The sequence below is a fragment of the Pelodiscus sinensis genome, chromosome 6 (assembly GCF_049634645.1).
Source record: "Pelodiscus sinensis isolate JC-2024 chromosome 6, ASM4963464v1, whole genome shotgun sequence".
NCBI lineage: Eukaryota > Metazoa > Chordata > Testudines > Trionychidae > Pelodiscus > Pelodiscus sinensis.
The window spans coordinates 102,995,053-103,283,410 of record NC_134716.1 but is presented as its reverse complement, the minus strand read 5'-3'; the positions used below and the strand labels follow the sequence as shown (position 1 = coordinate 103,283,410).

Sequence of the window (288,358 nt, the reverse complement as noted above, 5' to 3'; positions counted from 1 at the left end):
AGCTACCCAGTTACGTTCCAAAGTGTACCTTTTTTCTTTTTAATTAATGACAATATGAAGGATAATAATAAAGATAACAGCCTCCTCCAGAAGCCTCTAATATTCATCTAGTAGGCTGGAGTTGTAGTTATTAATATTAGCACTTTTCCCTTGGATTTGAAAAGAGGCTATCACCTGCAAACTAAGAAATCTTTGCACACCTTCAAGGCCCCAACCAACAGAAACTGCATGGGCAGCCCATAAAACACCGGCTCGGGGAGGCTAACTCATACGCTTAAGGGCAGAGATTGGGTCCAGAGTGACTTAGAGAAATTGGAGGATTGGGCCACAAGAAATCTGATGAGGTTCAACAAGGACAAGTGTAGAGTCCTGCACTTGGGATGGAAGAATCCCAAGCATAGTTACAAGCTGGGGACCAACCGGTTAAGTAGTAGTTCTGCAGAAAAGGACCTGGGGGTTACAGTGGATGAGAAGCTGGATATGAGTCAACAGTGTGCCCTTGTAACCTAGAAGACTAGTGGCATATTAGGTTGCCAGCAGATCCAGAGATGTCATTATTTCCCTTTATTTGGCTTTGGTGAGGCCACATCTGGAGTATTGTGTCCAGTTGTGGGCCCCCCACTACAAAAAGGATGTGGACGTATTGGAGAGGGTCCAGCGGAGGGTAACCAAAATGATTAGGGGGCTGGAGCATATGACTTATGAGGAGAGGCTGAGGGACTTGGGTCTGTTTAGTCTGCAGAAGCGAAGAGTGAGGGGGGATTTGATAGCAGCCTTCAACTTCCTGAAGGGAGGTTCCAAAGAGGATGGAGAGAGGCTGTTCTCAGTAGTGACAGATGGCAGAACAAGGAGCAATGGTCTCAAGTTGTGGTGGGAGAGGTCCAGGTTGGATATTAGGAAAAACTATTTCACTAGGAGGGTGGTGAAGCACTGGAATGGGTTAACTAGGGAAGTAGTGGAGTCTCTATCCCTAGAGGTGTTTAAGTCTCGGCTTGACAAAGCCCTGGCCGGGTTGATTTAGTTGGAATTGGTCCTGCCTAGAGCAGGGGGCTGGACTTGATGAGCTTCTCAGGTCTCTTCCATTTCTATGGTTCTATGATTCTATGATTCTATGACCTCACCCTTCTTGACAAGGTCCTACCCATACTGAAGCCCAGAATCCCTCCTCTGTGGCCACTGACACCCCCCAACAGTCCTGGGCCATCTGAACACCAAAGTATCGGGTGGGTCACACAGCCCTAGCCCTAGAGCATCAGGCAGGCAGGAGGAACAGCCCATAGCCACAGCCTGCCATGTGCACAGGCTGCTGACCCCTCTGTTACCAGCGCTGGAACACCGGACGGGTGAACTGTTGGCCAGCACCCGCAGCCCCCTTCCAGCCCTAGAGTACCAGGTGGGTAGGAAGTAGGGACCCCCCCTAGACACTCCAAAGTCCCAGACCACAGGCTGGCACACCCTAGCCATAGCCAGGGGCGGATATAGGGCAGGGCGAACGGGACGGCCACCCCGGGCCCACCTTTTCAAGAAGACCCACACATGCGCCGTGGCAAAGGGGGGGTCCCGCGAAATTGTGCTGCCCTGGGCCCTGCACAATGGTCATCTGCCCCTGGCCATAGCCCCAGCACAGCCAGGGGAAGGGGAGGGAGAGGCCGGGAAGGAGGCAGGAAGGGGCTTGGGAGCAGAGTGTGGGTGGAGCCAGGGAGGGCTGTTTTGGGATTCTCAGCCTCCCTTGACATTTAGTACCCACTTCATCCCCATGAGAAAATGTCTCTCTGCTCTGATGGGATCGAGTTAAAAAAAACAGGAAAAAAAGCTCCTCACCTCCTCACATCCCTGGGGCCTGTTTATATTGCTGTGCAATGGAAGTGAGTGGGCAGGAGCACAGTGAGAATCCATGAAGATCGAATCTCACCGTGAGGTAACAGCAGTAGCACCGCCCAGTCCATCTGTGGATGGATATGCTCTGGCACACCTAGTGCGGTTAATGGCTCCTTTCCTCAACTCTGCTGTGCGTTAGATCATTTTCCTGGGGGAAAAGCCATTTTTGCTCAGGTGCTGCTTTAGTTCAAGGTGAGGAAAGTGCTGCTGTGAATAGAGTTGCATGCAACACTTCACAGACAATGTTTGCTATACTCAGTGCCACCTTGCATCACATATTTAAAGGTCTCTGTCCAGTTTGAAAAACACATAAAAACCAGACACCAAAATGTTCTGTTTACAAGGCCAGTGGTAATATCCCTCAGCTGCCTACCCTCTGAATTGCCAGCTGGAAATTCAGTGACAAATGTCATTGGCCTTTTCAAATAATTGAATAAAATGAGTCAGCATTGCAGCTCGGTGTAAGTTACACAAAAAGCCCCTCCCAGCTGAGAGAACCATAGCGACACTGAAATACACCGCTCTGCACGAGACCAGCCTGGGTTCACAGTCTGATACAGGAGCTAGAGCAACAGGGCCAGAACATTCTCCCCAGTAATAAAACCCATAGCATGAGGCCAAGTTGGATGCAGGGCAGCTGCTTTTCCATTGTGCACCTCAACCTTGGCAGCATGGCTTCAGCTGGAGACAACCTAAATGGCAAGATCCAAACTACAACATCAGCCTGGTTACTTAGCAGGCTACATAAATCTCTTGGGATTGTGAGGCACAGGCAAGAACTCCCTTGTGCTCCTGCTTCTGCCCCTCACCATTTCCCCTGAATTCTGTGAAGCAAACTCTAAAGGAGGAGCTATAGGATTGCAAAGACAATATTTCCCCTTCTACCTGGGCAATGGATTGATTATATCACAATATGTCTTCCGGGAGCCCTGTGGGATCATCTAGATCCAAACAAGAAGTTGCTCAAGCAAAACATAGAACCCAAAAGCTCTGCAAGTCCTAACTTTACAGAGGAACTTGGATGATACAGTAAGGATGTCCAATTCCTATATGAAACAGCAAAACCTTAATTCCTTCTTCTCAGCCACGGTGCCCATTCAAAACAGTAACATATCCCTTCAGAGCCAGGTCTCTGCTAGAACTGGAGGCAAACAGATATCTGACTTAGCCCAATATCTATTTGATGGCAACAATTAATCCTAAACTTTCTGCTGTTTTATAAAAGAGAAAAAGTGAAAATAAAACAAAGCAGGTATGAAAGATGCTTTAAGGCCCCAGTTCACCATTGGACACATGTCCAACTTAAAGCAAGCGAATGACTCACATGCTTAGAGTTTGGCATGTGCTGAACTGTGGTTTAATTCCTTTTAATATCTAAATGCTCACTGACATCACTTGTGAGATAGCCTTTACTTGTATTGCATGACATACATTGGCTTTTGAATGTATGACACAGAATGTGACTGGAAAAATCATTACTGCTTCAGTATTTTCATCTTCAAAGACATTCCTAATAGATCAGATTCCCATCTTTTTATTTTGAGCTTAAGTCCAAAAACAACATCAGTTTGCAGTTTGAATTTTAATGTTAGAGCAAATTAAAAGTTTCTTCGCTGATCTGTCTGGTTGTGATGACTATAAAGGAATAAGTCAGTTGTCTGGGTACCCTCATATTTTCAAGGTCCAAACCTTCTTAATTGGATAACAGTATAGTTAGTTTCTTTAAATCTATCAAGCAGGCAGGAGATTGCTAAGTGCCATTTTATTACATAATAACTGAAAGAGAAGATTCAGTATGAAGTCACATAGCATCCAAAGCTTTCCCTTAGTGTCATTAAACATTTTAGATGTTTTTCCTGGATTTTTTTTCCTGGGTTCCTCTAAAATATGGCTATTGAATTTTCAACTCATAAATCAACAATACAAGCATAAAACTCATAAAACAAGAATACGTGGATGCATAGACCACAAAAGGTTCATATGATAACCACATTAGATAAAATTCGCTCAGATCTTTATTACTAGCCATAAAGAAAAAGTGAAGTCGTGTATGTGTGTCAAGAAATTATGACAATATGCTAAGACCATAAATTAGAAAGAGAAAATTTGACTGATATAAACACAGAACTTTGGAAGACAGCAGATCTTTGTACATTTTCATGACTGTCTTCTCTTTTTTTATGAATATCTCTTCATGCACTGATTAAATAAACATTGCTCAGGAAAATCAAGTACTATGTCAGATACTCAATTCTGAAGACAGGCTGTTAATTCTGGCAAACACCCAGGCAAACACAATTGGATAAGCTGATTAATTAGGAAAAACTTAAAAAAACAACACATAGTTTAGTAGCACTTTAAAGACTAACAAAACATATATGGTATGATGAGTTTTCGTGGACATAATCCACTTCTTCAGTTATTCTATCCAAAAGCCCCCAGCTTGCTTGTTTAACTTCAGATGTCTTTTCCAAAGCCATTGAGGAATTTTATGTGGAAAATGAAGTTTTCATTAAAAGAAATAATAAATCTTTCATAATAAAATGTGTCCCCTCTCAAAGTTTGTGTGCTTATCTTTACATTGTTGGACTTCTTAGGTAAATAGCTATGTATCTGTGTACTAGCTAGATAGGTGGATGGATAGAAAATTATATATTTACATATAGCTCCTTATGTTTTAGGATGACATCCATGTGATTAACTAGTGACTTAGCTGATAAATGTATTTCCTGCCCACATCAGCTGCCTCCACTCCGTCTCTCTGGGATTTACTGTAATAGCCCAAATCCCTCACCACTTTTAAACAACTACTGCTATTCATTTCAACAGAGAGCAATGCTTTCTTCTTCTCCCAAATGTCAAACTGCCTCTCAGCCTCACACTATCTCTGTGTAGCCCTAGATAGATGAGAGGCCGCGTCAGGTTTGTTACATATAAAAATGTCACAATCTCCATATTCTTACTTTTGCATCCCTGCAAAGACTACATGTGGGAGCTTTATACCATTGGAAAAGCTGGATTCTAGTTACTTCCCAGTACAATCCAGACATTGTTCTTAGCACAGGCAAACTTTAAAACCCTAGCATTTTTTATATAGCCCTGATTTTTGAAGTAATTTTGAGGCATTTTACATGTTTTAATTTAATATTTTTTCTCTGTGTGTGAATCCTGTCCAGTCAGATTTGTGGTAACTATGGCAGTTGGTCTTAAAAGCAGAAGAGTACAATAAATAGTCCCAATAAAGTTGTAAAATGCTTTAAACCGCTTTCTAAAATAGTTTATCATTAACTTATCTGGCCCCCAGATAATGTACAATAGCATCCTGTGATCTGAGTATTTAGTTATTTATCTATTCTTAGGGGGCAAGAATGGGCTGCTGGATCTATGTGCTAGACTCCATAGAGAAGTTTGTGGAAGAACAAGTCAAGCCTAACAGGGGGATAAAGGGAAACGGGACATTGGGCTGGCCCAGAGGGAGCCAAGTCCTGTTCTCTTGCCCCTCCCATAGATGTTCTGGTGGCAACCATGTGTTTTCAGTATCACAGCTGGTACTGCTATTTCTTCTTTGCCATTTTGGCAAACTGTCAAAATTTTAATAGACTCATAGAACACTAGAACTGGAAGGAAACTCGAGAGATCATCAAGTCCAGTTCCCTATCCTCATGGCAGGACCAACCACCATCTACATCAGGCATGGACAATAATTTCACAGAATTTCATGTGATAAAGAAAAGGCTTGAGGTCTAGTGTGAGAGCTTCTCAAAGAACAGTCACAGTAATTATTTACAATGAAAAGTGTTAAACTAAACATAGAGGTTGCTTCCTAAAGTGAGAGAGATTTCAACTGCTATCTCATAAAGTAAAATTCATAAAAATTATTAATTTAAAAGAAGTTGCTTGTGCTTTGGAACACATACTAACAAGTTGCATGTGCCATTAAAACATTTGTTTTAAATATGCTGGTAAATGACTAACATTTGTTAATGTATTACTACCAAGTCATTAAAGTTATAACTTTTAAAATGAAACAGTTGTTTAATTATAATACTCATTATGTTTAATTTTATAGCTTTGCAGGGTAGAAACTTCTGTTTCCCTCTATCTCTGTGAATAGAGAGTGCAAGTACAGTCCAGTGAAAATGTTTCCTCAAGTCACCCAAAAGCATTATACTCCCCATTATACTTCAGGCAAATGGGAATCTGACCATTGATTTTAATGGGCTATCGATCAGGATCAGAAAGGTTAATTCCTCCTGTATGAAAAGCAGTCTCTGTAATAAAATATAAAGCAGAAGGGATCCCCATTTTTATTTGTAATAAGAGTGGTGAATAGAAATGTACCAAGATGAGTATTGTATCAAGATGTATTATTGTATAACTATTATTCAACTAGCCAATTAGCCTGTCATAAAATGGGATTTTCAGGTCTCTACTCCATGGCTGTGTCCAAACTCGGGTTTTTTCGAAAAAAGTAGCCTTTTTTCGAAAAAACTTCACCTGCATCTAGACTGCAGCCGCGTTCTTTCGAAATTAAATCGAAAGAATGCGGCTTTTCTTTCGACGGTGGTAAACCTAATTCCATGAGGAAGAACGCCTTCTTTCGAAAGTGCTCTTTTGAAAGAAGGCATTCTTGAAAGCAAACAGGCTTTTTAGAAAGAGAGCATCCAGACTCACTGGGTGCTTTCTTTCGAAAAAGCGGCTTGCTTTTTCGAAATTCCGCGTGCAGTCTAGACGCTCTCTTTCGAAAGAGCCTCTTTCGAAAGTATCTTTCGAAAGAGCCTCTTTTGAAAGAGGCTTGCAGTCTAGACATAGCCCATGTCCTATTTCCTTTCTATCTCGGTCTACTCTCTTGAGCCTCCAGTCTCTCGCTCCGTTTCTCTCTCTCTCTCCCCTCCTCCTACTGCCTCCCCCTCTCTCTCTCAGCTCTCTTCTCCATCTGCCTCTCTCTCCATCTCTTTCTTTTCTCCTCCTCCTCCTTCATGGCGAGTGTGGAGCCCAAATGGCTCTTTGCACTGTTTGCTCCTGTGCGGCATCCTGGCTGAGTGACTGCCTATGAGCTCCAGCTTCCCCCCTGCACCGTTTCCCTTCACCCCAGCACTGAGCCTGCAGCCTCCCAGTTGTCCACCTTCCCCTCGATCCCCTGCCCCCCCCCCCCCCCGCCAGGGTCTGTTCATGGCCAAGGGGCGGGGCCTGGAGCCGCTGTTATGCTGCACGTCACCGCCCCGCCCCCCTTCACCTTCCGCCGTGGTGCTCGGCTGACTTCTGCACTGCTCAGCCGGGCCGCCGTGGGGGAGCAAACGGAGCATGTGGCCATTTGGGCTCCCCTGCAGCGGCCCGGCTGAGCGGCGCAGAAGTCAGCCAAGCACCATGGGGGGAGGTGTAGGCGGTCGGGGTGGTGACATACATGGCCAGGCCCTGCCCCCTGGCCACATACATCACCGCCCCATCCCCCTACCCCTCCCACCATGGCACTCGGCTGATTTCTGCGCTGCTCAGCTGGGCCGCCATGGGGGAGCAAGTGGCGCAAGCAGCTCTTTGGGCCCCGCGCTCCCCATGCTGCCCAGAGGAACAGCCAGCATTTCAGCATTACAGAGTCACAGACATTGGGCTACTATGTATATGATCAGCTAATCACTAATTGCGAATGTTGGCTGTCTTTCTATTCATTTCTACTAACCGCTTCAGTTTAATTCACATTGATAGTACAATTGTTGTGGTTCTAGGACTAAATACCAGATGGTTCATACTGATATCTGAAGAAGGGGTTAAGATTAGGAAACACTTTGCAGAAACTTTGCAGTCACATATATAAAGTCCTACATATTGGCCATTACACTTTTCACAGCAAAGGGGTACAAATAGGCACTGTCAGTTATAGTTGTATGTACTGTTGCTTGTTTCCTACCACATAGAGGATGTTCTTGTGGCACAGGACTCAGAATATAGGGAACAAGCTTCTACCTCCAGCTATGCCATGGAATGATATCGCATAAGTTATTTACATTTTCTGAGTCTAAGAGTACCAGCTGTAAAGAGGGGATACAAGTGATTGGAAAAGAGGAAAAGTACATTGCAAAGAGTGGCAGATCTACTTCTATCCACTGTGGGAGCTCTCCTCCTCCAGCACATGTTCACAAGGCCTGTGTTTTGGGAGCTGAAGGACCATAGTTCTAGTCTCATCTCCTCTTGGCTGTTGAGAGTGCATGATGCTTACCTAGAGACAGAGGCTGCTGTTTGCATCACATGGAATCAATATAATACTGAACTTCTTGTGTGTGCAGAAGTCTTTCTACATTCTGTTCCCCTCCACACTTGCACAGCAGCACAGAATTTAATATTAAGTATCCTCATAATGCACTTAGAAACCAGTTCTCTACTTTTTCAGCAGCAGCATGACATTGGAGCGCTTTGACATTGTGCTAGTACATCAATAAAAGACTAATTTGTATTTTACCATGCAATAAACTTCAGAGGTTAAAAGAAGACTTCAGAAATACATCACCTGCTTCCAGTCGGGTATTTTCTTTCAGTCAGTCATCGTACACTTATAGGTCTTTTAACTACTTCCTCTCTGGTTGTCTACAGAACTTCACCACTAGAAAAGAAGCTGACCAATTGTCTGCTGACTGTCACTCTTAAATTTGAGGGTACTCTGTCTTGTAATCCCCCTTTAATCTTTAGAAGGCCATCCAGGCCAAAATTTTGTCATGGTCAGAGCGAAAGAGAGATTTTATTAACAGGAAATAATCAGTACACCATAGCTTTGGCAAAAGATATGAACAGGCTTAATATTTTCATAAAAAGCACAGCTCAAGTCAAATTAAGAAACTCTTCAAGCTTTATTTACTTATCTTGTCACCCGGCATCAAAGGATCATTTTAATTGCTACTCTTTATTTCATGCACAAGTATTTTCCCTAACAAACTAAATATATGCAGAAATGAGGCTAGACTTTAAATTTACAAGTATATTCACTGGCATGTACAAAATAAGCAGTCAGACTCAGGCCAGTTCCTACTAAACAGGTGTCCTTACAAACACCGGCAAAATTAGTAATAATTGGCCCCTTGCTGGCAGTCTTAGCAAAGTGGCCAAGTGAAAAAAATGAGAAAAACTAATTGCTTATCCCTAAAGAAAATTCCTCCCAATATAAGATCAAGATACAGTGAGAGGAATGACACTTAGCGGCACAATACAAAAGTCTATGGGAAAAAAGGTGCTTCAGCACCAACTTATGCTGGACTGCTCAACACCTTGAAGGATCAAACCTTTAAGCACTACATTCTACTCTGAACTGCTGCTCTCAGCCCTTTGGTATAGAAGAGAGTATGAGCAATGGGTTGGCTATAACCACAGATTCTATTTGATGTGGTCTCTGATAAAGGAGTTTTCCAAGGAACTCACATACTGAGCTCTGCTCCTTGTCCCTCTTGGTTCATTTCCCAATTGATAATTTCTCCCTTAGGCTGAGTTCTGCAGAAAGTTACTTCATCCCCTGCCTGGAAATATAGCAGAAAGGTACAGACACAGCAGGTATGAACCAGGTATGAAACTATGAATATAGTCCTGACTGACTCTTTGCTTCTTACCTCCACTCAGTACTGGTAGTTGGAGTGGCGCACTGGCTACGAAGGAGTTGTGTCTAGGGAAGAACCATTGAAGAAGCAAAGAGTTGGCCTGGAGTTTGCTGTAATATCACAAGTTTCTTTGCAACTAGGATGTGTTTTAAACCTATAATTTTTTTGGTGGATGGCAGGAAGTCACTTGGTCACACAGAAGATGTGTGTTCTGTTGCTCAATAATGATCACTGTGGCTAGCTAAGAATGATCTCTGAGAGTATCTAGAGAAAATACTGTTTAAACTGCCTTACTCAGAAAGTTGATTGGGCCTGTGGGTGCTTCTAATAATGTCCAGGCACAGGGCTGGCAACAGACTTCACCAGGCCCTAGACAATCTGGGCAGGGCTCAGCTCCAGGCCCCTAGAAGGCGTGGCATCATGCTGAAGGGGCAGGCCTAAGGACAGCCAGCCCTCAGTGCCACCTGAATCACACCACAGCTCCCCTTGGTGCCGCCTGAACAGTGCCGCACAGGGCTTCGGCAGCAATTTAAAGGGCCCAGGGATCCAGAGGCTGCTGCTGCTGCAGTAGCAGTGGCAGTGACTCAGAGTTGCAGACCTTTTTAATTCACCAGGCACTGGGGCAATTGTACTCTTTCCCCCACATTGCCTCATCAATGGCTCTGTTCAGGCATGATAGGGTGTGAAAACAGAAAAACAGGGAGATTCAGTGCAAAACCCCTCCATGTACTGAGAACAAAGAGAGACAGAGCTAAACAACTACAAAAGCACCAGGGAAGAAGGCAAAATCAATACAAAAGTAGGGAACTGTGAGTTAAAGAGGAATTGTATTGAGGGAAGATCTTGGAATACAAGGGAAGAATGATGGGAGACACATGGTAACAAGAGAATATTTCTGTGATTTTGTAGTCTGCTGCTTATATGTTGTATATTGCTAGAACAAGTTTGGAGGTGAACTTGGGGAGCAACCTGTATCTGAAAGTGAAGCAAAGTGTCAAGAAGCTTGACAGGTAATTGTGAACAAAATTTAATTTTAAAAAGGGACATCACTTTTCTTGCTATATCACTCATGAAATACAGGATGTGCAATGCAACTATTTGAAAGGATAAAGCACTATTTAAAGAACTTTAAATGAAAAGTCTACTGTTCTGATTCTGTAATCTGGGCTGAAGCTGAATAATAAGTAGGTGAAGTCATCCCATTACTTTTTCAGTCTGTCTTCAGTACAATTCCTCTTTCGCTCTCAGGTCTCTTTTTTGGTACTGATTTTGCCTTCTGTCCTGATGCTTTTGCAATTGTTTGGCTATGTCTCTCTTGGTACTTGGTATATGCTTTTCCAAAACAGCTGATGTTTATAGTGTCTCTCGATTTATTCCAGCTCCCAAACTGGAAAAGTTCCCAAAGAGTAAATTTTTTAAAGCACAGATTTAGGCTCTTAAGTCACATAAATGATTTTCAAAGTGTTACCATAACTGAGCCATTAGATAACATTGTCTGGCACTGATCAACAGAAGCTTTCAAATAGAAGAAATAACAAGATGACAAGGGATTGCTTTAGAAAACATTTTTGCTTTGGTTAGCTGGTATTCATAAACTAATTAAAAATGCAAATGCAATTGACTCCTCAAAGGAACTACTCATGTGCATAAGAGCTATTCCACTTACATAAAAATTGCAGTACCATGACAAATCCATTTCAAAATTAATTTTTGGTGTTACAGTTATTTAGAAAAGTAGGGGGCTTTATTGAATTGTTAGCAGGTATATTCTCGTTTGTATTGTTGGACTTAAAGATCATGTATTGAAGACTGGAAACTGAAGATCTATATCTTGTTTCTAAGAAATGTCATTGCACAGAGATGTTAAATCAGCTGCCTGAAGAAAAATATAGTTACATGCTATGACAAGAAAAAGATTGGCAATGAACAACTTGAGACATTAAAACAGTATAAGTAAGCTACACCAACGCCTCATTTTCTACATTGGCAACATAGTGAAACCCTGAACTAACTGAAGTCAGTCACAAAACTTTCATTCCAGTGGGGCCAGGATTCTATACCTGGTGTCAGATTTTCAGAAATACTGCATACCCACAATTGCAGTTGAAGTCAATGGGTGATACAGGTGCCCAACATTTTTAAAAATCAGACTCTTTAGCGTATAAAACTTTGGGAATAAAACCATTCACACAGGGGCTACGTCTAGACTGCATTCCTCTGTCGACAGAGGGATACAAATCAAACACATCAAAATTGCTAATGAAGCCAGGATTTAAATATCCTGCGTCTCATTAACACAAACATGGCTGCCGCTTTTTTTCTAAATGGAATCTTTTCGAAAAAAAAAAGGCAGTCTAGATGCAGATCTGTTAAAAATAAACCCCTTTTCAACAGATCCTGTAAACTGCATTTTTTGAGGAATATAGGATCTGTTGGAAAAGGGTCTATTTTCAACAGATCCGCATCTAGACTGCCTTTTTTTTTTTTCCGAAAAAGCTCCATGTCAAAAAAAAGTGGTGGCCATGTTTATGCTAATGAAATGCAGGATATTTAAATCGCTGCTTCATTAGCAATTTTGATGTGCCTGATTTGCATCCCTCTGTCGACAGAGGGATACTGTCTAGACGTAGTCACAGAGACATATTTTGATGTAGTTACAATAAAGCAGACTTGTTTATGTTTCTTCTCATTTTCAGAACAAATATTAGAAAGACCAAAGAGCTATTATTTTAATCATCTTTGTCAGAAATTATTTTAATCAGTTTTGCTAATATTTGTGTTTGGTTTTAGTTATGTATGTTTCTCCTAGTTTTATATTCAACATTAATTGTGCCAGTTAGGGTCAGTGACATTTTTTCCCATCCTACAATTGCGTTTAAATTCATCCCTTGACACTATTACTAAGCCTGTATTAATAATGTATTAATTATTGCTTTTTCCTGCCTCTTTTTTTGTAGATGAACTTACCATGAATACAAAGAGAAAGACATTATGAAAGCATTTGTACTGCTGCAAACTCCACTTGCTCTGTGCCAGAGAGTGCTGGCTGAAGGCTCAATATTTTGAGCTACTGTAGTAGTTCAGGAACTTCCCCTAATAATTGTACTTAATATAATCAGGTTTCCCTTGTATTCTTAGCTCTTCCCCCAGTACAATTCCTCTTTCACTCTAGTTCTCTATTTTGGTACTGATTTTGCCTTCTGTCCTGGTGCTGTCACGGTTGTTTGTCTATGTCTCTCCTGGTTCTTGGTATGTGCTCTGCCATCATGTTAGCCATTGGATAAGGCCATATTGTTTCCCCTCTTGGATACAGAATTGCTTTCCCAAAACAGCTGGTGTTCATAGTGTCTCTCTGTCTATTCAAACATTAAAGTCTTTCTTACTCACTACTTTCATGTGGTTTTTCTCCTATAGAAATGGCTTTCTGACGGGGTCTTGCTGGGTCTCAGAAGAGCATAATTGTGTTGCAGCACCTTTTTTCAGCCTGCGTCATTGGAACTCATAGTCTGGAACCGTTTTTCCATCTTGCGGTTCACCCATTTTATTTCCATTGCCTTCTCTGTCTCTCACTTCTCACTGGGGATATTCTTTTCTTTTTCAAATGCTGGACTTAAGGAATCTCAGTGGTGTGCAGTTATTTGTGGCTTGGCTTTCTCCCCCCATGTTTAAACTCTACCAGTTCAAACTTCTAAGGTAATTCATTTTCTTTCTTTCTTTCTTTCTTTCTTTCTTTCTTTCTTTCTTTCTTTCTTTCTTTCTTTCTTTCTTTCTTTCTTTCTTTCTTTCTTTCTTTCTTTCTTTCTAGAATCACTTCTATCCACTCATTGCTATTACTTTTATGGTTGTAAGTCATCATCTACTGAGTACTATAGCAGTGCATAGCAGTTTTATAACAGTTACCTCTCTAATCTGGAAGAAGAAAATTTAGAGAGTGAGGTTTCTTATATGCTTTGGGACCAATTCAGCTTTGCTGAAAGTAGGCATGACTTTGTACTCACCTTCCAATGATGCAAATGCAGTGGGAGGTTGAAGTGCAATTTCTTTTTCTTCTGCTGAAGTCAGATGAATTGTAACAACTTGTGTTGGGACTGAATTTGGGCCTTGTATCATTACACTGACTTTTAAAAACATTTACAGACTTTCAAGCAAAAAACAACACACTTTTAAGTATTTAAGCTATCTAAAGTTTTTTTTTACATTTTCCACAATATTGGAAATATTGGCATCATTGTCATAAATTATTAATGTGCTGCTCTACACTCCATATTCACCAGAGTGAGATGATTGAGATGTTTATGACATGATGATGATGCATCTAGTAAAAAATATGTCATGTGAGATATCAATGAAAAAGTTATGGTTTGATTAATATGATTATCCTATTTATATATGTAGTCCCCTTACTAAAGGGGCCTTTGTTTTATTCTGAAAAGACCCTGTGTGCTACAATCCAGACTACAATTCCAATGAGCCCTTGGGAAAAACAGGAAGGAAGGACTCTTGTGGGGGAGATGACTCTCTTGCCATGTGCATGGAGAAGAGGACTAGCAGTCTGGGACTCTGCCATGGAGTTTGGAACCGAAGGGGGAGCCAGGCTGCTGCTAAGGAGATTGATCCAGTCCAGGGGCTGTCGGAGTACAGCTACACACCGGGACTAGATGCCTGTTGGAACTGAGATTTAGCAGGCTGCTTCCGATAGGTACAGCATGAGGCAGTAAGTTTTTGGGCCTTGTTGGAAAAGTGCTGCCTGGGACAGAATCTTCACTACAGCTGCAACATCAGCGTGCCAATGTAAGCAAAAGTCTGGGACTCTGAGTCCAGGGGTGTGCACACTCTAGGGTGGGGTCACTGTTAGTACAACTGTTAGCTATATAAGCTTCAATTATTGTTATGTGTTTTGTTAATGCTATTCATTGCTAAATCTGTTAATTCCTGTTTATTTAAGTTAAGTAAAGATTGTTTATTTTAAAGTATTCTATTAGATGGATATGATTTGTAGCTGTTCTGGAATTAGACCCAGATTTATGTTGGAATGTGTATGTTCCTGGAGGCTCTCAAAGCTCACCAGTGAGTGTATACAAGGCCAGCCAGGTGGAGGCACTGCCATTTTACATTCAATACAAGCAAGGGACTGCAGCAAGGGGGTGGATAGGGCTTTCTCCAACTAAACACCATCACCACTGGGGTGCTCAGGATCTTTTTTCGGGTTAAAACATCAGGCGCCCAGGCACACCTGTGAGTGTGACCTGCTCCCCAGTAACCTGGGGAGGAAAAGGGGGTTACATATACATATATCATGTTTGTATCTGGAATTATGAATATTGACTGTGCATCTGTATTTCAAATATGTTTACCCCTGGGTAATTCCCAAAGAGTAGTTTACATCCATTCTAGCCAGCACATTGTGAAGGGGCTGCCCAACATAATGGCTCATCAGTGAAAACAGTGGACCAGGAGAAAAACTTAACCTCACCCAATAAGCTTTCCTGTGTACGCATCAATTACATTATGGGTAGTGGCTGCCATGTCTCATCCAAGCATGAAAGACATGTGACTAGATCGCATGGTACTGGACTCAATCTCATAGCTTGTGCTTTTCCGCAGACTACTGGGAGAGGAGTGTTGGCTTGAAACAAAGTGCCCTCTACATGGAAGAAGCTATAAAAGGGGGAAGCTACATTACCACTGGACCTCACTCCCCCTACAACACAGGACCTGAATATACCTATGTAACAAAGACAAGTAGGGAAGGAGGTGCCAAGCGGGACAGAGGAAAGCCTGTGTATGAAAGCTTGGTGGACTGTTTGTACTAATAGAGAGAGACACTACTTGATTTAAATCCTGTCTAGTTTATAAGGCTTAGATTGTGTTTATGTTTATTTCTTAGGTAATCTGTAAGCTCAAGATTTATAAGCGCTTAAAAGCTATCTTTCTGTAATTAATGAATGTGTTTATAATTTTTACCTAGAACTGTGTGTTTTGCTGAAAGTGGCTGCGGAATCTGCTCAGGAACTAAAAGTAATGCATTGTCCTCTCCACATGAAGGGGCAGCCTGTGTAATAAACTGAGACTGGTCAGGCTTTTGACCAGGACAAGATGGTTCAGCTCTGGAGTCCTAGGCTGTGGCGCTGGGGAGAAACCTTCATGTAACTGCAGCTAGGTATGTCCCTGCCTATGTAAAGGTTTCTATGAGTGCAGGATTGAGAGCAGTCTGCAGCTTGGCTCAGCAGCACAGCATGAGAGAGAGTCTGGGCTGGTGAGACAGAGAGTTCAATGGTACCCAGTTCCAGATTGTACCCTAAGGGGCCCCATCATAATTAATACCAATTTTATTATTATTTATACTGTGGTATCACCTACTAGCTGTAACAAAGGGTCCATTATACTAGGTGCTGCATCAATGAACAAAGTAAAGACAGTCTGGGCCCCAGTCATCTTACAGCTGACAAATGTACATGGCTGCGTCTAGATTGGCATGATTTTCTGGAAGTGCTTTTTGCGGAAAAGCGTCCGTGCCAATCTAGACGCACTTTTCCGCAAAAAAGCCCCGATCGCCATTTTCGCGATCGGGGCTTTTTTTGCGGAAAACAAATCTGAGCTGTCTACACTGGCCCTTTTGTGCAAAAGCTTTGCACAAAAGGGACTTTTGCCTGAACAGGAGCAGAATAGTATTTCCGCAAGAAGCACTGATTTCTTACAGTAGGAAGTCAGTGCTTTTGCGGAAATTCAAGCAGACAGTGTAGACAGCTGGCAAGTTTTTCCAGAAAAGCAGCTGATTTTCCAGAAAAACTGGCCAGTCTAGACACAGCCCATATGTTTAAGATAACTCTTTTTTCTGAATGTAAAGAGTATACAAATGCAATACATTTAACAGAACGAAGAAAACACTTTTATTCATGTCTTTGCTCTGGTGACCACTTAGCTTCTGAGCTGTGTCCATGTATATTTTACTGTAGAAACTACATCACAAATCTTGGATATTTAGCTTTTACTAGCAGGGTGGGATATACAGTCAGTGCGTGGAGAAATACACCTCCACCATCCCCCTAGGAACAATACTTGCTTAGATTCAATAAATCCAATTCTTTCTTTCTCAAGTGTCCTGGCAACAAAATATCTGTAAGACTAAGAGCACTTATTTGAGAGCAGACACTAGATGAACGTCAAGTCTATGCAAAGCAAATGCAAACAGTATGTTCTATAATATACTGCAGATGTCAAACAGCTTTCAGTCTGATGTTAAATAAATGACTCTGAAATAGCTTTTATGCAGATTGGAAAACTAAATATTGTTAACCTCTTACTGTAAACTGTCAGAAGCTCCCGTAGGACCTTCATACTATTATGCCTTTTTCATCATGGAACATAATAAATTACCTGCTTGATATTTGGAAGGAAGGGCAGGAATGAACTTGTTATTTTAAGTTAAACACTAAGAGCAGTGGGTTCAAACAATAGTGCAAACAGAATTAAAATCCATTCACCTCATGGCCTTGTTTTAAAAAGGCACTTCATTTGAAACATTTGGTGGCATTATAAGTTTTTTAAAAATTGCTTAATGTGGGCCATAGAGAGAAACCCTCCTCTAGGCCTAGATCCAGCCAACATCTGAGCATGTGTGTCATTTTATTCACCTGAGTAGTCTCTGCTAAACCCCTACACATTTCTCTCAGTGGTTTCAGTGGGGGTCCAGATCAGGTCCCTAGTAAAACATTATTTATAAGAGCTAGATCCTAGTCCTGGAGCCAAAAAACATATGAAGCAAGGGTAGCATCACACATCTGCTGTGTGACCATTAAAGAGGCATGAGTCCTTCACTGGGACACATTTACAGTGAGTTGCCTTACTGCAGAGCACCATTTGTTGCTGCTTTTTCCAGACCCAAAAATCCTCAGTGATACTGTAGTCATTTTGTATTGTTCTCTCATGCTGCTTATGAAATAAGCACTTGTTCTTCCAGCTCCAGGCCTGTACCTCCAGTCTGTGGCTTGTGGTGTTTGCCTCATTGCCTGTGCACTTCTTTTAAGTATTTCCCATTCCCTTTTTTCCTGGTGTATCAGAGCAGGCAAGGTGACCTGGAGTAAAGTCTCAGTGAATTACAATATGAAAATTACATTTTGGGTTACAACAGGCTGCCAGTTATAATGAAGTTGTGCCTTAGAAGAGGCACAATCCTGGCCAAGTAATATTCTGCCAGCAGAAGGGCTGCAGTCATAATTTATAAGCCACTCTTGCATTGTGAAGTCCAGTGACTTTCACTGAGTGTTTGGAGTTGTGTGAGGAGGTAGTTTGTTTTTCAAAATGCTAGAATTTCAGGGTGACAGGACTGGAGACTATACAACATACACACTGGCTGTGTCTAGACTGGCAAGTTTTTCCGCAAAAGCAATTGCTTTTGCGGAAAAACTTGCCAGCTGTCTACATTGGTCGCTTGAATTTCCGCAAGAACACTGACTTCCTACTGTCTGAAATCAATGCTTCTTGCGGAAATACTATGCTACTCCTGTTCAGGCAAAAGTCCTTTTGCGCAAAGCTTTTACACAAAAGGGCCAGTGTAGACAGCTCAGATTTGTTTTGCGCAAAAAAAGCCCCGATCGCGAAAATTGCAATCAGGGCTTTTTTGCAGAAAAGCATATCTAGATTGGCACGGACACTTTTCCACAAAAAGTGCTTTTGCGGAAAAGCGTCCGTGCCAATCTAGATGCTCTTTTCCTCAAATGCTTTTAACAGAAAACTTTTCCGTTAAAAGCATTTGTGGAAAATCATGCCAGTCTAGACGTAGCCACTCTGTTCAGTAAGCCGTCAGCTCTATCTGAAACAAAAGTGAGGTGCAGAAAAGTACGATATCTACAGGTGAGATATTTATCTTTTCCACCTAATTTTTGAAGGGCTGGAAAGGACATAATGACTGTACTCATTAGCCTTACCTCTGCCCAACATGAGACTGCCTCCTGCCCTCTTCCATATATGTGGGTCTCAGTCCCCAGAAGTACCCTCCAAGGATCCTGGAAGAGGAAGCAGGGCATGGAACATTACGGTAGAGATGGCTGAAGGCACCTTCCATGAAAGAACAACTGATCCTTCAGCAAGGGGGCCCCTTTGCCCAAGGATCTTGGGTGGGGGAGCACATTGAGCTAGAATCTTTGAATGTGGCCCTGTGGAACAAATGAACTCAAACAGGTCAAACAATTGCTATCTTCAATAGCTCTCTTGCATGAAAGCCACCACCCAATATAAGATTTGCTGCTAGTGCATTACAGTAAGTTTCCTTTTGTTACATGGCAAGTGTGGCAGGGAAGTGAGAGGACTGATCATTTCCAAATTCTCAGTTAAACTCAAATCTATAATATTTCAAAGTCAGTTCCCTTGGTAGCTGAAGGTAGTGAATTATGGGAGCACTGTTGATCAAATCCTTCTGTTAGTAAAGTGAAATTTGTCAATGTGTTTACATGTCGAGAAGTTCCTCTGTAGGAGTCATTCTATTCAAGGTTGCAGAATTCTACATTTGTGTCTCTCAAAGCAAAGCATTTAATTATGTGGTTAATGTGTACTGTGTAGCCCCTACATTGCTCATTTATATCATCCAAAAGACTTTGACTACACTGGGCTTTAGATCTGACCTTAAGATTCCAGTTCATCACAGAGCTCTTACTAACATGCACCTAACCTTAAACCCTTGAGTAGTCCAACCAATAAGACTATTTACATGCTTCAAAAATGCTGGAACACCCTGTTGAATGAGTCATTCATCAGTTGAGGACTAACATGTTAGGCATACACAGTATTGAAGTATTAGCCCATCTAGTTAAAAATTGCTCTTTCACAATATTCAGAATAGTGCAAGATGAGTCACCCAACATGTCTTTTAAATTGCTTTATGGCAGAAGGGGTCTGGCCAAGTTTATGCTCAGCATTTTCTGTTTGTATTATTTTTTCACACCATGACAGGCTAGTTCACTATATCAATGTTTGCTAAAGCAAACCACTGAATTGTGTGTTTGTTGAACCAAAATTAAGTTGTACAGGTCTCTAAATATCACATCACTCGCAACCAGTGATTCTAGCATGTCATTAACAGGATAAACTACCTTGGATTTTCCAGCCTGCAATTTGTCATTTTTTTTTCACAAAAACAGACTCTAGTGTGTGAATAAAAGCAATTATCTATTTGTTAATATCACAGGCAATAAAATTACATGGTACATTTTCCAATACACGGTCCAAAGGAAATGGAATTTTGTTTCATAAGACTAGATTAACATGCTTAAATGGTTCAAACCAGTAATCTGTTTATCAGTATCCATTGCTATCCAGAAGAAATGGAAAGATATCTTCCCCAGGTGTTTTCTTTATATCTTCTCCAACTTCAAAAGTTTATATTGCCCTTTAAGAGGTAAATCACACAAGACAACTTGGTCTAAATGAGACCATGTACTTGCTACAAATTAGAAAATATACGGATAGCCTCATTTTGTTAAAGGTGTTTATATACTTACTTCACATAATCCTCAGGCATCCAGATAAGAATATCCACTAACATCTGTGGAAAGATTGATGGAATCACCTAAAGTGACATAACAGTAGAACTGAAATCTTAATTAAGAGCTTGGAATTTGCATAACCACCAGAAAACAGCAAAACTGCTTTTGAAAAAGGTTCTTTTATTAGATTACATAGCTCCTGGTTATTTTTCTGCAAATTTTATAAATTAGGGTACATATAGACTGCAGGGCTATATCATGAAATAGCTGCCCTGAATCCAAGACACACATCCGCTATTTTGAAATAATTTTCAAAATAACGGACGTGCAATTTTGGCATCCCTGTAAACCTCATTCCACAAGGAATAGGGGATATCTCAAAATAGTGCTTTATTTCAAACTTTAGCACCATGTAAACACGTCAAATTTCAAAATAGCCTATTTTGAAAAAAATCAAAATAAGATATGCAATTTGCATAGCTCAGATTGCATATCTTATTTTGATTTTAGAGTGCAGTCTAGATGTACCCTTAGAGTAAAACTTGCCTATTTACACTTGTAATGCATCCAGGTCTGGAGAAAGTTCTGCCCTGCTCAAGCAAATGATATACCAATCAAGTAACTTTATGTAGGTCCATGCCAGAAAACATAATAAGGTTATTTCTCTACATGAGGTCCCAATACAGCAAAACACTTTTGCATGAGCTTAATCAGCGATACCAATAGGATGCCTTATATGTTTGAAGATAAGCATGTGCTTAGTGCCCTGCTTGTCCAGCACAATGTGGACCTGAATCCATCAGGGTAAAATTCACTTCTGTGTCATGGTGATGATATCTTGTGCCTCAGATACAGCATAGTGTGGTGTGGCGGATATTATTGGTAAATGAAGACTTTGTAATAGAGTTTAGACTATATAAAGACAATAGAACTGATACCAAACAGAGTCAAACAAAATATTTCATAGACAAGTTATAGTTACTGTAGGAAATGTAACTTTGAATTTCCTATTGTAACATAGAAATGCTGAATTCATCCTGTGTTTAATGTAACAATAGTCATAACTACAAGGGCTCCTTTTGTGGTACACCACAAAAATGCTGTCTGATGCCAAAAACTGACAAAAAAATGTTTCCAAAAAGTCCAAAAAGTAATAAAAAAAACCTCTAGTCATGGTTTATTTGTCTCACACTTAAACCATGTTTTTCCATCATCCCTATGGAAACGTTTCACTCCACCCTTACCCCCACCTGACAATTACATTTCCACAGATGACCTATAAAGAAATATTCTGCATCAAGAAATATTACATATAGGCAGTTTACTATCACTGTAAACTCTGGTTATCAAAACTATCATTGCTGTAACATATTTAGGAGCAAACAGCTGGATTCTTGAAGCTGTTGTCAAATGCTCATTCCAACTATACTTTACCTATGGATAGTTTTCAAATATCCCAAGCAATTATGACTGTGGCTTTCCAGGGATTTTATATAATGCACTAAATGGCTACCAACTTTAAACTGTGGACATTTTACAGCAGGCCAACTATGCTCCTGTTAAAATCAAAAGGACTCTCCCATTGACTTTAATAGAAACGGGACCCAGAATATGTTCTTTTAAAATTTGAATAGATATTGCATAAAATTTCAAAATTATTTACTAATGTTAGGGACCTAAATCCCCTATGTAGGTATCTAAATAAGTGGTTTGATTTTGAGAGTTGCTGTGCACCCAAAGCTTGCATTGGAATCAAGCAGACTTGGTTGTGGAAGTTACACATCTCTGGAAAGCAGGCCATTTATCTAGGTACCTAAATACAGAGCTCCTGCATGGCTCCTGCATTGTGATCTGAGCAGGCAGACTGCTATGCCAGCATAAATCCCCACTGTCCACAGTGGGGCTTTGCAGGAGAAATAGTTTGCTTGTGTGAATCACAGTGCTGAATCAAGAGCTTTAGATGTCTGACTTAGGAATACAAGTTTTAAAATGTGGGGCACGTAACTGGGATTTACAGAAGGAATTGCACATTAGTGGTGCGTGTTTACAAAAGCAGAGCAAAATATAAGGTGCATATCCAAACATCTTCTTGTTTGAATAATGGTCCTTTCCAATATTATAGTATTACAATCCACTGTTATGCATGGGGAAAACCATACTGGCTATGGGAAAACACTTCTTCCTTTCAGAGAACAAGGTAGAATTAGTTTCTGCATCCCACAAGTTAGAGACTAAAATGCCAAACTAAAACATACATCACATGTTGCATTCAGTATGGGTATGTCTACACTACCCCGCTAGTTCGAACTAGCGGGGTAATGTATGCATACCGAACTTGCTAATGAAGCCTGGGATTTGAATTTCCCGGGCTTCATTAGCATAAAGCCGGCGCCGCCATTTTTAAAAGCCGGCTAGTGCGAACCCCGTGCCGCGCGGCTACACGCGGCACGGAGTTCGCACTAGCCGACTTTTAAAAATGGCGGCGCCGGCTTTATGCTAATGAAGCCCGGGAAATTCAAATCCCGGGCTTCATTAGCAAGTTCGGTATGCATACATTACCCCGCTAGTTCGAACTAGCGGGGTAGTGTAGACATACCCTATTTTATTATTAATATATTTTTTTGTTATTCACCTGGCTGTCGTGGGCTAATGCTAGTATGAATTATTTGTATTGCAATAGCACCTAATGGCCCCAGTCAGAATAAGGAGCCCCATTGTACTAGGTGTTATGCACAGAAGACACTGTTCCTGCCTCAATGAACATATAGTCAGTCTAATTTTAAGTAAAATACAATCAGGGTAGTAGCAGAGATGGGGAAGGGAACAGAAACAATAAGGTTTCATGGTTTCATGGATTAGATACCCTCATTGTTTGGTAGTTCCAACACTTATGCAATAAATAAATAAAACTCTTTTCTCTAACTGTTGTTCAGCCTAATGACCATCACTGGTTGGCTAATGCGGCATTTTGTTTTCTTACGAAAGCTTTACGGGGCCAATTCTCCTCCTGCACTAGCAGTGGCTCTGGAGCAATGTGTATAATGGCAGTGCTGAGAATCATTGAACCCAGCTGTAAACCCTGTATATGATGGAAGCCACTTCAAGTCAGAAGGCACGGCAGCACCCCCCAGCACTCCTCGTTCCAGCACCTATGTGCACTAGTGTAAAGCAGAAATAAGTCTATTGGAATCTGTGGCATTACACTGATGTAAAGCTGGCAGAAGTGTTAATGCTCTATGTCCTTCAAAAAAGCTTGAGTGGACTTGGATCCAAAACACTTCTTAACTCGCAGTTTGTTTCCTGTCAGGGAATAAGTGATTATACTCGACAGAGAAAACAAAAAATATCTGAGACACATTCTAAATCAGTTTTAATGTGTGTTTACACTAGAGCTACCTGTAATGTTTATATTCATGAACATAACAAGACTTTAGCCCTTTATGTTTTGTTTTTAAACATTTTATTAATTAATATTAAGCAAACCCATCTAATATTTTGGCACACATGCAAAACACTGACATGTCCTTCCTTCAATTAAATATGCTCCAACCCTGGCTTAATTATACAGTTTGTTTGTGTACCAATCCTGACCCACTTAAATGGTCTCTAATCTGAGATTTTCCTTGATTCAGTCTAGCCAGAATCAAAGAGGACCAGACACTCATTATGTAGGTATTTAAATATGAGCAATGTCTACTCACAAACTGAGCTAAATTCCTCCACAGACTTCTTATTGTTTGACATGTAGGGGAAAAGTCATTGTAGAGATCAAGAAGAGCTAAATAGATATATCAGAAACACTTCTGCCTGGGAAGTTTAGGATACTGATCTTTTGCATGCAGTGTGTAACAATATCCTCCCCATCGTCTTTCTCCCATTTGGAAAGGAGGGGAAATGTAGCATTAGTGAAGGTAACATCTACTTTCAGAGTCCATCCCAAAATTTGAAAATAGCCAACAGTGCTTCTTCTTTCTCAACCTTTCACCTGCAGCTGTTTGGACAACTTCATCCTTAGACGTCTCTCCATTTGCTTTCCTTCATAGTAGACCCTCATTTTCCATTGCCTGTACCTTTTGATTACTTCATTTCATTACATGAAATGAGCTGTTAGCCTCAGTCTGTTCACGTACAATGAGCCCTTGTCCCAAAGAAGAGGATAGCACAAGTGCTACCAAACAGACTTAGACCTGTTTTCAGGAGGAAGAGGATTATGTTGCCTGCACAAAAACGCTTAACTGCAGCCGCAGACACTGCCCCTACAATTCTAAATGGATGTCTCCATCTGCTAAAGAAAATACATTGATCTCATTTCCAAAACTTCTGAGTACCTTCCCAATTATTTAAAATTACAAAGCCAAAACAAAGCCATTGGTTTCTCTGGCTTCCCTCCAAGCTTCAGCATACAATTCAATGCTAACCCCTCCTTACATCTGACTCAACCCATCTACCTCTCTTCAAAGGCCAGGGAAAGCTCATGGGCCCTGTGAAGTATTTGCATTATTATTGCCTATGTTGTGTAGAAGAAAGTATATTGAGTGCTCCAAACACTGAGGTGATGGTCTAGTTAACAAAGGCAAAATGGAAAGTAATTATGTGCAACCGCTGTATATTTGTGTATGTAAATTAGTGACCACATCTTCAGATGGTATAAATCACTAGCAGTGCCAACCTATATTAGCTGACCCAAGATTCTCTCCTCCTACAAACAGATGGAAAAAAGCAAGGAATCTTGTCCTGTAGAGAGAATAAAGACAAATGACACCCTTTTTATAACTCCATTGCTAGAAGCTAATAATTCTGTCTGTTAGAGATGGTTGTTATCAGCCTGGTAATTGTAACAGAGCCTTCTGAGTCTTTCACACAATGAGGAGTGGTACCAAAGTAATAGTTTTACAATGAAAAGATTAGTTGAATAGGTTAATAAAAATGGTGCGATAACGATGCCAAATAAAAGCATACAAATTCAGACTTGCTAAGCCTCACCCTTCTTACCTCCAGCCAGAGGGCACACTTTTTGTTCTTAAACAGCAAAGTTCCCAGGAACAAAAGGGTGGGGAGAAGAAATACAATTATAGAGGTGGCATATTATGAAGGATAATCTGGGACAGTAACACAGGACACTTCTGGGGAATTTGGTCTGGGATTTTGCACTGAATTTCACTCACAGGGTTTCTGCTGTTATGACCGCTGATACTGAATAGCAAACCTCCTGTCACAGCCCTGTGAAACAGCATAAAGATATGGAAGCCCATGAGTGTCAGCAGTCCAAGACATGTTTCTACTACAAATGAACAAGTTATGTGGTTTATTGGAAGGACAAAAAGAAATCGAACAAGCCTCTGCAGACCTGTGACTGAGATAAGCTTTACATGACTATTTACTCTGCTATTCAGCTCCAAACTTGAGTTTTTACATAGCATTGCAACTTGTGAGTAGAAGGTGCTTGATAAAGAAATCAGCTTCCTCGGCAATATATTTAAAAGCCAGCTCCTCAACTGATGTAAATTAGTGTAGCTGCATCAGCTGTGGATCTATCGCTAATATTTAATGTGAATAATAGAGAGTACAGGGTAGTACTTTGTGCTCTTATACTGCCTTGCCTTGGAGGAGATCAAACTGCTCTGGGAAGTTTAATCAATGACTCTACAAAATGAGACCTACTTAGAAAAGTAGAAAATCACCAGACCCAGACAGTAGCCATTGAAGAGTTGTGAAGAAGCTTCAATAATATGAAGTGGATGATGACACAAAAATATGCAATCTCATTAAAAACAGTGACTTTACCAGAGAAACAGACCATAGAAAAGGTTGTAGTTATATTTTAAAAAGGCTCAATGAGTGATCCAGGGAATTACAGACCAGTAAGCCTTACAGCTGTACCCAGTACATTAGTTGAATCAATAATCAAAAATAGTGGACATCTATGGTATGACGAAGTTTATGTAACCCACACACCTAGTGTGGTTCACTGTCCCATACAATGGCACCTAGACCACAGCAACAGATAAGACCAAGAGACATCTACAGCATGGGCTGTGAGCCCGCTGGCTTTACACTCAAAGGGTAGTGGCTCCTATACTAAGCTCCAAAGGGCCCAGATTCAGATCTGCCTGGTGGTGGTTACATTGACTCAGCAGTTTCTGCAAAGCAAATTGCTGACAGCAATTCCAGGCCCTAGAGCAGAACAGTGTACACACAAGCCATGACATCATTCATGTAGTCTGCCTGACATTTGGGCAGGCCTGGGCTGGCTTCCCTTTACTGTTGCTGCCACTGGTACCACCTTGCACATGCCTAGGAGCCCTGTGGCCTCCCTGGATGAATTAAAAGGGCCCAGGCTCCTGGCTGCCACTGTTAAATTGACTAGGACTCTGAGCAATTGCCCTTTTGCCCTCTCTCCCCCCATTGACAGACTTGTTTGGCATAGTGATTCAGCCTTTCACAAAGATTTTTGACAAGGCCCCTCACAAAAGACAACTAAAGAAACTAAATAGTCTTGGGGAGAGATTCAAACCATTGTCATTGATCAAAAAGTGGCTAAAAGAGAGGAAACAAAGTGTAGGATAAATGAACATTTTTCAGCATGGCAGAAGGTTTCCTATTGGCAGTCTCAAGGATCCACACAAGATCCAATGTTTTGTAATACAATAATGAACTAGAAAAGAAGGTGAGTAGTCATTAATGCAGATATTAAATAGTGTTGGACCCAGGATGCTATGGAACCCCACTAGCTACATCCTCCAAATTTCATAGCAAACCACTGATAACATCTTTTTTAGTATGGTCTTTCAATGTGTAGAGAAACTGGCCTCCCAGCGGGAGTTGTGTAAGCAAACAGCTCAATTAGCTTTAAGAGAGTTAGACACTTCCAATTTTGTCTGATGTTTCTGGATCGTGTTCCAAATTAAATGATCAGAGAACGCAGCAGTGTGAAAGATATTATCATGGAAAGCAGACATAATAAAATGCAATGGGAAGGCCACAGAGCACAGCTCATGCACAATAGGCGGACTGCAATTATTGCTGAGTGGTACCCGCGAGAACAGAAAAAACCACCCAGTCAGCCCCCAAGAAGATGGGAAGATGACATTGTTAAACATTTTGGACGAATGTGGAGAAGAAAGGCAAGAGTGCGAGAAGAATGGTGGATGTGTTGTGATCGGCGCAATCTTAATGATAGCTGAAGACCAATCGATCCAGGTGATCCAGGTGTTTCTAGAGCTCATGCTTCAGGGTTTCAGCTGGCCACCAGTTTTGATTTTCAGGTCATTAAACAGTTCCTGATGGTACCACTTTAGATTTTGTCTTTTCTTCCTGTTCTTCTGCATCAGGATAACTTGCTGTTGTGTCTTTAATATTGTCTCTATGAAACTGATAGCTCTTCCAGACTTCTTTTTCCCTTTGATCTTTCTTCCCATGAGACCCCTCCTGCCAATTCTCTGTTTGTTAGTCTGCTTTTTGAAGCACCTTGTCCTGTTGCTCCTGCGCCTGCCTCTCCTTGAACTCATGAAATCATTTCACAATACATAAGGACTGTTGCACCTTCCTGTGAAGCATCTGGTGTAGGCCATCATCAGACAGGATACTAGACTACTTGGCTGTTGGGCCCGATGTCGCCTACCATTTCCCATGTGCTTGTGTAACATACCCAAACCTCCATGAACAGGGTAAGAATTCTCCCCATTTTCACAGGTGAGTTAGCTGAAACTAAGGGAAAATTAGAGGGAAGTGTCATGGGGTGCAACTCACTGTTGCAGTGACTCCTGCCAGTAGTACTGGGAATTAGCTCTTATCTGCCCACAGGGCACCTCCCTCTGGCTGGTGTCACCTTGTGTTCTCACTCCACGCTCTCCATTCCAGACCCACATCGCTCCCAGACAACAGTGTCCTCTTCAGAACACTGCCCTCCAGCAATGACCATTGCAATTGTCTCTCGTCCTCCTTCCCGGGAGGGGGGATTATCAGCATTCCTGTGTCTTTGCACCCTGAGGCCCTCCCCTCACAGGGAACCCCTAGTTCCCCTATAACAGTGGTCTCAAACCTTTTTACCCACAAGATCACTTTTTCCAATTTAAGTACAATGTAAGATCTACTTCAAACCCAAATACCCTTGCCCCGCCTCCATTGCCACCCCTTCTGTGAGGCCCTGCCCCAGCTCCACCCCTTCTCCAAGGCCTCACCTTGCTCATACCATCCCCCTTCCTCCCTCATCCTCACTCACTTTTACCAGGCAGAGTAGGGACTTGGGGTGCAGGCTCTGGTCTTGAGCCAAGGGGTTTGGCATGTGGGAGGGGCTTCTGGCTTAGCCCAGGGTGGAGGTTTGGGGTCCAGGAGAGGTTTCAGGGTGCAAGCTCTGGGAAGGAGTTTGGGTGCAGGGGGACTCATGTCTGGGGCAGGAGGAGGTTGAGGGCTGGGACAGGGGTTCAGGAAGCAGGCTCTGGCTGAGCATTGTTTAACTGAGACAGCTTCCAGGTGGTGGAAAACTGGGGTTAAGACAGGCTTACTCCTGCCCTGGCCCTGCACCACACCTGAAAGCAGGTGGCATGTACAGCAATGTCTCCATTGTGCCATGTGCTGCCCCTCATCTACATGCACTGAGCCCAAAGCTTCTACTGGCCATGATTCCCTGTTACTGATCAATGGGAGCTGCAGGAGTGGTGTCTGCAGGCCAGGACAGCATGTGGAGACCCCCTGCTCTGCCTCTCTCAGGGGCTGCAGGGACATGCCAGCCACTTGCAGGATCAGCATTTACCACAGGGATAATTACTCCAGACATGACAGGTTAAGCGTGTTAAAACTCGCTACTCAAAGAATTACATGTAAGTATAAGAGAAATGAAAATGAGAGTGAAGGACAGTGTTTGTGAGACTGACACACACACACACACACTGTGTGAAAGTGACAGAGATTTGCATTGCCAAGCTCCCTCCACCCCTTTCTCTCAGGGTATGTCTACACTACATTTTTTTTGGAAAAACAGACTTTTTACCAAAAAAAACTCACGTAAGTCCACACTGCAATCGCATTCTTTCAAAAAAAATCGAAAGAATAGAGGGGTTTTTCCAACAGCGGTAAACCTCTTTCTACGAGGAAGAAGTCTTTTTGCTAAAGAGCTCTTTCAGAAAAAGGCATGTGTGGATGCGGAAGAGGGAGTTCTGTCGATTGAAGAGGAAAAAGCACAGGTGTCCTGGTGGCCACTGCACCTGTAGTAATCACAGCTTACATGTGAGATAGCGTCCATTCAGTGTAGACGCTATATGTTGAAAAATCAGATTCCTTTTCAATGCGCTTTGGCAGTGTGGACGCTCTCTTTCGAAAGAAGTTTTTTGGAAGATCTCTTCCAGAAAAGCTTCTTCCGAAAGAAGCCTGCAATCTAGACATAGCTTCAGTGTGGATATGGGGGTACAGAAGTGGGGGAGGAAGGACACCCATTCTCCCTCCCACACCCTGCACAACAAGCAGGAAACTCCCTGATGGGCAGTTCCAAGGCAGAGGGCAGGAGCAGCATAACAGCAGGTAGAGGGGCAACTGAAGTGCCAGCGCTTGAAAGCTTCCTGGCCAAAGTAGTCAGGATCACCTGTCAGAGGCTGCAAAATCTACTGGTAGATCCCGATCTATTGGTTGGTGACCACTGTCCTATACCCACCTTGCCTCAGTGACCAACTGCAAGTCATCATCTAGCTCCTTATCTCAGGGGCAAACTGCAGCCTGAAATAGCCACTCATCATTGGCAAGGGGGCGTGGACTTGCTGCATTTGCCTATCCTGGCTGCCTCTCTGCAGCCTTGCTGGAGTCCCTGCAGCCTGGAAGTTTGCCTGGGAAAACTTCCCCAGCTCTGCCTGCCTTTGCCAGGCTCTGCTCTAAGTAAGGAAGCCCCTTGCTGTCCTGGCAGCCAGGTGCCTTCTGCTCCCCAGGTAGTGCAAGAGTGTCTCTGTCTTCACCACCTTCAGAGAGCCCTTATTTATACAGCCCCCAGCTGGGCCCTAATTAGCAGTATCTGCCTCAGCTGTGGACTTTGCTCTCTCCACCCTCTACAAGGGGTGGATTTTACCCTTAAAGGGCCAGTGTGGGGCAAATGCCCCATCAAATGGAGGTTGTCAAAGGCACAAAGGGAAGTTAGGGGCTCACCTCCCATTGATCTCCATTGGGAGCTAGGCACCCAATTCTGCTTTGTTCTTTTGAAAATTTGCCTTCTAGGTATCGTGCCAAAGGATCCACTGTATTAGTGGCATATCAAAAAATAAAACTCAAGAAAACTAGCTTTGAGCTCCTTTCTTCAACCACTAGATTATGGGCAGTGCTACAATTTTGGAGCCAAGTCTTACGAGGACATATTCCCTGGGAAATGTAATGCATGATGATTTGCAGTCCTCTAGCACCTAGAGGACCCAAACAGGTCACTATCCCTTTGTGGCCATTTTTCTTTCTTGCAGAGAAGCTTCATATTTTCCTTCTGTTTCAGCAGGTAATCCAAAACAGAAGTGAAATATATGTTACAGTCAGGCAGCCTCAGAGCCAATGCCCAGAAGATTAATGCAGACGCCATATATGGGCAAGGAGGCATACTGTCTTTTGTCATGTTACAAGAGTTTATGACAAGATTATATTGTGGGATTTGCATGAGTGCAGTTAGGCAAACCTTCTTCTCCATGAAAGAAATGGAGAGCAACCTATAAGCAGTGGCCAGAGGCAGTGGCAGATTAATACATGGGTCCATGGAGCTCTGGCCAGTTTGGGACCCCAGGAGCATCAGAACTCAGGTAGAAGGGTGGAGAGGCAGTAGCCATCCCCGTGCCCCCCGCCCCCAATCCCTAATGCATATCATTCCCATGGGGCCCCACCCCTGGCCAGGCCAGAAGCCAGACCTGAGCTGAAGTAAGATCTGCCCACGAAGCCTGGACCTCTGTGCAGGAAGGCCTGGGGAGCCCAAGAGCAGCCCCTGACCTGTGTCCGCCCCAACCCCCCAGGCATGCCATTTAGCATAGGTGAAGGATCCAGGGCTCCATACAGCATTCCATGCTCCCTGGGAGGCTTTTAGGCCTATGAGGGAAGGGGAGGAACAGGGACCCATGAGGAGAGGAGGGATAAGGCCACCGCGGCCCCTCTCCCAGCAGGAAGCTGTCACCACTAGCAGGGGCTATGCTTTGTGGTGAGGGTGCTGATCACCCAAGTATGAAGGGGCAAATGTTCCTTGGTTCTAAGGTCCCAATTAATATTAATCTGCCTCTGGCCAGAGGCTCCAGACTTGTCAATTCAGCAGCCAAAGGAGTCTGCCAGGGAACTAAAGCTTGCTGTTGGAATAATACTTGTGGCTTAATATCCTCAACTAGTAATTAAAAACAAAGGGGAGGCAAATGGCATGTATTGTCCTACCCAACTTACTGTACATGCCAGATAATAACAGATAGTGAAAAATACATTTACACTTCGAATACTGAGAAAAAAAGTTAGCTCCTACTGGCCTCCTCTATCCATCTCACCTCCTTTTTCAAGACCCCATTGCCCCACTGAGTTCAATGAGAATTCTGCTATGGACTTCATTGGGAACAGGATTTGACCCCCCAGACCTATTGGCTCTATTCTGTCAGTCGCATTTGTCTAACTCAATTTTGGGCGTAGAATAGATGCTGAGAACATGCTACATACTTCACAGGAAGACGGAGCCTGCCCAAAAGAACATCTAGTCTCTGGCTTGAGTCCTCCCATGAGTTCACACAGAGCCCTACTGAAGTCAAAGGGGATGTACACGTGCACTCAGAGGTTTGCTTACATGGAGCTAAAGTAGAATTGGAGCCTAACATTTACATCTGACAGTACAACTGGGTATGACAAGCAGTAGGAGGGAACTGAATGGTGCACCCTTGCTCTTTCCCCAATATGATAATGCAGTTACTGAGTGTCATGTGCAGGATGTGTACATCTTGTTAGCTTGGGGCTAATCATACAGCACTGAAGTTAATGAAAACTTGCCATTAACTTCACTCACACGAACTCTGGCCATTGGATTAGAGCCTTTTTCCCTTTCCCAAGGAACATAGAGAATAATATTAAATTGTACATTAAGAATATTGTGTAGCCTAAGGCAGTGTTTCTGAAAGTGTTCTGCGGAATCACTCTCAGAAACATATTAACTGGCTTCCCTGTTTTGTTTATTTACCGGCACCGTGGCCATGGAGCTTTATGGCTCCCATTGGCTCCGTTTCGTCCTTTGCAGACAAGGGGAGCCGTGGAAAGCGGTATAGACCTGGCCACTTCCCGTGGCTCCCCATGGCTGTAAAGAACAAAATGGAGCCAATGGGAGCCACAAGGCTCCGTGGCCATGGCGCCGGTAAATAAACAAACCAAGGTGACCAATGTGTTTCTGAGAGTGATTCCATGGAACACTTTCAGAAACACTGGCCTAAGGGATTTCTGCAAGTTGGTTCAAAAAGCAACCTACTCACCCTTCTCAGAAATGCTGTGCATTGCAGAGGCCTTACAAATTGTTTATTTATGCACAGCAATTTATGTTGGCAACCAACTACTGTTAATGCTTCTGAAACTATATGCAAACATTTCTAGAGTTCCAATGGGATAGCAGCTCTTCTTGGAGCTTACTCAGATTTGCATGATCCTGCATGAATGGATATTGTGCTACATGTGTAAATGATACGGGTGACTTTGTGAGCTGCTGAGTGCAATCAAAAGGACTTGCTTGTGGATGCTATACAAATTCCTATGGGTATGTCTACACTACCACCCTAGTTCGAACTAGGGTGGTTAATGTAGACAACCGGAGTTGCAAATGAAGCCTGGGATTTGAATTTCCCGGGCTTTATTTGCATATTGCCGGGCGCCGCCATTTTTAAATGTCCGCTAGTTCGGACTTCGTGCCCGCGGCTACACGCGGCACGAACTAGGAGTGGAGTAATGGTAGTTCGGAATAGGAAGCCTAATCCAAACTTCCTAGTTCCTAGGTGCTCTCTTTCGAAAAACCGCCTCGCTTTTTTGAAAGTACTGGCTGTAGTCTAGATGCTCTCTTTCGAAAGAGGCTTTTTCAAAAGTATCTTTCAAAAAAGCCTCTTTCAAAAGAGGTTTGTAGTCTAGACGTACCCTTATTGAATAGTACCTTATTACACACTCAAGACCATTTATGTAATGGTATTACTGCTGTAGCAGAATAGTATTTACCATCAGCAACAATGGCATGATGAGGACTGTGCTTTTTATCATGTTTAAAATGGAACCTTTTTTAAAATTCAATTATGCGAGTTATAATGTCTGAATAAAAAGAAAAAAATGTCACTGCATTTAGGAAATATGAAAGAAACCCCAGCAAATGCTTTCTATGACTTTACAAGTCTTTGGCTCATAAGAGATTCTCTAGCTCACCTAGGCTGTCTATTATTTTCAGCCAAGTTTGGTATGTCTGGTATTTATAAGTTCATCAGTCTGATCAGTCTTCAAAAGTCTTCATTACCCCTGCACAGAGCACCAGCACAAGACCCAGGAGCCAATATCTTGAGAGCATAAATGCACTTTAAGTGTCACATAGGTCTTGTGTAGATGATCTGCACAGGAATTAATTTCACTTCAAATGTATAATATTATAGACTAAACAGGTGTAGCCAAATCTGATTCATAGCATCAGGCCGCAAAATGGATTATGAGGCAAAAAAATACAGGATTAAATTCTCTAGTCCAGCATTCGCAGGTCCGGCAACATCTGTGGTCTGCCATGATTTTAGTTAGCTGGATGTCAACTTATCACGGGTATGGCCAAGTTTCCTTTGGTCCTGTAAAGTTTGTTTATAGCCACCAGTCCTGGCTCACAGTATTCTATGCTGTTATCTAGATCTAATATACCCCTAAATGTCTTCTAAGAGACCAGCTAGAAGTGTTGGCAATGCCACTAAGCATAAGCATGATTAATCTACTTATTTTTTGTGTCAATACAATTAAAGTATGTAACAACACTAACACTTTATTATGAAGAGAGCCAATAAGCCTTGACTAGGCCTAGGCTTATATAGAATGTATCAGTATAGTCATACATTGCAAGCATTGTTCCATTTATTAACTTCGTGAAATACAAATAAAGCGACCCACTCACTACAATATTGACCTCCCAGGGTTCAGAAAATTCTCTGGCTCAGCACCATCAGGTCCTCAGGGTGCCAAACTAAAAAAGTTCATCCTGGATTGTGGATTTAAATCTGTTTTGATGTAATTGTTTCAGTAGAAGTCTTACGATGGGAATATCTTGTGCTAATAAATTAACCAGTTTGGTGACTCTATTAATCATACTTGGTAAATTCCATTCCCATTTCCAGGTGATTGAAATCCCTTGTCATTGCAAAGCATGATGCTCCTGCAGGAACTCTGATGCAACTACTGTTCTTTGTCAGGTGTCACTGACATAGAAGCTCCAACAAGGCTGTCAAGATAGTTTGTTCAGTGTGGCCCCTAGAGAATGATAGGAACAAAAGTAGCTGCTTGGAAGGTTATAGGAGAAATTCAAATATAGCATTGTGGCTCTGATCCAGCAGAGCACTTACGCATGTATAAAGTGAGTAGCACCATTGATTTCATCTAACTAAACACCTGCTTTGCTTTGCTGAATCAAGGCCCATAAATGGAACGTGTCATTGTCTTTATTCACAGTAAACACTTCCTATGAAATTATGATGTAACAATAGTCATGCTTTTTTAAGTTTGCATGTCTGGCAGTGGAGCTGGTTCTGTTTGGCAGTCCTCATTCCATATGAGTTATCCACAATGAAAAGCAAATGGTATCAGGCTTTCAAAGAACATTTGTTCAGATAAAATGAACTAGTGGGAAACAACCAAAATGAGTCAATACATATCATATTACATATATTGCATCTTTACTGCCTTCATCTGTCCGGTTTGGAATGAAAACGTTCTCATGCATGGCCACTTATCCAAGCACCTAAAAGAGACAGAAACTTACAGCTGTACTGTCCTCCTGTGAAAAGTGAGCACAGGTGAAAAGAAATTGTAATTTTCCAGTGCCATCATCTTCCCCAAAATAGCACATGAAGAAACACTCTGTTATTCAGACCTTCCATTTTTAAACTCATAAAATGATTTGAAAGTAATTTGCAATCCCAGCATGATCGTTGAAAATGTCACTGACTGCAGAAGTCATTTGCTTGGTAACATAGATTTATGATCAATACTCTTGCTATACCTGAGCACAGCTGCAGTGTAAAGTGCATGTTTATGTTCCAATTGTCCAAGTTGATGAATCGTATAATTTAATCTGTAGATCATTGTCAACAGTTTTGATTCTAAAAGAAAGATAGATTAATAACCAAATATGGATCTATATTGCCTTTCTGATATTTATGGCCCAGAATGTTTTAAATGGCAGTGAAGAAGTTATTGATAGTGTCCTACAGTAATGAGGACATCTCTGTACAGAGGCAAGCATAGGGCCCATGCTCCACTGCCACATTTATGTCCCACTTAATCCTTTGCCCTGGCTTTCTGAACATAAACACATCATGTCAAGTCTGAGGCACTGGAACTTGAGCAAGGTGGGGCTAGACACCAGAGCTGAGGGTGAGAGTTGTTGTACATAGCCAAGGGTCAGAGCCAATGTCGGGAGCCAGAAACAAGGGTCATAGACAACTGGAGCCTCTGAGCTCCCAGAGTATGTCCACACTACAAGGTTAATTCGAACTAACAGCCGTTAGTTCGAATTAACTTTAATAGTGTCTATACTTACAAACCGCTATTTCAAATTTAATTTGAAATAGCAGAGCGCTTAATTTGAACTAGGTAAACCTCATTCTACGAGGAGTAATGCCTAGTTCGAATTAAGTAGTTCGAATTAAGGGCTGTGTAGCCACTTAATTTGAACTAGGTGGAGGCTAGCCCTTCCCAGGTTGCCCTGGTGGCCACTCTGGGCCAAACCAGGAAAACTCCTCTCCCGCAGCCCCAGGCCCCTTAAAGGAGTAGACTCTGGCTAGATGGCACTTGCCAAAGCCAGCCCTGACAGCAGTCTCTGCCCATGACCCAGTGGCCCCAGGATGAGCCAGGCAGCCAGTGACAACCAGCCATCCCCCGCCCAGTCCCCCAGCACCAAGGGGCCAGCCAGGGGCCGTAGACGGCGCGTGCCCTCCTGGACCAGTGCGGAGGTCATGGACCTCATTGAGGTTTGGAGGCAGGCCCCCAACATCCATGATCTCCACACTAGGAGGGGGAACGCGGCTGTCTACAGCCGCAAAGCGGACACCATGGCCCGAAAGGGACACAGGCGCACCGAGGAGCAGGTGCGCCTCAAAGTTAAAGAGGTGCGGCAGGCGTATGCCAGGGCCACCAAGGGCGGCACCCAGGGGCAGATGAGAGTGCTGCGGGGCCCTGGGAAGAGAAATGTTGCGGGGGTCCCCCTTTGACACGGCGCATGCACCGTGGTGCCACGGCGCATGCGCGGGGCCTCAGGAAGCACGGGGTCCGGGGCAGCCGCCCCGCTCGCTCTGCCCTAAATCCACCACTGGCGGCACCGCAGCAGGGGCTGCCACCTGCCCCTACTTCCCCACCCTCGACCAACTCCTGGTGGGCAGGGTGGTCCGCGCCAGCCCGGGAGGCAGCGAGCCGGGACCGCAGGGCCCTGAGCCGGGCGCACAGAAGGGGCCACCGCCAGCTGTTCCGGCACCGGAGTCGGCAGGGTCATCCAGGGAGGCCATACCGTGTAAGTGCCAGCACTGTCCCCTGCCCCCCAGGGAGGTGGGAAGGGAGATCAGGGACCGCACACATGGGCCATGCCTCCCACTGATCATGAAGCCACTTGTGCACATGTGAGCACGTGCCATGACACCCTTGGGCAGGTAGCTCAAGCTGCGTGACACCCAGGGGCCATGGCCCAATAGCACATGCGTGTGTGAAGAGACCTGACACACTCCTGACCCCGGGGTGGGACCCCGCAGAACGCCCTCCCGTCACACACACTCTCTACACAGAGGCAGGGGACATCTCCTCCCCGCCCCGGCCACACTATACACGGCACAGAGGCATGGGTGCAGTCTTGGGGCAGCTCCCAGTCCCGGGGAGAGCCAGACATCTTGACCATGGCCTCTGTGCAAGCACAGCGGCTCTGACAGTGCAGGGCATGGTTGCTCTCATATCGTGGGGGGGTGGGGCTGGGCATCATCCACTGTGTCCCCAGGGAGAACTGATCACTTCTCTTCTTTCTCTACAGCTGCACCAGCTGCTCGTGCAGGGCACATCACCCTGCCTGGGACATGCTCCCGCATTCGCGGCCTGCTCCAGACCACCACTGCGCGGCAGGAGTACTGGGACCAGCACCTGGGGGCCCTGCGAGCCCTGCACCACATTGTCGAGGCCTGGATGCGGAGGACTGAGAAAGGAACTGTCACCTGCAGGCCCTGCTGCAGAGCATGGTGTCCTGTGCCAGTCCTGTGCTTGCTGCCCCCCCAACAACTGTCCCTCCTCCCACTCCTACCCCCCCTCCCACCTCTTCCTCCTCAATCTCCACACCCCCCACCTCAACCTCCGCACCCTTCTCCTCATCTCCCCGGGGATACCGAGGCCCCCTCCCTCGCCGTACTGGGAGGCGGTTGGCCCGGCGAGCTCCCCACCCCCGATCCCTGAGCTTCCCCTCCCCCCTTCTTCCCCTTGCTTCCCCCTTCCAGCTCTCTCCTCCCAGTTTTCCCCCTTCCCTCTCCCACTCTCTCTCCTGCCCTCTCCTGCATCCTTTTCCTTGTCTCTCCACAGTTTCATTTCCCCTCCCCAGTTGTGTTCAATAAACAGAGTTGTTATTTTTGAAAATCCATGTCTTTTATTTGACATCAGGAAGGGGGGCTAGGGAAGGGTAAGTGGAAGGACGAGAGGGGGGAATGGGGCACAAGCCCCAGGTGGGGCAGACCGGGGACACTGTTAGCACTCCTCGGGGTGGAAGCTCTCCCCCAGGGCTCCCTGGATCCTGACATCCCCTCGATGGTCCTCCCGGATGGCAGCCTGCAGACAGTGCAGCCAGGCCAATGGCAATGATCCCACAAGATGCACCGGCGTGCCCAGGGACAGGTCTGGTTCCATGTTGCAGAGAGCCGTGGTGCCCCGAGTGAGGGCAAGCAGAGCACGCCGAGACACAAATGCTTTGCTGTCCCTCAGCGAGGTGGACCAGCAAACAGAGAAACCTGAGAACTGTCTGTCCAAGATGGGTGTTCGGGTCCCTTTAAGCACAGCTCTCGGCTAGCCTGAGGCAATAGCCCCACATACTAAGTACAACCCTGATGCCCTTTTGGCACTGGTTCTGGCCAGCCTTACCTTCGATTCAGGGTCCATTCAATGTGGACGTGTTATTTTGAATTAGCAAAACGCTAATTTGAATTAGTTTTTGGGTCTAGATGCGTTATTTCGAATTAGCTTATTTCGAATTAACTAATTTGAAATAAATTAGTTCGAATTAGCGCTGTAGTGTAGACATACCCCCAGAGACCTGGGTTGGGAGCTCACAGAACAAGGCTATAGCAGAAACAAGGCTGGAAACAAGGCAGACAAAGGAGTGATGCTGCTGGATTTAAGAGAAACCATACTTCCTTCTGCCAGTCAGGGAGTCCTGCTGTAAACCATCTGCATTCATCAGTCTGCCTGCAGGCTGAGCGAGCCAGTCACTTCACCATTTCATTTTACAGAAGAACATTAGATCTTACACAACTCATCATAAGTAACGGTAGCAGAATCTGGACCAAGGAATTCACACTATATTCTATTAATCGATCAAATTTCATAAACAAGAACAAGGCTGTTCTAAATTGCTTGCTGAAGCCATACTTCTGCCAGACTGGTACATGTTGTGGAAAGTTTGGAGAATAAATATTTCAATCATCATTTCTAGAGGCTAACTGGACAATGAAAATGTTGTGTTTTGATATTAAGAGAATATTTTTGTCAGATGTGTTTAGTAATGGCTGACACTTGAAATAAAAGCCAAGAATGAAAAAGGCTCTTAGTGTGTCTCAGCGGAAAAGCCGCATTTCACTCCATCATATCTCTACAACTACACTAATCACACAGACGCACTTTCCATTATTTCACCTCATTACAGAGTGATTCAATGAAGTTGCTTTGCTCTTAAGTACAAAATTGTTTGCAAGCTCTACAGTAGCTTTCTTTGCGTCATACATATGTTTTGGGGGGTCTTTTTCTCTTTAGTATTTTATCACTCAGAGAAACGAACCAAAGTACAAGAGCCAAAGAATACGCAAATTTGATCTCAGTGATGAAAACTATATGGCTGGAAAACATGTCAGTCAGAAATATTTCATTGACTTTTTACTCTAAAAATAATGTTGAAAGCAATTGACCCTTTCATACTATCTAAGTATGACATACAAGGGCTCCCCTGCAAGCAAGGAACTTCCAGTACACCATGCTACTTAACTCATAGCAATTGAGAAAGTGTTATCCTGCTAAATTAGTGTGGAAATAAGTAGGGTGGAGGCTTGCTTTGATTTAAAAACATTTATGTTGTGTTTACAAATTTAATGGAAGATCACTATTTCTCATATCATTCTAAAAAAAAGCCCTCTGATTATTAAGCCTATTTTCTATGTATTTCTTACAGCTTTGTGAAGGCAGTCAAAGAGAAAGTAAATGAAAAATAACCATATGGGAAATTAAATGAATATGAGGGGGAAAGCAACAATAAAAAAGACAGAAAAGAAATGCTGTGCTATAGATGAGATTTAAATGAATAATAAAAGGTACTTGTGTAGTCAACCTGTGGAACTCCTTGCCAGAGGAGGCTGTGAATGCTAGGACTATAACAGAGTTTAAAGAGAAGCTAGATAATTTCCTGGTGGCTAGGTCCATAAAAGGCTATTAGACAGGGGATAGAATTGGTGTCCCTAGCCTCTGTTTGTCAGAGGCTGGAGAGGGATGGCAGGAGACAAATCACTTGATCATTGTCTTCAGTCCACTCTCTCTGAGGCTCCTGGTGCTGACCACTATCAGCAGACAGGTTACTGGGCTAGATGGACCTTTGGTCTGACCCAGTATGGCAGTTCTTATGTTCTTATGTACTTTAGAATCAGAGCCAATGCAATGTGGAGAAAATACCTAGCTCATGAAGCTCCGGAATACATTGGTTATTTTGAAATAATTCCCTTTATTTCAAAATAACAGGCTGGCTATTGTGAAATAATAACTCCTGCATTCCACATGGAATAATGCTTATTTCAAAATAGTTGTTTCAAAATAACGGTCGTGTGGACCGGTGTTCCCTCTAAGCTTTAAAATCCATGTGTGAAATAAAAGGCATTTGCAGATGTGCGCGACAAGTAGAAACACATGCTGCTGCCTCTGGGCACTGTGGGCACTCTACTAATCAGCTGAGTGGAATTTGAATTTCTCCTGGGTAGCTACACAAGCTTAGAGGGAACACTGTCATGGATGCTTCACTGCTGCTTTTTCAAAATAACTACTCCCCAGAGTTTTTAAAAGTAATTGATGTCCCAGTGCTTCCTGGGGCTCTAGGTCGAGCTAGCACGTCCACATTAAGGGTACATCTACACTGCACGCTTATTTTGAAATAAGTTATTCTGGAAGAAATACTCCAAAATAGCTTATTTTGAAATAGCATATCCACACTACAGGGAAGCCTCAAAATTAGTCCGAGGTAGGCTTCCCTAATGTGGACATGCAACCTCAATTTAGAGCCCCAGGTGGAACTAGGGAGTAATTAGTTCGAATAGCCTTCAGAGAGGAGCTATTTCGAAATAGCAGCAGTAGAGCGTCCACACTACCACTATTCTGAAATAGCTATTTCAGAAAAGGCGTTATTCCTCATGGAAAGAAGTTTACAGAAGTTGAAATAAGCCATGCATTTTTTAAAATCTATTTCAAAATAACGGAATTGCTGTGTAGACCCTCGCATTGTTATTTCTGAGTAACGGCCATCATTCCAAAATAACGCTACTGTGTAGATGCTCCCTAAGGGACCCTGCCTCAGACTAATTTCAAGACTTCCCTGTACTGTGGACACACTTTTCAAAATGTTTATTTTGGGAGTTATTATTTCAAAATAAGTTATTTTGAAATAATTTCCTAATATAGACATGCCCTTAGTGAGGATCCATTTTTATTCAAAACTCTATTGCACCAAATAATAATAGAACATTATAGTGAATCATACTCTTACATTATTACACTTTACATTACTAGACTATGGATCCAGTCCTGCAAACCTTTATTGACATGAATTGTCAAACAATGTAGCTTTTATTATGGGACTATGCATGTGGGTAAGAGTTTGCTCTACTTTTCCAGGTCTTCCCTATAGCATAACGTTCCACTGATTTAGTGCTAGAGGAAGCTTTAAAGATAGAAGCACAGTACATGAACTAAATTGAAAAATAATATATAAAGCAAATGTGACCATCATCAGAAATGCTTTTCCAAAAAAATTTACTTTTCAAAAAAGTAGAACAAACACACACATTTTTCTAGGCCAACACTCAGTGTCTTGTTTGATTAACCTCTGTTTTACTCTAGCATACGCCTATTGCCTAAATAGAAACTTTTTTTAAAGGTAGTTAAAGGAGGAGTCAAAATTAGCCTCCAAATAGAAGCTGACTCACATCCTTTATATATATACACTCAGTGCTGTTTCTTAACAACTGCACACATCAGTTTTTTGTGAGGACATATCTAAGAATAAGGGAGATGTAGAAATTAACATGATCCTGCCCTTACACTCACCACTGACTTAATAGAGTTTCTTCTGAATGACTGTGATGGAAATGAGGGGAGAATCAGGCCCATAGTCATGTCTTTGTGTGTTTAGGAATTGTACACAAAAAGCAACAAACTACTATAAAATTTTACAGTAGAAACACTAGAGAGTTTAATGAAAAGAAAATCTGCAATTGCTGCTGCCTCCACAAAGCCTTTTATAGAAAGCTAGTCATCTGAACAGACACACCAAGTCACTCTTCTAAGGGGAACTACTTTTTTTTCCTACAGAGAGCTCAGTTTTGCTTATCTAGTCTTTAAAGACCCAATTCTACATCAGGATCAGTGTAGGATGACAGTCAAAGGATTCCCTGTCCACAGGGATCCCTTATGGGCACTGGGTATCTTAGAAAGGGAGGAGACAAAGAAGTTAGTGAGGCAAAGGGAAGTGATGTGGCCAAGCAGATAAACCAATGGATTGGGACTCAGGACTTGTATTCCTATGGCTGATGCAGGCCTGCTAGGTCAGTGGTTGCTGGGCTGCGAACCACTGGCTGCTTGAGCTGACACTGGCTGAAGCCATGTGGCAGACAGCTGCCGGAACGGAAGCCAGCTGTTGGTGGCCTGGTAGCATTGTATTTGCATGTCCATTATTTGCATAATGAATATGCAAATAAAATGCTGCCAGTCCACCAAAAATGTGTGAATAGGTTTGCCAGTCCACAGAATAAAAAAGGTTGGCAACCAGCGTGTTAGGTGACACTGGGCAATTCACTTCCCCTCTCCCTGCCCACCTGTCATTATCATTATCTTTGTTTCACATCTTTTGTACAGTACTTGGATCTATATGGAGGATAAGCCCGCTAAAATAGTCATTTTCTTTAACCATTAAATGGGAAGAATCATATTGATAAAAGTAAAATTAGGAATTTAGTGTTTGAGAACAGCAGGCTTGCCTAAAATGAAAGGCTATATAAAGTAGAATATCATTATTATAGCTCTCCTAGTTACATTGTGTATGGATATATGACTTGGATGTATACATAAATATTTTGGGGTGTATGCATAACTGATTGGCTTATATGGGTATAGATCTGCATAAATGGTTATATAACAACATACTATACACAAGGCTGAAATGAAGGGAAACATACACACATCTATAGACCTAGCTTTGTGTGGATGACTGCTGACTTTTGTTTATTGTAATAATAACAGTATTTATAAAACTATCTCAGAGGGGTACCCGTGTTAGTCTGTATCTGCAAAAAGTCATTGACGAAGTGGGTCTTTGCCCATGAAAGCTTATGCCCCAATAAATCTATTAGTTTTTAAGGTACCAGAGGTCTCCTCATTGTCTTTGGAATTGTGTGGGTGAAGGCTCAGGTAACAGCGACAAAAGACTAATGACATCATGTAGTGGATTATAAATGGAGGCTTAACACATTTGCAATTTGGAGCTCTATTTGGATATGGTGTGGTATTTGCAGACTCCCCATACTCTGTTACTGGACTGAACCCCAAATGGCCATCAGGACTTCTGACCACAGATTCTAAGGTAGTGTCCTTTGGGGTATGAATGTAGAGTGAATGAGGTTCATTTTGTAAGCAATAAAGAGTCCTTAGAGTATTATACACCCACACTGTGTCCGGTATCTACCTGATCCCACATCCCCTGAAGTGGATCTAACAATTACAGCACTATCGACTCTTCAGAGCACCCTCAAATATGGATGCTTGATAAATGGAGATTGTCTTTGCGCTTCATATTTGGTGTTTCTCTTTCTTACAGTTTGCCTGTTTTGCTTTTCTAATTCAATTCAAATCATTTGTTTTCTTTGTATTTCTTAATTTCCCTGGTTGCAGTGTTGTGGTGCTAATTATAAACATGTTTATGTAGGCTTTGTGATGGAAAATCTGCACATTTAATCCCCATTTGATTGTGCAAGCTCAGATGAGTGACAGCCTCTCTCTCCTGACAGGCTCCTGTAGTCAAGCAGCAAAATCTCCATGCAGGCTAAAGTCTTGCAATCAGGGTGGCATCAGTATAGGGGTTTTCCATTGTAGGTCTGCATATAGTATCAGAGAAATAGCTGTTGTTAGAAAACAACCATGCAACAATTTTTATCCCTTTATCTGTTACACTGATGAACTCTCCACTCTTGTAAAACAGAAATTATTTTTAATAAAGGGAACTGACACATTAAGTAGAGCGAATTCTGCAAGTCACAGCCAGCAGAATGAAGACCTTGGAGCAGGCTAAGGCACAATAGCAGAGCCCCTACAAAATGGAGGCACCATGACACAGATCCCTGTCAACAAGCCCCTTACTAATAAGTTAACTAAGAGTCAAGACCCTTTTGTTAAAACAATGCAAGAATGAAGACACTTCAGCCACTCAGTGTGCCTTATAAAACTGGTATCAGAGGGGTAGCCGTGTTAGTCTGAATCTGCACAAACAATGAGAAGTCCTGTTGCACCTTAGGGTATGTCTACACTACCACCCTAGTTCGAACTAGGGTGGTTAATGTAGGCAACCGAAGTTGCAAATGAAGCCCGGGATTTAAATATCCCGGGATTCATTTGCATCTTGCCGGGCGCTGCCATTTTTAAAGCCCCGGTAGTTCGGACTCCGTGCCCGCGGCTACACGCGGCACAGAGTAGGTAGTTCAGATTAGGCTCTCTAATCCGAACTACCGGTACACCTTGTTCCATGAGGAGTAACGATAGTTCGGATTAGAGAGCCTAATCCGAACTACCTACTCCATGCCGCGTGTAGCCGCGGGCACGGAGTCCGAACTACCGGGGCTTTAAAAATGGCGGCGCCCAGCAAGATGCAAATGAATCCCGGGATATTTAAATCCCAGGCTTCATTTGCAACTTCCGTTGCCTACATTAACCACCCTAGTTCGAACTAGGGTGGTAGTGTAGACATACCCTTATAGACTAACAGAATTATTGGAGCATAAGCTTTCATGGGCAAAGACCCACTTTGTCAGATGCATGTCCCTACATAAAATAATAAATGGACACAAATCAGATATCAGGAATGGTAACATACAAAATCCTGTAGAAGAACACTTCAATCTCCCTGGACACACAATAGCAGATTTAAAAGTAGCTATCCTGCAACAACAAAAACTTCAAAAACAGACTTTAAAGAGAAACTGCAGAGCTACAGTTCATTTGCAAATTTGACACTATCAATTTAGGATTAAACAAAGACTGTGAATGGCTAGCCAACTACAAAAGTAGTTTCTCCTCTCTTGGAATTCACACCTCCACATCAGCTGCTAGAAGTGGGCCTCATCCTCCCTGACTGAATTGACTTTGTTATCTCTGGCCTTACTCTTGATTGGTACTCCTTTCATATGCCTATATATTTATACCTGCCTCTGGAATTTCCGCTACATGCATGTGATGAAGTGGGTCTTTGCCCATGAAAGCTAATGCTCCAATAATTTTGTTAGTCTATTAAGTGCCACAGGACTTCTTGTTGTATAAAACTGTATCATTAAGAGCCAAATTGTGTAACCATTTACATATGCAGATAGTCCCACTGAAGCCAGTAGGACAAAGTTACTAATATTCATTAGCATCTGCAGGACAGGAGTTTAATATCTCCATAACAAGTGCTCTGGAAGCAGATGACGCTCAGTTGTTTTCCCTGACCATCAGATGTCGATCTAAATTTCTTGTGCAATAGTTGAACTTGTAGTTACTGTAACTATGATATTTCCCACTTTCAAAAGGCCTTCTTCCCTTTCTCTGAAGGGCAGGAATTTGTTTGCAGTTCAGCATATTGTATTTATAAATATTTAATTTTCATTTCCTTTTTAAAAATATTTGTTCTGAGTGGAAAGGAAGATGAATTTATTATGAAGTGTATTATCTCAGTAATTCTTCACAGTTCTGTTGCTGCTGTGAAGCATGCTGCAGAGCAAACTCTTGCGGCCCCAACTCTAGCTGCCGCCTATGCATAGGCAGGAATTCAAGTATACATTTAAGAAGCAGCTCTACTTTTACACCCATCTATCAGCTTCTCTAAAATCATGAAATTCCGCCCTGCCACTGGAGGTCCAGGAGAGGCATTGTGAGCTGAATCCTGGGGCTGAGAGGGGTAGTCTGCATATCTGAGTGGCACGTGAGGGGCTAGGGAAGCTTCATGCACTGCCACCACTCCCAGCACTGGTTCTGCAGCTCCCATTAGCTGGAAACTGTAATCAGTGGGAGTTGCAAGGGCAGTGCCTGTGGGTGTGGGCAGCATCTGTGCCTGGCCTGGCCTGGCTCCCATATGCTTAGAAGCTACAGCAATCTGCTGGCTGTTCCTTGGAAGCTGCTTTAGGAAAACCCCATACACACACTTTATCCCCTCCCACACCACAACCCCATGTTTCATCTCTGAGTCCTTTCTTGCACCCTGAACGCTTCAGCCCCAGCCCATAGCCCCTCCTGTAGCCCACTCTCCTCGTCCCTGGTTCCACTCTAGAGCCTGCATACTGACCATCTGTCCCAGCCTAAACTCCCTCCCAAAGCCTTCACCCCCTCCTGTACCCCAGCCTCCTGCCTCAGCCTGGTGAAAGTGAGGGAAGGGGATGAAGAGAGGGGCAGGGCCTTAGGGAAGGAGTTTTCTGCCATGAGACCATTGGTATCTCTGTATGATGCAGACATAGTTAAAAGCACTGCAGTCATCTCACTGCTCACCAAAAAAGTGGATGGGTCATATGCCAAAAACAACTGCATTGCACATAGAAAAGCACTGGCAGACAGTGACATGATGATGTAAGCTGCTGTTTGGGGTCTGCACTCCCCATTCAGCACGCGAGTGCTGCATGGGGAGAGCGGGGCCCAAATGGCCGCTTGTGCCACTTGCTCCCATGTGGCGGCCCAGCTGAGCGGCGCAGATGTCAGCTGAGCACCACGGTGGGAGGCAACAGCACCGCTCAGAGGGAACAGCCAGGGTTTCAGCGTTACAGTTACAGACATTGGGCTACTATATATTTTATTAATTATTATTACATGGAAATCCAATACTTGGATATTCCCAAAACCCTGGGAAAGTTTAGATCCAGATCCAAACTCAACACTGAGGGATCATTTGTCAGAAAGCAGGCTGTGTGGGGACCAGAACTAGTGCTCAGAACTGTAGCAGTCAGTGTGATGGCATCTGGGCCAGGACCCAGAGGCAGCGTCATCAAGAGTAGGGCAAAACAAGAGGAGGGCTGGAAGCTAGGCTGGACCACAGGCAGGACTGGAGCAGGCACAAGAACAAGGCTGAAGCTGGAGCAGGCAAAAGCCTGTGGAATCTGCCACTACTATCAGGCACATAGGCACAGGAAGTAGGGTTGGGAGGTGCTACAGCACCTCTAAGTTTTGTACTCTGCTTCCCCACATTTAGGGGCTGGCCCCACTGCCAACCCACCACCAGCTTTGCCAGCCCTGGGTCCCAGCTTCTGGGAAGTCCCTGCAGAGTACTCCCAGGCCCAATGGCTGCTGCCACCCACAAGCCTTGCAGGCTTATGGGACCTATAGCCTGTCAGCCCCAGGCTCCAGGCCACTAGCCCAAGAGGCTCCATTGCTGCTTCGAGTCCTACCACCGGCCTAGGGCTCAGCTCCCAGATTTGGCCTCGGGCTCAGTAGTTGCCCCCAGCTGTGACTGCTCTGTGGGTGCAAGAGGCTAGGGTTGCCAACGCTCCCAGACTCTATGGACTGGACATCATTGCCACAAATGGCATCCAGTCAGTCCAGGAGCGTTGGCACCCATGGGAAGGGCACAGAACACATATAAGAGGGGTGCACCTCAGCACTTCCATCCTAAAAGCTATTCCAGTGCCACAGAGCAGGAAGGAGAAAGTGCCCAATTGCAAAATGACATTGAGCAGACTGAGCTGCTGTTTCTCCTGTGACGCTTATACACCTGCACTGAGAGTCACCAGACCAACTCCTGGCTTGTGGATTGGCTGGTGTTGAGCACAGAAATGATTCATCATGGTATGTGGTTTAATCAGGTTGTGGAGTAAGGATGACTCATCACTTCAGGCCATTTCTATTATTTGTCAAAGCTTTATATAGTGCTATAAATGGCACTTTGCAGAGAAGTGAATAGAACTGGTGTACTTTTCTGGAGCCGTAGAAATGTAACAAAGATCCTGCAAGACATGGGACGAATGTTCAGGGAAGGGCGGTTGATCTGTTCCTCTAGCAAAGAAGCAGTGGATTAAAAGCATTCTGTTATGTCAAACTACATGTGGCAGATTTAAGTAAGAAGGTACTCAGAAACTAGGGTGAGGTGGATAGTATAGGAACAGATATAAAACAGAAATCATTGGACACATGATCAGGCTAGACTGTGGACAAAGTGTTTTTAAAGGAAGGATGTCAGACATGAGAGAGAACATGGCAGAAACTATGTGAAAGAAAGTGTGAAGCCAAGAATGGGAGGAAGTAAACAAATTAGAAACTTCTGGGAGGAGCACAGAAAGCAAAAGGCTACAAAAGCACAGAGAGAAGCATGGGGAAAGTCATGCAGGGCATTAAAAATAAGGTTGAGGCGTTTCACCTGCCTCCATCTTCCACCTAGGGTTGCCAAATATCCGGCATTGAATCAGACAGTCTAGTATTTGGACTTTGTGTCCAGTAAACAAATTGAGAAAATACCAGTATTTTCTAATTAAGTAAGTTTTTCTGCTTTTCCTGGCCCAGCTGGCACTTGACGGAAGCCCACTCGGGACATGCAGCAATTAAAGGGGCCGTGACTGGATTTCGGCCCGACCTTCTATACCTCCACTTTACCCCCCATCCAGGTCTCTCTGGTTACTCCCCATTGCTTTTTCTTTTCTTTTCTTTTCTTTTCTTTTCTTTTCTTTTCTCTCAACAAATTTTTATTCATTATTTTTTTTAATCATCTGGCAACCCTACTTCCACCCCTCTACCCTACAGAGTTCTTTCTAATTAGAAACAAAGCACAGGGGAATAAGCAGACACAGTACTGTAGAGAAAGCCCTCTGCCTCTTCCTTATGCATAGCCAGGGGAAGAGTCCAAACTAGCTTTCTTGGAAGACAATTATAGGCTCCTCATGCTCAAAACTATGGTGGACTCAGCAGCACTACCATGTATAAAACAAGCCTAAACCTTTTGTACTGAGTGTAATCTTTTTCAGTACATGATACCTGCACTATTACTATCACATCAAGTAGCTGGATCCTCTGAGTGCTTAAGTCAACAATAATTGGATAACATTTCATCTTGCCTTAGTGTGAAACATGTGCGAACTTGCAAAATCAGTGTTATAAGAGAGATAGAATAAGAGAAAGAGGCAGTGAGATGGCCAATGTACACAAGTGAAAATACACTTATCTTTTGAAAAACTAGATTCCTTTTGGCAGTTGGAGGTTCAGGCTGTTGCAATCAAAGGATGTGATTGCATGCTAAGAGTACCACTTAGGCAGTCAAAAAGGATGTTTGACATATGGTTGTTTGTTTCAGTATTTCTTCTACTGAGGGGTTTCAGGGCTGGTGAAGAAAACAGCATCTGAAATCAGGTTTGTACATCATCTTGTATGTCTGCCTACCTTGCTAAAGGGAAAATAAAGTTCTTTTTGGTTTGAGTCACCTAGGTGCTGCACTGAGGAGGGGAGGGATAGGTCAGTGGTTTGAGCATTGGTCTGCTAAACTAAGGGCTATGAGTTTAATCCTTGAGGGACCATTTAGGGATCTGGGGCAAAATCTGTCAGGAATGGTACTTGGTCCTGCTGTGAAGGCAGGGGACTGGACTTGTTGACCTTTCAAGGTCCCTTCCAGTTCCAAGAGATAGGTATATCTCCATTTTAAAAAAACAACAGGTATGATCAGTGCTATAGATAAATGCCACTCATACTAATGGTTCCAGTTATAAAATTTATAAGTGGTCTATATGTGTTTTAATAAGTTATTAATCAACTGTTAGAATGCAATAGCGGTAGGTTTATAACTGTATAGAACATCTTTAACTGATGTGCTTATAACCATAAATAATGCATCACATCTGTAAATGCTTGTATCTATTAACCATTTACAAATGGTACCTTAATATAAGGCATAACTTAAATTCCTTACAAGAGAAATAGTTACATCTATCTAGCTGTCTGGAAAAGCAGTATTGTCACAGGACAGAGACTCAGGAAACCTAGACTATATTCCTGCCTCTACCACTAGCCTGCTGTGTGACTTTGGACAAATCACCTGTTTTCCCTCCCATCCTTTGTTTTGAAGAACTTTGTGTAAGTAAGTAAGAACACAGAGTGAGTCTAGATTGGCAAGCTTTTGCGCAAAAACTTGCCAGCTGTCTACACTGGCCACTTGAATTTGCACAAGAGCACTGACTTTGTAATGTACAAAATCAGTGCTTCTTGCGCAAATACTTTCACGTTCCCTCTCGGGAAAAAGCCCTCTTGTGCAAGAATACTTGTGCAAGAGGGCCAGTGTAGACAGGGAAGAACTGTTTTGTGCAAAAAAGCCCCGATGGCTAAAATGGCGATCGGGGCTTTCTTGTGCAAAATCACAACTAGACTGGCCACAGATGCTTTTGTGCAAAAGCACTTTTTGCACAAAAGCATCCGTGCCAATCTAGACGTGCTTTTGCGGAAATACTTTTAACGGAAAAACTTTTCCGTTAAAAGTATTTCCGCAAAATCATGCCAGTCTAGATGCAGCCTCAGAATGCACTAAAAGATAATACCTCACCCACCCATTTCTTGAATATTCACACTGTAATAATTCTGGAGCAGGGACTTTTCTCTTACTGTGTTTGCACAGTACTTAGTATAGCCTTCTAAAGGATCCAACTGAGATTGCCCCTTCCCTTCCATTGTGCTATCTTGCTAATAAAAATGATAGGTAGATATTGATTATATGATTTAACAAGTTATATAGGACTTCTTTGATTATATTATATTGGTAACAATGTAAAGAGGGTGCAAAGAAATATTTTTAAAATCATATTTGTGTCATCTATAAAACAAGACTTTTAGATTCAGTATCTACTCTCCTGATTTCTTTAGAGAATAATGATTTTTAAATTAAATTAAATTAAATAAAAAGCATCTCTGGATTTAGATTCAAAGTCAAGACGGGGGGGGGGGGGAATCCTTAACATTTGTCTATGAAGCAAAATGATACAACTAGACTTTATAAGCCTGACTGACTCAGATGTAATTTTAAAAAAGGAACAAACGTACCCACCACATGAAGACAAACTAACTGTGAAATTAGGGTTACATAGCATAATCCTAGTTACAAAAGTCTTAAAAAGGGTATTTACATTTTTTTATTTTTCAGCGCAAACTAAATTGGAATTAAAAACTAAAACATGAAATATATAGGATTCATTAGTTCATGCTTCTGAATCACTTAGACCTATGTACACTAAAACACTAAATATTGGTTATTTAATTAAGTGACTTATGATGATGATGATGAGTTGTAACGTCTAGCATCCATGAACTAGGACCACTGTATGAAGATAGAAGAAAAGGACCTAGCGAAGTCACAATCTAAGTCCGTGACTAGAGCCAACAGACAGATACGGGAAAGAAACAATGAGCCTTTTATCTGACGGGGAGAGCACCTCAACCCCCTTCAGAAATTGAAGGAGCTGCCTGTGTCTCCTCTTCCCACACCTCTTTTAACAGTGGACTTGGACTTTGGAGCAAATTCTCTACCAAGCTCAGCTATGCAATACTGGGATGGGGGGAAAGATGAATTATCTCCCCTCCTCCAACAGAAACACATGCAAGCCACACAGAGGCAGCAGATCCACTCTACAATCTCTGCTCCAATTCCTCAGGGTCTCTGGGGATTTAATAACCTTGCTCTACCAGTGGACCTGCTCAGCTCTATTTCTGATGCATTTTAGGTGCCTGTATCCTTTTTTTGGCTGCTTCATCCTAGAGCGACCTACTGAATCAGAATAGAGCTCACCAATAGCTGGGGGGGGGGAGGTCACAAGACATGCATGAGGTCGTTGGACTGCAGGTGATCAGATGCCCCCTAAAATAAAGGTCGCTAGAAGCAGTCACACCATCATTCCATGCAGATAGGACTGTTTAAAACAGTCTGCATACATATGTATAAGTTAGTATTGACAATTATGCATTAAATATAACAAATTTCAAGGTCTATTAATTTTACCAGCTGCCAAATGACATTCAAGGACTACACCCAGCTCATAAGCATTCAGCTGAGGCTGGAACCAGTCGCTGCATATGAAGCAAAATGTAGCAAATCTTCTTATAGGTCACATGAAATGCCTGGTAGTAGGACAGGAATGAAACTTCTGTTGAACTTGGCTGCCTTTTCCAGTGCCAGCTTGACAACATACTGTAGTAGCCTAGCAATATACTTGTGTATATTAATTTGGTGAGTTTGGTCTTCTGGGGTTTGTTTTTATTTCCCTGATAACCAAGTACAGAGAGATGGGAGTAAGTAGTTACCTTTCCTGATCATTTTTTTATAAACCTAACTTCCTAGAGGATAAAGTACCCTCTGCTGGAGCAACAGAGACTCTACATGGAAGGAAAGGGTTAGAGAACAACTTCGTAACAGTTTGAACAAAACCACGCAATTCCAGATACAGTTTGCCTCTTGCTACAACTGAATAAATCTGGTGTTTATTCCAGTTATTTTCAGACATTGTCTTCCTGGTGAAAGGTAACCGGCTCACCCACTGCATGAGTCACTCCCATAGAATGAGTACAGATAGCTTCTGTAAAAACTAAGCAAGCCTGTTAACTTAGTAAGAATACTTTGTAACACACCAATTCTAGGAAGATGTTCCTTTGCTCAGGCACAGAGATTTTCAAGTGCCATACTGGAGGGAAAATACTGTGCATCTTGCAGCCTTTCATCAGTTACAGTAGTCCTTGAATTTACACCCCCAGAGACATAAGAGGCAGTGAGCAGAAAATCCTTTTAAATATTCAGATGGTCATCACTCTTTGCCCATGCATGCTCAGCAGAGGCTAGAAGGAGCCTGCCCACCTTCCACAGAGGACCCAAACAGCTCTGCTGTAGGCAAGTTCATGGCCCTCCGTGATTTTTATTACTACAAAGAAAGAATGTTTAGAATCTCATGCACTCACCATCACAGAGTGGAAAGGGGCCATTCGTTTGGCCAGAGCCAGGGATGACCATGAAGAGATAGGCTTATTTCCCAGGGGCAGTGTTAAGTAACAAAATGATGCCTAATGTGAAAGGCCAGGCACATGAATATAACAAAGTGCTAGAGCATGATCAAATTCAGGAGACTTCAAGGTTATCTTCATAAATGGTTTCCTGATTCCAAAAGCCTGTCTCACAACCTATGAAGATCCACTAGGAGTGCACAGGTCACAAAACAGGGTTGAATTTGGTCCAAAGCTTTTACTAATACTTGCACAATTTCAATTTGTATGTATTGAAATAATTTGATTCTTTCAAATGGAATAAAAGAGTTGGAGTTCCTTCTTCACAGCAGCGGAAGCTGAACATGGAATTATTCTATCCCAGAGAAAAAAAGGCCAGAGATGAGGAAAAGTTACATATTTGCTTGAAGTTCCTGACCTGAAGTCTCTGACTTAAAGGCAGCCTCACAGAACAGGATATGACGAGGCTACATAGAAAACAGTCTTCAATTCTGCAGGGCCCTAATTAAGTTTTTGGAGCAAATGACCATCACCAGGCCCTATCTGCATGGCTTCCTCCTGCCATTGGTTCTTCCGCACCAGGATTGTGAAATGTTGTACCCTCAAGGAGATTGTTACAAAAAATGAAATACATGCAATTGCACAATTTTAAAAAATCCTGGGGAAAAAAAGACATCAAAAGACACATCATATTTTCAGCTATTAATGCATACATTTCACAGTAATGTTCCTCATGAGACCAGGCCATTCTTAAAAACAAATCATATTCATTGATATGAATGGATCTGCAACAGATTATGCCTAAAGAGAATTTGCCCTTTCGTGTGGTCATCAGCATAGACTGTGACTGGACATAGCTAGTGTGTATCATTAATTATTTAATATTTTTACACAACAATTTGAAATGGTAAATTGTGTTAAATGCTATGTATGAATCATGGTAGTTCGTTATAATAATATATGTGCAGTTATCATCTGAAAGGAACACAACCATTGCCAAATCTCATAAATCAATGTGTTTTCAAAGGGTTTACCTTTGTTTACAAATAGATCTGGGAGCTACTGTTGAGCAAAGGGATAATCTAATCTAATCCATACAGTTCTATGCAAACTGACAATTCATTAAAGGAATCAAGTATCAGAGGGGTAGCTGAGTTAATCTGAATCTGCAAAAACAACAAGAACTCCTGTGACACCTTATAGACAAACAGATTTATTGGAGCATAAGCTTTTGTGGGCAAAGACCCACTTCATCAGATGCATATCACAGGACTTCGTGTCATTAAAGGAATGCAACTCTAATTGCTAATGTACACAGATACGTTTTTTTAAAGACAACTGGTTGTGGGGATTTTCTTTAACCTTTTTCTAAGAAGTGAAAATGAGTAGAGCTACAGTTACAAACATCAGTTTCAAAAAGATAAAATTCACTCCGAACACAGCATAAAAAAGGCCACAGACATGAACAAAAATAATGCCATTAGCACATGTGATATGGTGCTATGTAACACACAATTGACCCTATGTAGGTAAAAGGAAATTAAAAATGTGTGTGTTATAGCAAATGTCTCTGTCTTGGGTGTGCTGATTTAATTCAAATGACAATCACATAATTCCTCTGTAGCTCATATTCTGCGTAATCTAACAGACGTTTGTCCACATTTAAAGATAGACAGATTTACAGCTACTTAAAACAGCTGTGAAAGAGGAGGCAACAGTGTCTTAAAGGTGGCCTACAATTGGAATCAGATTTGGGCTTCGGGATAATTTAGAGAAGCCTTGGAATTGCATTACATTTTGTCAACGGGTAACAAAACTCTCGCCCCAGAAAGAATCACTGGAATGCAGCAGTGCAACAGCCATGCCTGCTTCTCTGGTTAGGGTTTGGCTGGGTTTTTATACTGCCTTAGAAGGAGCCAGAAAGAACCTACGATGACATGGCCATCAACCAGGGATTCTCCCTCACTGGGGGAATCCCCAGCTCACAAGATCTGCTGAAGTAAGTGACAAGAATCTGTACCAGAAGTAGATAGATAGATATGCCAGAAACTAAATTTTTGATATTCAAACTAGCACCACAAAAATTTAAAAAGGGGGAAAATAATCTTTCCATAAACCAAATTTTATATGTCAGGGGGCCTTACTTTTTAGAGTGTTGAGCAATTCAGTAGAGTGCATGCACAGTTATCCCATGCTATTAACTCACTGCACAGTTATCCCATGCTATTAACTCACTGCACAGTTATCCCATGCTATTGCCAGGATTTTAGCCCAAACTCCCCTATCATTTATATTAAAAAAAAAAAACCTCCCCATGACTGAAGGTGCTTTAGGCCTGAACTAGTTTATTTGGTTGGAGGAAGGAGCATAGGGTAGAAAAGTGCTCCAATTTCATTTGGGCTGGAACATAACCACTTTGTAGCGAGGACTCAGACAATATCCTCCAATGCCTTCCCATAGTTCACCTCAAAGAACAGACAAGTTCTCCTGCAATTGACTGGAAAAAAATCCTAGAGTATCGCAGAACAAAGAAACATGGCCTATGCCCCCGGACACACACTGGCAAGTACAGATCAAGTGGGCAGGGCTTTGCTCTGGGGATGGTAGACTAGCCTAGGCTAACCAGGGTACTAAGAGGGTCCCCGTCTGCAGGATTAACTGTGTGGTGAAGATACGCCTTTACGGTACACGAATGCTGCAAAAATGAAACCATGCAGCAGTGAGTCTCAGAGCCTGGGTCAAGTGATTCCATCTTGCGGGGCTCGTGCTACAGGACTAAAACAGCAGTGTAAATAATCCCACCCAGGGTCTGAAGCAGTGGGACCCAGGACAGGATAGGGTCAGAGCCCAAGCAGGAGCTATTTTTAGTCCCATACCGGGAGCCCAGGCCCAGAGCCCAGACCCAGGCTCTGAGACTTCCTGCCTCAGGACTTCTGTTTGTAATTTCACAGCATAAACATACTTTGGAGTCTTCAGTAAGAGCTAAAAGAAGGCAACACCTCATAACCCTGGAAATTTTCAGACATGGCTGGACAAAGTGGAACACCCACATCTCCATTCAGGTTCCTGTAGCCTGATTTTCAAGGGTGATGATGACTAGCAACTGCTTTGAAATACTTAGCACTGCTAGAAATCAAGCCACTTGATTACGTGCCTAAAAGGAGATTTTGATGCCAAAGTCTCCCATCCTACAAACAGTTACATGCGTGCTCAACTTTATCCACATTGGATTCAGTCAGCCTACTCACCTGAATACAAGCACCTGCATAGTTGTTTCCAGCATTTCAGATTAAAATTAGATACCCAGAATTAAAATTTTTGGCCTGTATATTATACTACATGGCTGCGTCTAGACTGGCATGATTTTGCAGAAATACTTTTAACAGAAAAGTTTTTCCGTTAAAAGTATTTCCGCAAAAGTGCGTCTAGATTGGCAAGGATGCTTTTGTGCAAAAAGTGCTTTTGCGTGAAAGCATCCGTGGCCAGTCTAGACGCGATTTTGTGCAAGAAAGCCCGATCGCCATTTTAGTCATCAGGGCTTTTTTGCACAAAACAGTTCTTCCCTGTCTACACTGGCCCTCTTGCACAAGTATTCTTGCACAAGAGGGCTTTTTCCCGAGAGGAAGCATGAAAGTATTTGCACAAGAAGCACTGATTTTGTACATTACAAAGTCAGTGCTCTTGTGCAAATTCAAGCGGCCAGTGTAGACAGCTGGCAAGTTTTTGCGCACTCTTGCCACGCTAGACGCACCCCATGAGTTTCAGAGGCTATCAATCTTCAATATAAACTAAAATTGCTCACATAAAATAATGCATGATGCTAGGATTTTCACCGCTACTGTCCTAAAAGCAGGTTTTGGTTTTCATCTTGGCTGAAAATGCACGTAGAGGATACATCTTAGTATCGTTTTCATATTTTGTCCATATTGCAAAACCACCAAACAATTTTTTTAATTGGCTTTCTGTGTTCCCAAGAAGTCAAGATCAGTATTGTAGATCATGATTAAGAAACAATGGCAGGGTTGTAGGTAGGGTGTGAGATGCTACCTATCATATCTGCTTATACTGCACCTGTCTCTGGTTCATGCAAACAAGCTTCTAACTTGATCAACACCAGAAGAAGGTGATCAGAGAGGGTGTGCGGCCCCTAATGGATGAAGGAGGTAACCTAGTGACAGATGATGTGGGGAAAGCTGAAGTACTCAATGCTTTCTTTGCCTCTGTATTCACGGACAAGGTCGGCTCCTGGACTTCTGCGCCAAGTGACGCAAGATGGGATGAAGATGGACAGCCCGTGGTGGGTAAAGAACAGGTTAGGAACTATTTAGAAAAGCTAAACGTACATAAATCCATGGGTCTGGACTTAGTGCATCCGAGGGTACTGAGGGAGTTGGCAAATGTCATTGTGGAGCCTTTGGCTATTATCTTTGAAAAGTCGTGGAGATCGGGAGAAATCCCGGATGACTGGAAAAAGGCAAATGTAGTGCCCATCTTCAAAAAAGGGAAGAAGGATGATCCAGGGAACTATAGGCCGGTCAGTCTTACCTCGGTTCCTGGAAAAATCATGGAAGGGATCCTTAAGGAATCCATATTGAGGCATTTGGATGAGAGGAAAGTGATTAGGAATAGTCAGCATGGATTCACAAAGGGCAAGTCGTGCCTGACCAATCTGATTAGCTTCTATGATGAGGTAACTGGCTCGGTGGACATGGGGAAGTCAGTGGATGTTATATACCTTGACTTTAGCAAGGCTTTTGATACGGTCTCCCACAATATTCTTGCTAGCAAGTTAAGGGATTGTGGATTGGATAAATGGACGGTAAGGTGGATAGAAAGATGGCTAGAAGGCCGGGCCCAGCGGGTAGTGATCAATGGCTCGATGGCAGGATGGCGGTCGGTTTCTAGCGGAGTGCCCCAAGGTTCGGTTCTAGGACCGGTTTTGTTCAATATCTTTATTAATGATCTGGATGAGGGGATGGATTGCACCCTCAGCAAGTTTGCGGATGACACTAAGCTGAGGGGGAGAGGTAGATACGCTTAAGGGCAGAGATAGGGTACAGAATGACTTAGACAAATTGAAGGATTGAGCCACAAGAAATCTGATGAGGTTCAACAAGGACAAGTGTAGAGTCCTGCACTTGGGACGAAAGAATCCCAAACATAGTTACAAGCTGGGGACCAACCAGTCAAGTAGTAGTTCTGCAGAAAAGGACCTGGGGATTACAGTGGATGAAAAGCTAGATATGAGTCAACAGTGTGCCCTTGTAGCCAAGAAGGATAATGGCATATTAGGTTGCATTAAGAGGAGCATTGCCAGCAGATCCAGAGATGTCATCATTCCCCTTTATTCGGCTTTGGTGAGGCCGCATCTGGAGTATTGTGTCCAGTTGTGGGCCCCCCACTACAAAAAGGATGTGGACGCATTGGAGAGGGTCTAGCGGAGGGCAACCAAAATGATTAGGGGGCTGGAGCATATGACTTATGAGGAGAGGCTGAGGGACTTGGGTCTGTTTAGTCTGCAGAAGCGAAGAGTGAGGGGGGATTTGATAGCAGCCTTCAACTTCCTGAAGGGAGGTTCCAAAGAGGATGGAGAGAGGCTGTTCTCAGTAGTGACAGATGGCAGAACAAGGAGCAATGGTCTCAAGTTGTGGTGGGAGAGGTCCAGGTTGGATATTAGGAAAAACTATTTCACTAGGAGGGTGGTGAAGCACTGGAATGGGTTACCTAGGGAAGTAGTGGAGTCTCCATCCCTAGAGGTGTTTAAGTCTCGGCTTGACAAAGCCCTGGCCGGGTTGATTTAGTTGGAATTGGTCCTGCCTAGAGCAGGGGGCTGGACTTGATGAGCTTCTGAGGTCTCTTCCAGTTCTATGATTCTATGATTCTATGAAGATCAGAATGTATGTTTGTGTTGGTTGTTTTTGGTTATTTCTTTATGGAAGCAAATTAGGAAGATAACTAGAATTAAAATGCTCAGATATTATTCCAATTATTCTACATGCAAATTGGTTTATTTTTTGCTATCAAGCATATGGCCTTACATTTTAAATACTACCACTTAAGCGCCAACAACAAAACCATGCATACGTATGTGCACATTCATACATTTTGACACAATGCTACAAGGGATCATTATAGTCATATAATCTGACTTCCTGCATAACACAGACCAAACAATATAAACTAACAATTTACATCAAGCCCAGAACTTCTGTCTGAGCCACAGTATATCTTTTAGAAAGATACCTAGTCGTATTTTAAAGAGTGCATGTGATAGAGAATCATACACCTAACTAAATAAGTTGCTCCAATGGTTAATTATGTTCAGTGTTAGAAATCTGCACCTTACTTATTATATATGGCAGTTGGGTAATTGTGCTTGCAAACAAGTATTTGATTTATTTGTACTCAACGAGCAGCTGGCATTAGAATTATTAGCAGGTGCACAGGAGCTACCACTTTCTGGTTTAGCCCTTGATACTAACAAAGACAATCCTTTTCAAAGGTCTTTTTAATTATGTCTGTTACTTTCTATTCACTGGATTATATTTAGTCACTCTAGTGATTTCAACAGACAGAAGCTTCTCTTGTGGTTACCTGTTTATGAAATGTGTGGCACTGTCATTGTGACCTGATGATTGTTCATGTTGCAAGTGGAATTTCTTCAATTTTTCAGTTCCACTTTACATCTAGTCTTTCCTCTTTAGCTTTTAAGTTTTTTGTGTGGTTATGATTTTCAGCTTGATAGTATTAGCAGGAATCAGTGCATTGAGTTCAAAAGGAAATTCCAAGTTTGGTTTCAAGCTTACTAAAACTTCTTAATTTTTCTAGTGCTTTGCAAGTCTTCACACAATGAATGTAATGTTTTCTAATGTTTTCTATGTCACATGGGATGTTCCTGTAAAAGGACATTCATTTCAGAACCTGATTTTAGTATCCTTGCATTCAAAACTATACTTCTGATGGCTTAACAGTCACTTATCTCCCCTGCTTTACATACATTTCTTATAACAAATTAAGCAATTGTACAAGAAACCTGAAAAGTGTGTGTATGTGGGAGAGTGATGAATCGTAGGCCTTTGCTCTGGCACCTGGACATCTGAGCACCTTTTATTCCTATGAGGTCATCTGGAATTGAGGCAAGAATCTAAATATCTCACATGATCAGATTCATAGCAAGCAGGAAGTGAAACAGAGAGGAAGCACTACAAAAAATAGTGTTCCTCTGAGCTTAGAGTCTATAAATGGACTCTGCGTGGGGGGGGGCCTGTATGTCAGGGGAAACAGGATGATGCCTCCTTCCCTGTAGTAGTATCAGCTGCTGCTATGCCTTCCTTGCATTTGCCTACTAAACATGCAAATATAATTTTCCAAAGGTAGTGTAGTGACATCTGTATCCTTGAGGGTTTTTTGAACTGTTTATAAAAAGATACCTAAGATTTTTATCAATTTGCCTTGTCAATTAAGCAAATATACACACTTACACACTTATTTTGCTCTGCTGTCGTATAATTTTGTTATCAGATCTTAACAACAATGAAAGAGAACTTATTTTATTTTGTATTTGATCTTGCAGATATAAAGAAGAGAGGGCTGTCATGAAAGGCATATAAACAGTTTAATTTGGTGTTTCTCTCCCATCCCTCCCACTCCCCCCAAAAAAGAAGATCAACATCAGGTTAGTCTCAGCAATCTAGTTCTATAAAGTTTATTACAGAATTATTTTCTATTAATTTCTAAACTTTAATTTAGTATTTGAATATGCCAGGCTGACAGCAGAAAATTAAGTGATTGAACCATAAAAAGACAGGAGTAGCCTCACCATTGAAAAATGAAGATAGTGTGTCCCACTCCCACACATAAACTCTCTCCCACAGAAAGAAAACATCTAGTTACACTAGCTGGAATTTTTTAAATAAGCCGTATAAACCACATGCCTCAAGGCACAGTCTTTGTCACCTTCATCTGAAACATCTGGGACAGTTCCCCACGAGACTAGATACTGGATCAGGTGATCGGCTCCAGTCCGGCAACGCCCATGTTTTTCACCTAGACATGATAATATTAACCGTTGTCATTAATAAAACTTAAAAAACAACAATGGCCCAGTAGCACCTTAGAATATGCCTACACTCCAGCGTTATTTCAAATTAACTTAACTCGAATTAGTTCATTAACTAGTTCAATAACGCATCTAGACACAAAAACTCATTTGAAATACCATTTTTCTAATTCGAAATAGCATGTCCTCATTGAGTGGACACTGACTCAAACATAAGGCTGGCCGGAACCAGTGCCGGCAGGGCATCAGGGTCGGACTTAGTGTGTGGGGCTGCTGCCTCAGGCTAGACGAGGTCTGTGCCTCGAGGGACCTGACCCCCCATCTCGGACAGACAGTTCTCAGGTTTCTCTGCTTGCTGGTCCACCTCACTGAGGGACAGCAAAGCATTTGTGTCTCGGCGTGCTCTGCTTGTCCTCACTCGGGGCACCACGGCTCTCTGCAACATGGAAGCAGACTTGCCCCCGGGGACTCCGCTGCATCTCGTGGACATGTTGCCAGCAGCCTGGCTGCACTGTCTGCAGGCTGCCATCCGGGAGCACCATCGAGGGGCTGTCAGAATCCAGGGAGCCCTGGGGGAGAGCTTCCACCCTGAGGAGTGCTAACAGTGTCCCCGGTCTGCCCCACCAGGGGCTTGTGCCCCATTCCCCCCTCACATCCTTCCACTTACCCTTCCCTAGCCCCCCTTCCTGATGTCAAATAAAATACATGTATTTTCAAAAATAACAACTCTCTTTATTGAACACAACTGGGGAGGGGGAATGAAACTGTGGAGAGATGGGGGAAAGGAGGTGGGAGAGGGCAGGAGAGAGGGTGGAAGAGGGGAGGGAGAAAACTGGAAGGAGGAAGCTGAAAGGGGAAAGCAAGGGGAAGAAGGTGGAGGGGAAGCTCAGGGATCAGGGATGGAGGTCTTGCTGGGCCAACCGCCTCCCAGCACGGCGAGGGAGGGGGCCTCGGCATCCCTGGGGGGATGGGGAGGAGGGTGCTGAGGTTGAGGTGGTGTGTGGACATTGAGAGGGAGGGTGTGGAGGTTGAGGAGGAAGAGGTGGGAGGGGGAGCAGGAGTGGGAGGAGGGACAGCAGTTGGGGGGGCACCAGGCGCAGGACCGGCACAGGGCACTATGCTCTGCAGCAGGGCCTGCAGGTGACAGTTCCTCGCTCGGTCCTCCGCAAGCTGCTCCTGGCAGAGCTGCAGGTCCTCCAGCATCCAGGCCTAGATGGTGCAGTGCAGGGCTCGCAGGGCCCCCAGGTGCTGGTATCAGGACTCCGGCCGTGTGGTGGTGGTCTGGAGCAGGCCGTGGGTGCGAGAGCATGTCCCATGCAGGGTGATGTGCCCTGCACGAGCAGCTGGTGCAGCTGTAGAGAAAGAAGAGAAGTGATCAGTTCTCCCTGGGGACACAGTGGATGACGCCCAGCCCTTCCCCCCCTCCCCCCGCGCAACATGAGGGTGACCATTCCCTGCACTGTCAGAGCCGCTGTGCTTGCACAGAGGCCATGGTCAGGATGTCTGGCACTCCCCAGGACTGGGAGCTGCCCCAAGACTGTATCCATGCCTCTGTGCCGTGTATAGTGTGGCCGGGGTGGGAGATGTCTTGGGAGATGTCCCCTGCCTCTGTGTAGAGGGGGTGTGTGATGGGAGACCTTCCTGCTGAGTCCCGCCCCGGGATCAGGAGTGTGTCAGGTCTCTTCACACATGCATGTGCCTATTGGGCCATGGCCCCTGGGTGTCACGCAGCTGGAGCCATCTGTCCAAGGGTGGCATGGCACGTGCTCACACGTGCACAGGAGGCTGCGTGATCTGTGGGAGGCATGGCCCATGCGTGCGGTCCCTGGTCTGCCTCCCCGCCTCCCCCCGGGCAGAGGACAGTGCTGGCATTTACCCAGTATGGCCTCCCTGGATGACGCTGCCGACGCCGGTGCCGGCATAGCTGGCAGTGGCCCCTCCGGTGCGCCCGGCTCAGGGCCCTCCGGTCCCGGCTCGCTGCCTCCCGGGCTGGCGTGGCCTGCCCTGCCCCCCAGGAGTTGGTCAAGAGCAGGGAAGTAGGGGCAGGTGGCAGCCCCTGCTGTGGCGCCGCCCCTGGTGGCCCTGGCATAACCCTGCTGCAGCTCTTTGACTTCCAGGCACACCTCCTCCTGGGTGCACCTGTGTCCCTTTTGGGCTATGGTGGCTGCTATGCGGCCGTAGACAGCCGCGTTCCTCCACCTAGTGAGGAGATCATGGACACTGGGGGCCTGCCCCCAAACCTCAATAAGGTCCATGACCTCAGCACTAGTCCAGGAGGGTGCGTGCCATCTACGGCTCCTGGCTGGCCCCTGAGTGCTGGGGGACTGGGTGGGGGACAGCTGGCTGTCACTGGCTGCCTGGCTCATTCTGGTGCCACTGGGTCGGGGCAGAGTCTGCTGGCAGTCCTGGCTCTGGCAAGTGCCATCTGGCCACAGTATACCCCTTTAAGGGCCCTGGGGCTGGGGGAGAGGAGTTTTCCTGGTTTGGTCCAGAGTGACCACCAGGGGGAACTGGGAAGGGCTGAAGGCCCCCTAATTCGAAATAAGTGTCTATACAGAACTTATTTTGAATTAGCTATTTCGAATTAGGCGTTATTCCTCATAGAATGAGGTTTACCTAGTTCGAATTAAGTGCTCCGCTATTTTGAATTAAATTCTAAATAGCGGTGTGTAAGTATAGACACTATTAAAGTTAATTGGAACTAACGCCCGTTAGTTCGAATTAACTTTGTAGTGTGGACATACCCTTAGAGACTAACCACAAAATATATAGATAGTATCATGAGCTTTTGTGGAAACAACCCACTTCTTCGGATGACAAATATGGGGCAAGCGACACAGAGTTTCAAATAAAAAGCAGAAGTAGAAGGGAGCGGGCAAGGGTGCCATTTATGAGGGGCTGAGGGGAATAATTTGTGCTGCTTGCAGTCTGCCTTTGGGGCAGGGAGTTTATTATAAAAAAGAGGGAGGTGAGGTGATTAATAACAAAAGACCGGGCATTCAAGCAACTGAAGGATTATTAGATCATCATGAAAACATTTTCAGTACTTAAAAGATGGGGGAGGAGGGAAGTGTAGAAATGAGTGTTGTGCTTCAGGGTGCTGCATTTGGACCATAGCTGTTAAACTTCTCATAAATTTCTTGAAAAAGGAGTAAACTATGACTAATCCAAAGCTGACTGCAAACAGGTACAAAGGGATCTCTCAAAACTAGGTGACTGGGCAACACAAGGGCAGATGAAATTCAGTGTTGATAAGCGCAAAGTATTGCATATGGAAAAGTATAATCCCAACTATGCACACAAAAATGATGAGATCTAAAATGGCTGTTTCCACCCAAGAAAGAGATCTTGGAATCATTTGTGGATAGTTCCCTGAAAACATCTGCTCAATGTGCAGTGGCAGTCTAAAACTAAAAAGCTAACAGAATATTGGAAATCATTAGGAAATGAATAGATAATCAAACAAAATACCATATTCCCGCTATATAAAGTCATTGTATGCCACATCTTTAATACTGTATGCAGATCTGGTCAACCAATCTAAAAAAAGATATATTGGATTTGGAAAAAATATAGACAGGGCAACAGAAATTATTAGGGGGTAAGGAACAGTTTCCATATAAGGAGAGCATAACAAGATGGGGACTTTTCAGCTTGGAAAAGAAATGACTAAAGAGCGGGGGGATATGTTACAGGTCTAGAAAATCATGAATGGTGTAGAAAAATAGAATAAGGAAATGTTATTCATTCCTTCAGTAACATAACAGAAGAAGCTGACCCAATTAATTTTATAGGCAGCAGATTTCAAACAAACAGGTGACAGGAGATGGATCATGATGATTGCCTCTTCTGTTTATTCCTTCTGAAGCATCTGGCATTGGCCATTGTTGGAAGACAGGGAACAGGGTCTGAAGGACCACTATTCTGACTCAATATGGCCATTCTGATGTTCTTATATACATCTGATAGTCATGTAGTTTTTGCCCATTCTTAGAAAGATCTTCAAACTATCTTGAACGTGTTTGCTGATGCTTACACACATCTTGATCTCACCCTCAACATCAAGAAGACCAAAGTGCTCCATCATCCCTCTCCAAATGAGGTACCATATGCCCCACCTATTAAAAACAAGAGAGAGGAGATGGAGAACGTTGATCATTTTCTCTACCTTGGAAGTTATCTTTCATGCAAGGCAGATAGTGATGTAGAAATCCAACATCATCTTAGCTGTGCCAGTGCAGCCTTTGCTCTTTTACGGCAAGGGTTTTTGAAGATCATGACATTCAAACAGACACCAAACTCTTGTCTATCAAGCCATAATTCTCCCAATACTACTGTGTGGGATGGAAACCTGGACAACCTACAGACATCACTTGAAAGTCCCTGAGAGGTCTCACCAACATTGCTTCTGCGAGATCTTGAAGATCAAATGGGAAGACAGGCACACCAACATTAGTGTTCTGGAAGAGGTCAAGACTGCCAATATCGAGACAATGATAATCTTTCAGCAACTTCGCAGGACTGGTCACATTGCCAGAGCCTTGCCTCCCAAAACAGGTTCTGTTTTCTCAGCAGAAAGAAGGATACCATAATGTGGGAGGACAATGGAAATATTATAAGGGCTTGCTAAAGGATAACTTGAAGTGCAACATTGATGTTGACCCTTGGGAGACACTCACCCAAGATTGCTCAAAATGGAGAGAAGTCTTATTAGGGGCGGCCTGTGAGCCTAGGCAAGCTAGGCAGCTGCCAGGGGCGCTGCTGGCCTGGGCGCCCAATGATGACGTCATGACCATTGACAGCCGTGCAGGCACGGGCGCCGATTGCACTGCCCCGCCTAGGGCGCCAGCTGCTGCAGCTGGCCTCGGGCTGCGCCTGAGTCTTATGCAATGGTTCCCTGCATTTTGAATTTGCCTGCTTACAAAGGCGAAGCAGAAGAGGTGCAGGAGGAAGGGGAGACTGGCTTTTAGTCATGGTCAACAGCCTCCTGTTGTATTTGTAAACATCAGTCCGCGTTGTAACAGAACTTATGGTTCAAGGATTGGCCTTATCAGCCACCTGAGGATCCACAATTTCCATGGAAGATGATCATATTCAGCCATGAGTGATCGCCCATCATCATCATACAGAGGTGAAATATATCTGCCCGCTGATGTAACCCACTAAACCTCACTCCTCTTTCAGAACTGAGATAGAGCCATGAGTCCTGATGGGGGTCTCTCAGTTACTAACTCTGTGGTGGAAAAGTAAAAATATATATTAACATTTTAAGGCTAACCAATGTCCCATAAGTGGCTTGCCACAAAATGTCAGCATATACTAGTGTTAGAGCTGAGTGGGTTTAATATTTATTTGTCTTTCTTTTACATAGGAATTAAATACAGTGCTTCTGTCAACTAACTGCTAATTTCTCTGCTAAAAAAAAAGTAGAGTTTTCCAGTATCATGGTAGCCCCTTGATAGAGATGATGGGGGGGGAGGGGGAAGCAGATGGGGTTGGCTTCCTCCTCTTCCTAATGTGATGTTTAGCTTGTACTGAACATGCTCAGTGACACTGCTGAAGCCTGTGTCCTCAGTCTGCCCCCCTCATGCTCTTATTCTCTTCCTCTCCCCCTATCATGGCATGCACAGGTCACCCCACCACCAAAATCTGAAATGGTGCCCCAGCAGAAGGGGTGGGAACCAAAAAACCCTATCCCACAAATGCTCATGATACTGTCTATATTTTTGGTTAGTCTCTAAGGTGCTACAGGAGGATTGTTGATTTTTAATTTTTTTTAGTGATAGACTAACACACCTACCCCTCTGTTGTCATTACTGCTGTTCTGCTGAAAGAAATAATGCGATCTTAGGTTGTGGCATCACATTTTTCTTTGATTTATATCTGTATCTGGACACTTTTGCACCAGGAACCCTATGACCATCAGCTCCTTTTACAAAAGCCAATAAATAGCCACTGCCTGGCAACATTTTTTGTCCACTACCAAGCTGAGCCAAATTTGAACTTTAAACATAATGGCTGCATCTAGATTGGCAAGTTTTTCCAGAAAAACTTGCCAGCTGTCTACACTGGCCACTTGAATTTCCGCAAGAACACTGACTTCCTACTATCTGAAATCAGTGCTTCTTGCGGAAATACTATGCTGCTCCCATTCGGGCAAGTCTTTTTGCGCAAAGCTTCTGTGCAAAAGGGCCACTGTAGACAGCTCAGATTTGTTTTTGCACAAAAAAGCGCGTCTAGATTGGCACAGACGCTTTTCCGCAAAAAGTGCTTTTGCGGCAAAGCGTCGGTGCCAATCTAAATGCTCTTTTCCGCAAATGCTTTTAACGGAAAACTTTTCAGTTAAAAGCATTTGTGGAAAATCATGCCAGTCTAGACGTAGCCAATCAGTACCATTACCAATGCCCTGTGCACCCAGTCCTCCTGATTATGATAAAACAAGTTCTTCTTGGTAATGTATAAACCCTTTCCTCATATGCGCACATATACACCAACCCTGCTGGTGTTTAGTAAATATTTAAATAATAAAGGACTCGTGCCAAATGCAGGTAAATTTTATTATACATTCCTGCACTGCTGTAGAGAGATTATCTTTGGCAGTAACAGGCAGGTGTTCTTGTATGCACAAGGCACCTGCTGTATTTTGTATTTTGTACTCTGTCACTTTTCTTACACTCATCCTCTTAGAAACTAGCCCAGGAGAAGTCTCTTTTTGTTGCTTGTCATTAATAAACAAGATGTGAAATCAGTTTTACATGGCAGGCACTTCCTTATATGGCCAATAGCAGTGGTATTATCACTTCATCGCAAGGCACATCATCATCTCCTATGCACATCTTCAGTTTATGCCTTGCCCTGGAGGAGGAAGAGCTCGGCCTCTCCCAAAATGCCATTCCAGAAATGTGAGGCTTTTGTGATACAACACTGCTGAGCAAACTGTCAGTTCTCGGAATGGAGAAACACTATTCCTTTGGGAAAGTCCTACACAGCCTGATCCTGCATGGTGCTGAGGGCTCTCCATTGCCATTGCAATCACTGGAGGGCATTCAACCAGAAATGCAAATGCAAGAGTTTTGCTTTCTCCTGACTAGTACAGGAGATCAGATTTAATTTGACTAGTACAGAACTAAATCTGATTTAATTATGAGCTTCCTAAAAGCAGAGGAAATCAAACTTTCCCAAGCTGTGGAGGCATGACAGAATCATACAGAAAAGAGAGAAAATGCATCCCATGTGGACTGACTTGGATGGTAAGCCACCAAATATTAGAGCAAAAGAACAGGCATCTGAGAATGGAGGTGGGCTGGGGGGGCGGGGGTCTGATGCAAAGCACATCCACTGTAAATGGTCTCTCAAAGAATGCCAGCCAGTTGTCCAACACTGCTCATTCCCACCACCTCCCACCAGCTTCCTCGCCCTGAAGTCTGGCCAGCTACCGCCTTGCTCAGAAGTGCCAACTAATGTGCTTCACAATGCAGGGGCTGGGTGCACCATGCTGACACCTCTCACAAAGGCAACCTGGCCTCTTCATGTGGCATACCAGCATTTGGATAGGCGCTCCCATCCCGACAATGGCTCCCCCACTCCCGTTCATCTTCTTGTGGCTCCCTTGCGCCACTCCCCCACTTCTTGCTTTCTCCCTTCCCTCCTAAGAGTGACTCCTGTAGCTTTGGCTTTCCTGAGTTCCCATGCTCTCTCAGCCCCCTCCCCCGCCTTCAGGATGGCACTGGTGGCTCAGCAGGGAGCATGGGATGTCACCACTGGACCTGGCCTGCCACAACCACCTGCCACTCTATTGTCTGGCCCTGCCTCCCCCCACCTCCTACTACTGCCCCACCCCGCACCCCAGGAGTCATGCTCTCTCTGCCCCCAATTCTCCAACATTCTGCCAATCCCACGATGGTCTCCCCCAACTCTGTGCCACACTGTGGTCTTTCTCCTCCAGTCACCAGTGCACCCCCCCCTCCCATTCTGGTTTCTTCCTCCCCCTCCCTTGCCCCACTCCCCTCTCTCTCCCTAGCCCGGTCTCTCTCCCAGGCCCCAGTGCCCCCGCGGCCTGACCAGCCCCCTAGCCAGGAGCCCACGGATCTATCCAGCGTGCGCCTGAGAGCGGCTGCCCGAACTCGCCGCGCGGCCCCGCGCCTGGTTGTGCCGTGGCTGGCGAGACGCAGGCGCCCGCGGGCGGTGCTCTCCTAGCCCCGACCAATCGGGCGCGGGGGCTGGGTGGAGCCCCGGGGAGCTGCCCCCTCCACCTCCTCCCTCTCGGCAAAAACTTGAGGGGAGCGAGCGCCCGCCCCGCCTGCGAGCGAAGGAGCGTGACACGCAGGGCAGCACATGCTCGGCGGAGGGATGCGCTGCCAGGGCCAGCCACTGGCACAGCTCACAGCGCCCGGCTGCATGGGAGGCTCCGCGCCGAGCTGACAGCCGCTCCGTCCAACATCCCGCGGAGGCTGCTGCGAGGACAGACACACACCTGCCACCGCCGCCCGCCGCTTTTATAACTCCGGCGCCCTGCGCGAGCCCCCCGCAGCGGGTCCCGGGGAGGGCTGGAAGTGGGAGCAGACCCCGCGCCTGCCCCTCGACGTTCTTATTTCCACGTCTCAAGGAGCGGGAAGCAGCCGCTGTGGGCAGGCGGGGATACACACGGGCTTGGAAAGCGACTGCCAGGCTTGCAGGATCCCGCTGAACCAACCTCTATTGCAGAAGGGACCCTGGGAAGATTTTGATTCTACAAAGCGAAGGGGTAAGGGCACGGCAAAGAGCAGCGTTCACCGGAGAGAGGTAAAAGTCGCGCGCTCAGACGCCGGGATCTGATTCCAAGCTGAACTTTGGAAAATGCAAGAACCTGTTTAAAGACAGAGGGCTCAGCCACAACGAAAGCTGTTAGAAGTAAAAAACCAAAACCCAACAACATTAACTGCAGCTTCTCTGAATTGCGAGGTTTTGTGTGTGTGCAGGTGTCACTCCACTTTTCATTAGGTCTGTTTTTTCTTGACTTTGCTTGCTTCTTAAGTCTCCCCCGCCCCTCCCTTGAAATGTAGAATTTTTTAAATTGACTCACTTGTCTTGAACAGTAAGTTGTTCCTTGACGTTTTTTGGGGTGGGACAGGGAGGGGAGGGCTGTCTTTGAATTACATTTTTGGATCCACTCTTGTTTTCATCGGCACCTAACAACCCACAACAGCAGTATTTTCATCATCATGTCTTTTGACCACACCACCATATATACAATAGTGAACAGTTCCACCAGTGAGCATGGGGGCAGCAGGCCCCCTCCCACGATCCCCACTGTCATGTTCATCTTTGGGGTGGTGGGCAACCTGATTGCCATTGTAGTGCTTTGCAAGTCCCGGAAGGAGCAGAAGGAGACCACTTTTTATACCCTGGTGTGTGGACTGGCAATCACTGACCTGTTGGGGACCTGTCTGGTGAGTCCCGTCACTATTGCCACATACCTGCAGAACCGCTGGCCAGGTGGAGATGAACTGTGTGAATACAGTTCCTTCATCCTCCTTTTCTTTGGGCTGTCTGGGCTCAGTATCATTTGTGCCATGTCTATAGAAAGGTATCTGGCCATTAACCATGCCTATTTCTACAACCATTATGTGGATAAGAAGCTGGCAGGGCTCACTCTCTTTGCCATCTATGTCTCCAATGTACTGTTCTGTGCCCTGCCCAACATGGGACTGGGCAGGTCTACCTACCAGTACCCCTACACTTGGTGTTTCATAGACTGGAAGACTGAGAACGCTACCCATGCCGCTTATTCCTACATGTATGCTGGGTTCAGCTCCTTTCTAATCATGGTCACAGTCGTTTGCAATGTCATGGTGTGTGTAGCCCTGATCCGCATGCATCGCCAGTTCATGAGACGCACCTCCCTGGGCACAGACAACACCGCCAACCGCTTGTCTGATTTTCGCCGGCGCAGGAGCTTTCGTCGCATGGCCGGAGCAGAGATCCAGATGGTCATTTTGCTCATTGCCACCTCCCTGGTTGTGCTCATCTGCTCTATTCCACTGGTGGTGAGTATCATGTACTGCCCTTTCTATCTTCCCCCCCCCCCCCCCCACTAAGACCTCTGGGGCAAAATCCACCCATCTCCTTTTAATTTGTGGCTATAGGATAAGCCTTCTATTTCCTGGGCTCTCATAAGCCACTAAAACAATTCTAATGAGATCCTACAGGCATAGCAATCTAAACTTACTTTGATTTAGAACCGTAACAAAAAAAATGCTTATCCAGGTGCCTTTGACATTGTATGACAAAAAAAACTAGTGGCCTCCCCAATATCTCATAGACATACCATAGCAAAGTCTTGACAGGATTGCAAGGTTAGAAGGTACCTTACAAATCTCAACAAATTTTAAGCGGGTGTGGTTTGGGACAGGACTGTACTTGAGAATACTTAATGCATTTTAAAGGTATTTGCAGTATTGCTGTTGGTGTATGGCATTTCTTAACACACAAGGGAGAGCAAAGTTATTATTTATATAGCACAAAAAGCACAAAAAAAGCTGAAGAGTTTACAGTCATAGGGATAAATTCTAGCACCCTCACTCCTTGAGTTGTGCCTTAATTTGTGGGGACACTTATTGATTCCTCAACTAGAGTAAAGGTGGCAGAATCTGACCCTATGTAATCTAGAGATCACAGGTTAGTCCTGGGCATTATCACTGAAGACTGGCTAACATTGCAGCTACAACCACTGGTGCCATGGACCTCAATGGCAGTAAAGATCCAATGTTTGATTAGTGAATTACACCTTGTCCTCCACCTTACCTCCAGGAAAAACAGTACCAGTTCCGGGCTCAGTCAGTGCTTGCCACTCAATACAAAATTACAAATAAAACTTGACAAACTTCTTTCCTTTGTTGATTCAGATACATTAAAATGAAGGGAAAAAAAGCAATTAGCCATGTATAGTTGCAAACCTCCCAAAACAGAATCTTGTGAGCTGAGTGGGGTTAGAAAGAGGTGGTTTTAGAACATGGATAATTGTAATGGAGTTTACTGTGGCTGGCAGCTATCTTGGAATAGCTTTTTATCAGGGTTATTATACCAGAACGCCACATAATGAGGGTGACATATGATTGGTCAACTAGGATTGTGAACTGTTCAGGTAAATGGTATAATTGCAGGTGTCAGGCCAGTTTTGCCACATTACTAACATGTATAAAAGTCACTGAAGTGTAGCAGTACCTGGATCCTGGAACTTTGCAGCCACTTGGCCTTCAGCCTTGTGTTTTGCAGTGCACACCTGCTTACTTTGCCATGTGTTACTGCTTGCAGAATTGGAAGGCTGGCTCAATTAAGCATGGATTTTGTATCAGGGTTTTGTGTGTGTGCGCGCACACATACACAAATCAGGTTCAAGTACAGTTCTCGGGATCAGAAGCTGCAGGTATTGTTTTCCTATTCAATCAAAACTCAGATCATATAATGATTAACTTCCTGACACTAGACTGACCATACTTAATTCAATTAAGCTGACATTGTAACAGCAACCCTGAAAATATTTTAATATCATATTATTGGAAGGGATATAGGTAATGCAACAGAAAGGATCTGAAAGCTAAATATAAATAAGTAGGTGAAAGGTTTCAGTTCAAGGTCCCTGGCAGATTTTTCAAAGTGATACCGAGATTCATCTGCAGGACCGGGAGAACTAAGAAGTCTCAGTGCAAGGCGATGTGGTTCAATTTCATTAGGAGCTGGAAAATCTTTTACAGAAATAATAACCAAAACATTGGGGCAGAAGTGGCTCCACCAGATTGTTGACAGTTAAAATGAATGGTCTTGAGGGGTAAGTGGTTTTGGTGGAAAGCCCACTGATTGCATGCAAGAGAAAAGAGGGCTAGGATGTGCTGCATCCATCTCAGGTCTAGTCTTCACTGCTAAAAGTGCGGTATTTGTACCTAAGGATAGCACATATCCTTGAGGTAAAAACAGAGTGTAGATGACGTACTTTTAGTTTTACCACAAGGTAAGAGAGGACAGCTCTATACCTCTGTCTCAGGGTGGTTTTGCCTACTTTACCTCATAGTAAAATTAAAGTGCCTAATCATCACTGTTTTTAACTCAGAATAGCTCATGCATGCTAATTACACTGAGGTAAGAACACACCTTTTTTAGCAGCACAGGTAAGACCTAAGGGCTGATCTACACATAGGTGTTGTAGTGATTTATCTGTTTCAGGCCATGTCTACACTAAAGGGACTCTAATGGTGTAAATCTGTGTTGGCATAGCCTTGTAGTGTGGGTGCAACTGGCAAGGGTTTTTTCATAGCTGTGGGAACACCAGCGCTCTGTGCTATGTGAGCTAGGTTGGAGGAAACTTCCTTTTCATACCTGATGAAGCCATATCAGCAACTTTTAAGTATAGACCAAGCCTAAGCTATATGAGCACCTTTATATCATTATATCCGATCCACACTTTCAGGGTTGGCCTGCTTCAGTTACACAGTTAAAAGTGGCCCAACTTTGTGTGTAAACATGTCCTTAGAGTTTCTGAAGGAAATAAGGTGTGGAATAGCGGAGGGAAGATATGAATATGCAGTATACCTTTAAAAGCAATCACTGGGCAGAAAAACTGGAAAATAATTAACCTTCCTATACATTTTATGAGCCAGTGCAGATCCTGTTGATTAAACTTAGAAACCTCACTATACTGGAAACTGATAGAGTCTCATTGAATAGAATAATAGAATAATATGTTCTGATAAGGAAGAGCATGCCGATTCTGTTGAGTGGCACTCCACAATCACATAAGGCAGATGCAGAAGCTTCTTTATGGCTATGAAATTTTCTGATGAGTTGATTTCCTATTGGTGACAGAAGCTGAATAACCATAACCTAATAGGGTCTCTTCTGTAGGAGAGAATCATATTATCTAACTTTCTCAGAGTGAGCTCTTTCAGGAGATAAATAGAGCTGGATCCAGTGGACTTTATTTACGTGGGTTTACAAAAGAGCTTTTAAAAACTTAAGAAAAGCAAAATAACCAAGATATAATAAAGTCTTTATTTAAAGAATGGTTAAACAACAGGATACTCAGAACTCAGAGTTTTTAGTATTGTAATTATTTGAATGGTGAATCAGTGAAGTTTTATGATGACATTAAATGAATTTGGTTAATAAAATCTGTAGAATATTGTAAGAAATTTTAGATGGACACGAGAAAACAAAAGACCATGAAGGTAGGTAAAGTGAACCAACAACACCAACAGGAAAGTACACCTGCAAAAATAATCTAAACCTTTCACGTACACCCACATATTCTAAACTTGCAGAAAGTTATTGTGGATGGCGTGGTGAAGAGTCTGATCAAGAAAGTTAAGAAATAAGATAGGAAGAAATACAGACTGTATGCTCAGACCTTTATTTGAATTCACCATTGGTCACTTCATCTTAAAATAAATATATAAGCGATTACAAGAAAATGGCAGTAAATGGTGATATTAGAGGGGATTTGATTGAAAACATAATGGTGATTAGTATTTGTGATTTTGCTTTTACATTCTCACAAGAATAAAGAGATACTTGATAATCAAATGTTGGAATGTATTGCTGCAATTTTTAAAAAAAGACAAAATCATTTAATCTCTAACAATAAATTTAGCTTGCTAAGCTAAAGTAGTATGAGTAATAAAATCTTCTGTTCTGCTGCATACATTTGATCCCTAACGGGGTGCTAGAAAGGAGATTTACAACTTAATTTATAATTGGCCCAGTGGATAATATTGTTTGTTTGTTTTTCTATGATGTCTCAGGATTGTCCGCTGCCAGAGGTGAGATGGCAGATTAAATTTTGGAGCAATGGCATGATCAGCTATGTCAAATACTAAGTTCTTGTTGGACAAAGCTTATTTGGCTTGTACAACTGCAATTTTTTCCTGCTTGCTATTAAATAGGTTTTTATTTATAGTACGTTAATATATGACATAGGGAGTTTTTTATGAGGGGCAGGTGAAAACTGGGTAGAAGGCTACTCCTTTGTTTATTCAGCATTATAACTATCATAAAAAGCACTTGATGGTACTTCAGATGGGTAAAAATTGCCACTTATATTTACTTTTAGTCAGAAGAAAAAGCAAAAAACCAGATTCGTGCATTGTGTGAGCAGAAGCAGAAGCAGCCAAGTGCTTCTAGAATGTAATCGCTTGGGAATAAACTTCAGAACAATTTCAACACAACTATAAGAAGCAGTTTGTTAATACACCTTAAAACACTGTCTGCTTCCTATAGTTAGAAATCCTGCCCACTGTTCTAGGGGCAGGATTTGATCAGTCCCAATTTACTACTTGCTTAATAAGAACTTCAGACTGGACAACTTCAAGTGTCAAACTAACTCTGGTAGATAGTGGTCCTTGCTTTAAGGCAATAGAGTGGATTGGCTGGATAGTTGTTTGTAAGAAGCAAGGCTGACTTCATCAAACATCTTGTAAAAAGAGCACTTTTCCCAAAACATTATATGCATTTCAGCATTGTTCTGTGGAAGATGCTGTAAATGAATATTAATTCAATTGCATAAGATATGACTGAAGATCCATTCAGTTTCTTTTTTGTCAGACATATGATTAATAAATGATACATGCATATGCTATGGGAAAGCACTAGTAAAACTAGTTTGATATGCCACCGGATTTTGTGATAAAAGATATGGTGTAGGCTTGTTGGGGATGTAGTAACAGCTGTGTACTTAAGTTTTCACAAAGTAGGCTCAAATTTAGAGTCTTTAGTATATATCTATCAGTGGAATATTCAGAATAATTTGCTGCAATATAATCGGACAGTGTCAGAGACTGGAAATCATCACCAACCATTTAATCAGCACTATGTTAGATTCTCATATTACAGTATGCTTTGCCAGGTAAACATAAAGGGATGTGTCAAAGTACATGACCTTCCTGTTCAGACACTGATAGCTGATAACTAAATTTATCTTCTAATCTTTCAAATTAAATTGATGATCCAAACTTACAACTATGTAAAAATAGAATGAAAAAGATCAACTTTTAAAACTGGAAAAAGAATACATTCTCATGAGTGGTTTTAACCAATTCTTTCAAGATGTCCCTGTTATATCAGTTGAATGTATCAGTAATAGTGTTTCCTCCCTTGGTGAAGTCTTCCTCATCTTGCATACACACAGTACAAATGTTAATTGGAAGGGACTATAGGAAAATAAAGACTTTACTTCTACCCACAAAATATTGTCTTATAGAGCCCTACCTGTCAGTGTAGTATCCTTCAGTAAATATCAAATAGTCTGTGTCAAGACAGATGTATATATTTTTGCAGAGTGCATATGGAACTAGCTGTGGAAGAAATCCTTTGCATTTAAAAAAAAATCTCCTAATAGGAAAAGATTAGGAGAAAAATCTTCTCTGGCAATTTAACCTTTATATTTCTGAGATTGGAGAAGGAGAATAATACTGATATTTTGCAAAAATAAGTTAGACACAAACAACAGCAGCATTGTTATGCTATGTCTACACAACAGCATTATTTCAGAATAACTGACATTATTCCAAAACACAAAGAACACGTCTGCATAGCAGCCCATTATTTTGAAATAATAGTGACCTGAAGGACTTCTTACTCCAGCTCCTGTAACCTTCATTTTGAGGAGTAGGGGAAGTTGAAGGAGGAGTGTTCTTCCTTTGACTTCCTGCTGTGTAGACAGCGCCAAAAGCCAAAATAAGCAATTTTGACTTCCACTATGCACTTGACATAACTGAAGTTGCGTAGCTTAATTCGGTTTTTGCCCTGCTGTATAGACATGCCCCAAGTGAATTTCTGCAAACAGCATTTTAAACCAAGGAACAGATGTCAAACAAAGCTAATACTGCTGCTTTCTGGAAGTCTGACTGCCACTTCACATTGTGTAAAAGAGATGATAGCATTTCAATGCAGAAGTTCATCTCAGAGGTGTGGGAGTTAAGCAGCCTACCTCTTCGGTTCTGCCTGGTTTGTGGCTGGCATTGGTTTTGTGTTCAGAGAACTTTAAATTGTATATGGCACATCTTTCCTGGTACCTCTCCCTGCCAAAGGAAGTCCATAGTTAGTAACAGAGCTTCATGTTTCCTCAAACTACAGATAGGAAGAGGAACTTTTAAAGTGTGACAGCTGTGCCACCTAGTGGTAAAGATTCTCTACAAGACTTTGTAGTCAGATAATGGGATTACTTTTATTGCACTAAAATAAGTTTTCCGAGCCAAATGGTGAAGGTTTTTTGTCAATGTAATTCTACAGAACTTGCCCAGCATCTATTGGCAATATTTTATGTATTTTAATATATAAATGAAATACAGTTTAAATAAGTGTCTTATTGCAATTGTTCCTCAAGCACTGATACAAATGGATGACCACTCAGATCAGAAGATTTGACATTTTGATCCCTAATATAAAAAAACCCTTAAACGGAACTAATTCATAGTTATATTGATAGTGATCTTCTTTATAGTACTTTTATATCAAGTATGACTGATACTTGTATCTCAACCTATTAACTAACTAATCCTAAGCAGGTAAAAGAATGCATTCCTGAATATAGATTACATAGAGCTCAGAAAATGATTTTTACAGTTTGAATAGGACAGCAGGGGAACCCACACATACTCACTTTCTTTCAGTGATACACTTAAGACTCAGATTCTCACTCAGGATGAGGACCTAGCTTTTCTATTTTTTAAGTTGATGTATTTAAAGTGGCATGAAGTCAAGTTCTGAATTCTTTTGCTGGAAGAATCAGGCCAAACCTCACATTACTATACGGCAGAAAAATCTTTCAAAAAGGAATTGTGAAATGTTTCATGAGTCTTGGATTGTTTCACACACAACTCTTCTGGTAAATATGATTTTAGAGGTTTGCTTGTGTTTTCTTTTGCTTCATTTAAACCCTCATCTACCTACTTGTCTGAAACCACATCCAGCTGGGCCAAAACCTGACATTCACTTCAGAAGTCAATACAAAGAAGAGACTTCAAAAAATCGGTTATCGGTACTAGATATTTAAGGGGGTGGGGCCGGTGCCATGGGGAGCTGACTTTAAAAGCAGGCTCCCCATAAACACCGTATCCGCCTACCTATCCCTCCTGCATTGCTGGCTGCCCCCCCTTGCTACGTGCTACAGAGGCAGGGAGCTAGTTCAAAAGCTGGTTCACCCCAGCACCAGCTCAGCAGTGCTGTCTGCCTCCCTACTCGCACTCAGGGGAGGGCAGGGGAGGCTGCTGCAAAGCAGCCTCTGTTGGCAGTGTGTCCAAACTCCCTGCGGACAGTGGCTGTTCTGCATCCCACAGAGTAGCCTCTGTCTGCAGCGAGCTGGTTTTCAAATTGGCCCCCCTTGCAGTGCAACTCCCACCTGCCACCCCCACTGCTGCCTCTAATAGGCAGTAGAGCAGAGTGGCAGGGAGCTCCCCAAGAGTGGGGGTGGATTGCACTGGCTGCCGGCCTTGTCCCCGAGGACTATCGAATAGTCATGTAACCAAATTTCATGCAATTACATGACTATTCAATGACACACTAACATCCCTACTATACTTAACTGATAGTGTCTGCAAAGCAGGCAGGCACTTCCACGGGAAAGGCTTTCCAGTGGTTTTCCTATTCCTGGGACACATTTCAAGTCTTGATAGTTATGGTTTGAAACTGTTCAGCTTCAGACTATTCAAACTGTACATGTGCAAGCTAGTACTCATTAAAGTCACAGGAAAGATAACTTCATTGACCTCACTGGGCGTTGGACTGGACTTTTTGCACAGCAGTGATTACAAGAATGGATCATTAATGAACAAGCCAGAACTGTGCTATTGTTTTTCCCTCTCTTTAAAGAAAGGAGCTTGAATGGTCAAATGTTACCGTGGATACACGAGACCCCAATCAAATGTTAATTCACTACAAAATTTCTGAGTGGTTACCTAGAAACACTATTTAAACTAACCTCTGTATCCCGGCAATTTCACTGAACATCTTGAACATTTTAGGGTTATTACTTTTGCACCTTTCCAACCAAACCCAGATGCACACCTATGTGGGAAGATCTAAATAGGTCTGCTCAGTGCTGGGATCATCTGACAAATCTGGCAATTGGAGGCAGCAGTTAGCATTTCTTGAAACAAGCTTCAGCAAGCGGAATGTTGAGGGTATTAAACAATTGCTTTGAAGCTCTAATAATGGAAGCTGTCAGTACAGATAGTTCTAAACTAGGGAAGAGGCAACTCTGGGCTTGTTTCTGGAGACCAGTTTGCCTGATAGTTGGCAATGTGGTTTTCGTGTGGTTTTAAACATACAATTACGAGAGCCTTGCTAGAGGAAATATGCAATGATTAGATAGATCTCCTCAGTTGACCTATGGCCTCCCCCAGTACTCCTGGCTAGCAAAAGACATTTGGTTAAAGAAGAATTTGAGCCTGAATCTTGAATTTGGGTCCAGTAATAAAGAGAAGGACAAAACAACCCGGGATTTGAAAATTATAAACTTGACACAAGGATACTTCAGAGGTATAAGTAGTAATGAGGAGGGGGAAAGAGAGCTGTTCTTCCCCTCAGAGTAAGGAAAAAAGGTCAATGTACAGCAGAGCTCCTTCCTTGATCTTTGACCTTTCCAAAAGTAAACCTGCTACTGACATGAGAAGCTTGGCTTTGCTAATCTTCCCCTTGTTGTAACATGCAATTGCTAAGCCGGCTCTCTATTTTGAAATGTCATTTATTGTTTCCAGGATTGAACTCTAAATATGGGTCTCTCTTTTCCCCATGGCAGGTACGTGTCTTTGTAAACCAGCTGTACAGGCCAGCCCTAGTGAAGGAGATCAGTCAAAACCCTGATCTGCAGGCCATCCGCATTGCTTCAGTGAACCCCATCTTGGACCCATGGGTCTACATCCTCCTCCGTAAGACAGTGCTCAGCAAAGTCATAGAGAAAATCAAGTGCCTCTTTTGCCGCATTGGCGGAGCTCGAAGGCAACACTCTGGGAGCAATTTCAACTGTGCGGATGGTTGCCGAACCTCCTCTGCTATGTCTAGCCACTCACCCTCCTTCATCTCCCGGGAGCTGAGAGAGATCAGTAGCACCTCACAGACACTGCTCTACCCTCCAGAGCTAAGTGAAAGCAGCACTGGGGGTCGCATGCTGCTGCCAGGAGCCAGTGGTGGTCTGGCTCAAAGTGATACTACATCAGTGCGGACACTACGCAGCTCAGAGACCTCAGACTCTTTCCAAGGACAGGACTCGGAGAGTGTCTGTCTAGTGAATGAAGTCAGGTCTGGTGGCGATACCAGCTCTACACCCAAAGGCAGCTCCCTCCAGGTCACCTTTCCTAGTGAAACATTGAACTTATCAGAAAAATGTATATAGCAATGGAAGGAATCACACACAGGTGATCCTTGCCCAATATTTTGGAAAAACTGGTGCAATAGACATGCGCTCTGCCTGCTAAAGGTAACAGGGGCTCATGTACACTCTGAAGGGCTATTTTTCTCTTGCCATGGGATGGGTACAGTTCTTCCGACTACTGAGGATCATACCATGGAGCAGCTGCTACAATCAGGTCCTATTACCACAAAACATAGAAGACAGGTTTAATGGGTTTGGAAGCATACACTGTTATTGCCTTGTCTTGCTCTGTGACCTAGGATTGCTGCTAGGACTCTGTGGCTGGAAAGAGCTGTCATTTTTTTGTCCAAATATGCTAGAAACATATATTCTTCCCCCTCACCCTAAACTATCAAAGGTTTAAGTCTCTGGGTACTAGAGAGCTGATGGCGAGGTAGTTAGTGGGAAGATATGTACAATTTTAATAAGTCTCACTAATGTGTGAAAATGTGAATTTTTATTGCTGTAAATATCATGATTGAAAATATTTAAAAATCTATTCTTCTCTATGAGAAGGTTTATTATTAATACAAGGTATATACAAACAATTGCCAGCCTTCTTTTCCTCCCAGTATGGCTGGCTGTTGATAGACATTCTTGAATTAGGTTTGATTTTCATACAAATTTAAAGGTAGAGCGAGAACTATTTCTCTAGAAGGGAACAAATGAAAACTTGTTTAATTAAATGGGAACATTTTGTGTTAAGGGAGAAAAGAAAACACATTAAGTTTAAAATATTATTTCCAGTGTGTGTACATTCTAAAAAAGCCAGATTTATATTCTGTGAATGCTTATCTACAGAACATAATTTCTCCTTTCCAAGTACAAAGGACCCTACCATTATACTCTTACACACATACTTAATGTCACTCACATGACTTGTCCAACTGAACTCAATTGGACTCTTCACAGGAATAAAATTAAGCATTTGCATAAATTGCTTTTGGGACTGGGGCCAAAAACTTTCAATTCCTGGTTAACATTTTTAATATTCACTCTAGTTTTAGAATCACCAATTTACTAAAGTTATTTTTCATAACATTTATCATTTTACTTTAGTAAAAATAATCTTATGATTGTCTGATCTGCTATTCCATCAAATAATAATATGAATATCTTCATTATAAAGTATGGGTATATGGTTCTATTTCCTGTTCTTAGCCCCAAGGAAAATTATTTACTACTAAGATGTAGCAACAAACCCATTACCAAAAATAACTGTTGACCAGTGTTAAAAAGAAGTTTTGTGTTTGTTTGTTTGTTTGTTTTAAAAGATAGCTCTTGTTCCAGCAGTGTTGTTGTATCAGACATAAATTCTGTACAGATCTTTGGGGAAAAAATTGTCAAAGAACTATGAAGCATGTTATGTTGCTTAAAGTGTTTTCATGTGAATTGCTTTATTGTAATTAAAATTCTGAGCCTGATGTTAATATGTTTAAGAAACAGTTGTACTGACCAGAATTATTTTGGAGAATGCAATTAAATGGAAACATTCCGCTTGAGTTCAGAAATTTATGGATGTCTTTAATTGTGTGTGTAATTCACTCAATGCCAGCCCATTGGCTTTCATCTTAATAAAACAGAACTTTCAAAACATTGTTTAACAGCTTGTCCAATGTACTCCATTCCTTCCATTTGTAAAGTACTGCAAAGGAAGTTAGCTACACAACTATCACCATCAACAAGGAGTCATCCCACACAATCCCTGCAGTGCTGGGTGCACTGGAATGTAGCTAGATGAATTATTCAAAAACATACTACAGTCTTCACTCAAAATTATTACATAAAATTTTTTGGCTGTGCTTTGACCCTTTAACTTTGAAGCAATGAATTGAGTTTTACGTGCATGAATAAAGGTAGAAAGTGAAAGGTAAGCCTGCACACACAAGCACTTGCATCAGAAGTGATATGTATATTCTTTCTCTCTCTCTCTCTGTATTATATATATATATATATAGAGAGAGAGAGAGAGAGAGAGAGAGAGAGTTTTTCCTGACGAGCAACAGATGTCATCATGTTTTCATGCTCGCTGGCTGCGAAAGTCAAAGCAGCCAGAGAGAGGGGGTTGGCAAACGTAGCGAGCATAGGACGCAGCCCACCAGTAGTCTATAAGTATCTGCACAGGGAACAAATCTATGTATATATTTTAGAGATTTGTGTGCCTGTTGTGTGTCTGTCTGTGAGTCCATTTGTTAAAGAACTCCTAAATGGTAAGAGCTAGGGCCACAAAATTAGGTATGCAGCAGGTAGGACCACCATACCATGCAGCTTCCTCTTCTCCTAATTTAAAGCAAGGTCAGGGTTTGGTTGTGCCAGAAAAATTATATGTGCCTGGAATTTGATTGTTTTCCATAACATAAAAAGGGAGGGGCAAAGACAGGAGGAACACTATTCTCACAGGATCACCACTAGGAACAGCAAGCGCAGGGGAGAGCTATCATGCAGAGTGACTACTGGGGGTAGTGATACTTACTACCAGCAGAGTGGCCAGCTGGGGATGGAGCTCGCCATCTTGCCTACCACTGACCCAGGTTAAGTGGTCTCCCTGCCCTAAACCCCTCCCTCCAGCCCTTGCCCTAGCACCGGACTGGAGGGAGGGGAGAGTCCACCATGGCCCCTCTCAGGAGCACCACAGGGGCTGTGCAGCGCAGCCCCCGCCACCCTCCACAGGACCCACTGGCACCTCCCCTTCCTGCACTACTGGGCTGCCCAGTGTAGCTGTGGCTGGTGAGCCTGCATGACCCCTTCCCCTTTCTCCTCACTCAGTTGGCCCTTCTTCCCAGCCAGGGCCCAGAGAGTGCCAGCAAAGGAGGCCTGTGTTGACCCCCTCCTTCTTCCCTCTGGCTTGCTCAGAGAGCACCGGTAGGGGAGGCCTGCATGAACTGCCCTGTTCCACTACAGCTCCTAGGTCAGACACAGGTAGTGGTGGCGGGGGGAAGGGGAGGCAGGGCTGGGGAGCAGCAGGAAGCAGCAAAGACTGACACCACTTCCTGTCATTCTCATTAGCTGTCAACAGCGATCTGCAGCCAACAAGAGCTGCAATCCCCTGATACCTGCAGAGGCACAGGTAAATATAGAAGTTGGGGCCCACCAGAGAATAACCATGCAGACAGGATTCGGCCCGCAGGCTGTAATTTGCCCAACTTGATCTAAATGATCTATTAAAGTTGTGAATCTGCATGACACTACCTCAGTCATATAACCTCCTGCATTCCTTCCCACACCTACCAATATAACCTGAGACTGAACTGAGCCTCAGCTAACTACTAGTTCTCTCATGTGGGCCCCAACCTCTGCCCATCATGTTGGAGAAAACGGCTAGGTGATGCTGAAATTTCCTGTATTCCCCTCCATACTTTTCTAGCACTAACTGTCTCATACTATCACACCACTGTTTGTGTGACAACCATCTCTGCTGCCTATGTCATCTGAACAGTTCACCTTCATCCACACTTTATCTCTTTTCAAATTTAATTGGAAAGCACCTCTTTTCTCCTGATCAGATCTAATCTTGCTTGTTTTAATGAGAGGGGGAAGGTGGGTTAAGTTATTGATCACAGTTGTCTCCAAGAGCTGCAAATGCTTGCCTACATCTTAATTTGTCTCTCCAATTTCTAACTGGGTCACAAAGTTACGTTAAGCCATTTAGTATACAGGATGTTTTCATGGAAAATATACAAAGAAGGATTACTTACATTTTGTAACGGTTGTTCTTTGAGATGTGCTGTCCATTCCAATATATCATCAGAAGATTTTTTTCCCTAGCAGTAGTCATCATGTCACCTGTGGAGACTCTTGTGATGATGCCTCTTAACCTTGTACGTACCCTGATGACCTGACTCCCATTTCAGTTCCTTCTTGCCAGAACAGTTCAACAGAAGGGAGGCAAGAGGGTCTGGAATGGACATAAGCAACACCTTGCAAAGAACAAGTTACAAAAAGTAACCATTCTTTCTTCTTTGAGTGATAGCTCATGTGCTTTCCAATATGTGACTTACAAGCAGTTTGACCAGAGGATTGGATGGACCTCAACTTGTTGCCAAGTGCAGTACAGCTCTGCAAAACGCCGCATCATCCCATGACTGCTGGCTGACGGCATAATGAGTCATGAAGGTGTGCACAGATGACCACAAGGCTGTCCTGCAGATGTCCTGAATCAGAATTTGTACCAGAAAGGCCACCGAAAGGCTTGCACCCTGGTGCAATGCACTGATAGGCAGAGCAGGCACCTTTGGGCATGTCTAAACTACGTCCCTCTTTTGAAAGAGGGATGTAAATTAGGCAGATTGAAAGTGTAAATGAAGTGGGGATTTAAATATCCCGCACTTCATTTGCTTAATCGTGTCACAACGTCTTTCAAAAAAGGGTATTTCGAAAATGAAACTGCTGTCTAGACGCGGTTCTTTCAGAAAAAAAACCCTAGTACAGGATCTTTCAAAAAAGAGGTTTTTTTCCCCAAAAGAACCGTGACTAAATGACTGTTTCACTTTTGAAATACCCTTTTTCGAAAGAACGCTGTGACGCAATTATGCAAATGAAGCACAGATATTTAAATCCCCGCTTCATTTGCATTTTTAATCTGCCTAATTTACACCCCTCTTTCAAAAGAAGGATATAGTTTAGACACAGCCTTAGCCAAGTCATAGCACAGCTTGATACATGCAGTGATCCAGAGCGACAAGCACTGCGATGTAACTGGAGGCCCTTTATACATTCCACAAGAGAGACGAAAAGTTGTGTCGACCAACAGAACACTTTAGTGTGCTCAATATAAAAGGCAAGGGCGTGCCTCCCATCCTTGGAATGCAGCACCCTGTTCCTGTCCATGGCATATGGTTTTGAGAAGAAAACAGAAAAAAAAATGTCCTGATTGATGTGAAAAGGCGACACCATTGTTGGCAGAAAGGTGGGATGAGGGTGTAGCTGCATCTTATTCTTATACAAAACTGTATATGGAGGCTTGGAGCTAAGGCTTTGCAGCTTCAACACTCTAGATTTGGGTAGAAGCTGGATATTTTTTTAAGTGCTGGCTAAAATTTTTCAATACTAATTTTTAAGGTAATGATTATATTTCAGAGTAATATACAATACATTTTCAATACTTTCTGAAACAAAATAAACAATAGGCTGCTCAAGTACATAGCATACTAAAAATATAAGGGCACATCTGCCTTCTGGGCATACCTTCTTCCAATGACCCTGCTCCCACAATAATCAGCCACCAGTGACTGGCAGGAAAGTCCCCACTTTATTTACAATATGGAGAAGTCCAAGACCTAAGCATGCAAAATACAACACAATGTACAACATTAGAATAAGGTTCGTTCCATCAGATGTCAAATTTGGGAATAAAACACAGTCTCAAAAATTGCGCTAGGTGCTCCTTCATGCAAGAAGACATTATTGCTCACTTCACCATCTTCAACATTTATAATGTTAATTATTAACAAGTTTGAGCTGTAAGACTTATATCAACTTGCTCTTTTCCAGTTGTTTTTTAAATAACTGACAATTAATTACAGGAGAAACAGCAGATGTTGTTTCATCTGTGCAATTAAGAAATGGAGTTGAATGAAAGCAGTTTTGATAACGTAGTCAAGGTTTTCAAATGATAGTGCAATCTTACAATATGAGTTTTAATATCAACACCTAGTTGATAGTATGGTTGCAGCAGGAATTCAGGTCTGTGTATCTGTTCTTTTCACAATTTCTTTTAAAAATCTTTTCTCTGAAAAAGCTATTTCAGAAATAATGACCCCTTCTATTTTACCCTGTTACACTGCTGCTAAAAAAATTCATCCCACACTTAATAAACGTTACATTTCAAAAGAATACTAGCAAAAGATTATGCTGTACTACCGGGCTCTAATAAAAGCAGTTTCATCGGGGGTTGTAGAACATTCCTCCTTCTCAGTTACGGTCTCTACTGTGCCAGAAGCAGACACAATCACCACTGTTTTAGTTGCTGAAACAGTCTTCTCCTTCTCCGCGATAGCTGCACAAACTGCCACAATCTCATCGCTTTCAAAGTCATAGTCTGGGATTGATTCATGAGCAACATCTGCTTCTTTTGCCTCAGCCTCTGCTGTCTTAGTTTTTGTTGCTTTATTTTGTTGTTCATGCAGCTTTCTTGCCCAGGAAAGGTCCTCCTTCCATAGTTCAGGGCTCACTGGATAGATGTGCAAGGCCACCTGAAAGCTGCGAATTGCCTAAAAATCAACAAAGTAGTTTGTGGGTTTTTTTTTTTAACTGACACATTAAAATCAAAGAGATGAAAACAATCTTCTAGGTTGTTTAATCCACTTAGGTCTAAATGATTGTTTCAGTATGTTTCTATTGCTCTATTCAACCCAGTTTTAAATTATAGCACACTTCCCATTTTCTCTTATAATGCTTATTCATGGTTAATTGGATCTGATTTTTGGAAAATTGAATGTGCATACCTAATTTATGTGAAATAGAACAAATCAGAACAATAACAAATAGACCATGAACAAATTAGGCGCTTCTCAAGAAAACGGTATGTAACTTGTAGTTGTCACATACAAATACCCATTTCATGCATGCAACTATGCTAATTACCAATGCAAATAAGGATTCTAATTGCACACCCAACTGTGTGAAAATCAAGCCCTATGAAAATTCTATTATTTCATATGAGAGTTTGGTAGAGGACTGACTATAATATTCTTTCACATATTTCAAGGTAACAACATTTATACAAATTAGTCAATCCAACAAAATCAAATATAAAACTTTCTTAGTTGGTAATGCCACACTATACTAATTTTCTTTCTCTCCGAAAACACAAACCATTCTGCACAGAAACATAATTGGCAAGCAATTCATAGAATTTCACTGCTATACAAAAAAATGATGGAACACCTTTCAAGCACAATGCAGATGAAGGATCACATGCTGCTAATCCAAAATTATAAAAGTGTTATTTCCCTATAATTATGCATCGTGAACGTACTCGTAAGAGCATTTAACACTAATATGAAAATGACAAAGTTATGTTATCAATTAAAAGAAAAAAATCAAGTCAGAATCATTTTATTTTGTTATTTCCCATTCCTCTGACCTCCTCCTCCCTTCCAATAATCATACAGGAGGGCAAGAGAAAATAGTTGCAGTTTAATTCAAAAGACAAATCTGGATTACTGAGTGGATTTATAATCACGGTTCACGTTGTCCATTTAAATTAACATGTATCTCAAATAGATCTATTATGCACCATCTTGGCCACAAAATAAACAGCTTTCTGGATCATGTAAACCTGATCTAATCAGGGAACTGTGGAAAAAGACAAACTCTCCCATTTTGCAGAGCTGTTCAAAGAAGTGGATAACTTCTGTGAATGATTTAGCTTTCCTACCAAGCAGGAATACTATCTATTCTGAGTGTTCACCCTTCCCTTTGCTAATCCAAATTATTGCTGTCTCCTGCAAATCCAAGTACTGTACTAGGCACTCAAAGATTATCCACGAGAAAATGAAGGCAACAGGAAAAGAGCCAATGTCAGCTCAATTAAAGGCTTTTACACTTAGTTATAAAGGGACAAATTACTGAAATAGCGGGGAAATAGTGGAAAAATGTGGAGCACAAAGTACAACTGATTAGATTTTAAATACAAATGAATTTAAGATTTACTATATGCATTCCTATTATGATCTTACAAATTCACAGTAAAACTAAATTCATTATAAAGTCAGTACCTCTTCACACAAAACTGACAAAACCTTCAAGCCAAAGTATTTTGACTCCTAAAAGCAACCACAGACAAAGCCTTCTGACCAAAGTACAGTAAAACTCCATTAGTCCGGCATCCAATGCTCCGGGACTCCTGATAGTCCGGCACTGTCAGGAACCCGGAAGTGCTGGGGCAGCCGGACAGGCTTCCCCCATTCAGCTGCTGCTGAAACTGACCAGCAGCTGAATCGGGGAACCGGGAGCAGAGCAGCTGGGGTGCTGCCGGGTTGGTCTCGTAGCGCTGCCCCTCGGGGCTGCCAGACCAACCCGGCAGCACCCCAGCTGCTCCGCCCCAGGGGTTCCCGATTCAGCCGCTGCTGAAACAGATCAGTGGCTGATTCCAGGAAGCCTGGGGCAGAGCTGCTCTGCCCGGGGCTTCCTGGAATCAGCCGCTGATGGTCAGTTTCAGCAGCGGCTGAATCCCGACGGCTGGGGCAAAGCAGCTGGGGTGCTGCCGGGTTGGTCCCGCAGCGCCGAGGGGCGGCGCTACGGGACCAACCCGGCAGCACCCCAGCTGCTTTGCCCCAGGCGTCGGGATTCAGCCGCTGCTGAAACTGACCATCAGCGTCAGTTTCACCAGCAGGCTGAATCCGGACGCCTGGGGCAGAGCAGCTGGGGTGCTGCCGGGTTGGTCTCGTAGCGCCGCCCCTTGGCGCTGCGAGACCAACCCGGCAGAACCCCATCTGCTCTGCTCCAGGGGTCCCCAAGTCAGCCGCTGCTGAAACAGATCAGCGGCTGATTCCAGGAAGCCCCCGGCAGAGCAGCTCTGCCCCGGGCTTCCTGGAATCAGCCGCTGATCTGTTTCAGCAGCGGCTGAATTGGGGACCCCTGGGGCAGAGCAGCTGGGGTCCTGCCGGGTTGGTCCCGCAGCGCCGTCCTTTGGCGTTGCGGGACCAACCCGGCAGCACTCCAGCTGCTCTGCCCCAGGCGTCCCCAAGAGAAGCTGGAGTGCTGCTGGGTTGGTGCCGTAGCGCCGCCCCTCGGCGCTGCGGGACCAACCCGTCAGCACCCCAGCTGCTGTATTGCAGGCATCCCCAATTCAGCTGCTGCTGAAACTCACCAGCAGCAGCTGAATCAGGGACGCCTGGAGCAGAGCCGGACTATCGTAAGGGGGGGGCTATGAAGGGTCTGGGGTGGCATCCCCTCCTACCCCACTCCAGACCCCTCATAGCCCCCCCTTCTGATAGTCCGGCATATCTGATAATCCGGCACCCCCTGGGTCCTAAAGGTGCCAGATTATCGGAAGTTTACTGTAGTTTACTTATAAAAGTTTCCATCTGACTGACCCAAATTCAGCTACAACTGGCTACAAAACATTGTTACCTGGGACTGTGCTGCAAATAGGTGGTGATAATGTTGATCTGTAGTTTAGCCTCGCAACCAATTTAGATACTTGACAAGAAAATAAATATGATCAACAGTTGAGCTGCAAAAGTAATGTTTTTCCTTTAACTTAATGGAAATAAGTTAAATATCTCAGTTGCTTCAAAATTCTCTGTCTTCCTTTTGGGTTAAAAGAACTGCTAAATTATTCTTGCCAAGTACAGAGTAATTTATGTATTCTATAACATAAATTTGTTCTGAGTAGGTCATTGGTATTGCTGTTGTTCTGATAAAATGTCATTCAATTTCAAGAAAAACATGATTTTTAAAAATGTTTCTGGAGACATATTGTCAATTCTAAAAGTTCTGAAATCATAAGACTATGGACACAGGGAACCAGTAATTTAATTCTTTCAGAACAGTGTCATTTTACTGATCTTAACTAGCTTTTAACTTTAAGAGAATATTTGCGCAGTGAGTAAATATAATGCATTCAACTGGAACTTCTTAAGTATTAGAAAAAAGAAAACAATAACATCTACTTAAGATTTTAAAGTCCACAGGACAAGGGCATATCATTGTCTGTAATGTACCATCCATACTTACGGCACTGTAAATATAAAATCTAGATTAATAACTGTAGGCAGGTAGACAGATGTTCTAGAGTCAACAATGCTTCACTCAATATTTTGAAAAGTAGCCTGGATACTTAACATGAATACAACCAATCCTGTTCTTTCTTTGTAAGCCTGATATTAAAGCTAAGTATTTGCATATTATAATGCTTAATACAAAGAGGTGCAGACAACTGGTGGGATTAGCTTTATATCAGGTCAAAGCACCACATAAAAAGCAGTACTATAATTTATGGAAAACATTTTAATGTTCACCAATTTCTACCAAAATTACAATTTGAAAACAAAGGAATCCATGAACCTACCCAGCGTTGGTTAGATTATTTTAACTACTGGCTAGTGCCCTCCTATGTAACTCAAAACACCCATACAGAAGGCAAGATGCTGGTTTCTATTCTTATTCCTCATCTATTTTACCACTTTAATCACACAGACCACTGCTTTAAACCAAATTCTGCAGGAAACTACAATTAACAGATGTGCAAATGGGCTACTTTTAATTCGTATTTCTGAAACAGACCTAGCAGAGCGAGGAAGGGAAGAGAACCTAATGTGTAGAACCATAAGTAAGGATCTCTAACTCCTCGTCTCATTGTAGTTCTTCCCACCAAGCAGAGCAAATGGTCTGGCCATATGTAAACTCTAAACTCCTTGTACAAATACTTCTTGTTAGACAAGTGCTTAATTTGTTATGAAAGAGCTTTAAGGGCTCAAGCAATTTATTTTTACAGTAAAACTCCATTGGTCCAGCATCCAATGGTCCAGCACCATCAGGAACCCAGAAGTGCTCCGGGTGCCGGACAATTGGAGCTGCTCTGCAATTTGCTTCCTCAATTCAGCCGCTGCTGAAACTGACCAGCAGCTGAATCGGGGAAGCAGGAGGCAGAGCAGCTGGGGTGCTGCCAGGTTGGTCCCTTAGCGCTGTTCCTGCGGGCTGCGGGACCAACCCGGCAGCACCCCAGCTGCTCTTGGGGACGCCTGTGGAAGAGCAGCTGGAGTGCTGCCATGTTGGTCCCGCAGCGCCGAGGGGTGGCGCTACGGGACCAACTGGGCAGCACCCCAGCTACTCCTGCCCCAGGCGTCCCAAAGTCACACGCTGCTGAAACTGACCAGCAGCTGATTCTGGTCAGCCGCTGGTCAGTTTCAGCAACAGCTGAATTGGGGATGCCTGGGGCAGAGCAGCTGGGGTACTGCAGGGTTGGTCCCGTAGTGCCTGCCCCTCAGCGCTGCGGGACCAACCCAGCAGCACCCCAGCTGCTCCATCCCAAACATCCCCAAGAGCAGCTGGGGTGCTGCCGGGTTGGTCTCGCAGTGCCAAGGGGCGGCGCTACCCGACCAACCCGGCAGTACTCCAGCTGCTCTGCCCCAGGCGTCCTCGATTCACCCGCTGCTGAAACTGACCAGCAGCAGCTGAATCGGGGATGCCTGGGGCAGAGCTGGACTATCGGAAGGGGGGGTTATGAGGGGTCTGGCGTGGCACCCCCTCCACCCCACCCCAGACCCCTGATAGCCCCCCCTTCCGATAGTCCAGCATATTTGATAATCCGGCACCCTCTGGGTCCTAAAAGTGCAGGATTATTGGAAGTTTACTTTCATAACTAATGCAGCAAACTCAGAGGTGGTAGGGCTATGAACTGCCAAACCTAGAGGTGCCAGGTTTGACTCCTGAAAAAATTAAGCACTGCTGTTAGATCTTATGAAAACTCACCAAAGCACAGGAAAACTCAGTAGTTCTTCCTGGCCATGGCTTAACACAGTTACACAGGGGGTCCATGACTTATCTGTGTGGTGGGAAAGATGGAGGTACAATGAGGCATGATTGAAACGATAGTAGAGTGCTATCATAGAATCATAGAATACTAGGACTGGAAGGGACCTCGAGAGGTCATTGAGTCCAGTCCCCTGCCCTCATGGCAGGACCAAGTACTGTCTAGACCATCCCTGATAGACATTTATCTAACCTACTCTTAAATATCTCCACAGATGGAGATTCCACAACCTCCCTGGGCAATTTATTCCAGTGTTTGACTACCCTTACAGTTAGGAACGTTTTCTAATGTCCAACCTTAACCTCCCTTGCTGCAGTTTAAGCCCATTGCTTCTTATTCTATCCTCAGAAGCCAAGTTTTCTCCCTCCTCCTTATGACACTCTTTTAGATACCTGAAAACTGCTATCATGTCCCCCCCTTAATCTTCTCTTTTCTAAACTAAACAAAGCCAATTCTTTCAGCCTTCCTTCATAGGTCATGTTCTCTAGAGCTTTAATCATTCTTGTTGCTCTTCTCCGGACCCTCTCCAATTTCTTGAAATGTGGTGCCCAGAACTGGACACAATACTCCAACTGAGACCTAACTAGCGCAGAGTAGAGCAGAAGAATGACTTCTCATGTTTTGCTCACAACACACCTGTTAATGCATCCCAGAATCATGTTTGCTTTTTTTTTCAACAGCATCACTGTGCTGACTCATATTCAGCTTGTGGTCCACTATAACCCCTAGATCCCTTTCTGCCGTACTCCTTTCTAGACAGTCGCTTCCCATTCTGCATGTGTGAAACTGATTGTTATACCTTTCCAGCAGAATTGTGAACCATTAATAACTACTCTCTGAGTATGATTATCCAGCCAGTTAAGCACTCACCTTATAGTAGCCCCATCTAAGTTGTATTGGCCTGGTTTATTGATAAGAAATTATCAGACACATAGATGAACATAATACACTGGGGGAAGGGAACATGGATTTTATAAAAGGAAATAATGCCTCACTAATCTACTAGGACAAGGGTTCTCAAACTTCATTGCACCGCAAGCCTCTTCTGCTCCCCAACAAAAATTACTACACAACCTCAGGAGGGAGGACTGAAGTCGGAACCTACTTTGGGTTCCCAACCCAGTATGAGAATCACCATACTAGAATTCTTGAGGGTGTCAACTAGGGCTGTCAATTGACCCGCGTTTACGCCTGCGATTAACACAGGACAGGATTAACGCATTAACTTTTTTAACGCATTAATTTTTTAAACACGTTAATTGCAGGTGTTAATGCTGCGCTGCCCCTTTGAAATGTCACTCTGGCACTTCAAAGAGGCAGCGCAAGTGAAACTGGGGAGCAGCTGGAGTGACCAGATGATCCACGACTCCGCATTGCAAAGCCCCTTTGAAGTGCCACAGCGCTTCCAAGGGGCAGCGCTGCATGGAGCCCTGGGTCATCTGGGGACTACAGCTGATCTGGGCTCCAAGCAGTGCTGCCCTGTTGAAACGCCATGGTGGCATTTCAAAGGGTAGGTGCACGCGATTAAATTTTTTAATCACTTGATAGCGCTAGTGTCAACACATACTAGACAATGGTGATCCACTGAACACAGTGTATGTGGACTTTTAGAAAGCATTTGGCAAGGTCCTTTACTAAAGACTCTTTAACAAAGTAAATAGTCATGGGAAAAGAGGGAGGTCCTCTCATAGGGTGTGTCTAGTCTACAGGCTTTTGTCAACAAAACTATACCTGCATCTACACTACCGCTGAGTTCTGTCAACATAATGTCAATAGAAGTTGGCAGTTTTGTCAACGGCAGTAAACCTCATTCTACGAGGAATAATGCCTTTTGTCAACAGAGTTCTGTTGACAGAAGGCGTTATTGCATCTACACTGTCCTTTGCATCTACACTCTCATGTCGACAAAGCAGCTTGCTTTGTCGACAGAACTGGATGTAGTCTAGACGCTCTTTGTTGACAGAAGCTGTGTCAACAGTATCCGTCGACAAAGCCTCTGTCAACAAAAGCCTGTAGTCTAGACGTACCCATAGATCTGCAACTGGTTAAAAAGACAGGAAACAAAGGGTAGAAATATATGGCCAGTTTTCACAGTGGAGAGCATAGGTTCTCAAGGATCTGTACTAGGATCAGTGCTTTTCAACATATTCATAAGTGATCCGGACAAAGGAGTGAACAGCGAGGTAACAAAATCTGAACATGACACAAAATTAGCCTCTCCACCCACCCCCATGAAAAACAAAGTTTTGCCTCGCCAAATGGAGGTGTGAACACTGTTCTGCTGGCAGGAGAGCGCTCTCCTACCGACAAAGTGAAATGGACTTGTCAGGGGGGAAGTATTTTGTTGGCAAAAGTATGGGCAAACAGCATTCACACGTGCTGATGTTTAGCAACAGGACTGTGTTGATGCAACCTTGTTGTTTAAAACTGCATAGCATAGACATACACGAAGTCTCATCTCCTACAAAACACAGGCCATATAATATCACCAATTTGCAAAACTTCAGATATGCATGAGTTTGTATGTAAAACATCATCTTGTGAGATCGAGACAACAAAAAATAGACATTGCACATACGTATACAACTTTCAAATATTATTTGTCACATTTTTTCAAATATGATAAAGGCACTAGTCTTCATTGACAATTCTATTTACATTTTTTTTAAAAAGAACTCTTAGAGCGATCCAGCCACAAAAACAACAAAAAATACTTCTTATTGATTTCTCATAAATGTCAGTCTAAACATTACACCTTTAATGATTGTCTTTTAAATAGGATTCTGAATTCCCTGTAAATGTATTATTCTTGGATCATCACACAGCTGCCAAGCCATATGTGTTACAAAAGATCAAATAAAATAAAGCAAATATTATTAATCATTTTACTGATGGTTTTTTGCCTTCATTACATTTGTTTTCATCTATAGTTCTGCTTGGTTGTACTTTCAAATTAAAACAGCCAGAAAATTTCACACACAAATATGAATGTCATACATTTAATTATCACAAACATTCGGGTCTCACCCATAATTGCTCTTTATGGGAAGACACCTAGCTTGAATATTTGAGGGAGATATTTGTTTTATTTGTAGTTCCAGTTCAGTAGTCTATGCCTTAATGGGAGCTTTTCCTAGGGGACTTTTTTATTTTTGTAATTTGGTCCTGAGATACGATGATCAGAAATCTAAAACTCTGCTACACTAGCCTTAAGTATCCACTTGTTTACTTCTGGCATAAACATCTCCATGCTTTCTTCTGTACTGACTGCTTTGAATGGCATGACTAGTCCTGAAGACCATCCTCTACTCCCCTCCTTCACAAGATCTACTTCTGAAACACTAGTAAGGCAAGATAAGTTGTGGAGCTGTTATTCATTTATTTTGTTTTATTGTATTTAAAAATAAGATAAATAATTGTAAACCATTATTAAAAATGTCAACATCAATAACTTGCAAGCTTTCAACTCAATGTGATTCCAGATCTCTGTATATTTTGTTTTACACAATGTACAAACTAGGCATAGAAGAGGTAAGTTAAAAAGGCAACCATGTATTCACTGAAAATCTTAGCCATTACACAGTTTTGGGTGCTGCAATATAAAGCTTAAATAAGCTTTATACGGCAGAACCTGCAATGAAGCCTCCCTGGGAGTGGAGCCCACCAGCCCTTGCCAGCTCTGCTCCTAGGGAGGCGGCTTTACTGCCACAGTGAAGCCACCTCTTCAGGACCCTGGCCAGCAGTGGCTGCCCGCTCCACTCCCCCGGGGAGGAGGCTTTGCTGCCACCATCCTGGGAGCCAGCCTGCAGGGGCTGCCTACTCTGCTCCTGGGGAGGCAGGAGCTGTTGGTTCCACTCCTGGGGAGGCTTGGCTGCCATAGTGAAGCCACTTCCCCAGGAACGGAGCCAGCAAGAGTTGCTGGCCTCACTCCAGGGGAGGAGGCTTTGCTGCAGACTCTGCAGCTGGATCCTCAGGAGGGGGCCAGTAGAACCTTCTGGCCCTGCTCCCGAGGAGCCAGCATGTAATTTGTGGTAGGAGGGCCAGGCTGGGCCTGCCACAGACGGGGTTGTTCCAGCCAGCCAACTGGAACAGCCCCTGCCTGCGGTGGGCTCTGTGGGGCAGAATCAGCCCTCCACCAGGAGCAGGAATGGACCTGCTCCAGCCCCTACAGTTAACCAGAACCAGAAAGCATTACCCGTTTAGAATGATGCTTGCTGGTTAACCAATAAACCTTTCGCATCCCTAGTACAATCCATCAGGGACAGAATGAGGGACTGTGGGGATTCTAAGTAGCTGACAGCACTAAATCACCATAGAATAATTACACTGAGCTCCTGGGTGAGGACCCTGCAAAGCTTGTCTTGGCAGAAAGTACCACCCCACAAAACCTGAATTCAGCCCCTACTTGAGACAGACCCTATATTCTGGCTTTCGATCCTGGCTTGTGTTTGACTTCATTATTTAATTGCTGTCTGTAACCTGGTGCCCAACCCTGATCTCCTGGTAACCTGACCCTGCCAGCCTCTTGGCTCTCACTTTGCATCTCACCTTCCTTGGACTTTGGCCTCTCAGCAACCTCACCTTGCCTGCCTCCTAATGTCTGAATTTCAATCTGCCCACTGGCCTGTCTTGAACTCTTGCCTGATTTGGCCAGACTCCTGCTCCAACCATTAGGTGTGACCACCCATGTCCTGACCATGACACATAAGCACCAACGTTCCCATTAATTTTTTCCATCTGTGTGCACTGAGGCATGTGGAGATGTGCAACACCAGTAGAATCATATGTTGCCAGCTATGTTTGCTGTGGGTTTTCTGCACATCAGCTGGGTGGCATCTGAATCCCTCCTGCGTGGCTGCCCAAGTTCTCATCTTACAGGGAACGCTAATAACTACCCATCACAATTAACTCTGGGCATAATGTACCTACATTTCTTAAACACACTGTAAAATTAATGTACCAGTGCAAAACTAGGTATAATAGAGGTATAAAATAATTGATTCCCAAAATTAAGAATTCTAATGGAGAAGACACCTTACCCCTGGTTTCATATACAGTAAACTTCTGATAATCCGGCACCTTCAGGACCCAGGGGGTGCTGGATTATCAGATATGCCGGACTATCGGAAGGGGTGGCTATGAGGGTTCTGGAGTGGGTTGGGAGGGGCTTCCTGGAATCAGCCGCTGATCTGTTTCAGCAGCGGCTGAATCGGGGACGTCTGGAGCAAAGCATCTGGGGTGCTGCTGGTTGGTCCCGTAGCGCCGTCCCCAGTTGCTCTGCCCCAGGCGTCCCCAAGAGCAGCTGGAGTGCTGCCGGGTTGGTCTCGCAGCCCCGAGGGGCAGCGCTACAGGACCAACCCGGCAGTTCCCCAGCTGCTCTGCTCCTGGTTTCCCCGATTCAGCTGCTGGTCAGTTTCAGCAGCATCTGAATGGGGGAAGCCTGTCCGGCTGCCCCAGCACTTCCGGGTTCCTGATGGTGCCGGACCATCAGGAGTGCCGGAGCATTGGATGCCGGACTAATGGAGTTTTACTGTACATATGCTAAATCATAAAATTTCTCCTTGTGGAAAAGAACAAGGTTTTGTTTAGATGAGTGTTTCACCCACTGATGTAGTTACATTGATGTAGCTGTACAGGTATAAACCCCTATTATAGACAAGCTGCACTAGTGTAGACAACACCTTGTACAGGTGTAGTGTATCTGATCTCAAACCATGGTAAAATGCATTGCATACAAATAGGCATCTGAACTTGTGTAGTTAGATACATCTCCCATGTAAATAAGGTGAAAAGCCATGATCTGATCAGGTCTTTCACTAACCCAACAATAAACTTACACAGGAAGTGTTTGTTAAGAAACAAATTAGGAGAGATTACTGGAAATAAAAGCAACAATAATCTTTTGCCTTGTTTACATTTGGGTATTATAAAGAAAGTAAATTACTTTGTCATTTCAGTACTTTTACTCTATCACACGTGATTCTGAATTCATGATTTCTATGTTCAGGTCTTTGATATGGCTGTTTCTTACCAGTCCTATTTCTCCTAATCCAAGCTGAGCACGTCCCAAAGTCTGCCATGCCTCCCAAGAATGCGGATTTCGCTGGATGGCCATTTCTGCTGCATGCACTGCTGGGAACATCTCATGTAGAGCCATCAAGACCTATGAAAAATAGTATGTGTAGGTCAGGTAGGGATATCCAAAAATCTCAAGCAGTTAATGGAAAATCATTAATGACTAGCGTGGCAAAAGCCAGAGAGCCCTCTCCTATGGATTGTGCATAGATATATTGGCTCTAAGGGATCTCCCAGTTGCACTGAGAGGAGCACAACTTGTACTTGTAGGAACTGAAAAATTCTATTTCTTTTGTTTTTTATAGTGCAAATATTTGTAATAAAAATAAAGTGAAAACTGTAAACTTTGTATTCTGTATTGTAATTGAAATCAATGTACTGTATTTGAAAAGGTAGAAAATATCCAAAAATATGGATATAAATGATATTCTATTAACAGTGTGATTAATCATGATTAATTTTTTAATCGCACAATTCATTTTTAATTGCTTTATGGTTCTAATTAAAATATAGTAATATTCACCTGGAGGTTGGCTTTACAATCAAATCCAATCAGTAATACGAATTATTACTTCTTACTCACATTACTTTGGAATTATTTAAGCCTTACATTCTTGTGAGTTTGACTGAAGAAAACTCCTGCTTTAGATTAGCTCAATGTATTGTTATGACTGGATCAGTTTAATACATATGGGCACATACTAAGTATAGTGAAAGTGATCTGCTTTCTTGCTCCAAGAACTTGGTTTCAAAGTGCTGATGAATGAAATTCTTCATAGTTATAGTCAATAGTTTTTAGCAGACTCAATAGATAATTATTATTCCTCCAGGCTTTGACCTACCTGCTACTTCTGTCACCTAGTTTTCTGCAATTAACTTTAATTCTTTCAGTGCTAAATCTACCACTATTTTCCCATTTTAAAAGTAATCTTTAAAAATGTAGGTCTTTGATGTCTATATTTTTCTACTTTACTAATGTCTTAATAGATCAAAATAAATACTTTAAGATAAAAAATTGAAAATTTATTTTGCTTACTTCACTAGGTGTAAAGTCTGGCATGTTACTGAACCATTACAACATTTCATTAATAATCAGATTTACAAAAAATTGTAAACCACCTATTATGAGAGCATTTAGAATGCAGAACACAGAGTGGATATCATATTTACATTAATAATACTTACTGAAACTCCAAAAGAAATATAGTAATTATTATATATGAGAGCACAGAGTTCATGTAGATCAGTATCCTGGCCCTGACAATGCTATCAGAGGAAGAATTCCTGCCCCACTCACACTCCACATTAGATCTCCTCCGAATGCCTAGACTGACTTAAAACCTGAAGCATGTGACTTCTTATCCCTTCCTAAAGCTGTATATTCTTGTTATCCATTTATCCAAATAAATGTACAATTCCTTTCTTAATCTTCTTACATTCTTGGCCTTAATTACTTCCTATGGCAATAAGTCTCAAAGACTAAATGTGTATTGTTTTAAAAAGTATATCCTTTTACCAGTTTTGATTTTTCTACCTTCTAAAAGGAGCAATGAACTCAGGAAAGGTGGAATCCTATGTCTGTAGGGAATGGCACTTCGGGCAACGGATTATTTATCAGTTATAAGTATCCATGCCTGGAGACTTAACTAAAAATTAGGATCTAAATGCATAAAACAATTGTTCTATATATGTTCTTTCTGATTTCTAATTGAAAGCAGCCACAAACTCATATGGGATGTGTGCATTTGCCAATCCAATGTTTTTACTAACATCAATAAGCTTTACATTGCATATTACGTGAAGATACTTGTACACCACTTTGAATATAAGAAGTACTGTTTAATATTATTATTACTCCAATGAACCCTAGTTCACTGATATTGAAATATATTTAAAATTGATATGTAAGGGGTCCTAAAACTTCTTGCAAACACCTACAAGAAAGCTGTATGCATAATTTTCTCCACACTTGGGACTTTTTCCAAGTGAGCCATACAAGTGTTTAGCAAATGGTGCAGTAACAATGGTGCAATTTAACTTTTCTTTGTACATTCTGAACTGTAAATTCAAAAGAAGGTAGTATATGTTTGCTCATAACATTTTCTATGTACTTAATGTCTCTACACGGGAGCCAACAGCCTCGCCAAGTCACAGGGGGGAGAGAGGGAGCTGGCTCTGTGCTTCCAGAAAGGGTGGGGCCTCAAGAGGAAGGGCAGGGGCAACCAGCCTTCAGTGCTGCCAGACTATGGCATGTGCGCCCCCAAGCCACTCCTTAGTGCTGCCCAGAGTGGTGGCAGTGGCATGGAGCCCCAGGCCCTTCTGAATTGCTGGACCCTGGGGCAACTGTCCCCTTTAACTTCCTTTCCCCCCATCGACAGGCCTGTGTCTGTATGTAGTTATGTATGCCCCAGTGACAGCAATGCAAAGATTCTCAGCCACTTCTGTGGGCTTTGAATCAAATCCTAGTTAAGCAATTACAGTACACATGTCCCATATGGGTTTTTGTAAACCAGGGGTGGAAAACCTAAGGCCCAGGGACTAGATGCCGCCACCAGCAAACTTAGATCCGGCCCCCGAGGCTCAGGGTTTCCCCCTCCCAGCATTGGGGAGCCCATGCTGGCGCTCCAGTTCTCCTGCTGGCCCACCACAGGACTGGAGCATACAAAATCTACTAGCCTGGCTCCCCCCACTCTCCCAAGCTTTGCTGTGCAAGGGGAATGTAGAGAAGTGTCCTTCTCAGTCAGGGACCACATCAGTGAGGGTTTGAGGAGATGGGTTTCTTTTTTGCTTCTTGTGTGCAGCCCCCGACTGATTTTTCTGTGGGTTAGTGGCCCCCGACCCAAAAAAGGCTCCCCAACCCTATAAACAGGGCTCGACAAATTATAGAAAACCCTACTCGCCAGACAAAAAAGGGACTTGCCACCCCCACCGTGTGACCCCCACCACGCAGGCGCGTGCCACCTGGAGAACGGGACAACCAGGATGGCTTCTGTGATGGGGCGGGGCCACTCAGCAGCGGCGAGGATGACCCGTCCCGCACTTCAATGGCGCCGACCCCCGTGCTGCATGGGCAGCGCAGAGTTCTGACAGCGGTCTGTGCTGCTTGCTCCCGTGCGGCCGCCCAGCTGAGCAGTGTGGCCAAGTCCTAGGTCAGGAGCCGGAAGCGGGGCGGGGCCGCACGTGGGCTTAGCGTGGGGCCAGAGTGTACGTGTGTCCCTGACATCAGGGGAAGAGGAGCCAGTGAAAGAGAGCGCCGCATTCAAAAGGGGAGCAGAGGAGAGCAGAAGAGAGGAGGGAGGAGACGGAGGAAGAGGGGAGAACAGAGGAGTGAGCTAGAAGATAGCAGTGGGCGGAGGAGTGAAGGGTGAGAACGGAGGAGGACGGGAGTCAGAGGAGGTCAGAGAAGGCATGAGGGAGACAGGGAGTGGAGAGAGCAGAGCATGGGAGCAGAGAACGTGAAAGGAGAAGCGGAGGTAGGAAGCAGCCCAGAGTGGAGACACTAAGGAGCCCCATCTTGGGCTGCTTCCTACCTCCGTTTCTCCTTTCACGTCCTCTGCCCCCACGCTCTGCTTCACTCCCCGTCTCCCTCCTGCCTTCTCTGACCTTCTCCGTCTCCTGTCCCCCTCCGCTCTCACCCTTCACTCCTCCGCCCACCGCCGTCTTCTAGCTCACTCCTCTGTTCTCCCCTCTCCCTCCGTTACTCTCCTCCGTCTCCTCTCCCTTCTGCCTTCCTCCGCTGCTCTCCTTTGAATGCAGCGCTCTCTTTCACCAGCGCCTCTCCCCCTGATGTCAGGGATGTACTCACACTCTGGCCCCGCCCCCACTTCCGGCTCCCATCCCAGGACTCAGCCCTCCTGCATGCCGCTCAGCTGGGCGGACGCATGGGAGCAAGCGGCACAGACCGCTGTCAGAATGCCGTGCTGCCCGTATAGCACGGGGGTCGGCACCATTGAAGTGCGGGTTGGGTCGCCCTCACCACCACGGGGCGGTTCTGCCGCGTCACAGCTCGCCAGCTGCCAAAATCTACTTGTCAATGGCGAGTGGATTTGTCCAGCCCTGCCTACAAACATACACTTCCTGCCCTCAATTAGGACCTGAAAGCCTCATTTCCTTTCTTCAAAAATTCTTAAAATTTATGTACCCAATAAAATAAAACAGATGTTCATGAAAATATGAACAGGTGATTATTTAGTTTCTGTCTGTAAATATTTACGGATTCTTACTATGTCTTCAGACAGCATATTTATTTAAGCTTTTTATTAAACAGCAAAGTAATCTGTACATTTACAATATATTATTTTATAGTTCAGTAAATTAGAACACTGCTACATATTAATATAAAATATCCCTAACAGACCTAACTAATTAAGAGGACTAAAGATACACACATTTTACGCAAATAGTTCCTTCTGTGCTAATCCTGAAAACATACCCTAACAGCTGAATGTGTCAGAGGGGTAGCTGTGTTAGGCTGTAACTGTTAAAAAGAGGAGTCCTAATAAGTTTGTTCGTCTCTAAAGTACAACAGCTCATGAGCTTTCGTGGGGAAAACCCACTTCATCAGATGAGCTGTAGTAGAAATTACAGAATCCAGGATATATATAACAGCAAAAGAAGTTATCTGTCAATTGTAGAACCAGTGTTAATGAGGCTAATTAAGTCAGGGTGGTGGGTCTCATGTGCATCATTTGATGTGGAGATGCAACTATAAAAAGAGGTTGCCTTTGTAGTACATTAACCAATTAAAATCTTTATTCAAGCCTAAGTTGATAGTGTTGAATTTGTAAAAAACTCCAGTTCAGACGTCTCCCTCTGTAATCAGGCGATAAAGTTCATTTGTAGAAAGATGGCTACTTTTAAATCTAATACTGAATGTCCAGGGAGCTTAAAACGTTCCCCAACAGGTTTATGTGTATTACTATTCCTGATGTCTGATGTGTGTCCATTTATCCCTTGTCACAGAGACTGTCCAGTTTGGATAATATACATGTCAGAGGGACACTGCTGGCACCTGATGTTATATGTTTTCATTAGTGGATGTACAGTTATATGAGTCCCTGATGGTATGGCTTTTATGGTTAGGTCCTTTTGTGGTGTCACTTTTATAGATATGTGGACAGAGTTGGCAACGGGATTTGTTGCAGGGATAGGTTATGGGTTAAGTTTTTCTGTGGTGTGTGTGGGGCTACTGGTTAAGTATTTGCGTCAGGTTTGGGGGCTGTCTGTAGGTAAGGACTGGCCTGTCTCCCAAGGTCTGTGAGAGCGAGGGATAGTTTCCCAGAACAGGTTGTATATTGTCAGTGATGTGCTAGAGGGGTTTAAGCAGGATGCTGTAGGCAATCACCAGTGGTGTTCTGTTATTTTTCTTCTCGGGCCTATCTTGAAGTAGGGGACTTCTGGGTACTCTTCTGACTCTGTCAATCTGTTTCCTCACTTCTCCAGCTGGGTATATCAAGCAATCTTTAAACTTAAATATGCACCTGGGGAAGTGAGGAAAAGACCTCCAAGTGATTCTAAACAATCCTTGCAGTTAATGCCAAGAAAGTCTAAGTAGGAATCACATTCTGTAATGAGTTACTCACACAATGACAATTCAACACTTTTTCTGACAAATTTATTTTTTGCTCAGTGAATGTATTATTGTTCCTCTAAATTTGTAGTTAACAAATTAATTGTCTGATTGAAGTTGGTTTGATGGGTTGGAACAAATTATCTAAGTGTAAGAAAATACTGTTTAAATATTAACAATAATATTTTTTGAATGAATTACATATTCCAATTTTGGCATAAACAATATTTTCACTGTTCAGACTAGTGCCTTTAAAAGCAGAAGGGCATCAAATTACACAAAAGTTATGCTTACTGGAAGTTAGTTAACAGAAGTCATACCGTAAATGACATCTGTACTAGCCATTTGCTTGCAAATATAAGAACGCTGCCAATTTACGTAATGCCCAAAATTTAGGTTTTATATTAAAAAAAAGGTTTTAGACAACTGCACAGGTAAGAAATTATTTCTTTACATTTTCAAAATATGTTTATATTTGAACATTCTCATGCACAGCTGTGAATGTGATCACAAAAGTATGAATGAAGGTCAAGTTCTTGGTCCTTAGCTTCAAGGTACTCCATGGCCTGAGTCCCAGGTGGCGAAAAGATCATCTAAAGCTCCAGGACAAAGCTGGTGGTTGGCAACTGCAAGGGAACTCTCAACTATAAGCAAAAAATTTGTGCAGGAGAGGGCTACTCTGAGACTATGGAATTCGCTTCCCCAGCAACTAAAAACTGTCACAAACCTTACCTCTTTCTGCTCCAAGAGTAAAGTGCATTTCTTTGCTCTTACCTACTTCTAATATAAACAAATAGAAACAGGTACATTTATATTTAAAAAACTGAAAGACTCACACACTAGCAAAAGAAGACACTCTGCTGGACATGTTTCCCTCTCTGGAGGGAGGAGGAGAGAACAAACAACATATGACAGATGCATTGCTTACTACCATGATGAGTGAGGTATAAAAATAAAGAATACAAAAAAGCTCTGCTGAAGGGCTCACATATAATTAACTAAGTAATAAACATAGATTAATAATTCCAAGGCCAGACATGACCACTGTGTTCACTAGACTAAACTCTTTTATAACACAGGCCACAGAATTGTTCTCAACATAATTCCTAGGACATATCTTTTAGAGGAAAAAAATCCAACCTTGAGTTTAAAATGTTCAGTGATGGAAAATCCACCATAATCCTTGGAAAATTGTTCCAGTGGCTAATTACCCTCTTTGTCAAATATGTACATTTTATTTTCAGCTTGGATTTGACTAGCTTCAACTTCCAGCCATTGGATCATGTTATACCATACCCAATAAACTGACAAGTCCAGTTGTAAATATTTGTTCCCCATGTAGACTGTGAACCACAGACTGTAATCAAGTCATCTCTTAACCTTCACTTTATTAAGCTATATAGATCAAGCTTCTTGAATCTGTCACTATAGAGCATATTTTTCTAATCCTTTAGTTATTCTAGTGGGTAATCTCAAGTCCCCTTCCAATTTGTCAATACCCCTCTTTAATTATGGACACCAAAATAAGACACAGTATTCCAGCAGCAGTCATACCTCTGCTTTGATTCAAGATTTCCTTATTTATGAATTTAAGGGTCACATTAGTCCCTTTACCTACAGTGTTGCACTAGAAGTTCACATTCAGCTGATTATCGAACATGACACTGTAATCTTTTTCATAGTCGCTGCTTTGCAGGTTAGATTCCTATAAGTATGGTCTATATTCTTTATTCCTAGATGTACAGAAGAGATCATATCAGTGATGCACAGCAGGCATGTTTTACCGTAGTGTGGCTAAATTCAGAAGTAGTCTGGCCACTAACATTGTTATGATAGATAAGAGGCAAAAAGAAGCAAATCACCCACATGAACAGGAAAAAAAAACCCTAAAATACCTTAAATAAAAACACAAAATGGCTTACTAAAAGCTTAACTGAAAAGTAAAATAATGTAATAGAATGTTTGAACCCATAGATCTCATCTTTTCTCCCTCTTACTGGCTCCTCATTTCCAATTCAAAAGCATAGTACAAACAGATGGGAAATCTTATTTTTCTACTTAGGTAAAAGGGGGACATAAGCACATGAACATGCATAAAATAATGGCATCCAGTAACTTTGCCATTGAAGCCACTGAGAGCTCATCAGTTTTCTTAATCCATATAGCTGATACTGAAAACTCATTCAGGGCTCAGTTACAACTTAATTCAAACTGGTCTGTAAATACATCCCTCATTTAAGATAATTGAATCAGGGAAGGAGACATACCTAAAACAGGACTAATACATTCTGCCCAGGAATTAACACCATATGGTAGGTGGGAGGGTTCCACTTGGTATTGCAACTAGGGCTGTGTCCAGACTCCATGCCTCCGTCGACGGAGGCATGTAGATTAGCGAGATCGGAAGAGGGAAATGAAGCCGCGATTAAAATAATCGCGGCTTCATTTAAATTTAAATGGCTGCCCCGATCTGCCGATCAGCTGTTTGTCGGCAGATCGGGAGAGTCTGGACGCGATGCCCCGACAAAGAAGCCTTTCTTCATCGACACAGGTAAGCCTCGTGAAACCAGGTTTACCTGTGTCGATGAAGAAAGGCTTCTTTGTCGGGGCATCGCGTCCAGACTCTCCCGATCTGCCGACAAACAGCTGATCGGCAGATCGGGGCAGCCATTTAAATTTAAATGAAGCCGCGATTATTTTAATCGCGGCTTCATTTCCCTCTTCCGATCTCGCTAATCTACATGCCTCCGTCGACGGAGGCATGGAGTCTGGACACAGCCTAGGTGTGTAAATGAACACACAGAAGCAAAGAAGGGACAAGAAGAGAGCTAGAGGCAGAAGCATCAAAACAAGAAAGCCATGACATAACCTGCAAGCGTAGTGAGTCTTGGAAAAATTAGAGAGCTTTGGGTCTGTTGCCTAAAGAGGTCAGGAGCACAAAGCTAAAAAGTTGCTTCTTTTGTTCTTGATTCCTTCTCAGTTTGGAGAAGTGGGACTTTGTACTTTCCTTGTAAATAAACAAAACTGCATCAAAGAAATTGCAGACTCCAGCTTTTTCTAATTGGAACAGCCTCATAACCCCAAAATTTGACTAGCTGCATGGGAAGAAAAGGGACAACATTACATATCAAAGTTTCAGTGTAGTGTTGGTGGACACTGGAGCCTTAATCCGTCAGAACAACCCTGACGATTGAGACTAATCAATGTATTTAAACTAAATTCATCTTCCTTCAAAGTTTGTGCAATGAGTGTGCATGTGTGTGTCATACCACATAAACTTTTTTTTTTTGAGAGAGAGGGAGGGGAGAGAGGAAGGAGGTGGCAATAAACTAAATCTTCGGTAAGATCATATGGATTTTTAATGGTAGATTCAAAGATTTACCACTTAGATTTACTAGATTTACCTACCTGGAGTAACAGTAATATAATTTTTAAATGTCTCAATTTAAAATTTACACTTAGATATTTGCCAAATTCATACCTAGACAGAGATGTTATCATGGTATGCTTGACACGGTTAACAATTCTCTAACTTGTAGAACATTCCCTGTTGTGCTGAAAGGGGAAAAAGAGGATCTATCCCTGACCCTGTAACAAGCAATATTTAATAAATTCAGGGACCAAAATCCAGTTGAACTCTTATTACACACCCAAACGGCGGCAGGGCTTTAGGTATAATCTATTGAAGACTACAATGTAACTTTGGATTTCTAAATTAACAAAGAATTTTCATGAGTTTACCTGTGATTTCATTTCATAAAGTGTAGCATCTTCTGGAGTTAACTGAAGTGCTTCATCCCATTTGTGAACAGCTTCCCAGTACCTGTAGTTGTTAAAACAATATTATGTTCTCACTATGTTTATAAATGGTTTAGACTGGGTATTTCAAGTGATATCATCCTTACTACCAAAATATTGAAGCATCTCACAAACATTACTGAATTTACTATCAAAACACCCCACAGTACAGGGAAATATTTCCTCTGTTTTCCGTATGGGAGAACTGAGGCATCAAGAGATTAAGAGCTAGGCCTAACAAATGAAGCCAGATTTTTAAAAGTGCTCTGAACCAACAGCTTTCACTTATGCCCAGAGTTTCAAAACAACTCAGGCGTCAACATGCAGAGCTCATTTTGAAAAAATATCTACTTATTTTGATGCCTAAAAGACGAGCTCTCTTGAAAATCTGATCTTGACTCTGGATGCCAAGCACTTCTGAAAATCTCAGTGATTTGCCACGGGTCCCAAAGTAAGCTCCTGGCAGAGCTGAGAACTAGAACCAGATCTTGTGACTCTCAGTCCAATTCCTCCATTTCAAAACCATCCTTTTTCTCTGTTCCTTGGTTTGGGATTAAATAGTAGCAATGATCACTGATCATCCTGATCACGCATGACATACACTTCATGTAAAAATTCTTTCTAGTGTAAGAGGTTGACTGAAATTTGGCCTACCCAATTTATTTCTTCTATTGCAATTAGAGAGACAATGTATAATCACTACACTACATTATGATCTTTCTAAAAATGAGATTATGATTAAAGTAATAGAACTGGAAGGAACTTGGAGAGGTCAACTCCAGTCCCCTGCAATCATGGCAAAACTGTGATTCGGAAACCAAGTTCTCATCTTTTAAAAACATCTTTCTTTTTGCTTGTTCTTGTGACATTTGAAAATGAGCGTCTTGTGTGAATATAGCTGTCCATAACTAGGAATGCAAAACAAATCATACCGTCTAGCAAACATAGGTGTGCTAGCAAAGCCTCTGAGAGGCATAACTATGCCAACAAGAGAGTGCTTTTATTGATGGAGCTAATGTTCTCTGGGGAGGTGATGTGGCTATGTTAGCAGAAGAGCTCTCATTTACAGGCTTATAATGCATCTATGCCAAGGGTTCTGTAGGCACATCTGTACCGACCAAGGCTCTGTAATGTAGACAAACCCTTAAAGGACTGGTATAAGACAGAGGTGGGCAAGAGGCTGCTAGCAGGCTGGATCCAGCCCATGGTGGCCTCACTGGGACCCTTAAGCGCAGTGCAGCTGCAGCCACTTTAAACGTGGCTGCTCTATTCTGGAAGGAAGGAGGGAAGCTTTGTGCTCTATCCCACCCCTCAGCAAAATCTCTTAGCTCCCATTGGCCAGTTTCCGACCAATAGCATCTGAAATATTTTGCTGGTGGCAGGGGCAGCCAATGAAGCCTTCTCCCTGTTTCCCCTGCTCCCCCTTCACCCTGCTGGAGCAGAGCACATGGAGCAGCTTGTGACTGCAGCCTTTAGATTCCTACTGGGCTGCTGATTGGGAGTTGCCTTAGGAGTAAGCGCCTACCAGCGCTAGAGCCTGCCTCTAGCACCCCCACTCTCTCCCGCCCCATTACCTGCCCCAGGCCACCACCCACACTCTCTGTACTCCTCTCTCCCAGGTCGCAACTCCCTCCCAGACTCTGCACCCTCTCCTACACCCTCACCCAGGCCAGAATCCTCTCTGGCACCCATAGCCCCACCCTGACCCTGCACCCCATTCCCCTGCCTCAAGTCATCACTCAAACCCTCTGCACCCCCTTCACCCAGGTCACAACTTCCTCCCAGGGTCCCTCCCTCAAGCCAAAATCCTTTCCTGCACCCATACTTCCTCCTGGACTCTGCCCCAGATCACAATCCCTTCTCCCCTTCACCCAAACTTCCTTTCAGACCCCACACCCCCTCCTGCACCACAGCCTCCTACCGCAAGCTCCCTTCTGCACCCAACCTCTGTCCCAGACCCCAAACTCCCTTGGCGGAAATGCGGCCCTTGACCATTTGCCAAAAACTTGGAGTGGCCTCCCATTACAATTATTGCCCACCCCGGTATAAGATCTGCTGGCAGAAGAGCTTTTATGTTGGTATGAACTGTGTATGCAGTAGGAGTATTTGCCTATGCAGCTATACAGGCAGCTCTCCCATGCCGCCTACTGTAGTTAAATTGGTGCAACCAGTGGTGGAAATTAAACTAAAGTAAGAGTGTCAACACAAAAAAATGCCACCAAATTGGCTATATCAGTTTCTAAAAACCATTTAGATAATTTGGTGCATTTTTTTCATGTATACAAGTCCTAAAAGTTTTTCATTCTGTTCGCTTACCAATCACTAAGTGGAGGAGAAATATGCTACAGCCGATTTTCATACTTTCCCATTATTCTCTTCTCTCAATGAATTCTCTCTTTCATACAGACGACTGAAAGAACACTATAAAATAGTTCACAACAGATTGACCTGTAGTGATGCTTAGTTCATTAGTTTGTAAGATGATCCTAGGATCCAAAGGCTTCAGTGTGTACTTTAACATGAAATAGTATAGAGATGGAATAGTACAGACTATGGGTTCATATATGTCCTGATTTACTGCCCTCTGAAGTTACTGAAAGTCTTTCCAATGACTTCAATTAGTTTTGATTAGGCTTACATTGTGTAACCTTTAACTGAATGTATCTATGATATTCATTTTAAATATACAGCAAAATTTAAATATACAGCAAAATTAGCTGTGTATGCACACATGCACAGTGTGGTCTACTTTTAACATGAATTAGTGTTAAAATATTACATGTGTTTTTACACCAATAAACTACTGTACATATTAAATGCAATTTTCAATTGCACATTAATGATGAAATCATAACTCTTTTTCCACGGCATTCAAAGGCATTTCTCCTTAATGAGTGATTTCTCTCTGATAAATTTCAGCTTTGAATTCTGCTGCTTAGGTGCTAGAGCTATTAAAATTAGCAACAAGCTATATATACTGCAACTTCTTATATAATATGTATAAAACTTGGACAAATTTCACACACACACACACACACCCCTTTCACAAACAAAATAGATGACAGATGTTTTTATCCTATATTTGTTTAAAAAAAAAAGCGCAGCTCTGGCAGGGACGAAGTCTGGAAAATTTCAGCCTAATAGGTGAAGATTTCATATTATTATGAGTGACTGAAAACAGATTATAATAGAAACCCCTTGGGCAATCTTAAACTATAATTGTCACTAGCTCTTCAGCTATAATTACCCTTTTAAAAAGTTTACAGATGAAAATTGCTGACAACTATGTTTATAATTCAAGTTAAATATAAGCCAAAGGAATGTGTTTTCATATTTTCTCCCAGTTAAACAAACAGCTTAGTGCTCACATTTCAGAAAAATAGTTGGCAATCTTAAGGTGAGGGGAAGGAAAGAGGAGGAGAAGGAGCAAGATGTCTTATAGACACTGTGGGGCAGGGACTGTCATTTTTTATATATTTATATAATATCTAGCACAGGACTACCACAATATAAATGTTAAATAGCAACCAGGATTGGACAAGCATGGAAACCCCTCACTTCAATCATGAGACATGTTGGCAAGGCAGTCAAAGACAAGCTGCATTAGGATGGCATGTGGAACTGGAAAGCATACTTGAAAGCAAGTTATGGTCCAATGGGAACTATGTGACAATCACAAAATGAGGAAATAAGGTAATGACACTGCATCTGATCAGAAAGAATGGTAGAAGTGGAAAGGCAAAAAGATGAGTGACAAGACAAACTAAATGTGTTGGCTGTTTTAATCATAATTCTGTGGTTCAGGTGTGGTGGTTTGCCCTGAAAATAGATTGTAAGCAATGGATTTTAGAAAGGATAGGGACACCAAGTGAAAGGGTACTTTTCCATCTGTTGGGATAGAATGATGCCCATTAGAGGAATTCCTGTGGCACGTTAGAGACTAACAGATTGATTAATTAGGGCATAAGCTTTCATGGGTAAAAAACACTTCATCAGATGAACTGGAGTGGAGTTTCCAGAGGCATGGGTAAAAGGACAACAAAAGAAACAGATCTTGTGTAAATGGGGCTCTCTCAAAGCAATTGGTGTAGAAATCAAGTGAGGGAATATCATCTTTGTCATGTGTTAACCCAGGGCTACTCAACTTTGGAAGCCCCGGGGACCACAACGATATTCACAGCACATGCAGAGGGCCGCAACTTAAGTGTGGTTGCATATACATGTCAATATATATGCAAATAGCTTACTTCACACTGATTGGCATGAATACAAAGATTAAGGCAAGATATACAACACGCAGGCCCCATTTAAGTCAGTTCTGCTGATAATAATAAAATGCAATATTTACCCGATTTCCACCCATATGACAGCACTTTTAATGAGCAATGACAGTTCAGAAATTTAACTAATAAAATGCAGAAGACCATTATACTGACTTGCTGTTGTGAAGCGTGTTCCCAGTGGAGGCCATGTTCAAAGGATCCCACCCGTGGGCTATGTGTTGAGCCCTGCATAAATCAAACTCATTGCGGGCAACAAACAAATGGCCTATAGGCCACATGTGTTGAGTAGCCATCCGTTAACCAATTAAGATCCTTATTCAATCCTAAATTAATAATATTGAATTTGCAAATGAATTCCAGTTTAGCTATCACCCTTTATAATCAGGTTTTGAAATTATTTTACAGAAGGATCATCATCATTATCATCATCAACAACCATGGGCTCAACGCTCGTTGGTGTCCAGGGCTTCCCTCACTATTTCCTTTCATCTTTCCCTGTCCAATGCGGAGTGGCTTAGTCTACAGAAATTATCTCCACACCAATTTACTATATCATCTGCCCATTCTCTGTGGGGTCTGCCTCTCCTATTCGAACCATCCATTATGTGAAATACCAAGGTCTTGACTTTTCACTCGTCATTCATTCTGCAGATATAGCTGTAGCTTCCGCTGTATAACCTTCTGCAGTAGGCTCTCTTTCGGATGTATCTTCGTATATAATTCCTCGTTGGTGACCTTCTGCATACATCCTATTCTCTGGATCTTTCTATAACAACTCCTCTCAAATGCCAATATCCTTCTCTTCAAATCTTTCGTAACCAACTCTCCTCCTTTATCCAGACTTGGGCCTGGCATGAAACCCCTAGAGGCTTCATGGCGGAGTTTTATAGAAGGATGGCCACTTTTAAATCCATTATTGAATGTCCAGGAAGGTTAATATGTTTCCCTTACAGGTTTATATATGTTACTACTCCTGATGTCTGATTTGTTCTCTCAGTTCAACCTATGTATTCAAGGCAGAGTGATCCAAGAGGAAAAACCATGGTGGGAGAACTACATTACAAAACTTCCTACTGGAACTGTAAGGAAAGCAGAGAAGGACTGAGACCTATTTGTGGGTGGGTACTGTACCAACTGCAGAAAAACTACTAGCATTGTCGTTGGCAGTGCTTATGTAAAAATAAGATATTCCCAATGTAATTCATCTGACCCTCTCTCAAAGAATTAAGTTTATTGTTAAAATTGTATATATGTACATCATCGTATATATAGTAGCCCAATGTCTGAGAGTCTGTAACGCTGAAATGCTGGCTGTTCCCTCCAGGCGGCGCTGTTGCTTGAAATGCTGGCTGTTCCCTCTGGGCAGCGTTGTTGCTGAAATGCGGGCTGTTCCCTCTGGGTGGCCTGTGCTGCATGGGAGTGCGGGGCCCAAATGGCTGCTTGCTCACCCGCGGCGGCCCAGCTGAGCTGTGCAGAAGTCAGCCGAGCGCCACAGCGGGAGAAGGGGGGCGGGCTGGTGACATGCGGTGTGACAGCAGCTCCAGGCCCCGCCCTCTGGCTGTGAACGTCACCACCCTGCCCCCCTTCGCCTCCCACCATGGCGCTCGGCTGACTTCTACGCTGCTCAGCCAGGCCGCCGCATGGGAGCAAGTGGCGCAAGCGACCATTGGGGCTCTGTGCCCCCCATGCAGCACGGGGAGTGAGAAGCCCAAACGGCAATTTGGGCTCCGCGGTCCCGAGTCAGAGGCAGGAGGGGGAGGAGAAGAGAAAGAGAGAGACGGAGAGAGAGGCGGAAGGCATAGGAGAACAGAGGGGGTGTGAGGCAGTACGAGGAAGAGGAGGAGGAGAGAGAGAGAGAGAGAGATGGAGAGAGAGACCGGAGGCTCAGGAGAGAAGACGAACATGGAGGAGAGACCTGAAAATCCGGTCTTATGACGTGCTAATTGGCTAGTTAGAAAATGTTTTACAATTATGCAAAAAATACATATTTTAATTCTAACAAAATTATGCCATTTTTGCTCCAAAAACAAAATGGAGTATTATCCTCAAAGGTGAAGTATGCTGCTTGCTGTAATAACATGCAGGATGGGCGTGGGGAAATCTCCATTTTATAGGGTTTACTTTTAATCAAAACATTTTTGACTCATTCTTTAAAAAGAAAAGGTTTATAATATATTAAATGTCAGACATGCTACTGAAAAACTTATGTGGAACTATTAGATACAGATGTAAAAGCTGATATTCCAGTAAATGTTTGATGAAAACCATAAATTCTGTCTGTAATAAAAATTAAGCTAACTCAGTAACTCTGTCACTATATCTATACCAGTCAGGCTCTCCTAGTGTTTTTCTTTTGCATCTAATCAATAGTAAATTTTAAGGAAAAGTACCAGACGAAAATGAATTTGTAATAGTACAGGTACATATTGATCATAATATGACCCTAAACATTATAGCAGCTTTAGGTTTAATTAACTATCATTGACTCCAAACTATCTGTAGATTAATGACTCTTTTTGCTTTCTTTGTGAGTTTTAGGATACTTGTCTGGATATACAACATTGCTCTTGCTCTTGGTATACAACCTAGGGAACCCCTGAGTGTTAGAAGACTCCTCTCTGAGGGGAACCTGAGCTGTGCAGGAGGGTGACGACAGAGAAGTGAGGGTTCAGAATAGGAGAGCTGGAAAGAGATGCCAGAGGAACTGAAGCTTCATTCTGAAAAACCACAGGCAGTTAATCAGAACAGGGTTCTTTTTAAGGATGTTAAGAACTAGTCAACTATCTGATAAGCAAATTCTTATCGGATAGTCAGTCAACTAGTTGATTCTCCCCGCCCCCAACCCCCCTTGCTGCCTGTATCGGATAGAGGCAGCGAAGAGGGGGTACTTCAAAGTGGCAGTGCCACACAGCTGAGCCTGGGATCAGCCATGAGGCGCTGCCCCTTTGAAACGCCAAGGCGGTGTTTCAAAGCAGCAGCTGCCGCATGGAGCCTGGGGTCAGCTGGGGACTCCCCTGCTGACCCCGGGCTCTGTGGAAATGCTGCATGGAACTTGTGGTTCCACAAAAATGCTGCACGGGCTTCGTGTGGTATTTAAAATCGGCAGCGCAACATGGAGCCCGGGGTCAGTGGGGGATTCTGAGTCCCCTGCTGACTCAGGGCTGCACAGGCATGCCAGTTTTGAAATGCACAAAAGCCTACGCTGGGGACTCTTGTACATTTCAAAGCTGGCACACTCGCGTGCAGCCCTGACTCAGCGGGACTTCCTGCTGGACCAGGCTGCACGCGGAGTTCCACATTCCTCCTTTGAAATGTACAAGAGCCCCCCGATGGGGCTCTTGTACATTTCAAAGGAGGAATGTGGAAGTGCCTATCAACTAGTCGATGGAAATTCCATCGACTACTCGACTAGTAAATTAACTGGTATTTAACATCCTTAGTCACTGGTGGGACAGCATGTGGACATGGTGCAAGAGCGGATTTCCTACTAAGGGGGTTGAGGTGCTACCAGCAATTGGTGGGAAGGAAGTCCGGAAGAAGGTCCCAAAACCACAGTTTCTTCACTCTACTGGGTTTTTTTTAACAAACAAATGACATTCTAACACAAAATCTCTATTAACACTTATGGTGCAGGAACTTATCCATGGTTCATCAGTGACTAGAGTAGATATTACCTTCTGTGGCAAATCAGGCAATGAGTTTCCACTGGGCTGACCAATTCATTGTACCCCCAACTCAGTATGGTGATAATCTGTATCTCAACGGTATCACGTTGTAACGCGGGAGCCCCGTGCTGCTCCCCGTTGACTTCAGTCTCCCCTTTTTGGTGGTCCCCCTCACCACTCGTGCTACCCCACTTCCCCTCTTTCAGTGCTGCGTGACTCCCCTTCTGTGCTGTGTGCCTCTCCTCCTCCTCCGCTCTCTCCTCCTTCTCACTCTCTTCCGCTCCGTTCTCTCTCCGTCCCCCTCCTTCCTCCGCCTTGCTCCTCCGTCCTCCTACCACTCTCCCCTTCTGGCTTCTCCGGGCCTGTTTTTAAAATCCCCGCCGACGTCCGGCCCTGATGACGTCAGGCGCCGCGTCGACCGGCTCCTCCCCCGCCGTACGTCGGCGTCCCGACGTTCCCCGCCCTCACCGCGCCACCCGTTATCCAGGCCGCGGCGGAGGAGCAGGCCCTGCAGTCCTGCCGCGCTCTCCGGGTGGTGCCCAGGAGAGTCAGGGCGATCGCGGACTGAGTGCGGGGCGGGCCGCTGTGTGGGGTGTGGGGGCGGCGTGCCCCGTCACACACGTAATATAGCATTTGAAAATTTCATACTTGTAACTTACTGATCATTAATTCTTTGTGTGATGTACATGGGAACTAAGAATTCTGGATATATGCTTGAATTGTGATTGAAATGTACTTGTATGTCAGGGTGAGTTTGTAAAAGGGTCTCCCCTAGACAAGGGAATATGTTTGATTCTCTGCATTAGGCAGAGACTATGAAGGTCTATTTACATAGGTAAATAAAAATATCAAGATAGAAAATGGGGGAGCACAGCATCTAAATACAGAAGGAGAGAAAAGTGTGGTTAGGTTTTATTTTTCAAATAATATATTACAAAGGTTTACTAATCTAAAAAGATGGGAGTGCTGAACCTCAAGTTATAGGCATTTGAATCTACTGACTGTATACAATATTATTATATTATCAAATTGTATTGAGTGAGATCTTTAATAAAAGCCAATGACACACTGGTGATTAATAGCACTGTAAACTGCATGTAGTGTTCTACATAAGGAATTATGAATATTGTTAATATTATGCTTTAGAGACTGCAACCCAAACAGGTCTCTCCCAGACAAGCGGGAAGATCATGTATTCAAAGAAATTAAGCAAGGTATGGCCAAAACAATGGACACCTCATTTACATGGAGATGAGAAAAGCAGTGACCCTCATATATGAAACAAAACATAAAATCAAAATTCTGTGGTACACAACATAAATAATTTACATTCAGAAAACTGGAAGATGATAGATTAGACCTCTATTAGTTTAGGTGCCCTGTTAGAAAAGTGCAAACTTAAGTCTAATTTTCTGGGTTTCAGGCATTAAGGGGTTTCATTTTCTTATTTGCTTACATTTTTCAAAGGTGATTTACACTAAGATCAACTATAGTCTTGATACACACTTGCAGTACAACTTGACATTTTTTGTTCTGGAAATCATACAGGTTTATTCATGCATCTTTCATAGAGCAAAATCAAGCTATATTGTGGATTTAATTAAATGAATCCAGTTTTATGCATCCTATTCGATAGAGTTGTGTATTCAAGTTTCCGTTTATACGAACTCAGTAAAAGTTTGGCCATTTCCCAAAGAAAATGCTGAATTTCAGAATTACATTGATGATAATAATACCACCACCAACCTCTTATATAGTAGGGATATGCATGGTCACTCTTAACAAGTGATGCTTACCTGTTACAGTTAACCAGCGGAGACTGGAACAGGCTCCACCCAGCCTGGGTAGGCGGCTGCTCCAGCCCCATTGGGTCTGCTATGGGCAGGGAGCACTCCAGTCCAGCCGAAGTGGCACGCTGAGGGCGGGGGCGTTTTAGCCCGGCTCAAGCAGCCCCTGGCCACTCCCATTTAATTGGTAAACTGGTTAAACAAAACGTTTAACTGGTTAACTAATTAAATAGGATTTTACATTCCTATTATACAGTGCTTTTTCTCAGTAAATCTCAGTGACTTACAATGTTCAGTTTCGTTATCTCCATTTTTACAGATGGAAAAACTGAGACATAAAGACAAGAAGTTACTTGTCCAAAGCCACCAAACAGACCAATCACAGAGCAAACAAGAGATCCCACATATCCTAAGTCCCAGTCCAATGCTTTAACCAGTGAGCCAACAATACCTCCCCTGTAACTTAAAAAGGAGCTAAAAAATACTAAACCATTATTGTAATCAAGACCTATCTATTTCTCATTCAGAGGCAGGTCTGAGCAAGCACTACCTATAGCAAATCTATTTTTTTAATCTAGTCCCACCTAACACAAATGAAACAAGAGATCATAGACTCACAGAGCTAGAAGGACCCTCGAGAGATCATCAAGTCCAATCTCCTGCACTCATGGCAGGACCACACACCATTCAGATCATCCCTGCTAGGTGTTTGTCTAACCTGCTCTTAAATATCTCCAATGATGGGAATTCCATCAACCTTCCTAGACAATATATTTAAGTGGTAAACAACCTTGACAGAAAGTTTTTTCCTAATGTCCATCCTAAACCTCCTTCCCTTCTTGTCATTTAGGTGGGGTCAGGGACAGGGAGAACTGAAGTTCAAGGCCTTAGGTCAGATGAACTCTTCTGGGAGTTCCAGGGTTAGTACATGTTTAGCCTTTGGGTTGGGGCCAAAAATGAGGCTTGGGGACAGGGCTGCCAGTGAATGGGATAGGGATGGGAGTGCAAGATCTGAGTGGTAGATGGGAGAGAGGGTGCGAGGTTTGGCCAGAGGATGAGCTGCCTGGCCAGAGGGAAAGAGTGGGCAGGGTGTGTCTGCCCAGGGGACGTCTGCCCAGGGGACAGAGGGCATCGGAGAAGGGGGATGGGGAACGTTGGCCATGGGGCAAGGATGATTTTGGCCAGAGGACAAGGAGAATGTTGGCCTGGGGGCAGGAGAGGTTTTGGCCAGGGGCTGGGGTCAAGGGGTGTCTGGCCAGGGACAGAAGGTATCTGGCTGGGGGGAGATGGGAGCAGGGGGTGTCTGGCCTGGAGGATAGGGGGACCTATTGGGCGAGTGGTCTCGGCTTGAGAGAATGGGGGACACTTACTTGTTTTCGCGCAATGCGGCAGGCACCATGTAACACGCCTCCCACTGCTCCCATTCCCTGGAAAACCCACTTTAGGGTACAAATTCTAGTCTTTGATATTTAGCATGAAACACATGTAGTCAGTGCCACTACTTTTATAAGCCTGCTTGCATATATGAAGTCCACATAGGAACAAAATGCAGGACAATGTAGCACTTTAAAGACTAACAAGATGGTTTATTAGATGATGAGCTTTCGTGGGCCAGATCCGTAGGTGCTATGTAATGTTAACTTTATTTTGTTTTAGTTAAGAGAAGTTTTAGGCCCAAAGAACCTAGAGCTCAATAGCGGTCATGGGTCAAGCTTACATGTAGCTATGAAGGCAGAACACATTTGACAATATCTCCATCTGAAAGGCAGTATCTGAAGACCCACTCTAGAATCTATCATGCGAAAGAAACACATTAAATTTTTAATTGGGCACATACAGGGAACAGCACTCCCCATACTTCCTCTTGTATCTTAAATATTCTGGGACTAACACAGCTGCAACACTGCACACAGCATTCCCCATTGTTAATTAAGAAAAAACCCTCTAACCGGTGGGGGGTTTGCATGAGAGAGAGAGAGAGAATGAATGAATAAATGTGGGTTTATAATCAACCATCTTAATAATTTATCAATGTTCTACCCTTTATACAATATCTATACTTGCACCTACATTTACAAGCTTCTTAAACCTAGATCACTTTATGTTTACAAATCTACAAACTGTTTAAATCCCTTTTAAAAGGGACGATGATAATGAAGAGAATACAGGAGAAGGACTGAAGTGGTAATAGCTATGTAGAAGCACAATGACTTTTCAACTTTAAAGATGTGTACAGCTATAGTCAGTGAAATCCTAAAATCTCTTTAAGAAGTTATTGATGCCAAAAGGACACGTCCTTTAATTCTGGGCCTCAACTTGCAAGCTCAGACATCAAGTACAAAGGAAACTATGGTCACGTCTACACTGCCAAAATAAGTGGTTTTTGCTGTGGGATAACTAAATAGCTTAGGTATCCTGCTGTAAAATTCTAATAGAAAGGAAGTGCAAGTAGCTTTTACTATAGTTTAGCTAAGTGATGTCAATACTATACTCTGCTCATGACAGACCTCACTTAGCCAAACTGTGATTAAAAAAAAATAAAGTGTCTTGTAAACAGTAGGGCACTGCCACTTTGAAATGCCGTGCAGAGTGTTGCACTGCCCTTCTGAAATGCCACCGTGGCGTTTCGAAGTGGTAGCGCCGCATGGAGCTGCTCCTGGGTTTCATGCTGTGCTGCCCCTTTGAAATGTCGCTCCAGGGTTTCAAAGTGGCAGCATTTCAAAGGGAGTATACCACAGAGACCCCGGGATCAGCTGTGCGGCACTGTCCCTTTGAAATGTCACCACAGCGATTCAAAGTGGCAATGCCACCTGGAGCCCGAAGTCAGCTGAGGACTCCTTAACTGACCGCTGGCACCATGTGGCATTTCTTCGGAACCCGGAGTCAGCTAGGGGGTCCCGAGCTGACCCCGGGCTCTGTGCAGCATTTCCACCAAACCCAGGATCAGCTGGGAATTCCCCTAGCTGACCTCAGGCTCTATGTGCTTTGAAATGCCACGCAGGGAGTCCCCAGCTGATCCTGGGGAAATACTGCATGGAGCCCAGGATCAGGTGGGGAGTCCCGAGCTGACCCCGGCTCCACACAGCATTTCAAAGTGGAAGCGCTGCATGGAGCCCTGGGTCAGCGGGGGATTCTGAGCCCCCCGCTGACCCTGGGCTCCATATAATAAGTACTTCCACTTTGAAATACACAAGAGCCCCCGCTGGGGACTCTTGTACATTTCAAAGCTGGCACACCTCAGGGCTCTTGTACATTTCAAAGGAGGAATGCAGACATGCCTATCAACTAGTCGAGTAGTCAAAGGAAATTCCATCGACTACTCGACTAGTAAATTAACCAGTATTTAACATCCTTAGCAAAAACACATTTTGATTTTTGATAATGAATGCATGGCCTTGTATCAGAAGGTGCATTCACTAAAGAGCAAGAAGCAAAGTCATTGAAGTTAACACAGAAAGAAAATTCTAGGGTATATATGCACATTGAAGAATGGGATGTTAAATGAAGTTTCATACTTCTGTATTTAACCTTAACTAGTAACGTTGTTAATTTATTTTTTTGTTAAATGTGACGTGTAGAACTACATGTTCTTTGCAGTGGCTCTTAGTAATCGTAAAGATTTTTTTTTGAGATGTGTAAAAGGCCTAATTTCTACCACCATCACTTAGTCAAAACTCCCCATAAATCAATCTTTAATTTAATAGGCTGATTTAATGAGAGTTTTCCCTGAGTAAAAATAGCAGGACTTCGATATAGTCATAGGGTAAATTATTTTACTCAAGACAAATTTTATTTTGAATTATTCATGATATCTCTCCCCTCCCCCTTTATCCCCCCCAATAATAAACCTTTGTTTAATCACTCTTAATCCAGAGTAATTTTTAGTTTTGGGGACAAGGAAACAAGACCTCTCTATGGGAAAGGAGTAAAAAAGTAGCTTTTTATCAAGTGATGCAAGAGTAGCAACTGTACAGGTTGAAACTCTCTAAACTGGGACTCTCTGGTCCAGCAACAACCATGGTGTGACATGGATGTTGCAGGATCAGAAAGACCCAGTGGAGGGTCAGCAGCAGGGACCCCTGTGGGGATAGCAGGCTGCCCATAAGCAAGCTGACAATGGGGCTGCTCAGTGGGACTGAGAAACCTGGTGGGCTGCCTGGTGGGACTGGGAGCTACTGTAGCAATGGCTCAGTGGAACAGAGAGCTGCAGCAGCCGTGTGTGACTGCCTGGCTCCAAAGCCATGGCATGTGGCCGCCCAGCAGGTCCCGGAGCCACATGGCATGGCTGTCTAGAGGGCCTGGGAACCACTATGGCTCCTCAGTGGGTTGCTCAGTGGGGTCAGCAGAAAGTGGGGAAAGTGGCAGGGAAGGCCAGAAATGACTTTGCCTGGTCTGATAAAATCCCTCATCCTGGACTGTTCAGGTCCCAAGGGTGCTGTACCAGAGAGGTCCAACCTATATTATATTATGTACTATATTTAGTATATAGGCAGTCCCAGAGTTACGCGGATCCGACTTACGTCGGATCCGCAGTTACGAACAGGGCCATTCCTCTCCCTGGTCTCCAGCAGACCAGGGAGAGGAAGCAAAGCGGCGAAACACGTGGGCAGCGGACAGGGCTGTCCGCTGCCCACGCGCTCCGAGGCTTGGCTCTGCTTTGCCCCCCCTCCCCCCTAGTATGCAGACCAGGGGGACGGGGGCGGAGGGGGGCAAAGCAGAGCCAAGCCGCGGAGCGCCCTGCCAGCTGACAGCCCAGACGCGTCTGGGCTGTCAGCTGATCGCTGCTCCGCGACTTGGCTCTGCTTTGCTCTGCTTTGCCCCCCCCCCCCGTCCCCCTGGTCTGCAGACCAGGGGGACGGGGGGGGGGAAGCAGAGCCAAGCCGCGGAGGCGCGATCAGCTGACATCCCAGACGCGTCTGGGCTGTCAGCTGGCAGGGCGCTCCGCGGCTTGGCTCTGCTTTGCCCCCCCCCCCCCCCGCCTCTGGTCTGCAGACCGGGGGGGGGGGGGGGGGGCAAAGCAGAGCCAAGCTGCGGAGCGCGCGGTCAGCTGACAGCTGTCAGCTGGCCGCATCCTCTGCGGCTTGGCTCTGCTTTGCCCCCCCCCCCCCCCATCTCCCTGGTCTGCAGACCAGAGGGACGGGGGGGGGGGGGGCAAAGCAGAGCAAAGCCATGGAGCACGCGGGCAGCGGACAGCCCAGATGCGTCTGGGCTGTCCGCTGCTCGCGTGTTCCGCCGCTTTGCTCCCCATCCCCCTGGTCTGCAGACCAGGGGGACGGGGAGCAAAGCAGAGCAAAGCCACTGAGCCCGAGGGCAGCAGGACAGCCACGGCACGTCTGGGCTGTCCCGCTGCCCCTGTGCTCCGTGGCTTTGCTCCGGACACCTGTGGTACAGCAGCTGGGGCGCTGCCAGTTGGTCCCGTAGCGCCGCTCTGGGCGCTACTGGACCAACCGGGCAGCACCTCAGCTGTTCTGCCCCAGGCGTCCTGATTCAGCCACTGCTGGTCAGATTCAGCAGCAGCTGAATCAGGACGCCTGGGGCAGAGCAGCTTGGGTGCTGCTGGGTTGGTCCAGTAGCGCCGAGGAGCGGCGGCGCTACTGGACCAACCCAGCAGCACCCCAGCTGCTCTGCCCCAGGCGTCCCCAAGTCAGCCGCTGCTGAAACTGACCAGTAGCTGACTACAGGAAGCCCCTGCCCCGGGCTTCCTGGAATCAGCCGCTGATCAGTTTCAGCAGCAGCTGACTTGGGGATGCCTGGGGTTCTTAAGTTGTATCTGTATGTAAGTCGGAACTGGCGTCCAGATTCAGCCGCTGTTGAAACTGATCAGTTTCAGCAGCGGCTGAATCTGGACGCCAGTTCCGACTTACATACAAATTCAACTTAAGAACAAACCTACAGTCCCTATCTTGTACGTAACCCGGGGACTGCCTGTATTCACAATACACTATATCCCATTTGTTTAACTCTATATTAAGATTGGTATATAACTATTATATTAGTATGAATTTCTATTTTAGTTACTAGGCTGTTCAGTACCAATTTTTTTCATTCTTAGATACTGGTGATGGATGTTTTGAAAATGACTATTATTGAAATTACAGTGAAATAGTTTTTACATAATAAGTTTCAAACATATAATTTCATAACAGAACAGTCAATTTAAAAATAAATCAGTCCAGTACGTTAGAGAGAACAGTAAATGGACAGTATAAATATCATTAATTCATTTCTTTTTACATAAAGGAACACACAGAAAGCATTTCATTGTGCAACAGAAGCAATAACTACCTCCACCATCTTGCTGTACTAGAAAAGGAGATTCTGAAGAGTTATAATTTCTATTTCTATATTTTTAATTCATACTCACACATGTAAATATGGCCCCCACGGTCATTTCAACTATTATGCAAATATAAATTCATTATATACCTCATCATAAATATTTATAAAAATAAAATAGTTATGGGAAGAAGGGAGGGCAGTTTAGTGGCTAAAGCAAAGATGTGGGAGCCAAGAAATTAGGGTTCTGGACCCACCTCTGCCCAATGATGTTATTTCTTCATCTGCAACATGAGGATAATATTATTTGCCTTAATTCATACAGGTATTATGAGATTTAATTTGTTAGATTTGTTGAAGTATTCTTTTTTTCTATTAAAATGCACAGTTTTGTTAAGCAAAAGAAAAGCAGAGGTAACTAAACGTACCCAATGTAAAACAAGCAGGAAAACCATGGCATAGCCAAAAATAGAAATCCAGTCTCCTAACACTGCCCATTCTCCCCAATAAGCACCAAAACTAAAATAAAATAATAGAGAGAGGATCTTGAGTGTTATAATACTAAAATGACACTAAGACAAAACTGATTCAAAAAATACAAACATTGGAAAGACTACCTTTTTCTTTCTGCTGATAGGGAATAAGGCTTTTTGGCTCAGAAGTTTAAGAATGGAATGGATTAATTTCAGTCATTTACAATGTCTATTTTAGTTGGTCATTGGGAATTGACAGTTCTGTTCAGAATAATTTATTTTTTAAAAAGGATCCTGCATGCCCAGAGCACAGGATGGGCACTCTTTTACAAGGCTTTGTTTAAGTCTAAATAAACATGTTAAACTATTATATAAAGCAAACACATATTATATACAGCTAAATGAAATTCAGCACTTTAGCAATGGCTTACGTGTACAATTTTAACTTTTACTCTTTCAGGAGGATAATAGCTAAACAGGAACATACCTAGGGAGCTCTCTCTAAACCGGATGTCTGAAATGCACATGCCTATAAACATGTGGGTGTTCTATTTAATCCCAGCAAAGTCAACAGACATTTTATACAATTAAAACTGGGCAGAGTACGTCATTTCAGATGACAATAATTCTGTAAGAAACTGCAATAAACAATGACAAACAGAAGAAAAATAGGAGCTTTATACCAGGAAATCCAGTTCAAGAATTGGAGTATAAAGCTTATTAATCTTGAACTTATAACAGAATAATTTAAATGCTAAGATTATTATATTGTGACCTTCCCAGCTTGATAACGGAAGCAATATTATAGCCTTCAAGTAAAATTAACTCACTCATTATTTTCAAAAGCCACATAAGCAGATTGTGCATGCAATAGATATAAAATCTCCAGCATCTGAATACAATAGAATTCTACAGATGTCTAGAAAACTAAAAAAATTGTCCTTTTTAAGCTGCCGTTTTGCTAGCACAAAATCTTAAAAGCCAGAGCTGTTTCCAAAATAAGTTCTAATTGTATTTCCTTTAAAAGCAGTAGGCAGAAAAAAATAAATGGGATGTGAATTTTGGTGCTGAATTTTTAATAACTTTTCAGAAGTACTCATCTTTTACTGAAAACGTATTTGGATTTTAGAAATAGCAGCAGATCTAGGTTCAAGAGTATGAATTTTTGTTTTCTTCAACTGAACAAACATTTTATCTTTTTAATCTTGTCAGATGTGTCAGATTTTTGGTACACACACACATACACTAGGGTGCTGTGCCCTCTGCTTGCTATACTCGCCAACCCCTCCCCCCTCTCTCTGGTACAGGGGTCGGCAACCCTTTCAAACCAGAGCCAAACTACATCAAAATTCAGAACAAGTGGTCAACAAAGAGCCATATAAGAATGCCCATTTGCACAAATGAAAATATACAACTTAATATTATTGATAATTGACGTGATTAATCTCTCTATATATATAAAAAAGTTTTTCCTGCCGGACAACAGAATGACATCATCATGTCATCAGTGTTGGCAGAGTGAGAAGGGGAGGCAGCATATCCCCCCCCCCCCCCCACACACACACACACAGTCCCCAGAACTCCTGCAGCAGGCATTCTGGGGATGTGTGTTGCTACCTCCAGCACTCGCCCTCCCTGTGCTCCAGGAGCCAGGGAGGAGGGATCCATGCAGCTTCCTCCCTCCCATCTCTGCCAGGATCTGGGCAGGATGCAGGAGGGGGTGAGAGGGCAGAGTCTGGCCAGGAGGAAGGGAGCAGGAGCAGGCTGGGGGTACGGTGTCTGGCCCCAAGAGAGGGTGCAGGAGCAGTCTGGGGGCAGGGTGTCTGGCCAAAGGGGAGGGGACAGAAGCAAGCTGGAGATAGGTGTCTGGCCAGGAGGGAGGAAGCAGAAGCAGGGAAGGGTGCAGGAGCAGGCTGGGGGTAGGGTGTCTGTCTGGGGGAGAGTGTGACGGTCCAGGGTGGGAAGGGTGCCGAATCAGGGAGTGGTAGGTGTCTGGCCAAGGGGGAGGGAGAAGGGGCAGGGGAGGATGCAGGAGCAGGTGTCTGGCCAGGAGGGAGGGTTCAAGAATAGGCAGGGCGTGCATGGTCTCAGCGAGGGAAAGGGGTGCATGATGGGGCTGGTGGTGCATGGTCTGGACATGAGAGGCTGGGAGGGGCAAGTTTTCATGCTGCATACTGTTCCCAGGCACTAGGTTTTTCCCGCTGCTCCAATAGAAGCAGCAGGGAAAGCCTCCAGGAAACGTGACTGTGCACTGCTGTTCCCCCAGATGGGGGAGGGAGAGGAGAAACAGCAGCATGCAGGGCTGGCAAGCTGGATCCAGGAAGGAGGCTTGGGGACTTCCCCTGCTTTCCCCCTGCAGGAAGCCTGTGCTGGTGCTTTAACCTCTGGGGGGGGAAGTGAAGGGTAAGGCTGGGGTGCCAGCATGAGCTCCCTCCTACGGGGGGGGGGGAGGGAAGCAGATGCTGGTGAGTAAGGAGGCTGGGTGGAGGGGCAGGAGTGAGGAAGGACCTTGCCACACCCGTCGCTATAGACCAGGACTACTCAACATGCAGCCCACGGGCCGCACACCTGGACCATTCACAGCCGCTCTGCGCACGGAGCCCAGCACCTGGAGGGAATAACACATGGCTCTGGTGAGACCCAGGGCATTACCCTCTGTCCCACTAGATTTATGTCCCTGGCTCTGTGGGTGGGAAAGAGCTTTGATGTAGAGCAGGGAGGTTAGGGGTGCCTGACACTGGGAGAGGGGTGAGTGCATTGGGTTAGAGCAGGGGGGTACCTGGCTCTGGAGGAGTGGAGGGGCATTGGATTGGAGCAGGAAGGCTGGCGGGTGCCTGGTTGTGTGGGATGGCAGGGGCACTGGGTTAGAGCAGGGAACCGGGCGTTAAAAACTTCTGGCTTTTTTCCTTTCCTGTAGGTGGGCAGTGGGTTTGTTGGTTAGATTTAGGGGTTCCAGTCTCTGCTCTGTGAGCACTGTGGGAGCTGGTGCTTTGTGGGGCAGGCAGGGATTGTGGGAAGCAGGATTCCTGAGTTCCTTTTCTAGCCATGTCACTTCTCCACTCAGTGTATTTAACTTCACATTGATTGTACTTATATTTCAGTAAATATTGTATTGGCAGTTTTTGTTTGATTTGTTAAAATTGTGAAGCCAAAACAAAAAAGTAGCCCATAGAATGGTCTTCTGTTGATATGTGTTTTAGTAGTTATTTGCTGAACTGTCATTGCTCATTAAAAGTGCTGTCATATGGGTGGAAATCAGGTAAATATTTATTAATATCAGCAGATCTGACTTAAATGGGGCCTTTGTGTTGTGTAGTCTTGCCTTAATCTTTGTATTCATGCCCATCAGTATGAAAGAAGCTATTTACATATATTTGCAGCCATGCTTAAGTTGCGGCCCTCGGCATGTGCTATGGGTATTTTTGTGGCCCCCGGGGCTTCCAAAGTTGAGTAGCCCTGCTGTAGACCATGCTGCCTGTGAGGCTCCTTCCACTTCAGCTCTGCCTACCCCCTTCCCCAGAATGTTGACACTGGTGTGATTAGGTCACTCTGTTGTCCTGCAGGAAAAAAATTGTATATATAGAGATGTGCACATACATCAATGGTCACCAACAAGTAGATCGGGATCTACTGGTAGATCTTGGAGCCTCTGACAAGTGATCCTTACTAGCTTGGCCAAGAGGCTAGCAAGTGCCAGCATTTCAGCTGCCCCTACCTCCACTGCTGCTCATCTCCTGCCTTTTGCCTTGGAGTTGCCCTTCCCCCTGGGAGCCTCCTGCTTTCTGTGCAGGGCAGGGGACGGGACGGAACGGAAAATGCTGATGTCAGGGTGCCCCCTCTCCCACTCTGTATCCTATCTCCATAGAGCTGAGAGGGGGCACAAGAAGGTTTTGGATGGAGTTTGCTGGGTGCTTTAGGGAGTGGGCCAGGGCCAGGGTCACCCTTAGCTCCTCTGCATCACCACCCAGGAGCTACCAGCAGTCCCCAGCTGGAGCCCACATCCTAAGCTCCTACCCTAGTCATGAAGCCCCTTGTGTACCCCAAGCCCTTGTCCTAGCCCCGAGCACCCCTGCATCCAAACACCCTCCCAGAGCTTGCATATAGAACCCCTTCCAATACCCCAACTGCCTGTCTCAAGAGCAGTACTCCAGATCCCTTAATCCAAGACCAGAGCCTGCACCCCATCCCTCTGCCTCAGCCTGATGAGAATGAGTGAGGATGGGCAAGAAAGGGAGGATGGAGTGAGCAGTGGCGAGGCCTAGGAGAAGGGGCGGGGCAAGGGTATTTATAGTGGAGGTAGATCTTGGATTCCATCTAAATTCAAAAAGTGTTCTCATTCTCAAAAAGGTTGGAGACCACTGACATACATGAATATCCACCACTGGGTATTTTTAAAAAGCAGGTTAGACAAACAACTGTTAGGGATGTTCTATATCAGAGGTGGGCAAACTGCAGCCTATGGACTGGATGTGGCCTGCCACTGTCCCATGGTCCAGTGGGAGCCTCAGACATGCTGCCTGCCTTCTACACCCCTGCATGCTGCTCAAAGCGGACAGCTGCAGAGGCCATATATCTGCATGCTGCTAGCGCGTGGGGAGGGGTTTTGCATGCTGCCCCTATCCCCAGCACAATCTCACAGACCTGGGAACTGCCAGGACTGTATTTGCAGCACAGGTCGTGTGCCACACCCCCCATCTCCAGGGTTTGCACCACTCAGAGCGCACGTGGCCCCTGCAACTGGCCACTTTGAGCGGCATGCAGGGATGTGGAAGGTAGGGAGTCTGTCTGAGGGTCCCACTAGGCTGCTCTCCAGGAGCCCTTTATGCAAGCACCTCCTGGCCAGAGCCTGCTCATGGCACCTCAATCTCTTCCTCCCTCAGCCCTCTCTCCTGCATCCCTGTCCCAGGTCACAACCTAAACCCTCTGCAGCCCCACTCCTGCACCAATACCACCTCCCAGATCATGCACCCCAATGCCCTGCCATACGTCACAGCCCAAACCCCTGCATTCCCGCCCAAGGCCATAACTACTTCTCAGACCCTGCACCTCCTCCCACATTTCTCCCGCAGGGCGGAATCCTCTCCCGAACCCAACCCATATCCCTTCGTGGACACTGTACCCCCTTCTACAACCCAATTCCCTGCCCCACATCACAACCCCTTCCTTCACTCAAAACCATTCCCAAGCTCCACACACCCTCCTGAATTCTAATTCCCTAACCCAAACTCCCATCTGTACCCAACCTCCAATCCAAGACTCCACAGCTCCTCCATTAATATCATGTAAGAGTGCAGCCCTTGAGCACTTACCAAATTCTCAAAGTGCCCCTCCCCTCCCAACAAAAATATTGCCCATCCCTTGTCTAGATGGTGCTTGGTCCTGCCATGAGTACACAAGACTGGACTTGATGGCCTCTCGAGACTCCTTCTAGTTCTAGTATTCTATGATTTTATGTAAATGTATGTAGGCACAAACTCATATGCCCTGTGATATATCATTCATATATAATACTGACACATTTGAATCTATCTATATTTATATACAGGTATGTAATTCATATATATACACAGACACATGTGCATCTGTGTACACTTGTATATGTGATACATTATTACCTGGAAACCAAATATAATATTTGTTTTGCCTTTTTCCATTATTTCAATAGAAGGTAGGTGCCTAATTCCATTAGGTGCTTTTGAAAGATGTAGGCCCCTTAGTTTTTAAAATTAAGTGTTGCAGTTTCTGTATTGATCAAATACAAGGCAAATTAGGAAGCTGGAAAATATCAGAAGAAACTAAATACATTGATCAATGGAGGGAGATATCCTCAAGTATGGCAAAGCAAATTCAGGAGGCGGCATGTTTTGGATAACTCTCAAATAATAAACAGCCACATTTCTGCACACAAATAAGAGGAGAAAAAAATTAAGAAAGGGTGTTAGATGATTCCTAACTGATGATGCCAGTGACTAAAGTTAGGTTATTGTTGTTATTAATAATTATTATATGGCTATATTGTTTTTTATATATGATCACCAAGGACCAAAGTCAGATGTGTAACAACCATTATCAGTCCCCTAATTACCCTAAACAGGATTTGTATATGTTTCATTGGCTGCAGGAGTGGGCCTTTCCGCTAGCGAAGACCCAGATATGAAATGTCACCTCTCTACAGCATCAAGATAACCTAGATAAATGGGCATGAGTATGGACATGGAAGAGGCAGACATGAGTTTGTGTTCCAATCTCCATCAGACACATAAGGGCACTAAAAGATCAGTAAATATGCTTAAAGTCTACTATAATGCTCATGAACAAACATACAAGAAAGGACTTGTGCTGTAAAAGGGACGTGGGTTGTCACATGGAAATTTTATTACAATGTGATAATGGTCAGTCATAATAAAAGTGAAAAGAAGTGAGGCAGCATTTTCTCACACCAAGGCTATGTCTAGACTGCAAGCCTCTTTCGAAAGAGGCTTTTTCGAAAGTATTTTTCGAAAAAGCCTCTTTCGAAAAAGAGCGTCTAGACTGCAAGCAATACTTTTGTAAAAGCAAGCTGCTTTTTCGAAAGAAAGCAGCAAGTGAGTCTGGATGCTCTCTTTCTAAAAAGCCCTGTTGGCATTCAAGAACGCCTTTTTTCGAAAGAGCACTTTCGAAAAAAGGCGTTCTTCCTCGTGAAATGAGGTTTACCGCCGTCGAAAGAAAAGCCGCGTTTTTTTAATTTAATTTTGAAAGAACGCGGCTGCAGTCTAGACACAGGTGAAGTTTTTTCGAAAAAAGGCTACTTTTTTCGAAAAACCCCGAGTCTGGACACAGCCCAAAGGAAAGGGGGAGAAATAAAAAGCACAAAAAATTCAACACAAAATTAACATTTCATGTATTTGTTGGATTATCTGTTGAAGATGTTTAACCCACTCAATCCATTGTTCTGTCAAGTTATTTTTCAAATTCATGTTTCCTATTTTTACTGTCTCACTTTATAACCCTATCCCTTCATCTACTTCTACTGCATAGGCGGAAGTCTGAAAAGAATGCTTTGCATTCCACCTCTAAAGCTAAGAAGAAACTGCATTCAATGCAATAGTAGCCACAATGCAACTTTGAGGCTACGTCTACACTGGCATGATTTTCCGAAAATGCTATTAACGGAAAAGTTTTCCGTTAAAAGCATTTTTTGGAAAAGCACATCTAGATTGGCAGGATGCTTTTCCGCAAAAGCACTTTTTGCGGAAAAGCGTCCGTGGCCAATCTAGACGCGGTTTTCCGCAAAAAAGCCCCGATCGCCATTTTCGCAATTGGGTCTTTTTTGCGGAAAACAGTACTGTGCTGTCTACACTGGCCCTTTTGCGCAAAAGTCTTTCGGAAAAAGACTTTTGCCCGAACGGGAGCAGCATAGTATTTCCGGAAAAGCACTGACAATCTTACATGAGATCGTCAGTGCTTTTCTGGAAATTCAAGCGGCCAGTGTAGACAGCTGGCAAGTTTTTCCGCAAAAGCAGATGATTTTGCGGAAAAACTTGCCAGTCTAGACACAGCCTGACTGTAACCACGGAGAGACAATTCTACCTTGGCCACAAACTTGGAGAGAGTTCATGCTGATAATTAAGATTTGCACATGCAGAAGGTGTGGGGAGGATTTGGGCCTAAATTCATCATGAATGTATGGCATTTAACAAATGTTTCCCCTGCTTCTCCCTTAAACACTAGATTAATCACATTGATTTAAAATATAAAAATAATTAAATCTCTTTTGCAAAAGAATTATTAATCTATCTTTTTCAAACTCTTCCAACTCATTTAATGAAAACTGCCTCAATGGATCTTTAAAAAGGTCACCGAATTATAATTGTTACAGCCTCATGATCTACAATTAACTTGCCTTTATTGTCAGAGGCAGCTAACACAATCTTTCCCAAGATTTATATTTACACATCAATCTCTTTTCCAATCAAGTATTAGTATTTCTAGATAGTGACGAAACAATATGGGAGTTTGCACAATAAGCTACAACTACAAAAATTCTGACTCCTAGCACAATAGGTCTTCTAGACTATGTCTACACAGCAACATTACTTCAAAATAACTAGCATTATTTCGAAACAACATAGTCCGTGTGTACGCTGCCAGAAGTTATTTCAACATAATGTCAAAATACTGTCAACCTGGAGGTCCGACTCCTGTAACCCTTATTTTATAAGGAGTAAGGGAAGTGTGAGGAAAAGTGCTCTATTTCAAAATAAGTGATGTGTAGACAGCACCAAAACTCGAAATAAGCTATTTAGAATCACAGAACCATAGAATACTAGAACTGGAAGAAACCTTGCAAGGAAATCAAGTCCAGTCCCCTACCCTTACAGCAGGACCAAACACCATCTAGACCAGTATTTCTTAAACTTTTTGAGACCACAGAACACCAAACAATAATTTTTTTTTATGAAGAACCCCCATGAAAATTTTCTTCAAAAAAAAAATTGTCAGACAAAAAAAACCACAAAAACAAAACAATGAAAAGGTCGTGGCACACCTACGAGTTGTTCACGGAACTCCAGTGTTCGGTGGAACATAGTTTAAGAATAACTGGTCTAGACCATCTCTGATAGATGTCTAACCTACTCTTAAATATCTCCAGAGATGGAGATTCCACGACCACCCTAGGAAATTTATTCCAATGCTTAACCAGGAAGGTTTTCCTAATGTCCAACCTAATCCTCTCTTGCTGCAGTTCTTGTCCTATCCTCAGAGGCCAAGGAGAACAATTTTTCTCCCTCCTCCTTGTGACATCCTTTTAGATACCTGAAAACCGCTATCATGTCCCCTCTCGGTCTTCTTCTTTCCAAACTAAACAAGCCCAATTCTTTCAGTCTTCCTTCATAGGTCATGTTCCCTAGACCTTTAAACATTCTTGTTGCTCTTCTCTGGGTTTTCTCCAATTACTCCACGTTTCTTGAACTGTGGTGCCCAGAACTAGACACAATACTCCAATTGAGGCCTAATCAGCACAGAGTAGAGCAGAAGAATGACTTCTTGTGTCTTGCTCACAACACTCCTGTTAAAACATCCCAGAATCATGTTTGCTTTTTTTTGCAACAGCATCACACCATGACATTTCAAAATAAGCTACGCAATTGACGTAGCTCAATTTGTGTAGCTTATTCCGAGTAGCTTATTTGTGTAGCTTATTTTTAGCCTTCTGTGTAGAGGCACCCCTTGAGAAGCATCTGTTTTATGTGAGAGTTTTTGTTTATCTGGCACACTCCTATAATTTACTATTACATTTGATCCTATACATTTTTTATTTAATATTTAAGAATTCCAGTTATGAAACCTATTCCTTTCATTCTGATTATAACCAACATCTGCACAGAAACAGTTACATCTAGAAAACCTTGCATTTTCTTTCAGGCATAGCTTAGAGCTCCTGCTTTGAAACCAACAAAAGAACTGACTTTTAAGGGAGATAAATTTCTAAACCTAATTAATTTGACTGTTTCCTCAGTAGTACTATAAATGCAGTAGCTTGTCAAAGCCACAATTTCAAAGGAAAGTACAGAGTGTGCCCACCTTTTGGAGGATGCTCAACAGCATGTTTAAAGAAGTCAGGAAGAAACAATATAGGATTTTGCAAGAATTAACAAAGGAGAATTAGGATATAAAAAAACCTATAAAACAGAAACTGAAAAATATAAATGTAGAAAACACAGTTTGTATGCATGATTTTCATAAATACATTTCCTATGATGCTGGCATTGTTTTATTCTTTTAAAATAGCACTATTTACAAAAACTGACATTGGGAAGTATATAAGAATTAATAAATGTGAATAAAGTTGGAATGACACCGTAAGAACATAAGAATGGTCATACTGGGTCAGACCAAAGGTCCATCATGTCAGTATTCTGTCTGCCGACAGTGGTCAATACCAAATGCCCTAGAGGAAGGGAACACAACAGGTAATTATCACATGAGCCCTCTCCTGTCACCCATTTCCAGACAGAGTCTAGGGACATCATTCCTACCCATCCTAATAGCCATTGATGGACCTAACCTCTATGAATCTATTTAGCTCTTTTTTGAACTTTATTAAAGTCCTAGTCTTCACCACATCCTCTGGCAAGGAGTTCCACAGGTTGACTATGCGTTGATTGAAGAAAAACTTTCTTTGGTTTGTTTTAAACCTGCTGCCTGTTAATTTCATTTGGTGACCCCTAGTTCTTATATAATTTTTCCTTATTCACTTTTTCCACACATGCCATGATTTTATAGACCTTTATCATATTCCCCTTAGTCTCCTCTTTTCTAAACTGAAAAATCCAAGTCTTTTTAATCTCCCTTCATATGGGACCCGTTCCAAATCCCTAATCAATTTTGTTGCCCTTTTCTGAACCTTTTCCAATGCCAATACATCTATTTTGAGATTAGGCAACCACATCTATACTCCATATTCAAGATGTAGAAGTACCATGGTTTTATATAGAGGCAGTAAGATATCAATCAAATGCTGAGAAATCCCTTCTTAAATGTCCACAGAAGGTGCCAAAAGGAACAGAAAAGCATACTCTGGACAGAAAACGATAGATGGCAGAGGTTTCAACAAGTAACTAATGCTTGATTCCAGCAAGAGCAAACTCCTATAGAATTTATTTAAAGCAACACGTGATAGGGGAAAAAATATACACATTATCCACCTGGAAGCACAAGTTAATTAACTGATCATGTTTCCAATAAAGAAGATAAAACATTGCTTGCTTTCCTGTTAAATCAAATACACAAAACAAGTGCACTAATGAGCAGTTTACTCAGTACTACTAATGTTTCTGTGTGAGGTCAGAAACACATGTTATTTGTTGAATAGTCAAATTTAGTGTATATAGAAAACTGGTCTATAATTAATCAGAGTTTAGAGAGACAAGGTGGGTGAGGTAATGCCTTTTACTGGACAAATTTCTTTTGGTGAGAGAGACAAGCTTGCAAGCCAAACAGGAAAGCTTATCTCTCTCACAAACAGAAGTTGGTCCAGTAAAAGATATTACCTTACCCATCACGTGTGTCTAACATCCTGGGATCCACATGACTACAACTACACTGCATATAATTAGAGTCTGGAAGACCTGATTAGGAATGTGAAGGACTAGTCGACAGGCTAATTGACTAGTCACTCCCCCCCCACTGCCTCTATCAGAAAGAGGCAGCAAGCCGGGGAGGCGGAGGGTACTTGAAAGCGGCTGCACCACTTGGAGCCTGGGGGCATCGCTGATGCTTTGAAACGCTGCGTGCAGCCGGTGCCAGCTGGGGTGTCCCCAGACTGCATATGACGTTTAAAAGCAGCAGCACTGCGTGGAGCCCAAGATCAGCAGGGGAATCCCCCGCTGACCCCGGGCTCTGTGTGATGCTGCCACTTTGAAATGCCGTGGAGAGCCCAGCGTCAGGCTGCATGCAACATTTCAAAGCAGCAGCACCATGTGGAACGACCCAGGCTCCACATGGCACTTTTGCCTTTGAAGTGATGCAAAATGCATCAACTATTTGATTAATCAGTTAGTATATATTTAATATCCCTAGACCTGATGCAAGGATCTTTACAAAAACAAAAAAATCAAAACCAAAGCAGTTTGTGATTTTCAGAAAACATTAAGAGCTGGAATGCATGCCTGGCTCATATGGAGAAGGATAAGTGGTGTAGTATGTAATGTGAACATAATGGTAAAATCAAAAGGAAAAGTCTATGAAAAACTGGTCTGTTCAGATATAATGTATGGCCCTGAATGTTAGGCAACAAACAAGAAACATGAGCAAACTAGCAGGTAAGGCCTGTTGTTGACCAAGCAAAGTCATTTTGCATAAATTACACTTATAGGAAAGTTCAAGAAATGAAATATATGTAATAGAATTTTTTATTAATATGTTTGCAAAAGGGAAGTAAAAGAACAGTTTTAAATGTGTAGAATATAAACTTCAAACATTATTCATTTTATTGAATAATTACCATGCATAGTAATTTGAATCAGAAACTCATAAAGCTTACATTACTCTTTCTGTAACTAATCTGAAATATTTTAAAAGACAGTGAATAGTCCTGCAGCATCCTAGAGACTAAGAAAAAAATGTAGATGGTATCACAAGCTTTCGTGGGCACAACCCACTTCTTCAGGTTAATGGAATAAAGGGGTCCACGTTGCAAATCAATAGAGAAAGGGAGGATGATTTGTAACTGCAAAAATTTTTTTGCACTAAAATGACCGTTGAATAGGTGACTCAATTTTTATTCTGTTCACAAATTTTTTTATGAACTCTGATCATAATAGGCATGACTTTTTTTCTGATGAAAAACAAAAATAATTATTTAAATATTTCACCCAGCATAGTCCAGTACAAAAAGTAGTGCATTCAGGTAATTTAAGTGGCAGGATTGTTTATACAAAATTTGATATCTGTAGACAATCATGAAACATGACTTTATTTTGCACTAACAAATCCACAAACAAACTCTTCAAAATATATAATAGATTATATGTTTCACAGAAATTCAAATGTCTAGAGATGAATGAGCGGTGTAAGCAAGAAAGATCATGGGAGAAATGTGCATACTAGAGACATGCTTCAAGTAACATCCCTAAAGAAAAACAATGGAGTGCAGGATTAAATGGTTTGGTCATGTGAAGTGCATTCCTGACAATTATGCAGTAAAACAGTCCAATAGATCAAAACTGAAGAAAAAAAAAACAGGCTAATCCAAGAATCATCGAATATTAGAACTGGAAAGGACCTCAAGATGTCATTGAGTTCAGTCTTCTGCCCTTGTGGCAGGACCAAGCACTGTCCTGATAGATGTCTAAGAAGTGATGGCGTGTCATAAAAATGTTAGCATGTAGTGTGACAGAGGATATAGCACTGAACAGAGAACTTTGGAGAGCGACGACTCATAAAGCAGACCCCATTTGATGGGTTTAATCAAAGAAGAAGCAAATCTATGCATGAACCAAGCCTTAGAAAAGACAAATTATTATAAATGAGATCTACACGAGTTCTAACTAGGAATTTACAGAACTCAGATCATAAGGCTGAGTATTCACTAATGTAGTATTCACTGATTCACTGTTACCAAATGTACCAGGCACTGTACATCCAGTTAAGTAAACACATCACAGTTCAGTAAACATACTTGGCCTGTCCTCACTCTCTAGAAATTTCCCTGAATCCCATTTAAAAGAGCAAGAAACTATACAGAATAGGGGAGAGGCCCAGCAATGGAAATTATGTTTAAGGAAAAACTGAATACTTTCTTTTGAGTCAAGTAACCTCTGTATGTGGCTGACCAACTTTATTAAATTGTATTTGGGGAGTGAGACATGGAAGAACTTAAATGTTCTGTGACCTTTATAAATATAAATTCGAACAACTTCAAAACTGTCCCATATCTAACAAATCACTTTTCTGATTAAACTTTGTGACAAAATAGCTTCTAACTTTATTTTAAATTTAGTATAAAATCTGCCACACTCCAGTGGCTTCATGTTAGGTAAAGGATCAATATGGTGTAAACAAGCACTGATAGTCACAGTTCCAACTGAGTGTCTATTTCCCTGCCACAGTGAGCTGTCTTCAAAGGACAGGAGGCTAGGAGGCTTGCTGGGGGTGGGAAGAATGTGGTAGAAGGGTACAGTCGGGGAAGGGCTTCAGTGAGCAGAACTCCACATCTAAGTTAGACTGTTGCTAAAAAAGTGATCAGAATGGCATAAATGTAAAAGGATAGACACAACATCAATCAAGGTTAACAGTAACAAATCATACTTTGCACTTTTATAGTACCTTCCATCAGAAGATATAAAAGCACATTATAATACTAGGATTGACTCCATGTTATACCTGGGAAAACTGAGGCAAGATGGGAACAGAAACAAGATGTTTGGACTCTTGTTCTCCCACTTCCCATTTTTAACTCCTAGGTTACAGGGCTTCCACCCTGCTGAACACTATCAAACTTTTTCAAAATAATACAAACTACTTAAACGGATAGCTGTCAAAGAGAACTACACAGACCACAACTGAAATCCTGAACACCACACTGTAGAAAGGTTTTCCAAATTAATTCCCTAATGAGCATGTTCATAATTTCAGCCCTTATTCTGTAATAAGGAAGATGTGGTAAATGAGTTACATTTTGAGTAAACAAAATTACATGTTCTCAGAAGGTTTCTAATGTCTTCTCTACTGTTAAACAAATCGCATTTCTTTAGATTACTTTCTTTTTTCTTGTCTAACTGGAGGGCTAATTCTTATGATTGTTTTAAGAAATTTTCCCAAGAAGCATTAATCACAATGTTTTATACTGATAAGAAGGGAAAGGCAAAACTAACATCACATCTGGGAATAAAACCTGGGCAAGGGAAGGGAAGGCAAAAGCAAAGGCAAAGGTCATTTTAAGGTAACAACACAGAAAAATATGCTGTTGATTAAAACTGAGACAGAAGTAAAATTCTTTGCTTGCTCCTCAAGAGGTTGCCAGATTGTCAGATTTCTGTCATTCTATCTCAAAGTTTTCAATACTGCCCTTGAAATAAATATGCAGAAGTTGGTTTCAGTGTGAAAGTTTTGGCTTTTTACAAAAAGGATATTATTAAATATGGAAAATGAGAATAAATGGCATACTATATGTTTGTGCTCAATTACTGAGTTTACACACTGAAGTAAAACATTAATACAGCATTTTTTAAAATATTTAGAGCCACAAATAAAAATGAGTAAGCTGCTTCCTGTCCATATACATTAACATGGACCTTTTGGGATCACAGTCTTGACGTTATGGGGTTTGTTAGTTACTGGCAGTCCCCGGGTTACGTGGATCCGACTTACGTCGGATCCCTACTTAAGAAAGGGGTGAGGGAACCCTGAACTAGCTGCACCCCCCCCCCCCCAGCAGACCGCGGAAACGCGCCGCGGCGGTCCCGCCGCCCGCGTCCTCCGCAGCGAGAAAAGCCGCTCCGCGTCTCCCTGGTCTGCTGGGGGGGCTCCCCCAGCAGACCAGGGAGACGCGGAGCAAAGCCGCGGAGGACATGGGCGGCAGGACCGCGGCGCGTCTCGCCGATCCCGCTGCCCGCGTCCTCCGCGGCAAGAAACGCCGCTCCGCGTCTCCCTGGTCTGCTGGGGGGATGCAACTAGTGTGCCCTCCCCCAGCAGACCAGGCTTGTCTCACCGCGGAGGACGCGGGCGGCGGGACCGCCGAGACGCGCCACGGTCCCGCCACCCCCGTCCTCCACAGCGAGAAAAGCCTGGTCTGCTGTGGAGGGGAGGGGGGGCGCAGCTAGTGTACCCGCCCGCCCTCCCCATCCCCCAGCAGACCAGGTTTTTCTCACCACTGGTCAGTTTCAGCAGCGGCTGAATCTGGACGCCTGGGACAGAGCAGCTGGGGCGCTGCAGGGTTGGTCCCCGCAGCGCCGCACCTCGGCACTGCAGGGACCAACCTGGCAGCATCCCAGCTGCTCTACCCCAGGTGTCCCCAAGTCAGCTGCTGCTGAAACTGATCAGCGGCTGATTCCAGGAAGCCCGGGGCAAAGCAGCTCTGCGTCGGGCTTCCTATAGTCAGCCACTGGTTAGTTTCAGCAGCAGCTGAATCGGGGACACCTGGGGTACAATATGTACCAGTTCCTACTTACATACAAATTTAACGTAAGAACAAACCTACAGTCCCTATCTTGTACGTAACCCGGGGACTACCTATACTTGAAATTATAGCTATTTTCATTAAAATGTTAACCTAGGTTCCACTTAGTTATCTTCATCTATAACATTATAAAATATACTGAAATGCAGAGTTAAATTATCACTTTTTTCCTATTCCAAACCCTGATCTTTCTTTAAGTTAGGATAAGAGGAAGCTGCATATCAAATTTGGCTTAGGAGTTCTTGAACAAATGGACTCTCAGATAGATGGACTCATGGATAGACACACAAATGCTCTAAAAATATATATAAAATGAAAGTAATAGAAATCTGAACTAACCATCAATCTGCCCAGATTATATGTACCATCAAATTACCTTTCACATCTTCAGATATCACAGAAAAATGTTATATGCTCTTCAAACATACAAGCATAAAACAAAGATCTGTATAAATTTCAAAAAATCTTCAGCATACAATAGATACATCCAAATGCAGTATTTTTATCACCCACAGATTAAACTACTCTCCTACAATCTCTAACAAGATAAGTTATCAAATTGACCACTGTGGAAGTGTATCATTAATATAACTTCTGCCCTCAAATCCACAAATTCTACTTGGACATAAATAGAAACTCTTGCTAAATCTGCTAGGAATAAAATGGATAAGGTTTCAGTGGAGCAATCTGGGTTATTCATTCTTTTTCCATTTATTACCAATTTTCCAATATTGAATGTGGAAACCAAATGTAAAATCACACAGGAAATATAAAAATCTGGAGCTGACATTCACTAATTTCAAATAATGTAACATGTATTAAGAGGACAACAGAATAAAACATATGAGATGTAGTTCCTCTATACAGAGTTTTGAAATAGATTACATTCACATGGAAACTTTTATGGAACTCTCACCTGATAGGAACAGCTATGTCTGCAAATGTTCTTCCACTCAATTAATACACACTATAGTATCACTTTAGATGCAACCGGACATATATTTCCAGGAGACAAGAATCTTTTAAAACAAAATTACTTCAGTTATGCATTAAACTAGGGACCCAATCAAAGGAGACTGATTAAGGAAACACAAACACTTCTCCGTTAGTAAAGACCATGATGATTATCCAAGTATATGGACTATTTTCCCTCAGTAGAAAAAATAGTCCCTCATGGCTTGACCACACTCCCAGATTATACGAAGCTCAGACCACCTCTTCAAACAAGAACTTAGAAATTAGTTACTGAATATGGTAGGTATTCAGTTAGTAGAAAATCTCATTGTTCACAGCTGTTCTTTAAGTACATTCTTTCCCTTCAGTATTTATGTATACATAGTAACATACATATATACAAAAACATACACAGTGTTCAACTTAAGCAATGCTTCTCAACTGTTTTTTATGAAGTACCCCTTTTTCAAAAAAAAATTATATAAGTACTCCCAGTACCTAGAGTTTTCAGATAAACACATTTTTTTTCTACCATTGCAACACATTTGTTTAAACAACTTAATCGTAGCTGGGCAGGTGATGACATTTTTGGGTGTAAAAAGTACAAAAATAATAAAGCGCTGTAAAACTTAAAACAAAAATTCAGTTTTCTCCAAATTTCAGTTGTATTGACATACCCCCCCAGACTTCTCTCGAGTACACCTACGGGTACTCATACTGCTGGCTGAGAAACACTGAACTAAAGTACTGATGCTACAAATCTACCGTTCTCTATTGTCAAATGACAGTAACAAGTCCCAAAGCAAAGGTTATTATTTAAAAAATCCATATAAAATTTTCATAAAATCTGTAATTCATTCTTTACACATAAATATGGAAACATTTTCAAATTAAATCAGAACATCACTGAAAACAGTAAAAATGAACTTCTTTGAAAGCAGAGTGATGAACTTTTAGAAAATAATATTTGCCAGAACCAGAGAAATGGAACCACATCAAACTAAACAAATTTATATAGGAACTGAGGCCAGTGTTCAACACAAAGATTCCTTTTCAATTATATAAGCCGGCTGGAGGCATCACTAGGAGGCCACAGCTCTTTTACCAAGTGAGAGAGAAATAATAAAACTGACAATAATTAACTTGTAGACTAAAAGTAAAATGTTACAGATACCAGTTAAAGTGAAGATGTTAAACACTATAAAAAACACTTTCTGTACTTACTGAGTTTTTTTTTAAAAATCAGTAAGTTCTAACCACTAAACAAAGCTTCAAAATGATTTTTTGCAAGATCAGAAAAATATCCTCAAAATAAGAAACATAACTTTAGAAATTTGTCCTACGAATATATTTCTCCATAGGTAAACACATTCCGTTGTGTAATCCCATTTTGCATACCCATGCCTGTCCACCCTCTTTGGACTGAGCAATAAAGCCTAAGTGCTTCTTTTTTTTATTTGTTTTTAAAAAAGAGAAGACTATTCTCCCTGATGTAATTGTACCCCAGATTTACCTACATATTGTTGTTTACCAAATCCATTTCTAAATGGCTACCAAAGACATTACCTACAGTATCTGAATTTCAAAGTTCAAAGGCCATCACAATATTTACAGTTTACATAGTCATGTTCTATTACTGTTGGCGGCCATGCCATTACTTTAGTTCAAAATATTAAACAAACTGGAAAACATCTGCTGCAATACTATTTTTTTGGTTTATGCATCAAATGTTATAGTAATTTTATTCATTGTAAAACCTATCCACCTTTTGAAGTGTGTCTAGAAAAATCTTTTCTATAGATGGTCTTATTCCTGCTGAATATTTTTCTCACCTGACAAGAGTTATTGACTATACAACTTATTGACTTTTCCCATCCAGTATCTGTACATAAACCAGGTATTTTTCCAAATCAGCTAACAGCATTTCCATGGAGACAGTGTGAGTACCCGAGTCTTTATATTTCAAGTAAAATTCCAAAAATGTTTATTAGCTCTTTTTTTTTCTGTAACAGAATATGTAACAACAAATTCAGACCTTTCAAGTTTAATTTTTTTTTAAATGAAGATAAAAATCCTCTTAAAAATACACCTATATGCAAGATAAAATATTGCAACTTTACATAATTACATGTTATACAAATATATAAACTAATAAACGGAACTGCTTATTTATGAGATCAGATATGCCAGGATGTAATCATATCAATTGCATCACATCGCACAAACTAAGCAAATATGGATAAAGCAGTGGTTCCCAACCTTTTCTAGCACAAGGACCCCTTTTCAATCCATTACAATTTCACAGACCCCTCCCCTCCCCCGGGGGGGGGGGAAGAAAAGAAAAGCAAAAGGAAAAAGAAAAAGTGGTGGGCCTAATCCTTATTTTTAAAAAGTAACAGAGAGATAGCTGTGTTAGTCTGATCTTGGTAAAAGAAAAAAAGCAGTCAGGTAGCCCTTCAAAAGACTAACAAGATGATTTATTAGGTGATGAGCTTTCGTGGGGCAGACACACTTCTTCAGATCATTTTTAAACTTTCCACGGACCCCCTTGCAGTACCATTGCAGACAAACAGGGATCCGCGGACCACAGGTTGGGTACCACTGGAATAAAATATATCCAGCTTGATGCAGGCAACAGACGTAGTACCTGAAAAGGCAACACCTTTCCTTTCAAGTCAGTTCTAAAAGACCTTAGTGTGGTTAATATATTTCACAGATGATTTCTTTCTGGTTAAATGGTCAAATGACCACATCTCCGATGGACATTTTTGTAAAAAGCATGGGTAATATCAGCCTAGAGTCTTGGTCAAATTCTAAAATGAGCCAATAACATTCTGCTAATCTACATTTATCTGCAGTTCTCACTAGACAAAATATTGATCACTTTTTGGACTACTGTGTAATTTAATTAAACTTAATTAAACAGTTCCCACGTTTCATCCCAGAGATGACTTTTAGATCTTCTTGGAAAACATTTCATTATTTTATTTTAATTATATAAGGAACATCAAAATTAAAAAATACACTTTACTTAAACTGCTTGAATAAAAACTTTATCACATTTTATGGAGGAAGAAATAGAGTATATGAATAAAGATAAATAAGTAAGAGTACATTGACTCAAAAGGACAGAAATACAGCTAGTCCCCAACTTACAGCCACCTCGACTTACGACCATCCACACTTATGACCAAAGCGGTCAAAATGTGGGCTCCAAGTTACCAACGCGATCCGCGCTTACGAACAGAGTGGTCACAATGTAACTCAATGGGTTCCGAGTTACGACCATTCCGAGTTATGGCCAAGCGTTTGGTTCGTAACGCGTTCGTAACTCGGGGACAGGCTGTACCTTCATTTATTAATCTTTTCTTCTAACAAGCTCTTTTATAGTTTCTTATTCTTCAAATGCCACAAGTATACTTCTATCGTAATTAAGACTTTGACTCTGTCACAGAGGTCATGGTCAGTGACTTTCCAGAAAATCCATGACTATTCCAGAGGTTGGTATGACTTGCCCTCGGATCAGCCGCACTCGTGGCTACTGAGGCAAACTTGGACCACTGCCCCCCCCCCAAAAAAAAAGCAGTGGCAGTTTCGGGATGCACCTTTACCTCCACACCCACTGAGCAGCAGTACCCTCTTCCACAAGAAGCAGTTGTGCCCTTGAGGCACCTCAGCCCCGGAATACACGCAGTGCCCAAACACACAAACACATCCTCCTCCAAGTACCCATGTTGCTCCCTAGAGTTCACCCAAAGATTTAGTCATGAGTACAGGCAGTCCCCGGGTTACGTACAAGATAGGGACTGTAGGTTTGTTCTTAAGTTGAATCTGTATGTAAGTTGGAACTGGCATCCAGATTCAGACGCTGCTGAAACTGATCAGTTTCAACAGTGGCTGAATCTGGACACCAGTTCTGACTTACATACAGATTCAACTTAAGAACCCCAGGCGTCCCCAAGTCAGCTGCTGCTGAAACTGATCAGCAGCTGATTCCAGAAAGCCCGGGGCAGAGCAACTCTGCCTTGGGCTTCCTGTAGTCAGCCGCTGGTCAGTTTCAGCAGCGGCTAACTTGGGGACGCCTGGGGCAGAGCAGCTCGGGTGCTGCTGGGTTGGTCCAATAGCGCGGCCGCTCCTCGGCGCTACTGGACCAACCCAGCAGCACCCCAGCTGCTCTGCCCCAGGCGTCCTGATTCAGCCACTGCTGAAACTGATCAGCAGCGGCTGAATCAGGACTCCTGGGGCAGAGCAGCTGGGGTGCTGCCGGGTTGGTCCAGTAGTGCCAAGGAGCAGTGCTGCGGGACCAACCTTCAGCGCCCCACCTGCTCTACCACAGGCGTCTGCCTGGTCTGCTGGGAGGGGGCACTAGCTGTGTCCCCCCCCCCAGCAGACCAGGGATACGCGAAGCAAAGCGGCGGAGGACCTGGACCGGACCCGCGGCGCTTCCACATCAGCTTCCTGGTCTGCAGACCAGGGAGACACTGAACAAAGCCGCGGAGGACCCGGGGCCGGACCCGCGGCGCTTCCAGCTGATCTGGAAGCGGCCGCGGGTCCGGCCCCGGGTCCTCCGCCGCTTTGCTCCCCGTCTCCCTGGTCTGCTGGCTCCCCCAGCAGACCAGGGAGACGGGGAGCAGCTTTTCTCACCCCGGAGGAGGCAGGCGGCGGGACCAGGCATCCCACCGCCTGCCTCCTCCGGGGCGAGAAAATCCCCGTTCGTAACTGCGGATCCGACATAAGTCGGATCCGCGTAACTCGGGGACTGCCTGTATATAGAACAAGTCATGGACAGATGAACATTAAATTACCCACGACTAAATCTTAGTTTAATCATAAAAATGTATGATTCCTAGTCCTATCCTCCTATCCTACCGTTATTGCTAGATAACGGTATCGAACACATATTGAGGGGAATCTGAGGTATATCAATAAAAGAAAAAATAAATGTATCCAGTGAGGATTAAGTGGGATTTTCCTGTAAATTAAGAAATGAGTAATCAAAAATGTAGGACATTGGCCAACTTTTAGATTGTTCTGAATAAAAAAAGTGTTCTTGAAATGCTCTATCACTATGCTACACAGCATGTGCTGGGCTTTTAGAGTGCGGCTTGACTGCGGGGGGTTTTGGGGATACCACTCTGCCGCATCCAGAGAACATGTTTGCTCTTCTGTTTTTTTCATGGAAGAACAAATGCGCTCTTTGGGAAGCCCCTGTATTCCTCGGTCCACAAGGAAGAAGGGTGCTTTCAAAAAAAGGTTTTTTTTCCCTGAAATTTGGCCCAGTGTATATGGCCCAAATTTTGGAAAAGCCTCTTCCAACAAAAGCATTGGAAAACGATACGCAAATGTGGAGCACATTTTGCGTATCTTTTTCCGATAGATCCTCACAGTCCAGCTGTACCTTTAGAAAAAGAAGGTTTTTTCATGAAATACAAAATGAAATAAGAAATATATATCACCAGAAATGTGAGGGTTCTACAAACTTTGACTTTTTACAAAACCTAAAATCTACACAACTACAAAATAAAAACAAATTATTAGTAAGAAATTTTTAAAATTTAGTAATTTTCTGCCTATACGAAATAAAACATCAGGCTACTCATTTTCCCCCGGATGACCAAAAACAATAAGTAAGGTTTCCACAAAGATGTAGAAGTTAAAAAGTCTCTAGCTCCATCTACTGGACCAGCAGTCATCACAGCCTCTTATTGCAGAGGAGCAGGAAAGAACTTATTCACAGCAATACAGACATGTTAATCATCTTTTTTCCCCTCAAATTAAAATTTTCCTCTACCTTTCTTTTACTATTAACTCTCCATATTATAAACTTCAAAGATAATGGATAGAAACAGAACTTTAGTACTTAATCCGGACTTCTCCACTACAGCTAGCGTATTCACAAAGGGTATATCTATGCTACATGGTTATTTCAAAATAGCTACCCTGAATCTTTACAGGCCACCCGTTATTTTGAAATATTTTTTTAAATAACGGGCATCCTATTTTGGCACCCCAGTAATCCTGTCCCACAAGGGCTAAGGGATGTCTCAAAATACCACATTATTTCGGAAGTTGGCACTGTGTAGACAAGCCAACTTTCAAAATATCCTATTTCAAAATTCAATCAAAATAAGATGTGCAATTTGCATAGTGCAAATTGTGTTTCTTATTTTGAGCATAGGGTGCTGAGAAGACGCATCCAAAATTGCATTGGTTTCATGAAGGTGTAATTCTAAACTGATGTGCTTTAAACATCAGAGGGGTAGCCGTATTAGTCTGGATCTGCAAAAGCAACAAGGAGTCCTGTGGCAACTTATAGACTAACAGACGTATCGGCGAAGTGGGTCTTTGCCCATGAAAGCTTGTGCTCCGATACATCTGTTAGTCTGTAAGATGCCACAGGACTCCTTGTGCTTTAAACAGTGCAACTTTCTATTGTGACATCCCTAACACAGATTTAAACTGATATATCAGTTTCTCTTGTGCCATATAGGCCTATAAGTGCCCACAGAGAAAACTGTATCTGCTTAACTAATATGATTTTTATTCCAATATAAGTGTAACTTCTGTGGGTAAGCAAGCCCACATTGATTTCTCACCTTGGATGATCTGCTTTATTACAAACTCCACATGGTCAAAACTGATCTTATTTTAATTTTCAAATCCTCTCCACTGCCTTCCATAGAGATAATAATATAACCATCTTTGCTATCCTGATGATGTATCTTTGACTCCTCCCATCCCCCTACACTCTATCTAGTCAGTGACCAAACCTGACACTATTCCACAAGATTTCAAAGATCTGCCCTTTCCTTTTTTTTTCTTCCCCTTACTAATCCAAACGGTCTTCTGCACCTTATTTTACCTTGAATCCTATAACCTCAACTACTCTTCTGTATTTCATCTATTTAACTTGTATTGTTAGAATCCATTAAAAATACTGCAGACTCAGATGATCATCTTAATCTACTCCTTGAATCACAACACACACAGACCCTTGGAACTCCTCCACTCCCTATCAAGTCAATTGTGTCTTGTTTGTTTTCAAGTCTTTACATTCCTAGCCTCTCACTCCTCTTGTCGACTTTTGCTTTCCTTCTTCACCCCCCTCTTCATTCCATCAGTAAGACCAGCCTCAATATCCCCATCTGGTTATTTCATTTCCTACTTTGTCTTTTTCGGGCCTCCCCTAGGCAAGAAATGCTATTCTTAAACTGACTGCTAAGATTTTTTTACTCCTAAAAACACCACTGCCACATTTCCTACAAGAAAAATGTGTTAGACCTTTTCATCCAAGGAACTGGACTGCTTTTACAACAAAACAACAATATACAATGCACAGATCTAAACCCTGGTTCAAATGAACCACTTTTGCATGAGAAAGAATAACCACTACTTGGAAGACCCTCGGTTTGCCCACACACTTTCAGACCCTCCAGATCACTCAATACAATACATTAATGAAAAGACAGAGACAGGTTCATACGGAAGATTTTTGCTTCTGAACTACATGAAATCTTTCGAATAATTTCTAAAACTTGAGGTCTGCCATAAAGTTAAGCACCCAGTCAGCATCTTGCTAGAGTAGGATTTAACAGTCATAAAAGCCACAGACATTCATGGTGGAATTTACAGTTTTATTGCAGTCTGAAATATGAGAATTAGAAATTCTGGCAAGTTATAATTTACATTAGCCTGAACTACAGTTGAAAAAATATGTTCAGAAAAAACACTTCATATTGTTAAGACTAAGCATATAGTCCATTTATAAAAAATGTTAACAAAATATTTAATCAAAAAATTATGTGAATTTAAAACTTTGTACATGTTATTTTTGAGGGATGTCAATACTTCAGATCTACAACAGAACTAAGCAACACAAAAGCTATATAGAATTATATCACCTTGTTTCATTAATAGCCTAATTATATTCATTGCTTTAAAGTTGGTTTTCTGGATGCAGCATGATTGTGACAGTGGAAGTGTCTCATTCACCTCACCCCTCCAAAGTTATCAAAAGCTTGATTCTGAGTACAGGCAGTCCCCGGGTTACGTACAAGATAGGGACTGTAGGTTTGTTCTTAAGTTGAATTTGTATGTAAGTCGGAACTGGTAGATATTTTGGGGGGAGACAGGGAGCTGGAGTTAGGTGGAAAGACCCTGATTCTCATACAACTTCCTTATTCTAGGAAAAACACATACTGTTTTGATATGAAGGTTTTTTTGGTTGATATTTTAATTAAAAATTGATCATAAGTTTCAGTGTTTCATGCTATATCCAAATCTTCCTTTTGGGGTACCTGAAAGATCCCAGTTATTCATTTAATAGTCAGAATCTTTGTTTTTTATAACTAAAAAAAGTTTATTCAATGCATATTACTGTTCCAAATAGAATTTTCTACAGATGGTTCAGTGAAATGGGTATTAAGTGTAATCAATAGTCATTGGAGAGCACAGTGAAATATTGATACAATCAAAGCTGCTGTTGTATTCTGCTGAGCAGAAAATGGAAATCCCTTCCTGTGAAGTGTGTGAATTTATCCACAGGATTAATTTTAAAGAAAAATTCTGTGTTGGGAACATGAGTATAGCCACAGGTGGGTCCTCATTGTCCACTCACCCACTTTGCAACCAGACCCATCCCCTCGGGGCTTACCCTGCTCCGCTCCAGCCAGGGTGTAGGGTTGGAGCTTATCCCCTCTTCCCTTCTGTCCTGCTCCTCCCCATTCTTGCCCACCCACATCACTGGGTAATTTTTCAGCTTCACCTCTGCCAGGCTGGAAGGGACTTGTTAATTTCACATGACGCTAACAAGATACTTGCAGCTCTAGTGCTGAAGAGGGAAAGAGCTGTTGCTCCCAAGGTGGGAACTGTAACACAATGGGTCTCACTGCCTGCTGCTCCTGCTGTTCCCTAGGACATTAATTTTTCAGCTCTGGGGTGCCCCCTTTTAGCTGGTGTCTTGTTCCCCCCAGCAGACCCGCGTCCTCTGCAGCGAGAAAAGCTGCTCCGCGTCTCCCTGGTCTGCTGGGGGGAAGTGCCCCCCGTGCCGCCGGAGGCAGCGACAGTGGGGGAGGCACCCCGCACTAGCTGCACCCGTCCCCCCTTCCCCCCATTTGTAACTAGGGATCCGACGTAAGTCGGATTGATGTAACCTGGGACTGCATGTACTCTAAGCCAGCAGTTACCAACTGCCAGTCTGCGGACCAGCACCAAGCTGTGAACCACTAGCTGCTGGGCCACAGCAACTCTGAGGGACAGGGCTAGGGTACACCACTCAGAACCTCCCCTCTCACCACAGCTGTTGGAAGAGGCTTGTCCTACGCCACCTTTCAGCCAACTGGCGCCAGACAAGGGTAGGGTCTCCTCCCAGCCACAGATGAGCAGTTCACTGCGCAGCAGGAGGGCCACACAGAACCTGGCACAGCAGTCTTACAGGAGCTACTACCCTGGCAGCAGCGCAAGGCTAGGTGAAGGGGGCGGGGCTGGCATCAGGGGACTCTGGTTCTGGAGCTAGTGCTGGCGAGCTCTCAAGGTGGGGTTCTAAGAGCCACAGGGCTAACACCAGGGGGCTCTGGAGCAGGAAGCTGACACTAGGGGGCTCTGGAGATGGGGCTAGCACTGTGGAGGCTACGGGAGCAGAACTGTCAATGGGGGGCTCTGGGGACAGGGCTAATATTGGGGAGTGTGGGCTGGCACAGGGGACTCTGAGGGGGTGCAGTGGGCTTCTTGAAACAGGAGGCTGGCTGGTGGTGGAGGACTCTAAGGGGCGGAGGGCTGGCACTGGGGAGCTCTGAGGATGGAAGGATGGCACTGGGAGAGGTTGGGTGCAGGGGATTCTGGGGTCAGTGGCTGGTACTGGGTAAGAATGTTAAATTGCAGTTAATGGACTAGTCGAGTAGTCATGGAATTTCCATCGACTACTCGACTAGTCGATAGTATTTTACATCCCTACCTCACGCCAGCCAGTGACCCCAGAGTCCCCTGCACCCAACTTCCCCCAGTGCCATCCTTCCATCCTCAAGAGTTCCCTAGTGCCAACCCCCCACCCCTTAGAGCCCTCCACCACCATCCTTGGGGCTCTTGTACATTTCAAAGGAGGAATGCGGAACTCCCTGTACAGCCCGGGCCAGCAGGAAATCCCATTGACTCCGGGCTGCACACACGTGCCTGCTTTGAAATCCAAAAGAATCCCCAGCGGAGGTAATTACTAGAAGTGGCTGATTTTTTTCAGTCAAATAGTAAATATACAGAAAAATGCAGTTGCAAGTCAAATTCAGTGAATAGTTTTAGCCAAATAAAAAATGGGATGGATTTGACAAAGCTGAACTGTGTAAATTTGACACATTTTTTTAACTAAAATGTTAGTTCAAAATGTTGTTTCAAAATCTCATTCTGAATTATTATTCAAAAAGTGTATTTGTCCTGAACAAAAATTTTGCAGTTTTTCAATGAGAAAAAAACAACAAAAATCAATTTTGTTTCAAAATGAGCCAAAATTTTTTGGATTTTCTGATTCATCAACCAAACTGGAAAAAACAATTATGCACTGAGCTCTGTTAATGACTGACTCTGTACTGGACTGTAGAAGCATCTTAGTAGGATTTATCTTTTAAACATATGCCAATCCAGGAACCTCTATTGAATACTTCCTACCTGCGAGAAACAAATAAAATGGTATTAAGTGTGAAGTTACACCAATAAAGATTAAAATAACATCCATACCTCCTATTTTCTGCCAAAAGTGCACCTTCTTCTTTTAGTTGTTTACTTTTTTCCATGCAGTCTTCCAACAGAATCTCCTTTCTTCTCTTAGTGGCATGGAGCCAGTCAACATCACCATTATCAACCAGACCTTTGTCATCAGCAGCTTCAGCTTCAAATTGTTGGGAAGTAGCCTTTGAAACCTTCTCACCAATCTTCCTCTTCCACCCAAAAGAAGCCATTCTAAAAAACTAGATGAAAACATTTTAAATAATTTGTTTCTAAACATATGGAGGAAAAAGCCATCATATGTTTGATTTATTCAACTTAATACTGAGAAATTAACTGTCATTCAATCACATGAATACTGAATTAGATGGCAGCCTACTGACAGCATAAGGCCAGTGCAATTCTGAAAGTGTATGGGAAACATTTCTCTGTAAGGTTGACTAGAAAGAAAAGCAGCATTTGAAAGATGAAGTAGTTCAGGCAGAGATAGAGAACAAATTTGGAGGACAAGAGGTCAAAGATGCATGATAAATTGCAAAACCTGTGATAGGATGTGTATTGACTGTTTTGAAATGTGGGTGGCACTTAGGGTACTGATATAAGTCTATAAAGCCCTAAGTATCCGTGGGTATTTGGCAGCTCTTTTCATTCTGCACTAAGGATGTTAAATATTGGTTAATAGAATAATCAATTAACCTCATGAATTATTATAGGTTAGTTGACTATGTTATAGTCCCCGAGCAGCCCCTCTCCGGGGGGGGGGGGGGGGGGGGGGCGGGAAAGGGTCTAAGCTCCCAGACCTGGCACGAGCTGGGCTACCTGCCCACCTGGCTCCTAATACACTTTAAATGCAGAGCTGCAGCAGGGGTAGGTCCAGGACCCAGTGCAAGCCAGGACTGAACTGGATGCTGGCTAAAAAAATTTACTGGCAAACGACAGGCCGGGGGGGGGGGGGCGCGGGGGGGAATGCATGGTCTATAGCATTATAAGCTTTTGCTTATCAGTTAATCGACTATACTATTACATGTCTACTCTGCACCATATGCTATTACCTTGCTACCAGTAGAGGCCTAGCAGCAAGGTGTTCTTTGTGAGACACTCTCATTTTTGGACTACTGGGGCACATTGAAGGTCTCCTCCCATTCAGTTAGAAACAGCAGCACAGGAGGGTAGTTTTGATGCTGTTGTTGAAAGTAGACAATCCAGAACATGATAGTTTAATATTGATTTTTGACAAAGCCACCTAGAGCCAAAGAAACACAGGTGATCCATTTAGACTGTGTTATAAAACAGGGATGGGGAACCTAAGGCTTGCCTGAATCCAGCTCCTGAGTCTCAGGGCTCCCCCTGAGCATTGGGGAGCCTACACGGGCACCCCAGGTCCCCCTCTCCCACTATTCCCCCTGTGGGGCTGCTAGGGTTGCCAGATGATTTCAACAAAAATACCAGACACACTTAACATTACATCACAATCTGCATTACATCTTATTTAGAAAATACTGGACATTTATACTTTCTTAATTTGTTTCCCAAACAGAAAGTTCAAATACTGGAGTGCCCAGTTCAAAACCGGACACCTGGCAACCCTAGGAGCTGCAGCACACAAAATCTACTAGCCTGGGCCCAACTGGTTTTTCTGTGGGTTAGCAGCCCCTGACCTGGAAAAGGTTCCCATCCCTGCTATCAAAGGTAAAGGAAAGCCCCGTAACACAGTGCAGCAGAGCCTAAGGGACAAGGGGGTCTAGGATTACGCAACTGTCTCGTCAGCGTGCTACGCGCCCCTTTCGCACACGTGCCGCTGCCCTGGCTCACAGCTGCAGGCTCTGGAGGTCCCCGGACCTCCACCAGCATCGGAGAGGGAGGGGGCGCTTTCCTAGGGACTGACCCACCCCCAGCCGGAGGGTTAGTGTAGCTCCCAGCGGCACCACGAAACGCCGCCGCGCAGGGCACAGCCCCGGAGTCCATCCCACTGGGCCGGAACGGGGAGGAAAGCAGGGGAGGAACCCGCAGCCAGAGGCCGTTACCTGGCCCCCTTTCTGGCTAGTGCTCTTCCGCCACCTCTAAAAACACGACCTTTGAACCCGGCTAGCACGGAAGCGGAAACAGCCGCCGCCTAGGAGGAAGCGGAAGTTGTCCTTCCCAGCCTGCCTCCTGGTTCCCCCCCCCCACGCAAAAACTACAACTCCCAGCAGCCCGTGCATCCGCCCAGCCTGGTCTCGTGCCCCAAGCTACCGACAGGCTCGGAGCCGCGGTTCTATGGACTCCTGACCCCGTGCGCGGCCGGAGCGCGCGGCATTTGCACTTGCGGTCCTCATGCCGGGCGGTGATGTCACCGCGCGAGCGAGGCTCCTAAGACGAGGTGGGGCTAGTGTCACGCAAAGGCTCCGCCCCCGGAGAGCCCCTCGTTTCTCCCGAGCCACGGCCAAGCAGCGGGCTTAATTCCCCCACTCGTGCATGGGGACCAGGGCGCGAACGAACAAAGGGGAACTCCCGAGTTGTTTTCCAACCATCGCAAGCTGTTGGCCTGCAGAAGAACTGCAAGGAGTGTTGCGTACTTTTCTCGCAGTGCTTATTGGCCCTCGCTTTATTTATTCAAGCACCACGTGTGTTTTAGCCTCCCCCCCACCCCCCAACGCTTTGGCACCATGCTCCTTGGTGCAGTTCAGACCTGCCTCCATTAAGGGCAGACACATTCTCTCTGCAGCGCATTTTGGACAATGAGAGCAAAATCAATTACGTTCAAGCTTCCCCATGACCGCTGTAGCTCTAACTGTAAACAGTTTTCCAAGAATTATGGCGGGAGTGATTAGACTTACCCCATTCAGTACTTCTCTTTCAATTGTTACAGTTTAGCAATCAATTTCCCTTTTTGTTTCTACCGCTGCATAAACTAGGTACTTTGAATTCAGCAATGCTTCAGGTATCCTATAGTCTTAGAACAAATCTACAATACCACATTAGGTCAACTTAAATTATGTCAACATACAGCCTGCACGTTAATTGAATCAGTTTTACACACCCACTCTATATTTCAGCTTTAGGCCCCCCATTTCAGATTTTGGTGGGAGGGGAACCTGTGCCATGATGGCAGGGGAGAGAATGAAAAATGATCAACTACAGCATAGTGCTCCATAAAGGTGACATTAGAGGACCATATTGCTGCCCTGCAAATGTCATAAAATAGGACTCCTCTTAGAAAGGCCGTAGCAGACGACACCGCTCTGGTAGAATGGGCCTTAGGAAGATACAGTAAAGGTTTGTTACGTATAAAATTACACATAGTTATGCATGAAACTACCAGTCTTTAAATGTGCTGAGAAGTCAATGGTTGACCTTTCGAATGGTCCGCTAATGATACTATCAAACGGTCCATTTTCCTAAAGTCCCACGTTCTGTTGATGTAAAATGCCAAAGCTCTCCTTATGTCGAGCGTGTGTAGCATTGCTTCTTGCATTGAAGTATGGGGTTGAGGGAAGAAGTATGGTTCATTAATATGAAAATCAGAAGAGACCTTTGGAATAAACGCTGGGTAGGATCTCAGCAACACTGCTTCTTTAGAAAAGATTGTATAAGGGGGTGAAGCCATGAAGGCCGCTATCTCACTTACCTCAGTTCGTAGAGTAAGGGCTAAAAAAAATAAAGCTTGACAGTATGTATGTGTAGCGGAATTGTTCAAAGGGAGGGTGAGTCAAAGTTTCCAAAACTAGGTCCAGATTCCACAAGGGCGGAGGCAGCCTCTGAGGTGGATCGAGGTTTGTGAGCCCTTTCAGAAACCTTTTTGTAGTGGGGTGAGTGAATAAAGAAAAATGCTCATCCATGCGGTGAAAAGTGCTAATTGCTGCTAAATGCACCCATAAAGAAGCTACTGCCAGTCCGTTGTCATAGAGCTGTAGGATATAATCCAGTATGTGAGATAAGATTGCAGAGTGAGGGCCTAGATTATTGCTCACACACCATGCCCGGAATCTGGTCCATTTAGCTGTGTACATCACCCGTGTAGATTCCTTTCTACTGTGCATTAACACTTGCTTGACCCGTTGTGAACAGAGTTTTTCAGAATCGTTAAAACGACCAGCATCCATGCCATGAGGTGGATCTCGGGTGGCTCAGCGATCCGTTGTCCTGGGTCAGGAGATTCGGGAGAAGGGGCAGGGTGTATGGTGCCCTTATCAACATCTGATAGAGCATTGAATACCATGGTTGGCAAGCCCACGCTGGGGCAATAAGAATTACTCAAGCTTCTTCCATATTGATCTTCTCGAGGATCTTGGGCATTAGAACCACTGGGGGAAAGGCGTACAACAGCAACCTTCCCCAGAGGAGAAGGAAACCATCCCCCAATGAGTGACATCCTATTCCTGCTCTGGAACAATAGGTGGGACGCTTTGTGTTGTTTTCCGTTGCAAACAAGTCTATTGTCGAAAACCCCCACCGGGCAAATATACGATTCACAATGTCCGTACAGATCTCCCATTCATGATTGTGGGGAAAATGCCTGCTGAGTGAGTCTGCTATCGAGTTGTTGGCATCTGGTAGATAGGAGACTGTTAAAACAGTGTTTTTGTGGATACACCAGTTCCATAACCGGATGCTCTCCGCACAGAGAGAACAAGATCGGGCGCCTCCTTGCCTATTGATGTAAAACATGATTGCAATGTTGTCTGTTAGGACTCTGGTCATTGTATTCCTTATCTGGGACTGAAAATGTTTGCAAGCATGCTGTACTGACCGTAGCTTGAGCTCATTGATATGCAACCGCATTTCCTGTGTAGACCAGCGACTTTGGACCGTAAGGCTGCCCAGGTGTGCTCCCCAGCTGGTAAGAGAAGCATCTGTTGTTACTTGCTTTGTGGGTTGTGGGCGATGGAACGGAATGCCCACCAAGAGGTTGTTTGGCTTGGTCCACCACTGGAGGGACTCTCGTATGTGCTGCAGTACCACTACTGGTCTGTGAACGCTGTGCTTTGCTGGAATGTAAATCGTGGCTAACCAATGTTGGAGGCAGCGAAAATGTAACCTTGCGTTTTGTACCACGATGGTGGAGGCAGCCATGTGGCCCATTAGTTGTAAACAAACTCATGTGGGAATTGTTGGAGCGTGTGTCAGGGTGCGTACAAGATCCTGGATTGCTGCAAAACGTTCCCTCAGTAAGTAAACACGTGCCGCATTTGAGTCGAGTCGTGCTCCTATAAAGATCAGATCCTGAGACAGTACCGTTGATGATTTTTTCACATTTATGAGACGGTCCAGGGATACGAATGTTGGATACTGTAACTACCATTTGACATGCCTCCATATAAGTGCGGCCCCTGACGAGCCAATCATCTAAATAGGGGAATATCATTACCCCGTCCTGTGTAAGTGGGCTGCTACTACCACTAAGGTTTTGGTGAAAACCCTGGGGGCACAAGCCAGGCCGAACGGTAGTTCCCTGTACTGGAAATGTTCGTCTCCCAGCTGGAATCGGAGAAAGCGTCTGTGTGCCATATGATTAGCAATGTGGAAATAAGCGTCTTGCAAGTCGAGGACTGCAAACCAGTCTCCTTTGTTCAATGACGGAATAATAGTTGTTAAGATCACCATCTTGAAATGATGTTTTTGAAGGTCGCGATTTAATTTTCAAAGGAACAAGATAGGTCTCCATCCTCCTGTCTTCTTTGGGGTGAGAAAGTATTGGGAGTAAAAACTTTTTCCCCAAAACTGCTTGGGCACTCTCTCTATTGCCTCGATCGTGAGCAAGTGCTGAACTTCTTGCTATAGTAGTTTCTCATGAGAAGGGTCCCTGAAAAGGGACGGGATAGATGGGGTGGTAGGGGGAATGGAGAGACCGGACTGCACCACTTCTAGTACCTATTTGTCTGAGGCAGTAGTTCCCAATGCGGTGGTGAAAGAGATTTGTTTTCCACGTTGACTATGGAAACTGTGCTTGCATCCTCGACAGGGAAGTCAAATCTGCTGCTTTGTCGATGATTGATTAGACGAACGGTTTTGTTGGGGCCACTTTCGTTGAGGGCGTTTCTGAAACGCTGATTCTCTAAAGTATGAGGCTGTTGTCTTTGGAAATTGTAATCATATCTTCATTGATAACAGTAGTTATCCCTATGCCTAAAGGGAGGCGTGACATTCCCAGTGTACGTAGGATGGGCCGAGAATCTTTGCCCAAATGAAGGACTTTTTATGTGTTTGCCGCGAAAAGTTTATGCTTGTCAAAGGGTAGATCTTCGACCTTGCTTTGAAGCTTTCTTGGGGCTCCTGCTGAAGAAAACCATGACGGTCTTCTCATGGCAATTCCTGTAGCACTGGCTCATGCAGCTGTCATCCACATCCATGGCGATCTGCAGTGCAGTGCTACATGATGCATAGCCTTCATGCACTATTGCCTTTAGCAGTGGTTTCTTAGTGTCTGGGAGATGTTGTACTAACTCTGCTAGTTTTGAATAAATTATCGAAATTATGGTTTGATAGCTGAGCAGAATAATTTGCAATGCATAACAGAAGTGTGGCGGAAGAATAAACCTTTCTACCAAATATATCTAATTTTTTATTGTCCTTATCTGGAAGTGTGTTTTTGTATTGCAGCGCTTTAGCTCTACGTTGCACTGCATCAACTACAATAGAATTAGGTTGGGGGTTATTGAATAGAAAATCCAACCCCTTAGCAGGCACGAAGTATTTTCTATTGGTCTTTTTACTTGTAGGTGTAACCAATGTTGGGGTCTGCCATATCTCATCCGCCACTTCCATAATCGCTTCATCAATCGGTAAGGCGATCTTCGTACGCTGTTGTGGGCGGAGATTCTTTAGGAGATGGTGCTTTTTGATCGGGACATCTGCCAACTGTATTTCTTGTGTGCTTGCTACCCTTTTAAACAGGTCCTGAAATTGCTTCAGGTCGTCTGATGGAGATATGTCGCCTGGGAATACCGCTTCATCCGGTGATAAAGAGGAACAGTCAGAGAAGTCTCCGGCTTAGGGTCTTCTGTTTCAGACAGCTGCCCCTCTTCTCGTTTGGATTGGTCATGCTGAATGGTTGGACTCTTCGATGGAGGAGGTGAGTGAAACTGTTGAGATTGTTGAGGTAAGTATTGCACACTTAGTGATCGACAGTTGCAGGAAGATCCCCTATAAGATAATGGAGTGTGGTCGTGATGGGAATGACCATTGTAGGACCTATGATAGTGCCTGTAGTATTGTTCTGAACGCGATGGGGAGGGGTGACGTGAGGGCAGTGTACTACTATGTCGTATGTAATAGACGCGACAGAGAGCATTAAGTGGATCCGTGCTTCGATGATCGTCCAGGTGAACAAGATTGTAAGCAGGACCGTCGTGCTTCTAGATACAGACAATGCAATTATAGAGACACAGTGTATGTGACATGGATGGGAGAAACACGATACCATAGTACCACTGATGCCTTGGCAGAAAGGGGGACGGTCCCGGAGAAAAAATTGGAGAGACAGACCTCTCTCTTGCATGAGTTTTTGGCAGTGCTTTCCTAGGTGCTGAAGCACTGTCAGCTTCTTTGGCAACTGGGGAGCTCGGTGCCAGGAGATTAGCTGAACCTGTGGTGTTGCCAGTGCCTGCAGTATGCCCGGTGCCAGTGTTGCTGCCGGTGCCGATGGTGCTGAGGCTGGCATGGCAAGTTCCCATGCTGCAGGGGTCGGTGCCACTTAAGCCGGTGCTGGCTGGCTTGTCAGTTGCGGCACCAGTGGTGATGTCAGTGCCGAGGTAATCCATACTTTCGGTGGCGATAGTGACCCCCTTGTGCTAGGGCCCGCAGAGTGTCGGGACCCCACGGTGCTCACTTTGGAGATTGCTGGCTTTTTTGAAGTTGCCGACGGGAGGGAGTACATTGGAGACAGCTTCATCTTCTTTGAAACGACCAGCCCCCGGGAGAAGCCACTCTCCGCTTGTGATTGGAGAACTGGGTAATGGCTGCGGCAGGCATGCTGTCAGGTTGCAATGCCTTGCCAAACATTAACATCTTCATCCTCATTTCCCGCTTCTTCCGAGCTCTGGTCATGAGCTTGCAACAGTGGGTGCACTTCTGTGGGATATGTGATTCGCCCAGGCACCAAATGTAAACGTCATGGCCATCAGAAGCTGGCATGGCTTCACTGCAGAGTGAACACTTTTTAAAACTGGGGGCCCCGGCCTTGTCAAGGGGCCGGTAAAGGTGGCTGAGTACCGACCCTCTATTTAGTCCCCATCTTCTGCTGCTTGGGGTGGTGTTTTTTTTTTTGGTCAGTTTCAGGTTTTGTTTTGGTTTTTTTGGTTTGGTTGTGTGTGTTTTTGTTTTAAACGATTAGCCGTACTGGCTTCCTAAGTAATTCTGAAGAGAAAAAAAAGTTTTTTTTTTCTTTTTTGAACAAGAGATAACTAAGAAGAGGAACACAGTTAACAAGAAAACTCTTAACTATTTACAGATGGAGATAAACTAAAGATCATTCTCTGAAAGAGAAACTAGAAGAACAAAGGGAGCTCCGACCGCGACCAGAGGCGGTTGAGAGGAACTGAGCGGTTGCTGGACTCTGTGCGGGTGATCAAAGACGCGAACGGCACTGCAGAGAAGCCGCACGTACACGGTCCAGCGGAGCACGGCTATGACAGCTCTCCTAGCCACGGCGCTGGGACAGGACCTGACACCAGGAGTGGAGCACCCACGGAGACCACTCAAAGAACAACTGTAAAATAAAGCGGACACAGACTCCGAAGCAGGGAAGTGGGTGGGTAGTGGAGCATCTATGGGGACCATCTCAAGGAACGACAGTTACAGCACCAAGGTGAGTAACTTCGCTTTCTTCGAGGAGTCCCCATGGGTGCTCCACTGTAGGTGTCTGCACAGCAGTGTCCCCCTCCCCGCATATCATCGAGGTAGATGGGATTCAGAGCCTATCGATTGGCCAATGAAAGAACTGCAGCTGTTACAGATTTATCTGACAGCCATCTGTGCTGTAAGGCATAATGTTCTACGAGGGTGTGATAGGATACCCACATGGCTGACCTACAGATGTCTGCAAGGGGAACCCCTCTAAGAAAGGCAGTGGAAGTTGAAATGGCCATTGTAGAGTGAGCTCTAGGGCGCTCGGGGAGCAGTATTCCCTGACTAGCATAGCAGTGGGTTAAGCTTGACACGATTAAGTTAGCTACTCTTTAGACAGAAATAGACTGACCCTTGGAGCATTCAGCTAGGGACAGGAGAAGTCTGGCTGTCTTTCAAAATGGCTTGGTGCGGTCAATGTAAAAGGTTAGAGCTCTATGTACATCTAGTGTGTGGAGAGCGGCTTCCTTAGCGGATGCGTGTGGTTTAGGGTAGTACGCAGGTACTACTATAGTCTCGTTAACATGAAATTCAGAACAGACCCTGGGTATGAAGGCTGGGTGGTGTCTGAGGACAACACCGTCCATCTGGAAGATGGTGTACAGTGGTACCGCCATCAACACCGAGAGCTCACTGACTCTACACGGTGAGGTGATCGCAAGCAGGAATACCAACTTTTGGGTCAGGAGCTGTAGTGGTATTGTGGCCAACGGTTGAAATGGTGGGGCCTAAGGGTCTGCAGTACCAAGTCCAAATCCCAAGCAGAGGTGGGGTGCGCAAGGGCGGGTTCAAATTAGTTAGGCCCTTGATGAATTTCTTTATGAGGGGATGTGCAAATATGGAAAATCCCTCTGTTGGTTGTCGGAAAGCCGCTATTTCCACAAGATGTGCTTTGAGTGATGCTAACACGAGCCCCGTTTGTTGAAGGACCATTACGTAGTCGAGAATGGTATGAATAGGAGCAAGTGTTGGGTCAATGTGGTGGTCTGAGCACAAAGCTGTAAACCTTAACTCAGTGGTACCCAACCTTTCGGGGCTGCCGGACGCCCGGGAGCAGGGCCATGAACGTGCCCGGGGGAGGGGCCACCCATATGCTGCGCGCCTGGTGCTGGCACCACCCATGCGCTACACTCCCGGGGCCAGCGCTGCTCCTGTGCCACGCACCCAGGGGTGGGGCTGCCCATGCGCCGGGGCTGGAACAGCCCATGTGCCACATGCCCAGGGCCGGTGCTACCACTGTGCTGCGTTGCCCAGGGGCCGGCACCGCCCATGTGCCATACGCAACGGGCACCCAGGGGCGGGGCCACCCAAACACCGCGCACCCAGGAGCCAGCGCCGCCCCTGCAGTGTACAATGAGGAAGTAGTGGGAGTAGAACCCTTTCCCTCTGAAATCATGTGGTACTGCTTCTATCACGCTGATCTGCAGCAGATGGTGTATCTCTGACCTGAGCAGGTCTTCGTGAGAGGGGTCCCTGAAAGGGATGGGTTTGGGGGGATTGTAGGTGGTATGAAGAGGAAGGGTATGGAGTTGCCAGTTCTTCTTATCTCTAGCACCCATTTGTCACTGGTGATGCCTGCCCAATAGTGATAAAATAGGCATAGCCGGTGGTGAAACAGCAGGGTGGTAATGGGTGAGACTGGTTGAATGCTCCTGACCAAGGAGTCAAACCTGCTGCCTGGCATTAGGTTGGTTTTGTGGGCGGCTGTTTTGATTCCTTAGTCTTGGAGGCCATTGACGCTGGTGGAAACTATCTAGTGGTCTGTGTTGTTGCTGCCATGGTTGTCTTTGATGGTAGTAGTCATAATGCCTCTGAAATGGTGTATACTGATGTCTTTTAAATGGTGTAGTATACATCTCCAGTGTCCTCAGTGTGGACCTGGTGTCTTTGCTGGAGTGCAGTAGCATATCAGTTTTTTCCGCAAAGAGGTTATCTTTTTCAAAGGGTAGGTAATCCACTTTTGATTGTAGGTCCTTAGGGACTGCTGCTGTCTGGAGGAATGAGGCCCTCCTCATGACCATTGCGGTGGCTGTGGCTCTGGCTGCAGTGTCAGCTACATCAGCTGCTCTTTGTAAGCTGTTTCTAGTTAAGGCATATCCTTCCTAGACCAGAGCCTTCAGAATGGGTGTCTTAAACTCAGGTAGAGACTCCATCAGGGTCATGAATTTTGAGTAATTCTCAAAGTTATGATGAGATAAGTGTGCCAAATAATTGGCTATATGAAGGAGTGTCTCAGATGTATACACCTTCCTTCCAAACAAATCTAACCTCTTTGAATCTTTGTCCGAGATTTGGTTTCTGTATTGTGGTGCCCGAGCTCGTTGTCATGCCACATCAACAACCAAGGAATTGGGGAGCGGGTGAGTAAACAGGAATTCTGTCCCCTTGGCGGGACAACGTATTTCTTGTCTGCTTTCTTATCAGTAGGTGGAATGGATGCTGGGGTTTGCTACAACTCGTTAGCGACTTCCAATATAGCCTCATCCAGGGGAATAGCCAGTTTAGGAGCATGGGACGTCTCTAGGTTCTTGAAGAGACGGTGGTGCTTAGTCTTGATCTCTGTGAGCTGGATCTCTTGAGAGCACGCTACCGTTTTGAAAAGCTCCTGAAATTGCCTGAGATCATCCGGGGGTGAGATGTCACCTGGTATCACCTCATCCGGCGAGGATGATGATGGATCTGCAGGGGATGTCTCAGGCTGATGTGAGTCTCCCAAGGAGTGCTGCTCTTCTTCAGCTTGAGGGTGGAGGGGGAGTGGCGACCGCGAGCTACGTGCCAAGTGAGATGGGTCAGCCACAGGTGAATAGCTGAGGGAAGAGTCACACATTCTCGCCCGAAGCAGTGATCTGGATGATTGGTGATGGGCACAGTGATATGGAGAGTCGGATCTATAGTAGGTACAGCTGTCATATGGATCCCTATAGTAGTAAGAGTAACGGGATGGTGAGTGGTCATAGCGATGAGACCTGCTGTAAGGTCTCCTATAGGGATGGTTAGGTGATCAAGAGGATAGCAAGGGAGAGTAAGACCTCCGAGGCAATGGAGAGGGAGAGACAGAGAAGTGATGTTGATGTTCCCCCTGGTAGCGGTGCTCCTTTGGTGGTGTTAGAAATGGAGGTGGCAGACATTCCGTGGAGGGAAATTTCCTAGGTGGCGACCTCTTTGGTGACTGGGGTGGCAGTCTTGAGGAGGGTTCTGGAGAAAACGTAGGAGAAGGGCAGCATGGAGATGGGCTCTGGTGTTGTGGTGTCTTAGCCGTAGCCTTTCTAGGCTGCACTAATTTCGGTGCCAGGATCGGCACCGGGGTGTCCGGTCTAGCGGGAGGAGTCGTGGGCACCGGCACCTTCCTCAGCGCTTACGTCAGTGCCGAAGGGATCAACTGATCTTTGGAATGGGTTGGTACCGTGGGTGGCTTGAGTGGAAATCAGTACCTCCCTGGGGGTCGGTGCCGGCCGTGTGGGCATGGCTCTAGTGGAACTTGTTGGTCCTGACAGTGCCAACGTGCTGCTAGCAGAATTTGACGGTGCCATAGATGTCAGTGCTAATGAGTGGTGTACAGTCGGCACCAAAGGTCTGGATTTCACCATTTTTGGCAGTGCCGACCGGACTTTAGAGAGGCCTGAAATGCCTGGTTTTGTCCCAACACTCAATCTGCTGTGCGAAGTGGCAGGCAAAGAGCGGGTTGGAGACGGTTTGGTCTTTTGTGGCAGCTGAAAATACCCTCCGTTTTGGTGGCTCCGCTAAGGGCCACACGGGAAGGCTGATCCCTGAGGCTGCAGGGCTTTATCAAATAGGATCATCCTGAGCCTCATCTCCCTGTCACATCTAGCTCTAGCTGTAAGCTTAGAGCAGTGAGAGCATTTGTGTGGAACATGGCCCTCCCCTAGACAACGAATGCAGCAGGAGTGGCCATTCAAGATGGGCATGGCCTCACAGCATACTTCACATTTTTTAAAACCTGGTGAGCTAGGCATAGCGATAACAGCCGTTTAACTGTCCCTTTTCTTTAAAAAAAAATTATATATACATATAAATAAATAAAAAAAACAAGGGAGAGTCAATAAACTGGGACTTTCAAAGAAGGTAAGAATCTTTAAAAACTAACTACTTAACACTGCTAAGTTCAACTTGAGAAAGGGTTGTTTTTTTTTAAAAAAAACATTAAGAGAAGAATAGGAATGGGAACAAGGTAGGTAAAACTGTTTAACAAGAACAAACTTGCATTCCTCGCAAGTGAAGGGATCCAGGGAGAAGAGGTTCGCTCCATCTGCAGCCTGAGGCAGTTGAAGAGGAACTGGCTCAGACCAGACCAAGCAGTGCGAAAGGGCATGAACGCCACAAGACGCTCCCCATGCATGCACAGTACGGCCGGACTACTGCTGCGAAAAGTCTCCGTCCTGCGGCACCAGGGCAAACCCAGCACCTACAGTGGAGCACCTACGGGGACTCCTCGAACAAGAACTCCACTTATTAGACAGAGACATGTAATAGTTATGAGGAATTCAATAAATAGGAGCTGCAGGAGGGGTGTCTGCAGTCAAGGACAGCATGTGGGAGACCCCCTACTCTGCCTCTCTCAGGGGCTGCCAGCCACTTCTAGTAGCACCAATTACCATAGGGATAATTACTCCAGCAACAATGGGTTAGGTATTTTAGAACTCTGCTCAAAAAATTAAATTTAAACAAAAGTGAAAAGTATGAAATGCACAGCTCAGTCAAAAACCAAAAATAACCCACTTTGCAAGCAGTAAAAAAAAGCAACAACCCCCACGTGTTGGGTTGGGAGTTGAGAGTGAAGGATAATGTGTGTCTGAGAATGAGAGAGCTATAGACTGTGTAAATGACAGATTTGCATTGCCAAGTTCCCTGCATCCCCTTCTGTGTGGAGACAAGGTACAGAAGTGGGGGGAGGAAGGACACATTGACATCCGCACACACCCTCTTCTCCCTCCCACACACTGCACAGCAAGCAGGAGGCTGCGGGGGCTGGGGAAGAAGAGGTAGCTTGAAGGCAACGGGGCAACTGCAGTGCCAGTACTTGATAGCTTCCTAGCCAAATCAGTCAGGATCATCTGTCAGGCTCCAAGATCTACTGGTTGACCACTGCAGTAACCTATCATTTGAATCAGCTTCTGTACATAATTACTTTTACACAGATAAGCCTACTGCTTACTAGGTAACAAGTGAAGAGGTTAACTAGTTACCTGGTAAGCAGTAGGCTTGTAAGCCTGCATACCTGGTAACCAGTTAACTGGCCCTGACTGAGCAGCCCCCTGCAGCAGGTTAGAGCAGCTCTTAGCCCCTAGTATAGTGATTCAACCAGTTAATTAAAATTATATTGTTTAACTGGTTAACTATTTTAATGAGTTTTACAGCACCAATTCAAAATTAATCCTGACACATGCACCTCAAAGTTCCAAAACAAATTGTGACCAAAGGAAAGCAAGTAGCTGAGTCATTTTGTCAAGAGGTTTGAGACATTGTCTCCTTAGTATGAGCTACACATTTTTTTTTTTTTTTTTTTTTTTTGCCAATTAGATAGTGAGGAGTTGGTAGTGGTAGAAGCAGTTGGGAGGGTGCAGTTTAGGGATTGTCCCCACAGTCAATTCTCACCTCCTTGAGCTATACTGTAGAAGAGTTAACAACCCTTAGAACAAGGAAGTATCCACACAGCTTTTGAAAACTGGGTTCATGACTGTTCAAAGCACTGAAGAACTGGATTTAAAAAAAAAAAGTTTTAATGACTCAATGACAAATAAGGGCTCCTTGTCATAAGCCATAAAGCAGGTTTACTGATAAATGCCTTGTAGAGAAGAAAGACAATAGCATAACTAATGAATGTGCTAGAGATATGAAAGATTAAGTGGTCAGTTATTGCTGTTCCATTAGTTTAATCTAAATTCTATACTTTTGATAGCTTTCTGGATTTGAAATAAATGTAGCATCCACTTTAAATTAGTATACAAAATTTTATGTATGGATACCAAAAAGACAAAGTAGCATGCACACAATTTTCAAGTGAGATTGCTGAGTATTTTATAGACTAACATACAATTTCACATCCTTGAAAGATTAAAAAAAATCATACAACCGTAACAAGCATTTTTCATTCAGTATTGCCAAAAATTGCAATAGGAAGTAGGCACATCTTGTTTGAAAAAAGTGTCCATTTCTTACAACATACAATGGTAATCAACTGACAAAGTAAATATTTTATTTCAATGTCAAGTCATACAAGGAACATGGTCTCTGAAATATTGCACCACAAAGATGGACTTTTTACCACCTTACCAGTGTAAGTTACATTATCTGTGGACAAATAGATTTATCCATGCCTTATGAACAATTACAATAAAAATGCAAGAATACAAGGGGCTTTTCCATGTAGAGCAAGGTTGGGGAAAAATCTAAAAAGCCGTTTTCAGTATTCCCTTTGAAAGTATTAAAGATGTAGTACAGTAAGAACTCTGTAACAGTCCCACTATATTTTGCAGTGAAACAATTTTTTTTTAATAGCCTTTTTTAAAAAGGTCAGCTTTTGGTCTTCATTATAGGAGTAATAGGAAGGTCTCATGAAGAAAACAGTTAAACACCAAGATCTGAAGTGTAAGAAAAAAAAGTAATGAAACAAATGAAGCTGGAATCAAATAGGTAAATAGTCCTACTTCCTTCACTACCCCCTTTTTTAAAAAAAAATAAAAATCAATCCAATGAGAAAGCTTTAGGCCAGCAAAACTGATTCAGCATACCAATAAAATGTATTTTATTTAGAACTATGCATTCTGCCAGAAATATATGTTAAACTTCATACACCAAGACAAAGTAAAAACATGGCTGCCTTAAAGCACAAGAGCTGGAAAAGTATTAAAAAATTGAAAACTGTATGCACTTTGACATTTTGTGTGTGTTCAGCATTACAAAGTATTTGCAAACCAAAACAGATACTGGTTGTAAGGACTTAATCTAAGACATATAATGAGACAGTTTAAGTGTTCCCAAAGAGGAAATACTGCAATAAAAATCTGTGCATTTATTATGCTATTTGTACAAGTGCAATGTTTAACCATTTCAAAAATAAAACAGTATAGACAAAAGGGATCACAATAACTTATTGAACAGATGTATCAGAATTATTTTGTCAAGACTAATATATTTTAAAAAGCTGAATTTGTGATTGGTCCCCCATGCTAACATTTACATTTTGTCAGCAGTATAAACCCAGAGCATCATCCTTAAACAAAAATACAGCCTTACATTTTGAAATACAGTAGTGTAATCCTGCCTTGTAGGGACCATGTGTGACACCTCTGAAGAGTGGGAGAGCTGAAGTTGAAACTTGCACCCAGTTACTGGGATAGACCATGCAACTCCCAAATTCATAACGTTAGGACACAGCAGATCTTGGGGCTTAAGCAGCTGCGGGTTTCTTCAAACTCAGTGCATATTAGAAACACTTATGAACTTCTAAAGTTAGATAACTCAGATTACTGTAGTACTACATACAATGATAAACAATTCTTACTATGCATGTCTTTAGCAGTTCACTGTGGATGAATCCTTGAAAAACTGAACTCACTACAAATAGAGAAACATTTAAAGTATTTTCATAATGTGTTTGTGCTATGATTTCTCTAATACTCCATTTTTTTAAATCAAATTTATTAAAAACTGGAGCAGGCCTGGTAAGCTTAGAAGCATTAACCTATTCATGCCAATTTTGTCAATATCTGTGATTGTTAAATTCACTGGAATATTAACACTCAAGTTGATGTGCTTTTATTAGCATTGATTGATCAATTAGATTGTTAATTTTAGAATCGTTTAATTAAAAACAGCAAGATGTGCTATAAAAATGACTTGGGCATCCTATTCTAGATAAATAGCTCCAACTGCAAAAGGAGTTCTATACATTCCTATAGCTGACCCAGCATAGGATATCAAGAACACTGATTGTTTGAGAATAAACTCAGTGTAAGATTCTGGAAAAAGCACACTCACAGGCCTAAGGAACAGAATCCTAACCCCCTTAGCAGCATGCAAGGAGCTGCTCCACTGCTGCTACTCTAAGACAGGCTAGTGAATCTGTACAGTTCATGAACCCACTGAAAGCCTTTCCCTCTTGTGGAACATTGTTACATGGTGCATAGACACAGAAGAATCTCCTCTGCATGAGCCTTCTCAAAATCTTGTGGCAAGGGACAAGATTCATGGATCTATTTCAGACCACAGGATTTCATCTTTAGTGCTTACAGAGTATTCAAATGCATGAAAAATTAAGTTTGTACTCTCCAACATATACACAATCAAAATCTATCAAAGTTATTAAAAAGTTATGATTTTTGCTTAAAATATTCACCCAACTTGCCTATTTACTGCCAATTTTAAGTGGGATGAACACTACAGCAGCTTGAATGCGTTCCTGGTAATAGACAACTGAATAGTATACTGAAATGGGGCACAACTTCAGAGTGTGCCCAACAAGTTACCTTCATAGCCCACTGGGCTAGCAGCGAACACTCATCTACACTGCAACAAAATTATCACCAGCATAAAGACACAGAAAAAGGTCTTTATGGTTAACAGTAATGTTCTATGAAGCCTAATGTGCACTCAGTGTAAAACCTTGAGAACTTCCCAAAAGGCCTGTAATTTATTGTACCTGTATTATACTACTGAGTAGTGGATGTAATCGTAACTCCCTTTAGCTTCAATGTATTAGAGGTCTAACTGCTTTTAATCATGTTTCAATCCCTGTGCAAACTGCATTATGTGGCTAGTCTTCAGCGCCTTTGTTAATTGTAACTTGATTATAATTGGAAGCATTTGACTATGATTTAGGCATGCTTATTGCTATAAAAGAAATAAGCCAATCTTTAAAATTATTGTGCAAGTATTTTAATAAGATTTGCACACATCTCAAAAAATTCTATGGTGTGACTCCCTGGTCTTGGGGTTAAATCAGCTGAAGAAGAGTCAAGTGAAGATGTCACTGATGAGGTAAGAGACATATCTGCAGATTTTCCTTGTGCATCACCATCAGTCTCCTTCTGACAAGATCTATAGTTGCTCACAGAACCTGACCTCTGGGGCGTGGTAGTTCCAGATTTTGCTTCAATAATTTCATCTAGAGAAAAGGACAAAAAATAAAAGTTTAAAAAAAAATTTCAAGGGCAAATGGAAACACCAAGCACTAAGCTGAGAATCTGGAGATTCTCTCCCCTCCCTTTTAAAACCTCTTTCAAAAGGTAATCTTGTTTTCTACTTATTTACACAGCATTTGAATGCATATGTTACACAAATCAAAATATGTACAGCAACAAATCCATGTAATTTTTCCACATGGTTAAAAACAGATGTTTAGCATTCAAGTTACTCTGAAAAACGTGTACGCACAGGTTATCAAATTAGCTATAGAAATCAAGGGCAGTAATCCTGTAGTCCATTCAACTGCTCAAATTAGTTTACAAAGTATGTTTCCATGAAGTTATCCTTTATCGAAAACAATTTTTGAATATAAGATTAAATATTTAAATTTCACACCACTGAACTTGTCCCTCACTTTGTATTTGACAGATCAGTTTATGAAGTTAAGATGGAATTCCATTTTGTTTTAACAAGATCTTAATATTTTTGGAATGTCAGACTTAGTCCACAAGTCACAGATCAATTTTACAAACACATATGGTCAATTCTCATCAGGTATACACAGGAATAAGCGTATACATATAGATTAGAAATGCAGCTTTTTTTTTTAAAGCAAATCCTCAAACAAAAGTTTTGCTGAAAGTGACACCAATATTTTTGTTCCAATATTTTAAAGCTATAACACTATACACTAGCTCAAAGCCAAGAACACCACCCACCCTTTCACAAAGTCTACCTTCAAAATTTTGCAGGATCCCTCTCCTGAGCCCTCCTGGCATATGCAGACACTCTACAGCATAAGCCACCTTTAAACAATATATATTTTTGTGTCTCTTCTATAAACCCTTTTCCTTGCTGTACCATCCTATACACTTGCCATGTAAGATGAACTATGCATCAGTCACTGTAGCCAGACACAAACCCCATCTTGTTCCCCCCCACAACCTCCCCCAGAGAGCAAATGAGCTAGCTGACGACCCGGGGCCTCCCGTTGCCCTGATGGCTAGTACCAGTAATTGACACGCCTGCACTGTCCCAGAGAGGAATCTTCGCCCATCACATACCAGAGGTGCCCATTGTCTGCATTTTCCCAGGTGTGAATTATGCTTTGCACCCTTCGTGGGAAACTTGGCATCCAAAGCCATTTTTCCTAATTGGCCACTTGAGACCAGGAAGAAGCCTACGTGACCCAAGGGGTATGAAGAGGGGTTTAGTAGCCCACCCCATTTGAGCTCCAATCATCTATACCTGCTGGCAGGTATTGATTGTCTCCCGAGGTCTGTGGGATGCCCAACCTCACCCTACTTCTTCCCGAGGGACTGCGAGAAAGACGCTGACCATGCCAAGTCTGGAACGCCGGGGTGAGAATTATACCCGCTAGGTGTCTATTTGCATGCATTTAATAAGAGCTCAGAGAACCAAAAGGGTTTCATGGTACCTATAAGTGACTACTTAGTGTAATTTCTGTCCTGTCCTTTGTAGTGGCTGTGTTATCTGTAACACAGTAGTAGCATTTAACAACTAAGTTTACCCTGTAACAATAAAATAGTAACTGTTTAAGCTTCAACCTGACTCCTTCAGTTGCTGTAACAGAACCAAGCACAATTTTAAAAGAACTTCAGCCGGTAATAAGGGACAGATATAGGGAGAGCGGGTGTTTTGGATCGTGTCGCTTCCAGGGGACAGATCGGGTGGGGCACCTCTCAGCCTCCCCAGGCTGCCCGCTGCGAAGGGAATTCTGTATCCTAGCAGCTAAAAATCTGAGGTGTTATAAGCTCTCCCTGTAAACTCATTGGGGCGCCCGTCAACCTCCTCCGGGTTGCCCGCTGCAAGGGACCCCGGTCTCAGCAGTTGAAGTCTCAGGTGTATAACACACACGCACACACTGCCCTGACCGTCGGCTGACAGTCACACAAACATCCTTCTCCAATTCAAACTTCTTTTCAGTCTGCTGCACCATCCTCCTGTCTATCAACAGGGTGCATTCCTACAGTCCTGAATAATATCCACATTTTGCTTTTAATGTGGTCCCCAAATGTCCATCATTATAGCTAATGTAGCCACATGGAACAAATTCAGAGACAGACCACCTTACCTTTATTCTAACTTAACTCCCACACATAGAACTATGAGCTGCAGATAAATATCTCAACCTAAACAGACTGACTGCACATTCTATTTGTCTATTGTTAACTATTTCAGAAGTTTTAGTAATAGCAGACAGATATATATCATATATATTACATGAGTGGAAGAGTATGGGACAACTTTGTGTTCTTAGTTTTGCCAGGCTATTGTCACTAGGAAACATGTTAACCTGAAGTAAAATACTAGGGGAGACCAGGCAAATTATAGTTAACAGGTCCAGGTAAAGACTAATCTTCCCCATTGTCTTTGTTTTGACCTGCCAACTCACATGAAAACTGCAACTGTCTGTTAAGATTTTACTTCAGAATTAGCTAACAAATTAAGCCAACCCATACCTTTCTTTCATAAAGAAGACAAAGCCCAAGGTATTTATGGCTTTCCAAACCACATTTCTAATGGATATTTAGTGTGAAAAATCACAATCAGACTAAGGATGTTAAATATCGACTAATTGACTGACCAAATAGTGAATGCATTTTGCACTGACTATTTGATTAGTCTATAGGGTGATTCCACCTTTGAAAAGTAACAGCAGCTTTAGGGCTATTGCTACACTTAAAAGGCGAAAGCACCGCATGGAGCCTGGGATCAGCTGCAGACTCCAGCTGATCCTGAGTCCCACTCGGTGCTGCCACTTTGAAACGCCCGGAGGAACCTGACACCGGGCTCCCCGTGGCATTTCAAAGTGGCAGCATCGCATGCAGCCCGGGATCAGAAGAGGAGCCCCCAGCTGATCCCGCACTCCATGCAGCGCTGCCACTTTGAAATGTCACATGCAGCCTGTGGACACCACAGCTGGTCCCTGGCTGCATGCAGCGTTTCAAAGTGGCAACGCCATGTGAAGCTTGGGATCTGGCCCCAGGCTTCAAGTGGCGCTGCCGCTTTGAAGTGCCCCCTCCTCTTCGCCCCCTCCCCCCTGGCTGCCTCTTTCTGATAGAGGTAACAAAGGTGGAGGGGGAGGGAGGAAGAAGATCAACTAGTCGACTAGCATGTCGACTATCTGATAAGCATTTGCTTATTGGATAGTCAACTAGTCCTTCACATCCCTAGAGCAGACAACAGTTTTTTCTTTTTTTTTTTTTTTTGAATAAATGCATAACTATTAAAGCAATGTAATTATTTTCCGTCACATACCATCAATGCTACGGAAGTCCAGTAAGTATGTCCTACTGTCCACCTGGTATAATTGTAAACTCATTTTAGAATATGTACTAGTCACGGGATTCTTCCTTCGAACACGCAAATAGTATGGATTTACAACCTGGTAGAGGATACAGATGAAATAGTTAATTTCCATTATAATTTTTAGCAAGAGAATGACAAATGTAAGCAAGCACTTAAATCCTCTAAAGTAAGGTATCATCTTAGTGTTTTAAGCAAAACACAATCATCTGTCAGAAACCCCTGAGTTCCCTCACCTTCCATTCATAATCCAGTTGTTTAATTGCTCGACAAACTTCTGCCATGATGTCATTTGGGCGACTTTGACTCCGAATTCCTAAGTGCCACTTAGCTCTTCTTACACCTTGGTGTTTTGACTTTTGTGGATTTAGCTCATCAAGTGTGTGGCGTGGCCGAGGTACTTCAGCTACTAAAAATGGCACTCTTTCAGGATGAGGGCGAGACAAATGGTGATCATCAAGAAAAGAATCTGGTGGGCTTGTTGCCAAATAGAAGTCTTTGGCCTCATTCATAATTCTTCTGTTATCTATAATAAGATGATAGGCAACTGCTAAGGGGTCTTGATGATTTCGGCTATATAAACAGTTTAGCACCTCCTCTTCTGTACATTCAAACTTCTCACACACCTCTTTTAAGGCTTCATCATCAATCATAGTTGAGCTATATGATGGATCTTCAGGAAAGAGATACTTGGGGAGGTCCTGCTTGAACCACTCATGCTCCCTAGATGTAAAAATAAGTAGTTTTTAATACAACCACAAAGATTTTATGCAAACCTTAAGGAAACCCAATCAGTTAAAGACAAACTTTATTAATAAATTAAATTTAGTAAAGCATCTGAATAGTCTCAGGGGGCAGCCGTTTTAGTCTGTAACTTTAAAAATAAGTAGTCCTGTAGCACCTTAGAGAGTAATAAAAATATACAGGAAGTATCATGAGCTTTTATGGGGAAAGTGGGTTTTGCCCATGAAAGCACACGATACTGTCTATGTATCTGTTAGTCCCTAAGGTGCTACAAGACTACTAGTTTTTAAAGTATTTCAGTTTTCCTAAAAAGGAAAATTGTTGAAGTCAAGATGCTCATTAGGTACCATTACTAGTAAATCTGAAAAATCTGCTTTATTTTAGTCAGTTCAACACCAGAAAAAGAGGCGTATTTTTAAAAAAAGTGCTGGTACATATCAGGCAAATTATAGATGTAATTGACAGAGGGGGTAGAGGTTGATACTCTAGCAACACTGAACTACAATTTGCTTTGTCTATACTCTAGGTAAAAAAGTTAGACACAGCCTTAACATTTTAACTCTATTACCCCAAGTGAACCACAATCCAGTAGATTGTTTATTGTTATCAAACAATTGACAAACGTCACAAAATTCTTGTTTTTGGAATTTTCAGCCTAATTCTAACAAAGTTTATTGTTGCTAGTTATCAAGCATTAGATGTCCCCTTCTCCTTCCAAATAAGAACTGAACCAATAACAGACTATTTGATCCATAGGTTTAATCCCACCACCCCCAAAAAAGTTTGACCCAAAACAATTTTTTTAAACACCTGAAACACAGAAAAAACAAAAAAGTCAGCTACATTTTGAAACAAAAATCAAAGTATTTTGTTTTGAAATAGTTGAAAAAGACCCAAACCACTGATTTGCAAAAAAGTATCCAATTTCTTTGCCAAAAGTATTGGTTGAATTTGACTCAGTCTGCTCCAATCCCAAAAGTCACATACTATTTGTATATATCGAATAACCCACTTGATGGGTGTTAGGACAGGCATTGGTAGATATAACAAAACTGGATTTTTGAATGTTAGCCATTGTTCATTTTAATCTGTATTCAAAAGACACCTGCTCTCACTGCCCCCAAAGTTAGTAGAATGAGCTGCCAAGGAAAGGGTAAGAAAAGTCTGTTAAGGCTGTAACTCTTTGGTACTGTCTGGTATTAAGTTTTGTTCTTGTATGTTGGTCAACAGTTTACATTTCAAAACACAATAAAAAGTTAAAATACAGCAGAAACCTTATTTTTCAAAGTTCTGCTCCACTGGAAAATACAAAAAGCAACAGATTTGTCACTTCAGTGCACTGAGCTAGCTATATAAGAACAGTCCGGTGTTCTGTCATTAAACTTGGATAAACAAGAATTTTGCAGTGATTTAATTTGTAGTCAAGTCTAAGAAAATGTTACACTCTTCATCTAAAAATATGAAAATATAACTGGACTGCTAGTTAAGGAAACGAATAGTTTTAGTTTGCAATTTGTCCTGTCCAAGGAGTGGAAGGCACTTGTTTAAGCAACAGATCTAGTCCTACCCTACTACAAACTTTCCAGACTAGGGATGTTAAATTTAATTTAATCAACTAGTCGATAAGTGGCGAGCCACAGCAGGGTTAGCTTCCGGCCCTGGGAGCCAACCCCACCATGGCTCTACCTTTTAAATGTATTAAGAGCCAGTAGGTGCCCAGACCCCACTACTCCCTTGCCTCCCGCAGAGACAGTGCTGGGGGGAGATGGCTTTTAAGCTGGCTCCCTCCAGCACCAGCTCCTGCTCCCCTGCTGCCTCTGATAGAGGCAGCAAGAGTGGGGGGAGGAAAGCAAGTAGTTGAGAGACTAGTCTACTATCCAATAAGCCTATACTTATCGGATAGTCAGCTCGTCTCTTTACATCTTACCCCAGACACCTTCACCACACCACTTGGCTTATGTGTACCTATTAAAAAACATCCGTAAGATTAGTATGCCATTCACCTACTCTATTATAAGGTTTAGCACTCATAAAGCACTTTGATATATTCTGATGGAAGGTGCAAGAAAAATTATATTACCCACTAACATTAACATCTATCTTTAGGTCTCTTCCTGTCCTAATTCTAGTTTTTAGCAGGATTTTTTTTTCCTGGAAAGAATCAATACAGACACTTACATTTCTTGAACTACAATACCTTCTACCTATTAGTTATAAAAATTCTAGTCATAAGCACATTTTGTCATTTGGAACTTGGACAACTCTGGTTCCAAAAGATAAAACTAACACATTTACTAACTCAGTAACAGTGGATTGTATGGGAGAGGAATTTGTATGAACTATTTCTTAGTTATGTTTTTTTAGACTGGGACCATTACTATGACATCTGTGATTAGATATCAATTAGTGTTTTACCTAATGTCTCTGACTGTAGCTCTCTTCATGGGATCCACCTGCAGCATGTGCTTCAGAAGGCTAATCACAGATGGATTCAGATATTGAGGGGTATAAAATATACCATCACATATCTTCTTAAAAAGCGTTGGCACATGATCATCATCAAATGGAAGGGTTCCACATAACAAGGCATAGAGAATAACCCCACTGCTCCAAATATCTACTTCTGGACCTGCATATAATCTGGAAAAAGTTATCTGTTAATAAGTTAAAGAAGTGTAGTACATTTAAATAGATATCTTTTTGCAGCTTGAATTTTAGCAGTTGAAGGCACTCAGAAAATGGAGGCCTACCAGCACTGGGCAGGCATGGTATGCACATGACTGTGGAGCTGAACTCCACTCGACAGAGCAGAATTATGAACTATGTAATTTACCATAGTTCTAAACTGAGTGAAGGCTATATTAGAATGACAAGGCAGATGTATGTAAATGTGTGTTTCAAAAATCATAATCAAAGCTCAAAAATCATAACCAAGCCACAAAAATCATTCTGGGAGCTAGAAAATTAGGAGTTTAATACTGATGAAGAGTAACAATTTTGAGTAAATGTTCATGTTTCATTGTCCCATTTAATAATAAATCAGGTGCCTAGATTATGCTCAGCAATAGTAACTAGTGCAGTGAGGTAAAAGCTAGTGGGTTGCCTAGTGTAAGCTAGGGGACACCAAGGGTATGTTTATCATGCAGTTGGAGACAATTTTCAGTAGGGTGGGCACTATATATTTATGCTAGCTTTAATCTAGCTAGTTTGTAAAAATAGCATTGAAGATGCTGCAACAGCATGGGATTCAGTTTGAGGTGTAAAAGTTCGCACAGTCCATCATTGCTAGCGAGCACAGCTGTGTCTTCAATACAGCTTTTTAGCAAGCTAGTTAGATTATAGCCAACATCAGTATACCTACACAAGCCGCAAGTGACACATCTAACTGCATTCTTGTGTTGACTTAGAGCTTGTCCACACAGCAGGGCTAAACTCGAAATAAGCTATGCAACTTGCTAATTGCATAGCTGAAGTCAAAATAGCTTATTTTGACTTTTGGTGCTGTCTACACAGCAGTTATTTCGAGATAGAGCACTCTTCCCCCGACTTCCCTTACTCATACAATAAAGGTTACAGGAGTCAGAGTAAGCAGTCCTCCAGCTCAACGTTATTTTGACATTGTGTCAAAATAACTGCTTGGGAGTAGACATGGAATGTTATTTCAGAATAACATCAGTTTTTCCAAATTAATGCTGCTGTGTAGACATAGCCTAACCGTGTCGGAGGATTTAATAGTTACATGACTGAGTTAAAATAGGGAATGTTACAACTGAATAAAATTGAAAGTTACACCAGAATAAAAATTTGCACTAATACCAAATGTAACTGCCTGGAACTTTTCTATCTCTTCACCTGAAAAAAAAAGTGCTACTCCAAATTGTGTACTGTGATACTTTAGGTCAGTGGTTCTCCAACTAATTTTAATTAAACCCACTGACTGATTTGGTCTTTTTTTTGGTGACTCACCATGACATATACACCCCTTATCTTCTATCAACTCTACTTCCAGCTAGCTGTGGAGAGGCGGCCTGGGGGAGTTGGAGATCAAGCCCAACACACATTTACCCAGCAGTGGCAGCTCTTGCCACATAAGGCTGCATCTATTTCTAGTTGCAGAATCACTTATATTTGACCCATCTGCTCCCCTTCCCATGACAAAGGGGAAGCCAGGACAAACCAGAATACTACTATGACTGCACTGGAGCACAAAACCTGCTGCTGCAGGGTGAATGTGGGAGGAGCTCACTATCCATCTTCCCTAGTCCTTCCCTCTAACACCACAAGAAGAGTAGGTGTTTGCCTAAATCAGGACCCACTGATGGGGTTTAAAAAAAAAAAAATTAATCTTGGACTTGGTGACCCATCCAAGACCTTCCTATGATCACCTGTGGAGATGGAACCCACCGTTTTGCAAAATACTGTACTAAAGACCATTTTGGCAATTCTGGAAAGAGACAGTTTATGACATTCACTATACATTAATTTTCTAATTGGCAAAACTGCATTTTTACCACACTGCAGTTTGGACTTCTTGATACAGTACAGTGAAACTGAAGAAGCCAATAAAGCTTACTAGGCCACTAATCAATATATAGGTAAGCTTCAAACGCTAGAAAAGGTGGGGAAGGCAACATTTTTCAACTCTGAATTTTATACTATCATATTGTCTTGTCTTTAATATTAAATAGCGAAGTATTTTTCAACCACATGCATGTGCTTATAAAATAGAAGAGATACTACCTTCCTGAAATTACTTCTGGTGCAGCATAGTTAGGGGAACCACAGCTTGTTCTTAAAAACTCTCCATCTGACATCATATTTGAAAGACCTGAAAGTGCACAAAAGCAGCTACTAAAAAATTCAGCTGGAGAAATCTGATTACACACCGTATGCACAACTTAATCCAGCCACTAATGCTAATAATAGTATATTACAATTTGCTTTTTCTTAAATTGTGGAGTCATCTGTTTAGAATTACTGAAATATGTACAGAAACAGAATACAGTTTAAGATGCTGCATAGAGCACACCAGAAGTCTTACTGAACTGATACTGAAGAGGGCACGTGTCAAAACTAAAGACATGTTGCACATGATCCAGGCATGTCTGAGAGAATACATTCATTCTAAGATACAGCAAGAAAGTGTTTCAAGTTACCCAACACATGGCTGAGTTTTAAGGTATAATAGTAAGGTGGGACTTGGGCAAGAGAAAGCATTCTTAAATGTGACTGCTTCCAAATTCTTCAAGTGGAAAACTACCACAGAACAGTACAAGGAATAGCTTCTATAAGATTCAGTAGCAGCTCTTTAAAGAACAGTATAGTGATTACCTACAGCAGGAGATGGCCATCTCTCTGAACATCCGCTGGACAATTGCAGGCTACAGTTTGGATAGATCTGAGTGTTCTAGCTATGGCTGTCTATATTAATGCAATATTCCTTTTTTTGATTCTGAAGTGATATGAAAGAGTGCCTCAATCAAGCTTTCATACTTATTAAACAAGCAGTTTCTTTACACATACTCTTGTTTAGTTAAATAAGTTTAACAGCTTTGCTAAAATATATGCATAGTAAGAAAGCCATTTTAACAACTTGTTTTGCGTAACAGAATAAGTCATTTTTCATCTAAAAGCATTCTGCATACAAAGTAATGTCATTAACAGGACTCCCAATCCCCAATGTATTTGAACACCATACCTTTGAAATAATTGAATACTTAGCATTTATATAGCACCTTTCATCAGAGATCTCAAAGCGCTTTACAAGGGCAGGTATAATCCACTATGTCTACAAGAGAAATACCAGGATTATGTAGCAATATGGATACCTTTCTATGTTTATATGGCATGAAGGTTTCCTAATGCTGCCAGTCCTGAAAATTAACTGCCACTCTCTGTGTAGTTGTATTTTGTGCTCTTTTATAAAAAGTCTGTACAAGAACTATACCCCTCATTCCCTTGGCAAAACACACTATATACAGCAAGTGCAAGAATTAATAAGTTAGTTCCTCTTATCTTTCATGATCTTAAATTTTAGTTTTAGTCTGTCAACAACATCAGGGAAGATCTTTTTCCTTGTTTTACTTCTAAGTTAAGTTTATAGTAAGATATGAAAAGTAGTACTTACTAGCACTAAGTGCTATACTATCACGAATGCATTTCATTAGAATGATGTGCTTATCAAGTTTGTTTAACTGTCCTTGTGGGTCAGAAGACGTTAGAATTATTAAAATAAAAGGTAGACAGTTGTCCTAATTGTGCAAGTGGAGAAGTTAAGGAACTTACCAAAGATCAATCTTGGAATAAATGGAATTACATGTATTAAATGCAAAATAAAATGTAATATTTTGTTAGTGACAGTTTTGTTCTACCAGACCAAGCCAGACGATTAATTTCTAACTAATCACAGAAATATCTGGCTCAAAGATGGCCTGTAAGGAAAAGAGAATTATGCACTAGATGATCTAGTATCTCGAGGACACTCCTGAGGCTCTTGTACTGTAGCCCATTACCATTGTATTCATGTATCAGAATTCCAATAGTCAAATATTTCCTGCATTAATAAATAGCATCCAATGCAACTTGATCAAGTTTAGAATTTAAAAAAAAAAGCTCACCAAAATCAGCTATCTTGGCATTCATGTGTGCATCAAGCAGTACATTTTCAGGTTTCAAGTCTCTATGTACAACCATATGCCTGTGACAGTAATCCACACCAGAAAGGATTTGCTGGAATAAACGTCTACTTTCCTTCTCATCAAGCTAAGAAAGTGAAAAAAGCCATTTAAAACATCTGTCCAAATTTTGTCTTGATTCAGCAATGCATAAGTATAATTTGTATTAGATTTCCATGCAAGTCATTCTTTTGATGAAATAAACAATGCAGCAAATTCCATGTCAGTATTTTGATGTAGGGACACTTTACAGATAAAGTAACAGATGGAAAGAACCAAGTAACCAATTTTGTGGCAGAGCCACCCGAACCCAGAATGAATTTCTCTAGCCCACAATGCCTTAAACTGAATACTTTTAAGGAACATTATCCACAGATTCAATTACAAAGTCAAAACTTGCTTATTTCAGTCAATTTCAGAAGGATGGCTGTCAAATGTGTTATATATTAGGAATGAATATCTTTAGAGCTCACCTAGTCACTATTTTTGTTTATGTAGAAGAGAGTTAATATTTCAATCTGATATATATATCAAAAATTGCAAATTCAACCTGATCTAAAACCTTCAGAAAGTTAAAAATGATTGGTTACATAAAGTTTGCTTTGCACAGCTGCAGTCATTTATTAAAATTTAGTAGTATTATTCAATTAAAAAGGCATGAGCAGTTTCAGAGAAAGTAAAACTATATTCATGAACAAAATTCCATAAATTTAAACCAGCAGATATTACTTAATAGATTAGTTTCAGAGCAAAGTTTACTGACTTAGAAAAAGGATAGGATCTTAAAGACTTGTACTGCTAACTGCAAGACTAGAAAAATAGGCCTTCACCTACTGAGAACCATTTTTGTAAGTTATTATAAAATGAAATCTACGTTTTGCAGAGCTAAAGTTACTCTTACCCTTCCATTTTTACAGATATAATCAAACAGTTCCCCTCCAGAAACGTATTCCATCACCATGAAAATGTCAGATGGTGTACTGATGACTTGGTACCTAAAACATAACACATCTATTAATTCCACTGCATGCGTGCACACACACAACTAGTTAATTATAATTAAAACAGTATTGGGCTTTGTTAAATGAAGTTGATACAAGCTATACCACAGAATTAAATATTTCCTATATGAAATTAAGTAGTTCAAACATCCCAGTTTCAGTATCTCTCTTCATGGAATGGGACCACTGCAGCAACAGGGGGAAGCATATTAAGAATTTATACTTCTGAGGAGGTTCAATTTTAGCTGGCAGATTAGGAATGGAAGTTTCTCAGGCCTATTAGAAAGTATTACAAAGCAGATTATACCCCCTTTCCAGAAGCTAAGGAAGAGACAAGCATTTGTTAAAGTCAGCGCATCACTGACAACACAATATTATTCTTGTTATTGCACAAGGAGTCTTAAATATACAAGCAGGAAAGGGGTTAAAGGACTAGTGATATAACAGGTGCAGAGAAAGGAAGCTTATTATTAAAGTAATGTAGAAGTGGTTAATTTAACAGTAATCAACTGTTCCATGCTTGGGCATGTTCTCTCTGTTTTTGATATGACATTACATGTACAAGTTCTACAGCACCCAAAAGCCAGCTACTGCTTTCCAGGAGAAAGAGAAAGACTAGGTCTCTCCCTTGATTATTTTACAGGCTATATTTAGATAAGATGTGACCAATAAGAGACCATAGGTGAAGACAGAAAGCCATGTGGTGATTCAGTTTATACATGCCACGCATACTGTGGCACAATTAACTACTTGTAGACGTAACAGAAGGACTGTAGCATATTCTTATAGAAAGATTTCCTAGGGGAATGAAAAACGAGTTTCAGCATGGCTGGACAAGTTATTCTTGAGAGTTACTGACAAGAATGAGCTCTCAGATTATCTGGGTGATTAATATTGGCTAACACAAACAATCACAATATTTAACAAAATACACTTTAATATTCAAATTTCTAATGTAGCCTGAATTCTGAGACTCTTACAGCAGTTCGTTCTTGTTTATTTTAGTTTCACATTGTTTAATTTTAGAGCTTTCATTTTAGTGACTCATTCTTTGTCATTAAATGACTTAGAATACCCAACATAAGTGGTCGTTCCAAACACAGGATGGACCCTCTGTCCAGCACCCTTAAGACCTGACTGGTCCTGAACGAGCAGATGTGTTAGACCGGTGAGGTTCCTCCCCTCAGTCTGTGCTAAATTGCTTCTCTAACCCAGCTCCTCAGAACGCTCCTCCCTCATGGCCTGTGCTGAACCACACTTCCCCCTCCCCTTCCCACAACTAAGGCTCCAGCCCAGCTCCCCCAAAACCTCTAGCTGCTGCTGGCCCCACTGCTGCTGGGGCTGGGGGTGGCAAGGCTCCACGGCTGCAGCCAGAACTCCTCTGCTGCCTGGCCGCTGGGGCCAGAACTCCCTGCTGTGCTGTCCCCGCCTCGACAGGGCTTCTGGCTGAGCTGCTCTCTCCCCCGCCGTGTTCCGGCCCCATGGCCAGACCTCCCTATACCTGGGCTCTGTGGTGCAGGAACATACCATAGACGTTGGTGGATTTAAGGATGTTAAAGACTAGTCGACTCCCCCTTTGCTGCCTCTATCAAATAGAGGCAACAAAAGGGGGGAGGGAGGGAGGAAGGAAGGGGTACTTCAAAGTGACAGTGCCACACAGCTGTGAGGCGCAACTTCTTTGAACCCCCAATGCCAGAGGCATTTCCCCAGAATCCGGGGTCATTCCCCAGAAGCTGGGGAAATGCCATGTGGAACCTGGGGTCAGCTGGGGTTCCTAGCTGATTCCAGGCTCTCCGCGGCATTTCCCCCACCCATGGCAGTGGGACCCAGGCTTCAATCCCCCCTTCCTTGAGTCATGTAGTATTTTTTGTTGTCAGAAGAGGAGGTGCAGTGCAAAGAAGTTTAAGAAACCCTGGTTTAGATCTTCATAATACAATGCCACTTGAAGCAGTGAAATTGTTAACAGTGATGACATTCAAGATGAGAAGTATTACCAGTCATGTCAGGAACCATCCACCCACTAAAATTAGGATGTTTAAACCTCAGAACTATTGGTTCACAGACTCTGAAAACTCAGGCCACATCCACATTATGGGGACTGTATCAGTGTAACTATGCCAGCATTAACTTATAGGCCTTGTCTATGCTACTGTGGACTCTTCTACAACTTCAGCTACACGAATTACATAAGTCTGCTCATTGAAGTATCGTCTCTGAAGTCAGTCAACAGCTGATGCTCTCCTGTCAACTCTGCTTACTCCTCTCACTTTGGTAAAATTCCAGAGATGACCAGAGAGCACTTGGTGGTGGTGGTATAAATGTAATAAATCGACCCCCACTGCATCAATCGCTTAGTGAAGGCATGCCCTTAATGTAGGTACAGCTATTTCACATGCCTTACAAGCAAGATCAACCTAATTTTTAAAATGTTTATCTGGCCTTTACTTGACATTGCTGCATCAGTTACACTAGGATTGTGTTTTAAAGATAAACTTTAAAACTGTATAGATAGAGAGTTGGTACTGGTCTAGACTTTGAACTTACACCATCTAACTGACAGTTTCGCAGTGAATTTCCCCTCCCCCACTGCCACAATTCTGCTGGTATAAGCCCTAGTGTAGATTCACTTATGCCAATGCTTTCACTGGCATAGCTTGTCACCTGTGTAACTGGTGTAAGCTAGGGATGTTTAAATGCTGGTAACTGACGAACCGTATAAACCACTGAAGTGTCTGTATCAGAGGCAGCAGGACAGGGCGGCAGCCTGTGCGTACCAGCTTCTACCTGCTGCATCTGATACATAGGTGGCAGTGTGAGACAGCAGCCAGCTCCCCAGCAGCTAGTGCACATCAGGAACTGGCTTTTAAGCCAGCTCCCTGCACATAATGGCTCCCACTTGCTGCCCCATGCTGCTGCCTCTGTATCAAGACACCAGCCCTGGGCAACAGTCTGTTCCCCAGGAGCTGAGCCAGGAGCTGCATGTAACTGTTTGGGTAACCATGAGTCACCATTTAAACAAAAAACAGGACTATGTAGCACTTTAAAGACTAACAAGATGGTTTATTAGGTGATGAGCTTCCGTGGGCCAGACCCACTTCCTCAGATCAAATAGTGGAAGAAAATTGTCACAACCATATATACCAAAGGATACAATTAAAAAAATGAACACATATGAAAAGGACATATCAAATTTCAGAACAGAAGGGGGATGGGGGGGAAGAAGGTAAATGTCTGTGAGCTAATGATATTAGAGGTGATAAATGTGTTTCTGCCAGCACAGCTTACGCTATCTATGGGTGTAGGAACAAAGATAGCTTCCCCAGTTATCTCAATATAAACTGCATCTATGCTATGAAGGTTTGTCAGTGTGCAGACCAAGGATCAGCAACCCACAGCACCCATATCAATTTTGAGTGTCACGTGCAGCAGGAGCTCAGGCCCCCTCTCTCCCACATAGCAGGTAGCCCATGCTGTCACTGGAGCCGTGGGGCTAGGACACAGATGCAGCCCCAGCTCCAGAGGGCAGGCAGGGAGACTGCAGATTGCGCTGTGTGGGAGTGGCCTGTGCTCTGCATCTTCTCTGCCCTCCCAACGCATTGTAGAGCTATGCAGCAGTGAGCCAGTGGAAGTAGGTGACCTGGTGATGAGCATGTGGGGGCTCATCAGGCCACACTCCTCTGGCGGTCAAGGCCGGGACTTGGGCCACAGTATCTGCTCCTCTGGCAGCCGGAGCTGGGCCATAGTGAGGCTGTCTCTGCTGGGGCAGCCTCACCACGTTCCCAGTTCTTGCTCTGCAGCAGCCATGCAGACCAGCTGGTGGGGCTGTAGGACAGGTGGTTGCTTCAGGGGGTGGGGCTGTTCCAGAGCCACAAGGCTGCATGGAGCAGGGCTGCTCAGGGAGGCGGAGCTGCTCCAGGGATGGTCAGGACACTGCAGGGGCAGCAGAGCACCCAAAGCTGGCTGCCATGGGCAGGCTGGATTGCTGCGGGGAGAAGGGGAGCTTGCTCTGGGCCAAGGGATGTAAGCGACTAACTATCAAGTAAGCATAAGCTTATCTGATAGTTGACTAGTGATGCAACTAGTCACTGCCTCTATCAGAGAGGGGCAGCAATGGGGGGGGGGGGGGGGTGAAGGCAGGAGCCGGCGCTGGGGGGAGCCAGCTTAAAAGCTGGTTCACCTCAGCACCGTCTCTGCAAGAGGGCAGGGGAGGTAAAGGCACAGCAGGAAACGGCACAAGCAGGGACTGAAGCAATCTTTGCTTACGCCAGTTCTACTGGGATTCCGCTTTTGAAATGTACAAGAGCTCCAGTGGGGCACTTGTACATTTCAAAAACAGAAACCCCGCAGGGAGCATGGGGCCAGCAGTGGGCTGGACACCCACCCCCACCTTGCCTATTTCCCTGAGCCCTCCCCCCGCCCAAGCCACACTGACCCCAGCCCATGTCCCTTGCAAGATTGGAGCCAGTGCCAGCTTCCTGTAGGGGAAGCCCCAAGGCTCCATGCCAGCTCCCTGGGAAGCACACACACACTGCTCCCCCCGCCAAAGGAAAAGCTGGAATGGAGCCCAGGGCATATGATTAAGTGGGGCATATGGCGGAGGGCCCTACCCCCATTCTCAGGAGAGCGATGTGGCCCAGGGCAAGAGGGTTAAAGCTTGACAAGCCACTGCAGAAAGGCTGCTGACCCCAGATGTAGAAACTAGGGATATAAGGTATATAAGGGGATATAAGGTACTAATTGACTATCCAATAAGCCTAGGCTTATCGGGTAGTCAAGTCACCGGGTAGTCAAGTCACTACTTGACAAGTCACTTCCCCCTCTTGCTGCCTCTGATCACCATCTCCATGGGGCGAGGGGAGGAAGGAGGGGGGCAGAGGAGGTAGAGATGCAGTGGGGGTAAATGCTATTTAACATCCCTAGTAGACCCAGCCCTTCAGTTTTTTAAATAGAAGATTGACTCTAGAAAAATGTCTCAGACATCTTGTCCCTTGTGCCCACTAGTCCTTTGAAACCTCTCTAACTTTTGGGATGTGCCTCATACTTTGGGAAACACTACCTTAACCTAATATTTCAGAGTGGGAAATCAGTTTGTAGAAAAATAAATTATATATTACACCACTTTGGCTATGCCATTGTCAGCCTTTTAACACCTTGCAATTTTAAGATTTGATCAGATTAACATTTAGAATTGGAAAAAAGTTGGTCTATTAAGAAAGGTCAAAATCACAACAGGGAATATTTCAAATTAAGACAAGCAACAACAACATTTTATAAAGTAGAGAATCATAATAATTCTTGGTTGGCTCAGGGCTGGGGGGTTAGATGTATGATGGGCTCAGGGTTAGTGTGGGGGGTGCAGGAGTGTTATGATGCTGCAGGCAGATGGGGACTGGGTCCCAGTTGTGGGCTTGCTGGCCAGGCTTCATTTTTAAATAAAGTAAAATATGTCCAAACAGAAAAGGTTTCAACATTGTCTTTATTTATGGCAGAGATGGGGAACCTTTTTTGGGTTAGGGGCCACTGTCCCACAGAAATATCAGTTGAAGAACACAAGTGAGAAGCAAAAAAACCAAATGCTCCTGAAACATCCAAGCCCCCAACTGAGACCCCTCATTCCCCGGAGGGGGAGGGGGGGAGGGAAGGAGAAGAAGGGCAGGGAGGACTGACGTTCAAGGTCTCTGGGTTGGGGCCAAAAATGAAGTGTCCAGTGTGCGAGGTACTGAATCTGGGTGGGATGTAGGGTGCAGGAGTCAACTGGGAGTAGTTATTTGGCCAGGGGGGAAAAGGACAGGAGCAGGGTGCAGGTGGATGTCTGGTCAGGGGCAGGGTGCTGGTGCATGTCTGGTCAGGTGAGAGGGGGCATGAGTGGGATGCTGGTGGGTGTCTGGCCAGGGGTTTGGATGGTGTTCTGGGGCAGGAGATTGTGGTGCAGTATCTGGGAGGGGTATGGGCTCGGGCTCAGGAAGGGGGCAGAGGGTTTGGGTTGTGGGATATGAGAGAAGGCAGGGGCTGAGGTGCCAGAGGCAAGCTCTGGCCAGGACACATACCAGTGAGACTTGCAGCTCAGCCCATTTCTCCCCTGCCACCACACAAGCTGCCTGGCCATGTGCTCGGTGACTAAGAGCCTGAGGGGAGAGGGATTGGTGCTTCCCACATGTTCTTGAAACAGGCAGCTTCCATTGGCCAGAACTAGCCAATGGGATTGTGCTGGGGGTGGGAGCAGCCATGAGGCACCAATCACCCCCTCCCCTGCTCACTCACAGTGTGTAGAAAACAAAGCGCTCTGCAGCTGCTTTTCTGAGTGGTGCACAGGGGCAGGGCAAGCATGGGAGGCTGCCTAGGTGCTCCATGCTGCTTCCACAGGCCCGATCCCGTCAGCAGAGGGGTGTTTTTCCCAGGCCTGTTGTAGAGCCATCGTGGGCTATCTGCTGCGGGGAGAGCAGGGGGTGGGAGGGTCTAGGCTCAAGCTTCAGAGAGTCATAGGCTGCCAACCCTGAATTAGGCCAACCCAGGTGCTCACTCTTAGAAGACTGATCACTGCAGTTAACTCTACAGTGAGGACAAACTTTTTTAGAGTTCTTCCCTTCTATATACTAAAGTCATGTATGACAGATTACTATCTGTCTCAAAGAAACTTCTAAAGAGCAAAGCTACAGCTGGATACACCATACTGCACTGACAGGAAGCTAGAAAACCATGGTAGGAGAGAGTAAGTCTGGACCTCCCTGTAGAAACAATTTCCCCTCAACTCCATGCTAATTACTCATTGCCAATTTGCAAACAGAAAAATAAGGTCCAACCTAACCACTTAATTCCAACTAGCAGTTGAGGACTGAAGAGTTTTGTTGTTTTGCTAGCAATTCCATTTATGAACACTATCTTACCAGCTTGCAACCAAAGATTTAAGGATGATATATTTTCACATAAAACAAATTTCCTTTAGATGCATTGCAGCACAAACCTTATAATTGGATAGCTGATAGGAAAAAAGTTAAATTTTATTGGAACAGTAACATTGCCCTCTACTTTTAAATTTGTACAATGGATATTGAACATAAAATAGTGTTCTACTTCAACAAAGCTCTAAGTATAGAGGTAATAAAAATAAGAACGACTTACAGTTTAATTATATGTGGATGTCTAAAAAGCTTGAGGTTCTGAATCTCTCTGCGGATTTTTCCTACTACATCAAGGCTACGAATCTTCTGTCGATTTAATATCTTCACTGCCACTTTGTGGCCTGTCAGCTCATGTTTGCCAACTACCAGAAAAAAGTAAAGAGTCAGAATTACCAAGCACTTTTCAGAATAAATTAATTTAGTTAGAATCTTCTGTGGTTTGGAAACACCATAGCAAGATTAGAGTGCTCTCTCCAATCCCCATTATCCTAGAGAAGGTTGTAGGGTAAGCAGTGATTAGACGCTCCCCTCTCCTCTATACCTGTAGGGCAAGATCAGGAGTCAATTTAGAAGTGGAGCAATAAACCTATACCCCTATTGCATTAGCTCTCTTTAGTCCGAGATTTTCCACGTCTTGCAGGGCCTTCATTAGTTTTCAGGTGTTAGCACATTTGTTGCTCTCTCAAACAAGAGACTCCTCAACTTAAAGGTCATTTTGTATCCCCAGCATTGCCCTTGTTACCAGGGATCCCATTAGCCTACTTTATATAAATCATTTAAGCTTTTTGGCCAATTTGCTTGTGGTCCTTACATCTCTGGAGCTATCACCTTGCAAGTCTACTTCCCCTTCTTCAAGGAAGGTTCTTCCGCCAATAAACAAGAGTCTTAGGTTTCTTTACCATTATTTTTACAGTTATTGCCTACTTTATACTTCATCAGTTACTTTGATTAACTACAATTTACAGCTGGCAATTAAAGTCTATTTAACTATAGTTCATCTGACTTCGCATACAATTGGGAACAGTTATCTTACCACTACTTATTTACAGCATGCATGTATGCATACACACTAATGGTAGCATTACCAAAAACCTTACCAATATATTTCTTTTATGCCATAAAAATAAGCCCAACCCCTATGGAATAGTTAAAATAGAAAATTGTGGTCATGAAAACATTAACACACCAATTACAACCCAGCAAGAGAGACAGAGGACAGAACTAATATTTAAGTATCTTTTAAAATATTGTTCTTAAACCTTCCCCCTCCCTCCACACCCCAGGTCAGGTTTCATAAACGGGGGGGGGGGAGGGGACGACCACACTTTGGTTCAGGTTTAGTTTAAATTCACTCTTTGGTTCAACTACCTAATCCTGTGTCAGATTATATTAGATAAATAGTGAGTAGAAGCTACGGGAAAGATTACAGAATCTTCTTTCAATGTATTTATTGAACAAAAACATCCTGTAAGAATTTGGAAGTTACACCGTGAAGTTTAATCTTCCTAAATAAATAGGAATATTAGAAATTGGGTATTTCAATAATTGTGTAACCGCTAAAATTCTTAGTGATTACATGATTACTGGATAGTCTCCCCCATCCCCCCCCGGGAATGGGCGGTAGCTGGTGCACTCCCAACCTTACTCCCCAGGATCCCCTGTGACCTTGCACTTCTGCCTCTGATAGAGGCAGCAGTGCCTGGCAGCAGCAGCAGCAGCAACTGTCTGCAGGGGGCAGAGCAAGTTCTCCATAGACAGAGGCTGTTTCAGCATCCCACAGCTCCCCGCACAGACCAGCTCCAGCATCCCATGGCTCTGGTTTTTAAACCAGCTCCTGCCTGCCACCCTATGTTGCTACCTCTGTATCAGAGGCAGTAGTGCGGAGTGGCAGGCAGCTCACCTATCCTACATGCTCTTCATTTAAAACCTGGACAGGCCAGCCTGCCAATCCAAGTTTTAAATGCAGAGCACAAGGGGAGGGGATCAGATGCGGGGAGCAGGCTTACAAGCTGGCTCTCCCCAGCACTACCTCCACGGTGCTACCTGCACCCCTTCTATACTCCTGCCTCTATCAGGAGAGGTTTCCATGGGCAGAGGCTGCTCTATCAGCAGTCCCTGTTCATGGCCAGCCTAAGTAGCCTCTATCTGCCTGCGGCAGCCCTGGGCTGGTTGCAGAGGATGCCTGATCCAGCACCAGCTGGGACTGAGCAAGCCCGGCTCAGTCTTGGCTCATGCTGGGTCTGGGAGCTAGACCCACTGTACCTCTACATTTTAAATGTGGTAGGAGCCAGGCTGCCTGTGTGCCCAGCTCTTACTACATTTAAGCTGCAGATGGGGTATCTCCTGGACCTGGCACGAACAGGAACTGAGAAAGCCTTTCCTGACTAATCGTGTAGTCCAGTGGTCCCCAATGTGGTGCCTACGTGCACCATGGCGCCTGCCGGGGCATTTATGTGCACCCGTGGAATGATCTGGGCCATCCCCGGGCACCCAGCAGCCCCAAAAGTTGGGGACCACTGGTATAGTCTATACAAATTTTTATAGACTACATGATTAGTAGCTTACCCGCCTCTTAACATCCTTAGTGGATATCCCTAAAATAGATTATTCTGATGTACTGATTAACCCTTGCCCCAATTGTGCAGCTCAAATCCTTCTTCCTCTTAGTCCTTTTCACCAGCTCTTGCTCCTAATTTCCCTAGATATTTCCAACTGTCTCTAGAAAAGCCAAGACCTCTTGTACCAGCATTTAATTTACATCAAGGTTCTTCCTAGTTTGTCAGGTTTGCTTGCAGTAAAACTTGGATCATAGTGCTCCCGAAGATTTCTAGTGACTCAGTTGCAGCTCCCTGACAACAGCAGTTTTATATATGATTCAGTAGCTCCATTTAGGTGTGGTGAGCAGCTCTCTCTTCCCTGGGTTAGAAATAATAGCAAGACCTTGGTGATTGGCATTACTACTTTCTGAGTTGCATGAAAGGGTCATTGTGATAGACTATTACAAAACCCTCAAAAGAGTATTACATAGAACATCTGCTGTATTCGTCAACATTATAGAACCAACATTAAATGTGGACGCACAACAAGAGCATTAGGACCACAAATGTCAGAAAAGCCTTCCACTTGTACTTTCCAGGTGGGTAAGCTTTCACCCTGCAAATGCAAGATAGCTCCTTGTTAGGACAGTATAACATCTTATCTTGGTCTTGCAAAGACCATTTATGCAGCTAGTAGCAATGAAAAAAAAAGTTAACTGACCCATAGAGGAAACCGTCAGCTATCACCAAAGTCCATAATAAAGATAAAATAATACAGCACTTAAGAGTCAGGAGAAGTACAGTTCTTATGTGTCCAAAAAGATCCATCTACATGTATATCCATCTCACATGCACGAGCCTAGAACCTTTTTGTAAGATATGTGCACAGCCCCAGTGGATACTCTTGGCAAAGTGTTATTAGGGTTCAATTATTTTATTGATAAGTCTTTAGCTAACCCAGGTTCAAATCAAAAATAGATAAATAGATCAGCAGAATGCAGAAAGGATATTACTTTATAGGGAGAACAGTTTCACAGCACTTACATCTTTCAGCCTGCCCCAAAGTACAAAGTACAAGCTCTACTATCTGTATTTTGGTACTGCATGCATGTTGGTTAATCAACAGAAAGATTTTTTATCTTCTACCTTTCTGGTATGTTTCTGCAACTGACACAAATCACATTTTACATTTCCCTTCAGTTAAATAACATAAGAGTTAAAAAAAATTCTGGGAAAAGCTTAAAATTTACAGAATTCGTAGCTAAACAATTTAACCTATATCCTTCCCATTTTTAAAATATTTTGTACCTTACTTGATTACTATTGGCATCTCTTTTTTCTTAGTTGCACAACACACTTCAGTTAGTCAAACAAATAGTTACAACAATAAAACAATTTACATATTTTGGTGAATACATCTCTTTCCAGTCCCTAGTACAATTCCATTTCTTATCTCAGTGGTTCTCAAACAACAAACCTCCAAGTGTGATCCCCCTTATAAATTAAAAACGCTTTTAAGAAAATATTTAACACTGTTAAAAATGCTGAAGAGTAAGCAGGGTTGGAGTGAAGGAAGTTATGAGCAGTTGGCCCATATAATAACCATGCAATCCCAATTTGAGTACCCCTGCCAGCCAGCCCCTGTTCATGGTGGCCAGGGCTGGCCACAGCCAGGGGCTGCTACCAGAACAGACCGGGCCACAACGGACAGGGACTGTTTCACAGCAGCCTCCCTATCCCTCTCCTGTGGCCTCTAATGGAGGCAGGGGGGCCATGCAGCACCCCGGAGATGGTGCTGGGGACAGACGGACCAGCTTTTAAGTTAGCCCCCCCTGCACTGGCTCCTGTCCCATCCCTCCCACTGCTGCCTCTGATAGAGGCGGGGGAAGGGGAGAGGGAGGAAGTGACTATCTGATAAACTTATGCTTTTCAGCCAGACGACTAGTCGCTTACATCCTTAGTTATGAGGGGAAATTTCTAATTTACATATCCACAATATATCAACAGGACTCTCATATTTTAAGATGCCGATGTTAGTGGCTTCAGCATATGCAGTCCTAATATTGGCTATGTGATTAAGGCTATGTTTACATGGTGAAGGATGGTATGACTAGCACAGACAGGCATATCCACACCCATTTTAGTTTAGTAGCACAGACAGTAATAATAGTGAGGAAGTGTCAGCACAAACTTCAATGCTGGTTAACTGCTCAAATACAAAGCCAGAAGGTACTATTTTAATTGCTAGCCTATGCTGCCACATCTTCACTGTTATTGGGGTTAACTTACTATGTAGATATATATACCCACGGCTATACAATGAGGTAGGCTACATCAAAACTTTTCTATACTTCTGTATCCCCATTAGTAAACTGGGCGGAAAGTGTCCTGCCTTACAAAACTGCTAAGCATCATTGTTTTATGTAGAATTTTACCACTAACATACTTAAAATGAAACTTTGAAAAAGTAATCTCACAAAATTAAATAAAGACTAAATCAGTGTTAACCTTTGATATTTTTACTGCATAACTCAGAATATTCTAAACACAAGGGTGGTTACAATCACTGTTAACTGAAAATGTGATGCTGAATTTCAACACACACATTTTCTTAATGCTTTTTTAAAAATTGAAGCTATTCCTCCACTAAGCAATGGTTGTTTTTTGTTCCAAGACGGTAGGTCCCAAACATTGTCAAAAATCAGCAAATTCAATTATAATTTCCTGTATATACTTACAACGTAACAGAAGCCATTTCCACACCCTCCAAAAGCATTGCACTGATTTCACTATTTTCCCATGCTGTAACTACATTATGGAAACTGAAACTTAGATGTTCGACTGGAGTCTAACTGAAATGACTGTCTCTCAGGTGCCCGCCTTCCAGATGCCCCAAGGTTCTCGGACAGCAGAAGTTGCAGGAACTTCAGGGGAACAGCCTTTGCTCGGTTTCTCTCCACCAGCCTACCTCACCGCTTTCTGCACTCCGCTTCAGGACCTCGTTAAAACGCAGGAACTGCTACACCAGACACGAGGATTCACCTAAGAAGCTAGTATCGTGTCCGAAACAGTGGCCGAGCCCACACCGGGAAAATGGCTGTTAAACTGTAGGGAGCTGACCGCGATTAGAGGCAGCGGGCGCGACTCTTATGTAGGCACAGGCGTCGGCTGCAGGGCGCTATTGCTGCACGGCCGATAAGCGGGCTCTGGGGCTGCCGCAGCACCGTTATGATCCTGGCAGCGTCAGAGCTCCGGATGGTGTCCGCAAACCGGAGACTCCGGGAGAGCCCAGCCACCGGCGCAGCTTAACGCCGGCCGGGGCCGCGACATGCCGAGCTGCGCACTACGGACCCAGGCCGCATGGCCTCCGGGCCGCGCACGCCTCGGGCCCCGGGCGAGCCGCCCCCGCTCAGGCAGGGGACCGTGTCCGCCGCCCTCCCGCGCATGGGATCCGGGGGAGGGGGGGTGGCTCGGCGCCCGCTCGCAGACGGGCGGAGGCCGGAGACAGCGGCGCCAGCCTGCAAGGTGACTGCGGCGGGTACACAAGGCAGGGCAGTGCCGCACGGGCGGAGAGCGGGAACAAAGACCCGGCCCCCCGCTCCCGCTCTCCGGCTGACGGAGGGGGGCGGGAAGGACCCAGCTCCCTCAGGCCAGCAGGAGGGGCGAGCGGCTCCAGCTCCCGCAGGCCAGACCCTACAGCCCTCCCCGCCCCGAAAGGACCCCAAATCCCAGGGCACCAGCCCCCCCGGGGGGTCTCCAGCTCTCACCCTTGACTTTGCCGAAGGTGCCGACGCCCAGCGTGTCCCCCAGGATGTAGTGCCCGATCTTCACCCGCCCGTGTTCATGTTTCTGTTTATCCGCCGCCGCCATCTTGAGCCAGGAGCCGAGTCTGCGCATTGCGATAGCCCAGAGAGGGCGGCTCGGGGGAGGAGCAAACATACAGCGCCCTCCCGTACCGAACCCGGAAGCGGACCCACCGCCTGACCAGCCACTTATCGCCTTCCGCACGGGCAAACCACGTGTCTTTCCGGGGTGGGTGTGGAATCATCTAACTGCACCTAGCGGGGGCGCGCGGCGCATGGGGGAGGAGGAGGCTGCTGCAGTTGTCCGGGGCCGGGATTGTGCCTCGCAGCCCTGGGAGCTGGATGGGTTTCTAGAGATGGGAGATGTAAGGGGGCACAGATGGGGGGCGGGGAGAGGTGAGAATGCAAGGAGGGGTGCATGGGGGCGACAGAGGTTGGCTAGGTAGTGGCGAAGTGAGCCACTCCGTAGGGAAATGCTGGGAAAAGACGAGGCAAGGCCGGGAAGGCAGGCTAAGGATGTAAACGGTTAACCGATAAGCCTCACCCATTCGTTTACCGGTTCCCTGGAACAGCTCCCCGCTTGTCCTGCCACAGGTTACACACTGGCTCCTCTGGAGCCGCAATGAAGCCTGCTCTGGGGTAGGACCGGCTGCAGCTGCTAGTCCTGCTCCCAGGGAGCCAGATATAGTGCAGATCACAGCGTGACAGTTGGTTGCCTGGGAGCAGGGCCAGCAGCCCCATGCCTCCACTCCCAGGGAGACTTCTTTGTGGGTCAGCAGTATCCAGCTTCCCAGGAGCAGGACCCACAGGGGTTGTCAGCCTCGCTCCTGGGGAAGCTTTGCTGTAAGGTCTGCAGGATTTTTAGTGGTTACATTTTTTACACAACTTTTTACATCTCTATTCTAAGCTGATATCCAAAATAAAGAGCCTATCCACCACCTACCCCATCTGGGGAAGATGGGGGGATGTCAGGGAAATGGAAAGGGGGGGTGTGCTCTCTGAGGCAACTACTCTTCCTTGTTACCTTGCAAAGATGAGTGACTTAGAAAAGGAGGCAGTCACTGGAAGGACTGGAGTGAAGAATGCAGGGTGTTAAGCTGTGATATTAAGCTTGATGAAATTGCTCCTGACAATTAGTCCAATTGCTCAGTCCAATTAGTGTGATCTGCTCTGCCAGCTGGCAGTTCCTTCAGGAAATCAGCATCTCCAGTGAGTTAACAAGCTTCCACTACATATTCCCAGTTTTCAAGGCCACCTGGTGTCCATAGTAATGCCAGAATGGGGAAATGAACGTACAATATTGCGTACTTACAATAAAATTGCTGTGGGAGAATTCACCATTTTCAGATTTTAATAAAATGTTACCACTGTTAGTTCAGCGCTGAGTATCATTAGACTGCCACCAGAATGGGATTTCCTATGGCCTGGTCAGTCATCCAGTTTTGCAGAGAAGGAATCTGCCTTTGCAAATAGCAAAGTGACGTTAAAAGTTAAGTTTTAGTGTTTGGGGTTAGGCTTCTTCTGGAGAATATCTGTATGTTTCTACATAAGAATGACAATACTGGGTCAGATCAAAGATCCATCTAGCACAGTATCCTGTCTTCCAACAGTGGCCAATGCTAGATGCCCCAGAGGGAGTGAACAGAACAGGTAATCATCATGTAATCCCTTTCCTGTCATCCATTTCTAGCCTTTGACAAACAGAGGCTAGGGACATCATTCCTACCCATCCTGGGTAATAGCCATTGATTGGCGCCCCCATAGGTTGGCACCCCGGGCAGTTGCCCGGCTAGCTCCCCCCCCCCTAATCTGGCCCTGCAATCAGTAGCCCCATTTAAGTCAGTTCTTCTGATATTAATAAAATGCAATGTTTACCCAATTTCCACCCTTATGACAGCACTTTTAATGAGCAATGACAATCCAGAAATTTAATTACTAAAACACATATCAACAGAAGACCATTATATTGACCATTATATTGACTCGCCGCTGTAGAGCATGTTCCCAGTGGAGGCTGTGTTCAAAGGATCCCATTGTGGGCTGCGTATTGAACCCCATGTAAACCTAAGCCGCACCACGGGTTGCACACAAACGCGTGCAGCCCAGAGGCCGCGTGTTGAGTTGCCCTTGTCTACATTGTTGCGCATAGCACAAAATAAGCTACACAATTTGCATAGCTTATTTCAAGATAACCTATTTTGAAATTTAATTTTGAAATAGAACGCTATTCCAGCATCTTCCTTATCCCTCATGCAATGAGATTTAAAGGAAGCTGGAATAAGACACCCATTATTTCGAAATAACAGGCGTGCTGTTAAGATGCAGAGAACGCTATTTTGGGATAACGGACATTATCCTGAAATAATGTTGCTGTGTAGACATAGCCTGGGATTTCTCATTTTAGAAAGACGAGATTAAGGGTACATCTAGACTGTAGAGCTTTTCCAGGATACTGGAGGACAAGGAATGTGTCCGCTTTTTTGGAACAGTTTCCGAAAAAGCAGACGTGTTCTTTTGGCATCCTTGTATTCCTCTCAGTTCTGAAAGAGGAGTTTTTTCTGAAATTTGGCCCCTCAGTAATTTGTGTATCTTTTCCCGACTTTTCTCAGCCATGTAGACATAGCCCCAGTCTTTTTAAACTCTCTTCATATGGGACCCATTCCAAACCCCTAGTAATTTGTATTCCACCTTCAGACACAAAAGTATTTTCTCCCTGTGGTCAGAATCAAGTCTAAAATGTCTGTCTGGCTGGTTACTTCCTCCGCTTTCTGAAACAAAATGGCTTCTGAATACATGCCAAGCACTTACTCTAAATATTGTTCTTTTGCCATATTACTTTTCCAACAGATGTATGAGTAGCTGAAGTCCCCCATCATTACTAGCTCTTCTGCTCTGGATATTGTTCTAGAAACGCCTCCTCCACTTCCTCTCCCTGATTTTAAGGTCTGTAAGAAGACCTCTTACCATGGCATCACCAATGTTCCCTCTAATTTTCTTCATCCATATACACAATAAATTCTGTTACATGCAGAAGCATGTGTGAATGTGCACCACCAGTAGGAACTCATGCTGCTGGCTGTAGGTGCTCTGCTAGTCATGTGGGTGGCATCTGAATCTCTCCTGTGTGGCTGCCTAAGTGCTCAGCTAACAGGGAACAGTGGGCATAACCTCTATTTCCCCCCCTTTTATCTTTACCTAAAGACTTACCTAGTTTGCTTTTCACCTTCTGGACCTGAGATCAACTACACCTTCTCCTTATGCCTGTAATTCCTGAACAAGCTGCATCTCTAGATGCTAGTGGTTTATAACCTATTAGCATAGTGGGTTATATATTATGCAGCCCACAATATGTTCAATGCTATCTAAATAGCCCTGAGGATGTCACAGCACAGCTTTGTGTTGATTGGGCTGAAGATTGAGAATCATTGCTGTTTATAGAGCCCTGAATGGATAAAAAATTTGTATCTGTATTGGCATCCATATCTGCAAAAATGAGCCGTAGATATCTGTATCAAAAGATACTCACGGCTATAAAGTAGATATCCACAAATTTGTGGGGTTCTAGAAACAAAATTGGTATCCACATTCATATATGCAAAAACGAGCTGCAGACATCTGCATCTACATCTGTGGATGCAGAGATCTATGGATTTGCACCACTATCTCTGTGATAAGTACTAATATTTCCAGTTCTTCCAGTCTCTCATATGTGTGTGTAGACAACTTGAAGTGATTTCCCTGTTTGCTCCTATGGCCCTAATGTAATTTTTCTTATTCCCCCCATCCCACCTAGACTTCTGCTAATGTAACTTTTATGCTTACCTGTGGGATTTTGTCACTTACTCCCTTTGAACCTAGTTTACAGTCCTCCTCCCTAGGCTGGCTAGTCACTGTGCAAAAATGCTGTTCCCCATCTTATCCCAACAGGCCTTTCTGAAATAGCATCCTATGATGGAAGAAGCAGAAATCTTCCCATTGATATCATCCATTCAGTCACGTTTAGGATGTGCATGTCTCTGACTGGGCCCTCATCTCTCAGCCAGGAACATAGAGTAACTATCAGGACCAATAAGCCTTAGCACCCTTTCTGTAGCTTCAGCTGAGGGCTCCATAGAAGCAGCACACCTGGGTCATCATGTCTGGTCACTTTTTTTGGGTCAGAGGCAGCACACTTGTTTCCCCTTCCTTCCTGGCAACGCAGAGGCGTAGCAAGGCGGAAGCAGAGGGGAACAGTTGCTCCCGGCCGGCACACTAAGGGGGTGCCAGACAGGGGTGATCCCACGTGACCTACAGCAGGGAGGGAAGCACTTCTCCTCCCCAAAGGAGCCAGTGCATGCTGCCTGAACAGCTGGGGCTGTGGCACCCGGTAACTTAGTTCCACGGCCTTTCTGAGCGGTGGTGGGGAGAGGCCAGGAGACCCGGAGCTGTGCAGATCCAACTGTGCAGGCAGTGCGCTCTGCCCTGGGACTCCCCGCACCCTTCCCCCCCTCCCCTGCAGGATGACATCATGGAAGTAAGTTGCTGGGGTGTAACAGCCCCTGCTGTTCAGGCAGTGCACACACCAGCTGTTTGGGGAGGGGAAGTGCAGTCACACACTTCCCAGAACCCAGAGGTGCTGCAGGATTGCCAGGTACTGGTCCCAGCTTCCCCTGCCCCCTGCCCCTGTCCAGACCTCCCCCACACAAGTACCCTGCCCCTGCCCCCACCAGCACTGTCCCCAGCACCCAGCAGCACCCTGTCCCCGGCCCCAGCACCCTGCCACCCACCCCAGGACCCTGGCTCTGGCCCCAGCACTCTGCTACCTACACCAGCACTCTGTCCTCCACCCCAGCATCACCCTGTTCCTTGTCCCAGCACCCTGCCACCCACTCCAGTGCCCAGCAGGACCATGTCCCTGACCCCAGCATCCTGCCACCTGCCCCAGCATCCTGCTCCAGCAGTCCGTCACCTATGCCAGAATCCTGCTACCCACACAGGCCCACTAGCACCCTCTCCCTGGCCCCAGCACCCACTAGCACCCTCTCCCTGGCCCCAGCACCCACTAGCACCCTATCTCCTGCCCTCACCAGCACAGTTGGGGCTACATTAGTGAGGCTTGGGGGTTTTGGAGGGATTTTTTTGCATCTCACTTGTGTGGCCCCAACTGACTTTTCTGTGGGTCAGTGATCCCTGACTCAAAACAGGTTCTCCACCCCTCTCATAAATAACGACAATGCTAAAACCTTTTGAGTTTGACAATATTTTATTTAAAAATAAAGCCTGGCAACAAGCCCTCAATTGGGACCAAACCCCATCTCATTGAAGCATCATAACACTCCTGCACCACCTAACCCCAAATCTGAGTCTATCATACTCTGGAACCCCCTGTCCTGAGCCTCTCACATCCACAAACTCCCGCATCCCCACAGCCTCAGTCTTCTGCCACAACACTCCTGCACCATCCACACATCACAAATCTGTGTCCTGAGCCCATCACACTCACAGCCTCCCTCTCTGAGCCCCTCACATCCACAAGCATGTGGCTTGCTCAGCACCCCAACCTTCCACCTGAGCCCAACACTCCCCAGCCTGGAGCCCCCTCCCCGAGCCAGCATCCCCTTCTCCTGCATCCAAATTCCCTTCCAGAGCTCACACTTCTCACCCCTTCCCACACCCAAATCCCTCATTCCCACCTCAGAGCCTGCATCTCCTGCCTCAACCCAAGGCTGGGGATAGCAAGTGATAGAGAAAGGAGAACAGAGAGGATAGGGCATCAAGGAAGGGGTGGGGTCTTGGGGAAGGAATGTGATTTTCATGCACTGGTGGGTCCCCCTGTTTTTTGCTTGACAAACCTAGGGGTTCCTTAAAAAGCAACAAGTAGTCCTGTAGCACCTTATAGACTAACAGATGTATTGGAGCATAAGCTTTCGTGGGCAAAGACCCACTTTGTCATGCATTTGACGAAGTGGGTCTTTGCCCACAAAAGCTTATGCTCCAGTACATCTGTTAGTCTATAAGGTGCTACAGGACTCCTTGTCGCTTTTGCAGATCCAGACTAATATGGCTACCCCTCTGATACTACAGATTCCTTGAAATTCTGAAAAGCTGAAAAGGGTTCCATGGCCAAATAAAATTGGGAAACACTGCTCTAGAGAAACAGAGGCTTCTTATAAATAAGGTGATGATCCAAGCTCTGAGAAAGAGATGGTGATAAGACAAACCTTATTACAATCAGTTTTAGAATAGCCTTGTTATTATCAATACAATAATTACAAATAAATGGGTCTTCGTTTTTAAAACATGGACAAGCTTAAGAGTATTGGAAAGCTTCAGAATGTTAAAACATGAAAAAGTAGCTCTTATTTATAAGTGCTTCACTCCTACCCTTCAAAAAACAAAAAAACTGGTTCTCAAGTACAAGTATGATTTTAATGTTCAAAATAAATAATTCACAAGTAATTATCACATTAACTATTTTATGGTGTTTGTTAAAGTAAGATACCTTAGTTTAGCAGATTACAACAAAGCAAGAACCTAGAAAAACTGATGTTAATTCAGTTGATATTGACCTACAGCTCCAACAACTGTGTCTATAAATGACTTGTATCATTTGTACTGTATTCAGAGGAATTTCACAAAAGTGTAATTGACCAGGTTTGCATTTTTTATTTGGTGTTCAAGTAGTCAACAGGTTACTATATTATTGTCCTGTATAAAAATCCCTTCATTCATCTCTTTCAGTGTTACATACACATTATTGATTTTCTGCGCTAGCACTTCTATTTATGACACAAATTGACCTTTTTCCTCACATAATACAGCCCAACGTAATTCACATCAGGGAAGCAGTAGTAGAAAAGGACTAGGCATTTTCCTTGATAACAGCATATTGGATTTTCCAGTCAGTAGATCTGATTGCTCACAAAATAAAAATTCCTAAGTGGGCTGTGTTCTTGAAAATCAGAGATACTAATGTTTTGCCACGTAGAAAGAGAATTTACATCCTCTATATCTGGGGACTAGTACAGAACCTTTCCCTAGGGTTCAAGGGCTGTGGATGTTCTCATTCAAGGATTTTGGAAAAGTGATATAGGCCAAACTTTACAGCTCAGTATGGAAGCTTTCCTAAGAACCTTAGTTTCTTTTAATTTCCTCACCATTACACTTTACCATGACAGTAGTCATGTGGTATAGATGAATCTCCTTACAAATATGTAAAAATTGGTTAAAAATGCCTATGTATATATACTTACAAGATTAAATGAGAAACCACAACACATTAAGTGTAAAGTGAAATCTTAAAATGTCTTTTTCAACAAAATAACAAATAATTTGGCAGTATCAAAATGCTTGATGGTAGTGGTTGTGCTATTGATGATACAGCAGGTTTTTGTGTTAAAAAAAAAAAAAAAAAAAGCCTGACAACTTTTTCCATTTATTTTAAAAAACAGATCAAGTCCTTAAAATGAGTTGGATGCTGCAGCAGCAGCTTTTGGGCTTGGGTGTTGTTCCTTCATGGAATCTATTCCTGTATATACAAAGACAGGACCGGCTGAGGGAAGGACTAGGGCAGTAATAATTTTTCCTAGTTTAGAAATAGCCCTAGTAGGTCTAAAATTGTATAGCTTGGATAGATCTGTACATGCATTCAGATGCAAAAAAATCACTGTTGCAATCCCTCCCCAATTTCTCTTTGCTCGAGGTCTATCATATACCCATCTCCAGCTTGATAGATGGGTATGTGGCAGACCATTATCACTGGTTATGAAAGCAAAGACACGAGTAACACCTTTTAAAAATATCAGAATATTAACTTGTGACTGATCTTTCTTTCTAGTGTAATAAGGTGTAGTGATAGATGCTTGTTAACATCTTGCACTCTTGAACTGTTACAAGGTGAACAAAAAGGTACCATAAATATCTCAGCCTGGTTGTAGGCCTACTGTACCAGTAAATACTCAACCTTGCGGTCTTATCTATTAGGCCTCTCCCTCACCTAAAGAGCCTCAAGTCAGCCTACTATTTCACCAATACAGCAGTTTTTCAAATAGCATTATCCAAAGAGATAAAGAACAAGCTGTGGATGACCAAGTCCTCCAGGGTAGGCTGTTAATCAGAACCATGAATATCCACTGCAAGACTCCTAACCAGTTCCTTCACATAACTAATGCGCAAAATTCATTCAGTAATGCAGTCATTCAACCTATGTAAGTAAGTCACATGTTGAGCACATCTCTAACCCCTAGAGCACTACTTCCTAGGGGTGCAAGGAGAAAGTGTCCTTACACATGGTACCTTTATTAGAATGTAAGGACGGTCATACTGAGTCAGACCAACAGTCTACCTAGCCCAGTCCTGTCTGCTGACAGTGGTAAATACCAGATGCCCCAGAGGGAGGGAACACAACAGATAATCCTCACATGATCCCTCTCCTGTCACTCATTTCCAGAGGCTAGGGACACCATACCTACCCATACTGGCTAATCGCCATTGATGGACCTAACCTCCAGGAATCTATCTAGCTCTTTTTTGAACCCTGTTAAAGTCCTAGCCATCATCACATCATCTCACAAGGAGTTCCAAAGGTTGACTGCGCAGAGTGAAGAAAAACTCCCTTGTTTTAAACCTGCTGCCTATTAATTACATTTAGTGACACCCCCCCCCCAGCTCTTATATTGTGGGAATAAGTAAAAACCTTTTCCTTATTCATTTTTCCATACCAGTCATGATTTTACAGACCTCTATCATAACCCCTCTTAGTCTCCTCTTTTCTAAGATGAAAAGTCCAAGTCCTTTTAATCTCTCTTCATATGGGACCTGTCCAAAACCCTAATAATTTTTGTTGCCCTTTTCTGAACCTTTTCCAATACCAATGCATCTTTTTTTAGGCGAGGCAACCACATCTGTACACAGTGTTCAAGATGTGGGCATACCATAGTTTTCTATAGAGGCAATAAGATATTTTCTGTCTTATTCTCTATCCCTTTTTGAATGATTCCTAACATTCTATTTGCTTTTTTGACTGCCGCTGCACACTGATTGGGTGTTTTCAGAGATCTATCCACAATGACTCCAAGATCTCTCTTTAGTTGTAGCTAAATTAGTCTCCATCATATTGTATGTATAGTTGGGATTATTTTTTCTAATGTACATGACATTTGTCAACATTCCATTTCATTTGCCATTTTGTTGCTCAATCACTTTGGTGAGATCTTTTTGAAGCTCTTCAGTCTGCTTTGGTCTTAATTCTCTTGAGCAGTTTGGTATCATCGGCAAATTTTGCCACCTGCTTACCCTTTTTTCTAAATAATTTATGAATAAGTTGAATAGGATGGGTCCTAGGACAGACCCTTGGGGGACCCTATTAGTTACCTCTCTCCATTCTAAAAACTTACCATTTATTCCTACCGCTTCTTGTCTTTTAACCAGTTATCAATCCATGAAAGGGCCTTCCCTCTTATCCCATGAACTTACTTTACTTAAGACCCTTCAGTGAGGGACCTTGTCAAAGACTTTCTGGAAATCTAAGTATACTATATTCGCTGGATCCCCCTTGTCCACACGTTTGCTGATCCCCGCGAAGAACTCTAGCTGATTAGTAAGGCATGATTGCCCTTTACAGAAACCATGTTGACTTTCCCCCAACAAATTATGTTCATCTATGTGTCTGACAATTTTATTCTTTACTATAGTTTCAACTAATTGCTTGGTACTGACAGACTTACCGGTCTGTAATTGCCAGGATCACATCTAGAGCCCCTTTTAAATATTGGCATCACATTAGCTATCTTCCAATCATTAGGTACAGAAGCAGATTTAAAGGATAGGTTACAAACCACAGATAATAGTTCTGCAATTTCACATTTGAGTTCTTTCAGAACTTTTGGGTGAATGCCATCCGGTCCCAGTGACTTGTTACTGTTAACTTTATAAATTTGTTCCAAAACCTCCTGTAATGACCATCTGGGACAATATAAATCTGGGACAATTCCTCAGACTTATCACCTAAAAGAATGGCTCGGATTTGGGAATCTCCCCAATATCCTCAGCCGTGAAGACTGAAGCAAAGAATTCATTTAGCTTCTTCTTGCAATAGAATGTTACTACGGTCCTGCTTCTTTTGCTTTTTGGAAGAGCAGGGAGACTCCTATCCAGATGCCTGACCCCCAACTGTTGGTTAGGTCTTTAGTAATAATGACTAGGCCAGTGGTCCCCAACTCGGTGCCCATGGGCGCCATGGCACCTGCCGGGGCATTTGTGCGTGCCCACCGACAACCTGGGCCGCTCCTGCTCCGCCCCCGGTGCGCAGCGCACTGAAGGTGCCAGCCCCAGGCGTGTGGCACGCACCGGCGCCAGCTGTGCAGCGCTCAGGCGGCCCCAGCCCCGGGGCACATGGGGGCACACAGCGCTTGAGCGGCGCCAGTGCCAGCCCTGGCGCGCGGCTCGGGCGGCGGCGCCGGCCCCATGGCACAAGGCGCTTGTGCGGCCTCGGCCCTGGGTGCAAGATGCTCGGGTGGCCCCAGCCCCAGGGCACATGCCGGCGCCGGGTGCAAGGGCATCCCTGTCCCCTGGCGTGCCCCCGGACACGCGGCTCACCCCCCGGGCGCCCGGCGCGTGAGTGGCCCCACCCCCGGGCGCCTGGGAGCCTCTAAAGGTTGGGGACCACTGGACTAGGCTAAGGTCACAAGTTCATTAGTGACTTAAAACACTAATTCTTTTCAGATTTGAACATTTCACTCAACCCAACAATAACCCTCTGAACAAATGGGTTAGATAAAGTACAACATATGCAAGACCAGAAACATCAAAGATAGCCATCAGCTAAAACTAAAGCCATAAATCATTCTTAAAGTATGCTCCAGTGCACATGGCAACTCTATTGGAATAATATTTATAGTTCCTTAGAGAGTAAATTGCTTTCTTTCAGATGGAATAAGGAAAATATGCATCTTATATACAGTCATATCTAGAACTGTGCACATTTGTGTACAAATTAGTTATAACAGTAATAAGCTACTAAGCAATGAACATCTATGGATGGATGTAGATTAGAAAATTGTGCTGGTAAAATGTCAGCAATTGTAATATTTAGATGAACACTCTTTCATGTAATATGATTAGATGAGAATCATTTAACAGAATGCGTTTTATAAATTTCAACACAACACTGTCAGAATCTATTACACCCACACATAAACATAGACTTCTTACCATTCAAAAAAGTAAAATGTGTAAAAAAAAACCCTGACAACTTTTTTCTATATTAGGCCATTTATTTTAACAAACAGATGAGTCCTTAAGATGAGCTGGATGCTGCAACAGCAGCTCTCTTGGGCTTAGGTGTTGTTCCTTCACGGAATCCATTCCTGTATGTACAAAGACAGTAACAGAGTTAGTGTTTTTGAAAGAATTTTCTATTCTAGGCTCCACAAAGTAGTATTGATTAGAAAGTTTCAGACAATGTTTTTGGTTCAGCTTATCTCAGTTACAGGTCAAAATCACTATGGAACTCATATGTTCAGACATTTTTAAAGAGAAACATCATTGACAAGCTGCTCATGAACACAATACAAATCCCCTAGCTTCCAATTACTAATGAAGTAAACTGAAGCAAAGTGAGAGTGGCCAGAGAACAAACAAACAAACTTCAAATTTCACCAAGATAAGGCAATTAAATGCAGCTAACAAATGCATTGGGCCATGTGTACACAAGTGAGCTTACAGCGGCAATCATACATGTAGCTGCTCTATACAGACAGGGGAGAGCTCTCCTATCAACATAGCTATGTCCATAGGAACAGCTCTCCTGCAGTATGGTCAGTGCTCTGTTGGTGTAACTTGCGTTGTTCAGGGATGTTTTTTCACATCTTGAGCAACTTCAGGAGTAGTGTAGACATGGCCTTCGATATATCATATAGAAGGCTGCAGGACACTATGGGGTTTATTACAACTTTTCTATGACAGCTGCTGTAGGAAAAGGACTACATTTGCCAAAAGGATGAGTGCTAACACTGACTCTAGCTATAAACCTTTTTTGGACTTTCAAGAGCAACACTACAGAATCACTAATGAAATCAGTGTTAATTTGTTATATTTTATATCATGAAGTAGTGATGCTTTGGATTACATATGAACTCCACATTGAAACATGGAAGGCACGATTTTAAGTGATTCATTTTGAATGCAATTTCAACTTATTAAACATAACTATCTTAGTGTTAATAAGGTACATTTTCTTGGATTAGTATTGCTGTACTATTTACACATATTGCTAACTCATCAATACTGGCAATCATGACGTTTCTTGCAAAAGGAACAGACTAACAAAAATGTGTTAGCTATTCATGGGTGGCTATCCTGGAAATCAAAATATTTCTCATCAATATGACATGATTTCCTCCACAATTTAAAGCAAAATACGATGATCACAATATCATCTCCGGATTCTGCTAGTAATGCCTCACATGGGCCAAAAACTCTCTGAAATCTTTCAAAGATCTCGTGCAACTACCACCAACCAGAAGATAGAAAAATAAGTACTCTTTTTAATGGACAACAGGCCCCAATCTGTGAGATGCAAAATCTCTTCAATTTACTTTATCAGTGCCTGGAAGAATTATCAGATCTAATGATAATTTGAAGTAATCTGCCCCCCAAAAATGAGTGCTGGACAAGACTAAAATGATCTATTTTTGAAAGATAAGGTGAAAGTCTGAAAATCCTTTCAAGTCTGCCAGAGCATACATCATCTAAACATGGAGTAGTGAAACAAAGTGCAGAAACAGAAAGCCAATCATCCCAAAGAGAAATGTATTAACTAAGGATGCTAGAGTTTAACTGATTAATCAAGAAATGCTAATCAGTTAATGTTATCGATTAAACTCTATCCAACTGGAGAGTCAGCAGTTCCCAATGAAGGCTCTGTCCCAGCAGAAGCCAGGCCCTGGCAGGGGTTCCCGCCCCACTCCGGCTGGCAGCCCCTACTGGCCGCCCCTACTGACCCAGCTCCCAGGGAGGCTTTTGCTGCAGGCTCTGCAGTATAAAGCTTAGTTAAGGTTTATGCTGCAGAGACTGCAGTGCATGTAACCGCTAACGACTTTTTATGTCACTAGTATCAACACTGTGGAAAATTCCATTAACTCCTTTTCTCTTATGTTCTTCATTCCTCAACAATAGAGGAAAATACTGGCATAGCTATTTTAACTAAAATATCAAGTTATCTACACTTTCGTGTAGATACTGCTTCACATTTAAGAGATAATATTACTTCCATTTCTGATTCCTGCTTGTTTATAAAGCCAAAGTTAAATGTGAAACTAACAATACTATCTCTGATGTAGCCCCCATTAACTGGGCTTTCCAAAGCATTTATAAACATTCATTAAACATACAGTGAGGTAGTTAAGTTCATTTGACATGTTACGGGAGATCCTGCTTTAGAACTCAGAACTTTCATTCTGTGATCCTGCTACAAAAATGGAGAATGCTACCAAAGAACGCTGGGTCAAATATAAGAATTATCATAAACCTTAAGTTACAGTATGCTTACAATAAACTGAAAAATTTAAGACTACACACGTACTGCATAAATTACAAAAGAAAAAGACAATAAGTGTTTATTTGGACAATGTTTTTTAAAAAGGTATTAGAAGCCTGTGCAGATTTCATGTTATAGTGTAACTTGCATTGTTGAAAATCAGTGCTGTACCTGAATCGACGGTAGACATTTTTCAGGTGCCTCATACGACCAGTACCAGTGGTGTTGCGTCTTTTAGCCTTGGCACTCCAGTTATCTGGAAAGCAATTTACACAATTAGATGTATTTAGTATCACGCAATTGCAGAGCAAATCTTTAGTAACATATATGCAAGACAATATTTTGAATATATATATGCACATTGACAAGTGGTTGTTTCCATGGGGTCACTGTATATATGTATACATTTGATTTGGAGAAGTATATCTATTTGCAGAGCATATCACATGGGTACAATGGGAACTTAATAGGGATGTTAAAATCCGGGATGGTTTTTGGAAACATGGAATTGTTGAATTTTTCAGTTGTTCCACATTTACACGCTGAGTGCGAGCCGTTTCGCAAGAGCCGGTGTGCGTGAGGAGCCAGCTTTTCCTGCCCCTCCCCCCCATACTGCTGCCTCTGATACAGAAGCAGCAGCATGGAGGGGAGGCTGGGGGCATCGTCGTCTTGCATGTAATTGTAAAAGTTAACCAAAGAACCCAAACTCATTGATTAACCATGTACTATCACATTCTTAAAACTTAAGCGCTCATTTTCCCAGGTTTTTTTTTTAATGTATAATAAAGAAAACAGTAGGTAGTGACCAAAAAGCCCTGTGAAAACTCTTAAGTGCACTGCAGAATACCAAAGAACTCTTTATACACATAGTCTCCAACACACTAGCTACTAGCACATGAGTTGAGCGTGGCTAGTTTACGATGGCTACTGCTTCAGAACTGAATGGACACCACAGCCTTATACAATTTTTTTCTATTAAATCACAGAAAATACGGTTTTGATTTTGTTCATGGACACAGAATCATCACTTTCACAAGTGACTATCCTGATATTACAGAAACAGTTTCTTCATAAAAAACTAATTCAAAGAATAAAGTTTACACAAATAATTTGTGAGGATTCCATACTTACACTTTCTCTTGCGCTTAGCAGGGTACCCACATTTCCCACAGGTGGACTTCTGGAGATGGTATGCCTTGGATCCGCAGCGACGGCACAAAGTGTGGGTCTTATTGCGGCGCTTACCAAATGACGATGTTCCCTTCGTCTGAAATAGAACTCAGGAAGTTGTATGTCAGAAAGTCTTAGTTAAACACTAGTCAAAACCTTATTTTTATTTAATATGTGCCTAAAAACAATGTATTTTGAAACTCTCCAGACACTCTAAGGGAGCAATCAAAGGTGAGCACAACCTCAGAGGTGGAAGTACATCTAACATACATAAAACTGAGATGAGTATCACATCTCAATTTCTTAAATAGGAATTACATTTCTGTATGTCCCCACCTTTATACTATAAAAATGAGACAGCACTAACTGCTTGGAAATGGTCTAGAAATTTTTAGATTCCTAATTCTGATCTCAACCCCATAAATGATCTTTCATCACTTCATCAAAGCACTCTTTCTGGACAAGCTACTTTTTAAATATTTTTCACCAGAAAAACAACTTGGCACAATGGTTTTGACAGTCCTAGATGTAGGCAGTCCTTCCTACTTCACGCCCTCTCATATTTGCTGGCTCACCACGCACACCCCGTTTTGCGCCACTGACCCTTCCCCCCCCCAACGAACAGGAGGCTTTTATCGGATGTTTGCCAAGCAGGTTACTGGTTTACCCTTCGCTACCGCGCTGTTAACGCCGCCTGGCCAGCACAAGCAGGCCCTCGGGGCACTCAGAGCTAGTTCCATGGGGCAGGAGGGTCCTGGCCCGGCATGCGGGGGCAGGGGGCGGAGAGAAGCGAGGGCAGATGCCCGCGGGGTGGACCCCAAATGCGGAGACCCCCCCCCCCGGTTCTCAGCCACCCGGCGCGGCAACAGAGAACATGACCAGCCCCGGCAGCGGCGCCTCTGCTCAGGCCCGCGCCAGAGGCGGGCTGGAGCCCCAGCGCGCAGCTCCATCGTGCCGTGTGGACGCGCCGGACCCGGGGCAGCGTCTTCGCGCCGCGCAAGCCCCAAACCCCGCTGGATGGCAGCGGATTTCCCCGACCCCCTCCCGGCGCTCACCATCTTCCTCCGGCCGCCAGCACCAAAGAGACCTGGGCCCGCCCCGCACTTCCGCTATGTCCCGCGCGCCACTTCCGGGTGCTCCGGGGAAACCTCTCCGCCCGGCGCGGGGAGACGTGGTGGGGGAGCCTGAGCCCGGGCCAAAGGTGGGAGGAGGGGGGACGAGCGAGCCGGGTCAGAAGGGTGGGGGACTGTCGAGGGACGAGCAATGGGGTAACAGTGCCTGGGAGCCAAGGCCCCAAAGGAGGGGCAAGAGATGGGGTCAAACAGCAGGGGAGCCCAGGGCTGGGAAGAGGGCAGCTGTGGGGGACGACCCGGGGGACCTAGGCCCGAGGGGCGGGGGATGGATGGCGGATAGAGCGACATGACACTGCGGGGAGGTCCGAGCAGAGCCCCCGGGGTTGTCTTGAAACCACAGGAACGACAGATTAATTCCCCAGACGCGATTGCGCGGGGCGGGACTAGAGAACTCTCACCTTGACTACTGGACTGGCTTCCCCTTTTTTGCTCGTCTAGGAAAGGAGGAATCTGCTGCATCCACTGGTTCTTATTTTCCACTGGGGCAAGCTTCTGGGTAGTTATTGTAAATTATTATTCCAGTGGCTCAGGTTTTATGGCTGTTATGATCAGGATGAAAGCTCCTAGAGTAGATGAAACCTGAACTAGCAACTTTAACAAAGGGAGACTGGAGTGGGGGGGAGCGGGGGTGTTAACCAGAGGGATATAATAATAATGCTGTGGCACCACTCCCAATTATCAAAACCCATGAGATTATTTTTAAGTAATCTACCATTTATAAAATGATTCCCATGTCACTACTTTGTGAATCTTGTAAGCACCATGTACCTGTCTTCCTGCTGATCTGTAGTGTTGCTCAATTTCCTAAATTGCTCGTTATCAGAATAATATGTGTAATCTCATTCACTTGATGATTTAGGATTGATGTCTCAAGAAGTGAGATAATATACTACTGATCATGAAAATAAAATGGCTCCTGACTCCATGAAAAAGCCTTATTTTTTATTTCTGGTACATAAAATCGTTTTGGATTTTACACTGAACAAATTTAATTATAATGCAGTGTTATTCACAACTACGATTTCTGCCACATTCATTTTAATCCATGGAACAAGTCAGGACAGTCCCTATTCTCAATTCCATTTGTAAATCCAGCAAAGATATATGTGCTTGTGATTATGTTCAGGAAAAATCTGAGAATGTAAGGTGTCACAGTAGGCATCATAGATTTCATAATAACAGGTGAAGTAGTTTCATTGTTTCAGTAGTGCAAATTGACTAAAGCTGCTAGAATGACCAATTGGAGTATCCCTTCTGGTACAGTAGGCATAGCAGTTTAAACCAGTAGCCTCTTCGGCTGCATCTAAACTGGCAAGTTTTTCCACAAAAGCAGCTGCTTTTGCGGAAAAACTTGCCAGCTGTCTACACTGGACGCTTGAATTTTCGCAAGAACACTGACTTCCTACTGTCTGAAATCAGTGCTTCTTACGGAAATACTATGCTGCTCCTGTTTGGACAAAAGTCCTTTTGTGCAAAGCTTTTGTGCAAAAGGGCCAGTGTAGACAGCTCAGATTGGCACAGACGCTTTTCTGCAAAAGCACGTTTTGCGGAAAAGCATCTGTGCCAATCTAGACGCACTTTTGCGCAAAAGCGCATCTAGATTGGCACAGACGCTTTTCCGCAAAAAGTGCTTTTGCAGAAGTGTCTGTGCCAATCTAGACGCTCTTTTCCGCAAATGCTTTTAACGGAAAACTTTTCCGTTAAAAGCATTTGCGGAAAGTCATGCCAGTCTAGACGTAGCCTTGGATTATGGAGATGGGAGATGTTGGATGGATATGTGCTAGGATGTGTTGTATCAACTTAGATGGACCATATAATACAAAGGTGTTGATTCTAAAACTGTCCAGCATTACGTTTTTAAAGAAAATTGGAGGATTCATATTCAGAGACCTCAGGCTGCTTGGGACTATGGCAAACACATACAGGCAGTCCCCGACTTACGCGGATCCGACTTATGTCGGATCCGCACTTACGAACGGGGCTTTTCTCACCCCGGAGCTCACAGGCGGCCGGTCGCCACCCGTGTCCTCCGGGGCGAGAAAAGCTTCTCCCGGTGTCCCTGGTCTGCTGGGGGGGGGGTCCAGCAAAGCCGCTGGACCCCCCCAGGAGACCAGGGACACCCGAGCAAAGCCACCGCCTGGGCGGCTTTGCTCCTGGGTAAACGAGCAAAGCCGCCCAGGTGGCGGCTTTGTTCTGGTGTCCCTGGTCTGCTGGGAGGGTCCAGCGGCTTTGCTGAACCCCCCCCCCCCCCAGCAGACCAGGGGGACAGGAGCAAAGCCACGGAACACGCCCGCAGGGGGACAGCCCAAGTGCGCCCGGGCTGTCCCGCTGCGGGCGTGCTCAGCGGCTTTGCTCCCCATCTCCCTGGTCTGCAGGGAGATGGGGAGCAAAGTCTTGGAGCACGCCCGCAGCGGGACAGCCCGGGCGCGCTTGGGCTGTCCCGCTGTGGGCGTGCTCCACGGCTTTGCTTTCGGTCTCCCTGGTCTGCTGTGTAGACACTTATTTTGAAATAGGGGGCCTCCAGCCTTCCCAGCGTGCCCTGGTGGCCACTCCAGCCTCAACCAAGAACACTTCTCTCCCTCCCCGCTCCCCAGAGCCCTTAAAGGGGTAGACTCTGACCACAGTTCCTGTGCCAGCTCCAAGCCTGCCAGACCAGAGCCAGCAGTCACTGCCCGTGACCCAGTGGCTCCAAAACATGAGCCAGCAAGCCACTGGCAGCCAGCCCTCTACCGCTCCTCAGGAGCAGTCTGCCAGCTCCCAGGAGCCTGCCAGAGCCCGGAGAAGGCGGGTGCCTTCCTGCTCCAGGGTGGAGATCATGGACCTTATTCAGGTTGGGGGGGGATACCCCCAACGTCCATTATCTCCGCACTAGATGGGGGAACACAGCTGTCTATGGCAAGATAGCTGCCAGCCTGGCCACCAAAGGCCACATGCAAACTCAGGAGCAGGTTTGCATGACAATCAAGTTGGTCCGGCAAGACCCCCCAACCCTGAGCCCTGAGCTTCCCTTCCCCCTTCTAGTCAGCCGATGGTCAGGGCAGTGCGTGTGTGTGTGTGTGTTATACACCTGAGTCTTCAACTGCTAGGACACGAGGTCCTATCTCAGAGGGCAGCCTTAGGGGAGGCCGACGGGCGCCCCGAGAAGTTTTACATCTGTGTCTTTGACCGCTAGGACCGGGGTGCCTTCGCGGTGGGCAGCCAACAGGCTGACACGCCCCAGAGTTTGCAGGGAGAGCTTATTATACCCATGTCTTTAGCTGCTAGGACCCGGGTCCCTCCGCAGCAGGCAGCCCATGGAAGGCTGACGGATGCTCCTATGGATCTGCCCCCTGGAGGCGACATGATCTAAATGCCCAGCTCTGCCTGTATCTGTCCCATATGACTGGCTGGAGTTCTTTTAAATTGTATCTGGTTCTGTTATAGCAACTGAAGGAGTCAGGTTAAAGCTTAAACAGTTACACGTTTATTAAAGAAGCTTATAAATCATATGGTTACAATTGCTATTGCTCTATTTCTTAACTGCTAGCAAATATAGATCTTAAAAATGGTTACAAAGAAAATAAAGATAGAAAATAGAAATAATGGTACCAAGTGACAGCTTAATCTTTAAAGTGCTCTAAGTCTATGTGTACACTTAAGACAAAGGACACATCCAGGTACAATTTTTACCCCCTTCTGCTCCTCTCGACTCCAGCGTATCAGGCCAGGGCCGGTCTCTCAATTCCTAGGAAAGACGAATACGAGGTGGGCATCCCCGTGGAACCTCGGGAGGCCAATCACCTAACCCGACCAGCAGATAGATGGTAGATTGACGCTCAGAGTAAGTGTGCTGCTGGGCCCATCTTTATACCTATAGGGGCCTGTATCCTCTTTCTTATCTAAGATGCCAAATTGTGTTGGTCCGTCTTTGTTCTTACAAGGGAATTTCAACTTAATTTAGACTTGCAAGAGAGATAACTAAATTGTGAGTACTGGACATTCTTTACTGGGCGGGAGAGTCCTCCCTCCCGGACGATTGTGTGTTCGTATCAATATTGGTGCCAGCCAAGGCAGTGCTTGCAGCCTCGAAGTCAACAATTGGCGTATCTCTGTTTACAGCCATCCAGTGAGCTAGCATATCTGGCCCTCCTGTCAAGGCTTCAAAGACTATGCTGATTTTACTGCTCTGTGTGTGTCCTGTATGCTCCAGGCAAGCAAGATGGATGCTACAGGTGGGGGTTCCTGTCTGGCTACACTTCTTCCCCTTGCTTCCTCCTTCAGCAATGCATCCACAAGAAGTACCAGAGTGCCCAGGGGCAGCTCTGGCTCCATGTTGTAGAATGCTGTGATGTCCCAAGTGAGGGCAATCAGAGCACGCAGAGACAAAATACTTTGCTGTCCCTCATCGAGGTAGACAAGCAAGCAGGGAAACCTGAGAACTGGCTATCTGGGGGGAGGGTCCCTTTAAGCACAGACCTCAGATAGCCTCAGGCAGCAGTCCCACAGAGTAAGTCCTGACCTGGTGACCTGCCGGAACTGATTCCGGCCAGCCTTAAATGTCATTCAGAGTCCACTCAGTGTGGGTGCGCTATTTCGAAATGCATTTTGTGTGTATACGAGTTATTTCAAAATAACTATTTTGAAATAACACTGTAGTGTAGACATACCCTAAGACAGTGGTCCCCAAGCTTTTGGAGCTGCCGGGCACCCAGGGACAGGGCCGCACATGCACTGCATGCCCAGGGGTGGCGACCCCATGTGATGCGGGGGTGGGGCTGCCAATTCACCACGCGCCCAGGGTGGGTGCTCCCCATAGCCTCGCACCTGGGGCCGGTGCTCTCCATGCGCCATGCACCCTGGTGCGGGCTACCCATGCACTGCACGCCTGGAGGCGGGGCTGCCCATGCGCCTAGGCATGGGGACACCTACGTGCTGGGCACCCGGGGCCAGCACTCCCCATGCACCGTGTGCCCGGGGCCGGCGCTCCCCATGCGCTGTGCGCCCAGGGGCGGAGCCAGCCATGCGCCTGGGGCTGGCGCCGCGCATGTGCTGCGCACCTGGGACCAGCACCGCGCAAGTGCCATGCGCCCGGGGCGGGGCTGGCCCTGAGCACTTGGCGGGTGCACGTAAATGCCATGGCAGGCGCCATGGCGCCCGCAGGCACTGCAGTGGGGACTACTGCTCTAAGAGATTCTATTATTTCTAGTTAAAATGTAGAGAACAGCAATGTTGATTGCCACTAGAGGACAGTGTAATTTAGCTAACTTCTTTCTATCATACATTTACTAAGAAACCCTTTGATTACTTCCTCGTAAACGACTATGAATTGTATCAGTTGGTTGAAATTCATATTACAAAGTTACAGTTGTGCTTTATTATTGTAAGAAAAACTAAGTTTATTCATATGTGCAAGGCTGGGGTATCCAGAAACTAGTGAATATATAAAAAGCTTCTATGTTATTAAAATGATTTTAAAAAATTGGTAGAAAATTATTTTAAGAAATTACTTGCTAAAATGCAAGAAAGTTTGCAACTGCCTCCAGCCATTCCTACGTCTTACTGAAGAGTCCCCCTGGATGTTCAATTGTTTTATATATATAACAAGAGGAAAATACCCATACTACTCTGGTATTTCGGAAAAACTCTGCAGTCTAGATGTAGCCTCCAGCTAAGTCTATACTGCGCTCTCTTGCACAAGAAAACATGCAATGAGGCGAAGCAGTGAATATCGCGGCACCTCATTTGCATACTTAATGAGCCACCATTTTTGCACAAGGGGCTTTTCCACAAAATGGAGCCATCTACATGGCTCCTTTTTGCGCAAAACCTCCCTCTTGCGCAAGAGCCGTTCTACCACTTTTTTTCAGGCAGAACGGCTCTTGCGCAAAAGCCCCTTTCACAAAAATGACAGCTTATTAAGTATGCAAATGAGGCACGGTGATATTCACTGCTTTGCCTCATTTGCATATTTTCTTGTGCACGAGAGCACAGTATAGACGTAGTTTCAGTGTGCAGCAACAGTCAAAAAAGCAAATAGAATGTTAGGGGCCATTAAAGAAAGGGATAGAGAATAAGACAAAAATATCGTAATATTCTATTTAAAACCATGAAATGCCTACATCTTGAATACTACATCCAGATGCATCGCCTCATCTCAAAAAAGATATATTGGCATTGGAAAAGGTTCAGAAAAGGGCAACAAAAATGATTAGGGGTTTGGAACGGGTCCTATATGAAGAGAGATTAAAAAGACTTGGACTTTTCAGCTTAGAAAAGAGGAGACTAAGGAAGGATATGACAGAGGTCTATAAAATCATGACTGGTGTGGATAAAGTGAATAAGGAAAATTTATTTACTTGTTCCCATAATATAAGAACTAGGGGTCACCGAAATAAATTAATAGGTAGCAGGTTTAAAACAAAGGACGTTTTTCTTCACTCAGTGCACAGTCAACCTGTGGAACTCCTTGCCAGAGGATGTGGTGAAGGCTAGGACTTTAACAGGGTTCAAAAAAGAGTTAGATAAATTCATGGAGGTTAGGTCCATCAATGGCTATTAGCCAGGATGGGTGGGAGTGGTGTCCCTAGCCTCTATTTCTCTGGAGGTGGGTGACCGGGGAGGGATCATGTGAGGATTACCTGTGAGGATGTGAGGATTACCATGTGAGGATTACCATGTGAGGATTCCCTCCCTCTGGGGCATCTGGTATTGGCCACTGTCATCAGACAGGATACTGGGCTGGATGGACCATTGGTCTGACCCAGTATGGCTGTTCTTATGTTCTTAGAATGTAGCCTTATACAATGTAATGAGCCTCAGTGTATCCTGCCTGCCATCCTTTTTGGCTAGCTGAAATGCCATTGGTAAAGACACATCAGCTAGGCTGTCGGTTTCTGTTACTAACATCCAGGGGGAAGAGTCCAGAAGGTCCTTGTGACTTACCCTTATCTACCCCTAGGACTGCTCTCTTATTTTAGAATATAAAAATGCTTTCATATTATGAAAATAATTAATAATAGTAGTAGTTTCTTTCATCTTAAAATATTTTGTACTAAATATTTTTTTTACAAAAGCAACTATGTAATCCTTCCTTGTGTAAGTAAAAAATGTAAGTGTTTAAAATGAAAATAGTCTGAAGGCCATCAGAGCATCCAGACGGTAAGAGGAAGGGGACCGAAGACTTGGCAGTACCAAGGAACTATTGAATGTGCCCATTGTACTTAGTGCTGAGTGAGGGGCAGATTGATGACTCTGAGATTAAAAGCAAGCACTGGCAATGTGTAAAGATCCAAATAAACATATATTGCAAAGTGACTGATTATGTTTCAAAGTGACTGTTTGCAACATGATGCAGCAAAACTCATAAAGTTGTATAAGAAAAACTCCTATAAAATATGAGGTGCCTTCCCATGAGACTTTGGGTTCATCCTGCCAAGCAACAGCCTCAGAGCATTGGGATTGTGACCAGCAGAACCTGGCTCCTACACACGGGCCCAATATAACTGGCCATAAAATTGGTCCGAACCACAAATTGGCAACTATAACAACTTTAGCAGGACAGTGTGTGTGTGAGCATATACATGACTGCTGGCTGATTTCTGTATTATACCAGAGCAGAGAAATAACAAATGAAATATTTGTGAAAATGTTTAAAAAAAGGAAGTAAAAATCTATGAAAAAGACCCCTCATGAAGAGGAAGAGAAGTTGTCATTTAAAAAAGAGAGGACACCTTTTAAACAAATCTTGCATTACTTTAGGCATAGCCCAAGGTATGGCAATGCCTTAGCTGATCTTTATACCATTGCAGATCTGGAGGACAAATTGGCTAAATACACACTGGCTTGCAAACCCTCAACCTCAATAAAAGGAGGTATTGCTGCAGACTGGCTCTTATGGAAATCCTGTAATGACGCATTTAAAAAATGATCTGACTGCAAGAATGAAAATTCAGACTTACTAAAGAAAAGGATAGCATCTGATAAGGAAATTAAAAAATGGAAATTTTTTGCTACCAATACCCCAGCACAAATGAATTCTGTAAAGAAAAAAATAGGGAATTAAAACAACAATCCCGAATATTATAAAGCAGGCAAAAAAAATGAAAAAGAAAAATAAGGTTTTGCTAAGATATGTTAAAAAATTAACCTTACAACAAGGAAGGGCCCCAGCTGATAATCCTGGCAAAATACTTAACTCCTTTTCTACATACTGTATATATTTTAGAGTGCATCTATCTGTGTGTCAGTCTGTTTGTACAAGGACTCCTAAGTGGTAAGAGCTAGGGCCACCAAATTTGGTAAGGAGCCTCCTCTTCTAACTTAAGCAAGGTCAGGGTTTGGTTGTGCCAGGACAACTGGAAGCTCTGGGAAAGGGGCTATTAACATGCAAAGGGAGGGGCTATTGTTTGGAAGGATGTGATAGGAGAGTGGCCACTAGGGGCAGCGAGTCCACAGGGGAGAGATACCCACAGAATGCCCACTAGGGGAAGCTGCACCACCAAGGGAGTGACCAGCAGGGCAGGGACATCTTGCCTTCCAGCACATGGAGTAAGTATCCTAGCTGCCCCAAACCCTTTGCCTCCCTCCTGGCCCTTGGCCACAGCAGTGGGGCTGGGAGGGGGCTGAGGGGACAGAAAACAGCACTAGTAGCCAGATGGGAGGCTAATTGTACTCCTGACTATGGAACCCCCATGATGAACCTCTCCTCACCCTCCAACCCTCACTCTCATACCCCTGCCATCCCCAGCCTTTTGCGCTCCCCATTCCATATATCCCCAGATCCCTGCCTGGCTATGTCTACACTCGCGGCTTCTTGCGCAAGTATGGCCATTCTTGCACAAGAATCCGCAGAGCATCCACACTCCCCACCCGCTCTTGAGCAAGGAAATTTACAGTATGGCGTGGTAAGAGAGGGCTTCTTGCGCAAGCGCTAAGCTCTTTATCAGGTGTAAGCCCTCTTGTACAGGAGCTTTGCGCAAGAGGGCAATATGGATGCTCCGCACAGATTATTGCGCAAGAAAACCCTATGGCTAAAATGGCCATCAGAGCTTTCTTGTGCAGGAGAGTATCCACACTGCCATAGGTGCTCTTGTGCAAAAGCACATCTCTCACATGGCAGTGTGGATGTTTTCTTGCGCAAGACTTCTTATACAAGAACCCTTGCACAATATGTGCTTGCGCAAGAAGCCTCCAGTGTAGACATAGCCTCTGAGTCCTGCACTCCCCACGCTTCTAGCCCCCTACTTTGGAGGATCAGGACAACGCTGGGTAAATCTGCCTATGTGTTTACTGTGGCAGGGTCAGGCCAGGGAGCTGCTGTAGAGAAGGAAAAAGGCAGCCCAAAAAGATTTAAAAAAACCCTGTTAGTAAAAGCAGAGAGCTGCATGCCAATTAGATGCAGCTGGGAGGGAGCTGGCTCAGGCAGATTGGGGCCAGCTGACTCCGCTGCTGGCTGACTGAGGGCCTTTAAAAGCTTCAGCAGTTGGAAGCTGGGTGTGTGAGAGAGGATGGAAGGGAGGTGGTGGAGAGACAGTGAGGAAGAGGTTTGAGAGAACAATCTGTAACAGCATTAGGTGGAGGCAGTTAAGTAGGGAGTCTGAGGAGGCATGGCCAGGCTCCCTACCACAGAGACCTGATGCAAACCCCAAGCTTTGGGTTAGGAGTGAGAGGCCTGCCAAGTGGTGGCTTGGGTAAGAGGGGCCCTTGACACATTAAAAAGTAATATCCCAAAGTAAACAACACCAAAAAAACCCAATTAATTTTAGGTTAAAATATTCCCTTGTATTTAAAAATTCTCTTCATATGGCATCTGTTCCAAACCTCTAATCATTGTTGTTGCCCTTTTCTAAAGATAATATATCTTTGAGATGAGGCGACCACATGTGTATGCAGCTTTCAAGATGTGGATGTACCATGGGTTTATATAGAGGCAATAAGATATTCTCTCTCTTATTCTCTATTGCTTTTTTTAATGATTCCTAACATTGTTTGCTTTTTTTTGACTGCCGCTGCACATTGAGGCTATGTCTACGCTCTAGGTTTCTTGCGCAAGAAACCTTTTCTGCAGGAGTTATTGCACAAAAACTTCTTGCACAAGAACACGTCCACACCTCAAAGCGCATCGCAAAAGCGATGTGCTTTTGTGCAAGAGAGCATCTGTGCTGCATAGATGATCTTGTGCAAGAAAGCTCTGAGGGCCTTTCACAGAATGGCCATCATAGCACCTTGTGCTTTTTCCCTTAGGGATTTCTTGCGAAAGAAACCCCTCTGGAGCATCCACACTTGCCTTTTTGCGCAATAGCTATAGCGCAAAAGGGAGTTATACTTTGTAGAAAGAGGTTTACCTACACCAGCAAAAATACTCTGTTCTGCCATTTTACTGCTGATTTACTTATGCAAAAGCACATTTAAGGTGTTGACACTCTACAGGTTTTTGCGCAAAAATGAACATTTTTGTGCAAAAACCTTGCAATGTAGACGTAGCCTGAGTGGATGTTTTCAGAGAGCTATCCACAATGACTCCAAGATCTCACTCTTGAGTTGTTATAGCTAAATTGGTCCCTATCATTTTGTTCATATATAGTTTGCATTTTTTTTCAATGTACATTACTTTGCTTTTATCTACATTAAAATTCATTTGCCATTTTGTTTTCCAGTCAGCTAGTTTTGTGAGATCCTTTTGAAGTTCTTCACAGTCTGCTTTGTTCTAAATTGCTATCTTAAGCAGTTTAGTATCATCACAAATTTTGCCACCTCACTGTTTACCCTTTTTTCAGATCATTTATACATAGGTTAAATAGGATTGGTCCTAGTATAGACCCTTGGGGGACCCCACCACTAGTTACCGCTCTCCATTCTGAAAACTGACCATTTATTCCTACACTTTGTTTCCTGTCTTTTAACAAGTACTAAATCCATGAAAGGACCTTCCCTCTTATCTTACCTTTGGGTAGGCAAGACTACAAATAAGGGACAACAGGAGAGGAATGAAAGGCTCTTTTGCCTTGAACATAGGAGGCTTCAGGTTAGGGACGTTACATTTAGATTAACTAATTGAATAACAAAGAAGTAAAATGCTTTAATAATAAAATGGGTACATTGTGTTTTGGTAAAATGGCCAAAAGATATAAAAGTGTACATTTTAAACTACCTGTAATTAATTTAAAGCACTTGTTTCAAAACAATATAAGTAAGCATGTAAAAATAAAGGTAAAAAGTAAGTTAAATTATGGCTAGCGTATTAATGTACAGTAAAAGCCCAGTAAAGATATAGCTGATCTAACTCTATTTCAAGATAAACTACTGAAAGTTATTAAATTTGCTTGTTATCCAAAAAAGATAAGCAGACAAAAAAAAAAAAAGGTGCCAAAATACAATAAACTGCTTTAGGTGAAACTAAATTAAAAGTTGAAAATATTAAATGTTACTAATACAAAGATAGTGGCAAACAAATATTTTGAAAGGCTTGTCTCCTTCATGAACATCAGTCCTTAATATCATAATTTGTCTTATGATAGGGGTCCTGTCTTAATCCCATTCCCAGGACACTCATTCAAATGCAGTTTGGAAAGGGAGACCTAAATGTAAGGCCAGATTTAAACAAGATGGTTATATCACCCTCTCAGTTGTCTCTTGCTTCATATAGAATTGCATAACCAGACAGATGCAACGGTGTCAGCACACCTTCATTGTGTCACCCAACCAGTTCTGCATTCATTGTCAAGCATCTCACCTTTATTTAAATTACTAGAAGATTTACCCAGTGTTGCTTGGGTCCTTAATGCAGTTACTTTTTGTTTTTCTTCATTAAAATCATTGCTCTGGAGTGGGAGTGGGGATGAGAGTTCAGTATGCAAACTTCTCTGGGGAGAGAAAACTATCCCAGCCCTCTTTCACTAACAGCTTGGGGCTAGGAGAGAAGCACCTGTCCATAGTTGCTGAAGCTTCAACTGGCACTACTGGAGGAGGGACACATGTTCCTTGGCTGGGCAGATCCAGATTCATCTGCTTCCTAGAGCTCCCCAGCCAGATTGAGGAATGAAGCAAACTGTGCATTTTCCTCTCACTCCCTGACAAAGGGGAACACCCAGCAATGTTCCCTTATGAATCCGAGGACGGGAGAAAGGAAAGCTGCAGCTCCCCCTGCCCTCCCTAAAGGGCACCTGGGGGATAGGAGGCTTGAGGTTGGGGCAGTCCCAGACCAGGGTGGGGTGCATGCCCTCAGCCAGTCCTTTTCACCTGCCTGGTGATTCTGTTTCTTTTCTGTATGGTTTCATGCATCCTTGTATGGTTGGGTGGTGGGAGCTTTCCCAATCCCCTTACCTTGATTTAAGATATGCTAAGAGGAAGCTATACGCAACATTTGGTGATCTTAGCCTTTAGGAGGAGTTTGTGTGTCCCCATATGACTTGGGGGGGGGGGGGAATTTAGGGAGGCTCTCCTCCCCCTTTACTTTACTTTCCGTTATAATAAGAGGAAGCTACATACAAATTTGGTGGGCCCAGCTCTTACCATGTAGGAGTTCTTGAACAAACATATGGACAGACAGGCAGACCCACTCACTCACTCACAGTCCAAACAAACTCTCTCAAATATATAGTAGATGGATGCAGTTAAGTTTATTACACACCAACATTGCTTTAAACAGTTGGACCTTAAAGCATAACCTCTTGTTCCCCTCTTCCCTAGAAGTTGCTGTGCATTTTGTGCAATGGACATGAATTCCTGACATGAATCCATTCCCAAAAGTAAGAGTGTAATTCAGTTTCTATTGTCCAGTCATGGTTTCTTTGCTGAGGCTGCTTAAATTGGTTTCAGTTAGTACCAAATATGTGTTTAAAGACCACATTTTCAAATCTCTGCACCAAAGAACATGAGCCAATGTAAATTGTACAAAACATACATGAGCTAGGTTGGGAATCTATTTTGAGTTCACAAATGTATGTTTGTCAAACACAAAGCCTTAATGCCCACTTCCTCACATATTCCAAGGTGTAATTAAGATCCTGAATTTTGAAAAATATTGACTCAAGCTTATAATATTGTGCAGGGGCAAAGAAAAAAATAATTTGTCAGGGTGAGTGTTATTAAACAGAAAGTCCAGGAAGTTAAAAACCAGCAAACCATGTCACTTACAATTGGTCTGGAAAATAATAAAAATAGTGTTAAGAATTAACAATTTATGCATACTTACATGTACTTACTTAAAATAAATTTCTCTCTTTCCTCAAAGTATTTTTTTTTTTTTTTACAAACACTGAGTTTGAGGTACAACTGATCCAAATGATTTTTTTAAAAATAAACCATCATATTGTTGTAGCTGGTCTAGAGAATTGTTCTAGGAAGTTGCTTTCCGTGTTAACATTTTACAATGGAAAAACTGCCATTTGCATAAACTCTTCTGCTTGTTTTGTTTGGCTTTCTTTTGTGTATTTTTGACTGCTCTGATAGAATGCATAAACTATCATAGAATCATAGGACTGGAAGGGACCTCGAGATATCAAAAATATGTCAAAATATATCCAAAATATGTTAAAACAAAAACAAAACAAAGTAGCTGATTGAAAATTCTAACTTTGTAGACTGCAAAAGCCAATTTCTAAGCTGGTATAAACTGGCACAGTTCTATTGAAGTCAATAGGATTACTGCACTTTACATTAGCCGAAGATCTAGGCCTAAGTGTTTAAGGACTAATATGTCAGTTTTAGTTTATAATTACACATATTTTTCTCTGTTTATTCTGGAACTATCTTTCTGGGTCCAGGCAATTTTCCATTTACTGGAAACAAAGCATACAAGTTGCATCTGGGAATTCTGCTACAATATAACATCTGTAGTGCCTGCAGTATTTCATTTTCTTTCCCTTAATAAGAACTGTTAGGACTAGATTGTGCCCAGCCAGGCAAAGTGACACAGAAAACACATGAACCAGGGTTCCCTTTAAGCTAGGAGTTGACAACCTTTTCAAAACAGAGCCAAACTACATCAAAATTCAGAATAGGTGATCAACAGAGAGCCGTATAAGAATGCCCATTTGCATGACTGAAAAAATGCAACTTAATATTATTGATAATTGACAATGATTAATGAAAGCACAAATGAAACATTATACAGTACTCACAGACTTTATTTAATGGGACTTCTGCTGCTACATCTTTTCACACAGTTCTTTGAAGTTTACATCATAACTGGTCAAATCCAGCTTCATGTACACATTCAGGCTGTTGTCTGTCAATCTTATGGCAGGGGTAGAGGATGTGGAGGCGAAGGAGTCTGGGTTGAGGTATATGAGGGGCTCAGGGTAGGAGATTGGGGTGTATGATGAACTCGGCACAAGGATGGGGTATGTGGGGATGCAGGAATGTTATGGTAGGGTACTGGGGATGTATGGGTGCAGGAGTCTGGGATGTGCAAGTGCATGAGTTTGGGGATGTGGGGCTCAGGGAAGGGGGTTCAGATGTATGATGGGCTCAGGGTTGGTGTGTGTGTGGGGTGGTGCAGGAGTGTTATGATGCTGTGGCTAGATGGGGCTGAGCCCCAAATGGGGGCTTGTTGGCCAGGATTCATTTTTAAATAAAGTAAATATTATGTACAACACAAAAGGTTTCAACATTGTCTTTCTTTATGGCAGGTGTGGGGAAATTGTTTTGGATTGAGGGCCACTGACCCATAGAAAAACCAGTTGGGGACCACACAAGTGAGAAGCAAAAAAAAAAAAAAAATCCCAAAAACCTCCAACCCTCACTGATGTGACCCTCCCTTCCCCAACTGAAACATCTCATTCTCCTGGTATGGGGAGGGAGGAGAAGGGAGGACTGAAGTTCAAGACCTCAGGCTAGATTTACTCTTCTGGGGTTCCAGGGTTAGTGGATTTTGTGGGGCCCCCTAGGCTCTGGGTTGGAGCCATAAATGATGCATTAAATGTGCAGGCCAGGGCTGCCAGTAAATGGGATAAGGATGCAAGTACAGAATCTAGGCGGGAGGTGGGGTTTAGAAGGTGGTGAGGGTTTGAGGTCTGGCTAGGGGAAGGATGCTGGAGGCAAGGAGTATCTGGCCAGGAGGCAGGGGGAATTTTGAATGGGGGGCTGGAGGAAGGGGGGATTTTGGACAGGGGGCAGGCTTACTGGCCAGGTGGCTGGTGGCAAGGGGTGTCTGGCCAGGAACGGGGGGGGATTTTGGACCGGGAGCAGGAGGGATTTTGGGCAGGGGGTGTTTGGCCAGGGGGCAGGCTTTCTGGCTGGTGGGGTGAGTGTAGGGGTCTGGCTATGAGTACTCTGACACACAAAATCTGGGACAGTCCCAAATTTAACTGCTCTGTCCCAGTGTCCTGATCAAATAGCAAAATGTTCTGAAAAGTCCTGCAGGAGAAACAGCAAGCTAGAAATGGCCAGTGCACTGCTGTTTATTTCCCTTCCCCAGCTGCCAGAGCTTGCAAAGACTCATCCTTAGCGCAGCAGCAATACTCTTGCTCTCCTCACAGAGCACATAGGTGGCTCCCTGTCTTGGTGCTTTGCTGGCAGGTGGCTGGGATGGCTTCCGGAGTACCCTGCATTTCAGTGCACCACCCAGCAAACCCCTGCCATCCCCTCTTTATGCCCCCACCACCTCTTTATGCTCCCCTTATGCCCCCCCCCCGCTTGCACCGACACCCTCTCTTGCTCCTGCACCCTCTCTTCTGCCCAGACACCCGCCCTCCTGGCCTGCTCCTGCACCTTACCCCCTGGCCAGACATCTATCCCCAGCCTGCTCCTGCTCCCTCCACCTGGACGGTATAGTTGCATAGAGGAGCTCCTATGGGGGGCCAAACCAATCCCTATTGGTAGAAGATGGTGGGAGGAATTCTTAGAGGAGTCACATGACACCCTTTCCTTTGGTCATGTGTCCATCCTGACCCTGGTAGCTTGGCTCAAAGGGTTGCTTTTGTTGCACCTTCTTCAAGGATGTCTGAGCAATAGGGCTCTTTGGAACTGTGGTATTGAGCATGAATCCTGCTTCCAATGAAATCAAAGGTGTTCAGATTTTCAAAGCTATTTGGGGCAGGCATCTCAAGATGTGGGTCTGCACCTACTGAGATTTTCAAAAGCAGTTAAGCACTTAATTCATATTTTGTTAGGTACCTACCTACATCTTTAGGTGCCTAAATACTTCTGAAAATCTGGCCCTCAGAATCCTGGAGAAATGGGGCTATTTTAACTTCAAAAACAATGAGGCTGTGTCTAGACGGGCATGATTTTGCACAAAAGCGGCTGCTTTTGCGCAAAATCTTGCTGCCTGTCTACACTGGCTGCGAGTATTTGCGCAAGAACACTGACTTTGTAATGTACAAAATCAGTGGTTCTTGCGCAAATACTCTGATGTTCCCGCTCAGGGATAAGCCCTCTTGCGCAAGTATTCTTGCGCAAGAGGGCCAGTGTAGACAGCAACGCTAATTTCTTGTGCAAGAAAGCCCAATGGCTAAAATGGCCATCAAAGCTTTCTTGCGCAAGAGAGCCTCTACACTGGCATGGATGCTTTTGTGCAAAAGCAAATCTTTTGCGCAAAGGCACATGCCAGTATAGACGCTGTCTTGCGCAAATACTTTTAACGGAAAAACCTTTCCATTAAAAGCATTTGTGCAAAATCATGCCAGTTTAGACGCAGCCTGAGTAATTCTGTGGTACCTTAAGCTACGTCTACACTGCTCAGATATTTTGCAACAAGCTATTCTGGAATAGTTATTCCAAAATAGCTTATTTTGAAATAGCACATTTACACTGCAGGGAAGCCTAAAAATTATTCCGAGGCAGGCTTCCCTAATGTAGACGAGCTATCTCAATTTAGAGCCCTAGGAATAACAGCCCCTCACAAGGGGCATTCTATTTCGAAATAGCAGACGTAGAGCATCTATAAACACCTTATTTTGAAATAGCTGTTTCGGAATAGGCGTTATTCTTCATAGAATGAGGTTTACAGAAGTTAGAATAAGCCATCCGTTATTAAATTATTTCAAAATAATGGAATGGCTGTGTAGATGCTCGCATAGTTATTTCAGAATAACAGCCATTATTCTGAAATAACTTTGCTGTGTATACACACCCTTAGGGTATGTCTACACTACCACCCTAGTTCGAACAAGGGTGGTTAATGTAGGCAACCGAAGTTGCAAATGAAGCCCGGGATTTAAATATCCCGGGCTTCATTTGCATCTTACTGGGCGCCGCTATTTTTAAAGCCCCGGTAGTTTGGACTCTGTGCCCGCAGCTACACGTGGCACAGAGTAGGTAGTTCGGATTAGGCTCTCTAATCCGAACTATCGGTACACCTTGTTCCATGAGGAGTAACGGTAGTTTGGATGAGAGAGCCTAACCCGAATTACCTACTCCATGCCACGTGTAGTTGCGGGCACGGAGTCCAAACTACCGGGGCTTTAAAAATGGCGGCATCCGGCAAGATGCAAATGAAGCCCAGGATATTTAAATCCCGGGCTTCATTTGTAACTTCGGTTGCCTACATTAACCACCCTAGTTCAAACTAGGGTGGTAGTGTAGACATACCCTTAGAGACTAACACATTTATTAGGATGTGAGCTTTCATGGGTAAAACCCACTTCATCAAATGAGTTGGAATGGAAATACAGAATCCAGGGTATATATAACAGCAGAATAAGTTACCTGTCAATTGCAGGACCAGTGTTAATGCAGCTAATTAAGTCAGGCTGGCTGTATCTCATTCATAGCATTTGATGTGGAAATGTGATCATCAAAGGTGGGGAAATTACCTTTGTAGGGCATTAATCAGTTAAGATCTTTACTCAAGCTAAAGTTGATAGCGTTGAACATGTAAATAAACTTCAGTTCAGCTGTCTCCCTCTGTAACTGGATGATAAAATTCCTTTGTAGAAGAATGGCTACTTTTAAATCCATTATTGAATGTCCAGGGAGGTTAAAATATTCTCCTACAAGTTTATGACTATTCCTAAGGTCCAATTTGTGTCCATCTATCCTTTGGTTTAGAGATTGTCCGGTTTGGCCAATATACATGGCAGAGGGGCATTGCTGGCACATGATGGCATATATCACATTAGTGGATGTGCAGGTGTATGAGCCCCTGATGTTGTGGCTTATATGGTTGGGTCCTGTGATGGTATCACTTGAGTAGATGTGTGGACAGAGCTGGCAATGGGGTTTGTTGCAGGGGTAGGTTCCTGGGAAAGTGTATCTGTGGTGTGGTGTGTGGCTGCTGGTAAGTATTTGCTTCAGGTTGGGGGGCTGTCTGTAGGCAAGGACTAGCCTATAGCTTAATCTTCAGGCTGCTCTAATTTATGTTGGGGGTTTGGACTAACATATAGCTAGGGAGTGCAAAAGTGAGCTGTATGTCAGCTGTGTGTCATCAACACTACCACCTGCACCCCAAATTGTACTGTGTTCTTGACCACAACAAAGACTCTAGCTCATTGGCTTAATTTTTGCAAATGCTTATTTTCACAAAAAACTTAAATTTTAGGTTCAGTTAGAACTGATCATATCTCTGTGAGAAGAAAGCACATTATGAGAAGCATTGAAGCTGGAGACAGAAGTAATTACAAACCTCTTGTGCAACTTGACAAATCTTGATGAATTTCAGATGGCCCCAAGAATGCTGTCTTACTTTGAAAAACAACTCTGAAAGCCTTTCTGTTTATGTCAAGATTTGCCTGTCAGCTTTTTCTCTAGCTTTCCTTCAAAATAAAGGACATTTTGTTTGCTTTATTGAGAGGAACATATTATGTGCTTGTTCCAGATTGTTCTGAAACTTCCTGAAGAAAAATCAAAAGATTTTGCCCAAAACATTTTGAGCAATGATTGATTCATTCAAAATTTCTTACAAGGCGAGTTTTGTCTTCTGATCAATTCCAATAACAATATTTCCAATACTAATAATGCAGATATACTAGAAACACAAAAGAACTGGAAGTATCAAAACGTCATGGGTGTTGTTCAATTCACTATACAAAGCCAGAATAATTAGACTATGGATTCAATACTGAAAAGCACCTAAGTGATTTAGGAGGAAAAAAACGATGACCCCCCCAGGGTCCTAAATCACTTAGAAATATTGAAAAATGTTACCCTCTTTGCCTTTTGGGTTTGTCAGGGACAGATTCCCTACCCCACCTAAAAAACAGCTTAAATGTTAGTGCAGTCCATCTGTGCGCTATGTGTGGCTTGCTGTCACTGGATCCATATGAACCACAAACTCAGTGGCCTGCCATGTCCTGCTCCTATTATCCCTTTCTTTACTAGCCTATTTGGGACCAATGGGGTCCTATTCCCTGCAACAAAGTATATGTGTCTTCCCCTACTCACAGCCCTACTGTAGGCCATTTAAGTACTTGTGCCAGTTCCATGCCACTCCTCACACAGCACTAATTGTTACAATCTAGCCCTAAATGATCAATAAGTACAGGCAGTCCCCGACTTACGCGGATCCGACTTATGTCGGATCCGCACTTACAAACAGGGCTTTTCTCGCCCCGGAGCTCACGGGCGGCTGGTCGCCACTCATGTCCTCCGGGGCGAGAAAAGCTTCTCCCGGTCTCACTGGTCTGCAAAGCCGCTGGACCCCCCAAGCAGACCAGGGACACCCGAGCAAAGCCGCCCAGGCTTTGCTCTCCGTCTCCCTGGTCTGCAGGGAGATGGGGAGCAAAGCCTTGGAGCACGCCCGCAGGGGGACAGCCCAAGCGTGCCCGGGCTGTCCCGCTGCAGGCGTGCTCAGTGGCTTTGCTCTCCGTCTCCCTGGTCTGCAGGGAGACGGGGAGCAAAGCCTTGGAGCACGCCTGCAGCGGGCTTGCTCCGCGGCTTTGCTCTCCATCTCCCTGGTCTGTAGGGAGACGGGGAGCAAAGCCTTGGAGCACGCCCCCAGCGGGCGTGCTACGCGGCTTTGCTCCTGTCCCCCTGGTCTGCTGGGGGGGGGGGGTGCAGCTAGTGCCCCCCCCAGCAGACCAGTCTTTTCTTGCCTACCCCTGGGGTAGAGCAGCTGGGGGCTGCTGGGTTGGTCCCACAGCGCCGCTCCAGACCAACCCAGGAGCACCCCAGCTGCTTTGCCCCAGGCGTCCCCAAGTCAGCTGCTGCTGAAACTGACCAGCGGCTGACTACAGGAAGCCCGAGGCAGAGTTGCTCTGCCCCAGGCTTCCTGGAATCAGCTGCTGATCAGTTTCAGCAGCAGCTGACTTGGGGACGCCTGGGTTTCTTAAGTTGAATCTGTATGTAAGTCAGAACTGGCATCCAGATTCAGCCGTGGTTGAAACTGATCAGTTTCAGCAGCGGCTGACGCCAGTTCCGACTTACATACAGATTCAACTTAAGAACAAACCTACAGTCCCTATCTTGTACGTAACCCGGACTGCCTGTAATATCAAAAACCTACTGGCACATGCAAGCATATTGGGTGAAATTCCACCCTGGGCACTGGACCTGCACAATTCAAGTCACACTTAATCCCCTAAAATTCAGTGTAGGCACTAAATGAATCAAAATACGTTACTGAGGTTAGTCTAACATGAATTCATGCATTCTCTCAGCATTTCACTTATGTTTGTTTTACCTAGCACACATAGTAGCATATATAAGGAAACCATGTAAGAAGCCCCAGGGGATAAAATCATTTGAGTTATAGCTAGTACAATATTAATGTCATTTGACACATTTATGGAGATGCATCCCAAGGCACTTGGCATTAATCCCTGAAATGTAACAAATACATTGAAAGCAAAGCAGGTAATTTCAGCTAATTATAAAAAGCCAGACAACATTAACACAATCATAAAAATCCAGAAACACACAGAGATTTTTGGGGGGAAGAGGGGAGATGAGGGGTGAGGAGAGAGAATGAGAATGTCACTATTTAAACCATAATGAAAATGTATTTTTTCTCCACCCAACAGTGATTTACTCCCTGGCATTTGCAGCAATTACAGAACATAGATTACACTTGGTAACATAACAGATAATGAACTCAGGGGAAAAAAATGAAGATGCAAGGCCATTTAAAGCCTTGTAAACTATGGGTGAAATCTTCACATCAATCTTGTAAAAGTATCAAAAGCCTACAGGGAAATATCACTGATGTAATTATATACTGGCTGACCTTAGTTTGCCTTAAAATACAGCCAGCAGCAATTCATGCCATCTTCAGACTAGGCAGAATATCATTGGTCTAGTGAATGCAGCCATTACACTACTAATTCTTGTGTTGGAATTCTCATTTAGGACAAGACAGTCTCTGCTTGGCCTTATGGATGGCCCTTTGCTTCTTTTCCCAAATGTTTTCATACACTACTTTAGTGGAAAAGGGTGCAACTTTGGGCGCACTTCTTAATGCATAATAAAAACCATCAGCAATGACCCTTAGTAGCTATAATTTAAAAAGTGTTGCAAAATAGTTGCTAGGACAAAACTAGTTTCACAGATTTTGTTTAAGAATATAACGGACAATGAACTCAGACAAAAATGAAGCTGGTAAAAATCAGCCATCTACACCATTTCAGTTCCACTTCCCATCAGCAACGGGATGAATTTTACCTCCTGTGAATAGTCTTATAGATTAAAAGCAATTTGGCCCATGTAGGTGTTTGCAAAATAATTCTCATTGCCTTTACTGGGATCATGTCTAAACCCATCACATTATTGTTTTATTGCAGAAAGTAGCCTTAAGCTTTGTGTAAACTACACAATTCTGTGGACAAAAGTCAGTTATAATCAGCAAAACAGTGCTGGTGTGCACACAACACTGCTCCTTGTGCCAATTTAAATTCTCCTGCTATGTCAACATAATAAAAATAAAAACATCTTAATGAGTGGCATAGAGCGTTTTGCAACATGCTCAGAATGTAATGTTGCTAGGCACCCAGTTGCTGATGAAAAAGCCTGGTCAAAAAGGGACCCTGGCACTTCCAGTTGATGACTGCGCTGTTAAGAGTCTGGTTGACAGCACAGCAGGGGCCCAGGGCTAAGAGAGGCTACCTATCTGCCTTGGCTCCATGTGGCTCCTGGAAACGACTGCCAGGTCCCTGCAGCTCCTAGGTGCAGTGAGACTCCAACTGCATGCTACCCTCTTTCCTGCAGATGGTACACTGCAGCGCCCATTGGTCACAATTCCTGGCCAATGGGAGCGTTGGAGCCATCACTCAGGGGAGGGAACTGTGCTCCAGGACCCTACACTCTCAAACACCTTCCACACTCCAACTCTCTGCTCCCACCCAGAGTCCCCTCCCATGGAGCCCACACCCAGCACCTCCTCACACCCTAGCCCCTTGTTCCAGCCCTAAAATACTTCCTGCACTTCAAAACCCTCATCCTCAGCCCCACCCCAGAGCCTGCACTTCAACCCCCTGCCCAAGCCCAGAGCCCTGTCCTGCAACTTGACCCCTTCATTTTTGACCTCCCTGAATCCCCAGTTCTAACAAACTAGACACCCCCCCCATCTAGAGACAGATAATCAACCCCTTTAGCATCACATCAGGAATCTGAGGTCAGCATCAATCAAAAGCTCACTGAACAACTATGCAGTCAGTGCTGCTTTTACACAGTTCCACCCCAGAGGTGGCTGCATCTCAGCACTGAGCAGGGGATCCCTGCCTAAACAACTCCCCTATCCCACCTCAGGGCCAGCTCCTTCTCTGCACCAGGTGAGAGATTCCTGTATAACGACTCCTAGTGTCAATGTTGCACAGTTCCTGGCAGTCTTGTAGCCTGTGAAGCATCCTGGAGAGTCCTGCTGTGGGGGACGCCGGGAGCCAACATCTCTTGTAGGATAAATGAACTGAATAGTTATGGGAATGGGGAGCCCAGGAGCTAATTGCTAGCCAGGTGGGAGCTGAGCTCCCTCCCGCTCCTCATCCTGCTGGGGGAACAGCAGTGCAGTGACATGCTGTCCAGAGGCTTTCCCTGATGCAACAGGGTGTGAAGCCAGGTAAGTGTCTTTCCGCATGCCCAGACTCCCACACCAATCCCCACCACTCACTCTCCTTCCCCTGCCAAGACCCCACACCCCCAGGTTGCTCCTAGTCCTTCCCTTGCTCCTGCACCCTCCCTCCTGGCCACACTCTGCACCCTCGCTTGTGGCCAGACACCCTACCCCCAGCCTGCTCTTGCACCCGCACTTGCTCTTGCACCTCCCTCCTGGCCAAACATCTACTCCCACCCTACTCCTGCATCCACCATTGCTCCTGCCACACACTGCACCCTCCACCATTGCTCCTCACCACACACTGCACCCTCCCTTGCTCTTGCTCCCTCCTCCCTGGCCAGACACCCTACTCCCAGCCTGCTTCTGCACCTTACCTTCCACCCAAATCTTGCACCTTCACCCCCCTCCTGCACCTTACTTCCTACCCAGATCCTGTACCCCCATCCTTATCGCACTTGCTGGCAGCCTTGTCCTGCATACTGTACCCTTCATTTTTGTCCCCCTCCCAGAATCGTAGGGAGTCCACAAAATCCACTAACTCTGGAACCCCAGAAAAATAAATCTGGCCTATTGGAAGCCCTGAATTTCAGTTCTCCCTGTCCCTTCCATGTCTGGAGCTCCAGAGGAGTGAGGTGTCTCATTTGGGGGCCACATCACTGAGGGTTGTTTTTTTTTGGAGGACTCAGACCCAAACTTGAATCCTGACCTGATTTTTCAAGGTAGAAACTGATGTGTGGAGATTAGGATTGCTACTGCACATCACCCCTACTGAAACACGTAGTAAGAATTTGTGGCCAGAACCTAGCATCAGTCATACAGGAGTAAACCAGGGTAACACCCTCCACTGAAGAGGTTGAAGTTACTCTACATTTTTGCAACTGAGGTCAAAGCTGGCTAGTAGTCTCTGAAAAGTAGAGTTTAACTGAAAGATGTTGCACCATAATAAAAAGGGAGAGAAACGAAATTTTCTTTCAGTGAGTCCTTCCCATAATTTTAATGCCTGCCCTAGTTAGCACAGTCAAGCCTTGATTTATATGTATATTATTCTGACTTTAAGACACCAAGCAGCTACAGGAACAGCCTGTTTGTGTCCCAGGAGGTGATTAAATGGGTCAAGATTTAAATTCCTCTGTATTGCTCAGTCTTTCTGTGAAAGAAAAGCAAACCAGCAAGGCAGAGTCAGATTCCGGAAGAGATAGACTCCTCCTGCTGCTGGATTATCCCTTATTCCCAGAGGAGGTACATTTCTTCCCTGGTAGTTGCTGGATATCAGAGCATGTCTCCTAACATGCAGGTAAGACAATCACTTGACTAATTTCTACCAGTGACATTAATAAAGATGAAACATTAATTTAAAAAAGAAGATGGTTGGCTGAAAAATATGATGGGATAAAACTGTATTAAAGCAGACAAAAAGAAAATGTGGTGTGGGTGGCTAATCTTCAGATTTCAGATCATTATGAGCAGTGCCAGTATTTCTGTGCGTTGGAGTTTGACTGGAATAAGGGCTCCAGACCAGACCCTAAGGCTGGCGAAACTCACGCAAAAGGAAAAAGCAGAAGAAATAGAACATTAATGATTGTTTTCCCTCCTTCTCGGTCAGGTGTTTGCGTTTTTCCTTCTGGTGGAAATTACAGGTTTCTTTCCAGGTTTTTCCAGGTGAGTATTTATTTGGAATTGTGTATGCTAGAAAATGACAATGATTTGTTTAATGTGTATATATATAGGCTTCCATAGACCTCGCTGGCCCACACCATGGGGAGAAAGTTATAGGAATCCCTCAGCTTGTGTCACTTTCTCTATGAGGATCATCAGAGCCAACAACCACTCCTATGGTGGGGGGAAGGGAGGGAGGTGGGGGTTAGAGAGGCTTTTGCCTGCCTCCCTCTGAACACACTGGAAGAGCTGACAAGCTCGTGTGGGAGCATGTTCTGCCATTGTGTGGTGTTTTAGATGCTGCTTGTAATTATTAGAACTGGGAGCACTGGCTGTTGGGAATCTGGAAGCACAGAAAACAGGAAGAAGGGGGAAGGAGATGGGCCAGGCCTGAGTGAGAGCTACAGAGGGGAGCAGCAGCAACTTTGTAAAGAGGTTTCACCTTTGTTAAATAACGGCCTGTGGAAGTTTGTTAGTACCTTACTTGCATGATACAACACATTGCGGCTGTGTCTACACTGGCATGAATTTCCGGAAATGCTTAAAACGGAATACTATTCCGTTTTCAGTTTTTCTGGAAAAGGAGCGTCTACATTAACAGGCTGCTTTTCCGGAAAAGCCCGTTTTCCAGAAAAGCGTCTGTGGCCAATGTAGATGTGCTTTTCCGGAAAAGATACTGGGCTGTCTACACTGGCCCTTTTCCGGAACAGTGTTCCGGAATAAGGACTTATGCCCGAGCGGGAGCAGAATAGTTTTTCCAGAATAGCGGCTGATTTTGTACAGTAGAGCGTCGTTGCTTTTCCGGAAATTCAAGGGCCAGTGTAGACAGCTCGCAGCTTATTCCGGAAAAGCGGCTGATTTTCCGGAATAAGTGGCCCAGTGTAGACACAGCCTGCTAGAACAGTGGTGTAGTGAGGGGGCAGCGGGGAGGTGGCGGGGGACTAAACTGGTGCCCCTGGATGCCACACGGGGGGGGGGAGGGCACCAGTTTAGTCCCCCTCCATCCCCCTGTCAGCCCTCAGCTTGCCTGTTCCTCCTCCACCTGCCAGGCAGCAGCTGGAGCCTCCTCCCCACCCCCAGCCCAACCCTCCTCCATCTCTGCTGGCAGGTTAGTGCATGCAGGGGCCTGGCCCCAAACTGATAGGGGCGAGGGAAGATGCGGTACAAGCTTCCCCCTTCCCCTTCCTCCCAGAGTCGGGCTCATCCATGTGCTAAGTGTAGGGCCCCACCTCACAGCAGCGGCAGGGTAGGGCACAAATTTTGCCTTTGCCCCCGGGCACATAACACTCTCGCTACGCCTCTGTGCTAGAGAGACCACCCATCTCATTTTCTCCAGCACAGTCCTGTATTTAAGCTTGGTTCCCAGCGTCCCAACTTAAACAAAAACAAAAAACCCCAGACACATTGTCCTGTATTTCTGCTGTAGCAGGGAGTGGGGAGGAGCTGCCAGTGCTCAGGGCTTCAGCTGCTGAAACACCAAGCACTAGCAGCTCCCCTCCTCTCCTGTTCCCTCTCTGCATGCTGCAGGGCCGAACTTCATCCCTGCAGCAGTGTAGGGTGGGCGTGGTGCTGCTGGTCCTTGGAGACTCAGCCGTGGGAGCCCTGAGCACTGGTGGTTCCTCCCCCCATTACTATAGGGCTATAGCTCCGAGCACTGGTGACTCCTTCCCCCCCAACCACTCTGGGGCTGGAGCCCCGATTGCTAGCAGCTCTCCTCCCCTCCGCCCCACAGGGCTGAAGCCCTGAGTGCCTCCACCTCTTCCCCCCACCCTCATTGCAAGACTGAAGCCCCAAGTGCCAGCAGCCACCCCTTTTGGGCTAAAGTCCCAAGCACCGGCAGGTCCCCCACCTTGGTATCCTGTATTTGGCATGGGGAAATATGATCACCCTAGTCATTGCAATGTGCACTTCCTCAGAATTCTGGCTGAGCCTGAGAATTTGCAGAGGGAGCTCCCTCTGCAATCTGGCCTCTCCCTGTCCTACCAGGACACAGGGTTGTGCTGTGATAACAGAATCTGACTCCTATTGTATAGTTTTGATATAATCTGTGCTTGCATTCAGGACTGACCATGTGCCTCCTCAGGGATAGTTTCTTCTGGCTGTCTTGTGGTTAGAAGAGATTTTTATGTGGCATGATGATCAAATCCCATTGGTTTCAGTTGGAGCCCAGTTAGGCCCCATATTTTTAATCAACATCCATTCAGCTATATCTGAAAACTAGGTGCTAGTGCTTATGAATGGAGATGTTGCAATTCCTTACACGGTTTTCTCTCTCTTTTTTTAAATAACGCAATAAATAATATTGAAGCAGTCCTTCCTCTCCAGTCAATTGTCATTGGAATCCTTATGGCCCTTGGTCTGAATGTGATGGCTGCACTAAGACTCAGGTATAAAGCTATGAATGCTTTTTTCCCTTTTGCTTTCCTGAATTTGCATTTTTATAGTAATTATGGTAGCATTATATCTGTCAGAGAAAGAAAAGCCTGCAATATTCCAAGAAAGACAGATTAAGAGCTGATCCTATAGAAGGAAAGGACACTGATGTTAGGAAAGTGGATAAAAATCATAAGCATAACTGACCCAGTTGTTTCTGTTTTGGTGATAATTTAAAAAAGTCCTAGTCAAAATTCCCATAAACTCGATTATAATTCTTCAGCTGATATCTATTGATTTCTATTGTGTGTCAGTTTTTATTGGATGACCCAATTGCTCCATTGTATGCCATTCCTAATAGAAACAAACTGAAAGTTTTCTATATTGGCACTTTTACTCAAGTGAGGTATTTTTGATTTTCAGATTCCTTGTTTCATCCTTTGATAAGTCATTAATTAGAGATAGGCAAATGGATGGGTTTGGATTTAAAAATGGCCATTGTGCACCTTTTCAGAAGAGTTGACATGAACATGAATTTATTTTGAGATACAAAAAACAAAACAAAAACAAAACAAAAATAATAAAATCATTTGTCTAATTTTAGCTTTTGTCACATTTGATTTTGCACTAGTTTCTTCCTGCTGGGGTTGATAGCTGTTTTAGTTTAGTTCTGACAGGTCAGTTCCAGGAGTAACTGACACCATTAACAATGTTTCTAAAATGAAGGGAAAAAGTAGTATTTTCAACTTGCTCCTAAAATTCCCAAGTGGTACCTAGGTTTTAGAACAGAGTAATTGGATTTATAAGTGGACTAGGGCTAAAAACAGAGGAGTCCTTTCTATTAAACCATTAAAAAATATATTGTTAATTTGTAGTAACATGTGTTTGTTTTCAGGAAATGTAAATTAATGTTTCAAATAATTAAAGCAAAAGATTTGTTGTGCTGTCATGAAAGCAGTCTAATATTTCTGCCTTCGGTTTGCACTTCCTAAAGGCTTCTATTGATTTCCATTCAGATTCGTAGAAGAACAATAGCAGTTTATGGCCAATATGGGGGAAACCCATGTGTTGGGAGTGCCTTTGAAACACGACAATGTGTTCCTACGAGAGGATGCCCAACAGAGGAGGGCTGTGGTGATAGGTTCAGGTGCTTTTCAGGTATTTAATTTTATTTTATGTTTCATAACTTTCTAATAAAGTTATGAAGATAATTGTGTGATGGTGCTTCCCATTTATCAGAAAAATCACAGTATCCTAGGTTAAATAAAACCAAAGGATGAAAACTCCAGAGTTTACAGAAAATAAATTCACAGGCCAAAGATCAGATATACTATCATCACACCAACACTCCTGTATGCACACTGTTCAGTTGCACACAGAGGGCCCTGTTTTACTCTGAGTTTCACAAACAGTAAATTTAAATGATGAATTATCTGGGTTTTAATTGCACCATTCACAACCACTATCCCCTGGTCTATCGGAATGAGCTATGGGTTGCATGGAAATGATGAGCCCAATTCTCCCCTTTTTCACACTAATGTTAACAGGGGTAACTCAACTGCCTTCAGAGGAGTTACAATGGAGTAAAACTAGCCTAAACCAGAGAAGAATCAGGCCTAATATGTGATCATGCAATTTAAGGCTGCATTCTAGTGTATACACACCAGTAAGCTGCGCTGTATTTTTATAACGTTCAGTAATGCCCTCAGTTCAATTCACATGTCACTTTTTTAGAGACAGTGTTCACTATCATGCTGTGTCTAGACTACATGGCTCCATCGATAGAACCATGTAGATTAGATAATTAGGCAAAGGCAAATGAAGCTGCGATTTAAATGATCGCGGCTTCATTTAAATTTACATGGCTGCCGCGCTGAGCCGACAAACAGCTGATCAGCTGTTTGTCCGCTCAGTGTGCTAGTCTGGACGCTCCCCTGCATCAAAGCCCTTTGTCGGCAGCCCCGTTATTCCTCGTGGGATGAGGTTTACCGGGGCTGCCGACAAAGGGCTTTGATGTCGGCAGAGGAGTGTCCAGACTAGCGCGCTGAGCGGACAAACAGCTGATCAGCTGTTTGTTGGCTCAGCGCGGCAGCCATGTAAATTTAAATGAAGCCGCGATCATTTAAATCGCAGCTTCATTTGCCTTTGCCAAAAAAACAAATCTACATGGCTCCGTTTATGGAGCCATGTAGTTTAGACGTACCCTCAGAGGGAGAAAAACAGAATTTGAACTCTGATCTTCCAGTGATATATGGGTCACAGAGGCAAGCTCCTTAATCCAAGTTTTTCTTGAGTTTACAGTTTTTATTCAGCTTGTTTTTAATCTTAACCTCACAAAATGAGGACATGTGATTACATTGACTAATTAACATGTTTTTGATTTCATCTGTATCCACATGGACAATCCTACATTTCCCCCTTTCTCTTAGATTTTTGTTTTGGTTTTAGGTCAATGCATTAGTAAATCCCTGGTATGCAATGGAGACCAGGATTGTGAGCAAGATGGTGCTGATGAGGATCAGTGTGAAGAGAGCAGACCAGCTTGCGACATTGATAAAATGCCTCCTAATGCAGAACTTACAGGAGCTGGGTGAGCTACTCTGCAGATCCCATCTCATGTTATACCGACATCTGTGCTAATTAAGTTGTATTTTTGTAGCATTTTAAAACAAATCTATGACTTCTTAGAAACAATAAATGTTGTATTGTACATACTGGCACACTCCCATTTCAAATACAGGCAGTCCCCGGGTTACGTACAAGATAGGGACTGTAGGTTTGTTCTTAAGTTGAATCTGTATGTAAGTCGGAACAGGTGTCCAGATTCAGCTGCTGCTGAAACTGACCACCAGTTCTGACTTACATACAGATTCAACTTAAGAACCCCAAGCTTCCCCAAGTCAGCTGCTGCTGAAACTGATCAGCGGCTGATTCCAGGAAGCCTGGGGCAGAGCAACTCTGCCTCGGGCTTCCTGTAGTCAGCGCTGGTCAGTTCAGCAGTGGCTGAATCAGGACGCCTGGGGCAGAGCAGCTGGGGTGCTGCTGGGTTGCTCCAGTAGCACCGCTCCTCGGCGCTACTGGACCAACCCAGCAGCACCCCAGCTGCTCTGCCCCAGGCGTCCTGATTCAGCCACTGCTGAAACTGACCAGCAGCGGCTGAATCAGGACCTGGGGCAGAGCAGCTGGGGTGCTGCCGGGTTGGTCCAGTAGTGCCCAGAGCGGCGCTGCAGGACCAATCGGCAGCGCCCCAGCTGCTCTGCCCCAGGGTCCAAAACAAAAGCCTGGTCTGCTGGGGGGGGGAGGGAGGCACACTAGCTGCGCCCCCCCCCCCCCCCAGCAGACCAGGGACACGGGAGCAGAGCCGCAGCGGCAGGGGGGTGCCGCGCCTCTGAGGCTTTGCCAGAGCAAAGCCTCAGAAGCGCGGGGAACCGCCGCGGCTGCGGCTTCAGTCCCGGTGCCTGTGGTCTGCTGGGGATCGTCCCCAGCAGACCACAGGCACCGGGACTGAAGCCGCAGCCGCGGCGGGTTCCCGCGCTTCTGAGGCTTTGCTTTGGCAAAGCCCCAGAAGCAGGAACCCACCCGGTGCCCCTGGTCTGCTGGAGACGGTCTCCAGCAGACCAGGGGCACCGGAGCAGCTTATGAACGGGGCTCTCTCGCCCTGGAGCTCGCAGGTAGCAATCCGCCACCTCGACCTCCGGGGCGAGAAAGCCCCGTTCGTAAGTGTGGATCCGACATAAGTCGGATCCGCGTAAGTCGGGGACTGCCTGTATCAGTAAATTGGTGCTCACTAACTTAGGGCACGTCTACACCAGGAAATTATTTCGAAATAACTTGTTTATTATAAAATAACTTTCTAAATAGCGTGTCCCAAAATAACTATTTCTAAATAGCATGTTGATACTACAGGGAAGCCTCGAAATTAGTGTGAGGCAGGCTCCCTTAAACTCTGCCATGTAGAGTCTAGGGGTTTCATGCCAGTCTCAAGCCTGGATAAAGGAGGAGCATTGGTCAGAGGAGTGTTGATGCGCTGATCGTAAAACAACAATACGAATGAAATCTGATGCCAGTACAACTAACTGATAAAAGATGCCGGCTAGGACATTGCCCAGATAAACAAGGAGCATGATATGCTGAGCTGCAACATGAGATTCCAACAAAAGGACTGTAGGAAGTGGACATGGTAATCGAATGATGGGAAGTCCAAGAACATGATAGATATGATCTTGATAAGAAGAAGATGGGTAACATCAGTACAGCAGTGCCGAACTTTCCAAGGAGCGGATATGGACTCGGACCACAGTCTAGTGCAGTGGTTCCCAAACTTTTTGGCATCACACCCCCTTTTTGATTTTTGAGACACCTTCACACTGTTCCCTCTCCCCCCATAGAAGCAAAACTTAAGCAAAAAAAAAAAAAAAAAGGGGGGGGGGGGACTGGCCAAAAATAGCAGCTGGGGGAAGGGGGAAGACGGGTCACCTCGTGCCTCCCCTGGAATTTCTTAATGCCCCCCAGCAGGCCATGCCCCCCAGTTTGGGAATCCATGTTGATTGCAAACATCAATATGAAACTTAAGAGAAAGTATAAGACAGTTTAAGAAATGAAGAGACGTGGCGAGGCTAGGTAAGGAAGAAATAGGGAATGCATACAGAGCAGTGCTCAAAGAGAAGATCAGGAATGTGGGCACAGAGAAAGACCTAGATAAAAGAGTTGAAGGGATAGCCTTGGTGATAGAAGAAGCAATTGAGAAGACACTTCCGGAAGAAGAGAAGATCAATAAGAAGTGGATTATGCAAGAGACACTGAAGTTGGTCCAAGAGAAGAGAACATTGAAGATCAGAAGGGATGTCTCACAGAGGGTAGAACAGCAATATAGAGTGAAATGCAATGAAGTAAAAGAAATTGGCCAGAATGGAAAAGGTGAAATGGTTAGAGGAGCTGTGTGAAGATATAAAGAGGTATTATGAGGAGTGTAAGATCAGGGAGGTGTATAGGATGATTAGGAATATTAATAGGAAGTGGTAGCCGAAGCAGATGGCAAAGATGAGAACGACAAGGTGCTCATGAACAAGGAGAAAGTTGTGCAGCGATGGACGAGATATTGTACCAATCTGTACAAAGCACAGTTGGACCCAAGTGTCTCAGACAGACTGATTGAAGAACTGAAAGATATCACCACTGAGTATCAAGAGCAAGACCGATATTTTGAAGGAGGAAGTAGAAAGAGCAGTGAAATGACTAAAGAACAACAAGAGCCCTGGAAATAAGATCACCGGAGAGATGATCAAATACGGTGGAGAAAGTCTGATTCGGGAAATACACTGACTATATAATATAGCATGGAAAGAAGGGAAGGCACTTAATGGACAAGATCTGTGCTAGTGACAATACACAAGAAAGGAAGCGCGTTGGAGTGCAAGAACTATAGAACGATTGCCCTAACGAGTTATCTAGGCAAGGTGCTGATGATTATACTGATGGAGAGATTGAGACTGCAGATAGAAGAACATCTAGTGGATGAGCAAGAGGGATTCAGGAAAGATAGAAGTACCATACAGCAGATATTGGCATTAAGATTGATAGCGGAGAAAGCTCGATGAATGAACAAGAATATCTACATTTGCTTCGTCAATTTTCAGAAGGCATTTGACAGTATAGATCAGAAAGTGACCTGGGTGGTGTTGGAGTCGTACGGAGTGGATAGTAGACGGATATGGTTGTTGAAGGATATCAACGATAATGCGGAGGCAGCGGTGAGAATGTGCGGAGAGTTGGGAAGTTGGTTTAGAATGAGTAGAGGTACAAGACAAAGATCTGATATTGCCGAATATCTTCATCACACACTTAGAGAGGGTGATAGACAAGATCAAGGAAGAGGTAGAAGGGATATCAGTGCACTGGATGAGAATTAACAACTTGAGGTTCATGGATGATATAGTTATCATTGAGGAAGATGAAGAGAAGTTAGCGAGAAGATGCAGGTGCTAAATGAGGAAGGGAAGCAATACGGACTGATTATGAATATCAATAACACAAAGACAATGGTATTTGGAGATAAGGAAATAGGAAGGAAGATCAGTGTAGATGGGATCAAACTAGAGAACATAGAGAAGTTCACATATTTGGGGAGCAACATGATGTATGATCTAGACCGTATGAAGGAAATAGCGACTAGAATAGCAAAAGCAAGAGCGAGTTTGAAGGCGATGGCTAAGATCTGGGAAAGCAAAGCAATTAGTTTAGCTTCTTTCCTAAGTGTCTTGAAAACGTGTGTATTCAGCAGCTTGTTGTATGGATGCGAGAAATGGGTGATAACGAAAGATTCGAAGAGAAGGATATTGGCATTTGAGATGAGTTGTTATAGAAAGATCCTGAGAATAGGATGGATGCAGAAGGTCACCAACGAGGAATTATAAAAGGAAGATATAGCCAAAAGAGAACCTACTGCAGAAGGTTATACAGCAGAAGCTACAGCTATTCGGGCATATCTGCAGAATGAATGATGAGCAAAAAGTCAAGACCTTGATATTCAGCATAATGGATGGTTCAAATAGGAGAGGTAGACCCCACAGAGAATGGGTAGATGATATAGTAGATAGTTTCTGCAGACTAGCTCCACACCAAAGCCACTCCGCATTGGACAGGGAAAGATGGAAGTAAATAGTGAGGGAGGCATCTGACACCAATGGGCATTGAGACCATAGTTGTGGATGATGATGAAGAAATTCCCTCAGGATGCATTTACACTGCACCATTATTTCTAGGTACCTGTCATTATTTTGAAACAACAATGCAAGTGACTTCACAGCCATTCTGTTATTTCAAGATAAGCAGTCTGTTGTTTTGAAATTATCTTGAAATCTCTAAACCTCATTCTACAAGGAATAACACCTATTCCGAAACAGCTATTTCAAAATAAGGCATGTGTAGAGCTATTTCGAAAAAGCCCCTCACCAGGGCCATTCTATGTTATTCCTCCCCAGTGCTTTCTGGGGCTCTAAATCAAGATAGCACGTCTACGTTAGGGAAGCCTGCCTCGGACTAATTTTGAGGCTTCTCTGCTGTGTAGATGTGCTATTTCAAAATAAGTTATTTCACAATAACTATTGTAGAATAGAAACTTCAGAGGGTAGCCGAGATGTTTTTTAAGTTTGTCCTGTACAAACTAACAAATGGTCTGGTAGCACATTATAGACTAACAAAAACATGTAGATGGTATCATGAGCTTTTGTGGGCACAGTCCACTTCTTCAGATGACCAGAGTTCTGAGTTTAGGATGTGCAGACCTAAAATAAATAGGGGAGAAGAGGGTGGGGGAGAGAGGAAAGGAAGGAGGGGCAGGAAACAAGGAGCAGAGGGTATGGAAATATCAAAGGGAAAAACAGGAAGGCAGAACTGGGAATCAGTAAGCACCTGAAGATTGGGTAATTAAAACAAAGCAGATAAGAATCAAAGTCAATAGACAGTACCCTTCCTAACACAGGAATCTACACAAAGAGCTGTTGGCACCTTCATTGAATGTTAGGCTGATAATGTCCCAACCATCCCTCATCACAATTGAGGCCATGAGCATGAGAATTGAATTTGCGGATGAATTTTAATTCCAACGCCTCTCTGCATTTGGCTAGTAGAATTGGTTTGTGACGAGACAGCCACTTGAAGATCTTTTAAACAGTGATTAGGAAGATTAAAGTGTTCCCCAACAGGTTTCTGTATGTTCTCTTTATGTATATCTGATTTGTGTCCATTGATTCTTTCCCAGAGGGACTTTCCAGTTTGTCCAATATATATAGCAGTGGGGCATTGCTGGCATAGATCGAATTACTGGATGTGAAGTCAAATGACCTTTTGATTTGGTAGCTTATGTTGTTGACTCCAGTGATGAATTTGCTTGTATAGATATGTGGGCAGAGTTGGCACCGTGGTTGGTTGCAAGGCTGGGTTCCTGGATGCTTATGATGTGGTTATGTGGCATGGTTACCGGAAATAAATCGTTTCAGATTGGGGGGTTGTCTGTAAGTGAGAATAGGATTTTCTCCCAAGGCCTTAGAGTGAGGGATCATTTTCCAAGATGGGTTGTAGATTGTGTATAAAGGAGTCTGAATTGTGGACTGTGGGCAATAACAAGTGGAGTTCTGTTATTTTCTCTTTTGGGTCTGTCAATCTGTTTTTTCACTTATGCAGGTAGTATTTCAGTTTTAGGAATTCTGGAAGAGCTTATTTCAGAATAGGTGTGCAGTGTAGGCTTACCCTTAATGTGGACTTTGACTTAGCACGGAGGAGTAATTACTTTGAATGACTCTGGGGAGCAGTTATTTCGAAATAGCAGCAGTGGAGCGTCCGCAGTACCGCTATTTTGAAAGAACTATTTTGAAATAAGCTTTATTCCTCGTGGAAGCACGGGTTATTTCAAAATAACCAGCCTCTTATTTCAAAAGAACAAGCTTGGTAGTGTGGATGCTCCACTTGTTATTTTGAAATAAGGGGAGTTATTTCGAAATAACTTCCTAGTGTAGACCAGGGTAAACTGCCTACACTAAGGCCCTAAGTCCATTTTTGATTGTTAAATGCCCATATAACACAATTCAATTATATCAGTTTTCACATCCTGTTGACCATGGTTTCCTGTGAGCAACTCTGTTGCCTTAAGCTATCTGTGTATTTTTTCTCTTGCAGCTTTGATGCCATTACTGGAGAGACAAGGGGAAAAGTTATACATACTGCAAGTTTTGGTGGACAGTGCAGAAAGGTGTTTAGTGGTGATCAGAGAGAATACTACAGGCTGAGTGAAAGCCTTCTTGCCTACACATTCCAAGTAGGTTTTCTTTACTATACCTTTGGTTAGGGAGTCCTGTTTAGACCTGTGAGAATAATGCAAAGTATGAAAAGTTTCATGGAGGTGACAGTCTTCCTGGGAAGAGTTCCTTGTGGCAAACACACTTTCTAGTCTGTTGGTTCAGTTAGCTGGTAGCTCCTTCACTCAGCCAACCCCAAGGAGAAGGCAATGCACAATACATCAGAAAGGATTAAATCCAGACAGAGGAGCAATTAGCACCATTGAACTGCACTGAGCTGGGAAATTGTCCCTGAACAGCCTATGTTTTTAAGCAATAGGATTGCCAACAGCAAAAAAGCAGTTTTGGAGATCTCGTGCCAGATCCTTAGCTAGCAAAACTTGGCTTAACTCCATCAAAGTCCATGAAGTTATGTCAAGTTACACCAGGCAAGAATCTAACTAATGCATCTGCTGAGAGTTAAGTTTATATCTTCCTAGAAAATTGAATATATGTTTTGTAGTTTTAATAACCATTAAGTGGAGGATTTATCACTAGAAGAAAGGAACAGAACCCCAAATGTTATTGCTTAGGTCAAAGTCTTCATCCTACGTCTCCTTTAATTCAATGGAAGCGTTCTGTGCCCATGGAATGTGTTCAACTCACTGAGGGCTTCAGAGAGAAGATTATTACCCAACAATTGGAGTATTCACAAGATTAAAGTCAAGTATGTGCATAAATGTTTTCAAGATGAGGGCCAAAGCATGGTAGAGATAGTAAGGGCTTGGCCTTAAGAGATGAAGACTGAGTGCCTGGGTCTGTCCTCACTTGGTTTCCTATGACCATGAGCAGCTCTTGCATCTGCTCATTCTTTAGAAGTATAGCATGCATACGCCTCTTAGGATGTTTGCAGACAAATATTACATCCCTCTAAGACTATGTTACATTGCTGGGTTTTTTCGGCAGAAGATACTCAATTGTGCTCTCATTTGCATATCTTCTGCCAATCCATTTTGTGGACAAGGTTTTGCCACTAAAAAGCCCCATGTAGACAGAGCCATTTGCCGGAACTCCCCTCCTCCCTTTTGCGCAAGATCCCTTATTCTTCAAAAAATGAAGTTTACAGGATCTTGCGCAAAATGTTTTTTTTCCCTGACAAATGGCCCTGTCTATACAGGGCTTTTTAGTGGCAAAACGGCTTCAGCAAAACGGATCGGCAGAAGATATGCAAATGAGTGCAATTTGCATATCTTCTGCCAAAAAAAAATGGCAGTGTAGACATAGCCAGAGGGATGCTTTGTTCACTGTCAAATCATTAACAAGCTTGATCCTGCTCCCATTGATTTCAGCTGGAACAGGGTCTGTCCTTTAATCCACTTACATACTATTGTGTTTCTACAAAAATGTTTGATTATCCTGTATTCCTACAGCACTTGGAATGTATTCACCCAAAGAAATCTTCAAAGTCTCTCTGTGCCAGGAAGTGCACGTGCATCTAATTGCCATTATAAAGGACTGCATTTTCCTTTTTCTAGGTGAAAATTCAGAATGATTTTAGCTATGAGTTTTACAACAGTAGTTGGTCTTATATGAAAGACACAGAAAGACAGGTAATCTCAAAAAGTGGCCATCACTATTCCAAAAAAACACATGAGGAAAGTAGCAAAAAGGTATGTATATACTGTCTTTGTGCTTTAAAATTTTCCATGACTGATTAAAGCCTCAATATTGTTTTATAATTTGAGCACTCATGACAGTTTTTTTTGGTCTTATCCTGGCACTTTTGGTGCAACTTAGGCTGGTTTATGTTAGTTTATTTTTTGCTATTGTAATTGCTGTTTATCTGTTTATTTGATTTGTTGACTGCTTTTGCTATAGAGTAATAAACTCACTGGCTTCTTTTCATAACTGATTAATATTTTCCATGCTGATAATTTTATTCCAAACAGTTCAATTAAATATTGTTTTCTTTTCACCTTATTACTTTCTTCAGTATATAAAGGCATTTAAAAATATTCTACAATGAAGGGTTAAAATTTTATAGCCTACCTGCAAGACAAACTATTTCAGAACTGAACTCAACTGAGAACTTTACTTAATCCTTTATGAAAAAAGAAAGCTTTATTTTAAGTCAAAATTATAGGCAAGTGCTAATTCAATGCCTTGAGTGCTTCCTGTTTGAGGTTATGTTAGTATCTTGGACTAAAACTCAGATTTTAGCTAATTGAAGACTTATATGTTTTTAGCACATATCTGATTGCTATCAAGTTTCAGAAACCATTTTTATGTTATTACACAGAAATGTGTACACCGTTTACCTATGAAGAGATTAATAAATTCAGTACAATACTTCTTTAACTGGAAGAAAAGCTGAGAAGGCCATATTTATTGTGAGCAGGTGGCTAACTAGTTCTGAGTTGTCACAAAAAGAGATGAGTGGGGTACTTATAAAACCATGGAAAGCCTGCTCCAGACTTTGCACTAGGGTGCAAAGAAAAGAGAATTTACAGGTGTCTCTGTTTTCTGAACTGTAGTACTTTTGTCTCCAGCTGAACTTATCAATCATGCTCTGCTAGCCAGCTCATGCTTGGCAACCAATTTTTACACAGAAATACAGGGGTGCTGGAACAGTTTTTACAATGGGGGAAGTGAGAGCCATTGAAGCACACTGTAAACCCTCTCTATAATGGAAATTATTTCAAGGTAGGGGTTGCTGCAGCTTCCCTAATTATGCAGGAATATGCATTTACCTATTTGTTCGTTTGAAGTTCTGGGGAGGTGGAGAGTGAAGAACGAAAGCTGCAGTTATTAAAAAGAAAATGACTGTCTACTTCCCACAGTAGTCATATCACATTCACTCAGATGGTCCTATCACACAAAACAGGAAAACCCATTACAGGAGAAAGAACAGAGCCTCAAAGGGAAAACCAAAGGAAAAGAAAAATCCAGTCTCTTAAACAAACAAAATTACCTTATCACAAGAGCCATACATACATGATAAGTACTCAGGACAAAAGTGAATCAGAACGTAGGGGTAACATAATGAACATATGTGAAAACTATTGTCCATTAGCAAGTACAGAATCCTGATGAGCTGATTGGCAGAAGCCATTCCATTTTTAAATAGCTGTATGACTGATTTATTTTCATCTTTTTAGAGTAACCATTTAATGGTTGTTGAGAATGATGTGGAAGTTGCACAATTCATTAATAATCGCCCAGAATTTCTAACTCTTACGGAGCCATTCTGGAAAGAGCTTGCCAACCTTCCAGCTGTCTATGAATATAGTGCATACCGGAGATTAATTGAACATTTTGGTACTCACTTCCTGCACTCTGGATCTCTGGGAGGACATTATAAAGTTCTCTTTTATATGGATACTGAAAAAATGAAAACAGAAGGTAGAGTACTAGAGTATGTTACAGTGAACAGAGAATGTACAAGTGAAGAAATACTTGCCTAGATCCTCCCAGCTAATAATTAAAAAAAAAAAAAAAAAGACATGCAGTGCTTTCTCACCAGTCACCATATTAATAATATGCTAGAGATGGGCGCACACAGCTGTTTTTAGATCCTGATGTGGGTTTTGAACACTCAAAGTTCAGGGACATTTGGATTTTAGCCTATTATACGTTTGGTTCTATGCACTATAAATTTAAAACACCATTTGCAAAATTTGGATCCTAATCCTGGTTTGGATTTTGAATAGCCCCAAAATTCAGAGGTGTTTGGATATGAGGTTTTCTTAAAGGTCATCTCTAGCAAAAGCAGAGCAAAATAAAAATAAAGCAAAGGTCAAAACTGCACATAGGATGGCACTCAAAGATACAACCAATGCTGGGTGTGGGGGGGGGGCCCATTGGTGGGGGTGAGTAAAGGGATAAATCGAAAAAAAGGAAATAAAATATACACAAATACATCCTCCAGCTTTCTGCCAGTATCCTTAGGCATTGTCCTTGGATTGCTACTAATTACTGTGACCCCTTAACATTAGAACTGCTTTTTAGTTGTCCCCTCCTTCAAAAAAAATATTGCAGTTGTTTTCTGCCTAAAGTCAATGGGAGCACCACGAAGGAATCCAAAATCAGAAATTAATTTTCAGCCTACAGGTGACTGGATCTATTTCTTTCCAGATTTGAGTATTCTAGACATGCGCCAATGTACAACATCAAGTAAGCGTTTTCTCTTCATAAAAAAGAAAAAAACCACCTGCACAAAACTGAATGAGGTGTTAAGATCATCTTCAGGTAAGTGATTCCATGATACAGAGATTTCAGGATATGTCAAAAATGAGAATTCAAAATGACCTTTAATTGGAGAGTTGGTCTAAGGTCGACTTTATTGAATTTCATTTTGTTAAGTGCAAAGTACTACAAGTGGAAGAAAAAAAAAATCAAAGGCACAAATATAAAGTGGGGAATAATTAACTAGGCTGTAGCTAAAAGGTTTCTGGAGATTGTAGTGGATCATAAATTGAAAATGACCCAACAACATAACGTGGTTGTGAAAAAGGCAAATATAATTCTGAGGTATATTAAAAGGAGTTGTGTGTAAGATGGGGTGTGTGGGGTAATTTAGCCACTCTACTACTTGCACTCATGAGTCCTCATCTGGAGAGCTGTGTTCAGTTTTGGATGCTGCACTTTTGGAGAGATGTGGACAAGCTGGAAAAAGTGCAGAGGAGAGCAACAAAAATGATAATGGTTTAGAAAACTTGACCTCTGAGGCCAGTTAAAAACACTTGGATTTATTTAATCTTGAGAAAAAAATATTGATGGGTGGGGGCACCTGCTAACAGTCTTCAACTATGTTAAGGTCTGTTATAAAGAGAAGAACAAGTAGTAATTGCCTTTATCTCCAGCAAAGGAGCTATTAAGAAAAAATGTCTAAGTATAAGGGCAGTTAAGCTTTAGAATCAGTTTTCCAAGGGAGCATGTGGAATCCCTATCACTGGAAGTGTTTAACAGCAGGCTAGACTCACATCTGTTAAGGCTGGCAGGAGGCCGAACTAGATGTTTGCATTCCTAGGTGCCTGATTCTTCTCATGCCTTCTGCAGGGCACCTACCTCAGGAAGGTGAGGCAGGTTTGTATAATTTTTGGTGGTGCCCCATTAGCCACATCCCCTGACCCCTGTTAACCACGCCCCGACCCCTCATTAGCCATGCCCCTTGGCCCCGGTTAACCATGCCCCTGACCCCTGTTAACCACACCTCTGGAAGTAACACGCTCGGGGCAAGATGGATACATGACCAGAAGTAAAAGGTGTCATATCACCCCTCTTGAAGGACTTTTCCCACCATCCTCCTACCAACAAAGATTAGTTTGGCCCCCACCAATCCCTCCTTATGCAACTATCCTGCAATTGCATTAACCCAATGTGTGACATTATCTCGGGGGCAGAAAGGCTGGGGAAAATGTTCCCTCTAAGGCTATGTCTACATTCACGGCTTCTTGTGCAAGTACAGCTGTTCATGCACAAGAACCCATAGAACATCCACACTGCCCACCTGCTCTTGAGCAAGGAAATTTACAGTACGGCAGGGTAAGAGAGGGCGTCTTGCGCAAGAGCTACGCTCTTTTCTAACAGGTGTAAACTCTCTTGCACAAGAGGGCAGTGTGAATGCTCGGCAGGGATTTCTTGCACAAGAAACCCCTATGGCTAAAATGGCCATCAGAGCTTTCTTGCGCAAGAGAGCGTCCACACTGTCATGGATGCTCTTGCGCAAAAGCACAGCTCGTACATGGCAGTGTGGACATGTTCTTGCACAAGACTTCTTGCACAAGAACCCTTGTGCAAGATGTTCTTGTGCAAGAAGCCACCAGTGTAGACATAGCCTAAGAGTTTCCTCCCATGAGCAGAATGAATTTTGTGTCGTGCACCAGTACTGAGTTCATGGGGCTTGTTTGGATGTGCCACTGTGGCAACCAAGTTATTAATAAATATCTCAAAAATCTTTACCTTTTCTCTCTGCTGCCATGTCTTCTCCCCTTACTCCATCAGCTCCCCTCGTGCCTGCTGCCCCCCAACTCCTCACCCTCCTCTGCTGTCCTGACTCCAGTCCTTCTCACTGCCCTGAACCCTCCTGAGACCTTCTCTTCCCTCTTTGCCCTTCTCTCCTCTCTGTGCCCACTCCTCCAGTAGCCCCACTCTGATCATGTGAGCTACCCCGCATCATCCTCTCTTCTAACACCTCCTTCTACATACCTGCCCTGCCTCTCTCCTCTGGTGCTGGTCCCTCCCCTGCAGGTGTCTGCCCTTCTGCTTCACCCCCAGAATCTCCTGGCACCTGCACCTTCCCTTAGCCCTGCACCCTCCTGGTGCCTCCTCCTTCCCTTACTGCCCCCTTTGCCCTCTTTTTCCCTGATGCCCACCCCCTCACCGCTCTCTGTCCCCATTCCTCTCATGCCCCTCTGTGCCCTCACACATGACTTGCTCCATCCCCACCTTTCTCATGCCCACCCCTTCTTTCAAGCCTTCTCCCAGCATCTCCCCTTCCCCCTTCTAGCCCCCAATGCCCTTACCCTCGCCTCTCCCAGCATCACCCTGTCCCCCCTCCCACTGACACTTCCCCTCCTGCCCTTTTCCTCATTGTCTCCATTTGGCCCCCTGGCATTTGTTTCTCCTCCAGGCTGACCCTTATTGCCTTCTTCTCCCACCCCCTCCCTCTTCCCCTCCACACAAGCCCCTTCCTCTCCCACCCCTCCCCTCCACACAAGCCCCTTCCTCTCCCACACCTTCTCCCTAGTTTTCCCCCTTCCCCTGCCCTGCCCTGCCCTACCTTCTGCCTTCCACTTTGCAGGGCCGGAGTCTGCGCTCAGGCCACAGAAGTCCCCGGACTCTGAACCGGGAGCGAGGCCATGCGACACAAACCATGCTGAGCAGTTTTAAAGTCCCAGGCCATGACGTCACGCTTGGGCGTCTTCTCACTCACCTGGAAATGCTGTGCATGGTGGCAGCAGCAGCAGCTGGCAGCACACGCCGGCAACTGGGAGCCAACTGAACGCTGCGCACAGCAGGGACGGTCCGACTGATTGTCGGGGGGAGTCAGGGCCTGCTCCAGGCAGGGCTGGGGGAGAGATACAGCTCCAAATATTGCTGGAGCAGGCCCCCCAGCTCTGAATATTGCTGAAGCACAGGCACCACGAGCCCATATAATTCACCACCCGTGACCCTCAGGCTTTGTGAACTGCAGTGTTGTTCCTGTGATTTTCTAAGTTAGGCATCACAGTCCTCAGCATTGCAAAGGCTTAGTCCCTTCATTGATCCAGACCTATATATCTACTTTTTTCTATGCACTTTCTCTTGCCTTATCCCCTCTCTAGTTTCCCATCCTAACCGTCTTGTTCATGCTTATCTGTTTTCTGTTGGATTTGTTTTCCATGGGTTATGTGCTCTTTTCCTCACCTGGAGACCACCTGCTTGCTGCTCATTGTGAGTTCAGTGTGAGGAGAATCCATTGGTGGGTCTAGGGGGCCACCTTGAGAACTGAGCTGTGTGTTGTAAGAGCAAACAAAGCTTAGGCTTGTGAACTGTTTTCTGAGCTGTTGCTGTGGCCATCTGCATAGAAAGTCACTGCAGGAGCAGGGGATGAAGGTAGGTTTCTAAAAGATGCACACCTTCTTTACACACTGTAGCATTTCCACTGTAAGGACTTGGAATGGTTCTAGAGCTGTTTTCCCTGTATGCACTTCTGCCCTTGCCCTTCCCTGGTTGGGATACATCATTTCAGTATTTAGTCTGCTATTACCATTCTAATATACACCCGATAGAGTACTTAAATTCTCTGCTAATGTGTCCTTTAATTGGTCACACAGCTATTTGCCTTATATTGTGGATTTTCTATGGCTACATGAAAACATACCAATGCTGCTCTTCTGTATTTCTCATCCCTGAATGTGTAGGAAGCAGTCATAATCAGATTAAAGGTGATCCCTATGTAGAGGGAGGAAATCCAGCAGCGGTTGCTGGCCTTGCTTATATAGATTTGAATAATCCTGCTGGAAATAATGAAAGATATTCCTTCTGGGCTGGATCAGTGATATACTACCCCAAAATAATTAAACAAAAGGTAAGCCCTGATACTAGTTTTCTAACACAGATGGGTTTATTTGAAGTGGGGAAATGATTAAGATATAGGGGTTAATCAGCACCAGTTGTAAATGGCAATAATTTTGTGTCCTGATTGTAGGGTTGCTAGGTGTCCGGTTTAAAACCGGACAGTCCAGTATTTGAGCTGTCTTCCCAGGAAACAAATTGAGAAAATACCGGACATGTAAATGTCCAATATTTTCTAATTAAGTAAGTTTTATTATCATCATCATGAATATCAGTTCGTAGTGGCATACTGCTTGGCTGGTAGACAAGCTCACACTGCATGAGATTGTCTACCAGCCAGGCAGTACGCAACTACACAGTAGAGAGGAGGGGGGCGGGGCTGGGATGGGATGGAATCCCCGTGGCCGGACTTGGCCATGCGCCCTGCCAGGACCATGCGTGGGACGGGCAGCACCCCGGGATCTGCATGCACCCAGGCCAGCCCTGCTCCCCAACTGCCGGTTCCCTCCCCCCAAAGCCCACCCCAGGCAGCCCTGCCCCCGGCCCCCTCCCTGCCAGCCATGCTCCCTGACAGTTGGTACACCCCACCATCCCCCCAATCTGAGATCAAGTGTGTCTGGTATTTTTTGAAAACCATCTGGTAACCATACCTGATTGCATTATAAAATGAAAATAAGAAAAATGTGCACAGGCAAAGCAGACTGAGAGAAAAAAATGGACAGCAATGACTGGCAGTTTTACAAAATCAAAATCCAGGCTCTGACTCAGCACTGAATTTTGTAAAGTTAGATCCCTGTCCTTATGCATGGCCCCAATCATTTCACTACTGCTCTGTATGAGCACAGGGATCCATCTGCTTAGATATCAGGGCTCAAAAAGTGGGGCAGAGATTAAAATGAAAAGAATGAATTCTATGAATGAGTTTGGGATTTAGTGTGACCTCAGGAAGTGTAGAATTCTGTGAAAAGGTTCTAGAAGTGCAAAGTATTGTTTTTCCATCATCTTAATCATTATACAATGAAACAAGTCTTACAATTGCTTAAAATATACAAGTTTGTGAACAGGTGAGGTTCACATTGAGATTTTGGTTAGTGCATAGTTTTTTTACATGGCATAGCATTAGTAAGACCCAGTTCACACAACCATGGCTGAATTTTGTTTCAATAAGTTGAGCTGCAAGTGACTTTAACAAATGATCCCCAGAATTGGTTTTGAGTGTAAATGAGACCTTATTTGATCTTTCCTATTAAAGATCGATGAAGAGTTTTCCCTCTTTGGAGAGCTGTCCACACAATATAAATACTCCAAGTATAGCATGTAACCAATGTGCGATTAAACTGCTACACGCTTAAGATACTTAAATTTATCTGTTTATTGCCTTTAGCTGACACCATTGTATGAGCTGGTAAAAGAAGTGACCTGTGCCTCTGTTAAAAGGCATTACCTGAAACTAGCCATTGAAGAGTATCTGAGTGAGAATGATCCCTGCAAATGTCGGCCTTGTCAAAATGGTGGTGAACCTGCCATAGTAGAAACTGAGTGCCTGTGTTTCTGCAAACCGTATACGTTTGGAACAGCTTGTGAACTCGGATATCTCGTACAAGATCAGCCAGGTATGTACTCTTTGTTTTGAGATTTCATATGTTTAAGGCATACTTTTCTGCTTGCAATGACAATATCACAGCCCTCCCCCCATGCTTTGTGAGAATTGGCTTATGAATATGCATAACTTGAAGACACTTTATGAAAAATGCTTCATGCAACACTGTAACTTTAAAATTATAATCTGCTGAATGTGTATAGTCTATTTTTGTCCATGTACCATTCTTGTATGTGAAGTTATACATATAAAGTGTGGCTCTCTTTATAAGTCTAAATGTGCTAATGAGGCCATTACTGATACTCCAGAAACATAATTGCTTGGTACTCAAGGTAATGCTCTATAAATGGTTTTGTTTTTCCCATAAGCCCAAACTGTGGTTGGTCCTGGAAAGACATGTGACCATGCCACCTGGAACTAGAATCCATCTTGAATCTGGTATTTTTCTATGGGGATGGGGAGAATAAACAAAAGATTCCCTCCCTGGGGGAAAGTCTGCTTAAGGAATGGAAAGCAATCAGGCTTTTGTCTTCAGACGGCTTTTGAAATTGCAAGAAAAGTATCAGATCCATGATAGTAATATCTTGGATTCATCTCCAAGATAGTCGTTCGGGATCATCAATCCCTTTAATTGTTGTTTCCTGCTTTTAGGAGTACCAGCAGCCCCTAAAAGGGCAATAGACTTACCTCTAATGTCAAGTCTCACTCTAACATTATACAGGAGTAATTGATGGAAGGTGGAGTTGCTGGTCCTCTTGGAGTCCTTGCTCAGGAGGAAGAAAGACAAGAAGTCGAACATGCAATAATCCACCACCTAGTGGTGGCGGGTTATCCTGCATTGGAGAACAGTTTGAAAGCAGACAATGTGAGGATGAGGAGTTGCAGCATTTTCGGTAAGTGGATCGGAAACACCTTGAGCTCAAATGCAAAGAGGGAGATCTGGGTCCCATATGAGGAGAGGTTAAAGCGACTGGGACTTTTCAGTTTAGAAAAGAGGAGACTGAAGGGGGATATGATAGAGGTATATAATATCATGAGTGGTGTGGAGAGGGCCGATAAAGAAAAAGTTATTTATTAGTTCCCTAAATAGAAGAACTAGAGGACACCAAATGAAGTTAATGGGTAGCAGGTTTAAAACTAATAAAAGAAAGTTCTTCTTCACACAGCGTGTAGTCAACCTGTGGAACTCCTTGCCAGAGGAGGCTGTGAAGGCTAGGACTATAATAGAGTTTAAAGAGAAGCTAGATAATTTCATGGAGGTTAGGTCCATAAAAGGCTATTAGCCAGGGCATAAAATGGTGTTCTTGGCCTCTGTTTGTCAGAGGCTGGAGAGGGATGACAGGAGACAAATCGCTTGATCATTGTCTTTGGTCCACACTCTCTGGGGCACCAGGTGCTGGCCACTGTTGGCAGACAGGCTACTGAGCTAGATGGACCTTTGGTCCGACCCAGTATGGCCGTTCTTATGACTATTTATGATTTTGACTCAAAATTACTTGTAATTTGTTTAACTGTCACAGAAATTCAGTGTCTTAGACTGAACCAAAACATCAAGTTTTTGTGTTTGTTCAAACCTGAAAGAGTGAAATTCCAGAGCTATGACCCTGATATGAAGTGGACCTATAGGCTTAACTCCACTCTAATCTTCACATTCTCTCTCAAAAAACTCATGATAAATGAGTTTAGTCTGATTATGACACAAGGGAACGCAGATTGGCCCTGAAAAGGGGCTTCTCTGAGAAGAGCAGTATTTTAGAAGAATGACTAAAAAACCCTCTTAAACTTTGTGATTATATTTACTATCTTAAAATGTTTACTTTACAGTTTGATTGAACCACACTGCTTTGATATGTCCATAATCCCCACAGAATTCTGCTCACCTCCCCCGCTCTTGGAAAATGGATTTGTTGAAGTAGGTTATAAAAAAGTTCTTTTTACTGCTCATTCTATGCTCTGTTTTGTGCTGCAGTGGTAGAGCTGTAGTAAATATACTCATAGTAGTTCTCCTACAACTCTGTATTAGTCTTGATACATTTAATATGATGCTGTAGAAAAAATCTTTGGCATGTTCCCCCGGGATTAAGTTTATAAGAAGTTACCCAAGATTTATTTTACTTACAACTTCCCCCTTCCTCACCTTTATTACCTGCAATACCAACAGCCTTCAGCAGAGATCAGGGGCCTGTTGTGCTAAGCCATGTATAAAACATAATAAGAGTGTCTATGCCTCAAAGAGCTTAACATTTAAAATAGACAAGATGGACAAAGGGTAGGAGGGAAAGAGGCAGAGAGAAGTGACGTGAGCTGCTCAACATTACACAGCAAATTTGGTGGTAGAAGTAGGAATAGAATGCAGGTCTCCTGATTCCAAGTCATGTGCTCTAACCATTGGAAGACTCTATAGCTACGTCTACACTGGCATGATTTTGCGCAAGAACTCTTGAGGAAGAGTTCTTGTGCAAAAACCCTTCCAGAAGAGAGTGTCTACATTGGCATGTGCCTTTGCACAAGAGATTTGCTTTTGCACAAGAGAATCCATGCCAGTGTAGACGCTCTCTTGTGCAAGAAAGCTCTGATGGCCATTTTAACCATAGGGCTTTCTTGCGCAAGAAATTCATGTTGCCTGTCTACACTGGCCTCTTGCACAAGAACAGTTTATTCCTTATTCCTGAGTGGGAGCATCATAGTTCTTGTGCAAGAAGCACTGATTTCATACATTAGAACATCAGTATTCTTGTGCAAAAACTCGCGGCCAGTGTAGACACGCAACAAGTTTTTGCGCAAAAGCAGTTCCTTTTGCACAAGATCGCACCAATGTAGACACAACCTTTTTGTCCCAGCTAGGACTCTGCATATGCACAAGGGTCCAAGTGCTTTCAGTGGCAGGACTGGGTCTAATATCAGACATGATTTAATAAGAGAGTACCAAGAGACCTTATAAGTGGACTAGCGATGGTGTCTTATCCATCCTGTGAGGTGCCTAGCACTCTTTTGGTTGCTATGAGAAATAGCTAACACTTACAGCAGTCAGGGCCCTCTCTAGGCATACGCAAAATACATGGCTGTGTAGGGCAGCCAAAAATTTGGGGCACCATAATTTTAGGGCATCACATTTTCAGGTGTCGTTACACAGTTGTGTACACCTGTATGCTTGTGGCTGCTGCAGGGCTCCTTCCTGCCTCCTCCCCAACATGGTCTTCTCAGGCAGCAGAGGCCTCCCTGCTACCAGACCAGGAGCAGAGAGGAGCTCTCACCCTCTGCAGCACTGCACCAGTCTCAGGGAAGCCCTTGAGTTCCAGTATGCTGCAGGGGATGGGTGGATGAAGGAAGCAGTGTCGGGGGAGGGGGGAAATCACCAACCCCTGGAAGGAGTTATGTGGGGAAGGGAAAAAGGGGGAATCACGAGGCGGCCAGGCTCCCAGCACGTACTAGGCCGGTGGGGGAGGGAAGCACCTGGACCCCAAGCTAGGGGGCTCTCAGTTGTGTAGAGCCCCATAATTTGTAAGGATGGCCCTGTTAGCAGTACTGTAAGTTTTAGCAAATGCACAAGAAATACCTTTCCCTTAAATTTACTAGGAATCAGTTTTTAAAAAAATCTAAAACGTAATGGCCTTCATGGAGTCTACCTACATGAGTAAGGTTTGAAGGATTGTACTCTAACATGTATTTTGCAAATTGTTTTTCCAGTCAATGATTTATCATCCTGCATGTATTATTTTATCTCAGAAGAGAAAGGTGAAATCTTGCAAACCATAGGATTATATTTGCTCAGTTAATTGTCAGATTTCTTAGAAATCAAAAAAGAGTTTGATATTTTAGTGGTTATTACAGACTTATTGTTTCACATTCAAAGCTTCCCCTCTTTATTTCCTTTCAGAATGCTGATTCCTCATATCCTGTTGGGAAAAGTGTTGTTTACGCCTGCAGAGATGGTTATTCTCTTGTTGGTGATCCTGTTGCTAAATGTGGGCAAGGTTTAAAGTGGCTCATTGGGGATATGCAATGCAAGAGTATGTTTAAATTGATTTTCACTGCAAAGTACAATTGAAAGTTGACTTTTGAATCCCAGTGAAACTTTCCCCTTATCTATTTTTCAAGAATAGAGGAAAGGGCAGAGGAGGAATGTACACAGACACAGTCTTTCAATTCTCAACCTAGAATCAGACTTAAATTGCTTTTCTTTCTTTGAATATAGAAATTGCTATAATATAATGGACAACTGGCTCATCTGTTCTAGTTGTAAGGAAGGCAAAAATTGAACCAGAAATTTCACAATGCATCAGGCCAAAGGTATAATGCAGAAGTAAATTTCTTCCTGACTCCGATGTACCCTCCTACAGTATTCCCACTAACATTTTCTATCCTTGAGAGGATTGACATTTCTTATGTGCAACACCAATATTGAGGTAGTGTGTGGATGTGCACCACCAATACAAACATATACACCCATATATGTAAAAGCCCCAGAACAAATTAATACCTGGCTTCAGGGTTTGTAGACAGATGCATTTTTTCCAAGAGCTTGCAAATAAGGTTTCATCCTACAAAACGACTAGCATCAAACCTAGTACTTGCTACTTCTGACTCATAAGAGCCAGAACTCTACCACATAGCAAAGGTCTGGTCTTAATGTAATATAATACCGCATGTATTAATTAGTAACAAAGGCTTTAAAAAAAATCATTGAAATCAGAGTTTTAGATATGTGCAACACTCCAAAAAATTCTGTTAAAAGAATCTTTCTTTCTTACTTTAAGTCATTAACACCAATGTAAACTTCGTTTGAAATGCTGTCATGCAAATGTCCTGGCACACACCCACTCCGTGCAGCCTGCTTTCCCTCTTCTCCCTCCTCCAACCCAGCCAGCCAGAGGACTGCAGCTAGTCAGGGACACCCAAACAAACTGCCCCTACCTTCACCTCACTGCATACATGCCAGCACCCACCCACCCTCTTTTCTTCCAACCTACCCCTATACAATCTGCTCTTCTCAGCCTATGTGGGAGCTGGGATAAAATCGGTTTCCCAGACTAGCAGGCACCAGCAGTCTGCCCCGTCCTAATTCCCAGCTAAAACACAAATTATCCACACCTCGCCCACTTCACAGCACAAACTCACTCCCCCCTTCCAACTCACTCCAATGCCAGCACCCAACCACTTCCTCTTTCCCTCACCTAGTTCATGCAGTCAGCCCCTTACCTCCCCCATCCCAGGAAGCCTGAGTGCGCTCAGTTTCTGCCTCTCTCTCCAGGCACAGCTGGGACTCTCCAAACTCTCCTCCCCTCTTACTCCACCTCAGCCAATTAATTAATTAATTAATTACTCACTCCTTCCCTCCTTCCACCCCAGCCACTTATTGTCTCCTTATCTCACTTTTTATTACCTGCTCAAGAAGCTGCTGAGTTTCAAGTACAGAGCAGCCCCATTTAGTTGCTTGCTCAGCAAGACGACACCACTCCCTCTGCCGGTCAGCTGAGCTCCCCGCATGCATGGTAACTCTGAATTTCTGAGCAGAGCTCAGAAAACAGCTGCGGGGTCATGAAGCTGCACAGCTTACAGAGAATTTAGCCCTCTTACTATACTGGATACTATCTGCTTAATTCTCCTTAGGAACAAAAACTCTCCATGGTCTTAACTAATACATCTTGGAGTGGATGGTGAATTCATTTCTAAGAGACACATATTTGGGGATCAAATTAGCCCGGAGCCTATGGCCAAAAATTATCATTATTAGTTAATGTACTTCAAAAATCTCTGTGTAAAATAATAATGCAAAAACTTACTTGGGGTCCTTGTTACATGGCTGAGCACCGTTTGCATGCTCATCCAGGACAGGGTGAGGGTGCCTGCCTCATGCCTGTCATGCTTGAATTCACCCCCTTTCTCCCCAGCCGGTGTCTCCAATCTCACACACCCAAAGTCTGTCTAATCCTTCCCTGTAGTCTCCTGGTAAGAATCTGTATCTAGCCCCTATTGACAGGACAGTCCCAATAGTCAAAGTCTGTAACTAGCCCCTATTGGCAGGGCAGCAAAGTTCAATAGTTCCCATGCAACCCAATGGTCAGAGTCTATTTAAGGGGTCATAGATAGAGAAAAGATTTACATCCCCCAGTGGGAGGTTGGGGTGGTCCAGACCCTCCCTCTCCATTGGACCCCAGCCTTGGGCCCTGTTAGTGGCTTGTTCTAGCCACTGAGTCAGCAGGGAAATTCAGCTGCAACATGCTGACTCTCCAATGGCGGCTCACTCACCCTGTAGCCATCACCGTCCCTGTGCTGCTTCCTGCTTCAAATGTTTCTGTTTGCTGGTGGCTCTCCAGCTCCCCTCCCTCCTCTGGGATCTGGCTACTTCCACTTGCTTCTGGAACCTGTGCAGCCTCTAGATGTGTCGAGTCTCCAGCCTGTGTGGTAGTGCCTCAGCGTTTGGGCAGTCACTTTGGTTTGCCTGGAGCTGGTAAGGCATATCCTTTCCCTCTGGCTACAAGCCCCAAATGAGCTGGGCTGCTCTATTTTATAGCACAACAGCTTGGGCATGCTCAGTAAGGTTCAGGGAGTGGAGCCTTCTCAGCCCTCAGAGCTGGTTTAACCCTCTCATGCTCAGCGTGGGAGGGAATGCCCTGTCACAGTCTTAGGGACAGTTCTGGCCTGAGATAGTTTTCCAGTAGATATTGTAGTATCCTGGTGAGCTCAAAACTCAGCTAATGAACTAAGTGGGGTGTATAAAAATGTTTTAGCTTATGTCTCCAGCATTCTCTTCTCACTTCCCGCTGTGCAGCCCAGTGATCCATTTTTATTTGTGGGTCACCTACTAAAATGGTGCATCTAATAGACAGGCATCTTTCTAGATAGAAAGCAGCTTGGTCTAGATCCAGATCCCATCTTCTCACTATCATACGTGTCAGCCTTAATGTCCACTCTGTGACCTCCTATTCTTGTGCTTCCATGACATGCATGGAATTATCCTTCCAATCCCAGGATTAGGCTTCTACTACTTCATTTCCATCACTGCAAAAGACTCATTTCTTTTGCATTGTCTACAAACATTAGCTCATGGCAATCAGTTGCCTTCCCCACCAAAACAAAACTTGAACATCTCCTGGGCCTCTCAATGGGTATGTCTACACTACCACCCTAGTTCGAACTAGCGGGGTAATGTAGGCATACCGCACTTGCAAATGAAGCCCGGGATTTGAATTTCCCGGGCTTCATTTGCATAAGCCGGCCGGCGCCATTTTTAAATGCCGGCTTGTTCGAACCCCGTGCCGCGCGGGGAACGAGGTATACAGATAGTGCGGAATGGCTTGCTAGTTCGAACTATCTGGCCCGTGCCGCGTGTAGCCGCGCGGCACGGGGTTCGAACAAGCCGGCATTTAAAAATGGCGCCGGCCGGCTTATGCAAATGAAGCCCAGGAAATTCAAATCCCGGGCTTCATTTGCAAGTGCGGTATGCCTACATTACCACCCTAGTTCGAACTAGCAGGGTAGTGTAGACATACCCAATGTATCTTAACTGAATCTTGTCTATACTGGAGTGTCAGACACTGGTGTAACTGCATCAGTGAGAGATGAATACATGATTTACACCTGTGTAGTTTATCCTAGGAAATCCCAGTGCACACTAATTTGGAAGGTCTGGGGGTGGGATTGTCTTTGTTTCTGGTACAACCTCAAACAACCCAGTTAGGCTACGTCTAGACTGCAAGCCTCTTTCAAAAGAGGCTTTTTCAAAAGTATCTTTCGAAAAAGCCTCTTTTGAAAAAGAGCATCTAGACTGCAACCAGTACTTTCGAAAAAGCAAGCCACTTTTTCGAAAGAGAGCACCCAGGCAGTCTGGATGCTCTGTTTCGAAAAAGCACAGTTTGCATTATATAGCGCCTTTTTTCGAAAGAGCACTTTCAAAAAAAGGTTTTATTCCTTGTGAAATGAGGAGTACCGCTGTCGAAAGAAAAGCCACGTTCTTTCAATTTAATTTCGAAAGAACACGGCTGTAGTCTAGGCGCAGGTGAAATTTTCTCGAAAAAAGGCTACTTTTTCCGAAAAAACCCTGCAGTCTAGACACAGCCTTAATGTTTAGCAAATAGCTTAATATTCTGTACTAATACAATTAGGGTCTTCCTAAGAATAATAGCTGAGTTTGTTCTTAACATGGGCAATAGACTCAAAGAATTTAAGGCAAGACAAGAAATGTTTGACTACTTTCTGATCAAACTACAAAGTCACCATTCCCTTTGCTGTCTTCATTTCTTAGAAACAGCTTGTGTCTTACCTGTCCTGATGGAGGTCATGAGAGGGGAGCCATGGAAACCTTCTTATGAGATTGGAGAGAAGATAACTCTGTCCTGTCAAGATGGCATGCATTTGGAAGGGGCAGCTCTCATTCTTTGTGAGCCCAACCTCAAGTGGTCTCCGGATATAAAGGATATTCAGTGCAAAAGAAGAGGTAAGCCATTGTAGTTATTTGGTCTGGATGAAATCCTGGTAGTGATTGGAGAGGCAGTGCTTCCTAATGGATAGAGTAATATAGCTATTAACATTACTATTTTCAGTGCTGATCAGTACAGCAGAAATAGACCATTACTGTAGAATGGGGAGTAGAATTTAAGACTGTAGACAGCACTTGCAAATTGTTATTATTCTTTGTTATTTGTATTATCAGCAGGAGCCTATTGTGCTAGGTGCTGTATAAACACAGGGCAAAAAGACAGACCCCACCCAGAAGAGCAGGCAGACAAGAGACAGAAGATTGATACAAACAAACTGACAGGGGAGGAAAAGGAAACAACATTGATCAGCACGATAAGTTATGGTCTCATTATCCCACAATCACATCTAGTACTCACGTCCCCCCCGTCTAACTCTGGGCCCAGAGCTAGAACAGTATTCAGCAGTTGCACTTGCTACAGAGTTGATTATATTTTTAAATTCTATTGATTCCATCTACACAACAGATAATTTAATGAACAAGCAGGCTGTAATTTTAAAGCATAATGTAATAACCCAATGCCTTTTTAATGCAACGATGGGGATAATTCCAGTCGCCATTAAATAGTCCTTTCTTTTTCTGCTTTATAATGGTTTTGTCTGTGTTCTTTCGCCTTAGTACCCAGTGTGAAACCAGAATTGACAGAACTTAAATGTCAGCCATGGGAGAAAGTGCAGCAGTCAAAATGTGTATGTAAAATGCCTTATGAGTGTGGGTAAGTTCAGCCTGATGTTGACGATAACTTTCTCACTTTATTCAAGACAAATTAAATTTCTCAGGAGTTCAGTCCATGACCAATTAGACAGCTTCACTTATACCAGGGAAAGGCACTGTGATTTGTTTACAGTACTGCTCAATCTGTCCCCTGTTCTTCACTTACCTGTCAGTGGGCATTAGCAGTGATGGAACTTAGGTAAATGGCTGAAGTTAAAAGGATAATTTCAGCTCTACTTAATCTGTGAAATGAGAGAAAATAGAAAATGTTATTCTAGATATTTAGAAGATCCAGGGAGAGTAAGAGCTGAGTTCCCCAGGGACGTAACTTATCCAAGTAATAAGCATGTGAAATAAACCAGGCAGTTTATCGAGAGACTGGAGAGTTATGAGAGTGCTATAATCTGATCTCCTATTTACACAGCAATTTGAAGAAACCATCTTGTGACACTGGTAGAGTGCTCAAGGTCACCTTTTTGCACCTCATAATGTGCAGTCTGGCTTGAGTTTATTATTGTCATTTCTATGGTGCTTTGAGTCTTCAGATCACTTTACAAAGGGGACAAATGGTGCTGCAGTTTGGGTTAGCCTTTATTGTGCATGAAATAAAAGTGGTTCAACCACTAATTTTTTTTTTTTAATTTGTGAAAACAGAAAAATGGCTGGGATCTATAGGCAGTAAAGACTGAATGGTCAAAAGAGTTCTGTGCCCACAGTAGGCGCCAGATTTTGATAACAGCTGAACATTTTGGGTGTGAGTGCTTGAAATTTGGCCATTTCCATCTCAATGGGAGTGGCTCATGGCAAGTACTATACAGAATCAGGCCCTTGTTCAGAGGGAACAGTACTCTATGGAGAATCTGGCCCCTTGTTGGTGAGGGATTAGTAAGTACATGAATAGTCCTAATCTACTGACTTTGGTGGAGTAGCTCAGGGAAGAAAGTTCTATTCACTGTGAGCCAGGGTGGCAGAGGGGATTTTCATTGGGACTTATCAATGGAAGTTGCACTCTTATGTATGCAGAATAGTGATAGAGATGAAGCCATGTTAGTCTGGTCTATCTGCAGGCATTTTTGAAAGTCCCACTTGGCTAACACAAGCTCTCCCTAGCACATTTTGAATGTCTGAACATTAATTGAAGTGAATGGGTCTCATTCAGTTTTAGTAGGTCTGATGCATCCCTGTGCTATGAGAAAGGATGATCATATGGTTAGGGCAATAGCTTTAAATTCAAACATTCAATGTGACCCTCAGGAAATCACTTCAGGTGGATTTTTAAAGATATTTAGGCACCTAAACACACAGATAGGCACCTTGCTTTTGAAAATCTCATTAGGCACCCAACTGTATCTTGAGATGCTTAAATACCTTTAAAATTCCCAGAATCTCTGTTCCCCATTCCTCGTTTTTAAAGGGAGAATAATTACACTTGCCTACCTGCTGGAGGAGTTTTGAGGATAAATACATTACAGGTAGGATGTGCTCAGATACTATGGTGCTGAGGGCTTTCTTAATACCTGAGGGTATGTCTACACTACCCCGCTAGTTCGAACTAGCAGGGTAATGTAGGCATTCCGCACTTGCAAATGAAGCCCGGGATTTGAATTTTCCGGGTTTCATTTGCATAAGCGGGGAGCCGCCATTTTTAAAACCCCGCTGGTTCGAACCCCGTGCAGCGCGGCTACACGGGGCTCGAACTAGGTGTACCGGTAGTTCGGAATAGGAAGCCTAGTCTGAACTACCTAGTTCAAGCTCCGTGTAGCCGCGCTGCACGGGGTTCGAACCAGCGGGGTTTTAAAAATTGCGGCTCCCTGCTTATGCAAATGAAGCCCGGGAAATTCAAATCCCGGGCTTCATTTGCAAGTGCGGTATGCCTACATTACCCTCCTAGTTCGAACTAGGAGGGTAGTGTAGACATACCCTAAGACAGACAATATGTAATCTGTCATCACTTCCACACTTCCTCAAGTGGGCTGAGTGGAGGCTGAGTTGTCTCCACAACAAACTAAGGTAGTACCAGGCTCAGAATAAGGGCTTGACTTCACCACTAGGGAGAACAACGCTGTTGCAATCAATGCAGGGGTTGTCTATTTAGCAGGTTTAGTAAAGACCCATTAAATCACCAGCAGAGAACTCTCTAGTCAACCCCGATACGCCATCTCACCAAGAAGACTAAAGGAAGTCAAAGAGAGAACATTTCCTGTCAACGTAGGGCAATGACGATGCTGGGGGAATTTGATCTAAGCTACATCAACTCCAGTGACGTCATTTATGTTGCTAGAGTAAATGTCATTTAGGTCAATTTACTGTCATAGGAAAGATAAGACCTAAGAGAACAAGTTTAAATTACATTCTTATTCCCTAAATGGCAGCAAACTTCATCTCAACTGACTAGGTGCCTATTCCATCTAGTCTTCTTTAATGATTGTTTTATGCTCTCTGCTAAATATTGGGATTTTTTTTAAATAGCGAACTGATTGCAAAATAATTGTTTATCTACTTTTCTGCCACTTTGAGTAAAGTGTCAAAGGCCAAAAAAGCAGGCAATAGAAGAAGAATAAGCCATGGTCCAAATCCAGAACTGTGCATAAGAGGCTCCAATACGACTGACTGCCAAGACCAGTGTTCTCTCTGAGCTGCGCAGCAGCACAGCTTCACAGGTGATTAATCATGTCTGTCCAGTCAGTCATGGAGCCCTGAGCCTCTGACTGGGCAGGGCTGATTAATCACCTGTCAAGCTGTGCTGCCGCACAAATTAGAGGGAACACTAGCCAAGCCTATATTGATTATGCTGGGAACAACAACAGATTTCACAGTGTAGTCCAATTGGGGTTTGGCTCCACCATCTCCAGGTCTGTGGCTAGCCACTCTGCCTCGCTAAACACTTGGGTGCTGAGCATAGGGCATCAGTAAGGTGACAGGCGTCACAAATATAATCCTTGACCAAGGGCCACTCCACAAACATAATCAGTGAGCCCAGGCCCTAATTCAAGGTGCGGTTGCAAAGCAGTTGCATCTCCTAGCTCTGAAACAGTGGGGAGGAGATTACCACCCATGGATTAGTGTAGCAGGGGGGAGGCAGGCTCACCCACTCCACTGATTGCCAACCTAGGGCTGGAATACTGGCTGGGTCAGTGGAGTTGCTGACCACAAAATGCTGACTCACTCACTGGCACTCCTCCAGCCACATCAGAGTCAGCTACTTCTGGGCTACTTCCTAATTCCTCCTCTGGGCACACCTGGTCTAGTAGCAGTCCTCCAGGTTATAAGGAATGGAGCTGGCAGTTCTTCTGGGTCTGGGTCTGTAATGGTTCTGGCAGTCGAGGCGAGTCCTCAACTTCCTTGAGGTCTGAGGCAACCTCCTATCTCTGGATCTCAGGGAGGCATCTGGCTGGCAGCTGGGTTCCAAGTAGCTCCTGAAGCCTTTTGTACTTCCTGTTCTGTCTCCTGACTTCTGGCAGGATGGTGAGGTGGGGTAGGACTCTACCCACTAAGGGTCATGGAGGGGTTCCTCCCACTCTGGCTCACTACACAGAGGGATTGGCTCCAGTGGGTCAGACCCCCATGGTCCATGTAGTCCACTGCACTGTCTTTGACAGTGGTCAGCCCTAGTTGCAGGAAAGTGCAAAATTCCACAGTGAGCAGATGTGAGATAATCTGCCCCACATGAGAGCTTTATCCTAATCCCCAATTGGTAGACATTGGTTTCAATCCTGAAGCAGAAAGTTTAAAAATATCCTTCCAAAACGCTCTTTTTTTTGCATTAACTATTAAGACTCTAGATAGTCTTGTTATCCATTCGAATGTCTCTAACATCACATGCCACTAAATTCCACAGTCACATTAAAATGTAAAAAGAAATCTCTGAGCCATTACCAATTATCTCTGAAAAATTGTGGTGAACGGGATAGGAAAAAAAATATAGAAGAATGCTGGACAACAGCAGCTGAGCCACCACTTTGGTCACTGTAAATCTAATTAATTACTAGAGAGTAGATCTCCATGGTATAGCTAGGAATCAAAATGTGAGTGGGCCCTGACTTTCAGGTGGGTGGGCAATGATAGCCTGTGCTAGTTCAGCTTCTCCCCACCTTCTCCCTCAAACACTGGATTTCACCTGCCAAGCTGAGCCCAGGACCCCATCCCTATGCCCCAGTGTGGGTAGCAGCCAGGGTAAAAGAGGAGGGTTCCCGTCTTTTGGACTGATATTCACTATATACTTTAGGGCAGAGGAAGAAAAATATGCATTGACCTCCCCCCTTCAGTTGAGCAGAGCCCAACAGCTACCTCCATCCCACAGGTGCTTGGCTGGTGCAGCTCCAGCAGGCATAGCCAGGGGAGCGATGCATGCCCCCTGGCTGGGGCAGTTCCAGATTTGCCTGCCCCCTATGCTCCTCAGGCAGAGAGAAGAATGCAGGAAATTGTGCACTTACCCCTCATTCCCTGACAAAGGGGAACAATGTCCCTAAAGGGCGTCTTGGGGTGGGAAGTATGGAGTTGAGTCAGTCCTAGATGGGAGAAGGGGTGCCCCCAGCCAACTCTTCTCCTGCCTGCAATTCTGTCTCTTTTCTGCATGTTTTTTATGAGAAGCAATCCCATTCCAGGCACATTCCATTTTCCTGGCACAATCAAACCATAACTTGCTAAGCTATGGTAGGAGGAAGCTGCATACCAAATTTGGTGGTCCTAGGTCTTAATATTTATGAGGAATTCTTGAACAGACAGACAGTCAGACAGACTTTCTCAAATATATAGTAGATAAGGGTAGTGAAAACTAATTTTATAACTAAGCTAAATGGGGTATTTCACAAGTACAAGCTCTCTGAGGCATTTGTGGGTTTGAACAGAGACAGGGCTGAACTGGCCCTTCCACTGGAAAATATAGTATATGTCTAGAAAAAGGGGAATAAGGACAATCCAGAGAATTACAGACCAGTGAATTTAACTTAGATACATGGAAAGATAATGTAGCAAATAATCAAACAATCAAGTTGATACCTAGAAGATAATAAATTGATTTGTAAAAATCAATATGGATTTGTCAAAAACAAATAGTGTCAAAGTAACCTAATATTCTTTTTTTGACAAGTTACCAAGCCTGGTAGATGGGGAGGAGGGAAGTGGTAGATGTTAAATATCTCAATCTTATTAAGAATTTTGATACAGTCTCACATGACCTTTTCATAAGAGAATTAGGGGAATATTGCCAAAACAAACCTATTATAAAGATGGACACCTGGCTGGAAAATTGTACTCAGACTAGTTATCAGTGGTTTACAGTCAAGCAGGAATGGTATATCACAGGGATCTGTCCAGGGTCCAGTTCTATTCAATGTGACTCCTAATAAATTATTTGGAAAATGGCACACTTCTAAAGTTTGTGGCTAATACCAAGGTTAGCAAGTGCTTTGGAGGACAGAATTCAAAATGATCTTGACAAACTGGAGAAATGTCCTGAAATAATTAAGATGAAATTCAGTCAATACAAATGCAAAGTACAACTGGTAGGAAGGAGCAATCATTTATATAAGTACAAAATGGGGAATAACTGCTTAGCAAAATTCCTGCAGAAAAGAATCTGAGGGTTATAGTAGATCACAAAGTCAGTTTGAGTTAGCAATGTAATACTCCTGCAGAAAAGTGAACACTATTATGGGATTAGCAATATTGGAAGCAAGACATGTGAAGCAATTCTTCCATTCTAGTCAGCACTGATAAGGCTTAACTGGAGTCTTGTATTCAGTTCTGGGCATTATACATCAGGAAAGATGTCAACCAATTGAAGAAAGACCAGAGAAGAGCAACAAAAATGATTTAAGGTCTAGAAAACATTACCTATGAGGAAAGACTGAAAAAAATTGGTTTGTTTGACTTGGAATTGTGAAGGAGAACGTGAAGAGAATTGCAAAGGGGGACATAACAACACTTTTCTAACAGTTTGTTATAAAAAGAATAGTAAATTGTACTTTTTATACACTGAACGCAGGACTTGAAGAAATGGTCTTAAATTCCACCAAGTGATACCCAGGTTAGACATTAGGAAAAAACTTATTGTCAGGGTAGTTATGCCCTGGAACAACTTACCTAAGTAAATTGCAGGATCACCATCATTGGAGGTTTTTAAGAACAGATTAGACGGACATCCATCAGGAACAGTTGAAAAAATACATATTCCTGCTTCAGTGCAGGGGACTGGACTATGACCTATTAAGGTTCTTTCTAGTGCTATATTTCTATGATTTTATTTCCTTTTATAAGTTTTGATTTTCTCACCTTTCAGTTTCCTTGCATGCCCTCTTTTCCTAGAGCTAGATGACAGCAATAATAGAAATTACTGATCTAACTTCCCTAAATCATTCTTTATTTAATAGGCTTTGTCATATAGCCTCTTATTCATCTAATTTCTACAGTGATCACAATATTTTCAGTCACTCTTCCCTGAGAGCTTTTTCCTTATTCCTAGTATGTCTATACTACTACCCTAGTTCGAACTAGGATGGTTAATGTAGTCAATAGAAGTTGCAAATGAAGCCCGGGATTTAAATATCCCGGGCTTCATTTGCATCTTGCCGGGCGCCACCATTTTTAAATCCCCGGTAGTTTGGACTCTGTGCCCGCGGCTACATGCGGCACGGAGTAGGTAGTTCGAATTAGGCTTTCTAATTTGAACTACCTACTCCGTGCTGCGTGTAGCCACGGGCACGGAGTCCGAACTACCGGGGATTTAAAAATGGTGGCGCCCGGCAAAATGCAAATGAAACCCGGGATATTTAAATCCCGGGCTTCATTTGCAACTTCGATTGACTACATTAACCACCCTAGTTCGAACTAGGGTGGTAGTGTAGACATACCCTCACATACTTGTCACCCTTCTCTGAACACCTCCAAACTCTCCAGTCCATTTGGAAAGCACTGCTCAGTGTGTTCTAGGGAGTATCAATAATTTATATAATGGCAATATATTATGCTCCATATTATCTTTCATCCTGTTGCTTGTGCTTCTTAATAGCTGTCAAGATGGAGAGGCAGCAGTGAAGCAGCCAATTTGTGGATCTCAGTGATACCTAAAAACCAATATTTAGACACCTAAATCTGGGTGCCTTGCTGGATCTGGGCCCAAAGGTTAAAACATGCTCCCACTGAAGTCAAATCAAAATTCACAGGGACTTCAAAGGGCAGATAAAGGTCTCAGTTACGCAAAGCATACTTATGCTGAAGACACAAAGGGTATGTCTACACTTGCACCCTCTTTCGAAAGAGGGATGCAAATGTAGACATTCGAAATTGCAAATGAAGCCAGATTTAAATATCCCATGCTTCATTTGCATATTTACTTTATGGTGCTAGTTTGAAATAGCGCTATTTCGAAATAAGACACTGTTAAGACACAGTTATTTTGAGAGAAAACCCTTCTCTCAAAATAACCCTTATTCCTCATACAATGAGGTTTACCAGTTATTTTAAGAGAAGGGTTTTCTCTCGAAATAACCATGTCTTAACAGCGTCTGTTATTTCGAAATTGCTCTATTTCAATATAGTGCCAGAATGCAAATATGCAAATGAAGCACGAGATATTTAAATCTGGCTTCATTTGCAATTTCGAATGTCTACATTTGCATCCTCTCTTGAAAGAGGGTGCAAGTGTAGATATACCCGAAGAAAGCCTAATTCTGATCTCACTTACCTGGATGTAAGCCACAAGTAACTTCACTGAAGTTGCTGTGGATACACCAATGTACACAAGATCATAATATGACACAATGGTTTGTTTTTTCCGTTTAAAGGTTATCAAGGTAAGGCATATGAAAAAACCTGATTTCCGCTTTTCTTTTCAGACCATCCCTGGATGTGTGTGCCACAGATGAGAGAAACAAGAGAAACACAGCCTTAACAGTGTGTAAGATGTATGCTCTTGAGTGTATGGGCAGAGAATACTCTTTGACCAGTGAGGAAAACTGCAAAATGCCTGCTGCAGCTGCAAAACCTTGTGGCTCATGTCATTTGTGGGAAACATGTAATGGTGAGTCCTCACAATTAATGGGGATGGACTAAAAAAGCTGCTTGTGAATAAAAGAAAACCTATAGCCACTTGTACACTGGCCATGACTCTGCTCTTGGCTTGATGTGCTTCCATTAACTCATTTATAAAACATATAATAATTCCTACCTTTCAGAAGTTTTAGGAACATCAGACTTGCCCTCCTGAAGCAGAACGTAGTCCCATCTAGTCCAATGTCTGGTCTCTAATACCAACCAGAAGCTTCTGTGCTGAAAAAAAAAGCCTGTAGGAAATAATTGTGGAATGACCTGTCCATAGGGACAGTTTCTTGCAAAATCCCATGAATTAGAGGTCAAAGCAGGATATTTCATATCCCTTCTAGAGCCTATGGGGTAAAATCCTGACCCCATGAAATCAATGGTAAAATTCCCACTAACTTCAGAGGGACCACAATTTTACCCAGGTGTCTGTTTCTAAATCCTTGCTCATCTTAACTCTGGATGTTACTATTCACACCCACGTCCAATCCTTTTCTGAATCCCTTGGAGTGTTTGCTCTAATGTTATCTTGGAGCAATAAAAATTCAGTGGCTAATTACACATTGTGTGGAAAAAGTACTTCCTTGCTGTCTTTCAGTTTCATTGAAAGTCTCCTTGGTCCTTCATTATGAGCAAAAGCAAACAGAAGTGAATAGAAGTGCTGTGCTCCATATCGTCACATGGACTTCTACATTATACACTCATTTCTCTCTCTTTTCTAAAGTACACATTTGCAATCTTTTCAATTTATCCTCAAATAGAAGTTCTTCCAAGCTCCTAATGATTCTTATCATTGAATCTTCTTTGTAAATTCTGCTACATCTAGGCTGAACAAAAGTAGCATTTATAAAATGATTTGAAACCCCCACATACATACTAATTATTGTTACATATCTTACAATAAAACTCTATCAAAAACATTTTTATCTCTTGTCTAGTGGATTCAAGCAATGATCCTTAGCAAATATTGCTTTGAAAATAAACAACTATATAAAATATAAAATGGGTAAAGGGTTAAAATAGAAAGTGAAGAAATTGGGCAAAAATTAAACAAATAGACATTCAAAATAGCTCAGCATTAAATAAGGCCAGCTAACTGTACATTTATACCTAAATACACAAACATGAATGGAAGTAGGAATGGAAAATAAATCTCATACCCCTTATTGTTTGCATGTTGCTATTTAGGCCCTGATCCTGTGAACGCTTATGCATGTGCATACTTTTACGTATGTGAGCAGAACTAGTAAGATTATTTATGTTAGTAAAAATAAACACATATGTAGAGTCTGCAGGATCAGGGTCTTGGCTTATTACTCTCTGGAACAGGAACCTCTCATCTTATGTGTTTTTTTTAAAGTTTCTGGTCCACTTAACAACTAATAAATCATGCTAGTATTTTTTCAAGCAGTAATTTTAAATGGGTCATCCTCAGCAAGCACTTAAAAAACCGCTCCGACTAGCAGCAGTCCCAGTACACACTTATAACCAATATCCTCTCTCATCTTTTCCATCCACATGTGTATTTTTCCATCCATGTGCAAAATAAATTTTATGTGCACGAAGGCATGTGTGAATGTGCATCACCAGCAGAAACAAAACCTAGCTGTGGGTGATCTGCTATTCAGCTGGGTGGCATTAAAATCTCTCCTGAGTGGCTGCACAAGTGCACAGTTTACAGGAAACACGGCTTATGACTCTTGTTGCAACAGCACACCAGCCTGAATGTCCTTGTAGTTTTTCTACTGAACTGTAATATTGATTAACATCTGACCAAGAGCTCAGTTACTGGGACAGTTTCTGATAGCTGGTTAGGAACCTGTTTTTCCTTCAGTGGATTAGATACTAATACTGCTGTGTGTGGTTTTTTTAAGCTCAAACCAACATGTGTGTGTGCCGAGAAGCTGGGCAATGCGACGAGGGAGGAATAAGCATCTGCGTTGAAGTGAATGGGAAAGCCGCCAGTAGGACTATGACTGAATGTGAGGCTGGTCTCCTCAAGTGCCGCGGGAAGACGGTCACCCTTGTCAGCATAAGGCCCTGTGATGTACAGAGCAAATAAGATGTTTCATGATTCATTTTGCTTCCTGCCAGGGGATGTCAAAATGTCACTTGTAGGTTATATGATCTTTTATGCTGAAAAGTGGCTTTGAGTTTATTTTTTCCTTTCTATGTACATAAAACCTTATTCTGTTTAATGTGTTACACAAAGCCCACTGAAATCCGTGAGGGTCTTTCCCAGGCGTGCTATGATAATTTGTGTCATGGGGATGTTGACAGCTGTTATACCAAACTGGAACCCTGCATATAATGGAAACTACTTCAAGCCGGGGATTCTGCAGCACCACCTCCCACCCACCACTAATTCAGGCACCTTTGGTCTTTCAATTCACTTCAGTAGGATTTGAATCAAGTTGAACATTGACTCTGTAGCTCTATGGCTCTGACTTGGAATGGGCAAGTTTGCATTCCACTTCCTTTGGGTTAAAATGTTTCCAAAATTGGCCTTGACCCTTCATCTTATTTCCTGCAGGTACATGGAACAATTTGTAGACTCATAGTCTAAATCAGCAAATACCGCGGTGCTATTTATAAGGGGCGATTGATGTCTAAACCATGTAAATTCATTTGAAAACAAAGCACACAAATGCACACATACACTGATTAGACCAGCTAGGTTCCCTGTGTTGAAACCAGGGGAAAAAATGGCCCATTAATGCAATAAGAGATGAGATTATTTCCTTTTAATGAAGTAATTTTGTTCCCATTTTGCCTTATTCAATTAAGCCCACTGAATGCACAGCACTGTACCTATCACTGAGCCTGAAGCATTTATAAATCAAAGCAATGTGCACTAATAATGAAGACAGCTTAAAATAATGAAAAGAATTAATATCCTGTAGCTTCTTATGCACAATTATGTGTCATACAAATATAACCGTATTTCACATCATCCTAACTTTCACTGAGAGCTAAACTTTCAAATATAGGCAGCTACATGCAGGATATAGTCGATGGCTTTGCCATAATGGGGTCCCCTAAATGTGGTGGGAGGATAGATAGGAATGCATATCCCTATCTTGGCACCGGACCACCTTGCCAAAGAGTACATAAGCTGCATGGGGTACTTCTCAATGGTATTGCAGATCTGGTGGATCACAAAGGCCAGTTCACCAACATCAGTGTGGGATGGTCAAGAAAGGAGCATGACATGAGCAATTTAGGATCTCTGGTCTCTTCAGAAGGCTGCTTTATTTCTTCCCAGACTGGAAAATAACCATTGGAAGATGTTGAAATGTCAATAGTTATGCTTGGAGACCCAGCCTACCCCTTGCTTCTGTGGCTCATGAAGCCGTACTCAGGCAGCCAGGACCACAGTAAGGAGCAGTCCAACTACAGGCTGCACAAGTTCAGAATGATGATGGACTGTGCCTTTGGCCATTTAAAAGGGATAATTTCAGAGTTTATTATCTAGGTTAGACCTCAGTGAAAACAACATTTCCATTGTTTTGCCTGCTTGCTGTGTGCTCCATAATATGCGTGACAGTAAGGGGGGAAAAGCTTCTGCCAGGGTTGGGAGGGAGGCAGATTATAATCTATGTATGAGCACTATGTATCAGTAGCCAGACACCAGGGCAATAAGGAGAGCACACTGAGGGGCACTGTGAATCAGAGAGGCTTTGAAAACAAGTGTCATTATTTTGTGACTGTGATGTCACACTTATGTATGTTGCTCTTAATGTAGTGTCCCCTGAATTATATGTAATGGCCTGTAGACCACCCACCCCCAAACCACCACATAGTTAGCACAGATAATAAAGATCCCATTGTTTTGAAATCATGCATTTTTATTTAAGAAACACGGGGAACAGAGACAGAAAAGGAGTTCAGGACATGAGCTCTGATAGGGGGGTGGGGGATGGGGGATGTGAGGGTAAATGGCTTATTGAGGGTAAATGGCTTATTGTAATCCTGTGGAGCAATCAAAACTGTAGGAATGACAATCTTCTGTTCCAGGAGACGTCACTGGGGCTACGTCTACATTGGCAAGATTTTGCGCAAATACTTTTAACGCTCACTCAAGTCTCAAAATCTCATCCTGCATCTTACACTCATCTTCCCTGCATGCTCTCCTCTTCTCCTGTTCAGTATGATCTGTAACATCGTTCTCCTCCATGCATTCAGTTGGGCTCTGTCAGTGTGGGCTGATTGCATTTGCTCATTAAAAATGTCATCCTGTGAATGTTTTTTCTTCTTCTGATCTGTGGTAGCCAAAGTGCTGGAGGATTTGGGGGTGTGGGTAACAGAGACACTGTTGGAGCAGGGGTTTTTTGAGGGGGGGGGCGGAAGAAGAATCGGGGGTAGGCTTCAGAGGAGATGCATTGTGAAACAGAAGGTTAACTCTTTTTCAGTGAATGAAGCACTATGCTGCAGGAAAGATATGTGTTATGTACAAAGCCAAAGTTATTATTTTAAGTGTCTAGACACAGCACAGGGCAACTGGGCTTGGTGTGATGGCAGGCATGGTAAGCAACAGGTTGGGGTTCTTGCTCTTTTGCTTTCCCACTGAAAATGTGTGACAGAGTGTTTGTAATGTTCGGCCCTCCTGGATACCTAGGTGTCTGCATTTGCAAAAGGGCCCTGCAAAAGAGGGTAGGACCAAATGCATTTGTAAGGGCTCATGTGGTCAGGGTGTGTTCACCACACCCCAGCATGCCTGCAGCTCTCCTTTCCCACAATAGCTTGGGTGGAGGGGAGGATGACCAGGTGTGTTTATAGCCTGGGATAACCCCTTCGAGCCCTTTGCAAAGGTGGCAGCAAACCTGGAGTCATGATTAGTTGGGGATAGGATGCCTCAGTGCTGTCAGTTATGGTGTTTCCCCTATTTCATTCAGGTTGCCATGCACACTATGGCTGTGTCTAGACTGGCAAGTTTTTCCGCAAAATCATCTGCTTTTGCGGAAAAACTTGCCAGCTGTCTACACTGGCTGCTTGAATTTCCAGAAAAGCACTGACGATCTCATGTAACATCATCAGTGCTTTTCTGGAAAAACTATGCTGCTCCCGTTTGGGCAAAAGTCTTTTTCTGAAAGACTTTTGCGCAAAAGGGCCAGTGTAGACAGCATAGTACTGTTTTCCGCAAAAAAGCCCCGATCGCCTTTTTCACGCCTTTTTCACCGCATCTAGATTGGCCACGGACGCTTTTCCGCAAAAAGTGCTTTTGCGCCAAAGCATCCTGCCAATCTAGAAGCACTTTTCTGAAAATGCTTTTAATGGAAAACTTTTCCATTAAAAGCATTTTCAGAAATTCATGCCAGTGTAGACGTAGCCTATCAGTCTTCTCCGAATCACAGAGCATGATAGGGAGCAGATGCTGATGGAATGGGCCCAGACCTGACCTTATGCTGCAATGCTTTGTGCTGCAATGATGCCTGGTCACTTACTGCTGGCTTGGCATGAAAAGGTGTCCTACTGGGGAGGACAGAAAAAGGCAGGGCACCCCAGAAGCCTTCTGAGAAGGATGAAAGAGTATCACTCTGAGAGCTTTGTAGAGAAGTGCAGCAAGAATTCCTGCTCCATCTTCTGACACATTAATAAACGTTCCTGGGGAGCCCCTGCTGTGTAGGCAGAGTGGCCACCACTGTACCCCTCAGGGCAGATCAAAGAGATACAATTTTAGAGTCTAAAATGGTGTTACAAGGAGGAGGGAGAAAAATGATTGTGCTTGACCTCCGAGGATAGGCAATGGGCTTAAACTGCAGCAAGGGAGGTTTAGGTTGGGCATTAGAAAAAACTTCCTAACTGTCAGGGTGGTTAAACACTGGAATAAATTGCCTGGAGGGATTGTGGAATCTCCATCACTGAAGATATTTAAGAGCAGGTGAGATAAGCATCTATCAGGCATGAGTTAGATGTTGCTTCGTCCTGCCATGAAGGCAGGGGAGTACACTTGGTGATCTCTCAAGGTTCTATGAGTCCTGTGGCTGAAGTGTATAATACAATTTATCCATACATTACATTCCTGACTCCCAATGAATGCCTTATAACTCAAGCTGTCTCTCCCACCCTTTCTCCTAGGCTGTGTCTACATTGGCAAGATTTTGCGCAAAAGCAGTTGCTTTTGCGCAAAATCTTGCCACCTGTCTACACTAGCCGCGAGTATTTGCGCAAGAACACTGATGTTCTAATGTACGAAATCAGTGCTTCTTGCGCAAACACTCTGACGCTCCCGCTCAGGGATAAGCCCTCTTGCACAAGTATTCTTGTGCAAGAGGCCAGTGTAGACAGGCAATATTAATTTCTTGCGCAAGAAAGCCCGATGGCTAAAATGGCCATTGGTGCTTTCTTACACAAGAGAGCGTCTACACTGGCATAGATGCTTTTGTGCAAAAGCACATCTTTTGCACAAAAGCACATGCCAGTGTAGACGCTCTCTTGCGCAAATACTTTTAACGGAAATTTTTTTCCATTAAAAGTATTTGCGCAGAATCATGCCAGTGTAGACGCAGCCCCTATGTACAGGATTGTTCATGGACACTGTGAATTTTAAGCAATACCATATTAATAGGGATTCATTTTGAATTTCTAAACATGAGTATTTGCACTGGAAGCTTGATACAAATAGTTTGAATAAGGAACATGCAACACAAATGTTCTTTGAAAACCAATCAACATAACTTGAATTTGAGAAAATTAACCGGGTCTCAAAGAGGAGAAAAAGCCCCAAAACCAGGTGCAGTGAATCCAATAGATTATTTGCCCTGAATATTTTCTCTGCTCTAATATTTTCGGAGGGTATATATCTGCCCCTCAAGGCACAGAGCATTATTTCTAGGTTACAGATTAGCAGTTGCTACTCTTTTCCTCTGAGCAGCTAGCATGAAATGTGAATTGACAAAGACTTTACTGCTCTGAACTCCTTACACTGCTGAAGGCAAAAAGAAAACCATATTCAGTGCAAAATTCCTGATAAATATACACAGACAATAGAGACCCTGTGATCTATGCCTAAAAAAAGAGGAAAATGTCCATAGAAAATAGCATGGTATCTTAAGAAAGCCTGAAAATCCTTGCTTAAGGAACAGTTCAAAGAAACCCACTCACGGTGCTTTATAATTACATACCAGCTCACAGAAATTTCCACATTTACTAAAACTTCTGCCCAATAGTGAGAAGACACAAAATATTGCAGCTGGGTAAATTTCATACAGTTCACTCTGGTGAATCCCTTTAAGTTTGAATTCTTATCAGGCCTCATCTGTGCATTCTGTGGGTACTAGTCTACTTCCTTATTCCTCCTGTCTTTTCACCCCCGTACTCCATCTTCTCTACCTCCCATCCCTTCTGCCTTCTCACCCCAACCAGATACATAGTCTGGTTTCTTATTTCCATGTTGGTTCCTTCTACCTGACCCCAGGAGTTCCCTGTCTTTGATGATATTCTGTTTAGAGCGATGTCAATTCAGGGATTTCTATGTTGGAATCTGGTCACATGGTCTTATCAAATTTCACACTCGTTGCACCTCTCCAGCTCAAAGTTGCTCAGAATTTACTGAATTCTGTTCCTCCTGATTGAAACCCCAGGGTAAAGCTGGAACCCATATCATGTTAATACATCACCTTCTGTTTAAAAGTTGCTAGGCCAGCTGAGACCATAATAAAGAATCCAAGTTAAGAAGCAAGCAAGGAGGTGGGAAGTTTATCCAAATTTACTACATACTATTAACAGCAATAACAAAAAGGTTGCATTTATTTGAGATTGTTTTCTTTTTTACTGGGGATTGGACAGATCTGGACAGTTCATTTATCCCCCCACAATGCGTCTCTGCTGGCCACCATCCAGCAGAATCTGTCAAGAACCTTCTGGGGAGTGAAACCTATTCTCAGTTCTGGTTTTATTTCCTATTTGTTATTATACAACAGTTTGAGGCAGATGCTGGCGTACTCATCCCATTGATTCAGAACTGAGTACAGCTACCCATATCATTAGTAGTTGCCATAATCACACATTCATATCTAATTTCTAAGTGTTGGCTCATGTAGCTCCTCCAGAACTTTGGCAAGTTCCCATTATGGAGGACTACGAAAAAATGAAAACAGCCTGCTGCACATAACGTTGACAATAGTTCCAATAAACAACACACACTTCTCACAAGAAGATCTAGAAGAAAACACCTACTTTCTGCAGTTTCTGTTGACTTGTCATGACTGATATCCTTTCCCAGCAGCTTGTCATGCATTCATGTCCAGAGCTGTCAATCCAGTGCAACCAGTCCAGTACAAACCTTGGCTGAACAGTGGCCAATAGCTATGTCCTCACAGAGCAGCAGCAGCAACTGCGGATAGAAACCTTAATTTATACCCACCTGTTTGCCATCTGGGATTATGAGACTGGATTGGCACAATTGGCTGCTTTCTGGAATGGCCAGAAATTTGGCTTGGCCCATGGTGTTACTTCAGGACAGCGATACAGATGGTCAAACACAATTGGAGGGGAGATTCCCACTGTTTACTACTGTGGATTATGCAGTATCTAGATGGGTGAATAATCTAGATAAGAATGGCTAGACTGGTTCAGACCAAAGGTTCGTCTAGCCCAATATTCTATCTTCCGACAGTGGCCAATGGCAGGTGCCCCAGAGGGAATAAAAAGAACAGACTATCATCAAGTCATGCTCTGTTTCCCAATCCTACAATGAATTATGACAGCCACAAAAGAAAGATTTTTTTTACTAGAGAGAATTATCAGGCATTGGTATGGGCATGTGCATTTTCTTACATATAGTGTAACCCTTCTGCCAGGCTGAGTTAATAGCTGCAAGGGCCAGGTTCAGTATCTAGAGGTCTCCTCCCAACAACATAATACAACACTGCCTCGAGCCCCCACCCAGTGACCTGGGAAATCTTACACACACCCCTGGGCGCCTCAAAGAGGTAATTCTTCCCCTCTCGCAAGCACAGAGCTTCGGTATAGAGGCAAATCTTTAATAACATGAGGTAACCGACATCAGCATTAAATTGGGAAAATACCACAACTCGGATTCATAGACCAAACATGAACAAAGACCCACCCCCCAGCCAAGAATCACCCAAAGTCCCCAAAAGTCCAATACCCCGAGAGTCTCTTGAGTCCAGCAACCCAAAAAATCACCCAAAGTCCGACACCCCAAAAGTCTCTGCCCTAGGTCAGTGCCGCCCCAGGGTTCAAAAGTTCACTGGCAGGGTTTTCCTATCCCAACCTGGATGGAATGGAGGGGGTGGGGATTGATATACCTTACATGGTCTGCCGACGGCTCCGCCTCTCCATAGGGTTCTACTGCCACTGTTAATGCAAGTCACTCTGCCACATTCCACCTGCTGTCCCATGAGCCGCTCCAGCTGTCCCACGAACTGTCCTGCTCTGCCAGCCATCTTGGTCCACGCCATTGGCTGCCAGCTGGTTGTTCTTGCAGCTGCTTCACTGGCTGCCTGCTGCCACTCCTACTGGCTGCCCGCTGGTCGTCCCCGCCAACCGCTCTGCTGGTCGCATGCACCTGCCAGTCTTTCCCGCAAACTGCTTGCTAGCCATCCCACGAACTGCTCTGCTAGTAGCTCAGCAGTATAACGTCAGGCTCCCCACAGCACACAGTGATTTCAGCTCATAGTAGATTTCAGCTCTTCAGCAAAACAGCATGAGGCTCCCCTCAGCACACAGTGGCTACGTCTAGACTGGCATGAATTTCCGAAAATGCTTTTAACGGAAAAGTTTTCAGTTAAAAGCATTTTTGGAAAAGCGCATCTAGATTGCCAGGATGCTTTTTTGCAAAAGCAATTTTTGCGGAAAAGCATCTGTGGCCAATCTAGACACGCTTTTCCACAAAAAAGCCCCGATCGCCATTTTTGCGATCGGGGCTTTTTTGCGGAAAACAGTACTATGCTGTCTACACTGGCCCTTTTGGGCAAAAGTCTTTTGGAAAAAGACTTTTGCCCGAACGGGAGCAGTATAGTTTTTCCGGAAAAGCACTGATGATTTTACATGAGATCGTCAGTGCTTTTCCGGAAATTCAAGTGGCCAGTGTAGACAGCTGGCAAGTTTTTCTGGAAAAGCTGCTAATTTTCCGGAAAAACTTGCCAGTCTAGACACAGCCAGTGAGTTCAGCTCTTCAGCAAGTTCAGTGCATAGAGGAGCCTCAGTGCTAGTGCATCATTGGCTCACAGTGAAGTCAGCTCAGCAGCTTGCAACTAGACTCCTAATGGAATCCAAATTAGCTCTGATATTTCACAGTAGAGAAAGGAGGGGATACAATTGGTGTTTTTAGGCCCTGTGGGGGCCCCGTTGCTCCCCCTCCCTTTTGTAGTCTTCCCGAGTTGTGTGACTATAGCTACTAGCAGTTTTTTCTGTTTCGTTGCGCCTAGGGTGCGCGGGGTGGGGGGTCTGGGCCCACCCTCACTCCCAGACCCCAGCCCAGGGCCCTAAGGACAGAGTCTCTCGGACCTCTCCCACCGGAGGGGTTTATCCCCTTAACCACCGGTGTGCCGGCTCCGTGCCCTGCCCTGGGCTACTTCCACCCTACCTGCTTCAATGCCCCCTATATCCCTCGTTCCGTGCTCCTCGCTCCTTTCTCCTCAACCGCTGCCCCCGAGTACTCCCCGGGGGGGGGGGGGTTATACTGCCCGGATCCCCTTCCCCGGGCGTCTGATGTCACCCCTCCCCGCCCCTCGCCATCACTTCCGGCCGCCATGTCTCCCCACTCGCGTGGGGCGCGTTGCCTAGCAATGCCAGCTGTCCCGTTGCCCGGCTGGTGCACGGCGGCGCTGCACCGCCTGCAAGTCGTCAGTTCCCGCCGTGCCATCCCCAGAAGTGAGAGCGCAATTGCGGGATCAGTTCGGGGTGGGCCTGCTTCGGTGGGGTAGGCGGGGCCCACCCCGTCACAGGCCCTCAGACAGGACCCCACCACCTGGTTCAAATACCTGTCCCCAGCCTCTCTCAGCTTGACTGGGTTTGGAACCCATGTCCGTTGTCTAGCGAGTGCTACTTAGTTTATGGCGAATCCCTCTGTCATAAAAAAGTTCCACTATTCCACTGTCCTTGATTCACATAATCAGAGTAACAACACTCTTTGTCCTTGATGTGACCAGAGGTGCATGGGGCAGACTATACTGGAAATGCCAACATTAGGGCAGGCTGCAAAAGGGTATGTTGGATATTCCCCAACACTGGTGGGTAAAGCTAAATTGAATCTTCCCAACCAGTTACAAACTGTGCTTCTGATCTCCCACACTGGTTATCAAAAAGGGAGGAAAAGCAATCCCCACAGCTTCTTTTATTGAAATCCAGTTGTCTGGCTGCCAGCACCGAGGCTCAGTAAGTAAGAAGTTATTTAAAAAAACAAAACAAAAATAAAAGCAAGGAGTCCCGTGGTACCTTAAAGATTAACAGATTTATTTGGTCATAAGCTTTCGTGGATAAAAACCCAACATTGTCAGAAGCATGGAGTCCAGGCATCTGACAAAGTGGTTTTACCCAAATAAAATCTGTTAGTCTTTAAGGTGCTACAGGACTCCTTGTTGTTTTTACAGATACAGCCACATTACCAGTCACGCAGGTTTAGATCTTACCCAAAATACTATGCTACCAGCTAATCCTTTAGTGTCTAAAACAAAAGTTTTATTGTAAAGAAAAGAGAACAAGAGGAGAGATGTTAAATGGTCAAACAGTCATATCCATAAACTTCAAAGTCCATCAGGTTCCTTGCACTACTGGTGAATTGGTTAGTGTCTTTTGGGGCACATCCATAGCTTGAATGTGTCATTCAGTACTTTGGTCAGACTTCATTTGTGGAAAGTATCAGAGGGTGCTGTGCTGGTTTGCATCTGTAAAAATGATGAGAAATTCTGTGGCACCTTAAAAACGAACATGTTAATATTTAAGGTGCCACAAGACTCCTCACTGTTGTAGAAAGGTTACTCTCCAGAGATGAGCAGCAGGAATAAAAATAAGATGGGGAAAATGCCGCTGTCTTTTATATTTCTTTTGCCACATGGCTTCTACTTCCTTCTCTCATACACAGGATGCCTAGAACATGGTCTGGAAGTTTTCTGTCCATAGACATGCCCCTACATGTCTTGCTGAGTCATAAGGTGTATCCCCTGCCTTATCTCAATTGGTGTGTCTAGACCTCAGGGGTTTTTTTTAAAAAAAATAGCCTTTTTTGGAAAAACTTCACCTGCATCTATACTGCAGCTGCATTCTTTGAAAAGTAAATCGAAAGAACGTGGCAGTTTTTTTGAGCGCAGTAAACCTCAGAATAATGCCTTTTTTCAAAAGTATTTTTTCGAAAAAACATGCTATTCAATGCAAACTGTGCTTTTTCAAAAGAGAGCGTCTAGACTCTCTTTCAAAAAAGCAACTCACTTTTTTGAAAAATCTGCTTGTAGTCTAGATGCTCTCTTTTGAAAGAGGCTTGTAGTCTAGACATAGCCAATGTGTCAACTGACTAGCTGATGGTCTTTGTTGGGCCAGACAGACTAGACAGTGTATCACCAAACTGTCTGTAGGGTTTGTTTGTTTTTTTACTATTTGGTATTCTTTTGAGTTCCATGTTCCCAGCCGGGCAACGCAGACTTGCATGCATCTTCCTCTGACACAGGATGTAAGGTACCTGAAGCAGATACTTTTTCAAGTGTGAGACTGGGTGTTCTTAGCTAGTAGCCATTGTGTTGCTTCCCTTTTTGTTCTTGCCACAGCACCCAATCTACATTAAATTAATTCAGTCAGGATGGAAATCAAATACAACATAATTTTCCCTCACCGACTTGGTCACACAGTGCTCTAAAGTTGTTACATCTTGCTATTCATAACACTACATATCAGCTTCACCTCTCTCAGATTGTGCATTTACTTTGCCATGCAATTTGATGTTCCTCTCATGCAATTAATTATGGAGTAAATACTGCACATGGCTATTGATCAGTAAAATAAAATGTTATTGATTTTTTCCTCTGTGTACTACCAGAGATGAGATAGATTTGGCTTAATAACAGAAAGGATGAATTCTGGCCCCTTGGGGAGTGAGGTATATTGGATTCTATTCTGACAGAATTCTTGAGATGTATTAGCTCATTTAGGACTCAGATTTCTATTTGTGTGTGTGTGTGTGTGTGTGTGTGTGTGTGTGTGTGTGTGTGTGTGTGTTCCTTAGTGATTTCTCTCTCCACCCCCCCATTTATTATTTAGCTTCTGTAAAATCATACGGCTGAATTCTACCTTGAGAGCAGCAGACAGAATGATTGACACATTTCAGCACTGATGATGTTTGCTGTAAAATATTTTTGGTCTATTCATTGTTTAAGAAAACCAGTTATAACTAAATGTACAGAATTAATTTTAGCAAGAGGCCAGAAGCCTGTAAGTAGAGTGATCATTTACCATGGCTACCATAGAATTGTAGGACTGTAAGGAATCCAGAGAGGCCACCAAGTTCATTCCTCTGCTGGCTATGTGGCCAACTTCTGTGACAAAGTAACAGTTTAATAGTATGCTAATGTAGGTAGGTTATATTAGAGCTCTTTCAAGCATCTCTAGTACTATGATCTTGAATAACTACACACGTAACTACTGTACTTAATAAGTACATAAGAATGGCCATACTGGATCAGACCAAAGGTCCACCTAGCCCTTGTCTGCTGATGGTGGCCAAAGCCAGATGCACTAGAGGGAGTGAACACAACAGGTAATCATCAAGTGATCCCTTTCCTATCATTCATTTCCAGACAAACAGAAGCTAGGGATACCATTCCTACCCATTCTGGCTAATAGCCAGGATTTGTTTCCGCTTTCTTCTTCGCCAGGTTACACAGCAGTTCATCTGTGGTGTTGGCATTAAAGATGTTCCTTACAAAAATATTCTAGCATGGGGGCTAGTCTACACTATGAGCTTAGATCAATTATTCAGTCTTAGGTCCAATTTTTAATGAGTACGTCGACTGGGCAATGTAGACAAAGAGATTTTAAAATTGACCCCTGTATTCCACCTGAACTAGTGGCGTAAAGCCTGGGGCTACATTCATGTCCCTATTTAAGGGCATGGTAAACTCTGTGTATTGTAAGTTGGAGTTACTGACCTCCAGGTGGTGATCCAGAGACCTCCACTGTGAATGCTCCGCTGAGCACTTTGAACGCCAACGCTTTTCAACCAGATGAGCAGGAAAAGTCCCAAGAACTTTTGAATGTTCATTTCCGGTTGAAGCAGCATGCATGGAGCACTTACCAGCACAGCCGAGCATGCATGCCCAGGGTCACAAACACTTCCAGCATGGAGTATTTAGTGGATCTGATTACTAGGGGGTAGAGGAGAGAGCCAGCAAACAAAACACTGATATCTATGCCAAAATCACATAGCGCATGATGGATAAGGAATGCACAAGGGATATAGAGCAATGCCATGTGAAAATAAAGGAGCTTAGAAAAGCATACCATAAGACAAGGCTGGTTCTGAGACACAGACATGGGAGGCTGATTACTGGCACCCATTACCACCCATAACAATGTTTTCATCCCATGAGGCATTGGGATCCTAGCCCAGAATTCTAATCTGTTGAAGGGACTATGGGATAGCTCCTTGAGTCGAAGCAACCCCGGAAGTGAAGGTGTGCTCCATCGACAGCAGCCACCTAAAAGGCAACATGGAAAATTGCTCTTGCTAAATTGAATGCTCAATGTCGAATTAAATAAAATTGACTAAATGTTGTAGTCTAGACATGCTCTTAGTGGCATTCCATATGTAAACTAAGAAAATACATCTGAGCATTAGCATGTAGAGAAGTGGTTATGACAATGATTCTAAAATAGTAGAGGTATCTAAATCCAGCTCTGGAAAGTACAATGATACACACAGCAGCCATTTTAATGTTTTTAAATGCTTTACTCAAAAAGGTACAATGATTTGGGTATGCTTAGAGATGTAATTAGCAGAAAGGCAGAGACGGTGTCGGCAACTGTTGCATACATCAATACAGGGTTCTTGTTATTCATATATCTTCTTATTTTTTGAAAAGATGAGCAATATGTTGTGAGTATGCAATGACCAGTAAGCAATGTCTCTGAATTTTTGCACACTCTGCGGGGCACCTTTTGATGTACCGTCTTTCTGATCTGTGAGTGCAAACATCCCTCTGTCTCTCATGTAAATGGAAGAATGTAGCTGCTACTCTTTTCCCAGCAGAAACACTTTGTGCAGGGTGTCAGCCAAGAAAAATGTTGCAAGTTTACAGGAAAACTCACTGCTGCAAATTTGCACAGTAAATAACATAGTTGCACAATGAATGTTGACATACTACTCTCTGAGAAATGTCACAGATAAAACAACCTAACTATGTTTGCACTGCCTCTAGCAAGCAAACTTGGATTTAACATAGCTATACCATAAACTTAATATCTGTAGTAGACCAAAACAATAATAATGATATCACTAGCATATTGCAGACTTAATAGCTTGTACTTTATTGGTCTATAAATTCACTTAGTAGATTTAAAAGAGATTCTTAATATTGGATATATTTATGCCACTTGCAAAGATGTCCTTTGTTAGGTTAAATTAGTAGATGGATACTAAGGTATTTACTTTATAATTCTTTTGCTCCTGAATTCAGTAGTTAAGCATTAACTTACCTTGTTTCTTATGAGGGCACTTAATGCTTTGTTGTGTCCATGTTCAACCTAGTAGACACCTCAGGAATTTATTTACCTTTCACCTTGATGAATCCATTTTCTAGCAGAGCTGGTGTAAGGCCCCTGCATTCAGGTTCAGCATCATATAGTTGTACCATCTTTCTTGCTTATTGGGATTATAACCCCTTGGAATTATATCCAGCCATTCATGTGACTTCAGCTCCTTCCCCAATTAAGTACTTTTTTATTCTAAAAATTAAAATTCTAAAATTAAAATAAATAATGAGTACATTGAATATTCATTGAAAGAAGACATGGCAATATCTGGGTGCATAATTTGCAGTGAATAATTCATTCCCCACATTTAATCTTTTCTTCTATTT

The 288,358-nt window shown here is 43.6% G+C and overlaps 5 protein-coding genes, 2 long non-coding RNA genes and 1 other non-coding gene across 14 annotated transcripts; 3 read left to right on the top strand and 5 right to left on the bottom strand.

The window, feature by feature from the left end:
* The first annotated feature begins 69,148 nt into the window (after window positions 1-69,148).
* Window positions 69,149-81,830, top strand: PTGER4 (prostaglandin E receptor 4). Its single transcript, XM_006139483.4, has 2 exons — window positions 69,149-70,882; window positions 79,621-81,830. The coding sequence occupies exons 1-2, from the start codon at window positions 70,058-70,060 to the stop codon at window positions 80,212-80,214; spliced, it is 1,419 nt and encodes a 472-aa protein (XP_006139545.1). The 5' UTR covers window positions 69,149-70,057; the 3' UTR covers window positions 80,215-81,830.
* A 3,631-nt stretch (window positions 81,831-85,461) lies between these two features.
* Window positions 85,462-153,102, bottom strand: TTC33 (tetratricopeptide repeat domain 33). 3 transcript variants are annotated; one of them, XM_014581757.3, is made up of 6 exons: window positions 152,987-153,069; window positions 152,015-152,205; window positions 150,975-151,204; window positions 107,097-107,178; window positions 97,743-97,874; window positions 85,462-86,441 (listed from the first exon to the last, which is right to left on the bottom strand). In XM_014581757.3, exons 3-6 carry the CDS (start codon window positions 151,193-151,195, stop codon window positions 86,088-86,090), a joined length of 789 nt encoding a protein of 262 aa, XP_014437243.1. In that variant the 5' UTR covers window positions 151,196-151,204; window positions 152,015-152,205; window positions 152,987-153,069; the 3' UTR covers window positions 85,462-86,087. The 3 variants fall into 3 exon arrangements, with proteins under 3 accessions (XP_014437243.1, XP_006139547.1, XP_006139548.1); XM_006139485.4 differs by lacking the exon at window positions 152,015-152,205 and having other exon boundaries at window positions 152,987-153,102; XM_006139486.4 differs by lacking the exons at window positions 152,015-152,205; window positions 152,987-153,069 and adding an exon at window positions 152,852-152,983.
* A 97-nt stretch (window positions 153,103-153,199) lies between these two features.
* Window positions 153,200-165,585, top strand: LOC106733091 (uncharacterized). The gene is made up of 3 exons (XR_012904937.1): window positions 153,200-157,723; window positions 157,836-158,013; window positions 159,391-165,585. It is a non-coding gene; the product is annotated as an uncharacterized LOC106733091 (long non-coding RNA).
* Window positions 165,586-165,977: 392 nt separating this feature from the next.
* On the bottom strand, window positions 165,978-194,061 carry PRKAA1 (protein kinase AMP-activated catalytic subunit alpha 1). Of its 3 annotated transcripts, none has more exons than XM_006139488.4 (9): window positions 193,882-194,061; window positions 187,798-187,939; window positions 180,579-180,672; window positions 179,621-179,765; window positions 177,744-177,831; window positions 175,419-175,643; window positions 172,496-172,982; window positions 172,212-172,338; window positions 165,978-168,909 (listed from the first exon to the last, which is right to left on the bottom strand). In XM_006139488.4, exons 1-9 carry the CDS (start codon window positions 194,051-194,053, stop codon window positions 168,665-168,667), a joined length of 1,725 nt encoding a protein of 574 aa, XP_006139550.2. In that variant the 5' UTR covers window positions 194,054-194,061; the 3' UTR covers window positions 165,978-168,664. The 3 variants fall into 3 exon arrangements, with proteins under 3 accessions (XP_006139550.2, XP_006139551.2, XP_075788623.1); XM_006139489.4 differs by lacking the exon at window positions 193,882-194,061 and adding an exon at window positions 192,853-193,849; XM_075932508.1 differs by lacking the exons at window positions 179,621-179,765; window positions 180,579-180,672; window positions 187,798-187,939; window positions 193,882-194,061 and adding an exon at window positions 178,702-178,781.
* Window positions 194,062-205,148: 11,087 nt separating this feature from the next.
* Window positions 205,149-209,814, bottom strand: RPL37 (ribosomal protein L37). The gene is made up of 4 exons (XM_006139490.4): window positions 209,659-209,814; window positions 208,565-208,700; window positions 207,605-207,689; window positions 205,149-205,262 (listed from the first exon to the last, which is right to left on the bottom strand). The coding sequence occupies exons 1-4, from the start codon at window positions 209,659-209,661 to the stop codon at window positions 205,193-205,195; spliced, it is 294 nt and encodes a 97-aa protein (XP_006139552.1). The 5' UTR covers window positions 209,662-209,814; the 3' UTR covers window positions 205,149-205,192.
* Window positions 205,370-205,450, bottom strand: LOC112544111 (small nucleolar RNA SNORD72). The gene has a single exon (XR_003087436.1). It is a non-coding gene; the product is annotated as a small nucleolar RNA SNORD72 (small nucleolar RNA).
* A 23,927-nt stretch (window positions 209,815-233,741) lies between the features above and the next one.
* Window positions 233,742-276,570, top strand: C7 (complement C7). 2 transcript variants are annotated; one of them, XM_006139492.4, is made up of 18 exons: window positions 233,742-233,933; window positions 234,243-234,298; window positions 236,607-236,682; window positions 237,685-237,826; window positions 239,117-239,258; window positions 245,342-245,480; window positions 246,975-247,109; window positions 248,598-248,841; window positions 249,574-249,687; window positions 253,344-253,510; window positions 254,882-255,110; window positions 255,819-255,990; window positions 256,922-257,009; window positions 258,975-259,107; window positions 263,343-263,534; window positions 264,195-264,291; window positions 272,126-272,310; window positions 274,202-276,570. In XM_006139492.4, exons 1-18 carry the CDS (start codon window positions 233,916-233,918, stop codon window positions 274,387-274,389), a joined length of 2,517 nt encoding a protein of 838 aa, XP_006139554.2. In that variant the 5' UTR covers window positions 233,742-233,915; the 3' UTR covers window positions 274,390-276,570. The 2 variants fall into 2 exon arrangements, with proteins under 2 accessions (XP_006139554.2, XP_006139553.2); XM_006139491.4 differs by having other exon boundaries at window positions 236,604-236,682.
* On the bottom strand, window positions 263,461-286,642 carry LOC112544104 (uncharacterized). Of its 2 annotated transcripts, XR_003087430.2 has the most exons (5): window positions 281,600-282,112; window positions 280,506-280,662; window positions 272,458-272,558; window positions 264,457-264,532; window positions 263,461-263,597 (listed from the first exon to the last, which is right to left on the bottom strand). It is a non-coding gene; the product is annotated as an uncharacterized LOC112544104 (long non-coding RNA). The 2 variants fall into 2 exon arrangements; XR_012904936.1 differs by lacking the exons at window positions 280,506-280,662; window positions 281,600-282,112 and adding an exon at window positions 286,430-286,642.
* Window positions 286,643-288,358: the final 1,716 nt, after the last annotated feature.

Coding starts and splice junctions, on each gene's coding strand:
- PTGER4 (XM_006139483.4), top strand. CDS start 70,058: ATGTCTTTTGACCACACCACCATATATACAATAGTGAACAGTTCCACC. Junction 70,883..79,620: donor TCTGCTCTATTCCACTGGTG/GTGAGTATCATG, acceptor TCCCCATGGCAG/GTACGTGTCTTTGTAAACCA.
- TTC33 (XM_006139485.4), bottom strand. CDS start 151,195: ATGGCTTCTTTTGGGTGGAAGAGGAAGATTGGTGAGAAGGTTTCAAAG. Junction 107,179..150,974: donor CTTTTGGCAGAAAATAGGAG/GTATGGATGTTA, acceptor TAACAACTACAG/GTACTGGGAAGCTGTTCACA. Junction 86,442..97,742: donor GATTAGGAGAAATAGGACTG/GTAAGAAACAGC, acceptor GTTGATTTTTAG/GCAATTCGCAGCTTTCAGGT.
- PRKAA1 (XM_006139488.4), bottom strand. CDS start 194,053: ATGTTTGCTCCTCCCCCGAGCCGCCCTCTCTGGGCTATCGCAATGCGC. Junction 187,940..193,881: donor CACCTTCGGCAAAGTCAAGG/GTGAGAGCTGGA, acceptor TTTTTCTGGTAG/TTGGCAAACATGAGCTGACA. Junction 179,766..180,578: donor ATATCTGTAAAAATGGAAGG/GTAAGAGTAACT, acceptor TCACTTTCTTAG/CTTGATGAGAAGGAAAGTAG.
- RPL37 (XM_006139490.4), bottom strand. Junction 207,690..208,564: donor TGCTAAGCGCAAGAGAAAGT/GTAAGTATGGAA, acceptor ATTGCTTTCCAG/ATAACTGGAGTGCCAAGGCT. Junction 205,263..207,604: donor AATGTCTACCGTCGATTCAG/GTACAGCACTGA, acceptor TTGTACATACAG/GAATGGATTCCGTGAAGGAA.
- C7 (XM_006139491.4), top strand. Junction 234,299..236,603: donor TTCTTTCCAGGTTTTTCCAG/GTGAGTATTTAT, acceptor ATAATATTGAAG/CAGTCCTTCCTCTCCAGTCA. Junction 236,683..237,684: donor ATGGCTGCACTAAGACTCAG/GTATAAAGCTAT, acceptor ATTTCCATTCAG/ATTCGTAGAAGAACAATAGC.